Source organism: Oreochromis aureus, linkage group 17, assembly GCF_013358895.1.
Source record: "Oreochromis aureus strain Israel breed Guangdong linkage group 17, ZZ_aureus, whole genome shotgun sequence".
Classification (NCBI taxonomy): domain Eukaryota; kingdom Metazoa; phylum Chordata; class Actinopteri; order Cichliformes; family Cichlidae; genus Oreochromis; species Oreochromis aureus.
The window spans coordinates 1331009-1619366 of record NC_052958.1 but is presented as its reverse complement, the minus strand read 5'-3'; the positions used below and the strand labels follow the sequence as shown (position 1 = coordinate 1619366).

The 288358-nt window shown below is 44.0% G+C and overlaps 9 protein-coding genes across 19 annotated transcripts in view; 4 read left to right on the top strand and 5 right to left on the bottom strand.

Annotated features, from left to right (window-relative positions):
• Positions 1 to 27886, top strand: part of LOC116320210 — a 32124-nt gene extending 4238 nt beyond the window's left edge. Inside the window, exons 1-4 of one of the 2 annotated variants that reach the window (XM_039601538.1) lie at positions 4226 to 4737; positions 23337 to 23642; positions 26998 to 27027; positions 27295 to 27886. In XM_039601538.1, the coding sequence (XP_039457472.1) occupies positions 4515 to 4737; positions 23337 to 23642; positions 26998 to 27027; positions 27295 to 27410 (675 nt within the window). In that variant the 5' untranslated portion in view covers positions 4226 to 4514 and the 3' untranslated portion in view covers positions 27411 to 27886. Of the gene's footprint in view, positions 1 to 4225; positions 4738 to 23336; positions 23643 to 26997; positions 27028 to 27294 lie in introns of those variants that run through there. The other variant, XM_039601537.1, reaches the window with a different exon arrangement.
• Positions 27887 to 28458: 572 nt separating this feature from the next.
• nek7 (NIMA-related kinase 7) lies at positions 28459 to 87620 on the bottom strand. 2 transcript variants are annotated; one of them, XM_031739757.2, is made up of 10 exons: positions 87271 to 87620; positions 64942 to 65029; positions 56304 to 56444; positions 55525 to 55587; positions 51672 to 51782; positions 46114 to 46222; positions 44911 to 45018; positions 39170 to 39264; positions 32714 to 32827; positions 28459 to 30666 (listed from the first exon to the last, which is right to left on the bottom strand). In XM_031739757.2, exons 2-10 carry the CDS (start codon positions 64999 to 65001, stop codon positions 30556 to 30558), a joined length of 912 nt encoding a protein of 303 aa, XP_031595617.1. In that variant the 5' UTR covers positions 65002 to 65029; positions 87271 to 87620; the 3' UTR covers positions 28459 to 30555. The 2 variants fall into 2 exon arrangements, with proteins under 2 accessions (XP_031595617.1, XP_039456767.1); XM_039600833.1 differs by lacking the exon at positions 87271 to 87620 and adding an exon at positions 76132 to 76285.
• Positions 87621 to 95111: 7491 nt separating this feature from the next.
• On the bottom strand, positions 95112 to 108059 carry lhx9 (LIM homeobox 9). 3 transcript variants are annotated; one of them, XM_031739766.2, is made up of 6 exons: positions 107759 to 108042; positions 104102 to 104340; positions 103122 to 103324; positions 101832 to 102190; positions 98665 to 98867; positions 95112 to 95514 (listed from the first exon to the last, which is right to left on the bottom strand). In XM_031739766.2, the coding sequence occupies exons 1-6, from the start codon at positions 107928 to 107930 to the stop codon at positions 95458 to 95460; spliced, it is 1233 nt and encodes a 410-aa protein (XP_031595626.2). In that variant the 5' UTR covers positions 107931 to 108042; the 3' UTR covers positions 95112 to 95457. The 3 variants fall into 3 exon arrangements, with proteins under 3 accessions (XP_031595626.2, XP_031595625.2, XP_031595624.2); XM_031739765.2 differs by lacking the exon at positions 95112 to 95514 and adding an exon at positions 95956 to 98034 and having other exon boundaries at positions 101832 to 102187; positions 107759 to 108059; XM_031739764.2 differs by lacking the exon at positions 95112 to 95514 and adding an exon at positions 95956 to 98034 and having other exon boundaries at positions 107759 to 108046.
• Positions 108060 to 113632: 5573 nt separating this feature from the next.
• c17h1orf53 (chromosome 17 C1orf53 homolog) lies at positions 113633 to 118767 on the bottom strand. 2 transcript variants are annotated; one of them, XM_039600682.1, is made up of 4 exons: positions 118272 to 118767; positions 115377 to 115436; positions 115172 to 115273; positions 113633 to 113848 (listed from the first exon to the last, which is right to left on the bottom strand). In XM_039600682.1, the coding sequence occupies exons 1-4, from the start codon at positions 118539 to 118541 to the stop codon at positions 113777 to 113779; spliced, it is 504 nt and encodes a 167-aa protein (XP_039456616.1). In that variant the 5' UTR covers positions 118542 to 118767; the 3' UTR covers positions 113633 to 113776. The 2 variants fall into 2 exon arrangements, with proteins under 2 accessions (XP_039456616.1, XP_031595608.1); XM_031739748.2 differs by lacking the exon at positions 115377 to 115436 and having other exon boundaries at positions 118272 to 118764.
• Positions 118768 to 125103: 6336 nt separating this feature from the next.
• dennd1b (DENN/MADD domain containing 1B) lies at positions 125104 to 219391 on the top strand. 2 transcript variants are annotated; one of them, XM_031739750.2, is made up of 23 exons: positions 125104 to 125420; positions 125884 to 125948; positions 145320 to 145363; positions 162531 to 162580; positions 163412 to 163531; positions 168604 to 168673; positions 170215 to 170295; positions 171190 to 171249; positions 173971 to 174024; positions 174512 to 174622; positions 181060 to 181160; positions 182955 to 183000; positions 184245 to 184346; positions 192703 to 192828; positions 196639 to 196740; positions 203032 to 203122; positions 204717 to 204757; positions 206003 to 206038; positions 206390 to 206446; positions 207520 to 207609; positions 214396 to 214481; positions 214796 to 215018; positions 215267 to 219391. In XM_031739750.2, the coding sequence occupies exons 1-23, from the start codon at positions 125404 to 125406 to the stop codon at positions 216119 to 216121; spliced, it is 2628 nt and encodes an 875-aa protein (XP_031595610.1). In that variant the 5' UTR covers positions 125104 to 125403; the 3' UTR covers positions 216122 to 219391. The 2 variants fall into 2 exon arrangements, with proteins under 2 accessions (XP_031595610.1, XP_031595611.1); XM_031739751.2 differs by lacking the exon at positions 171190 to 171249.
• On the bottom strand, positions 218840 to 238777 carry crb1 (crumbs cell polarity complex component 1). The gene is made up of 13 exons (XM_031739756.2): positions 238702 to 238777; positions 234340 to 234576; positions 233740 to 233935; positions 233471 to 233610; positions 233097 to 233279; positions 230613 to 231572; positions 229277 to 229830; positions 228934 to 229099; positions 226784 to 227726; positions 226038 to 226082; positions 225325 to 225447; positions 224686 to 224812; positions 218840 to 220910 (listed from the first exon to the last, which is right to left on the bottom strand). The coding sequence occupies exons 1-13, from the start codon at positions 238775 to 238777 to the stop codon at positions 220692 to 220694; spliced, it is 3969 nt and encodes a 1322-aa protein (XP_031595616.2). The 3' UTR covers positions 218840 to 220691.
• Positions 238778 to 239466: 689 nt separating this feature from the next.
• On the top strand, positions 239467 to 257543 carry axdnd1 (axonemal dynein light chain domain containing 1). Of its 3 annotated transcripts, none has more exons than XM_039600699.1 (24): positions 239467 to 239665; positions 248787 to 248914; positions 248990 to 249093; positions 249226 to 249319; positions 249433 to 249518; positions 249616 to 249672; positions 249823 to 249931; positions 250303 to 250424; positions 250575 to 250763; positions 250946 to 251050; positions 251203 to 251323; positions 252357 to 252458; positions 252542 to 252708; positions 252801 to 252870; positions 253038 to 253272; positions 253344 to 253545; positions 253916 to 254009; positions 254219 to 254412; positions 254623 to 254713; positions 254809 to 254949; positions 256032 to 256133; positions 256236 to 256327; positions 257081 to 257220; positions 257308 to 257543. In XM_039600699.1, the coding sequence occupies exons 1-24, from the start codon at positions 239596 to 239598 to the stop codon at positions 257421 to 257423; spliced, it is 2931 nt and encodes a 976-aa protein (XP_039456633.1). In that variant the 5' UTR covers positions 239467 to 239595; the 3' UTR covers positions 257424 to 257543. The 3 variants fall into 3 exon arrangements, with proteins under 3 accessions (XP_039456633.1, XP_039456631.1, XP_039456632.1); XM_039600697.1 differs by lacking the exon at positions 239467 to 239665 and adding an exon at positions 243854 to 244124; XM_039600698.1 differs by lacking the exon at positions 239467 to 239665 and adding an exon at positions 243855 to 244124 and having other exon boundaries at positions 250623 to 250763.
• A 1727-nt stretch (positions 257544 to 259270) lies between these two features.
• nphs2 (NPHS2 stomatin family member, podocin) lies at positions 259271 to 265951 on the bottom strand. 2 transcript variants are annotated; one of them, XM_031739755.2, is made up of 8 exons: positions 265820 to 265951; positions 261958 to 262260; positions 261765 to 261865; positions 261579 to 261651; positions 260861 to 260943; positions 260486 to 260745; positions 260160 to 260238; positions 259271 to 260026 (listed from the first exon to the last, which is right to left on the bottom strand). In XM_031739755.2, the coding sequence occupies exons 2-8, from the start codon at positions 262244 to 262246 to the stop codon at positions 259826 to 259828; spliced, it is 1086 nt and encodes a 361-aa protein (XP_031595615.1). In that variant the 5' UTR covers positions 262247 to 262260; positions 265820 to 265951; the 3' UTR covers positions 259271 to 259825. The 2 variants fall into 2 exon arrangements, with proteins under 2 accessions (XP_031595615.1, XP_039456547.1); XM_039600613.1 differs by lacking the exon at positions 265820 to 265951 and having other exon boundaries at positions 261954 to 262087.
• Positions 265750 to 274861, top strand: tdrd5 (tudor domain containing 5). 2 transcript variants are annotated; one of them, XM_031739753.2, is made up of 18 exons: positions 265750 to 265875; positions 266534 to 266777; positions 266870 to 267072; positions 267387 to 267693; positions 267856 to 268031; positions 268293 to 268376; positions 268633 to 268689; positions 268921 to 269083; positions 269308 to 269441; positions 269607 to 269809; positions 269913 to 270122; positions 270208 to 270274; positions 270472 to 270672; positions 270753 to 270887; positions 272780 to 272845; positions 272938 to 273045; positions 273147 to 273306; positions 274239 to 274861. In XM_031739753.2, exons 1-18 carry the CDS (start codon positions 265777 to 265779, stop codon positions 274304 to 274306), a joined length of 2685 nt encoding a protein of 894 aa, XP_031595613.2. In that variant the 5' UTR covers positions 265750 to 265776; the 3' UTR covers positions 274307 to 274861. The 2 variants fall into 2 exon arrangements, with proteins under 2 accessions (XP_031595613.2, XP_031595612.1); XM_031739752.2 differs by lacking the exon at positions 265750 to 265875 and adding an exon at positions 265935 to 266070.
• Positions 274862 to 288358: the final 13497 nt, after the last annotated feature.

Genomic DNA, 288358 nt, shown 5'->3' with positions numbered 1-288358 from the left:
ATGTAACATCCTCGGTTGAGCAATATAGCAAGAAAAAAACAACAACAAACAAACAAACAAAAAACAATAAACACAAAGCTACAAAAAGAGAGAACAATCAATGAAGGATTTGAACCAAAGGCAAGAAATACCATGAGCAAAAAAGGGCAGTCATGATTATAACATAGGGAGGTTTCTTTTTTCTTTTTTTTTTTAACATAGATCAAACTCGTTAAATAAAACAACAAGCTTATGAGCTTTCTTATTATTCACAAGTTTCAGCGATTTAGCCCAGAGTTTAAAGTCATTCAGCCATCTGTTTATACATGGTTTAGCTTTAAAATATCTACATTTATGAATAAAAAATTTTCCCATTAACAAAAACGTCCTAATCAACAGGTCAAAATCTGCATTCTCAGCAAGTATTCCAAATTTTATTACTGTCACCGTTAAATGTGGTAACTGAATTCTCCTGGACTGTAGCCAGCTCCACATGTCAGTCCAGAAGGAGTGCACTGACTCACAGTAGAAAAACAAGTGATCCAGACTTTCAATATCATTTTCACAAAATGTGCAGGTGTTCACATCTAAGTTAAATTTCCGTCTTAAGAATTCATTGGTTGGATAAACCTCATTAATGATTTTAAAGTGAACCTCTTTACTTTAGGGGAAAGAGGAAGTGAAATATACTTTTTCTTATCGCCTTAACCTCCATGGACTCAAATTCTTTAAGGATATAATTTCTTTTAACCGGATTAGGGCAAATTTCATTTATCAAAATATTCCTGATCACCTTGTTTGTAAACCTGCTGTCATCAAATTCAACTCCAGCTATGCAGAGCTGCCTCAGTCCAGGAGAAATTTTAGAGTGCACAATATCTTCTTTTATCATTGATCTCAAAGGGACTGGGATGGCTTTTATTAAGGATTTATATCTCTTAGCAGTACATCTTACATCAAATTTCTCACAAAACGTCTCATGTTTTAATAAGACCCCATTCTCATCCATAAAATGAGCTACAGCCCAAATCCCTTTAGATCTCCATTCATCCATGTACACAGATTTCCTACACGAACGGATATACCTGTTGTTCCATATAGGGGTATTGTGAGGAGTAAAGTTATGTTTATAGATTAATTTCCAGTACAGAAGGGCCTGCTGATGGAAAGCTGAGAGTTTAACAGGTAACAAAACTGCAATCAAAGTCACAACGTAACAAAAAGTCTATTCCACCCATTTTGCCAAAAATCAAATTGGGAATAATGTTCCAAAAGGAATTTTTGTTCCTAATGAAAGATCTTAACCATTTCAATTTTAGTACACCATTCATAACATCAAAGTCAATGGCATTAGCCCCACCCTCTTCATAATTCTTAATCATATCATTTTTCTTTATATAATGACATTTGTTCCTCCATATGAATCTAAAATTAAGATTATTTATAGATTTAATCAGTTTTGGAGATATGGGCAGAGAAAAGGCTGGATAGATTAGTGTGGATAGACTGTCCATTTTGGTTAGCAGGATTCTCCCAAACAGAGTTATGTCCCTTTGCAGCCACCTGTTCAAAATTGACTTACACTTTTCTATATTGGTACAGATATTCTTATTTTCTGTTGATGTCTTATCCTTACAAATTACAATGCCCAGATACTTCACCTCTTTTTTGATCTGTATATTATTTATTGCTTGCAGGGGACACTCATGCAGAGCTAGAATTTCACATTTATTAATATTCAGCTGTAGGCCAGAAGCTTTGGAGAAGTGGTTGATCACCTGTAAGGCTAAAGGAATCTGGTCCTCATTTTTTAAAAACAGGGTGGTATCATCTGCCAGCTGACTGATTATTATCCGTTCACCCATCACAGTTAACCCCTCAATGTGACTGTTTTTAATCAGAATAAACAACAGCTCGGCAACCATGATGAACAGAAGTGGTGAGCTGCTACATCCCTGCCTTATCCCTCTATTAACCTCAAACCTTGAGCATGTACCATGTTCTAGCAAAACAGAGCTGTTAATGTCATTATAAAGCATCTCTATGACATTGATAAATTCCTCTCCAAAACCAAAAGACTGCAAAGTTTTTAATATGAACGTATGTTCAACTGAGTCAAATGCTTTGTAAAAATCCAAGAACAGGATGTATCCTCTCTCTTGGAGTATTTCACTGTACTCAAGGAGGTCCAAAACCAGCCTAATATTGTTATGAATTAGTCTTCCTTTCAAAAAACCTGATTGTGTTTCACTGATAATGTTTGAGATGCCTTTCTTTAGCCTCTCAGCTACAGCTCCAGACAGGATCTTATAGTCAGTGTTTAATAAGGTGATGGGTCTTAAATTGTCTAAAATTCTTTTATCCTTACCAGATTTAGGGATCAGGGTTATCAACCCTTGTTTCATGCTTGGCATTAGTTCTTTTTTCTCTATCAATTCCTTTAATGCATCAAACAATAAAGTTCTTAGGTCCTTCCAGAAGAATTGATAAAAGTTAGTAGTGAGTCCATCTGTCCCTGGGGACTTGTTTAATGCCATTTTCATGACCACCAAATCCAGTTCCTCAATTTTAAGCTCTGAATCACACAGATCTTTGAACGGCTCGTCAATACATGGGATGAGATTATGAATCTTATTAAAGAAACTATCAGAATCAGCTGCTGAGTATTCTGAGGAGTACAAGTTGGAATAAAAAGTGAAGACTTCCTTCCAGCGGCAGAAATGAGCTTCCTCCGAAGGGTGGCTGGCCTCTCCCTTAGAGATGGGGTGAGAAGTTCGGCCATCCGGGAGGGGCTCAGAGTAGAGCCGCTGCTCCTCCGCATCAAAAGGAGCCAGTTGAGGTGGTTCGGGCATCCGACAAGGATGCCTCCTGAGCGCCTCCTGGGTGAGGTGTTCCGGGCATGTCCCACCGGGAGGAGGCCCCGGGGCAGACCCAGGACACGCTGGAGAGATTATATCTCTCGGCTGGCCTGGGAACGCCTTGGTGTTCCCCCGGATAAGCTGGAGGAGGTGGCTGGGGAGAGGGAGGTCTGGGCTTCTCTGCTTAGGCTGCTGCCCCCGCGACCCGGCCTCGGATAAAGCGGATGAAGATGGATGGATGGACTTCCTTTTCAATCTTTCTGAAATCTTTACATTCAGTCCCATTTATCAACAAGCTTGTGATTAAATTTCTCTGCTGTCTACACTTTTCCAGCTTACTGAAATATGATGAGTTCTTTTCACCTGCCTCAATCCATTTGGCTCTCGATCTTATAAAGGCACCCTGGGCTTTCTCTAGGTAAAGATCGTCTAATTTAGTTTGTAACTCCATCAATTTATTCTTCTCTTGCACGTTTAGTTTTTCTTTACGACAGCACTGAGTTATTTCACGAAGTAAATTACTTTCATATTCCCGTTTTTCCCTGTTCAGTTCTTTGCAGAATCTTATAGTGAATTCTCTGATTTTGAATTTAATAAATTCCCATTTCTGTATATTCCACACTACTGAGTCATCATTTTTTATATCTGTAATCATGTCTAATTTTATCACAGTACTTGTCCTTATTTAAAAGGCTGGCATTAAATTTCCAATATCCCCTGCTGCTACGTCTCATCCTTGTTGGTTCTAAGACAAGATCAATGAAACAGTGATCAGATAGGGGTGCTTTGGAGATTTTAGATTGTGAAGTACACCTCAAAATGTCATCGCTCACTAACAAATAATCAATTCTTGACCTGCTTTCTCCATTAGGTTTAAACCATGAATAATTCTTAACTCCAGGATTCAAACTTCTCCAAATGTCTGTAAAATTATTATCACTAGAAAAGTTCTCAATAATGTTATTCTGTTGCCTCCTTCTTAAACGAGGAGGCCATCTGTCCATCCACTCATCTGGTGTCATGTTCCAGTATCCTCCTACAAGGATGTAATCTGTGGGGTACATAACTTTAAACTCTGAAATAACTTTTGTTAGATTTTCCAATAGACTTTTATTTTGACCCTCATTATTATGTCCATAAAGATTTGTAACAATTAGAAATATACCTTCGCTCTTCAAAACTGCAGTTAACCAATGACCCTCACTATCAGCTTTATATGTTATAATCTCCCCTGGGAACTTATTAAAACAAATCGCCACACCTCCAGATCTGTTAGATCCATGACTGAAAAGAATCTTGTCTCCCCACTGATTAGCCCAAAAGGTAACATCAGCATCCACAGAGTGAGTTTCTTGTAAAACAGACAGTGACATTTTGCCCTTGCAAAATAAAAAGTGCCTTTCTCTTAACAATTTCCTTCAAACCCCAAACGTTTAATGAACCAAAAGAAATTCTTGAGTGAACCATAACAAGAATATGCTAAGAAAATAACTAATAATATTTTTTTTTTTAAAAAAGAAAAATATATAAATATGAGTCTAAATTGTAACACTTGTCACCAACTCAGTGACTACTTTAAGTTGAGCTCTGTTGTCCCATTAACAATATTCCACTGTATACAGTCTTACTTAAGGTCTTTCATTCAACGTCACCAATCCTCCGTCCTTCGATATATCCATGAGGACCCCGGAAAAAGGCCCGCTTCCCAGCGCGTCTGGCTTGTTCAATTTGCGGCCACAGCCGCCTCCTCTCTTCCCAATCCTCCCGCGGCAGTACCTCAGCGAAGTGGAAACCCCCGTTCTTACAGACAGCCGAGTCTTTGGTGCAACGCCAAATCTCCTCTTTCACATGTCTCAGAGCACCACATCCACAGATTCTTCAAGCTTTGACATCATATCAGGTGCGATCTTGCCAAGAATTCCAATAACCAGCGATCTGACATCTTCATCTTTTTTCTCCTCTAAACCTTTAATCCGGAGGCACCACCTCATTTTGTACCTTTCTTGCTCTCTCACTCTCTCCTTGAGATCGTAGTTATCTTTGGTCAACTGCTCGTTTCGTCTCTCCAGCTCTTTAACCTTTTGTTTACATTCTTTCACCTCCTCCGAGTTGAACTGAACCGCTTTGGCTAGGCTAGCTAGCATCGTACTAGCTTGCTTGCATTGCACACTCAGGTCAGCTAGCTGCTCGTCCACTCTTTTTTCAAGGTTTAGAATCGCTTTCAGTATAGTAGCATTAGAGACTTCGTCACTTTCACTTATCTCTGCTGACTTAGCTTTCTTCTCTGCAGGCTTCTTACTGGGTGTAGATGGAACCGAATCGATGCCCGTGCTCCTTTGCTCATCACTGCTACGTCCATTGCTGCGTAGTCATGATCCGTTCCTTTTCTGCTGCCTTCCTTTTCATCACATGGCGATGTTGTTTCTTGTTTTTTGAGGTCGAGTTTGAATTTAGCAGGTTTAACTATGCTTGGGGCATTCATTTTACTACTTTCGAGTGGAAACAATAACGAGCACAAGGTAAATAATGGGACAAGTTCAAAGAGCTCCTAATTCGTGCGACTGCTCAACTCGCCATCTTGCGCCACCCCTCCTGCTCAAACACAGCGGTGTTTCTGAGTAGCTTTTCTGCTTAGCAATTTAATTAAAATCTTTTAAATACATTCCTTCTTCATAGTATAATCTTCACGTGCTTCATCTGAATCACCCTTTCTGTGTGCTCACTACCTAATTTATAGCCAAAGTATTCACTCACTGTCTCTGTACTGTTTCGCTAGCTTAGCTTAGCTCGTAGCCGACTCGTTAGCACCATGGCTACTTCACCTGTCCCTCCTGCACTTTCCTGCTCATTGTGTCAGATGTTTAGCTACTCCTCGGCCTCCTTTAGCAGTAATGATACCTGTAACAAATGTAGCATATTTGCAGCTCTGGAGGCCAGGATTACTGAATTGGAGACTCGGCTTCGCACCCTTCATTCACCCGTAGCTAGCCAGGCCCCTGTAGCTGGTGCAGCCGAAGATAGCGTGAGGCCCGCTAGCTGTTCCCGGCAGACCCCAAGCAGCTGTGGAAAGAGGGCGGCTGGGTGACGGTGAGGAGGAAGCATAGTCCTAAACAGAAGCCCCAGGTACACCACCAACCTGTTCATGTGTCTAACCGTTTTTCCCCACTCGGCGACACACCCGCCGGGGGTCAAACTCTGGTAATTGTTGTGACTTCATGCAGTGTTGCTCCAACTGCCAGTTTAACGTGGGTTGCGGCCAAGGCCAACTTTTGATAAAGCACAGAGGACTGAGACGAGGCAATGGTGGAGGTCCGAACTTTTTACTACCAACACTCGAAAACCCAAACACATACAATACACCAGCGCCACCTACGAGTGGGAGGTAGTAATAACTGCTGCTTATTACAATATACCACATCCTTCCTTTCCGAGATAAAGATACAACCTCTTAACTCCAATATCTTGTAACATGAATGTACCCTTTAAACCGCAGGAACATTATCAATATTATATTCATGGGACATTAGGTCAAACACACCTTAGATTGCCTATCACCTGAACAATGCAAATACATATCAGTGCAGTATTTTGAAACAGACGAACACGTGACAAATTGGATGAGACATGTCAAAATGAACATATGAAACATGACATATTTCGCTCTTTTCAACAAGACAGTTATCTAACTTGTGCACAACAACTCAGGTACGGGGTAGAGCGATTTTAAGTTTCCAAATCACTTAGTCTCTATACCTGGCAGGGCGTATTATTGCCCGGCCACTGCGTGTGTAGCATGTGGGTGTATTGTCCATACTTGCAGGACGAGGGTGTTGTGGAGTGTCACTTGCTGATGGCGCAACTGGCTCTTCGGTGTGTTCAGACAGATCATCTGGGTCCATGGATGTATCCTTAAACAGACTTGGGTGTATTTTCCTCAGATGTCTCCTGTTCCGCCTGAGCACCTCACCCTCTGGTGTTTGCACAGCGTAGGGAGCGTGGTTCCTCTCGCCGATGTGCTACAACAGCTGGCTCCCCAACCGCGCCGTGTTTGCATGTGCACAGTATCGCCTGAGGTCAAAACAGGCAATGGTCTTGCATGCTGATCAAAGTGGTATTTCCGCTTTGACTGCAGTCCACGCACCTTATCTGGAATGTTCTGTGGGGTTGACTGTCTCAACACAGCACTGGCGCATGGCAGTGTGCTGCGGAGAACCCGTCCCATCAACATTTGTGCAGGTGACACACTCAGTCCTGTGACTGGAGTGTTCCTCAGAGATAACAGCACTAGATGTGGATCTGTTCCAGTTCGCGCCGCTTTTTTAAGTGCATGTTTAACAGTCTTTATGGCTCGCTCCGCCATTCCATTCGAAGAAGGAAAGCCGGGACTGGAGAAGGTTAGTTTTATCTCCCAGGATGCTGCAAACGATCTCATCTCGTAGCTGGCAAATGGAACATGATCGCTCACTATCTCTTTGGGAATTCCGTGTCTTGCGAAGACTGATTTCATCTTCTGAATCACAGAGTGTGCCGTTTTGTCAGGTAAGTTAAGAACTTCTGGGTATTTGGATAAATAATCAACTAACAAAAGATACGACTGACCGTTCAGTTCGAAGATGTCCGCTCCGATTTTCATCCATGGCAGCTCTGGAATCTGATGTGGAAGAAGCGGCTCGGCCTGGTTCTTTGGCTGCATTTGCTGGCATTGTTCACACTTCTCAAGCATAGTCTCTATATCGATGCGACATGCCCGGCCAGTACAGTACTCTTCTTGCTCTGGCTTTTGTGCGCTGTACACCTTGGTGAGCGAGATGCAACTTCTCCAGGATCACTTGTCTGAAGCTTTGGGGTATTACAATCTTGTCCCCTATCATAATAATGTCATCGTGGATACTGATGTTGTTTCTCATAGGCCAGTAGCTGTGGAGTGTTCTGTCTAAACTCTTCCTTCTGGCTGGCCATCCGTTGAGGTGCCTTTCACGCACAGCTTGTAGCACGCTATCTGCTGCAACTGCCGTTCTCAGGCTGCTCAGTGTTTTTCACTCAACGCTGCTGTGGCCTCCAGAGCATACACAACTCTTTCTTCATTTGTGTCTTCACTCACATTCTCGTTGTCACTAGTGGTTGTGGCTCGTGAAAGTGCATCGGCTATGAACATGTCTTTGCCGGGGTGTATGTGACGGTGAGATCATATCTCTGCAATTGCAGCAGCATTCCTTGTAACCTTGCTGGTGCCTTGCATAGCGGCTTACGCATTATCGCCTCCAGGGGTTTATGATCAGACTGCACGGTCACTGGTCTTCCATAGACATACTGGTGGAATCGTTTAGCGGCAAACACAATGGCTAGCAGCTCCTTTTCTATTTGTGCATACCTTTTTCTGTGTCTGTGAGTGCTCGTGACGCATAGCGCACACAGGTTGCCCTTCTTGTAGTAGGCATGCGCCCAGCCCATCTTTTGAAGAATCGGCCTGCAATGTTAAGGGTTTCTTGTAGTCATAAAATCTCAACACTGGTGCTTGTGTGAGCGTCGCCTTGAGCATCTGTAGCGCTGCTGTGTGGTGCGGCTGCCACTGCCACGCTGTGTCCTTTTTGAGTAGCTGTCTTAAAGGTGCTGTGAGTGATGCTTCATTTTGGATGTACTGTGCCAAAACTTCGTCATTCCCAGCAGACGCTGAAGGCTTTGTTTGTCTTCCGAGTCGGCATGTCGACAATAGCTTTGATCTTTGAAGCATCTGCTTTCTGCCCAGCTGCTGTGATGATATGGCCCATGTATTTCACCGTGTCGACTTTGAACTGAATTTTGTCCTTGTTAAACTTCACGTTAGCTGCTCTTGCTTTCTGCATGACCTTCTGCAGGATTTCATCGTGTTCGTGCTCTGACGTAGCTGCAATTATCATATCGTCTGCAATGATAAATACACCAGGAATGCTGCCGAAAGTCTCGCAATTCTTTTGTTGAAAAACCTCGCTAGCGGATTTGATCCCGAATGGGAGCCGGAGGAAGCGATACCGGCCCCAAGGTGTATTAAAGGTACAAAGCTTCGATGACGGCTCATCCAGCTTGATCTGCCAGTATCCGTCTTTTTCATCCAATATGGTGAAGATGGATTTTCCTGCTAGCTTGCTTCGAACGTCCTCGTGTGTGGGAATGGAGTAGTGCTGGCGTTTAACTGCTTGGTTCAGATCACAAGGGTCCAAACACACCCTTAGTGTTCCGTTCTTCTTCTGTGTGGCGACAAGACTGTTGACCCAATCTGTGGGCTCATTGACAGGCGTTATGACATCTCTGTTCTGTAAGTCCTGTAGCGTCTGCTTCAGCGGGCCCATTATGGAGAGGGGCACGTTCCTGCATGCATGAATCACAGGTGTTGCGTTTGCGCCAGTGTGTATGTGGTGGACTCCAGGAACTCCCAAGCCTGTGAACACATCAGCATACATCTCCACAAGCTCTTCCTTGGTAGAAGGTGGTTTGGCTAGTTTCGGCACAGCGGATGGTAAGGCAAGGGCTTCAACTCGCTTCACCAGATGCAGCTCCTCACAAGCTTGCCCACCTAGGATCGGTTTATCTGCATGATCCGACACAAGAAAATCAAACACAGCCCTGTGCTTCCTTGCTTCACACTCAAGAGACACCACACCATCTACATGTATGCGGGCCCCACCAAAAGCTATGAGTGCCGTCTTCGTGGGCTGTAACCGAGGCATCCCTGGTAACTTGTTGTAAACTGATCTGGGGAGCACATTTGCGTCCCGCGCCTGTGTCTAGCTTGAAGGTGACTGATGCGTCCCCGATTGTTACACTTTCGTGCCACCTTCCAGTTTGGTGCTTGTCACTGCATACCATACCTATGTACAGTGAGTCCCCATCAGTCTCAATGTTATTAATAGTCTTTGTTTTCTTGTAATTTCTACTTTTCTCTGCGCCCGCTCGGCATACTTTTGAAAAATGGTTATTTTTCCCACACCTGTGGCATGTTGCCCCATAGGCTGGACACTGTCGGGGCGCGTGTTTGTTGTCCGCATTTGTGACAAGCCCGTTTGCTTGTCGTTGTTCGGTTTGTTTTTACTGTGTCCTGATTTAATGTATCCTGGCGTTTTCCTTAATGCATCTACCGACGTGTCTCGGGCTGCAGTTGTTGACTGCATAGCCTGAATCTGTGACTTGGCCACCTCTGCTGATCTGCATATTTCTATCGTCTTGCGCAGCAGCGTGAGGTCGTTGTCACGAAGTAATCTCTCTTTAGTCTTGTATCATTTATGCTGAACACCAATTTGTCCCTGATCATGTCATCCTCATTGACCCCAAACTCGCAACTTTTACTTTTCTGACGGAGTTCTGTGACATATCTGTCCACTGTTACACCTGCTGACATTGGGTACGACCAGAATGTATGGCGCTCAAAGACAACGTTCTTTTGTGGACTACAGTATTCCTTAAACGCTTTCAGAATGTCCTCCATAGCTAAGCGTCTCCGGCCGGGGTTACGGTGAGTGTGTTATACACTTCAAGCGCCTCCTCGCCGATAATGTGGAGAAGAATGGCTGTTTTAACCTTTTCATCTTTCTCCAGCGCACCCGTAGCAGTCATATATAGTCTGAATCGTTGTTCCCACCTGCGCCAGGTCTCAGATAAATTGCCGGTGAGCAGTAGCGGCGATGGTGGCCTGAATTGCTCCATGCCGTTAGCAGCGTCTACCGTTAGCTAATCCACAGCTAGCTTTACTCACGTCGCGGTCCCTGTTCACACGGTCTCGCCGACTTCTGACACCATGTTGTGACTTCATGCAGTGTTGCTTCAACTGCCAGTTTAACGTGGGTTGCGGCCAAGGCCAACTTTTGATAAAGCACAGAGGACTGAGACGAGGCAATGGTGGAGGTCCGAACTTTTTACTACCAACACTCGAAAACCCAAACACATACAATACACCAGCGCCACCTACGAGTGGGAGGTAGTAATAACTGCTGCTTATTACAATATACCACAGTAATTGGTGATTCTGTTCTCAGACATGTGAAGCTAGAGACACCGGCAACCATAGTCAATTGTCTTCCAGGGGCCAGAGCAGGCGACATTGAAGGAAATTTCAAACTGCTGGCTAAGGGTAAACGTAAATACAGTAAGATCATAATTCACGCCGGCAGTAATGACACCCGTTACGCCAATCGGAGGTCACTAAAATCAATATTGAATCGGTGTGTAACTTTGCCAAAACAATGTCGGACTCTGTAGTTTTCTCTGGTCCCTCCCCAATCAGACCAGGAGTGACATGTTTAGCCGCATGTTCTCCTTAAATTGCTGGCTGTCTGAGTGGTGTCCCAGAAACGATGTGGGCTTCATAGATAATTGGCAAACCTTCTGGAGGAAACCTGGTCTTGTTAGAGAGACGGCATCCATCCCACTTTGGATGGAGCAGCTCTCATTTCTAGAAATATGGACAAATTTATTAAACCCCCAAAATATGACTATCCAGAGTTGGGACCAGGAAGCAGAGTTGCAGTCTTACACGCCTCTCTGCAGCTTCTCTCCTCCTGCTACCCCCCAAAACCCATCTCCACTGAGACTGTGTCAGCTCCCAAAAAGACAAAAAACAAACTAAAACCAGCAATAAACAACTTAAACATAAAAATCACAAAGAAAGAACAATACAGTATCCACATCTGAACCAAAGAGTAAAACAGTGAAATGTGGATTATTAAATATTAGGTCTCTCTCCTCCAAGTCTCTGTTAGTACATGACTTAATAATTGATCAACAAATCGATTTACTCTGCCTTACAGAAACCTGGTTGCAGCAGGATGAGTATGTTAGTTTAAATGAATCAACACCCCAGAGTCATTCTAACTACCAGAAACCTCGAAGCACAGGCCGAGGGGGCGGTGTGGCAGCAATTTTTCACACCAGTCTATTAATTAACGAAAGACCAAGACAGACTTTTAATTCATTTGAAAGCCTGATGCTTAGCCTCGTCCACCCCAGCTGTAAAACTCAGAAACCAGTCTTACTTGTTATCATCTATCGTCCACCTGGGCCTTACACAGAGTTTCTCTCTGATTTCTCAGACTTTTTATCTGATTTAGTGCTCAGCTCAGATAAAATAATTATTGTGGGTGATTTTAACTGCGGGCAGCACGGTGGCACGGTGGTTAGCACTGTTGCCGCACAGCAAGAAGGTCCTGAGTTCAATTCCAACATCAGGCCGGGGTCTTTCTGTGTGGAGTTTGCATGTTCTCCCCGTGTTTGTGTGGGTTCCCTCCGGGTACTCCGGCTTCCTCCCACCGTCCAAAGACATGCAGCTTGTGGGGATAGGTTAATTGGATAATCCAAATTGCCACTAGGTGTGAATGTGCGAGTGAATGTGAGTGTGAATGGTTGTCTGTCCCTGTGTGTTGGCCCTGCGACAGACTGGCGACCTGTCCAGGCTGTACCCCGCCTCTCGCCCTATGACAGCTGGGATAGGCTCCAGCACCCCCCGCGACCCTGAAAAAGGATAAGCGGAAGCAAATGGATGGATAGATGATTTTAACATCCATGTAGATGCTAAAAATGACAGCCTCAACATGGCATTTAATCTGTTATTAGACTCAATTGGCTTCTCTCAAAATGTAAAGGAACCCACCCACCACTTTAATCACACTCTAGATCTTGTTTTAACATATGGCATAGAAACTGAACATTTAACAGTGTTTCCTGAAAACCCTCTGCTGTCTGATCATTTCCTGATAACATTTACAATAATTGATTACACAGCAGTGGGGAGGAGACTTTATCACAGTAGATGTCTTTCTGAAAGTGCTGTAACTAAGTTTAAGAATATAATCCACCCACTGTTATCATCTTCAATGCCCTGTACCAACACAGAGCAGAGCAGCTATCTGAACGCTACTCCAACAGAGGTCGATTATCTTGTTAATAATTTTACCTCCTCACTACGCATGCGACTCTGGATACTGTAGCTCCTGTGAAAACTAAGGCCTCAAATCAGAAGTACCTGACTCCGTGGTATAATTCTCAAACACGTAGCCTAAAGCAGATAACTCGTAAGCTGGAGAGGAAATGGCGTGTCACAAATTTAGAGGATCATCATTTAGCCTGGAGAAATAGTTTGCTGCTTTATAAGAAAGCCCTCCATAAAGCCAGAACATCTTACTATTCGTCACTGATTGAAGAAAATAAGAACAACCCCAGGTTTCTCTTCAGCACTGTAGCCAGGCTGACAAAAGTCAGAGCTCTACTGAGCCAACCATCCTTTAACGTTAACTAGTAATGACTTCATGAACTTCTTCACTAATAAAATTTTTATCATTAGAGAAAAAATGACCAATAATCATCCCACAGATGTAATATTATCTACAGCTACTTTTAGTACCATCGATGTTAAGTTAGACTCTTTTTCTCCAATTGATCTTTCTGAGTTAACTTCAATAATTAATTCCTCCAAACCATCAACGTGTCTTTTAGACCCCATTCCTACAAAACTGTTCAAAGAAGTCCTGCCATTAATTAATTCTTCAATCTTAAATATGATCAACCTATCTCTAATAATCGGCTATGTACCACAGGCCTTCAAGCTGGCTGTAGTTAAACCTTTACTTAAAAAGCATCTCTAGACCCAGCTGTCTTAGCTAATTATAGGCCAATCTCCAACCTTCCTTTCATATCAAACATCCTTGAAAGAGTAGTTGTCAAACAGCTAACAGATCATCTGCAGAGGAATGGCTTATTTGAAGCGTTTCAGTCAGGTTTCAGAGCTCATCACAGCACAGAAACAGCTTTAGTGAAGGTTACAAATGATCTTCTTATGGCCTCTGACAGTGGACTCATCTCTGTGCTTGTCCTGCTAGACCTCAGTGCTGCGTTTGATACTGTCGACCATAATATCCTATTAGAGCGATTAGAACATGCTGTAGGTATTACAGGTACTGCACTGCAGTGGTTTGTATCATATCTATCTAATAGACTCCAATTTGTACATGTAAATGGAGAGTCCTCTTCACCCACTGAGGTTAATTATGGTGTTCCACAGGGTTCAGTGCTAGGACCAATTCTGTTTACATTATACATGCTTCCCTTAGGCAGCATCATTAGAAGACATAGCATACATTTTCACTGCTATGCAGATGACACGCAGCTCTATCTATCCATGAAGCCAGGTAACACACACCAATTAGTTAAACTGCAGGAATGTCTTAAAGACATAAAGACCTGGATGGCCGCTAACTTTCTGCTTCTTAATTCAGATCAAACTGAGGTTATTGTACTCGGCCCTGAAAATCTTAGAAATATGGTATCTAAGCAGATTCTTACTCTGGATGGCATTACCTTGGCCTCCAGTAACACTGTGAGGAACCTTGAGTCATTTTTGACCAGGACATGTCCTTCAACGCACATATTAAACAAATATGTAAGACTGCTTTCTTCCATTTGCACAACATCTCTAAAATTAGAAATATCCTGTCTCAGAGTGATGCTGAAAAGCTAGTTCATGCATTTATTACTTCCAGGCTGGACTACTGTAATTCATTATTATCAGGATGTCCTAAAACTCACTGAAAAGCCTTCAGCTGATCCAAAATGCTGCAGCAAGAGTCCTGACAGGGACTAGAAAGAGAGAGCAGATTTCTCCTGTATTGGCTTCCCTTCATTGGCTTCCTGTTAAATCCAGAATTGAATTCAAAATCCTGCTCCTCACATACAAGGTCTTAAATAATCAGGCCCATCTTATCTTAATGACCTTGTAGTACCATATCACCCTATTAGAGCACTTCGCTCTCACACTGCAGGCCTACTTGTTGTTCCTAGAGTATTTAAAAGTAGAATGGGAGGCAGAGCCTTCAGTTTTCAGGCCCTCTTCTGTGGAACCAGCTTCCAGTTTGGATTCAGGAGACAGACACTATCTCTACTTTCAAGATTAGGCTTCAAACTTTCCTTTTGCTAAAGCATATAGTTAGGGCTGGACCAGGTGACCCTGAATCCTCCCTTAGTTATGCTGCAATAGACGTAGGCTGCCGGGGATTCCCATGATGCATTGAGTTTTTCCTTTCCAGCCACTCACTATGTGTTAATAGACCTCTGCATTGAATCATATCTGTTATTAATCTCTGTCTCTCTTCCACAGCATGTCTTTATCCTGTTTTCCTTCTCTCACCCCAACCGGTCGCAGCAGATGGCCCCGCCCTCCCTGAGCCTGGTTCTGCCGGAGGTTTCTTCCTGTTAAAGGGAGTTTTTCCTTCCCACTGTCGCCAAAGTGCTTGCTCATAGGGGTCATATGATTGTTGGGTTTTCTCTGTATGTATTATTGGGCGATCTACTGTACAATATAAAGCGCCTTGAGGCGACTTCTGTTGTGATTTGGCGCTATATAAATAAAATTGAATTGAATTGAAATGACACCAACTGTACTATATGAAGTGAAAACATGCACCGTTACTAAGTTTCAGTGATGAAATATCTCAGGACAATAACTGACCTCGTTTCTGTGATTGAGTTTAAACTGCAGGATTGTTCATCGAGGTTTGAAGCGGGCCTGGATGATCCAGAATAACTTGGATTATTGATGAGAACTTAAATTTGATAGGCAGATTAATGCAGGTTTCACCTTCAGAGTTTTTCTTCTCATCCATGCGATGCATTGATGGGATTCATGTAGCTAACCCACAGAGGAGGAGGGAGAGTAAGCAGAGTAACCTGTTGGTGTTCATGGTTAATGTTATATCACATAAAAGAAAGGAGACATTGACTGAAGGTTAAAGGTGATGATGATGATTAGATTTGCTCACCAGTTTCTAGCTTTAAAGTGTGGAGGGGTCGGAAATCAGCCGTACATCTCATCACACAGCTGCTTATATCTTGTTAAATTCAGTCGTCTAAACCCACAAAGAGCAGCACATAGTACATAATAACAGACTGTACAACTGTTATCTGACTTTTCCTCACAGTGCACATGTTTAAACTACCCAGTATCCTTAAACAGCCTCTGAATAACTAAAATACAATAACAATGATAATAATAGTGATGATGATGATGATGATGATTTAATGTCCATCTATCCATCCATTTTCTTCTGCTTATCCGGGGCCGGGTCCCGGGGACAGCAGCCTAAGCAGAGAAGCCCAGACCTCCCTCTCCCCAGCCACCTCCTCCAGCTTATCCGGGGGAACACCAAGGCGTTCCCAGGCCAGCCGAGAGATATAATCGCTCCAGCGTGTCCTGGGTCTGCTCGGGGCCCTCCTCTCGGTGGGACATGCCCGGAACACCTCACCCAGGAGGCGCCCAGGAGGCATCCTTGTCAGATGCTCGAACCACCTCAACTGGCTCCTTTTGATGTGGAGGAGCAGCGGCTCTACTCTGAGCCCCTCCCGGATGGCTGAACTTCTCACCCTATCTCCAAGGGAGAGGCCAGCCACCCTTCGGAGGAAGCCCATTTCCGTCGCTTGTATTCGCAATCTCGTTCTTTCGGTCACTACCCACAGCTCGTGGCCATAGGTGAGGGTAGGGACGTAGATCGACCAGTAAATTGAGAGCTTCGCTTTTACACTCAGTTTTCTCTTCACCACGATGGACCGGTACAGCCTCCGCAACCCTGCAGCCACTGCACCAATCCATCTGTCGATCTCCCGCTCCCTTCTCCCATCACTCATGAACAAGACCCCACGATATTTAAACTCCTCCACTTGGGGCAGGGTCTCGTCCCTGACCCGGAGTGGGCACTCCACCCTTTTGCGGCTGAGGACCATGGCCTCAGATTTGGGGGTGTTGATCCTCATTCCCACCGCTTCCAAGGCAAGCAGGAGGCCATCACCCGATGAAGCCAACAGAACCACATCATCTGTAAAAAGCAGAGATGAGATCCTGAGACCACCAAAGTGAAAGCCCTCCACCACTTGGCTATGCCTAGAAATTCTGTCCATAAAAATTATGAACAGAATCGGTGACAAAGGGCAGCCCTGGCGGGGGCAATCACCCACCGGGAATGAGTTCGACTTATTCCCAGCTATGTGGACCAAGCTCTTACAACGGTTGTATAAGGACTGAATGGCCCGTAGCAATGGGCCAGACACCCCATACTCCCATAGCACCCCGCACAGGACACCCCGAGGGACACGGTCGAATGCCTTCTCCAAGTCCACAAAACACATGTAGACTGGTTGGGCAAACTCCCATGCGCCCTCAAGTATCCTCGAGAGGATAAAGAGCTGGTCCAGTGTTCCGCGACCAGGACGAAAACCGCATTGTTCCTCCTGTACCCGAGGTTCGACTAACAGGCGGACTCTCCTCTCCAGCACCCTGGCATAGACTTTTCCCAGGGAGGCTGAGGAGTGTGATCCCCCTGTAGTAAGTAAGTAAGTAAGTAAAATTGTATTTGTATAGCACCTTTCAAGATAAAAATCACAAAGTCCTTCACAGAAAAGCTAAAACATAAAAACACAAATCAACCAAAAGCAAGTTTAAAAAGATGGGTTTTTAGCTGTTTTTTAAATGAAACCACTGAGTCCACAGATCTCAGGCTTAAAGGAAGGGAGTTCCAGAGTCTGGGGGCCACAGATACAAACGCTCTATCGCCTTTCGTTTTCAGCCTCCTATGTTGGACGACCAGCAAGCCCTGATCACATGACCTCAGGGACCTGCTGGGGATGTACTCATGTAAAACATGAAACACATGAACAAAGAATTGCAATAATCCAAACGGGATGACACAAATGCATGGATGACTATTTCTAGTTCTGAGCGTGATATAATGGGACTCAGCCTACCAATATGTTTTAAATGATAAAAACAGGAACGAACCAATAAATTAGCATGAGTGTCCAAAGTCAGAGCTGAGTCAAAATTTACACCAAGGTTCCTGATAGAAGGTTTGGCAAATGTAGTGAGAGGGCCTACGTTTTCCACAATCATAGGCACCAATTTTATGGGAGCACAAACAAGGACTTCATTTTCTCCTCATTTAGCTGAAGAAAGTTATCAGCCATCCAACCTGTAATGGAATCTAAGAACCTATGCAAAATCTGTAGTTTGAAAACATCTTGGGGCTTAAACGAGATATACAACTGAATATCATCTGCATAGCAGTGATAAAAAATATCTTTAAAAGTGCTCAATAAGTGCTGAAAAGGGAGTTTATACAGCAAAAATAATAAAGGCCCCAGAACAGAGCCCTGTGGCACACCATATTCAAGAGAAGTAGAAGAGGACCTGTATTTAGAATTAGCCACAGAAAAGGATCGTTCATGATTAAGATTTGAACCAGTCCAAAGCAGACCCTGATATACCCACCCAATGTCTCAGCCTATCTAGCAAAATGTGATGGTCGACAGTATCAGAGGCAGAGGTCAGGTCCAACATCAGCAGGACAGAGCATTCTCCTGCATAACAGTTCATCATGATGTCACTGGAGACTCTAATAAGTGCAGTTTCAGTAGAGTGAGCTCTACGAAAACCAGACTGGAATTTATCCAGAATGCTGTATTCATCTAGAACAGCTATAAGCTGCTGAGCAACAACCTTTTCTAAAATCTTAGCAATGATGGTAATTTTGAAATTGATCTGTAGCTGCTAAGAAGAGAAGCGTCAAGCTTAGGTTTTTTTAACAGTGGGTGAATGACAGCATTCTTACAATAACCAGGGACCTGATCAGAAACCAGTGAAGTATTGATAATTGTAAGCACACAGTGACCGATAGACTGAAAGACATTTTAAACAAAGATCCAGGTAAAATATCAAGAGAGCAGGAGGATGCTTTCATCGAATGAACTAATTTGACCAGGTCAGGTAAGGACACAGGTGGGGTTGGAGCAGACAAGAGACACACAGAAGGAGAGATATTATTCCTGACATTACTAATTTTTTCAACAAAGAAAGAAAGAAAATTTTCAAATTTTCTCATCTTCATTCGGGGTAATTGAAACAGCAGGTGGAGCAGGAGCAACAATATCACAAATGGTGTCAAAAAGTACCTTGGGGTTACCTCTGCTCTTTGATACAAGGTCTGAGAAATAGGCAGCCATTGCATCACGAACTGAAGTGTTAAATGCAACTAAAAGGTCCTTTAAGTGAAGGAGATGAACATGTAAACGGGTTTTCTTCCATAGTCGCTCAACTTTGCAACAGGAACACTTTAAGCAGCGAATGCTGTCATTTATCCAGGGGGACAACTTAGAAACAGGAGCTAATCTGGTTTTCACAGGACAAACATTGTCTAAAATAGAGAGACAAGAGTTATTAAAAAGCTTTGTTAGTAAATCAACATCATTATAAGGAGGTAAAACTAACTTAAAAGCATCTGAAAATTTATCAGCAGTAGATGAATTTATGATTCGAGAGCTAACCACACAATGAACTGGAGAGATGGACAGATGGAAAGACAAATTAAGAAGAATACAGTTATGGTCTGAAATAAAAATGTCCTCAACAAATAAAATCAATGTTTAAAGATAAAGTAAAAACGAGGTCCAATGTGTGTCCTTTAGTGGGTGTGGGACCAGACACATGCTGTGTAAAATGGAAAAAGTCCATGAGGCTAAGAAAACTTCTGGCAAAGGGCTCAGAGTCATCATCAATGTGTATATTAAAATCCCCGACTATAGCCAGTCTGGACAGCTTCAGGTGGAGGATAAGAAGTCACTAAAATCCTTTAAAAACAGGCTATTGATGCCAGGTGGACGATACACTACAGCATAATAAAGCGGATCTTTATTTCCAACTCTAACCAGCTGTAGTTCAAACAGTGAAAAGTGTCCGACCATTACTGAGCGACAGTGAAACTGGTTTCCAAACACAGCAGTGTCCGACGCTGGCTGATGAAGGAATACCCTCTCAGGTAAAGTTTGATGAGGGATGTATAGTCACCATCACGCTGCCAGGTTTCAGTTAGAAATAAAAGATCCAGTTTTTTGGAAAGAATAAAATCGTTCAACAAGAACGTTTTATTTGTCATTGATCGGGCATTAAAGAGCGCAACATTCAGCGGCGTAGAAGTCGGATTATTATGAGAAGCAGCCCGATTTAGTGGACGTAGAAACTGAGGGTTTGATCCCCGATGCCTGTAAATTCCACTCACCACAGGGATGAAGCGCCAAACACCCGGAGAGTCTGGATAAACTCCTTAGGTAGCACCGCCTCGTAGATCCAGGTACAGCTAATCTCCACTTCAGGAGCAGTCTGGGTTTCACCTGGACACCTGCTCTTTTTCCTGTCTTCCTACGTGATTTGCGTGGACTCAGAAAGGAACCACAGATGACACCTGATGAAGATCCACACACCGGTGTCGGCAGCGGAGGATGGAAAATACCGTCACAGGAAAATGAGGTATCTTGACCCAACATTGGGTGGAAAACAGTGCCAGGCGATCATAGACTAAGGCAGCCAACATATCAGTGACAAGAAGCGATAACAAAAGAGCAGAGAAAAACAGCACAGAAAAATTACAACCAGCAGCGGCAAAGCCAGACACAGGTGCCATCTTACCAGAAGTAGTTGGAAAACACCCCCCAGTCCCCTTTCATAAAGATGGGAACCACCACCCCGGTCTGCCAGTCCAGAGGTACTGCCCCTGATCTCCACGCAACATCGTAGAAACGTGTCAACCAAGTATTAAATCCCAGTTCTTTTGTATTCTTTACGGCCAAGAAAGACACGGCTCAAAAGTGGTCACAGCCATAGCTGGACTGGCCATCGGGCATACCGGGCATTTGCCCGGTGGGCCGCTGGCGATTTTTTGTTTTTATGGGCCGATGGATTTTTTTTAAAATTTTCTTTTTTAGGAAGGGTATATATAATGAAAGGTGTTGGATTGGCCAATTGGTCATGATCGACTCTGGGCTGGACCAATTACAGCCGAGGAGGCCGAATGCACCCTCCCCCTTGTTTAGCAATCTTATAGACGAACTAAAGAAAATGGAGAACAAAAAAAGGAAAGGAGATGTTTATGAAAATATCACTAAATCTGTCATTTATTAATTTTAATATTAATTAATGATCATGTCTCACCTGTAGTGTTCTTGGTCTTAATTTAAGGTTTCTACCATGTGTTGTAGATAGTTCAGGAGGTTAACTCGACCAAGCAGTCTTTTTGTTTCCGTTATGTACTGTTTAAAATCCAGAATAGGGAGAATGGTGTAGGTTTAAGTTTATTAGATTGATACATATATACCAACAAGGCAGTGTACATCAAAGCAGTTGTTTTCATGCAAAGGCTTTATGGTTTTTCCTATAGCGATTGACAGATGACGTGACTTTCACGCATTGCATGCCAGGAACTCGTGGCAAAACAATCCAAATACCGCATCAAATGCAAGCATTTGCAGCACCATAAAACGTTCATTCTCCGGTTCCAATACCTTCTTGGTTTTTCTTTGCCGCACAAAAAAAAGAATGTACAAAACTAAGGAGAACAATGCCGGTCCGTACAAAGACAGACTTGATGAAAAGTCAAAGAAAAGATACGAGGAAAAATCAAAGGAGTGAAAGGGTCAGACCCTTACGAGCACACAGAGTGGACAAAAGACGTTAGCGTGCTGCCCAACTTTAACCACGCTCAGATTTATAATTATACGGTTCTTGGAGTGAGTGCATACACTCATGAAGTTTTTAGTAACTTCAGGTCACTGCAACAAGCCCAGGTACAGTTTACCGACGGATGGGTACAGGACATTGAAATGCACCGTGTAGAACGAAAGACCATCGTACAAACAAAGGTAAGTTTACCAGTCTCACAAATCGTCTTCATAAATACACTATCGTTAACCGTTTATTAATATAACCTTTGAGCTCAACGGTAATTAATTAGTAGTGGAAATAATTTCTGGTGACAATAATATTGTATGCTGTAATCGCACTGGACAATTAGTGATACAAAACAACTGTTTTATCCTGTGAATAAAAGTATATGTTTTTGTCAATGTACTGTGTACAGAAGCTTAAACGCAATATTATATACAATAAATAAAGAAGCATAGCGCGACAATTTCTGTTCAGCGCCAGACTTGCTTGTAACCTATATCACCAATTATGTTAAGAAAATGACGTATTAAGTACTACAAAACAATGACCTTTGTGGGAATGCTTGGAGCAGACTAACATGTGAGCTGGAGTGTTCTGAGACGTTATATTTGGTATATCCAGACCATCCGTTGGCTCTTACTTGAAACATGGCTTAAAAATTTCTCTTCAAAGACATCCGATAAAAACCCCGATATCTTTACCCGTCGGCTTCCCGTGGCTGTCATGCGACCGGCTATTGCAGTTAATAATACAACAGCTTCTTGCCATTTTTGGGTTCTTTTTTATCGCTGTGTAACTGAGTTCAATTGAAAGCCTGCGATGCGCTAGTACCTCTTGCCTCAAGTTCCCAGAATCCTTTGCGGTTTTACCCTTGAATGACGTCACATTTTCAATCTCTATCCTGGTGGGCCGGTCTCTAGTCAAAATGCCCGGGCCGATTTTTTGTCCCAGTCCAGCCCTGGTCACAGCCCTACAACATCCAGAGCCTTCAGGAACTCGGGGTGGGCCTCGTCCACCCCAGGTTGCTCTGCCACCAAGGAGTTGTTTAACTGCCTCAGTGACCTCGCCCCCAGAGGTTGGCGAGTCATCCCCTTCGTCCCCAGACTCTGCTTCCTCCACAGAAAACGTGCCAGTGGGATTGAGGAGGTCCTCGAAGTATTCCTTCCACCGCCTGACAATTTTCTCAGTCGAAGTCAGCAGCGCTCCACCCGCACTATACACAGTGCTGGTAGAACACCGCTTTCTGCTTGTGAGACGCCTGACGGTTTGCCAGAATCTCTTCGAGGCAGTCCGAAAGTCTTTTTCCATGGCCTCTCCGAACTCCTCCCACACCCAAGTTTTTGCTTCAGCCACCGCCCGCGCCGCATTCCACTTGGCCTGTCAGTACCTATCAGCTGCCTCCGGAGTCCCACAGGCTAATCTGTGGGACTCCGGAGCTAATGATGTGCTAATGATTTAATGTGTAATTGAAAAATTCTCATTATGAATTAACCAGAGAAGTTCTCTCTATCTGTAAGAATCACGTGATCACCATTAATATTTACAATCCGTGTTCTAACTGAAGTACAGGCTGCTGGTAGGCAGCAAGACTGATGGACGAGCAGCATATTGAAAACACTTGACTGTCTTTTGTAGCAGTAGGTGGGCACTGGAGACCAAGTACTGAGACTTTATGTGCGTGCGTGAATGGGAGAGGATCAGCTGACCTGTGGTGCTCTGTAGTTTGCTGCTCGTTGTAGATCAACTGAAAGGATCACTGATCTATAATTCATTGTTGTTATTATCATCATTATTATTATTATTATTATTATTATGTAACAAAATAGGATTTATAAACTAATGCAGGCCCATCAACATTTATAACACAATAATAATATAAACTGTACATATTGTTATGAAGTAAGCACAAACTATACAGTGGCCTTTGAATGTGTCACATTGTTTATAACTAAGTAATTGTTTTGCTGCTACTTAGTGTTTTACTTTCTGTCTCCATACAGACCCCAGCCATGCACAAGTCATCGGGATCCTTGGCAGCAACATCACCCTTCAATTTACATTCAACGTTAGCATTACTGAAAACAGTCAAATTGGAATTTATACAACAGACGAGAAAAAGATTGATGATTTTAAAAGTGGGAAAAGTTCCTTTGATATTTACCCCCAAAAGAATTCTGTATTTTACCACATCACAAATCTCACTCTAAGCCACAGTAACACCTACTGGGCCAGTTTACTTGGTGTCATCCCAATAAAAAGTAATGAAGTGCAGCTGTTCATTGAAGAGAAGAATACACACAGTACAGGTAAGGACATTTGTCATCATTATAAACTACACACAATGGAAATGACACCAACTGTACTATATGAAGTGAAAACATGCAGAGTTACTAAGTTTCAGTGATGAAATATCTCATCTTTTCCCCACAGTGCACATGTTTAAACTACCCAGTGTCCTTAAACAACCTCTGAATAACTAAAATATAATATTTCTGATGTATGGAACTGTGATCAGATTTATGTAGCTTAGCTATTAATCGAGTGCTGATTAATAAGTAGTGCTCGATCAGTGTTCTGTCTCACCTACTTTAAATCCACAAGTACTCACAGATCATATATGAAGATTTTGGCCATTTCTAAGTCTGAAAATAGTCTCTTTCTCTACGTGGGCTAAGCCTCTGTTTTCAGAAAGTCTACTAGTCTAGTTTTACAGAAGTCTGTAGAAAACAGCGCTCAGCTCCACTGATCTGTGACCTCAGAGACAACATGAAGTTAATTTAGTAAACTATGCTCCTGTTTCAGTCAAAAATGATCATTGGATAATGACTTGTACACTTTATAATCAAAATTATATGATTATAAAGTACAAATTAAGTTAGTCTTCTAGCTTGTTCGAGGCATTCCCAGGCCAGTCAACACATGCAGATATCTGGTCACGATGCAAAATTCTTGACCTCAGAATTAAGTTTGTTGGAAAGTCAGAACCAACTACCGGTAAGACATTTGATTCTTAAGGTAACACAAACCAGACGCACACTGCATCATTTGTTGGTGGTTGATGTCAGACCAGCATGGATAAAACTACAAACTCTACTTGGTTTAAATGTCTGAGTCTGTGTTGTGACTCTTTAAATTATTCTCCTACATGAAGCTTTAAGAGAGAAGTTATCCTATATCAACCACTCAGCATTGATGCATCTTCCCATTAGTTTGGATTTGAAATAGTATTGGGAGCCATAGAAAAGGATCAAGAGCAGATGCACGAGTACTCAACAGTATTGTAACTAACCCTCATTTCTTCATATGGAATATGAATTTACTGAAATATCTCCAAGCATTGACAGAAACATGGTACGTTAGGTTTGTTTGCACAATTCTAACGAGCTTAAAAGTCAGTGTTCGGTGTGACTACATTTATTCTTCAACACAGTCTGAACTCTCACAGACAAACTTTCTCATCATTTCTTCTTCTGGACCAGGTCTCCAGGCTTCTTGAAGGACATTCAAAGCTCTTCTTTAGATGTTTCTTTTGTTCCTTCCTCTGTCCAGATGATCCCACGCTGCTTCAGTAATGTTGAAGTCCAGATCTCAAACACTACTGGCAGAAATGCAGTGGTACAGATGGCTGTAGGCCAGGGGTGTCCAACTCCAGGGCTCGAGGGCCAGAGTCCTGCAGGGTTTAGATGTGTTCTTGATACAACACAGCAGATATAAATGGCTAAATGACCTCCTCAACATGTGATCCAGGGTGAGATCTAAAACCTGCAGGACACTGGCCCTTGAGGCCTGGAGTTGGACAGCCCTGCTGTAGACACTCACAGATTGTACATCTCTCCTGAGATCTGTAGTTACTATAATTACTAACCTGTAGCCACTGATTTTTTAGTCCAGTTATTGTGTGATGTGGCATATCTGAGCATTTTCTCCCACCTTTTCTTTTCCTTATGAACGGCTTCTTGAAGCCGCCCTTCCACTGAGACCAGCTGAGGTTTCAGTAAATAGTAGAAAGGCTAACTGAATGGTAAATGGCCTGTATTTGTATAGCGCTTTACACAACCAGTCATCCACACACTGGTGATGGTAAGCTACATTGTAGCCACAGCCACCCTGGGGCGCACTGACAGAGGCGAGGCTGCCGGACACTGGCGCCACCGGGCCCTCTGACCACCACCAGTAGGCAACGGGTGAAGTGTCTTGCCCAAGGACACAACGACCGAGACTATCCAAGCTGGGGCTCAAACCGGCAACCTTCCGATTACAAGGCGAACTCCCAACTCTTGAGCCACGATCGCCCCAGATGTGTCAGATGTGTCTTTCAGTCAGATCTTCCCTGGATTTTTTCCTGTTTCTCCAACACCAGTTTCTTGGGAACATGACTTTCAGATACTGTTCATCTGCTGTAAATAAACTGTTAGACCATCTTTAAGGACTTCTTTTGTTCTCGACCTCAAATATTTAAGAACACACTCACACCATGCTGAACTATGCCGAGTTTTAAGCTAATTACTTTTTGGGAATCACCTTGTTGCTCCAATTTCATGCTGTCGAATTGTGTAATCTTTGACATTTTTCATAGATTCAACAAAATAAAAGAGAACAATTATTTGTTTTTACAATGGGCTCACTCAATTGTAGATACAGTTTAAAATTGGTTCTTTGCTAAGTTGTCTGTTAGACTGAATCACAAAACTGGTTATTACTTTGATTTAAGTGCCTTTTTATGCTTGATTGACTCATATATGGTGTTCAGTGTTTCAACAAAGTAAAGTAAAAAAAAGAAAAAAAATATCATGTATAACTGAGCAGTCTTTCCATATCCTCACCGTACTCTACAGGAGGCATGGTCTTTGCCTTTGAATTTTAACCTCCTAGGACTTGGCGTCCACACATATGGACATCATATTTTGGGTTGTCTAGACCAAAATACTAAACTTTGCTCTAATAGGGCCTGATATCCACTTATGAGGACATTATACTGCCACTGTTCTATTGAAATTTAAAACTAATGTCCTCATATGTGGATTTTATTTATTTTTTTCAGAAGCAAAAATCAGGTAATTTATTTTTACATTCATCAGGTCCCATCCATCCATTCGCTTCCGCTTATCCTTTTCAGGGTGGCGGGGGGCGCTGGAGCCTATCCCAGCTGTCATAGGGCGAGAGGCGGGGTACAGCCTGGACAGGTCGCCAGTCTGTCGCAGGGCTAACACACAGGGACAGACAACCATTCACACCTAGTGACAATTCGGATTATCCAATTAACCTATCCCCACAAGCTGCATGTCTTTGGACAGTGGGAGGAAGCCGGAGTACCCGGAGGGAACCCACGCACACACGGGGAGAACATGCAAACTCCACACAGAAAGACCCCGGCCTGATGGTGGAATTGAACTCAGGACCTTCTTGCTGTGCGGCAACAGTGCTAACCACTGTGCTGCCCTCCATCAGGTCCCAATCAGCCCAAATAGCAAAGAGAAATTAAAAATGCCATGCCGGGTCCTAGGAGGTCGTGATGATCGTGACTCTGTAGTTGTAATTTTGTAAATATAAAAGTATAGTAAATAAAGGTGTGCATTTCCTGATTATTTTCGTGCTTTTGTTGCATATTAACATATTTAGATTTTGTTTTACCTTCTCATCTGATCTGAATGTTTCCTGCAGCCACTGAAACACCCGCTGAGCCTCCACAGTGTGAGTAGCATTTAAAAACACTGTAATCTTGTTGCCAGAGGTTGATGTCATTAGTCTGATCTGTGTATATTCATTCAATAGTTCTGATGGACATGAGAGGAAATGCACTTTTTTCTTTGACTAACACCAGCTGACTCTCCCTGTATAAACTATATTAATAACCCTACTAGAAACATTTCCTGTTCTTTTCATAATACCATTTTAAATGTATATACGTCTTATTCTACATGTTGAATGTCACCACTTGGATATTCTGCTGTCATACAGACAATAGTAATGCCATCATCACTGTTATCCGTGTCTTCGCCTTCATCACATCTTTGGCCTTGGTTGTGGGAGTCTGCAAGATCTACCATCTGAAATGCATCAAGTCCAGAAACTAAACAGCCACAGATGGTTAACAGAAGAAAGACGAGACTGATGGAGCAGATCCGTGTGTCGTATACTTTCACACTGGCATCAAGTTCATAAATAACATAATGATTTATCTGACACATCTTAAAGATCTTTTTTTTTCCCTTTTCAGTTTTTTTTTTAAATGCTTTTTATAAGCAGAAAAAAATAAATACTAGCTTCTATTAAATAAAAGCAAAAGTAAACATGGAAGTGTTGCAGAGGGTCTAAATACCTTTAGATGAAATGATTTGTTAACATTTTATTTTTGGGCTTTTACATTTGAAACTATTCTGTAGAAAACCTTCAATGCAGTGGATGACATCAGAGGTTCTTTTACAGCAAACTTGACACTTGTTACATGTTGTGTTACATTTATACGGTGATTTCCTGTTTGTAATAAAACTTGGGTGTGTAATAAATCCTTATAATATTCAGCTATTCTATCAGTAAATAATACTGAAATGACGTCAGTGAGTTCAGTTTTCAGCATGAGCCTAATTTATCTGCACAGATGACAAGTTGAGCTGAATTGAACAAATATGAGGAACGAACGTTTTCTGAAGTAGATACTAATGGAAGTTACAACTTACCTTTAAGTTGGAACACTATGATATCCTTACAAGTGAAATATTCCAGTTCTTACTTTGAAATGAAGTAAAAAGGACCAGTTTTACCATCCAGGCCCCTAAAGCCCGAAATTAAAACCAGGGTCTCAAACTTAAATGAGCTGCGGGCCACAGCTGACACTGTGGTCTCATTGGAGGGTCGCTTTAGTGTTCAAGTAGTACAAAAAACAAGAACACAGAAATATTTCAGAAAATGTTGTTTTTTTTAACATTTCAAATATCTCTTAAAGAACTTATTTATGGGCCACAAGTAGGGGTGACGTGGGCCACAAATGGCCCCGGGTCGCATGTTTGAGCCCCGTGACCTGTAGCTCTGCAGCTGCTGTTGGCTGCTTGTGTTTTTGCAGAGAAAGCACGTTTGTCACAATCGAAACCTTCTCCAAGAAAAACAAGACAAAAGGAAGAAAAATGAAATTTGAAAGCTTTATTACATCGAGTTTGCATACAAGGCGTGTCACGGGTATGTTTCTGACATGAAATGTTCACTGAGAAAACTAAACTAACAAAACAATAAATATCAATTACCAGTACTTTGCATTGTGGCCGACACCTGGACTCTTCAATACTATGCTGAGGAGGACACGCAGAAAATAAACAGGGCAAAGCTAAAAGACTGAGGCACAGTGGAGCGCTGTGATGCGTTACATCCAGACAACACGAGCGCCGTGATGGTTAAAGTGACCGAGCGCTGCGTGAGGACCAACAGAAGAAACGACGTCTTTGTTTCTGCGTATTAACAGAACATTTGCTCCACATCTGCGGCGCTCTGCTGCTGTTACAAATGCACTTTAACATAAATGATCAGGTGCCTTAATTAATATGCTTCAAAGAAAAAGCATAAAAGGCCCTAAAACACTAAGCATGGGAATTCTGTATAGCATCAAAGCAAAATATTTAATAAAAATAGTGCCACAGCTGCTTTAAAAACTCTAAAATACTGCAATGTTTTGGTGCTACACAGACGAGATTAACAGGACTGCAGGTGAAGAATGAAAATTTAAGAGATTTACTGAGCAGAAACACTTTTATCGCCATGGGAACGGAAATCAACGAAGGAACAAAATCTAGGACGAGGTGAACGACGTCAAACACAAACTGCAAACACAAACTGCAAACACTGCGTTTGACATCAGACAAATAACTGCCAACATTTTCTGTGAACACAAAATAACCTGCGCTGCCTCGGACTGTATGTAACACAGAAATGTTGATAAAAACAAACATTAAAAACAGAGGATGTGCGAGTTTACAGACGCTGACGTGTAAGACACTGAAAGCAGTATCGATCCTCGTTTACAGACTAACCTTCGCTGTGTCGCCACTGTCGTTATGTAAACTTCCTGTTTCTATTTAAGTCGTCTCCCTCTGAAGGCACAAACGGGTCATTTAAAAGATTTTATTTGTTATTCTTTGGTGGTGTTTATTTCCAGGTACAGTACAACTAAATGTTTCCCCCCTCAGTACAAATCTTTGGTAAAGGTTGGAATTCATAAAAGATGCTTTCCCACATATAAACCGTTTCTCTCCTCTGATTGGCTGTTACCTGTGCTGTACTTTTAGCATGGATCAGTAACTTGTCACTTGTTACATAAAAGACACACACACTGCGACTTACACATTAACAGTTTTGTGTAGCTAATCTACTTTTCTGATGCTCGGACACAAACGAAACACTGCAGCTGTAGTTCATCTCTCTTTAGTTCAATCATGGAGGGAACCGTGTTGGTATCAGTGAGGAAGTAAACGTCACATGTAACACTGCTGCTGTTACACTTTCTTTGCCTGCTCGGCTGTCAGGAAAGACACACTGTGATATTTTCAAAGACAATACATGGGCGTCACAATGACTTACATTCAAAGTGTTGTGGAGACATTTGCTCGTGTCTCCCCGTAGCACAGCTGTAGCCTACCCTCTAAATGATCCTTCCTTCTCTAATACATTCATTAGACATGATCACCCTGCCAGCCTTCCAGTACCAGGGTAAAAAGTGCAACACAACAACACTTCAACCGTAATTAGACTCTGCAGAGTTGCTGTCAATGAGCGAACGTCTCTTCGCTCCATTTTTAGACACTAATTTTATTTTTTTTGTGCCATCTGAGGCGACTGTAGGTCATCGAGAGCTTTCGAGGTCAAATTTAATGATATTTTGCACTGAACTGTTGAATACTGAACATTGCGCCCATCTCTTTCCAGTACCTCTGCTTTAGCAGCACGTATACTGAGAAACAGTTTGACATGAGTAGAATGACGTGTTTGAAAGCCATAGCGACACATTGGTGAGATACAACACACATTAAAGTCTAGGAAAGGAGCTGCACTGGTAATATAATATATTCTTTACTCGAGGGGAGAAAAGGTTACAGACTGAACGATCACTCTGAAAATTAAAAAACGTGTTACATGTGCTATTCATGACGAGAAACTGGAGTAAGTTTTCTATTAATGAAGACAGACGAGTCCTGGACAGGAGTTCTGCAAGGCATAGTGTGCGTAACTCTGGGCTTAGCTGCCCTGCGCCATGCTCTGCATGTGTTTGGCAACGTCATACACGTAGGTGATGTCCGGCCTCTTCTCCGGGTCAGGGTTGATGCACATATCTACCAATTTCCTCAGCTGGTGGCGTGGATGGGACAAAAAGAAGAGAAACACTGTCAGAGATGAAACAAGATCCCACTGTGGAATTTAGAAGAGCAGCTCTAGAGAAATCTAACAGTTGCTAACAGCGCCCTCTAGGTGACCTTTTCCGTCATAGCAACAACAACAGAGCAACAGGTAGGCCGACTGAGACGGAGGTGCGAGGCTGGGGTAGCACGCTAATCATTTATTGGTCTGCTGAATCCACTTTTACCTGAGCACACCCCCATATGCACGCACACACGCATGCACACGCACACAGCTGCCACTCCGCTGCCATCCGGAGACAGCGCTTCCACTTGAAGCGGAGCGCGGTGGCTGATTGGAGCAGATAGACAGGCTCGCAGGCGGAACAGCCACCGCCATCATTAAAAAAAAAGATAATAAAAGACGAGGAAAGAAAGGGGAAAAAACATCTACATGAGGTCGCTATGGTAACCGTCTGCCGACTTCCTGGCCGCTGTTGCGTGGCGCGGGCGAGTTTTGTGTATCGGCGCGCGAGTGTGCGTGTGAGCGAGAAAGTGAGGCAAAGATGCAAATTCAGACAGTCTGAGAATTAGTCACACAGAATGGAGACGGGGAGGGCGCCGAGATGCAGATATGTAAAATATTCATGTGCGTGTGGGGGGTGGGGGAGCTGGTGAGGGGAGGCGTGTGTGTGGTGGGGGGAGCATAGATGGAGATGGTTAAATGACACAACAAAGATGAGCAGCTGACAGTTTGCTGCCGATCCTTCAGGAGCATTGTTTACATCCAGACAGGCGCTGCAGGCACCCCCCTCATCTCCATCTCTCCATCGCCCTGTCTCTCGCTCCATCATTCCCTCTCTCCTGCGCTTTGTCTTCCTTTCTCCTGCATGGGGGTGACATGTGGGGCAACGCAGAGGCTCAGCGTGGCGCGTGTGTGTGTGTGTGTGTGTGTGTGTGTGGAAAGAGCTCATGTAACAAATATACACTTGCAAGAACTAAAACACACACACACACACACACACACACACACACACACACACACACAGGCTTAAAACACCTCACAATTAGCCTTTATCAGGCTAATGAGGTAAATACCAGAGTATAACAAAGCCTCTCTCTGCAGGACAAACTAGTTCACTGGAGACATGAACAGCCATTTAAAATGAGCCACTGCAGACACACTGGCTACAGATTGGAGGGCACTAAAGGTAAAAACCACACCAGCGTGCTTTAAAGTCATACCTGAAAGTATGAGCCATGATGGTTCATACTGGGATTATTAGACATATCTGGACTGGAAACTCAAACCTAAACCACAAGGTCAGCTGTGAGGCGATGTCATTTTGCAGTATTTTTAATAGCACCAGGCCTCAAACATGACAAAGCACTACAGCATCCTTGACTTTAATCAGATATGAGGCGACTTTTTTTAAACAGTGCAAATGTAATAAATGTGCCAATAACTGAGCACAGAGTCACTGGAAAAAGGTTCCAATACCTACATCTGCACGCACGCCTGTGACTCAGAGTATGAGCATTTCACTAAACGCATTTAAAAGAAACAGACGGGGGAAACACCACCCACACAAAGAGGGCACGCAAACAGAAAGCCAGCAGATTCATGCACATGTCAGCGCTAATCAGCAATAAGGTGATCTTTAACCGCAGCCCGGCTGCATTACGTTTCTGCGCACGGATCAGTCTTCGCAGAATTACGGCAGACGATTTAACGTTAACTAAGGGAAACGTGACACTCTGGCCCATTTAGTTTCACCCCACTGTCGAGCGCGGCCAGATGCTTTTGATACGCGCGGCTAAAATCGTAGCCAGATCACAGTAACATCGTCCTGTGCTGTAGCGCAGGCAGACGGGTGGATTTCACTGACATATAAATATAATTTAAGTGTTCGATATAAGTAAAAGGAAAGTAGCATAAAGAGAAAGAGACGGGGATTTGTATTAAAGACTATGGCGGGTGCTTTAAAAACACTGAACAAGTCTATATTTACTCTGTTCCAGAGAAGTAAGAGGCAGCTGATATCACTACGAGTACTTACCTCCTCTGAATAGTGATCTGAGGGAAGAGGGGGGTAGTCACACTGTTCTATCTTCTTACAAAGTGAGTAGAGGTTCATCTTATCCCCATAGAACGGACTCTGTAAGGCTGCCATCTGAAGCACAGACATAAGAAGACGTGGAGACAGAAAGTGGGAAAAAGACAAGCAGTCAGTGAGTGAAGTTAAAACGGGAAGTAAAACAGCCAATCAAGCTCTCAACAGGTGGCACGCAGACGGCACTGCACCCTGTGCTAACAGTAGAGTCTGCAGCTCTGCTACTGAGGTGCATCCTATTGATTATTATGGGATTGGGAGAAAATAAAGGAAGACAACAAGTCAATATGCAGAGCTTTGTGTACATATCAGCACATCCTGGTCTAAACTTCAGCCAAAACAAAACAAATCCACTGGAAGCTTCTCGCTCCAGGTTGGTGGACTTTCCTGCGATGCTGAGGATGCGCTGCCAGACGAGTACGTATATTTTCTAGAAAACAAACGCAAGCGAGCAGAGCTGAGGCAGGGCAAATGGGAACGAGCAGGAAGAACGGAAAGCGCATGGAAACCTTTGCTCGTGAGTGGAAGGAGGTGAAGGATCCTCTCTGCCTTTCTAAGAATAATGAAAGACGCACGCCATCTTTCCCAGACTCGGTGACTGACTCACTTCCTCTTGTAGAAAGGTGAAGCCTGCAGCACACTTGCATAACAAGCAGCCGCCAAATGCTCGCTGTTTTTCTGATTCAGACTTTGAAAAACAAGCAGCAGTAAGTGCTCGGTCATTATCACTGTTGTGTGTGAGAAAGTGCTCAGAGCTTCCTTTTCATTCACGCACCAAAAAACTATTAAATAGGAAATTGTGAGTTGCAGTAAGAGAAGAATCAAAATCTAATCACTCCTGGTGATCTCATCATCTGTACAGTCTATTTGTGAGAAACACTTCTCCCTTCGATTTGTTTGCTACCTGCAGGCTGCCGATCTTGTTTCTGTAACAAAACCAGTGACCAGTACATGAGCTTGTTCCAAACTTCAGAAAAGCAGCTGGAACGAAGAGCAGCCAATCAGTGGGCAGATTACACGTTACTATTTGAAGCATTTCTCAGGTGTCCCTTGGAGAAAGTACAGTGTGTGTTTGACAATCTGCTAATTGGTAGCGAGAAAACAGATGAGAACAAAGTCTCCATACGTGAATCCAAATGCAAAGCTTCCACACAGAGTACAGCAGGTTAGTGAGAATGCACCACCTTCAGCAAAATGAGAAGCTGCAGAGAGAAAATATGTCCGTGTGAATCAGACCGAGAAAGAAAAAGGAGGAAGTGTTTGAGGTAAAAGAAAAAGGAGGCCATCTAGTGTCACACACAAACTCATTGGATGATTTCAGCTACCTCACAGACTATTTTTCTCTCTTCATCAGCTGACACGTACAGTCGAGCGCTGCAGAGACAAAAAACAGTCTTGCCCAGTGTGCACTGGTGTTTCTAATGCACCAGTAAAAAGTAGCTGGTTTAATCATGGCTGCCTTCAATGAAAGACAAAAGACGTCGTTTCCCATCAGCCAGATCTCGGCTGTCCGAGCCCGCGGAGGGAAATCAAGACGACAGCAGCAGAGTTTACAATCGTGTTAATTATTACATGAATACTGTTCATGCTCACAAAACACATCCAGTGAAAGAGAATCTCCCTCTGTTGTCTCTGAGCACCTCTCTGCCTCGACTGCAAGACCAGCAGCTGACAGTGCTGAATATTCATGCACGTCATCAATGATGCACTTCTGTTATTAACAAAGTCACAATTTAAAACCTGATCCTGTCGTTACCAAGGCGAGAAGCAGCCGTGTGCACACACAGGATGACTGAAGGATGCTGAATGTTACACAGCTGGAGTCAACAAAAACAGTCATATTGGTGGACGTTTGCACAAAAGCACCTTCCCACATAGATGGTGCTCCACATTTGACACACACACACACACACACACACACACACACACACACACACACACACACACACACACACATTGTACTTCATTTAAAAAGCCATTAACACAGGTGGCATCAAGTTAAGGTATTATTACTCCAACATGTTAATTACTCAGTGTGCTATAGCCATTGATGGACCATTATTTAATATGCATTTCCATAGACAACAGCTCACTACCTGCAATTAAATGACCGTCTAATTAGTCATTCATTGCTGCTTGTAAATAAATCATCTGCCCAACAAGGCTGCTGAACCTATGAGTCATTTGCCACCAAGGTCAGTGGACATCTTGCCCTTTCATTTCAGAATCCAATCACTTTTGAATAACCACAGTCGATACTTGAAAATGCCAAAGCGCGCAGTGTGAGGCGCAGTCTGGCTCTGCTCATTCCCATGTTAAAAAAAACAACAACAAGACAAAAACAGAAAAGAAAATACAAAAAAAAAAAAAGACTTTGTTGACAAAGATCATCATCATTTCTTGACTCATTTCTACATGTAAAAATACACATTTCTGTCCATGTTCAGTTTTCATATTTTGAGGTATCCATGTAAGAATTAGCAGTTTCCAAAAATCCAGATTCCCCAATTAGCGAGTGAGACTGAGGGAGAGAAAGGGAGAAAAAAGAAAAGCTCCACTCCACACAGCAGCATGCAAAGGGTTAAACAAGACCCCGTCGTATTTTCATGCATCTTCTGCTTTTGACAGATGAAAAATGTCAACTGTCCTGTTTGTATTTGGGAGTTTTTGCACTATTCATCTGCTTCATTAGTGCCTGCTGCTCCTAGCCCCTGACAGCTGCCGGCCCCCTGCTCTCACACACACACACACACACACACACACACACACACACACACACACACACCATAAAGATGCATACCCCCACACACACACAAACACACACTCGCTCCTTTTTTCAGACTGTGTCGTCGCAACGGTTTAGATGATTGACTCACTCTCTGACCCCTGAGCCCCCGGTGTGTGTGCGCGATTGTGTGTGCATGTGTGTATGCTTCATTGATATTCGAGAGACATACAATGCACACGCATGCCTGCTGTCTGTCTGAGGGGTGTGAGCTGCTGGTGGCAGAACACACGCACATCCCCTCAAACACACACACACGTAGGTTTGTGCTTCTATATTTGTGAGGACCATCGCTGACACGATACACTTCCCAGCCCCTCGTCCTGAAATGTAACATCACGGCTACACAGGGAAACCCCAACACAAACCACGACCTTAACTGATTTATATCTTAGCTCTAAGTCGTAAGCCTCAAGCAGCTGTTTGAAAGTCTATCATAAAGTAGTGACTAACAGAAGAGCCTCACGTCAAACGTTCCCACTTTGTTCTCTGCTCTGCATTTGGCCAGGTCATGTATAGGTAGCATCTCTCCCTAAAAGGTCTGCATAGGGCCTTCCAGTTTAATTAACATTGATCTCACACGCTCGCTCTCCAGCTCCTCTCCCTGTACGCCAATTAAAGGAGCTGCGTGAGGCTCCCGTCTCCCCCCTCCCAACCACCTTCATCCCTCGAGCCTTTACGGCCTGGGACTAAAGAGCTTCTCACAAATCCTCAGTTATAAATAAAAATACACATAGAACCATAAATCGTATCAAAATAAAAACCTATATTTGTGTTTTCATCCTCTCTCTTTCTCACATATGCACCTACACGCCTGCAGCACTAGTTTGGTTTCACATCACAATGTCAGGCCTGCCTTTAGACACAAGTGTGTGTGTGTGTGTGTGTGTGTGTGTGTGTGTGTGTGTGTGTGTGTGTGTGTGTGTGTGTGTGTGTGTAATCGACTGCCTAATTAAAATCTACAAATAATATTTTGTTAATAAAGTTTGACAGATAAGCAGGTAGAACCACTTTTACTCAGGCTTCAGTCGTAGCCTGAGAGCAAACGAGGAGATTCAGCAACACACAGAAAGAAGCCTTTAAAAAACAAAAATCTCTGTTACTGCCATACCGAGGGTTAGCCACCGCTCATCACATGCAAACGCCAGCTGCTGAGAGGACCCGGCGTTTTTGGGCCTCGTAAAAGCTCCAGCAAAACAAGAGGGGAGGGGGCGTGAGGCGTGGGGCACAGTCAGAGGTACGGATGGTTACGCTCCATACAGGAAGGAGACGCATTCCAGTAAAACTTCTCAACATATTCTCCTCCTCTAACTTTAAGACCAAAACAGAAACCGCAAGAGATCTATGCGAGCAGGCGACCCACAGTGAGCGCGCCGTGTGTGTGCGCGTGCGTGCGTGTGTGTATGACTTACTGATTCAAGTATGAGGTGGTTTGGACTGTAACGAGCGCTAGCAGACAGCAGTCTCATTTGACTGCCCTGCAACCATGTGACCATGTCACCGTGGGAGACAACCCAGCTGAGCGTTCCCGTTTACGGCGGTGTCGACAGTTTGGGCGGAGGGCGTGGGGCGGGGCCAGATGATGTAATGAAGTTGGACACAACAAGAAGGGGATCAAACAGAATGGGAGATGAAGACGGATGCAGATACAATGACCAGGTATTGACGTGCAGCCCCCTGGACCCTAACTTGACCCCCAGGCACAAGGATGAAAAACGCAGGCTCTCTCAAACTCCCTGGGTTACAAACGCACGCTCGCGGACGCACGCGCTCAGAAACCAGTGCGATCCTCGACTCCTATTGTACTGAAATCAATGAGCACCGAAGGGATCAGGCGTGGATTTCTGTGTGAATTCCTTATGCCTGAAGGTTAAGTGAGGAAAAGGAAGGCATACGGAGAAAGCAGAAGATGTGAGCGAAGAGGAATGGAGAAGAGAGTTTTGGAGAGAGGCAAGTTTCCTGACAACGAATGCACCGTGGAGCCCTCTCAGTAAGACAAGTGGAAGGCGAGAGACTGCTCTTCAAAGAGAATATGCATGGCGTGGTGAGCACTGCTCTGGTAACAATAAGCTTGTAAAATCTTTATCTCCACAGGCACCTTGCATGGCTCACCTTGACCTGATGGCTGGAGTTCTGTCTTTGCTCTTGTACCTGCAGTACTTTCTCTCTGAATGAGCACCCCCATCTTTCTCCTCGCTCCAGCAATCTATAACCCCGCTCTCCTCTTTCACTTCTTCCCCTCTGCTCCCAAACCTTCCATCTCCTCTCTTTTCATTCACTCTTATGACTCCTTCTGCCTATTCCCTCACCTTCTCCAGCTTCCTATATTGTTCATATATAGATTCCTAAACTTTTTCACCCTCCATCTTTCTTCCTTGCCTTCTGGCTTACTCAAAGCGAAACAGTCTCATCCATTTTTCACTTTTGCTCTCGAGCTCACTCCCAGATTCTCCTCATCGCTGGTCTCCATCTTACTTTCTCTGTATTTAGTCTAGACTGTGACGCCAGTGAAATGCATGAAAGATCAAAGTGCTGTGTGCCGAATAAAACTGGAAAACAATCGATGCCTGGGATGCAGCACATGATGAAAGTGTTAAAAAATGGACAGACAGCGGCCAGTAGGAAAATGTAACACCAGAGTCTGACATATATAAAGAGTAAAGGCTGGGACTGTTGTAGGCGTGCCACAACCTATGCAGCCCAGCTGTTTTCTTAACAGTAACAGGAGCGGCTTCCATGCAAGCGATCACACACACACAGAAACACTGAATGTGACCTACAGCATCCACATCCTTCAACCAACCACAGACGTGCACTGCCGCAGTGCATTGTGGGGAGCTAATTAGCATGAAGGACTGTGGTCTCTGAGCAACCATGACCTGCAAGCTGAGCTCAAACTTCTTCCTTACGCGTTCTCCACCTCTGTGCCTGAGGCGCTTTAGAGAAGGTGTAGTCACTGGTGCGTTGAAATGCAGCCCAAATGATCAGCAGCTCAGGGGAGTTGGGAGAGACGAGGGGAGGAAAATGTGGGCATTTCCTCAGCCCGCAGTGTGTTTCTGACTTTGTGCCCGGCCGTGTGTGTCTGCGTGCGCGCGCTGCACGGGAACGCCGGCGAGCTGCAATGTCAGATTGACTGCTATCATCCGTGTCTATCATCGTTCTGCTCCTCACTCCTTTCCCTTTGTTCCCTCTGTGTGTGCTCCTCCTGGGCTTGTCTCCACTCAGTGTGGTCTACAGCAGCGCCCTGTGGTGGTTTGCTCCCGACTAATCAAACTAGTCAGTGTCACCGGAAAGCTTCATCTAAAACACATGGCCATGTCAGTTCCCTTCACTCAGCAGACTCTCAATGTTTAGCAGGTTCCCAGACTGCGAGGCCTGAGACGAGCCGCGATCAGAGGAGAGGAAAACAACAGTGACAGAACAGCTAGAAGATAATATTACTAACAAAGTGTGCATGTTTGTATTTTTCCCATTACTACTTGTGGAAAAATGTGTAGATATCTTTATGCACGATGATGGATGAGAACGGGTTGTTTACACGTGTCAGCTGATGTGTTCTCGTGTCACTCCTACCGTCGAGTGCGAGGTGACAGTGTGTGCACACGTTCCCAGCTTACCTCATAGAGCAGGCATCCTAGCGACCAGATGTCAGATTTGAAGTTGTAGCCGTTTTCATGTATCCTCTCCGGTGACATGTAGTAAGGAGTACCCACTGGAACAGGGTGGGAAGGAGGGAGGGGGAAGAGAAATGCACGAAACAGGAAACAGGACAAAAACAAAATGAGCGTTAACATTTTGCAAACCTGTTTTTCCTCCACGTCAACAACAACACGACTCGTACAGGGTTGGAGGTTCGACACGTTTTTGTACCAAAGTGTGTCGTCTGTGTCATTTTTAGATAAGCTTAGAAGGTCAGATATCAGCACACATAACACGACCATGCATGCAAGTTCAAGACAACACATAGCTGTGTACACACACACACACACACACACACACACACACACCAATCACTTTTGATTACTGGGGCTCCGTAATGATCTGAAACAGTAGTCAGAGGATACGGGGAGCGGTGGGCCCGTTTCTGGTTCTGGTTTTGAAACTCAAGAATCCCAAACTGCCACAGCGAATGGCAGCACTCCAGAAAATCAGACCGTCACCCAACTGGACGCAACGAGGAGCCGCGGCTCGGCATACAGCCGTCACTCTGCAGGATGCTTCCCTGGATGAGTTTGATGGCGAGCTTTTTTTTTTCCATCTGCTTTCTGTTTATTGTGATGTAAAAGTCGACCAATCACACCAGCAGAGGCTTTTATTAGTCACAAATGCTTAAAAGATGGAAATTTCACCAGCACCATAACCTGTGCTGAAAGCACCTCAGATCATGTGACTACAGCTAAATATAAACATAACAGCTAAATATGCTCAATAATAATCAACGTTAGCTTGAATGCTTTTTAGGCTCCATGCTGATTATTAACCTGACACTAAGGGGTTATTTTTATCATACTCTTATTATTTCAATGGTCAGTTTTGACTTTATCTATTTAAAAGTTGCACTGTAAGCGATGTTCCCTCTAAGCCCAGATTTTGGCAGACCTCTAATGCAAAGCAGGATTTTAGCTTTAGTTTTGTAACTAATGTGACGACAGCGCTTCAGAATAACATCACTACAGTTAAACAAAAACGCTGCCTGCTGAGTCATGAATCCTCTGAGAAGATAATGTCATCACTCAGAAAATCCACTGAGATCAGAAGATTGTTGGAGATCTGAACCCTTTGATTTTTGTTAAGGAGCATCAATGAGATAAGGAACATTTATTTATTACTGTAAGGCTGCTCTGACAAAACCCTGAAACACGACAGCAGAAGCACCTTTTTGTTATCCTGCTCTCTAACTAGAATTGCTTTATTGAAGCCCCTCAAGAACCAAAAACATATACCCCGGTTCAGGATGTTAACTTTCCTCACAGTCCAAGCCCCGGCTCATTTAACTTTCTTATTCTAAGGTGTAACCAACAGAATGAAATCTTAAACATTACTTGACGTTACAGACTGACTGAAATCATTACAGGAGTGTTTTTATGGCTCCGAAACACAAAAAAAGTATTAATTTAATGTTGTGGTGTTTCTTCTTTGTTTGTTTGATCCAAACCTGATCAGTCTTGCCCCAAGCACATAAACAAAACGTGACACGGGAAACGTGCAGAGCCAGGAGGAAGAGTTTTTATGGACTTGTTGAGTTTAAAATACACACAAACAGCTGAGGGAAGCTGGGAGGGTGGGAACAGCTCTCGAGTGGGAAGAGCTCGGGAGAAACGTCAGCCTGCGCGAAAACGTAACTGTCGTAACTGCACGCGCTTAGCGTTCCCATACGCCGGCGTGCGGGGCTGTTCTGCACATTAACAGGTCTGAGGAAGCTCAAATCGTGTAATTGCATTTAATAAAACTATTACAGAGGGCGCATTAGATTTGAAGTCTGTGGGAACTGAAATGAAAGCGAGCGGCTTTAATTTTGGTGCAGATCTAATTGGGTCGAGAAAACATGCTTTTCTGTTAAATGTGTGATTGTGAATAATGAAGTGTTACCTGTCAGTCCAAAAATAATCAGCATCTGCACGGCAGAGAAGAAGCTAGAGAGCCAGTGGAAGAATACATGATACTGGGAATTGCTGTTTTAATTGGTCATCAGGTTGATGTGTGTGTGTGTGTGTGTGTGTGTGTGTGTGTGTGTGTGTGTGTGTGTGTGTGTGTGTGTGTGCTGTGAGGTCTCATGGTGCGGTCTGAACAGGCTCCCTTAACATTCATTATTAGTTGATTAAAAAGAATGAGCTTCTCTTATGCTAATAGTGGCATAAAAAAGGCAGCAGCGCCGGCTCGGCTCCTTCAGCAAGCTGAATTAAGGCCACATTACTTATTCATGCAAATAAATTGAAAGTCATGTTGGGATTGATTTCCATTATTGTGAATAGCAATGACAACACTGTATTCTCTGCCTAACAGGATAAGTGTTGTATAGGAGGTGAGAAGCCATCACAATAAAGCTGTGCACTCGTGAATCTGCTGCAGATGTAACCAAAGCTCGTCCCGTTTTAGATACAACTATTGATTAGACTGCACCCATTGTAGCTTATTAACACTGTCATATTAATGCTAAGTAAAGCATTTACATTACCAGGATAACCCTCCTCCACTCTGTGTGCCACTCCAAAGCTATCGCTGCATTTCTCATTAGCAGCCGTTCTGAACCAGCCCCACACCAATGAAACCTTTATGGTTTTCTTTACATTTATATTATGCCTCTGTGTCTACGCCTGCTTCTATAACGTAACCAAGGCTTTATATGAATGCGTAAAATCCCAAAATCATTTCCAACATCGACCTGTGATCCTCCCCTTCTGTTTTTTTCTTTTCCTCGTTCACCCCCAGAACTCATCGTTAACACCTTTCTCATTACAGGTGTTAATTACAGGTATATTATATTACTGCCAATTGGCAGTAATAAGTATTTATTCACTTCCTCTTCCTGGTCCTACTCTTGCTTTCAATCGTTTTCTCTTCAATAGAGCTTAAATGCAAGTAACCACCTTAAATCTAAGTAACCTCAGCAGCTCTGTGTCTTTAATATTGATTCGATTTTTGTGGTTGGTATTATATCTGGAAGTTTGGGTGCTGCGTACGCTAATGTGCACGTATACTGCAAATTTCTGCATGATTATCTACCTCTGCATGAGTGTGTGCATAAATTCAGACCGTATGAATGTGCATCTGTGTGCACAGACACATCCATACATGAGACAAAAAGACTGTCTCTCTCAGCGTGGGCAAGAGTGTAAAGAGAAAATGTCTGTGTGTGTGTGTGTGTGTGTGTGTGTGTGTGTGTGTGTGTGTGTGTGTGTGTGTGTGTGTGCGTGTGTGTAGGGGGTCTGCAGCTGAGTTGAAAGCCTAGGAGCTGACAGGCTGTATGCCTGGACCTCCATCTCAGCTCCACCGCCCTGCTCTACTGTTCAGCTGTGTGGCTGGGCTCATTACATACCCACGCGATTGCACGCACACACACAGACACACACACCTCTCCCTCACAGTTTTTCTTTCCATCCTCCTTTCTCGCTCTCGCGTTCCTTCTTCTCCTCCATTTTTCCTGTCACTTTTGTCATATTCTCTGCTCTTACTCTGCTCCTACTAACTTTTCTTTCTTTTTTCTCCTCTTCTTCTGTCACTCTGTCACACTCTTCTCTAACACCTGGGACATTGTACACTTCTTTTTCTGTTTCTTTGTCACCCTTTCTTCATTTCTTATGCTTCTTTCCTTTTGTGACATTTTGCTTTCTCTCTTTCTCACTTCACTCTCTCAGTATTGGTTCCCTTCTACTCTCAGATTCTAGTATCCTTGCACCTTCTCCATCTCTCTCCTTCACCTACACCTTCGTCCTTATCTGACTAAAGTCAAAGCACCAGAGGGAGGGATGGAGAAAAGCTATAGACAGAGCAGTGGGAGAGAGGTGGCAAAGAAAGAGGCGATCTGCAGGGATTCGGAAGTGTCAAAGGGAAAGAGGGCGAAAGCACAACACGCTCCTAGTCCCTAACGTGGACAGGTCTCACTAACCTATAGACGCTACACGCCTCTATGAACGAGATCATACATAAATATCTGCATGTGTGCAATTAATGTTTCAAACATCTCACATGCATCCTTCACAAGCTTATTCAAATTCATGGAAGACCATGAGACAGCCCTGGAGAGATGGAACTAAATATATTTATGCCAAGGTTTGATTTAATTTAGCTTTGTTGTTTACTGCACTTTGTATGAACTTTAATTAATAATATTACTGAATTAACAAAAAAAATTGTAAAAATATTATTTGCGTATTTAATCTAAAGAAATATGTTGATAGCATCAGATTAATGACGGGGGTATTCAAGTTGACCCCTCTGCTTGTCCTCTGTCGGCCTAAAGAGGGCGCTGTGGACTCAGCGTTTAATGAGCAATCACAGGCGCTTTCACCCCGCTCTGCAGGCACTGCAGGATGCTTAGCTGATAGGGCTTCTGTTGACTTGATCATGTGATTCACACTTTCTCAAAGGCTGAGCCGCTGCTGTACGAGGCTGAGAATAGCACGCTGTTTGTGGTAATAACAGTCTGACATAGGGAAGTGAGACGGTGTGAACGGCAGTACTTATATTTGTCCAAGGAATTCTTTTTTTCCTACTTTTTCCAATCTATGAAGTATCTGAAATTGCCCAGGGGATACTGGATAGCACCTTCACGTACCGCAGAAAGGCCAAGTTATAAGCAGTGTTACTGAGTCCCATCAATGATCTGTAACACATTTTATTATATTTTTCTGGGCGTTCGACTATTTTAATAAAGCAACACATCACTTGACCATTTTAATACAGAACATGCAGAAAAAGGACAGACAAGCACAACAAAGGTATGCACACGTGCAGTTTCTGGGCTGTATTTCTCAAACACCCAATAAAATATCAAAAATAATTTGCATGAAATAAGCAGCCGTCGCTTATTTGTGCTGTTGCTAAGATGCGTTTAAACACAACAAAAAAATGGGAATTTTGTTAGATAAGAGAAAGTATGAATTTAACCAATAATTATTCTAAAAAAGAGAATACCACAACTCCATTTTTTTCTTACTTGGGGAAGATTGCCAGCATGCCTCTGTGTCTATACTAAAATATATTTACCTTTATTAAACACAATCTGCACAAAGCTCTGTCCTCACTCCTGCTGACATGTTCAAGATTTAAAATAGTGACACATCTGTTCATGAAGTCCAGACGGACTAAAAACACCAAACAGTGCAGAAAACTAATAACTGAATGCAAAGCACTTTTTTTGTGCTAATACCAAACGACTTGGCCGTCAGGTCATCCTAACACCACGCTGTTCCTTAACAATAAAAACTATTGCACTGACTGCAAGAGGCAGACATGTGGGTATATGAAATGTCACGTTTTAAAATTAACCAAATGGACAAAGACTTAATTACTGCAGCAGCTTCATTGACAGTTCTCACTTCCTTAAACAAAAATAACCTCCGTGACAAACACACCCATCAACTCTACAATAACCGTGATTGTAAAGCGGCGCAGTCTCAATCGGACCTCTGTGTCGCCAGCCTCAGTTTTCATCTGTGTCAGGGTTAAAGGTCAAGGTAACAGGAAGCAGCTAAGTGGCCAGCGGAGGTGCCGGGCACAGAACGGCGCAGGCAGAATGACTACATGACACATGGCTCTGCGCTGCCCCTGCCTAATGAAACACATCCAACACTGGGAGATTACTGAGCAGTGGGGGGTGGTTGGTGTATCCACATATGTACAGAGTGCTATAACTTACCTAACGAGTGAGCAGCAGTTGTTTTAGAGCTGAAGAATCGCCCCAGTCCCAAGTCTCCTAGCTTAACTACTCCAGTAGCTGTGATGAATACGTTGGCTGGCTTGATATCTGAAAGTGAAGGAAAAGTGACAGCTTGCAAACGATAATTTCTTCATATTAATTCAGGAAAGTTTTACTTTTAGTCTCTACTAAATAAACATGACTGAACTGGAAGCATAAAGTCCATTATTGAAAATATCACTTTAGTTAACGTGGACATTAACATAGCTTCAAACACCTTGGTAATGTGACCCACGTCGGGCTTTGAAATTTACTACTCCCGTATAACTGTAAGCGGCTTTGGAATAGGCCGTCTCTGCTAAGTGGTCATTAAAGCTCAGAGCTCAGGGTTCATTAGTGTCCCTGAGCCCTAATCAAAGTCAGTCCAAACGGAAGTACATCACCTGTAGCTGTGTGTGTGTGTGTGTGTGTGTGTGTGTGTGTGTGTGTGTGTGTGTGTGTGTGTGTGTGTGTGGGGACTTGACTGGGCCCTATTGAAAGCACGTGGGCCCATAAACACTGTGTTCTCTGGTCTATGTATTGTTTAGCACCTACACTTAAGCCCCCGTCTTATGAAACATGGTCATTCACACTAAAGTAAATTCACTTTAAGCACATTGACTTTGAACTAAAAAGCACCTTCATAGAAAAGCACCGAACATTTTCCAACATTTTTCAGCATTTTCACTTCAATTTAGTGAGCTACTAAAAATACTTGAACAGCTCACGTTGCCAGACGTGGATCCAACTTACTAACAGTTATAGACCATAAACTGTTTTTAAGTGGACGTCTTCACTGAATGTTTCTTTTAGTCTTGGACTAGGCTTAGTCCACGTCTGGGAAACTTACTGACAGCCAGTGCCACAAACTACTCATAAGTTCTTTTTCCTTATATTATGTTGTGTAATAATACACTCAGGATTACATCAGATTTTATATGAGCTCTACTGGGTCTCATAGTTAAATCCAGTCCATTTCTTGTCACTCCCGTGCTGAGAGCAGATCCGTGCACACAGATTTGTAAGGAACCTTAAATATTCGAGGTCGCACAGAATCCCAAAAAATAAAATAAAAGACAAATTTAAGGGATTTTCCGAGACTTCTAATGAATGAAAAAGTCCTCTAATTGTTTGCGTTAATAAGAGCGTGGGTTGTGTGGATACCTCTGTGCATGACTCTCCGAGAGTGCATATGTTCAAGCGCACTGCAGAGCTGAACAAAGTACTTCCACACTGTTCTCTCTGGGATAAGCCTTCTCTGCTTCTTAAAGTGCTGTAAAGTAAATACAAATACACACACACACACACACACACACACACACACACACACACACACACACACACACACACACACACACACACACACACACACACACACACACACACACACACACACACACACACACACACACACACACACACACACACACACACACACACACACACACACACACAATCAGGACTTCAAAGTAAAAATGACATACAAGTGAAAGAAGGAACAAACAAAACATTTTTATTATAAATGGAAAAGGTCCCGTGTGGCACAGAATACAATTTCAAGTGTGTGTCTTTGTACAGTATCGCTCGGGTTCTCTGCGACTCCGCTCCTAATGCGACCCAGACTCTCCTCTAGGTCTGTCCCTTTGCTTAACCGAGCTCCGTCTCATTTTCTCTATGGTCTAGAATAGAAAGCACATGCATCCTCAGAGACAGGCAGAAGAAATTTGTGGTACCATCTAAAACTCTCCCATCTGGCACGCAGCGCTTTTGTTAGGTGCAGCTTTCTGTGCACGGTGGCTCCAGTAGTTTAAAAAGTTTATTTATTTATTTCTGGAGAGCAGAGTGTTCTCATTCATCAAACTGGTCCCTGTCAAGAAAAGGCCTCGTGATGACAGAGCTTATTGATCTACGATGGCTAAAACTAAGAACTGATGATAGGAGCTCCTCCTCAAACAGCAGTGCAGACTAACCAAATGCATAAAGTATGGCTGACATCAGAGTTTTATGGGGTGGCGCCATTTGCAGGGTGGAAAAAAAAAAAAAAAAGAAGCCTGGCTTGTATGCATGCCTGAGAGGCGTGCACACGAGAATTACGTATTTAGAACAAATTATTTAGAAAAATTCAAAGTGTAACACTCCAGTAAGTTACCTGCCTGAAACACTGATGCACTGCTCACAAACCACCAAAGGTTAATAACATTTTATGTAATTGAAACAGGAATGGTGCATGTATGATGTATATGATGATTAAGTAATACTAGTAGAAATTGACTGTATCGGCCCGTGGCACTGCCTGTCGCTGCCCTGGCTACTTTTAAAGTTGTTACTATAACCAATTCTAAACTTCAGGGCCAAAAGCAACAGCAATGCTTAAAATGATCATCAATAAAGATATTTTTGTTTCCTTATTTTGTGTTTGTAAACATTTAAATATTTTCTGTTTACACAGTTAGACCTAGCTTTAGGCTGGGCTCTTTATTTAGTAACAAGCTACAGTTTTCAGGTCGTTCCAGTCTTCATCACATTTAATCTGAAGCATTTAGCAAACACAAAGTGGAACTGACGCTACAACTAAAAATATGCCCCCAACATTGTGACAATAATCTTGTCTGTCAATATGTTAAAATCAGTCAACATGAACAATTTCAGCCGAGCCAAACGTCTGATGTTTGATATCGGTGCATTATGCAATCTGTGCATCCCGACCGTTTCTGTGTTTTTGCAACACAGAAGAATGTAATCATCAGTGAAGAAGAAGCAAGTCACAGGATAGGAGAGATAATTATTGCAGAATACAAAAAGAGATGTGAGAGTGTAAACAGTCTAACGATGGGAGCCAGTAAAGGAAACGATGCAGGTGAGGGTGAGAGACGCAGAAAATTAAGGTGTGGAAGAAAGGGAAGGATGGAGATGGATGGAAGGAGAGAGGGAGGGATAGACCTTGGCCTACATCCAAACAAAGCCTCAGTGAGGAGCCATTCTTCCTTTGCCCTCCCATTTCCATATCAGAGGACCGTTTGATGTCAATGGGGGAGCACATAGACGCCCACCGACACCACCACCGCGCTCTTCTCCACGCCTTTAACAGCAAACACTGCACATGCAATATTCTGTAAGTGCATGCAAATCAAGGACCATTTGATTTCATTTGAATTCTGAGATGGTCAGAAAGAGAGAGAGTAATAGAGAAGCGAGGGAGAGAGAGAGAATATGTTAGAGCCGCGTGGAGGACGAGAAATCAAACAGAATAAAAAATGTTAAACTCATGCATGGGGGGTGCGTCTGTTTTACATATGGCACACTGTACGTATGTGTTTACTTCACATTATGGCCACGGAGGGGGGGCGACTGAGCCTTGGCACGCACCTCTGGACTGCCACTGTTACACTGCAAAAACATATCATTTAGAGCGGTGCAGAAGACAAATGGTGCAGAGAAGAGGCGTGTATACGTGAGCGTGTTGTCAGCAGCCATAAGGATGTGACACAGCTCCCAGCGTCCTCGGCAGCTTAGCTAAGATAGAGGTGACGCGCCGCGGTTTGTTGTCTCACCTCTGCAGACTGCCGTGTTACGTCTCTGTAAAGTGCATCTCTGAACATTTGGTGGCATGCTCGTATATTGTTTGCTTACACAGTGCACCATATGTATCGAGTGTATGTGTACCGGATATATATCTGTGTGTGTGTGCTGCTGAGCCTGCCATGTTCACTCTCTTGTACCACTAATCCTCGCCTCTCCTAATTTGCTGTGTTGAACTATGCGGATGTGGAGCTGCTGAGTATGACTGCAAACAGCTTGTCGAGCTGTGCTGATACAACGCTGCAGCATCATTTATGCATGGGAGAAGACCAGGCTTTTTACATGCACACCACTAATTTGCTATACTGGCAGGTTTTTATAATAACAGGAGGTTTGGTCGAGCTCAAAGACGAGGGTGAGCCTGGGATATAATCACTGCTACTTCTGAACAATCCTGTTCAGTTCCTGCACGGAGAAAGCTAACAGGCTGAGGCTTAATGCACGGTCGTGTGGATCAAAGCAACACATTATGTGCTTAATGCTATTACACATTTGATCTGAATTTCACTCTGCATTTAGCTTATTGGTCAGCGCTTGTGAAGGGTACAGTCGTTCAGGTACTGATGCAAAAACGCATAAAGCCTCAAATAAACTGAACTGAATTGAACTGCAAATGAAAAATAAATCAGACATTTGTTCTCAGATGTGTAAACGCTTAAGAAAGTGAGTGTTTCCATAGTGTAGTGGTTTGTACAACAAGCACCAAAACCCTGGTTTGATCCTGGATGGAGACAAATCAGTTGGGAGCTGTGACAGGAAGGCTCACATGGCATAAAAGATTTTAATGTTAATGACATTGAAACTCATTAAAACGTAACTTCTCCTAAATGTCTGATGCAGTATCCTGTTACAAACCGCACACAGTTGGCCTTTATGACCAACAATCATTGCTTGTCTTTTTAACCATGTCTATTTCACAGCTGTGGCAAACACCAACATGTGGTGCTGGGATAAAAGGAGGCTGTGGGAGGCCCGGTGCTAGCTAGTGTTTAGTTTCAGTAAGGAATGGATGATTCACATTGACTCAACGTCCAGCAAGTTGAAATCCTGCAACGACAACTAACCACAGACTTCCTGGCTTCATTCCTTCAGTCAAATAAAACGTTTGCTAATCTTGTAATTATAACGCATAGTCAGCACTTATTTGCTTCTTTGCCGGTAATTCCCTCTGACACCAAACGATGCCGTGTTTGACCGGCTGTTATTGTGACCAGGTATTATTCATCATGACCATAATTCATACTGTGCAATCAGTTGTGTATCTCTAAAGCCATTCTCATTCTCTGCACTGTAGCCTAATCCAGAGTACGAACACAACACTGAGAACATGTCTGCAGTGGATCTGCTCCTGCTGTGTGCATCTGTCGTCCACTTCAACACATCTACAGAAGGAGGCTGTAAAACTCTGAAAATGCTCTCTTTCATTATGAAAGACATAATGAAATAAATACCTGCACAACTGTTAAATGGTCACATATAGTTTGAACAGCTATTTATGATCTTTAAATTAAAACGCACCGATGTCCATCTCAGCCACTGTATTTAAGATGACAGGGCAACAATCAGTGCCACTCATGTGTACCGTATTCTCCGCACTATAAGGTGCACTTAAAATCCTTTAATTTTCTCAAAAATCAACAGTGCGCCTTATGTATGAATTCTGGTTGTGCTTACTGACCTCGAACCCATGTTATGTGGTACACGCCCTCAAACATCTGTCTTAATGTTTTAGTACAACTTTGGTAAGCTACGGAGCCGCGCCGCTTGATGGATTGTCGGAGCATTACAACTTCCGTAGTCAGGAGCCTCGCGGAGTAATCTGGGTCCTAAACTCCGTCAGCTTCAGGTCCCAAAGTCAAATGAACACTGCGGCATCACTGAGAGTTAAAAACTGTCTAAATTCTTTCATCTTTAACAAAATGATCAGTGTTGCTGCTTTACCAGGTGTAACAATTGATGTGCTACATGATCGCTAGCTACACAGCTACGTTAGCATAGCATAAACAGTGAAGCTGGAGGATGAACGCTAATGCTTGTTTCGCTTAATGTGCCTTATAATCTGGTGCGCCTAATGGGCCGAAAAATATGGTATTTTTAAGTTTATAAGAACACAAATATTCATTGGAAGATATAACTACACACTAATCAGTGTATATTTAAAAGTACAATATCCTATTACTGTACCTTTAAGATGAAAGTGCTCCTAATTAGGGCTGTTTGATATAACGATATATATCGGATGATGATATAAAAACGTCTATCGTTTCATTTTACGCTATCGTTTGTTTCGTGGTGTCGCAAAATAAACTGTTTACGGCGATATCTTTTCATCATTTTGATGGTCACTGTAGTGGCTATATTAATTTCTTAAAGTTCTCTCTTTCTCTTATATTTAATATAACCACACTACAGACGGACAAGCGACTGTTTTTATGCGTTGTATTTAGCAACAACTTCAGTAACAGCATCGCGTGTCCGCTTGTTTATTTTCCACATAAACCTTTCACAATAAAGCTCAAGACCCTGTTGAGACTTTTCAAAATAAACTGAATCACGTGAAAGATGCAGAGTATTTATGGATGAGAAGCAAAAAAGAGCCGTCAGGTGCTAAAAAATAAACCTTAGCCTCAAACGTTAGAACAGGCTTTTCCCCGCAGCACGCTGTGTAATAAATACTCACAAAGAAAACGGCGGCCGTTACAACCTATGTCTAAAAATGTATCGTTTCATACATCAGCTAAAACACTCGACTCCAGGTAGGCGACACCCAGCTGGAAACACTTCACGCAAGTCGAGCTGCCCGACATTCACAGAATTTACAGAAAATGTTACATTTTTGTGATTTATATCGTTATCGGACGATAGATGTCTTAATATCGGGATATGAGATTTTGGTCATATCGCACAGCCCTACTCCTAATTATAAAAACCACTGTGAAGAGTCGATGCAACTATAAACAATCAGCGCTGGCACCATCACTCCCTCGTGAGAAAATAAAACTACAGGATTTTTGCTGCATCTGAAGAACCACACTGCCTGTGTCCTTAACAGCTCCTGGGCTGAATGTTCAAAATATTTCGCAAATCAGCTGTTCTTCCTGCTGTCTTTGATAGACGTGCAGCTGCTGTAAAGACTTTCTTACCTTGATCATACGAGAGAGGTCTCCAGCATCTGCTAGCTCCAGTACTATGTTCAGCTCATTGTCCTCAATAAAAGACGCGTGGTATTTTATCACATTGGGATGGTTCAATTGCTGACAGGGGGAAAAGAAAAAGACAGACGTGTCATTCGGGAAGCATAAAAAGCAAAAATAAGACTTGCTGGTGACACTTGTCACATTAAGAACCGACATGGTCACATTCCTCAGGCGTCTTGCAAACTTATTGCACCATTTATATAAAATGAACCTGACTGTAACAAACTCAGGTTTGTGTCATGAACTTTGACCACCAATTAAAACAAGACTGTTTAAACCGTACATGGGATTCATACATGTGGACCTAATGAGAAGGTTTAGTCCCCAAGTGTGACAAAGCTGGCTGACATGTCACAACAGCCCCCTGTCTCTGATGACAGCAACTCATGTGAGACACACACACACACACACACACACACACACACACACACACACACACACACACACACACACACACACACACACACACACACACACACACACACACACACACACACACACACACACACACACACACACACACACACACACACACACACACACACACACACACACACGCCTGACAGGCTGACACGGCTGGCAGTCAGAAAAACAAGCATCCCAGCCTCTGCTGCAGCTGAGATTCCTTCCTGTTGGTTGGTCAATAAGGCGGGAACAGCATTCCTTGTCGTAAACAAAAAGTTTCAATCCATCCAGAGCAAGAAGAGGGAAAAGGGGGGGAGGGGGGAGGAGCAGTGAAGAGGAACAAGCAAATGACACAGTGACACAGACAAGCAAGGCGGATGATGGAGACAGGGCAAGGTGAAGAGCTAGGGAACGAGAACAAAGGTGAGGAAGGAAGAAAGAACGGGAGAGCGGTACGGTGAGCCGAGTTGGAGCAGAGGGGGAGGGAAAGGGGAGCGGCGGCGCTGTGCGAAGAGTCGCGGCGGTGATGTGAGCAGACGGAGTGGTGTGACACGCGTCCTCCGCTCTGCTTTCTGTGCTGTGATTAAAGAAATGTTCATGCTCTGGATGATGCTGAGAGGAGCACAGTACAGTACAGTACGCTATACTCTCCACTCCATCTCTGCATCCTTCCACATTCCCCTCTCTCATTTGTTCTCCCGTTCCCTTCCTCATGTCTCCATCTTTCCTTCTCCCTCCCTTGTCCTCTCTCGCCAGATGTATTTTTGGCTCGGAGTGGCAGTTCTGCACGGCTCCACGCTGTAGCACAGCCGAGGAGCGATGACAACTTCTCCCTCCCCTCCTCGCCCCGCTCCTCTCCCACAACTTCAACCCCAGGCGAAGGATACAGATATGTTCGCATGCAGATGTTTATGTAAATGATGGATGGGACCTTACTGCAATACAACAGCCATTCGTTGGGAAATATCGCATAGAGTCTCGCATGATTATGTAATTACACATGCTGGCTGAGACCCACCGGTGTGTGTAATTACTTAATCATGCACGACTCGATGTGAGATATTTGTTGAGCTGGTGATGTGCTCCAAAGAAGAACGAGACACTGACTAATGTAACGTGATGGCACAAAATTAAGCATGCTAGCAAATTAAGTAACAGCGTAATTATAAATGAAATTAGATGCCAACAGGAAAGCAGCTGGTAGGAATGACAACGGTTCGTATAGATGTGAATCGGCGTTTACTCGGCCTCTCCGGCAGAAAGGAACAGTTTGCGTGAAAATAATCAACTTTAGCTTGTTAGAAGAAGGATGGATTAAATGCACATAATGAAACACATTTAAAGTGCATATTAATATTTAAAGAATATATTGCTCGTACAGAGAATGAGATAAAACTGAATTTAAAGCTGTAGCTCGTTTTATTAACAAAACATAACATATGCAACACATGTGGACCCGGGGCATATTGTTCTCATATGGAAGAGTGCAGCACAAGAGCTTCAGCTGCCTTTGCCTTATTGGATCACAACATGTTAGAGAACTTAAACATGAGGTTTGATAACATGTTCCTCCACTGAACGGTCCACCAACAGTATAATCTGATAGATATCAAACAAACACAGGGAAAAACCTGACATCATAACAGCCTTTTACTGCTAATAAGGGAAGACAATTAATCCAAGTATGACCCACAACAGTAACTGTAAGTATGAGGAATATGCCGTTCTTAGATTTCAAGAATGGTGAAATCATCAGAGCGGCAGAGCGCTGGCTCTTCCTACAACCAACATTCCCATCAGGAAAAATTTAGACAAAAGGACAGAAGGAGAAGTGAGATTCTCGAGTTGAAGTCATCATGCCACAGCAAGAAATAACAGATGAATGAGCAGACACAAACACAGACAGACAAACAAACAAATAGGCATACTGTTGAAAGGTCTCAGCAGAGAGTGTGTGTGTGTGTGTGTGTGTGTGTGTGTGTGTGTGTGTGTGTGTGTGTGTGATCATGGGCGGCTGTGCGTCACTCCAGTCGAACCATGCCAGTGTGCCTCTCATTATTCTGATTTGGCTCTGTCTCCTGTTGGCCTGTCTAGTGGAGGATAAGGGAGAAGGACTCTCTCTCTCTCTCACTCAGTCCTTTATTATCAGGCTGGCTGGGCAGCCGGGGCCAGGCACAGCTCCATGTTTACCAAGAATCAGCTCGTAGGATGAAAAGAAGGAAAGAAAATGGATGAAGGAAACAAGGCAGTGAAGGAGAACATGGAAAATCAAAAAAAGCAAAAGCAGCCGAGACGGAAAAATAGATTCTATAGATTCAGAGACGATTAAAGGGAAGAAATGCAGAAATAAGGGAAATGTAGGCGCTGCGTACAGGAAATGAGAGTCACTGAGGTCAGTGTAACGTTTAACTCCATCCTGACCCCTCTTAGGAGGTCAGAACTACAAACAGGAAAACCCTGCTGTCTTCTGCCATCGACTCAACAGTCTGCTACTCAGATTACAGTTGGGTCTCGTCTCCATCAGAGTATCGTTGTCTTTGATTGGCCCAAAAAGCCCCGGGAGCTCCAATGAAGTCTGAGTGGCACAAACTAATTGGTTGTGTTTTGTGTTTCTGTCTAATGTGTACGTCTGAGCGTAGATATGAGCCCAAACTGCCTGCAGTGCACACGCGTCCGTGAAGGAAAGCTACATATAGGGCTGCCAGAACTGTACACACACACACACACACACACACACGCACACACACACGCACACACACACACAGTCAGATAACAGAGGCAGGATTCTGACACACATCTAGGATCTCTCAGACAGGCAAAGACATCAGAGCTGTCGTTAGTTTGTTCATTAGTGCTTAAGAGCAGCCTGGCTGACACATGTTAAAGGTGGTTTAATAAGCACAAAAACTTCATTGCACAAAGAAAAAACAGTAAAGCTAAATTAAGCAAAGGGAGGAGACACATGAGAGACGCTGCTACATCTCCATGCTGATGCACTGTTGGCTGGTTTTAAACATTACAAAAAGATTGTTAAAAAAACAACAACACAAAAAAACACAATAGTTTTGGCATTAAAAAGGAGCCGATGTGTGCCTGGGGGGATTTAACACTGCTGTACCTCTGCACACACACACACACACACACACACACACACACGCTCAAGGAGAAAGCAATACACACACACACTTATTCACATTCTCACTTGTGTGCACAAATGCTCCAACACCCCTCTGCATTTGTAACAATCCGAGGAAACGCACGCACACACAGCACACAGATCCACGCCGTCTGGTGCAGATCAATTGTTTTCATGTGGTAGAAGGTCTCAGCTGAGGCACCTTAAGAGAACAGAGCGCAGCGCATGGCGCCGTCTCCCTCTTCTCTGGTTCTTTACCTTAAGGAGATCTATCTCTTTGATGCAATCTTGCCGAGCTTTGGCATCCATCAAGTCGAATATCTATCAAGAGATCAAAAGGGGAGAGAGAGAGAGGGTGAGAGAGGACAGAGAGGAGGTGTTATGACATATTCAAAAAATGTAAGATGGAGAGATGTAGAAAACTAAGGGTGGAAAAAAACACTAAACAGAGAACATGGTTACTGTTATCTAGAGGGTGGCGCTGGAGTGTCTACAGGTGTTTCATATCTGAGTAACAAGCCCGTATATCTGAGGTGTGTGTGTGTGTGTGTGTGTGTGTGTGTGTGTGTGTGTGTGTGTGTGTGTGTGTGTGTGTGTGTGTGTGTGTGTGTACATAACGTGTCCTCTTATCAATGTGTGCGAGTGTAGAAGGCAGTGAATACCACAGATACTGCCAGTGCAGATACACACAAGTGCAGACTCACACTGTGAAGTCAAACTGCACTTCACAGGAAAATAACTCACAAATGTGACTTTGTTGAATATGCTGACCGCTCTGGCGGCACTAACACATTCACAATTACATTCTCTTTAATTTCTCTACATAGTGACAAGTCGAACTCACCGAGTGTGACCAAGCTGTGTTTGTCCAAAAACAGCAGCAGTATTTATATGTGAACTTCTACTACTGTAGATGCTCTGTATATAGCTGAGGTGAATTTTAAGGACCGAAACACCCGCTGGTGTGAATATATTAGCATTGGCCTGGTGACAGATTTAACTTGGGCTAAATATGTCGCTGCTTTTACGCTCCTCACCTGAATTTTCTTCAGGGCCACGGACGTGTTGTCCAGCAGATACCTCGCTCGGTACACCTCGCTGAACTGGCCGCGTCCAATCTTCTTCTCAATCTGGAAGTTAGCCAATGAATTATGGCCCATATCTGGCTGCAATGGTTTCTGAAAGAAACAGGAAAAATACAACTAGTAACTATTCACGCATGCATATATCAGTCCATGAACACGTGCACGCTCTCTCTTTCTCTGTATAAGACAGAAACAAATAAAAAGTATCTGCAGGGTTTTTGCTGTTGCCACTGAAGTGAAACCATCTCTGCAGTAGTGAAAGATAAAAAAAGATGAGGGCTGGAGGATGTGGGTTAGAGGCTGGTATGGACCAAAGACGCTCATAAAGGTCTTTAAGGACGATCATTCACAGAGTCACACTGAAGAGGAGAATCTTTACTTCCTGTTATTTACACGCGTACGCACAAATCCCCTGGAGATCTGCCACATTAAATGCTTCATTTAATCAATTCAACTTTTTGCAGGTAGCAAAACGGTATCATGTAGTGTATGCCAAACGTAACGCTTTGTTACTACAGTTCTATGGTATTTTATTAGACCGTGCACTTACAGCTTGCAACATCTAAGGGGGCTAACACAGAGCAAAGGTGAGTTAATGATTTTCCAATGAGGACGGGTTAAATAGCCACGTAAATAAATATAGGCTTCATTTTATTTAATCCAAGTGTGTGTTTGATCTCAGAGGCACCCAGGAAATCCTCTTCCTTCATCTGTCGAGTCCCATCACTGATAATCTGGCACTGGGCCACAGAACAAAGTACTCCACACCTCTCCTCACTGCGTGAGTGATTGTACCTACTGAGTCACTCACCTCCGCAATTAAAAACACTCAAAAATAAACCAGAATGAGCCCCTTGGATATAATGTGTGAATAATACACATAGCATGCTGTGTGACCTTTCCAGCCTTTTGGTAAACTTGTAAAAGGCGTCAGCAGGAGCAAACACAAGGTGACAGATATCAGAATGCTGCATGTCACCAGTGCTGCTGCCAGCGCTGCTGTGGGAGCCGCTCAGGGGGCGAGTGACCTAGGATCGAGGGGAGGAAGATAAAAAGGTGGAGAGGGTCAAAAATGAATCTGCTGGGCGCTAAAACACACAGGAAGAGTGTGTGGTTACAGCTGTTTGCTCTCCACAAAGTTACAGTGGGCACCCACTGAAAAACATACACGACACAGCTGACTCACCTCAGAGAAAGGCACGAGGTATCGTTAAAATAAAAAACACTTAAAGCCGACGAAAATATCAGAAAGAAATGACCTGAAATCATTTATTCAAAGGCCAAAAATCATAACATTTCTGCACAAAAACAAGTAAAATAAGAATAAAAAGGCATAAAATTCAGACAATGATGAGAAGCACAATATCAAACAGGATTGTTAACACTAGAATGGAACATTTATTTTGGGGGGGGGGGGGCACTGATTCATGCGTCTCATTGTTTTTCCGGAGCTGACAGCCAAAGGAAGAGGCGTGAGCCAATCAAATGCCCTGCCCAATTAACACCGCTGAGGTGTGTGCATTTTTCAGCATGACACCGCCGTCATCCCGAGCTGTCAGGAGTCACAGATGATGCACTCTTCCACAATCCACAACAAACCCTTCAACACAACCGTAGGTCTCAAGGAGGGACTACGAGGATTCACTACGACAAAACAGAAAACACGGACATCTGAAGACTGAAAGATCTATATCCACACATTTTATTGAGAGTTAGCTAAATTAAGCCTATACCTAATTGTTGTACTCTCCAAGGTGTGTTGCACTGAAAATGCAACCGCACTGAGGGATGATTTTGCATAATGTGACAGAGGCACTGATGCAAAGTTGCAGTGGGATGGACAGAGAGAGAGAGAGCAATAAGGGGAGAGAGAGGGAGCAAAAGATGGAGCTGGGAGGACAAGAGGGCATTGCTTTCATTCGCTGCGTGGTAGCTTGACAAATGTTAGCATGAGCCTCTAAAGCGCTGTGACAACCGCCTGCTGAGAGCACAGTCTTGCTAATGTGTCCTGGCATGCCAGCCTCGTAATCACACATTTACATATGCAATGACCTACATTTGCATGTCAGATCGCACACTGTCCAGCGTGATTAACAGTGGGCACCTCCCCGTGTGGAGTCGCCCTGGGTGGCAGCAGAGGCCATGCGAGGGCGGAAGAGAGGGCTGGAGGGAGGGCGGCTTTTCTGGCAGCCAAGGGGCCGGGCTGCCAGGCAGGATTATGTCAGCCAGTGGCCCCGACATTAGACACTTCATTAGAGCTAATCTGTTTAGCAGTGGGCAGTGTATGTAAACTTCACAGGCCATTTGCGGCACCTCTTCGCCCCCTGGCCTGGCCTTCAAAGGGCAGCCAGGCCACAGCTGACTGACAGGCCGTCTCATCTGCCGCACATGGGTGTCACACAATCAGGAGCTCCCAGCTGAAAGACAAGGCCACACACACACACACACGCACGCGCACACACGTATCTATAAAGGAAGTCACAGAGGAACGGCCCTGAGTGACACAGAGGTCACGGTCTGGCCAAAAACAGGAGAGGAGGATTTTGGAAGGATCTAAATCTGACTGTTCATGTGACAGACAAATATCATGACCTCAAACAAACGTGGTTGTTAAGATCAGGGCTTGCATTTATATTTACGTGTTTGTGTGCAAATTCTGCCAGAGAATTCCAAGACCGGTCGACTAAACCGAGCCCCGACCGCGCCCAAGCTTTGTCGATTTTTGTTTTTTTAAATGTAAATGGTGCAACTGTTAAGTTAATACAAGTACCACATTAAAAAACTGTCCCCATTATTCTTTTTACACTTATTAATTCATGTAAAAAAAATAAATCATTTTAAAAAGCAATAACAATCAGAGTAAATGTGTGAAATTTTACTGGTTTAGCTGAAACGTCGGTGCAGGTTTATACTGGAACTGGGAAATGAATTTATCTCCATCCCTCGCTTACTGTTTACACAAAAACTATAAAACTGACCAATATTATGTCAATGAAACATTTGTATGTGACTAGAGCTGCAATAATACTGGATGTAACATGTTACATATAAAAACCTCACTACACGAGCTCACATTTGCATTGCGCCACGACTCAGGCCCAGGCATGTCGGAGAGCAAAAGCCTCCAGTGACAATTTAGTGCTTAAAAAGGAAGCTTCTTCAACTGCCTCCTGAAAAGCAGAGCACTTTGCAAAATATGCAAGAAAATTGTTCTTGCTCAACATGGAAACAACAAACTTGTTTAGCCGCTTTAGGCTAACACACCATCAAGTATAAAAATGAGCCGCTAGCAGCCGGAGATCTGTGAGCCTAAAGAAATGATAAAGTGTTGAAAAGTTACAATTCTATGTCAAATTTCCAGGTAAAACTACTTTTCAGTTTACACTTGACTTATTGTGTGCCATAATGTTACTGTACTATAACACTGCTGCTGGCACCTTGTTTCCATTCAGGCACACTATGAGTTAGGAAGTGTGTCATGGATTTACATGCACTTATTAATGCTGCTGCTTGCAAGCTGCAAATTTTAATAAAATGTTCAGCATTTTCCTTCCATATGGTCAAAAATACGAATATTGGGATTTCATTTTGAGCCAACAGCCTCCAACAGTCGACCTAAAAATGTTTTGATGGTTAAGCGAAACTTTATCCTGCTGTTGTTTATACACACGCAGTTTCCCTGTTTGTATCGCAATCACAACCCAAATTGTGCATTTCCAGCTTGGACCCACATGAAGAGCAAAAAAGAAATAAAACATTCAGTTTTCCTTTTTTACCCCTGAAAAATTTCATTATCCCAAATTTTTCTTGCACTTGGAGGCTGTGTCGTCGTACCCATACAGAGAACTATATCAATAATCCAACACATACTCTTACCATCTCATTCAAAATATATACTTACAGGTTTCTCTCCTATATATGTTTTGTATCATGAAGTGCAGCAGTCACTACTGACAGCCAGGCTATCGGTTGAAGTTGTGATTCAGCAGCTTCCGCTCTTATTTATAAAACTTATGATGAAATAAATGAAAAATGGCTCTGATGCAACTGCCTCTTTCCATCTATAGTCACTGCTCTCGATCATGTCTGACCCACACCACTCTGTGAAAGGTTGCAGGTCACGAGTCTGCGGTGAAAGTAGAGGTGGGAATCCTTTTTTCGACAGTTATGTTGAAGCGCAGACAGAAAAGCTGGGAGTCGTGAAAGACGATGCATTTGGCTCTATGGCTTATGGTCGCCTCCTCAGCCATTGAGGTAAAGCAGCACCCATTACTGCAATTTAAACACTTTGCAATATGTTTAATATTACAATAACAAATAGTGTGATAGATAGAATTGTTATCTTTTTGTGCCCATCTGTTTAAATTAATAAGACAAACACCTAAGTCGGTTACTATTTTATTTTTTTGGTGCAAAATGGGATCATAAGAGTCACAGACTGACCAACGCTGTCCAAACCTGTCCTGAATGTTGCATGCACCTGACAGCCCGGGCTCTGTGCTGTAGTACAGACCACACTATCTGTGAGGACTAATCCACTATTACAGGAATGTTGGACGTTAGCGGTCGCCAGTCCTCTGTGAGATAATGAGCTGTTATAGTCACATAATGAATCCACAGCCTGTGACCTCAACATGTTGCAAGTTAATGCAACTCTTTCTGCTGAACTCTAAATGTCCTCCTTACGCTCCACTTCTCCGTAGCACCAGGGTACAACTTTGTCCGAACAGAAACATTTCGATGTCGGGAACTTCCCGGTGCCTAAAGCGTCAAACAAAAGCCCTTATTTTCCACACTGTCATATAGACATGGGTCTCTGCAGATAAAGCAGGTCATTGAATGTGTGTTTGTTTTGGGTAGTCTGTGTCGGGGTTGTACCAACAGACGACGATGTCAGGGATGGCGACAGCTTGGCGATCACGGCAATTTTGATCCGATTTCCCCAATAATGCACTCAATTAATATTGTCATAATGCTGAGATTCATTATAAATTAAATGTGCAAAGCCATAGCTTGATGTTGTACCTCCACATACAACAAACACCTGTAACACCGACACGTGTGGACACACATGGGCGCGCACAGCTGGACTTTGAACTTCATTTATGCGCCACGCGGCTCCACCAATCGCTCACAGTCATCATCAGATGAGACAAAACAGAAAGAGGTTATTTCTCACTTTAGGTTTGATGTTGAAAATAAAAACAGAGCATAATGTCACCACGTTTGGGAAAAGGTTCTTTTATCACGTCTCCCACCTGGTGCTTTTGTCAATGAAGAGCGAAGGGGAAGGTGTGCACAGGAGAGACAGGTGAGGTGTTTTACAAAGAAGAAGAAAATTAACTAGTCAAAATAGAACAACTTCAGATCCAAGTAAAAACTTAAAGAACCGGTAAATTTTTTAAATTTTTATTTAGTGCTACTGCACATCGTCACCATCATGTGAGTCCACAGTGACTACAATGTAACCACAGACAGCAATGTAATCATCAATAGGCTACTTTTAATCTACAGTCTCTGGCCGGCTGAAGGTTTACATGCAATTAGTTCATAATATTACTACAGTAGTTATCAATAAAAAAGCAGCCTGACTTTGAATGTACCAGCTATTGTTGTTATTTAAATAACTGAAACTAAGTTTTGAGCTCTTCTAAATTTTGGCCCAAAGATTTTTAACTGTAAATGTTTCCAAATATTGTCTTTTAGTGTCCCCGATTACTGATAATCAGCAACATCAGTGTTGTAGTCTAAAAAAATAAAATAAAATAAAACATACTGGTCAACACTGACAACACGCTCACATCATTCACATTATTCCAGCTTGAGGACAAGCTGCAGGACATGAAGATAAAGTGGCAGCTGTGCAAGGCATTATGGGTAACGTCGGTGAGGGACAGAATGTCTCGGGTATAAAGGTGACACACAGCCACCACGAGCTAGCAGAGGGACTGAAAAGGAGAGAGGAAAGCAGAGCGAGAGACAGACGGGGAGCAGACAGACAGCTCATTGGAGGAGGTGTGATATGGGCTGCCCGATAATGACACCATTGCCAAACACAACTGACAAGACACATGGAGAGTGGAAGAGGGAACGGGAAGACGGGATAAAGATAGGGTGGGGGGCAGTGGGGGACAAGCAGCAGAGAAGAGAGGGGCGACGTGACAGCCCAGCAGTGCCGACGGCTGCCACAGAAAGGCCAGCGGCAGCAGAGAGGTGATGTCTCACATGGAGAGAGACTGAGAGGCACGCAGACGCCGGGAAAGAGAAACTCGGGGCACAGACGTACGAGGAAGGCTAAAGTTGAAAGCTCGTCACTCTGCTGTGGCATGCTATCCTGCAGTGAACAGCGTTTTAGACAGCAGAGGTTTTCAAAAATAGACTCCAGAGTTAATAATCAGTGGGTGCACGTCTATTTGTTGTGGATGTGGAGACTTAACAGTTAACACCAGAAAAATCAAAGGCAAAAAAGGAAGAAAGAGGAAATGACCTACGACACAGACACCAGTGAAAAAGTAGAACAAGACCAGTTCACAATTATAAAACCCAAACTCTTCATCTTGTTAACATAATATTTATAACCAGCAATGAAAAAATAAAAAGTGCATATATTAAAATAACTTATCAGCTAAGCTCTCCAGATGTTTAATCCAAGACTCCATGACTACACTTTCTTTCTCACCACTGTCCAGATGTTTGCTGCGATGCAGAGCTTTGTCATCAGTAACGTCAGTTTAATCTCAAACCAGGATAAACAGGAAGAAATACGGTCTCAAGAGATCTCGACCAAAATACTATCAGACTCTGCTGTGGACAGACGTCATTTTCACATGAAAACAGTGTTTACAAAATATGTGGAATTAGCTCGGATGTAGTCCAAAACAGACAGAGACGGATATAAGATAAGACAGCCAGGAATACAAGAAGAGGCAGACACGGCAACTAGCAGCCCTGCGGTGGGGGGGGCGACTCCCACTCTCACCAGTCACCAGCCCCCTTGAGAAGGCACCATGCAATATTCATCCTCAGCCAGTCAGCCAGCGAGCCAGGCAGGCAGTCAAACCGGCAGGATTCACCCCAAAGGTGCTTCTTCTTCTCCTTCTCCTCTCAATCGACTCCACAACCACACCACCTTGTCTCAGCGCTTACAGACAGATCTGTGTCTGTCAAACTCTGCAGTGACGATCAAACTCCGGGGGGATGGTGGCGGAGGGCGGGGGGGTCCCCACTAACCCTCCCACTCACTCGAGAGCAAATGCACCATTAAAAATGCACATCTTACCAGCTCATCTCGTTTAACTAATGCATATGCATCATACCTCCGGGACCAAGAGAAATTATATTGCAAGTGATACAGAATATCCTTCATCACATATACAATTCAGATTTCTCCAGGAAGAGGCTGGTAGGGTTTTTTTCTCCCTTTGCTGCCGAGTAGACTGAACCTTAGGAAAACTGTGAAACGGATACAGGACTTGTTGAAAGACACCCATCTGGATGCTGGTTAGGCAGTCATCTACATAATCTGACTCCATCTCCATCTTCCGCTGAATGTGGAATCGGTTCAAACATGTTCTGTGAGACTGAAAAAATGATGCAATATGGAAAGTTCACCGTGCTCCCAAGTACCTAAGCGAAAGAGGTGAGCCTAGAATTAACACTGATGTAAACTGCTAGAAATAGATTGAACAACACAGAGCGAGAGAGAAAAAGAGATCATTAAGACTGAACAACAACACGTAACGAACTGCAGGGAGATCAGCTGGAGATCTACTGTATGTGTGTGTGCGTGGGGGGACTGCTGCCTAAGTCAAAGTAATTATTAGAGCTTTTATCTGACTTTCTTCTGTGTGCAACCCAATTATCCTTAATTTTGCAATTACAAATCTCAGAATAATCAAGCCCCTTGGCAGTTCCAGTGTTAATGTTGCCGTGCCCTTCATACGCATTGAAAAAATAAATAAATAAAAAAAAAATAAAACAAAAACAACAACGAGTACGGAGCCTATTTTTAGTGCTTCTTTCTCAAAAAGATTCCACGTTTACTCTGGGGCATATGGATGATCTTCTTTGTTTAAAGTCTATTCAATACTTATGGAGGCAAAAACATCCTTCTGTAAAGAAATCAATGCGCCTGAAGTTGGAAGACGATATTAAAATCCAACAATGGCCTGATCTGCACAGAGCAAACTTGAGTTGTATCGAACCAAAAGAGGCTTGCGAGGAGGCCAGGCTCCGGCAGCCTCCAGATCTCTGATCAATAGCAACAACTCAGCATTCATCCACTGTCTGTCTTACACAGGCTACAGTGGTCTGAATGAGGATCAGGCTGAAAGATACATCTTGACTGATGCAGAGAGAAGAGATGAGCATGGAATATTTACAGTTTAAAACAGGAATTAGGTGGAATACAACAGATGAAGGAACGTCCCATCATTTTTCAATCTATAATCAAACTAAACGGCATTGAAGACAGGTGCTGACCACGGGATGCAGAGGCTGAGTAATTCCATTTTTATCTTAGTCTGCATCCTACTTCAGATCCTAAGTCCTTCTGACTTGTGTTGCAGTGTGCATCTGTGCGTGGGGTTACCTGGGGTTGAAACACTGGCACAGCTGCTTGCTGTCCTTGTGGCTGCGTGTCCATATCCATGGTGTTAGGAGCTTGATCCCGTACACCTCTGCGAATCACACAAACAAAACAGGACTCACGGTTAGACGATGTAACGCTGATCATCGGGCGAAACAAAAGTCGACCATTTCCCTTCAAAAGTACAATTAAATTTTATTCAAATGTGGAGCAATGTTCGTTCTGCAGCATCAAACTAACGAGTGACGGTTGCCCCGGTGTTGAGTTTCAGCAGAGCTGAAACCTAGGTCACGTCTTTGGATACGATACTCCCTCTCGAGTTGCGCCGTGGCCGAGCTTCGGCAGAGATAAAGCTGCTTGGCATTCTTCCAAGGAACCTTTCCTGGGAATTGCAGGTTACACCAGTTACTGGTTTAAGCAATTCCACTTTATTCTCTCTTTTCCGAAAAAATATAGGTCACCTCGGAGGTGCAGTATGTGTATATGTCATGTTTTTCTTGAATTGCACGTCCTGGCATGTGGCTTAGAAGGGAGCTACTTGCCTGAGCAGCACAACAAGTTGCTTGCCTCATCACCACAGACAATGCAATAATAGAAAAAAAATCACCTGAATGAATAATTTACAGCTTTAAAAATTATGATGCACAATTATATTCACACTTGAAATTAGCTTATGATTCCAGTCTACACTCACCGTTTCAAAATTAACACAGAATTACTTGTGATTTACACAAGATACCCCGCCTGTTTAACACAAACCATGTGCCATCCACGAGGCAACACATGAGGTGAGATATTCGTATGTTTTCAGCATCACAAAAATGTAGCCAAGGACAAGCGTGCACACACACGTGCACACACACGTGCACTCATACCGACTGCTCGTTGATAGGAAGCAAATGACTAATGATTGGGAACCAAGGATAAAAGAAATACCAGGAATTACAACTCAACCATGGTTTTGTCTTCTTAGGGACTTATTCACAGGAATAGCACTCAAGCACACGCACGCACACACGCACACACACGCACACACACACACACACACACACAAACATGTAAAGAGAAAAGTTCCACACAGGAGGAAAAAAGCACACTTCACAGTGGGCCATTTGCATGTTTTTCCTCTAAAGCCGGTTTGCAGATCTGTTGGTGTGTCACTCGTGTATTGGTCACAGTCTCCTGTCTCTGTTGCATTGAGCCTCCCTGGGCCAATTAAAATGTGCCGGTGTAATGTAGATGAGAATAACACTGAAAAGCAGTCTCTGTGTGTATATCAATCAATCATCTGATCAATAGAGCAATTATATAGCTATCTAACCATATAATTGATTAATAGGTTGATACACAGATTCTTTGGGCAGTTTAATATTTTTATGTGTGTCTATGCACTTTGTGCAAACACATAATTTGCAATTATTGCTGTGCTAAAATCACAGATTAGCTTTTTCTTGGGCTTCATGTAAGTTTGGAAGATCGCAAAAGTCTTTACACAACCCCGTTTCCAATGGATTTACATCGGCTATACTGGGAATATGATTTTCTTTACTTATGTAATGGTTAATGATCATTTATGACATTTTTAAATGCAGAACAGCGTTAAACGCTAAATGATCCTGACTCATTAACAAACCTGCTGGAGAAAAAATATTTTTGAAAACAACCCACTGTGGTGTTTTTTTATAAACACCTGGCAAGGTTGTTTGAATGTACCCTTAAATGTCTGAGCCACCAACCGACCATCAACATTTCACGCCACAAATGAGCAGCGCCAATATGCTAAACAGACAGAGACACTCAAGATCGATTCAAAAAGTCAAAAGGAGGTGAAAATCACCCTGGAGGTCCTAACAGAGCGTTTACATGTGCACAGAAGACAAAACAGAGAAAAGCTACATTTACTGAAATACCCATGAACATCTGGACAGAGCCTCAGGCTGCACCACTACATCAGCCCTACATCATATGTTGCTCTTTTTGATTGGTATCAGAATATTGACCCAGAACCAATATCAACATCCAACGGTCATTTGCTGTGCCATATTAATTTTACACAAGCGAAATGTTCGAGTCGAGTGTGAAGAATTCCAGAAAGGCTGTTGATCTGTGCATCCATCACCCAAACCACACTTTAAAATCAGTATCAGTATATCCCCATTGTGTCGTGACATTTGGATTTCACGGTCACAGTGGACTTTCGAGTCATCCACCCAGCTGGCCTTCGCGGCTGTTGCCGTGATTCTTTGCACTTCAGCCCCGCGTTGTGTTAGATGGAGGCTGGCACCCTTCCTTCGCTCCCTAACCATCTTGTGTTTCTAACCGCCTGAGTGTCAAAATAACCGCAGGGCATCAGAGGACGTTCTTTCGCCTCCTACATCCCACGTTAACAAGATCAATTAAGACTGCCACGTTAGATTTACACACACCAGGAAACAACACACTTAACAAATCTAACTCGATCAGGAGGCGTAAACAGGGGAAAATACGCAAACCTCGTAGCAGTGACTGCACAAACACAACTGGCTTCATCACGCTGACCTTACATCTCCTAAATCCCTTCCATCACACATTCCTCTTAACTGTTCCTCTCGGTGTCTCGATATCCCCGAAAGGTTGCTTACCACAGACAGGAAATCCTGACTTTCAAAACACATGGAAGCTCAATGTGCCACTCTTGCTTGCATTTCTGTCATGCGGGTGAGAAATGGTGGCTGCCTTTCTGGCAACAGCTAAAAGCTAAATCCCCTACCTATTCATAGATGCATGTCAGAGTCACATTTGGACCTTTGGTGAGAGACAGCTGCAAATACACAACAGGACAGACAAGCAGAGTCATTTTATGCTAAATATGTGGACACACATACGACTGGTGTTTGCCTGGATTTGGAATTTAACTTTTATTATTGTTTTGCTGTTTTTCACAGATCTTCCTTTTACACTGATATTCTGTCAGACTGACTTTATCGCAATTATTTTTGCACAAACATTTTCACCATTTCAACTATGGATAGTCTATGAAATGTAAATGGACAAAAACATGTTGTTTCTGAGACGCCGTGAGTCCATCAGAAAGACCGACGGTGTTTTCAGAGGAAACTGAAAACACCGTCCCCATCCAGACCACCAACCACTCCATGAAAACAAACACTGTTTTCTGACTGCGTTCCATCTAATGTGAGACTCCAGCCCAGCATTCTCACAGTGGGCCCATCACACCGAGGTAATTATATGAAAGAGGAGAAAGGAAAAACAGAGCGAGGCGGAGACGGACTGAACAGTTTTATTTGTTCTCACACTTCCAGCACACACCAGATTTGTTAATTTGCCTTTTTTTTTATTTTTTATTCCCATCTCAAATCTTGTTTTTGTTGATTTTGTTTTTTGCATTTTTAGCACTGTTTCCTGCTTTTACAGTGCTGTGCAATAGTCTTGAGCCACGCCTCGTTTCCTTATATTTAGCTTCTTTTATTCCTACACTTGTTTTGAGCCATAGATTTCTAAATATCTTTCAAAGTTTTCCTCTGTCCTCTGGCTGCTTTTTAACAAATTTTCACTCATTAGCAAGGTTTCAGTGGAAAGGCGGTTGTCACGAAGCCATTCTTAAGGAAAGGAAACAAGGAGAAAAGGCAAAGCTTTGCTAAGTTACAGAAGAACTGGGCTGAAAATCAGGATTTCAGCCAGTGGCGTTGGGATCTTGTCAAAAATTTATGGAATTATCAACGCAGAAAGTACCAGATGGGATTATATGGTGGAAATTTTGATCCACCATGCAATACCATCTGGCAGGTGTTTAATTGGGAAGGCTTCAGCATGACAATGATCCCAAACACATTGCCAGTGCAGTAACACATACCTGTACAGGACAAACAAAGAAGAAACGAATAAACAAGCAGACAAACAGGAACGCATCAGCCATGGATTGGCCTGGTGGCATCAACCACAGCTCCAAGAAGAAGGTCATTCATTTCAGGTGAAAAACAATGAATCCACTCAGGTTTTTTAAAGCTGTGGACTCTTTGTGTAAAGGAACATGGATGAATTTTGGAGCTCGAAGAATGGTCAGTATGAAAGCTCAGAGGGGGCAGATATCTGTTCTAGCCTACTTTTAACCCGTCTACAAACACTGCTGCACAGTTCACTGATGATGGAATGAGGCTAAAATACCTGCTGTCAACATTGGATTACTGCTTATACTTAAAGAGTGATTGTGTTGTTGTAAGTCATGTGCATGCAGAGCACTCGGTGTCCACTCTCAGCAGATATGCCAACAATGCAGTTTCCACGACAAAACAAAAGGAATGGCTGCTCTGAAGGTCTGCTGCTCGTTGACAAAGCAGACACATCATACTAGTCAGGGCAGGCCTTGGAGCGCCACAGACCCACAAAAACATAGCGTTCACAAATATGCACATTAGGGCTGCCACAAACGATTATTTTGATAGTCGACTAGTCACCGATTATTTTTGCGATTAGTCGACTAATCAGATCATGCATCCATTGGACGTAAAACATACAGCTTATTGCACCAGCAGCATCTGCTCTTATATAACTATCATTAGCTTCCAGCTTTAAGTGTCTAAGGTATGTGCGAACTAAAAATAAAGACAAGATGATAGTTTATTAAATTTTAATGAAATTTGCAGATTGTTTTGGTGGAGTTTAATAAACTCAGCCGTCTGCTCCTTGCTATCTAAAATATAACAGGACCATCTCACACTTCTGATAATCAGCTGTCTGCTTGACGTTTATTCAGCTGTGTGAAAACTAGAACTTTAATCTCAGCCAAACCGATTTACTCAGGAACAAGTAAAATACTGAAAAAAGCCAAACAATAACATTTTTAAGTTATCTAAGTGACTCATATATCATGTTTAACCTGAGAAGCGAAAGACGGCGGTGGGTTTGAAAACGATTTTCCGGGAGTCCGGTGTTTTCAGCGGCTCTAGTGAGCCTTCAACCCCAGCTAGCTATCGAGCTGGTGGGCAACAGACGTCTCCGAAAACGTCGGAGCGCTTTTGAAAATATGTGGTGTCTTGATAAACTGAGCAGATACTTGAAGTTTACACAGCTACATTCTCGCCTGAAAATATGTTAAACGTTTATTTTGTGACCCAGAAAGAATAATAAGAGTAACATTAAAACTAACTAGCTGCCGCCATTGTTGGAAACTGAGCAGGGCCGCGATGGGCCGCGCTATGAATTCTGGGATAGGTTGGGCCACGAAGTACACACCCGACCCATCCTTCAAATCTGGGGAAATGAAGGACGCATTTGTCGGAGTCTTCGCATTTGGACAGTTTTCGTTATGTCGCTGTAACGTAACCGGCCTACAAATGCGGCCACAGGAGGATGCGGTTCCTGAATTTGGACACAGCTACGATACCGGACACAGCTTCTTCTTCTTCGGGGTTTAACGGCAGCTGGCATCCTTGTACATGCAGTGCTGCCATCTTCTGTTTCAGTCCGTTATTACACTCTTAAATCCTACTACTTACTCCTGCGTCTTTTGAGATCTTACAAAGCTTCAAACGACGCGTCGACTATTAAATTAGTCGTCGGCGATTTTGATAGTCGACGTAATCATGACTAGTCGACTAATCGTGGCAGCCCTAATGCACATATGGGTCAAAGCTGGACATCAGGTAGCAACAGACATGAGAGATGGAGAGACGGCTCCACCGAAAAGGAGGGATCTGAACAGGAAGAAGAGCGCGCTACAGGAAACAGTTAATGAACACAAATCTTGGCTTACACTAAACTAAACAATAAGCCAGTCTGGGTTTTAGTGTAAAGACAAACAACAGCAAAAAGAACAATCGTTACCATATTTTGAGAAACAATGAGGCTTTGTGCAGATTTTACTATTATTTTTCCAAAAACAAAGTTTGACCTAGGGGTGAGCGGTATAAACGGTATACGGTAGAAACGATATGAATTTGGCGAACGGTAGAGCTTCTGACGCTCTACCGCATGTTGATGATGTCATCGAGCTGTGCCTGTTTTGGTCGAAAGCATCGCAGCGGCTGCAAGCATGGAGCTTACAGGTGGGGAGGAGGAGGTGCTCATAAAGAAGACCGGTGGGACGTCGGTCATATGGACCTGGGTTGGGTTTAAGAAGTCGGAAGTTGAGCAGAAAAATATCATCTGCAAAATATGCAACAGTAATAGCGAAGAGACGAAACACGTTTTGGAAAATGAGGAAAGCCAAAAACTGCGGCCTCCACAAACGCCCAGTCAGTCAGGTGGAAAGAAAAAAGAGGCCCTAACACCAGCAGACTGATATTTTCCACTTTTTTTGAAACAATGTACTATTTTGTGTTTTACCGATATTTTACTTGTATTTTTTTACTCAAAAAATGTTTGCACATTTATCTTCATTTTTATTTGTTATTTAAGAATTTTGTGTTACATTGTTTGGAAAAAAGATCTGTTACAGCTTAAAAATTATTTGAAAAGTTTTGTAGTTTTAAATATTTTCTAAGAAAAGTTTTGCACAGTCAGTGTTCTTAAAATGGCTACAATGCTATACTGTTCAGTCATTTTGACATGTATATACAGAAGAAAAGAACATATTGCGATGTATATCGCTACTGCACATGTTTCAAATTATACCACAATATGGACTTTAGGCCATATCGCTCAGCCCTCGTTGGACCTTCTCGAAGAATCCTGCAAAATTGTGCAAAAGGAGTTCCTGTTTGAACCGTGAACCATGTAAACCATTTGCCAAAAGCCCGAGAGAAAGCTTCTGTAACATAGTTGACAACAACTTTCCCAACCTTGATATGAAAAAGCACATCTTCATTCAAATGGGAAGAAACTGAGTGCAAGTATGAAAACTGAGTAGGGATGAAGCCGGGATTGTGCAGGAAGGAGAGGGACAGATGCAAAGCTATGAAAACTGCCAACAGACAGAAAAACGCAGCTTGTTAGCCCTGATGTGCTCGTGGTCCTGAAAGAGTCGCTGTGTACCACAGACACTGGCTTCAGCTCCTCTTTAATCCTCATTTCCTCCTTTCTGCATAAATCATTTAAAACAGGAGAACAGCGAAAACAAAGAGAGCTAAAGGGAGGGAGATGATTATAAAAAGGTGGATCAAGGCAAACTGGGATGGAGGAGGGATGGATGAAAAAATGAAGGGGAAGGGTCCTGAAATTTAGCAGTCTCAAAGAGAAGAGTGCACAATCAGCTCTCCATCCGTATCCAATAAATACGAACGCAAACCGATGACCTCGGGTTTAAGGAGAAGAGGAAAGCGACTGGGGGGGGTAAAGAGGAAAAATATAACGTGACACTATCCGGCCCGAGTGCACGATGTGAGAGAATCAAAGGCACCTTTGAGGAGCCAGAAGACGACAGCCAAAGTGCTGGAAGAGTGGTGTCCATGATTACAAGAAATGGAGAAACCTTTGAGTCTGCGCTCATGAAAGCCCACCCCGGGCCTCTTCTCAAAACCCCTGCTACACTAACAGTGATGACACAGAAAGAGGAGAAGAGGAAGAGAGCCACTAATGATGGAGGGGTCCAGATACTACAGAAGCAGCACACTTTGCAATTCATTTTAATCACTATTCAAAATCATTAGCACAAATGTGCAGGCACTCGTGTTCATTGGACTGTGAGCTGAGAGACAGACAGAGAGGGGTAGAAGACCAATTATACCTCAGCGTGTGAGCCGGGCTTTGAGGTCTTCGAGTAAGACAGTCCAAGACTTGATGGAATAAAAAAATGAAGTTAGGACATTATATTGTCCTGCAAAAAAATCAACAGTGTGATAAAAGGAAAACTGTGGAAAAAAGCCAACCAAACAGATTACATGCTCCCTCTTTCTAGAAATTTCCATTTCCTCATATCTGGTGACAAAAGCATGAAGTCAATGAGGGAAAAATCACAATTTCAAAGAGGAAAGAGACCCAAACAACAACACCGACATCAGACAGGACTCACTGTTCAAGAACAAGCAGAGGTTTAAGCTCCGTTTCACATCTATGGGCCGTCGATGGAAAAAATAAATAATAACAACAACCATAATAATAATAATAATAATAATAATAATCCTAATTTTTTATAAGTAGAAATGTGTGCTTGTAATGCTGTTACCAACCTCCACCCTCCTACTGGTGGAGCGAGGACAGAAAAATAATATTAAAAAAAGGAAATTAAGACAAAGAACTGCGCGATGGTCCGCCGAGACGCTACGAAGGCCGGTGATCCATAATGTGGCTTGCTAACTATTTATAGTCACGCTTTGTATTTTTCACCTTCAGATTTTTATAGCCTCATGATTATTTCACTGCAGAAGTAAATAGCACAGCACGGTGAGCCTGGGCTTCATGTGAGGCCTAATCTGATTTATTTCCCCACAATTCGGCGCTCTGCCTTACACGTACAATTCACTTACTACAGCCTCTACACAACACACTTTCATCTGACCTTCTGTGACCCAGTAATCCCATTAACAACGCGGGACTCTCCTCTGTCTTCCTGTTTGTTTGTGCGTCTCCCGGCGCACGCACACCTGTGCATTTGTATACCCACGGATCTCGTTTTCATTTTCCACCACTGTCTAAAGATGTTCACCATTGAGGAAAGAGCTCAAGCACAAGCAGGTGTCAGCCACTCTCCTCCTCTTTATCCATGTCCCTTGCTCTTCTCCTCCTCCCCACCTCCTCCCCTTCGTGCTCCGTCGCTCCTGTGTGCTTTGGACACGAGTTGGCACGCGGCTAAAAGCCCAGGCCACCTCTCTGCTCCATTGTCCTACCCACTCTGCAGCGGTACTGACAGCGAGGGACCCTTTGTTGCCAGTCTGTCACTTCAGCAGGTGCCTTACAGTAAGAGGCAGGAGGCAGCCAGCCATCCAGCCTGCACGGCTTCGTTAGCACAGAGCACCGTTTGATGTGCTCATTTCATCAGCCGGAGACGGCAGCGAGGAGGATGCTAATAATCACTTGAGAAACAAATACATTCCACTCAGGCTTGTAGAAGATAAACTCCAATTTCAATGATAAAAGGAGAATGACAGACATTCATGCTACCAACAGAAAAAGAAACTGCCCCCCCCCGCCCACACACACACACACACACACACACACACACACACACACACACACACACACACACACACACACACACACACCTATTCTAAAGTAAAACCAATTCATACTGTCAATCACTGAGAATAAACAAGGTATATTGACAAATTGCTGACTGTGTAAAGAAAGACAAAACCGTGTGGGCAAAGTATGCAAAAACAGAGCTGCATTTAAGACAGCTGTGTGATCCCTCAGAACCAGCTCAGTGTGTCAGGGAGCAGGCTGTGTGAAGGAGAGAACCCCCCAGGCGTTCAGCACAGGGGACCCTGGGGGTTTAGGCTATGCTCGCGCACGCTCACTACACTCACAGCCTTTCAAAACGCTGCACCACCATCACACCTCAGTTAAAATCACTTAGAAACTGAATGCATAACGTGTGAAAGGAAATCAAGAGCATTTCATTTAGACTGGTTTGTCTATCTTCAAGTCATACCGAAGACTGCATTTCCCCTCATATCACTGCATCAAGAACAGTCTAATTATGGGTATAGTTCCAAGTGTGACTGGTAAACAATTGGAGAATTATAACTTTTTGAGTGCCGTTTAAAGTTAAAAACACTCATGTAGCCGGATTGTAGCCAAGTAATAGAAACCGTTATCTGTTTGAGAGCACGCATATTTAAGAACATGGCTCTTTACCACCAGGAAGTTACGCTGTGGTTTTTAACGTCACCTCTGAGTTAATGTCAATTTTGTGACTCTGGATCTGAACTAAAATGCAAAAGTCTCACAAAGTGACCAGAGGAAAGTAAAAATGACCGCGTTTCTTCAAAGGAGTCTTGTGTCTTACAGTCTAGTTTCCATTAATTAATGTAATTTAAACAGCAGGTTAACATGTGACTTGGGTCACAGCAGGGGGCGGGGCTGTGCACGAATCAATACTCGCTTTATGTAACACAACATCAAGATTTGTTTTTATAAGTGACACTGACTAATCTGAATATCCATTAACTTTTTAAATTTGCATATCAAACCCGACTCCATAATCTCACAGAGATCTCACATATATATTATTAGAAATGCAAAAAGCATTTAATCCATGAAACAATGGATGGAGAACAGATTTTTTTGTTGCCGTTACTGTTTTTAAAAGCACACCCTCACTTCATGTGCACTAAAATATCCACACCCAGAGTTGCAGACCACAGTAAGGTGAAGATCCCGAGGCTTTAGGCTGCATTAGTCCCTTGTGGCAACAACTCCTGGTCTTTCACAATGAAGAACAGAGCATTGCGCAGCAGAGCAGAGCTTCCTGCCCTCCAGGACCAACGAGGGCTTTGTTTGTTAGCCATGTCACTGACTGACCACCAAATTAGCTGCATCACCTCTGGCACCAGGATATTGGATGCGACATTCTGTTCCACGGGGCTGTGGCTGTGTTTGTCTGCCAGACCACGGGGCCTACATTAAAAAATAAAGAAATGAAAACACAACGGGGGCAAACGAGGGAATTTCACATTTAAAAAAAAATTAAACAAGGGAATACCGTGCTAACTACTGCTATGTGCTAAATCATAAGAATCGATGGGACCAATTAATCAGGATTATGTGTGTTTATCAGTGTTTATCAGTTCCTTTTAATCGGTGCACCCTGCATTAACAATGACCAAATATAACTCAGGCCAATGGAAACTGTGCACAACTTTATCAAATAAAAGCATTTTCTCCTCCTTTGTTAAACAGCTTAAACCTGCTTAGGCCCATCTAGTTTGTTTCTTAGTCGTTTGAGTCGAAGATGATCACAAGCAACAGAACTGGCAAATATACTGGTTTTAATAAGATACCAGTATCTAGCTTTGACAGAGTCGAGTGTTCCTCATGACAGCTGTGTTTCCTTTGGCCGAATCTCTTAATCAAGCATAACACAAAGCTTCTTTCAGGCAGCGACAGTAAACGTGGACAGTTAATCACGCTTTATGCTCATTACACTTTCAGCTTCTAGCAATTACAACAAAACAGCTGAAACAGAGTCCTATTCTTAATCCATTTTACAAAGATGCTGTTGTTTGGTTTTGCTTTACAGTTCAGCATCAGTGAGGCCCTAAATCATATTTAACATGTGTGAGCAGCCCTGTGACCAAATAATAAAATGACTTTTACCTTTCAGTCCGCCACCGTCTGGTTCTTAGATGACAAAGCTCGACTCTGTGAGCTGGAGATGGGGACTGTCATCGTTTTCCTCATCTAAGAACTAAACTTTAGCAGAAAACATCTGGAGTCCACTTTGCCCATCACACAAAAACCAGCAGCCTCTCTTATTCCCTCAACGCAGGCTTTTTCCCTTTCACTTGCATAGTTTGATGCAGTTACCCTGTGTAAGCAAAGAAGTTTGTCTAAGAGGAAATGACAAGCACAAGATGTCCAAATCATTAGTAATGTGAGAGGAGCAGTTCCCAGGCATGTCTCATTACATAGTTGACTGCTAAGAGCTCATGTTTGGGACGTTTCTGGGCCCAGGCCTTCTTCCATGCTCTGCATCAGCATCTGTTCTCCACAGTTTGTAATGGAAACATCTAAGACCCTGAACCCACAACAACCTTTACTCAATCCTGGCGCTCGATGAGGAAAGAAAGAGATACACAAACACAAACTGTGGTTCACTCAACACATTAATGTCATAAACGTAATCTCGTGCAAACAGATGCAGAAAAAAAAGAAAATGAATATGAAGCTGGAAGCCTACACCGAGCACGCAGTAACAGTGGGCCAAGGAAACACGGCTCCACAAAAATCAAGCTTTGGTCTGGCTGCGGTTCGATTTCAGCCCGCTGTGGCTTGTGCGGTGGGTTCTGCAATCTTTAACCAGATCCAGAGCGCCGCTGCTGCTCAATCAGAGGTCAAATACTGCTCTGTTGCTTCACGAGCATGTGAGTGCTCTGTTATCAAGCTGCCAGGGAGGGAGACTCTTTAAGCTGAAGCTGTTTCTACCAGCTCAACAGCTCAAAGAAGGTTTTCCCAAAGCTTCTGAATATGACGATTATAAACTGTGTGATGATTAAAAATGGGGCTGCAGTTAGAAAACCAGGTTTAACTCAGTCGCAGCCGTGTCAACAAGTTGGCACAGAAAATAAATCTGAATAAATCAAACCATATATTATAAAAGCAACACCACATTTCTGCTCGGGTATATCTCAAAATAAAATATGTTTGCTTTCATTTCTCTCCTCACAACTTCTCCATTACATGCAAGTATTTTAGGGAAGACATGTATGTTCGGTCCTTTTTTAATGCAGCAATGCAATCAAGTAAAACAAGCCTGGTAAAGCCATTTGTCTCATGTTGTGAGCAGGCCGCAGTACACAGACTGTAGTGGTCAAAAACTCCCAATTTTGGTCCCGATATCATATAAAAACATAAACGTGCACATGAGAATAAAACATGCACAGAAGCATAACTACACACACAAACATTTCAATGTTTATTTTTATTCCTAAGGCACTCGTCCTTCTTTGCATGAGCGCATTACCTGGCACACCGACAGAGCATCGCTGTATGTGAGTATGTGTAAGGATCTGACGATCGGAGAATACCGTTACCCCTAAGGGGTCGCACCTCTCTCCGTTCTCGCCCTCCTCCCTTATCCCTCCTCTCTAGTCTGTGCCTGAAGGGATTTCCCTTTTCAGTTCATGAGAGATGTCAGACCTGTTCCACCATCCCTCACACAGAGGCTGGACTGTGCCCTATATTCACCCAGCATCTGTAAAACTCCACAAATCAGCCTCATTTCTAGAAATCAAAGCCAAGCGGAGCTTAACAGAATGACAGCTGAATCAAAACGCCCTCGACTCGTCTTCATGCAACAAATGTATCCGATTACTTTTCACACCGAGCGTCACACGCAGGAGTTATGAACTGTTGCACACGAAACCATTGTGTGGGAGATTAAATTAGGAATTCCACTCACCATTAATTACTAGCCAGTAGAGCTGTGCCCTATCACACTGCAACATAAATATATGTAATGTGATCTTTAACATTTCTAAAACTGAGTGCGTATTTTTGGATTATTTGATGAACATCACCGCGTGGTCCTGTCCAGGATGACAGTTACACAAAGCCTGACAAAGGTTACTTTATTCTAACATTTCAAATTATTATTGAATGTACTGCGAGTGCTTTCATTCATGTGTTTTCATTGCACAAACACAACCACAGGCACACAGCTCCAGGTCTTGGAGGTCTTTCAGACATCACTCTGGTCACTTTAACATTAGGCTGGAACAGCTGCTTTTCAAGGTTGAACACATAGACTGTACTGTATTTTCCGCACTATAAGGTGCACTTAAAACCCTTTAATTTTCTCAAAAATCAACAGTGCGCCTTATGTATGAATTCTGGTTGTGCTTACTGACCTCGAACCGATTTTATGTGGTACACGGCGCTCAAACATCTGTCAAAAATGTTTTAGTACGACTTTGCTAAGCTACGAAGCCGCACGGCTTGATGGATTGTTGGAGATTTACGGCTGCCGTAGTCATGAGCCTCGCGGAGTAATCTGGGTCCTAAACTCCGTCTGCTTCAGGTCCCAAAGTCAAACAAACACTGCGGCATCACTGAGAGTTAAAAACTGTCTAAATTCTTTCATCTTTAATAAAATGATCAGTGTTGCTGCTTTACCAGGTGTAACAATTAAGTTTAACATCCAGGCATCCATGAAAACCGAATTTATTAAATTTAACGGAGTTAGAAGTTAGCAGGAAGTTAGCTTGCTAGTTTCCACCTAAGCTTGATATAGCATGTTCTGACTGAGAGATTTCTGAAACATTCAAACGTACAGCTCTGCTATCACTTCCAACATAAATGAAGACAGAAAACTAAACAGCAGTGACGTTTGTAGGGTTACTGAAGTTGGGCTAGCTGCTATATAATGATGTGCTACGTGATCGCTAGCGACACAGCTATGTTAGCATAACATAAACACAGTGAAGCTGGAGGATGAACGCTAACTTTTTTCCACTCGATAAAAGTTAACGTGAGGGTTCCCGATGGTTAGGGACAAATGCAATCGCATGGCAGGATGCTGTAAACGGACCAAACTTCAGTCAGGAGAACAACTGAGATAATCCATCCACAATACCAGGTTAGTCATTAATATACCGCAACAACATGGGAATAGAGCGGCTGTGAGAGAATTCAACAATAATGAGTCAATGATACGGAAGTGGAGGAAGCAAGAAGAATGAGTTGAGTATAGTTTGACTTATCTGACTGCTTTGTTTTGCTTAATAATATAATCTTATAATATAAGCTTATAATATGGTGCGCCTTATGGTCCGAAAAATACAGTACATAAAAGATGGGTGCGACATCTGGGCTGCTAATGCAATCAAGCTTTGTTAGCAAGCTAAAAGTATAAATTGCATAGGTGTTTAGCAGACCTGGCACAATCTTTCACTCTTTTGCATGTAGTATATTGTATATTTTACCTCGAAGTATCATAGAGGAACCACATTCAGGTTTATTTATATCAGAATAGAGTTGACAATATTCAGAAAATGAAAATGTCAGTTACCGATATTTGCATAGAAAGACTGAAGCAAGAGGGGAAAAAAGGGAGAGACGGAAAGAGAGAAGATCCCCAACAGGGGTTGAAAGCAGCTAAATCAGATAGGTCTTTCCTGCCTCTTTCTTTCACACATTACAATATTAATATTAATGAGACTTCCTGTTTTTCCCACCTGTTTTTTTCCCCCTCAGATGATTTGAACATAAAAAAACTTAAAAAGCGCAAATTCCAGGAGTTGCGTATCACAGTTTGACCTGGAGCCACACAGCAGACACCAACCATGACAGACTCGCTGTTCAAAGCACGCGGGAGCTGCTTTCATCAGGGTATCCTGGTGGGTTTTTTTACAGTTTGACACCACCAGCCCATGCCATCTGCCTTTTTCTAAAATCACAACTTCAAGATGAGCTTTCTGCTTGTGTGTTGTTTTAAGGTGGGCTTCACAACCAAGGCCCAGCGTCACGCAAGCTTTTCCTGCTATGCTGCTTGCTGGCTGCTGTTTACAGCCAAGCCTCGCAGTGTGGTGCAATGTTAAATATTCACTGTTAAACTGTCAAGCCAGAACTGCTTGGGAACCCAGCCAGGCACTCACAGTTCAGCAGCATCGGATTCTCCTCTTCTTCAAACATAACCAAACCAAATCAATCACTCTGTTTGCAGCCAAACCAAAAATCAGATCACGCTACCTCCCTCCTCCTGCCACACGCCTACTTCCTGATAGCCTCGGACTACAGGGACCACTTTATTCAGCCCTTTTCCTCCATTTATAAGTACACACATATTCTTTATCATAAATACTAAACACATATACATTAACACTCATCGTTTGTACTTGAAAGACCCCGTACTCTAGGCCCGAGTAAGCCTCTGCTGTCTCCCGATGTCTGCCATCAGACATCTGTAAAATATTTTATTTGATGCCCCAATACCACACTGGCAAAGGTCTCTCATCCTTGACTTGGCAGGACTTCTGACAGAGCCAGCCGGCAGCGCCACGCAGGCCTAACTCCTGCTGCTACAGCTTCCTGCTGCTCTGAGGGAGTCAGGCTGCGAGCCTCCCAGACTGTGGGCCAGGCAGGGCAGGAAGGAGGAGACTGAGGCGAGGCCCCAGGTAGAAAGGACTCCCAGGAGAGGTAAAGCAAGAACAAGAGGACAGAGTTGAGTCCTTTCCAGTTAAGATGTGTAGCACTGCTGGCTTAATCAGCCTGTTAAAGTGACGACACACTGACAGAAGTTAGCTTTACTCAGACATGCCTGCGAATCAGGTTGCTTTTTGAGGGGAGGATAAACGCATAGGACTTGTTGTGGTTTACCAACCCTCATGAAGTGAAACCACCATGCCTTAAATGTGTACTTCTCACCGTCATTAAGAGCAGGGTCTCTGTGTGTGCATGCACTCTGACCGATCACGTCTGAATGTGCACCCGAGTCGATTGTCTGCACCAAGTCAGACCCGGTAACATTTGTCAACATGGCACAAGTCTGACAGCATGCTGTTACACAGTGGCACGCCAAACATTGTACCTTTATATCTTTCCTGTATCTCGAGTTGCTCAACATACTGAAAGCCACAGTTGTTTTGAAGAACGCCATAAAAATTCTTTGAGCAAGAAAAGAAAAAACTGTCTTGGCACAAAATCTCACTTCCAGACTTTGTCTCACGGTCTCAGTCTGCCCAGATTAATCTCACTGAAGCCACAAAACTGCTCCTTTATGAAAAAATTACCTTGACTTTGACCAACCGAACACCAGTATTAAGCTATGATTTCTTATCCATTCGTTTATCACATGAGTCTCTTCTCACTCTGAGAGAATCATGTGATAAATGAATGGATAACAAATCCTCTCAAATGGTGTTATTAAAATAATAAGTAACAACAGGCTCAGAGTAAATACTATGAAAAGCCATCAAACCAACATGTTCGGACGCTCGCAACTTGATGAGGATTAACGGAAGAGGCTTAGGAGTCACACAGGCCAAGGTCAGAGAGAGCGTCTGAAATGAGAAGCAGTAATATGGGACAAATCGAAGAAATGGGTGATGTGGAAGTGGAAAGAGAGACAAAGGGGCTTAAGGGCAGTTTTGGCAGCAGGAGTTAAGGGGACCTTTTCATTACGACTCCTCTTCCTTCTCGATGCCCTCAGGCACCGACCACAGCCTCTAAGCCCCGAGCCAAACCGAGAGACCATGGAGACCACGGAGGACTGCAGTGAGTCAGGGTACAAACACAGAGGGAGGGGAGGAGGGGAGGAGGGGAGGAAGAAAGATGTCTCCCACATGTAAATGAAGCGTCATGAAACAGAGAGATTCAAATAAAAGAGTATGGTTTTACCCTTTTTTCATTTTAGCTACGATCCAAGTGATTAATGTCACTTACCTATATTTATCTATACCTAATTATTACAAGCCTACATGTTCAACATGTACCACCTGACCATGATAAAATGAGCATACATTACATTACAAGTTGTAAATAATATAACAGCTTTATAGAAGTTTGTATACAACTCCACTCATTAGAAATACTCTGATGGTGGTCCCAGCGTTCTAACAGAGCACAAAGACACATTTCTAAAATAGGGCTGTGCGATATGACCAAAATCTCACATCCCGATATCAGACATTTATCGTCCCAACAAGGATATATATCACAAAAATTTTACATTTTCTGTAAATTCTGTGAGTCTCGGGCAACTCGAAGAGGGCGTCACGTGATTCAGTTTATTTTGAAAAATCTCAACAGGATCTTCAGCTTTATTGTAAAAGGTTTATGTGAAAAATAAACAAGCGGACGGCGGAGCCACGCGATGGTTTTACTGTCGTTGTTGCTAACGACAACGCATAAAAACAGTCGCTTGTCCGTCCGTAGTGTGGTTATATTAAATATAAGAGAGAACTTTAAGAAATTAATTCTATAGCGACCGTCAAAACCATGACAAAATATCGCCGTAAACAGTTTATTTTGCGACACCATGAAACAAACGATAGCGTGATATGAAACGATAGACGTTTTCATATCGTCATCCGATATATACCGTTATATCGAACAGCCCTATTTCTGACCCAGAATGCAACGGGTCACAGCAATTTCCTTTTCAGAGATAGTCTTGCTGCTCTGAAGATATCATGGTAATGGGGTAGTATCAGCATTTGAATGGGGCACTGACTTCCTTTCTTTTGGAGCAGTGAACACAGTGCAAATCAAGGCATATCTACTTTATGGTTGATTACAACGATAAAAAAAAAAAGTTCCCTAAAATGAATCCTGCAGTTTTATCTCTGACGTCACTACAAAAGGAAAAAAAAACTAACTGTAAAAAAAAGAACAAAGACTGCAAGAGAGCAAAAAAATGTCCCCAGATTTTCACACTAAAAAGGGGAAGGGTAAAACAGACAATCTGTCAAAACAAAATGTTCTAATACAAATTTCCTCTCTTCGGCAGCAAATCCCGTGTGAAACATTAAGGCTTATCTGTGGTGAGGTTGGAACAAATGCCCACAGCACACTCAGCATGCAACACACACACAAAAATCCTCCTCTTTCTGTTCATAAGTGCAAATTCATTCTGCTTTTGTCTCATCTCATGACAAATGCATACTGTCACTGTCACTGATGTGCTGTTTACTGTGGCATATAGCATCTTGTAATTATTCTGTGGAAGTGAATTTGTATCCTGAGGGATTTGTATTTTTGCGTGTGGATAATCAAAAGCGATAGAGAGGGAGAGGGGACAACTGCAGAGTGATCAGCGATAAAAATCAGACGGTGCTGCTTGAGAACCATCTTTACAGCACAGTTCACAATATGCCAACATGGCTTTGGTACTTCAGTCATACATACACTGACTTAACCTGCAGGCTAAGCCCTGATCAATAGTGGATTGTACAGGCCTATGCTTAGATTTTGGTGGTATTGTAAAAGAAATGAGTAATAATGCAATAATGCATTATTGTACTACTGTAATATATCTAGGTGTATAGTATAACCAACATATAGATATTGTGAAAACACCTGTTCGTCTACTTAATATCTGCAGTTCACTGCATGAGCAGCTAGTCTACAAACATCTAAACAGAGTGTTAAAATGCAAAAGTGCTGTCAGTTACTGATCCTGCACAACTTAATTTGGCAAAACTGTGCAAAATGAAAGCAGAGTGTACAATGTGAGACACGCTTATCTCCTACAGCAGCTTTATTAAAAAGCAATTTCCAAATCAAAACTGCTAACTGTGCTGTTCTTTGAATGAAATTATTCTGAGTCTTCATTTAAAGCTCTGTGCAGATTAACATTATTTTAAAGCAGGTCTTGTTTAACTTTCTCAATGTACACTAAAAAAAATATTTACATAACTGCACCATTTAGTTACTTAATTACTTTAATAGAGTGGTTATATAAAAACACAGTTCTTTCATAAAGGGTTTCAGAGACGGAGGCTGTTTAAAAAAAAAGAGAACAGCAAAGATGTGAATCAACCCTTCTTCTCATTTCAATGATACTCCTCGGTCCTAGCATTAGCTGACCCACGGGCACTGAAAGCATTTCATAAACTTTGAATGAGGTCCTAGGTCAGTAATTTTTGTGCTTGCATGTCTTTGTGGTGGGTTTCCCCCAGAGCACTACAGAACCCAATGAGAAAAGGCATCAGTGCCACAGTGAAATTGAGAACTTTCACGTGACGCAAGGAGCTGCGAGGCATCCACCAAGGATATTTGAATACTTGAAACATCAGCGACCCCTGATAACAAAGGGGGGAGATGGATATGAAAAATATTGACAAGCAGGCAATTTAAGGAGTGTGAAGCTTGCTCACACATCCCACTCTCACTGCCAAAGAACCTATTTTAAACTCTAAGCCTGGAAATGAAAGACTCAATTCTGAAATGCTCTTTTAAAAAAAGAAATATTAACCATTATAATATATTTCTATTTTTTATGTGCAAATAATCTCAAAACCTGAACAACAGAGTCACCTATACAGTGATCTGCTACTTTTGCCAGTTTTTTTTCTGCACAATGCTTGGCCAAGGTCTTTGACATCATGCAAAAGACAGCGTTTAATGTAGCTCGAAATGGCCTCGGGAAGCATCTTCCTTCAAATATGCTCTGTGAAAGAAAAGAAAAGAGCCAACATTTTTTTTGTTCTCTGTGAAAACCCAAAGGCAAGATGACTGTTAAAAGTGGTCAGATGACAAATGTCTCATCTGATCTTTAATCCAGGAGGGGGGGCGGCTTCAGGGCTAAAACAGGAAACTCACACAAGATTGAGCTATTTGGTAAATTCCACTGTGCTAAATCACCACTGCAGTGCTGCACATTTCTCCACACCGATGAATGGCATTTCAGTCCTCGCTCTGAATGTCGTGCTGCTATCAGACAATGTGTATGTATGTGACCCCGGGCGCCATCAAATATCTGTGCTTCTAAAACAAAACTTTATTTCTTCAATTAATGGCATCATCAATGTCTCTTACAATAAATAATGGCTTAAACAATTTCTAATATGAACAATTCTCAGTTTCTACTTTCCCCGAGTTGCCATTCAATAAGACTTTTATTAAATCCAAACAACAGAACGGGGCTAAACAGCCGAGTTTTGCCAGAGCCTGTCAAAAGTAATCCACCTCTCATCAGCTCAAATTCAAAGTGGGATGTTACTGGCAGAAATCCCTCATCACAGAGACTGATGCAAACATTTGGCAGCCATTTTCTGATCATCCGGTTCATGACACATTCCTTGATAGTCAACTTCACAGAGCCAGCCAGTGTTCATCTCAATCACCTGATGACGCTGGCAGACTCGAGCCTGTTGTCTGACGATAATCGGATGTGGCAACAGAGAAGTGAGTAATAATTGGGTCAACAAGGTATGTCAGCTCCCACTAACTCTGGTTTGAATCATCTCTCTGCAGCGTAGCCAAACGTGATAGTACGACGCCTGAAATATTTGGCTGTGATAGGCAGCGACAGCAACGTGGCACGGGATACTGCTTTCAACCTACATCTGACCCCGAGATGATTAGGCTTAGCGGAGATGAAGCCGCCCACATACCTGTGCAGAGAAATCCGGTGGTATTTGTCTTGTTTGTTGTGCCTTTGGCTTGTATTTACTCCTTTTTTTCCCCCCCAACTTGTTTTTCTACTCATGCCATTGTTATTATAATTTGTATTTTTAATATTATTATGTTCAAAATTAAAGATGAGAAATTACAAAGTTCCAACAAAACTGTGGACGCCATGAGTGTGTAAAGGTTTTGCAATAACTACTCTGACTCACAACAAAGGAAGTAAAACGAGAAAGGCCTGATCTCTGATTTATTTTTTATTTGAATAAATTACTTCTTTGTAACGACTTGCAGCTCTCTTCCAAACAAACCTCGTCTACCAAGTGTATAGTTTTTATTGTGTTTGGCAGCGTGGAACAAAAAGACAGCTGGAAGCGCGTATGCCTTTTCCAAAAATTACTAAAAGGTTAAGAAACAAGTGTTTTGTAATACGCCTTTACATGTTTTCCTAGATTAAAAAAAAGAAAATGCAGAGGTGGGTTTGTTTTTTGAACTTCCATATAGTAACATATTTGCAATTTGTCTGACAGCTACTTTGGCTTGAGTTTAATAACACAATCCCACATATGACAACTAAAAGAAACTAAACTAAGGCAGATTCACTTCAAATTTTTCATTTTTTATTAAATTTATAAAAAGAGCATTATTTTTTTCCCCATTATCAGTTATAATTGTAAGATAAATCAATTTAGATTTTGATCTATAAAACATCAGAACACAGTAATTTCATCAGTGTTATTGAATCTAAACCTCAAAATTATTTACTTGACTTCATTTTTTTTTTCTCTATCAAAATATCTCTTGGTTGTTTTAAATTTTAGTCTCCACACATAAAAAAAAATTGCCATCCACGGGAAAATTACAGTAGGGATGCATGTAAACTACTGGGTTTATATTTACAGAGCATAGGTGCCAAGCAGAGGTTCGTGGAAGGCATCCACTCCATATCCAACCCTGCTTTGGCCCTGCTGCGGCCCTGCTGCAGTCATGTTCATGGATGTTATACTACTCGACTAGGAATTCCTCCACAAATGTCCTTACTGACAGCTGAGACTTCAGATCCAAAGTAGAGTAAGCAATGTTGACAGACACGTTGCACATCACGATTGACACATTACACAAAATAAGTCTTTGACATAAAAAATACCTTCACATCATAAACTACTGACAACCAAGGATGTAAAGAAAGGCTGTAAAGACATCACCGAGGCTGTGTGTGATTACTACTGTTTGAAAGCTGTTGTGTACTACGTGTAACATGACTGTAACATTGTAGCAACAAGTGTCCACTGTCATGTTGGCACCGCAGGATTAGCCGCTTTAGCACTTTAGCACAAAGCCGTTTTGCGCACATTGTAATATAAACGTACAAAGCAGCTGGAAGCGTTTACTGACACCTTCAACTGTCCAGTTTTATAGAGATAAAGTCCGCAAAGCGACATGCTAGGAAGCTAACAAGCTAGCCTAGCTAGCGAACTTCACAAAACTTCTTCAAATGAGCGACAAACTTGTGTCTGAAGGGCAACTGGTGGCTACTACGAACTTTTTAAAAAGTCTGTCACTTTCCGAAGAAGTTAAAGCGCAAAGAGCAGCAGCTTACGAGGAGTTCATTAGCAGTAGCTGAGTTTCAAAAAGTTCACTATCAGCTAACGCCGTGTCAGTTCTTACCAGGAAGTGGGAGACTGTTGCTAAGCTATTCCTTCTTCACGCTGAGGCTTTTTCCTGATGGTTATGGCGGTTGTCTTTGTTTTGACTTTCCCTTTCTTTCCAAGGTCGCTACGAGAAGTGGACTCGGCGGGCCTCTGTTCCTGCGTGGCACCGTGACTGAGCTGGAAAGTTGTCTCGCAGAGAGCGCCTGTGCCGCACAGCCAGGCGAGATGTGTACGTGTTTTCGGTCAGACTCTCCACTACAAGGCCCCCCTCATCACCACAATGCTGACCCGTGTGACTGTAATGTAAACAACCCAGCATTCCCGGAGCGCAGGGGAGGGGCGAGTGTCAAAGAGCGAAGGGAAACTGTCAAATACCGCGAGATTCAAAGGAGCGACTTCGAATCACCAGCGTGTTATTTACGGACAGAGGAGAAGTTTCCTGTTTCAACTTATGGTGCATTTACTGGCTCTTTCTCGAGCTTTTCACTTTTAATTGCTGCTGGGCTTTTCAAACGCACTTGTAGACAAGTGGCATCTGCTTATATTAAAGGAAAAACAGATATGTCTATAGCAGGCACCTCAAAAGCTGTGCAGCTCACACCAGAATAATTTAGATGGATAAATAGCATTACAGTTATCGCTCTGTGCTTAGTTTGAAGAAGTTGCATTATACCAAAACGTTACACCTTCGTGTTGCAAAATCCATCCACACCTCTCCAGTTCACTTCTGTGGTTGAACAGAAGATGATCCCAGCTTTCATAGGACAACAGGCCCACGTCACCTCTGTGAAGTGGGCCTGTTGTCCAAGCCTCCCGCGATTGTCTCGACTTTTTTATTTTTTATGCCAATTTTTGCTCATAATCGTTGCGTTTTTCTTTATACCACCCACCACTGTCTGGGATGTCATTCTTAAGTTGCAACAAAACTAAAACATTTGGTATTCCAACTTTGCTCAGAATTTGCATGACAATCTGTTGAGGCAGTGTAAGAAGGTTTAAGTGTGCAGAGGCAGCCAGGGTGTGCTGAATCCACTGAAGCACACGCATATCCTCGGTTATTTGCTCACAGTCTCGCTTGCTATCATTGCACGTGTGCACATGACACGCGCAGAGTCTCTAATTGGGAATATTAAGAGAATTTATTGACAAAAAAAATGGTGCCGCGGATTGACTCGCGTGGACAGCGAGCGCAACTGGAACTGATCAGCTTACTTTGCTTTGATAAGAGCTTCAGCGGTGATTTCAGACTGACAATTCAAACAGCGCTGATACACAGGAAACACATCTGTCTTCTTCCCATCCCCATTGTTAATAATCAACAAGTTAGGTGGGGCTGTGTTTTTTCTCCCTACTTCAATCGCCTTTTTTGTTAACCTCACTGCAAATATGGAGAAAGGAGAGATGCCTGGAGTGTGGGATTTTTTTCCCCCTTTTTCTTCAACAACAGTTGAAGATTAAAAGAAACGTCTCACAGAAATCTGTCAATTCTGTATGTGAATAATGCTGTGTGGAATTTAATGGCATGAGTTATATTGGGTTTCCTCTACACCCACATTTTCTCTCAATAAGATCAATGCCGCTCAGTGACAGATAGGGATGGTCTTTTGTATCTTCAAATTTCAGGTTTCTAAGGGAATAATTAGATGGATGGATGAAAAGTAATGCATCAGTCTGCGAGGGGAGCTGCACCCCGAGTTCCTGTAGTTCAACACGCATGCCTCCACGTGTTTGGTAGAAAACTGTTTAATAATCGTGTTGGGTTTCCATTGTTCTAAAAGTGGCTCTCTGCACTGATGTGGCGCTTTAAACCAATGGCAAACTTTTTGTGTTCTTTTTTTTTTATTGTTTATTTAACAGAGAGGATCTCCTTTTGATTTGGGGATATTTTTTTTAGAAAGGGAAGCATTCTCATCTATTTCGCTCTGTTCCTTTTCAAACTTTCAGGTGTCGCTCGCAGGTAACCAGCATGGAAAAGGTTCTTCCTCCAGGGGAAATGAAGTAGGTTGAATCGCTGAGTTTACAGAGACGCTTTAGACCTTTTACTGTAAGTGTGACATTTAACTCTGATGTGTTCGAACACACGTGCTGAACGAAATTCCCACAAATGAGATCTGATGACAGCGAGCATGAATTTACAAGAATTTGGCCGCAGTGTGAATGTTACGATATTCCATAAGTGATGGCAATAAAAACAACAACCAAAGTTGTTAGGCCACCCCTCATTTCATTGTATTTCTCCGGGAAAAACACACGGAAATCCAGTATAAAGCCAAACCAGAGTTTTTGAAAGTCAACATTTGGTATGACCACTTTTATTCCTCAACTTTTTAAGACAAGCTTTCTTCTCATTTCTTTAAGTAGTCTTCAGGAATAGTTCTCCAGGCTCTTTGAAAGACATTCAAAGCTCTGCTTTAGATGTTGGCTGTCTTTTGTTCCATTTCCTGTCAAGATGATCCCAGAGTGCTTCGGCACTGTCGAGGTCTGGGCTCTGGGGAAGCCCATCCATGACTGATAGTGTTGCATATTGATGTCATTTAGATTTGGATTCATCGCTCCATAAAACCTAATACCTGCTTTTCAGTCGGTTCTAGTGTAATTTGGCATTTTATTAAAAATGGCTTGTTGACCATTTCTAAAAAAGGCAAACAGCAGACGGATCAGCTGAATGGCGAGATGCCTCCTGCATGCCCTGTGTCAGCTCTTTGCAGGATTTTTTTCCTATAGGACATGAAATCAGCATCACATACTGTTCATCAGCCATGCCGCTTCATCTTTTGTCCTCCACCTGTTCAGTTTCCTCAGATTTGTTTTAGAACACACTGCAAAGCAAAATACTATTTAATGTCTGTCAAACTGTGACGTTTTTCAAGTTTTATTGTCACATACAGATAAACAGTGTAGCAACATGAAATTCTTTGGCTTGTGCTCCTCAGCTTTACATGAACATATAGAAGTGTGCAGTTATATTAAAGAAGAAACTAATAATAATAATAACAAAATACTAAAGTATTAAATATTATAGAATTTAAGAGAATTGTTTGGTATTTACAGTTTGTGCAAAAACGTGTGCAGTGAGGATTTAAAGTGGTCGAAGTGACCGTATTAAAGTGAGTGTGTAATGGTGTGTGCAGTATGTCAGCAGTTCAAACGCCTGATGGCTTGTGTGTAGATTGGCATTTTTCAGAGCTCTAAAGAAATTAGAATAAATTAATATTATATTCATAAGTCAGCATTAAGTGGCTTAACAAACAATATAGTCTGAAAGACCGTCATAAAGCCTGGACCACTATCGCTCATATCACTTACATTTTTTTTGCAAAGGTCTGACTCCTTGGAAGTAAAATATAAGGACAAGAGGGGCGGCCCAAGACTTTTGCACAGTGCTGAGTTCTGAAATTGATCACTTTTGTGCAGAGTGGGGGAGCTGAAGTTTCCATAATATATTCCATGTTATTTAACCCCACCTGGAGTTTTAGAACCTCTGGATGAACATTTGTCTGCTGACCACACTTTACAGTTGCCCATTAATCCTGTAACATTCCAAGGAAGCATGCTAGGAATGGATGCTAGCTAAAACAGGTGGTCCTACACTAATTTCTTTTCTCCATTTTGTTTACATGTTAGAGAGCTTAAGCTGTGACACCACTGGTGCAGCGGGTTGCTAAGTCGTGTATGTAAACAAGATTAGTAGTGACCTTATGTGGAAAGATCGGATACTGGTCACTCCCAAACAAAGAGTGGAATTTCAGTTGTACGTAACTCCAAACACTCCCACCTGAAATAATATGGAAATCTGCATTTGCATTGTTGAGGTTAGATAGGTAATACAAGCTAAAATGACTACAGAAAGCTTAAAATTAATCTGAGTTTACTTGCAATTTTTTTTACATTAAAAAAATTAAGTCGTTTATACAAAGACCAACTCAATTAGACAATAATTAATCTGATTATTTGTAAACATGATCCACTTTAGGCCAAACTCAAACATTGTGAAATAAAGAAAAAAAGGTCAGTTTCACATAATTTGCACAATAGCAGTATTAGCTGTGAACAAGACCCACACAGTGTTCTTGTTTCTGTACAGGTTTCAGTGCATTCCAGCTTTTCACTGCTAAATATGCAGATTTTTTTGCACCCAGAGGCTGAAAGCACATTTTAAACACTTAAAAAGAAAAAAATGTTGGCGTCTTTTTATTTTCCTGCGTGTTGTTGATCTGGCTCAGGGGTTAGGTATGACTGCAATGTGGTAGAGACAGAAGCTGCAGTCAAAGCTCCTGTGATAGGGTGCAGACTTCATAGAGACCAGCAGATGGAGGGGAGAGGATCTGCGTGCATCCTGAAGGTTTAGCAAGAACTGAGAGGTTACACTCCTCCAGTACAAAGATGACCTGTCACACACTGAAGCATGCCTTATCAATGCAGACGAGCATCCTGTTTATGTACCTCACAGAGCACAGCTATCACAGGAAAGGAGAGAGGGATTACAGATGGAAATATGTATGAAATGTTGTATCTCCCTGTCTCTCTCTCTCCCTATACCCAGGCGAACTTGGAGGCAGCGTGCATGTGATGCCTGCATTTCCATTTTATTCGCTAATTAATGTTGTTTTGTCTTCAAAGTGCATTTGCAACCTGTAGTTATCAGCCTTGATCGCAGCATTTTCAAGGTTGTCTAGATGTGAGCCGTCACATAACAAACAGGTGTAAATATAGAATAACAGCTCAACAGAGAAATGGAGGATTTATGGCATGTGGAGAGCACTGTGCAAACGAGGCACAGGAGAGATAGTTTGTGATAACGTGAAGGACAAAACAGGCATAATATTTCTATCTAGATCGCTTTTACAAAAGCTGCTTTTCACCGCCTGCTTTTGTTTGTGCGCGTCTGCTCGGCGTGTCCGTTACGTTTCCCTACATGTGCTCCGTATTTGTTGGTGTGGTCCTTTCTCTTGGCAAACACCCAGCACGCTGCATCTCTCCACCTGCTCTGCATCAGCCAGAGGGGCAGGCCTCAGTCTCACACTTGCACAGCTCACACACACACACACACACACACACACACACACACACACACACACACACACACACACACACACACACAGCTGTTGAGCTGTGTTTCATTCACATCGTCACCCTTCTGACATCTGTCTATGTGTGTGTCACGGTGCCGGTGTGTGTCTGAGTTAGCAGGGTGGTTGGTGTGCGAGGTGAGGTTAAATGGGTGCCTAGCAATGAGAGGAGGCAACTGAGGCGGAACTGGCAGAATATCTCACACACACACAAGCAGTGACAACAGAAACAACACTATCAGAGCAACATGTAAACTGCAGGTGCGCCCTATGCCTCGGTGATTATTCCATACTTTGTTTCGACCCTGCCGCCTGTCACCGTGTGTGCGATAATGTGTGATAATGTATGTGCGACCTCGTGCAATGTGCACTTGCAGAAACACACTTTGAGTTTTGCACTTGTTGCTTTGCAACATCTAGAACTGGATGCAGCAAAATATTTATTTTTTCCTGATTTCATTTGAATCTGACGTCGACCTGGTTAGTGGGGACCGGAGATTTTCCTCTGGTGCTTCCTGTGATGACAGGCAGAATCCTCATCCTCGGAGTTGGTTTCTCATTTGACCTTTCCATGTAACATATTTTTCAGACAGACATACCAAATATCAGACCTCGGTTGCAAATGTCACCAGCTTAAGCCGACATAAAAAACCAAACCCTGCAAAATTTGCACGAATGCATGTTTTTTTTAATCCAACGAGCCTGCTCTAACCACAGGAAGTTGCATTTCTGCAGGTGGTTTTTACAACTGAAATCACGATGGCCTGTGTGGCTTTACATGTGTTTGATCCTTATCCACTCTTGCATTGTACATCATGATGCACGTTGAATTGACTGATTGGACTGGCCAACCTGCAACCATCTGGGATAGGCTCCAGCCTCACCGTGACCTTGAATTGGATAAGTGGAATTAAATGGATGGATGTACACTGAAACTAAAGAGCTATATGCTGAGCAGAAACCCATCTGCTTTATCTGTAAATGAACTTTTTTTCCCTTTTTTTTTGGACCGCCACATATGTCGGGATCAGCCGCAGTATTTCAACGAATCCCCGTGTGACTGAAAGCGCACACTGTTGTCAGCGTTGCTTTTCTATCATCATAGTACACAGCTGTCATTTAACAGAGGAAGAAAGGCAGAGTAGGATGCCAGTCGACAGAGGGCCTGCATTCATCACCTGTTGCTGCGAGCACAACCTCGTTCTTGCCTTTGCATGAATGAGGATATTTTATTTGGATTTAATTTAGCTAAAACCATTCACTGATTTAAAAAGACTTTTAGTCCACAAATGCTTACGCGGCACAAACTCGCATCAGTGTACTGTTGTTTTATATTTATCCTTTCTCCGTGTGCATCTTTTAATGTTCCGGACACGTGACGAAGGAGCAGCGCTGCCACTGCTCTGACACACACAAACATTACCGATGAGATGCATCACAGCCACCAGCAGCAAACCCCTGAAATCCTTGTCGAGGCAGGGCCGAGATTTGGTCCAGAATTTTTATCCCGCAGCTCCAAGCGCCGAGCGGGGCTGGCTGTGTTTGTTTGTGTTTCTGCTCCAGCCCTGCTTCCTGTAGCTCTGCGGTGTCAACCCGCCCACTGTCCTCCCGTCAGACCCGTGGAACACAGCCCCGCTGCCACAGCGCAGCACAGGCACCCCAGTGACTGAGGTTTCCTCTTGGACTGACTGAAGTGTTTGCTGTTTTCCACATTGTTGGAATTCAACACCAGCCTGTTTACTGGTCCCCATGTGGCTCCAGTCTCTCTCCCCTCCTCCTCCTCCTTTCTTTCTGCATTTTTTCCCCCTTTCCACAACATACCTTCTTTATATGGTGTGTGTATCCTCCTTTCACACAAAGTACGCACACAGCACACCTATGAAGTGGAATTCTTGCCTATATTAGACAGTCCACAGTATATACTGTAAATCTCATGTGGCGTAAATCACAATGGTCAGTATGAGGTTGAGTGTTTGCTTTTATCCTTTATTACAAAAACAATCATGTGTTCAAATGAATAAATAATTTTATATCACTGAAATAGAGCTGAAACAACGGCAGTACACTATAAATATGTTTGGTTTATTTTAGACATACACACACAAAAGCAGGAATCTCGGGCGTCCGAGCTAAATATTTAGGAATGTTGCGAGACTCTGGAGATCTGCCGCTTTCATAAATATCCACAGCGACGAGGTAAGAAAGCAGCAACGCTTCACCCTTTACAGCAAGCTGAATGTCAAGAACAAATGAGCTTGAAGCAGTGCTATCAATGTCCTCACTGTGACATTTGGAGTGTTTTTTCCCAGGTGAGGTACTGCATGTGCATCGGGGACTTGATTTTCATATGCTTTATTTTTGCAGCTGACAATAAATCATACAGTAAATCAAAGGAAATAATAATAATAATAATAATAATATACATCTCAAGGAAAAAATGTTAACAAGATGACGAGGTGCATGCAAAATGAGAATCTCTTCTTTTTCCTTTTCACTTCCTTCCCTCGGTACAGCCAGATGGCAAAGCTCCAGCTCTGCAGTCCTCTTCATACACTCATCATATTTGATGGGCATCCTGCTGCTGCCGAGTTTCAAGGAGGCCGCGTGTTTACCAAATGACACTCGTGACAAAAGAAAACTTCTATTTAGCAAGCTGGTTCTTGGATGAGGTGCACGGGGGCAGCAGCGCACGCGTGTGTGTGTGTGTGTGTGTGTGTGTGAGTGCAGACCATGTAGTGTGTGCAGGTGTGTGTGTGTTGTTTCTTTCACAATCACGTTCTGCCTCTTCTGTTTTTCTCTTTCTCTAAACTATGTTACATTTTATTATCATTTTTGTGCATTGAACCACTCCAATACAGAAAGATTTGCTTTCACATCATAAATATCATACATGGGGGGTTTGGGGGGGGGTCTCCTCCGCTGATGGATTCAAACATTCAGGACAAACTTTAAGCAAAACAAAAATCACCTGTTGTACATTTGCAACTGAAACAGGTTTGGGGTTTTTAATCTTTTATGTTGTCGTTGCTGTCGGTTGCCCTTTCGCTCTCATTACGCTCTAATCTTATGCTAATATTGTCTTTGTCTTCAATGGTGAGGAATTCCCATCAAAGTTTTCCCCTTCTCTTAATACTTTAGGGAATTTTCAAACGTCGGGATGTATGGCTGTAATGCCCCAAGATTTGTTCTCCCTGAAAGAAATGATAGAGTAAGAATATATTAACTACAGAGCAACCTGGCTTTACGCGGTCTGCATTTACTCTTACTTCATTTTAGGTTTACCAATATGTTATGCATAAATATATATATATACGAATATAGATAGAAATCAATATATGCTTTGCAGCATTCCTTTAATTTAAAATTTAAAGCCATGTTCATGCATTAAAAAGCAATTTCATATTCTCGACTGCAGGGTTTAGATGCAAATCCATGGGGCATTACGTTAAAACCATAAACATCATAAAAGAGGAAGTAGAAATTAAAAATGGAGGCAAAAATGAGGACGTTTAACTGGTCATTAATAACTGAATGCTTTCTCGTTTGTTGATGTGAGAAACAAAAAACTAAAAAAAAAACTGTATCCAAGAAAGAACAGAAAAATGGCGAGTGTAATGAAAAATAAAAACCCATTTAAAGCAAAGTATTTTTTTTTATTCACACAAATTTAATAAGATATATAACAACCGTTTGGTCCATAAATATTTAAGGGGAAATAGTTTCTATACACCATCTTTGTCAAGAAACAGGGAAACATGGACAATCTTGATAGAACACTTACTGTACTCAACTATTAACACGAAGATCAATATATAAGGTTCTCGGATTACCCAACTATATCTGAAAGAGTGCACAAATGCTTTCTGTGACATCGCTGCCCCCTTTTTAACAGGATACACCATAAAAAGATCTTCGGAGATAAGATGCAAAACAGTACAAAACTAGTGAGGCGCCAAAAAGGATGTGAATCAGTTAACAAAGAACACATAGATCCTGAATTTCACAAACTTCTCCCAAGTTATAGCGTAAGGCACATAGAAGAACTGAGTTAGGCATCTACTTCATCGAGTAGATCGGGAGCGCCACCTTTGCCCCCCGACGGAACAAACCGTGACGCCCGCTCGCGACGAAATGCGTCGACTCCATTGAAGATTTGCTCGCCCTTTCCTTTTCTCTCGCTCTCTACCTTTCAGCCAGAAGAAACGTGGTTGGGTTTTTTTCTTTTTCCCTTTTTTTGTGTTTTTTGGTCTGTTCAGTGGCAAGTGTCGTTAAACAAAGCAGAAATATATGGCCGGAAAGGAGAACACACGGACAGTGATTTCCCGCTGGCTGCCTCTCACGACTCCACCTATATGAGGTCATTTGAATGTTCATGTCAGCTCTACAAATCTACGTCGCGACCGCTTCACTCCTCGCCCTGCTCTGTTCTTTTTTCCCCAAGATCACATCGTTACCCTGAGCAACATGATAAAAACAATAATGCACTTTTCACTGGGCAGTATATTGTCACTGTGCAATCGAGTTTAGCTGTGGATCTACGCTCACTAGGCTTTTTATCCGCGGTTAATCTGTGAGGCCAACAAGACGACGACAAAAAGAAAAGGCAAAAAAACAAAGTGCTCTGTCGTGAAAACAATCCTTAATCCGAATTTCTCTGGCCAGTTTCTAATTGTCGAAAAGGTGACGACATCACACGTTGAACAGTTACCACTGTACAGATTGAGGGGTTTGCTTCTCTCTCCTCGTCACAGTAAAGTTGTGATAAAAATGCTTACGCTTTCCTATCTGCACATTTTTCTCCTTCGTCTTCTTTTTCTCACGTGTAGCTCTGATTCCATCCAACTCAGTCTTTAAGACCGAAACATTCGGAAATAATTAAAGCCTGTTTTCTGGAGTTACCCATATACAGAACATTCTACAAGTTTATTTTTCCCAAATGAGTCCAAAACAGAAACAAAAGTATTTCAGTCGGATAGTGCGAACACAGTGCATACATGTACAGGAATCTGAGGGCAAAATAGCGCTAGGATTTTCAAATTGACCAATTAACCATAAATTAGGGCGGGCTCGTTTTCCTTCTTTTTTTTAACCAGAATTCAAGACAAATGTACAAATTAAGTTTTCCAGGCAAACTTCAAGTTTCGGTTTTTTCCTTCCTAAAGCCTTCGCCTCCAAAAACGTCCCATCCCGAGTCAATCTCTGCATCTGCAGTTTCAAATGCTACACATTAAAATGGTTTCCTCTTAATGCGGTCGCTGCTGCTTGTTGCTCTTGTTGCTCTTGTTTGCGTGCACAGTGCAGCGCTTTCTGTTCCAAGGAGCTGTCTCTGCTTGACTTAAAGGTGTCACTTTAAAAAATAAAATGTGAAACTGAAGAAAGAAAAGAAAGAAAGAAAAGTAAAAGAAAGAAAAAGGGGAAACAAACCCAAATAGAATCAGTCTGCTAGAGATAGCTTGTTAGAAAAGGTTTGTCAAGGTAGTTTGCGAAGGGCTCCCCGAATCATGGCTGTCCAAACTAGAGGTGACGGAGGTCACTACAGTGATAGAGGGGTTTGTCAGGTCTGTTAGTGTGGCCGCGCTGGAGGGGGGGGTCAGGGCCCCACTGTCGGATGAGGGCGGAGGGAGTGAGGTGCCATCAGCCTTATCAACACCTCCATTCTCCTGTCGCAAAACGTTCCTTCTGAATTTGGCTCTTGCGTTTTGGAACCAAACCTGCAAACCAATCCCAATGTGGCTTTTACTTTTAGTGCTTTAAGGAATTTTCTTTTCTTTTCTTTTTTTAAAGAAAGTATCAGATCATGTGTACATTAGCTTACAAGTCAAGTTATCACAGCTGTTACTGTATCAAAGTTGTCTCAAGTATATGAATCTTTGTATGATACATTAGTTGGGGCTTAAGGGCCAAGGTAACAATGAACCAGTGAGTCTGTGCTGAACACTCAATACAAGAATGTGGATTTTTATAGCAAATCAAAACAAAATGCTACAATTTACTGATTCGTTTGCTTTGTTTGTTTTTAACTGTGAGAGTTTAATTAAACCTTTTTTCTGCTCTAAAGTAAAAAGTGCACTCTGGCTACTAACAAAGTTAGCAATATAAGAGTTAACTACTTTCTCCTTTCTTTCCCTCCAAAAGAAAGAAAAAGAAAGAAAGAAACAACATCTACAAATTCCAGATAAACCCCTTGGATATACATCTAATGACTGAATGGACCAACAAAAGAAAGCAAAACTAAAAAAAGATGACGACATCAATGATCACTTTGGTGTCAATGAGAAGGAGGAGTGGCGTGCAGACACACACGTGGGGTGAACGACTGTAGTAGCTGCAATGACTCTTACCTGTAGGACTCTCTTAGTCAGGCCTGTTTTCTGGGCCAGCTGCTTTAAGTCCTTGGCATCGGGGTTGTGGTTGATGGCAAAGTAGGATTTCATTGTCCGCAGCTGATGGTGCTTGAAGGAGGTCCGCATGCGTTTGGTCTTCTGCGTCGGAGGGTAGGCCTGCTGGTCCCGGTCCAAGTGATCGGTGTCGTTCTCGTTACAGCCTGAAGAGAGGGCAGAGCGTGAGGCGGGCTTTAAAAAACAAACTTTGGCAGGTCAGTTTACATTTGGATAAACAGCCCTCTGTGTCAGACTTCATTTGCACTGTGCCCCAGGCCACTAGCACCGCTATAAAGATAAGAAAACAGCTTCATTCCAGTGATTTCCAACTGACGCTGGTGAAAAAAGAGACAAAGGATTTCCACTGACAGGCTAAGGCAGAAACAGCTGTTCTGTGTCGTCACGGCGTATCGTCAAAGTGCTGATAACAATTAAAATCCTCAACAAGCCGAGAAGCTGAGTGAAGCGGCTAAAAGGAAAATAAACCCCGGTGTGTGGCTCGTGTCTGTGTGAGCAGATCTGAAACAAGAAACAGCAAAAAGATGAATTTTAACTGTACGCTGGGACGGGGCTGAATTATTTCTGCTTGTGTTTGCAAAGACTAATAGGCCTAATGGGCCTCATTTGTCAGTAGCTTAGTGTGTAAAATACTTAAAACGGATCCAGTAAATTAAACGCACGCGCTGCTTAGCAGTGTTGCTTGTCACTGCAAGAAAAAAGGTTTTTTTCAAACACAATTACAATTTGATTTTTTTTATTATCCCAGACTTTATGAGATTTCGCCCAAAAACATACAATGAAAATGTATTTATCTTGATCCTCACATAAAAGAAAACATTTTCAGGAAAGCACGTCTAAAATATCTGAATCTTTTACGTCACTGCAAAAGCAGCAAAAATATAGAAGTATAGGATTTCTAAATTATAAAGTGTGTCCTACTGAGCCAAAGGTTCTATTTTTGGGGCTAAATTACACCTCATTTAAACGAAGAACAGAGATGCTGACACGTGTGAAAGGCTTTAATTATGTTTGAATATCCAGCATTAATGTAACAATCACTGACATTTGTGCTCTTCTGTTCCAGTCTTCACTGGCTCGTGTTCAACTAGATATTACCCACTAGGGGTCTCTATATCCAAACAAGACCAGCTTTGCTGTGGAATCCACAGTAGACTCGCACACCTTTCCCTGGTGAAAACAAACATGGATCTGCTGCAAAAGCAGGAACAAAAACCTCAAACAAAACCTCTTCCTATTTGTTATGAATAAGAGCCTGCTGATCTGTGCAGCCATTTATATGAACACGAACAGAGTGATGCTATAAAGAGCGTGTTCATAATGCCAGAGCCCAGTGGAGGAAAAAGTGCTTTGAAAAAAAAATATATGTACATATATATTTCTTTCAGTTGATGCAGTTTTAATTTAACTTTAAAAAATAAAATAAAATCTCTCATTTGTGAGGTCATTTTAACATTTTAACGTTTAAATTAATTACATGTGGCTAAAAACGAAAATATCCTTTTAAAAATCGATGGTGTTTCCACTCGAGTCTCTTCTGCTGAAGAGTCCCAAATGAACACTGTTATATTCCCTCTGGGACTTTTATTGTGTCTGCGGTGCATACCAATTAGTTCACATGGACATCACTGTAACTGCGCGTTGGGCCTTTTTCTGTGAGCGTGGATTTTTATTTCTATTTTATTTTAACTTGTCCTCAGTTATAACGCTTTGGCAGAATAAGCGTAATCTCTTATTCTTACTACAGAAACAAAATCACGGGACTACAATGGCTTTTTTCCCTATTAGGGCATCAATGAGAATCTGGAATTTGCATAATCCCCTCGAATTGTGTTTAGGAATAACAAACCAAAGCTCATTTAACCGGAGCGCTGACTGTACGGTGCTGTGTTTTCAGCCCCTGGCCTCTCCCTGCAGCAGGCCCCTCTGCGCGGCGCTGCTCTGTCCCTGAGAACTGTGCTGACCGCCGCACAGGAGGCCAGGGATTCCAACGTCACCTTCAATTAACAAAGAACAATTAACGCGCAGATTACCCCTATTCCTCCCCATTCACTAGGAACACAGGAAACTTGGCGCACAATGCCAAACTTTCTCAACCGCACACTAATTCGCAGAAAGCAAGAACAAAATGGGGACACTGCAGGGAGGGCCGGGGGTCGGGTTGTAACATTCGACGATCCAGTGCAGGATTTTACGTGAAACCTGCGTTTAACAGTGGCTTAATTTGCGCTTTCCAGCGTTTTTTTTTTTTTTTTTTTTTTTTTTTGTTCCTCCGATAAAATTGAAACACGCGGAATATTCGGATGTTTATTTGTCCACGATTTTTTTTTTTCTATATCACGTTTACTCCATTCAAACGCATTGTTTTTCACGTGTTAGGATCTAAATTCGTTCTAATTCTAAAAGTCGATGAGCAGGTTGACGGCGAGGTCAACTTTCGATCATTCTGTTGGCGGAAACGGTGCGTAAAAGACGCGTGGACGGATCAATTAGCCCGCAGCTCCGGGCGCCCGTGCAAGACGTTCACGTGCATTTACAACAAGGCCTGCATTAGGAATGCATCCATTTCATTTATTTAAAGAATAGGAGTGTTATAGAGGGGATACTGAAGGGCCCGACTACAACTAAAAAGCGACAGTTTTGTGCGTAATGGAAACAAAAATGTAACTATCCATCAAAAAAAAAAAAAAGAATTTGTGAGATTTCTGTGGATTTTTTCTGATTCACCCGATTTTTTGTTTGTTTGTTTTTTTAAGGAAAGAAAGGGATAGGGGGGGGGGGGATTAATTATGGCAGCACCGTTTGACAACCTTTATCATTTCAGTCACTCACTATGCAGCAGAGAGTTCCCAAACTGGTGTTTCGCTAATTTACGCGAGAATCTGTTTAATGTTTAATTTCATTGTTTGTTTCTTTGTTTTTGTGATGACAACATTATAAGCTCGGCATGTTTTTCCTGGTTTCACTGTCCTCTGCTGGAAACGTCCATGCTCTAAAACTTCAAGCAGATGTGAGCGACACCAAAACTAAAGGGGATATTTTATTGTGAGCGTGTCTGTATCGTCGTCGTCGTTGTTGTTTTTTTGCTCCGAGCAGCTCAGCTGTCTCACCTGTGTTGTAGCTCGGTATATCTATCCCCATGGCCGGACTCTTCCTCTTGCGCGGCCTTCCCTTTTGTGCCGTGCCGGTGCCGTTGAAGTAGGGTAGAGTGAGGCCGCCTCCCTTGGCTGCCAGCTCGGCGAAGTTGAGCTGGGGGTGGTAGTCCGGTCCCTGCACCAGCGTCTCGAAGTGAAGTCGGCAGTACACTAGGCTGTCCTTCATGCCGAAGTGATCGCCCGTGGTCAGGGTCTTGTTGCAAGTGGTGCACGTGAAGCAGCTCAGGTGGTAAACGGAGTCGCGCGCTCGCATCACCATCTCCGAGGCCGATATCCCGAGGTGGCAACGCGCGCACCTCTGCACGGAGAACCTTCTGGAACAGACACACAGTCAAGACTCCTCATACATAAAGACCAGAGTGGACAAACAGCACAGAGGGGGCAGCTGGGGGGGGGGGGGTTACTAAAATATAACCTGCAGTGTCACGAGCTAAAAGTAAGGCCTGCCTTCTTTAAGCGGCCTCTATGCGCCTTAGCGTGGCTCCAGCGTCCTGTACAGGATTACTAAAGCAGGCCTATACTTTGAGGTTGCATTCTGATAGCCACATCTGGCCCAGAACTGGGTGTGTACATGTGCGCGCAGAGTCGCTACACAACCTCGACAATAAACCCACGAACGCTAGCCCGTTTGCTTTGCCTCTGACACACGAATAACACAAGCATATGTTCAGCGACACTATCAGAAGGGCGAGTCAGCTCACACTTCTTACACAGGTATTTAATAATTACAGAGCGTAACTAACAGCATCCCGGCCTAAGCCTAATCAGTGCGGTATAAATGTGCGTTAAGAATATCGGATAGGACATTTTTGTCCAGCTGTTTTTCTGGAGCTACACGCGCATTACTTTAATATAATAATAATTAAATAATAATAAGAGTTTGGATAAGAGGGTGACTTATGCATTAAGTTCACATTTGCATTACACACCAAGCTACAGAGAGTAAGCACTGTTTCATCGTTATAACTTATTCCCGGTTACCAGCATTCAGCCCACGTTAGTGACAGCTGGGATGTTTTTCAGTCCGAGGCCTGCCACAGCCTGTTGATAACGGGCTGACGCTGACTATTCACAATTATTGCTAAAATTGTTATTTAAGAGTTGGAAATTAATATCATATATAAATAGGTCACTGTCTAACTGGGTCAGTGGATTTAGGTTTAGGTTACAGAGAGGGGAAAGAGGAACAGACGATTTTTGGAGCAAGCCCGTGAAACTGAAACGCTAAACTTTCAGTTTTCTTACCTGTAGTAATCCTCCTTGCAATAGATACTCCCATCCTTGGCAAAACACGTTAGCTCCGACTCCAGCGCTAGTTTACATTCACAGCATTTGAGGCACCGCAGGTGCCACTGTTTGTCCACGGCCAGGAGGTAGTATCTATCCGAAATCTTGCCGCCACAGCCGGCACACAGGGCTGGCTTCTCTGGGCTCATAGAAGGCATGGTCTGGGACAAAGAAGGAAACAAGGCTCATGGAAGCTGACTGCTTCAACCCACTGCTGGGAAAATCTTCAAAACATTGTGCTTAAAAGAAGAAAAGAAAAAACGAAAGTCTCGCCATAAAATTCAACTTTTTTTTTTTTTTAAATCTGGAAAGCTGCCTGAGAAACATTAAGTTATGGTTACAGCTTAATGTGCAAATAGGTCTTACTTATGGAACAAACGCCATCTATGAATTAAGCCTATTTACCTATTATACGTATGAACTTATTTTAGCATCGAGGAGAAGGAAAAATACAGATGATGCTGTTTTCTTCGAATAAATTTAAAAATAAATAATACATTTAAAATAAATAAAAAATAATAATTTTTAATAAAAAATCGGGTCAGCTTCTGTTTGCAAATATGAAACTGAATAATGCAAAACGCTGTCAGAGAAATAATACGCCGACATTAATGTTCGTTTTATTTGATGACAAGACTAAAACGGTGCTTTAAATATATTTAGAAATAACGACACCAGAATTAAAAGCTGCCGTTCACGACAATTATTTTTGTGCAGAAGAAGAAGACGCAGCCATTAAAATAACACCGCTGCTATGAAATCTATCATATCTGCGAGAATAATATGGATAAAGACGAGAATCCTCCTCACTGGCCTCCTACTTACCACCCAAATGACTGCACGTTTCCGGGCACGTTAACGTTTTTCGGTCTTGCGGTAACGGCGATTAAAGCGACTTTTTAGCCATTATTTCACACACGGCTCGGCCTGGCTCTTACCGACTCTCTTCCGTTCAGCTGCATGCCCTTCGCCAGACGAGACTCCGTTTTCGACCTTCTCTCCATCTCCTCCATGATTCCTTGGATGTGATCCCCGGAGATCCCGTGGAAAAGCATGGCTCCAGGTCCTGGACGCAACGTGCAACTGCCTGCCTCTGTCTTGCAGCCCACAACTTCCATATAATGCACTGCAGCGCTGCGCCCCGCTCTCTCAGCGCATCCAAATGGGCTCTGAGGCTCTAAAAAGAGGCACAAGGAAGAAGAAGGAAAAAAAATAGACACAACCCCAGAGATTCAGATCACCTCCTCAGCAGAAGCAACGGGAAGAAAAAGAACAAAACGAAGAAACTACAGCATGAGTGGGGCAGGAGGAGCTCTCCTTCTTCCTGTGAATGTCTCTCCTCCAGGAAAAAACCCCCAAAAAAAACAAAAAAACATATAGTCCAAATGATGCGACAGGCCGGTGTGGAAGTGGTGGTGGTGGAGTTTGAGGAGGGAGGAGGGGAGGGAGTGTGAACACTGGCCAAAATAATGACACAAAGTTTTTTTGTGTGTGTTGTTGTTGTTGTTTCTTTTTGGTGATCTCTCTCTCTCCCAGTTTCCCAGTCCGGGGTTCCTCGGTGCTTGGAGGTCAGGTTGGGACTGCCTGGATTTGAGAACCGTGTCCTATTTGTGAAGAGAGCAGAGCCGGCCCAGTCTGAATAATTTGGTAGGAGGAGTTCCTCTCTCTCTCCCTCTCTCCCTCCCTCCCTCTCCCCATCTCTCTCTCTCTCCCTGCATCGCCGTTGATTTCTATTCAGTAACAAAGAGCTGTCACTCTCCCCTCAAAAACTCCTGATTCTGGACCACTGCTTTATGGTATTGACATTTTCATTACGTTTGTTCTGCCATTTAAAGGCGAGACGACGGGAACGTAAGCTGCACAAACTCGGTGCAAATATATTTGATTTATTTATGAAATCATATGCATCCAAGCAGGCGTCTGAGGCCCTCTGTGGTTTCACCGGGAGTCCTCACAAGTGGGAATAAACACGTGTCTCACGGGGTGTCGTTTAAAGACACTTTCTAATAAAACTTCATCATCAGACTGGAAGAGTTTTTGGGAAGTGTGAGCTGGACCGGACCGAGTGTTTGGTTTGGTCCCGAAAACACACACACACACACACACACACACACACACACACACACACACACACACACGCAACAGTGTGTTTGTGTTTGTGGCATAAATGTTCTGTCTGGGGCGGGGCAGTGATCAGTGATAGGCTAGAGGGCGGGGACAGATTCAATTGAACATTTTTGAAACAATGTGATTTGTTTTTGGCCCAAATGAATGAGATTTGGTTAAAAACTGAATTAATTAAATAATAAAATGTATCCCAGGTAACAACAGCCTCCTTACTCAAATAACCCGAACAGACTCCAGCTCGTTGCACATGCTTACATGTATAGAAATCTCTCTCTCCCTCTTTTAAACGCTCTTTTGAAACAGTCATTATCCACTGTCAAGGATTCATTAACGCGGCCCTTCGTCTTTTCTCTGTCTGCTGAATTAGGCCAAAACCTTGTTTACCTGCTGGAGAGTTGATCTGACAGCAGCCGAGAACTGTGTAGTCTCCGCATTTCATTTGTTTGTGTTTTTCTCTTTCTTTCTGCTTTTCTTCTTACGGGCTTTATAAGAAGCAACGTGGAAGTAAAGGCGAGATGAGAGAGAGACCTCCAGTTGGTGGTCGCCACAGGGAAACCTCAACCAGCTATTGCATATTTTTAGAAATTCATGCTTTTTAAAATTCCATCCCTATCTCCAAAGATGGTCTGCTTTACGCAGGGCGCAGTGGGGGCTGCAATAACGATCTGTGTCAGTTTTAAAAGGGTGTGGAAAGCTTTGTTGCCCAAATAATAAAGGCAGGAAATAAAAGGCGTTCAGCTTCCAGTATGCAGTGCGGACTTGGTGACAACAAAACTATATATATATATTTTTTTTTTAATTAATCCGTTCATTAATTGGAGATTTGGGCCGCGTGACCTTCCAGTTGGATCCACGCCAGCGAGCTGTGGTCTTTGTAAGATCGATGACGGCATTATTTTTCATAAACAACAGACAAACATCAGTCCCGTTAATAGATTTAGCAAAGCTCGGGGAGGTTTGCAGGTGTGGATGCTTCATCTCAAGACGTGTTACATTATCACGTGAACCTCCCACCACCCATCCACCTCACCGCACGCGCGCACACACACACGCGAGCACCACACACGCAAGCGAAGTTGTGTTGGCTTTAATTGGAGGCCCCTTGATAGCAGCGCTATAAGACGAGGCTTGAACCCTCCTGGACGGGCTGGAAGTGCAGCTGTTGTCAGACCCATAACGCTCATTTGCGCTCTGCAGTGTCCCAGCACCAGCCGCAGAGCGGTGGGGGAAAAGGGGCACGCAAAAAGGACACGAGGATTTCATTTCACCTGGACAAAGACGCCCCGAGTGGAACGATAAGCTCAGCTCTGTGTGCGATTTTTAATCTTAACTGCAGTTTTCCTGCCATTCTGCGTCTTCTCTGCGAATTAGGCGCTGGCAAAAGGGCGTGTTTCCAATATGAAGAAGTTTTTTAAAGAAAATATTATAATAATTATTATTTGTTTTTTTATGAAAGCGTTAATGTCGATAAATAACGCTGTCGTGGCCCGTTGCCTCCAGCAGTGACATTTAATATGACTGAAGAGCGCTTACCAATGTGTCAGTGAACACCAAGGGGATGGGGGGGGGGGGGATCTTTGGAGCTGCTGTTTGTTTTATTTTGTTTTTTTCTGTATTTAAAACATATTCATGAAGCTTTTTATTTGTCTGATTGTCTTTTTATTTCACTTCGGATTTTAGCCAAACTATATATATATATATATATATATCTGTATATATTTTTTTACAAAACGAAAAAAATGTCACTTTTATTTTGAAATATCTTTTTAAAAAATCTATTACACCTTCAGTATTTTTAAAGTGTCTCTAAAAAAACCTGTAGGAAATAAAACTGGGTGATTTTGTGTGTCAGCTTTAGTCAGTGAGAGTGATTTATCCAAGTTAAAGATTAATTTATTATTATCATTATTATTATTTAAGGAACTGAATTTATTTTAAGGCTTTGGAAAAACAATAAAGCACAAAAATCCACAGTGTCAGCATTTCTGTTTGACATGGCGAGAGTCGGCTCAGTGGGCCACTGACTTTTGTCAAATACATAATGAAAATTAAAATAATAATAATACTAATATCACAATCACGCACACAGCGACATTTTGCCTGTATTTTCATAAAACGCATACATTTGTGTTTCGCACGATTTTACTGGCGTGCGAACTCCAATCTATTATTTATGTGCATAATCGAGACTGATTTAGGCAAACAGAAAAATAATAATAAGAAAAAAATATATAAGTTTTTTAAAATCACACACCGATCGAGTGCGTTTGTAGTCCAAATCTGCGCTTTTATCCCGGACAAAATCACCCATGTCACTGTCTTTATCACGCATCAGATCTGTCGCGCATTGCTTCACACGCTCCACGCTTCTCCTTTCGTTTCCCCCCAAAGCCCTCTCTGTGTTACTAGTATTATTATTATTATTAGCGTTGCCCTCAAGAATAAATAGCTATGGAAAAAAGTCTTACCTGCGGCTGTGCAGTGTGTGAGTGAGATCCCTGTGCAGCGTGCAGACTGAGCCGCTCCGGACTGTGCGCAGTGTGCAGAGGAGACAGAGGAGAGGCTGCCGGTAGATGGGGGGCTGTTCCTCGTTTCTGAGCTTACAGTTCTAGTTCGGGCGTCAATTAAAACACAAGACATTTAAATATTCCTCTCTCGTAGGCAGACGGCCCTCAACACACCGCAGCACACAGAAAACGGGGAGCCATGAGCCAATGGCCTACTCAGCATGTAGGTTATAATCTGTGATGTGCTTCTGAATTAAAGTGGTGAAGTCGGTGGTCGCCAAATGAAAAAAAACACACAACAACTATCACTGTATAAAATAAAATGTAGGGACTTTTCAGCAATTAAATATGTATTTGTCCTTTAAACACTCCAACTTAGCCTGTGCTGTAAATGAATCCAGCTCCTGCTTGGTTATTATTATTATTCATTTTACGCACCAAATATGAATAAACCAGCGTTTGGCAACCAGAAATGAAAGCTGGCACATCTGGGTCTAAACAGTTATAATCCCAAAATGCATCATGGCTTCTTTACCTTTTATTTTTAAAAATATATACACACACCGATCGTATTATAGGAGACTGAAGTGAGCTGAGCACGGTTACAGTCTCACTGGCTGGAGAGGTTTGTGTGAATAAATAATTAGGGTGTAAAGTCAAACTGGATCAATCAAATCTGACAAAGATAGGGAGCGCAGCAACACACGCCTGGAGGGGAAAAAATGTTTTGGTATTGAATAACCAAATACCAAATCGAAGCCATTTTCAAAATAAAAGTGCTCATTAATTGACGAATTGTGCGCATTTTAATCATGTGGGTACTGAACCAAAACCGCGGAGGGCTGCCTATTAGGAAAGGTCGCAGTTTTCTTGTTTCCCCCTCTCTGATTTCCTTGCTTTCATATTTGCGTGACGACAAACGAATAATAAAAATGTGCGACCTCAGGAGGGTTTAGATCCATTAATACAAGACGACACGTGACTCCTACCACACTTTTTAGTCTAATTTTATTGATGCATTTCATTAAAAACACAAATAAGACAAAAAAAAAAAAGAAGCATATCAAGATAAGCCCATTCTGTGGTTCATATTTGCATGCTATAAAGTGTGGCACACTGCACGCCCGGATCCTTTTCTGAGGAACTGAGCTGACAAACTTCATAAAAATTCAAAGCAATAATAAGTCTGTTCAGCCAGGAAGCAGACTTACACACTTGCCTTGTGTGGCCTTGTGTTGCAACATCTAATAAAAAAAAGAAACGCTGATGAAAAATTCACTAATAATTAATAATGTCAAGATTTTAGTAAATATTAATAGTGTTTATGTTTTGAGGATGGTTTGGTTGTGTCTCTCTCTTAATGAGACCGTATTTTCTCAATTTAAGAGGTAAATACAAGGAGCGTGAGGTTTCTCTTCCCCCACTCACGTCCTTATATTCTCCACCTGAAATGCAAACTGACAATCGTCCATTAAACGGTAACACCGGTAAGAGAATGCAAAACCGTTTAAAGAGCACTTAGCTCCTCCTGAAGTGCACGTTCATCTTTAACACGAGAAAGGGAGGTCATCCAGAAAAACAAGAGGATAACCCAAACCTGCTCGTGCTCCCCACGGAGCGCCGAGGCACGGGTGGACTCGTTTCAATTGACTACGAGTGAATAGAATATTGTGTGAACGAGCACTGGGGCTGGAGCAAAGGGTGACAATTAATTACACCTCTGTACCGCTTGCATAAATGATCACGTGCCACACTGCTAACAGTCATTTTGCTTTGCTCCTTCAGCCTGGGTTGACATCACAGTGTATCTCATCAATAATGCAACAACACTGAGATCTATTTCACAGCGTACCACAACACGGAACGCACACACAGCGTGCTAGGAGCACGATACCCAGACAGGCGCTGCAGCGCGCTTGGTTAAATCGGCGAAACGGCGGCTACAGCGCCAAGCAGGTCGCCTGGCTGTCCCCCGCCCACCCCCGCACCTCCCCGAGTGCCTGGCTCCTCTCTGCTGTAGGGCATGGTGGTTAGATTACCACACATCCAAAGTTCATCTGGAGTTATCATTTCTGGGTCACCTCAAGTGACACTCAGTCTCACAGAGGGAGCTCTCAGTCACTCCCAAAGCATGGCCAGAAAAGGAGCGTAGGAGAGGTGGTGGAGGCGAGGAGGCGAGGAGTAGGAGAGAAGCAAGGAAGAGGAGGAGGCGGTGGGAAGGCTCTCCCAGGATCCAGTGAGGTGCAGGGAACCACAGGCTAAACACTGACAGAATGAAGGAAAGGGGTGGGAAGGGAAGGGAGAGGGTGAGGCGGAGGAGGAGGAACAGAGGGAGGAGTGAAGCACTGTAAAGCTGTATCCCAGTCACATGAGCCTGGGTGGGTGGATGGTGAGACATCCTGGAAATATTTACAAACACACAGTGGACGTGACTTTCTAATTATTGAAGCAGAGGCGATATCAGAAATGCACAAAACGGGGAACGCGCCCCCCCGGCGGCGTCTCGTAAAGAAGCGAAATGATAAACGGCGATTTTAAGAAAATAACGACGTGCAGGATAATACGAGAATCTCCACGTCTCCTCCTGCTGGTCATTTCTCCCCCGCCTCTCCTGCTTCTACCACTTTCCCTTTTCTCTCTTCCAAGCAACGCTCCCCCCCCTCCCTCCCTCTCGCCCTCCACCCCTCCTTCGATCTCCTCCCTGCTCTGCTCTGCTGGAGCTCAAATCACAACCCCGGTCCCTGGCAGATGGAGGATAGGAAAGAGAAGCTCTTAACTAGCCAGCCTGAGCCGCTGCTCTCTGCACACCAACTGCTGCCTGCCTCCCCTCCCTGCCTCCAGAACAGCTACCACTACATGCACCCCCCCCACCCCCAGCACCTCTGGGGACACGGTATCCTTCTGGGGAATGGTGCGTGTATTAGTCCGTATCTGGACACACTAGAAAGGACATGGAAACATAATAGATGGATGTTATTTATCACTACATAACCTTATGGGGCAGAGCAGCGTTTGCGAGGAGAGGGTTAGTAAATATCGTTTTGCTGTCAAACAAGCGCCGTCTTTCTACTTCAGTGAGCGAGGACAGAGAGTCAGAAGACGGCGTAATGTGAAGCGAGCTGGAGGTTAGACGGCGTGACAGCTAAAGAAAGCGGCGACACGTCGGGTCCAAAGCGCAGACGAGAAATCATGAACGACTGCGGCGATGCAAAACCAGGAGGGAAATAAACAGGCCAAAGTGCTCCGTGGGCGCTTAAGTGCCTTTGACTGCCCCCGACTCTCCTTTTATCTGGGCTCATCTGGCGACCGCGGCTTGGCCTGGCATGAGCCTGACCACCAGTTGCGGTCTGAGGGAGAAACTGCTCCTCTGTGCTATTTGCAGCCCTGTCTGTCCAAAGGAATCTGGTGCGCTGACTGTCACTCAGTGGCCATGTGTGTTTTTTATCACTAATTCTACCACAGGGATGTGGTTGTCCATATGACCACTGTGGAGGCTGCTGCCCTGAGGCGAGCTGACATTGTCTGTGTAGAACGACCAGACGTTGATGTAGGGGCTGCTCAAATGCTGCTTCAATATCAAGACACACACACACACACACACACATGCACGCACGCAGGCAGGCAGGCATACTGAGCGGTGCCTGGCCAATTGCTGAGACTGATGTTCCTTTCAGCCATCATATGGCTGACACTTAAGTTTTTTTCCCCGCCAACCTTGTGTCAGTTCCTGGCTGGTCTGGCCAGCAGTGATGGAGACGCTGTAACCGACTGTGGTCGGGGCCGCTGGCGGCGGGGCTGCTGTGCCCGTTTGAGATGGGGTGCGATGGGGGTGGGGGGGCTGCTGCTTGGCCTGTCAACTGGTTGTGACTGGAGCATGTCTGGTCACAGATCCAAACTGGACAGCTCGCTCTTTCTCTGCAGCTAGTGCCATCATCCTGCAGAAAGGCACACGGCGTATAGCTGCCACTCTGCTCCAGTACAGCATATGCTCCAGCTGAGGGTCAGACATGTTCAGTCCAAAACGCCTGAAAGAGACGCCTCACGTGTCTAACTGGCTGCTGGGAGCACATGTGCACTGTGGGTAAAAGAGAAAATGATCGTGGTGCTGCATAACCCAGCTCCAACCCAAATAAAAGGCGGGACTTTCATCAACTTTAGATAAATTAATTCGGTTCAATGATTAAAACACAGAAACTAGTTGAATGCTCTCTCTCACTGTGCAAGTGCACTGCACAGGCTACTCAATCAATCTGCTGATGAATTAAGGATGGATTAGTAAACGGAGTGCAGAGGTGTGCTGTGCTGTTTGTGTCTCAGTCACCAACTGCTAGGCTGGAAGATGATGGAGGGGAAAAAAATTCAAACTGTGCCATCACTGGATCGGGAAGACGTGGAGGGATGAGGCAGACATGAAAGTTGGCCTATTTCATGGTCAGGCTGCGGGACCGCCGAGGCCCTGAATGGCAATGCATCTACTTTAATGTGACAGACGAGTCCCTAGGCAAAACCGGCGGAGCCGCGGCAGGCAAGCGGGCCCAGGTACTTGATGAGTGTGACACCTTCGCCGTCCCGCTGTAGAAATGTTGCTGCCGCACGCTCCGCTGCCTCGGTTTAGAATAACACCAAATAAATTCGCCTCTCATCCCGCCTGACGACGCGTCCCCAGAACCTGTCCTCCCCAGCACTGTCGGGATCACCGATCTCCTTGTAGCCGCTCACAGGGCTTTGCTTCGATCGCTAAGCACTTGCCTTTGGGACCCACCTGCCGAGAAAAGACACATCCTCTCATGGCGACGCCGTTTGCCCAATCGGGCGGAGAAGGACGAGTGTGTGCGTCGGGTTTGCGGCGAGCGCCCGGAGGCGTCATGCCGCCTACCCACACGCACTCTCAAATCAAGCACCGCATCTTTCCTCGGCATAGGTAGTTCTATACGAGCGCTTGACCTTACCTAGCGCTATCACTCAGGGCTACGAAGCGCACGGTTAAGTGCAACCTTTATTCTATATTGGCCTATTAGGAGCCACGCAGTGTTCCGATGGAGCGGGCCTGCCTGTGCATGTGTGCGTCGGCTGGTGAGCGCCGAGCTGATCTATTGCAGTCCTGGGATGAGAGGGCCCAGGAGTTCATTAGGCTGCGGCTCAGGAGAGCAGCCGCGGGGAGCTGCACTGTAGCCGAGTGTTGCCAGGAGGCTGAGCTGCAAGTCCGGTGGGGAGGGCTGCTGTTGATGTCCGTGGCATGTTTGCTAACAGCCTGATTCCATCAAGTGGTGTAAAAGCAGCGCAGCCAAGTGTGAGGGCTGACCCCTGGCACCTTCCTATTTTTAACAACACAGTATCTCAGTCAAAGGTAGACAGTTCAGTCAAGCACTTGTAGTGTGTAAATGATGCTAATATTCATGCAGTCGTACGTTTGGGAGAGGAAAAAAAATAACAAGCGATGCGAAGCAAAAGAGCACAAGACTCCATCTGACTATCTTACAGTTACTTTCGCTTATATGCCCTTTATCTGGAGGGCGAAGATCTAAAATGCACTCTCAGTTTTTCATCTCCATACTCCCACAACCCTTGTAAATGCATCAGAAGAGCGGAATACTACAAAATATTAAATACTCTTGAAGAGAAATGAAAAAATGAGGCTGAAAGGCATTTCAGTGGACACTGAGAGGAAAAAACAAGTATCTGCAAAACAGAACAAAACAAAAATGTGATAAAAGACTGTTTTGCATGAGGGTCTAGTGAACAAATCCGTTCTCCTCCTTTCCCATTTTGCCAGAATGAAAATAATCCTAAGAATAGTTGGGATTCATAAGAGATAGGTATTGCACAGACACTACCCATATTTCATCATTTATTACACGGCTAAAAGAAAAAAAATGACTCAAGTAGTCCAAATAACGACAGGCAGAAGACAAGCAACGTGTGGTGGGTTCCATTCCAAACAGGCTTCTAACGCGTTACCTTGGCACGAGTCTGTTAGGTCTATACGTAAAACAGGGAATTGAACCGCTTCTTCGTGGCGGGGTCCTTCACGTTGACTTGGCCATATGGACACTGGGGGAGACGGGAGATAAATAAGCGCCGGTTAACAGCTGCATGTGGAGCAGAGCTTTAGTCACACTGAGAACGACACATGAGAAGCAGATAGAGCAAAGGAAAAAAAGGACGGGACAGAGTCGGATAAGGACAGGGGGAAGACGGGATGGGATGGGACGGGGCGAAAGCAAAACCCAGAGCAAGGATGGAGAGTGGACACACGAGACTCAGTGGGACAGAGCAAAGCAGAAATGAGCAGAGCGGGGCTGACACCGTCAGAAACCCACAGCACGTCTGTGTATTTGGTTTGTTACACACGGATGAACCACTCAGCTTTGCATTTCACCATCACCGATCCTCACTCTGGAAACTTTAAACCAGCAGAGGTCAGAAATGATGCTGATAAACTAGATCTATCCCCAGACTCTGAGCAGATGAGCCTTTTTGTTAATGCCACGCCCCCCCAAGTCTGTATCACAAAGTCAAACCTAGAATTTAATCTTAACCATATTTACTGCTGTGATTGTTGCCAGTCTCAGCTAAATGGTCACGAATAATTATTATTATGATGCCTGTGTTTCCTCAGGACTGGACTAATTCAGCGTGCATTGGTCTCACGTGCAACGGTCCAAAAACGCGACCGCGAGGCTCCTAGGGCCTCGAGCTTGGTGATCAGAGCTCTGATTATTTTAGTGAAGTCGTACATCCGTATAAAACGTGCAGGTTATTAACGTCGTCGCACCAAAGCCTGTCGGTGGTTCTTGGTTCTAGCCTGAAGACCGAAGGAGACTGTGGACCGCACTAACTGTTTAAAACATGTGAAGAGCAGCTCGATCCTTATTTGTACAGGCTTGACTTTAACTAGCAAATATTATTGTTGTGTTTTAATATTTGCATTTTTATTTGTTGATCGTTGCTGTGCAGCACTTTGTGATCCTTATCTTGAAAGGTGCTATTATAAAGACATTTTACACACTTATTACGTTTGTGATCTTACATATTTCGATGCAACGTACTGGACCATCTATTTTGTTTTATTTCTATTTTGTTCCATCCATGTGCACGAACAGAAAGCAGCCTGGAAACTAACACACTGCGTTATTAGCCCTGTTAGCTCATCCTTTTCAACACCATGGAAGCTCCAACCCACCAAACCTGCTTTTGTTTCATGTTTTATGCTGAAAATAAATGACGAACGTTGGTCAAAACTGCTCTGGCAGAACCACGCTTTACAAATGAGGTCGGTTACCGTTGGAAACAGACGGGCTCAAACGTACAGGGTGGGAAAAACACGGCAGAGGACAAAAACAGGGAGAAAACCAGTAAAAACAAAGAGCTCACGTGTCTGCACGCGCTGCCGCAGCACTTCCCTCTCTGAAGGTGGGCATACTCTGTGAACACCTTATACCCGCTTGAAGGGTCAACGTACATCTGCTTCTTTGCCTGAGCATAATGAAGATATTATCATTCAATTAGAATGACACACAAACACATGTGGCGGGATGTGAACCGTGCACACAGAAATACATACGATACATATACTCACCCAAACACAAAGACGCCTGCAAGAAAAATAGAGCCTAAGAACGTATACAGAGACAGATTGCTGTGGTTCAAGGAGAAGAAGGACTGGGTGACCTCTAAGCATAGAAACAGATGTAAGACACCCTCATTCTTAAGATATTACTAATTAATTAGCGTGCAATTCAGTAGGTGAGAATACGCTATGACTAATCAGCTGGTAGCCCTGCAATCTGCACGTCGTTCTGACAATTTTCAGGATGGTGAAAAATCGACTTTACAGACAGTCGTTGTTTTATTTGGTGCAGTTATTCGTCTTGCATAGGCACAAAAACACCTTCTGTAAGTGGAAAAACCCTGAACTCCTCTGCCATCCCTTAGGAAGTTCCAAAATGTCATCTCTCAGTCTGTTTCAAACTGAGAGCCACTAGTTGGTGAGCTTTGACAGGCCACAAAGGGAAAAAGGCCCCAGGCCCTTTGGTGACACGGCTTGTCATTTCACATGCCATTGCAAGGCCACATAGTGAAGCTGGCATAGCTGGGCCCCCTCTGTATTGTAGTTTTCCCACCCAGGCCCTACCGCTCTCCTCAGGTCGCGGCCAACTTGCCTCAACTTCATCCACACTCCGAAGCACAATATTTACAACAGATAAGCCTAAAGGCATGCGGGTGACACCTATTCGCCGCTGTCATCAGCACAGCTCGCTGGTTCTGCTCCATGGAAGAGCAAGTGAGATTTGGTGAAGATGATGGATCTAGCACAAACAATCAGCATCATTTCTCTGAGGCTTTTGCAGCAGGCAGGTATTCTCCTCTGTGTGAAAGTTCACAGCAATAACAGGTGGACACAGACACCTCCTACGTTCAGGCGCGGTTTTGCACTTATTTCCGATACCTACACTTTCACTGCAAAATAATTAACATGTTTATCTCGGGTTAGAATGGAAAGACTGAGTCAAAAATCATTAGTGGTTTTATCCTCCTAAATGTCACTTGGTTAAGGACTCGGGGGACGTGGAGGAGGGTTGGGGGCACCGCCCTGGGAACAAGAAGGCCCCGGAGATGTTATCATGCTGTTAACATACAGCGGCTAGTTTTAAAACATTATGCTGGTATTGGTCCAGATTATTTACATCATTGTGGACTATTGGATATTTTAACTTTTTACTGGGTTTAAGAGAGAAGACTAATAAAAAACCCAGTTCCAACGAAAAATGTTGGAGCCTGAAAAGTAAGAAGAACTAAAAAGAAACAACATTTTATCAGTAATCAGGTCAACTGGCACCAGGTCAGTAAGATGAGTGGGCATAAAAAGTGCGTCTTAGAGAGGCAGAGTTTCTCAGAATTAAAGACGGGCAGAGGTTCATCAATCTGCAGAAAGTTACGTTTACAAATTGTGAAACATTTTTTAGAATAATGCCGAAAACAGTGAATATCTCATCATCTGCAGTGCATAATATCAGAATATTTGGAGAATCTGGAGAAATCTCTGTGCGCAAGGTACAACACTGAAAATCAATAATAGATGCCCGACATCTTCTGTCCCTCAGCCAGAAATCCCTGTCTGTGAACACAGTTCAGCCTGCCGTCCACAAATGCAGGTGAAAGCCGCAAAGAACAAGATATAAGCGAACATGATCCAGAAACGTCTTCTCTGGAAATCTGCATTTGCAGGTGACACTTTCCTACTTTGAGGGAAAGCAGGAATCTTTTGTCAGACCAAGAATGAAATTTGAAAATCGTTTTGAAAAACATGGACACTGCATACTCCAAACTGGAGCTCAGTTCAAAAGCCTGCATCTCTGATGGTATAGGAGGGCATTAGTGCCGATGGAAGCGGCAGCTTGTCGTCCATACGACACTGCCAAACTACGTACGCCATCTATTACGACCGCAGGCTTCATAGAAGCAGAGGCTAGGTCCTGAACTGACCGGGTCCAGACATTTCGCCAGTTGGAAACATCTGGAGCATCGTGAAATGAAAAGTACAACAAACGCCCAGGACTTTCGAACTGTTGTAAATCACACAATTTAAAGCGTGTCGATATGGTCGAGATGACCTGCTGAATTAGAAACTGGACATCAGGTTGATTTAAGTGACTCTGAAGAATTTTTGGTGACAACGGGAAGATTGGAAAAATCATCATTCTTGATTTCTGCTGTGCCATTCAGATCGTGGGGTCGGAATTTGGCACAAACATCCATTCTGCCTTATCTAAGTGGTTCAGGTGTAACGCTGTAAACGCCACAGCCTATCCAAGTACTGCTGCTGACCAGGTCCCTCCCTTTATGACATGTGTATTCCTCTTGTAGTGTCTCGTTCAAGCAGAATGGCGTGCCGTGTCGCACAGCTCAAAGCCTGAACAGAACAATGAGTTCACTGTGCTCAAATGACTCCACGGTCACCAGATCTCAGTCCAACAGGGCACCTTTAGGATGTGGTGCAACAGGAGAGCCACATTAAGGATGTGCAGCCAAATCTGCAGTGACTGCGTGAAGCTATCCTGTCAACAGGGACCAGAATCTCCGAGGAACTTTTCCAGGAATTAGTTGAATCTGTGCCACGAAGAATGAAGACAGTTCCAAAGGCAAAAGGGCTTTAATCTTAATTTAGCCCGGTACATTTAACATTATTCTATCAGCTGCTACACTCACTTCACATATTATTCCATCCAGTGCTGATGACCTGTCACATACAACACTCACATTCTAAACTTGTACTTTGTAACCATTTTTGCAACTGTTACTCTGCCGTTCTTGGTCTAAAGTAAAGGCTCTGCGTTGGTTCTGCAGCCCTGCAGTTCGCCCAGTCCCAGAATTATCATCATTTCTTTGCAAAGCGCGTGTAATTAATCACCCGTGGATCTGCGGTCCGATTGTGCTACATGACACGATTGGCTGTCTCTGTGATGCGTCTTACCGCACACGCTTGTCTATGGATTCTGTGGATGGCCATCTCGCCCTCTGTGAACTTTCCCGCGGAGGAGGGGTCGTTTTCGCCCCCCGCGTCGCTGACGTCAGCTGCTCTCGTGCCTTCGTCGATCTGTGACGCGCCGCTGTTCGCCGGTGGCTCTGAGCTTTCTCCCGACAGCTTTGGCATCGACATCGTTACGAGTCGTTTATTCAAGTGGAAACAGAGACGAACGAGTCTGCTGACAAACGCTTCACTCGGGTAGTTTTTGCAAAGCATGCTTCTGCGAAAAACCACTTTATCTGCAATTTACAAGCAGGGAGAGGCTTTTATTAAGAGAACAACTTTGCCACTGTGTAAAGAAAGACGCGAGTTCTGTGGAAAAGGGAAAGAAACGCGAATGCGCCTTTCCCCGTTCATCTTATCTACACTGTTCAGATCCAGCCTCTCTCCATGTTGCTGCACAGAAATGTGTTTTACTTCCTCGTCGGCCTGGTCACATGCCACCAATGTGACCGTCACGTAACTCCGACCCACCGGCTCATGCAGCGCCTCTGCTGTTTGAAAGCTGCCACTACACGGCAGCTTTCCACTGGAGAAGTCCACTGTTAGAAAAAAAATCACCAAAAAACACAGACTTAAAAAAATAATTAATGAAAAAGCGGTGAGCTACTGGAGCGTTATTATTCAGAGATAAACAGAGGCCATGTTTTTTGTAGCCTCTGCTGTAGCATGGGGGTCAAGACGATATCAGCAGCAACATTTTTTATGTACATATATTTCTTGGGACTACAATTAGCTTTCTATTAAAACCTTTAAAGAACTCATCCATCCGGGTCGTGGAGCCTATCCCCTATGTCTTAGGGAGAGGGAGAGTACACCCTGGACAGGTCTGTGGTGGAATTGAACCCAGGATCTTCTTGCTGTGAGACAACACTACTAACCACTGTGCTGCCCTACATGGAAACTGCCAGCAGATATTTCTGTAGCCATTAACAAAAATGTTTGTCCATACATATACTTCTGTGTGTATATGGGTGGTGAAGCATGCTTTCTTTCTTTCTGTGGTTGCGCTGCAGAACAAACGCAGACAGCTCTCCATAATAATAAAGTAACATGGTGCCTTGGACGGATAACTGCAAGGTTGGTGAGTGGACATTAATGAGTCCTTTCAAGGTTATCCACTGCTGTAAGCCACTACTGATGATGCCCCTGCTCCACAATTATGGGTAATGAAACCTGACAAGTGTCTTTTGACTGACATTGTGGGGTCAATTTACCCTCAGACAAATTACACATCACTGATAAAAATATTTGCACGCACAGCATGGAAGGGAAGACATATTTTAAAAAAACCCAAACAAATGATGTATTTTCCAAGGCCCGTTGTTTTCCATCGAAACCTTTTCTATATTTGGCAGATTTGGCGCACACGCTATCATCTCATGCTGTAAAAGCGACCTGATTAATGTAACAGATGCTTTATAAATTTACTTGGCAATAGACTCCAGAATGATTTTATGTTAACTCTGCTGCAGGCTGCATTTACTCCCTGCTGCACCGTCCCAACATGAACCCTGCTTGTCTCTTTTCTTCTACGTGACATTTCAATTCAAGAAGATACATCGCTCGCTCCTCAGGTAGATGAGGCACGTTTGAAGACGTTCTGTAACAGATTACTGGGATTGCTGAAGGACAGAGAAACAGTGTACTGTCCTTTTTTCAGAAGCAGGAACTCTTAAATGAATATTATCTGGGCATTTATTGTTTTATTGTTCACAAATTTCTGCATTTTTTAAAAAATCACAATGTTATGGCAACAGCCCCACCATGATCATTTCAGACGGATGCCTGAAACAGCATGGCCCAGTCTGCTGCCCTGAAGAGATCTGCCTCTGATCCCGTCACACTCTCAGGGGGAGAGAAGAAGGTATATCGAAGCCAGTGGTTCCAGTTTACCATCAGACAAATACTGCTTAAACATGTCTCAAGATTTTAGATAGTAGCATCGAGTTCTGAATTTACTGTGTCATCAAGTGTCAAGGGAGCTGCTCCTTTGACAAGTAAGTGATCGAGTGTGAGGGCTCGTTTTGTTTGAGATTTTACAAGCGAATTAGCTTCAGCTCACGAGGTTTACAGCAGCGCACAAACCCTGTCACATTACAATGAAAATACTGCGAGGTGTACTATTACAGAAGCATGCATTTCCCTTTAAGAGGACAATGACTCATCTCTTTCACAAGCATTGTTTTTAATATAGAGTTCTGGAGAAGATTATGGTGGTCATATAAAAGGATAGGGACTCTACACGGTTTGCTTATATTACCGAGGCACTTGATAGTAGCTTGATAGTAGTTTAACAGTAACATCACTGTGCACTGAGACATTAATATTATTCTATTGCACACACTCCCATTGCCTAATGTGATTACTGCAAGAAGCACATACTCGTGACACTCTGTAATTATGCAGCTGAAAGTCCAGTCATCGCACCCTCCTCTCCACAGTAACACCAAACCCCACGCTGTACCTGCTGCATTCCAACACTTCAGTGCAGTTGTGGGAGGTGCAAACATGCTCTTTGATGTTTATCACACAGATCAATCGTACAAACAACAGTTTTTACTTCGCTGCTACCACAGAGCGTCAGGTGAACCAGCACCTCCTCCAGAAGTCCTCGTGTGTTCTTAAAAGTCTGCTGCTAGAATCCAGTTTGTATGATGCATTGTTTAAAAAAACACACAAAAGGTATTATAGCTTTTTTTTTTACACATAATCCATCAAACTGGAAAAATGACTGACACATTCATGGCCTGTACAAGTGAGGCAGATGTAATATCTGAAGTAGATTTTTTCATTGTAATCTTAAGTATTAGACCCAAGGAAACAGGGCGACAGATAAAGGCCCTCATCAGGAAGAAGAAAAAACACCAACAGCAACAAACACAAAAGAAACTCACCTTATGAGTAGCCTAACCACAGAAGACAACTACGGTACTTGAGAACAAAATTGTTTCCATAGTTTAGAAAAAAACTTTACATCTAACCAAGTCAGGAAGACTCTGGACGTAACATTGTCAAGGTCTATAATCAAGATGCCTTCAGAAACAGAAATACAGCGAGTAAAAAAATAAGGTTCAAACCAATAGTTAGACTTGAGAACGGCACATAACTGCTCCATTACTTTTCTTTAGTCTTAATTTTTCCAGTTACTTTGGACAGATGAAACAAAGGTTAACCTCTACCACAACAATAGGAGAAATATGGGGACGGAGGGAAACAGCTTGTGCTCTGATGTGTTTATTAATGATTGAAGTAACAGGATGAATTGTGACGTGCAGGCTTTACTCTCTCTGCTGAGATTCAGACAAATGCTCCAAAACTGACTGAACTCCACATCACAGTGCAGATGGATAAGGATCCAAAACACACTGCAAAAGCAACCTGAGACATTCTCAAGGCAAAGATAACCTTCAGTGTCCAAGTCAAGTCACCTGATCTCAGCCTAATACAGGATTCTATTCAAAACTGAATCCAAGGAGCTCGGAAAGAAAAGCATCTTGAAAACTCAACTTCAAGAAACCCAAAGAAGTCCAGAGACTTTCCAGGTTCCTTAGACTACAATGACCTGGATGATGGAGAACCTTCACAGACACACAAAACTGGATGCAGAGAGACACACAAACAGGAAGCAACATAAACTGGCTGCAGCAAAGGCCTGGCAGAGCATCTCAAGGGAGGAAGTGATGTCTGTGTCTATGGGACTTCAGCAGTCTGCAAAGGATTTTTGTCCAAGTATTAAAAATATTGCTTAAATCTAAAATAATGTTAGTTTTTCTAACCTCTGAACATGTGTATAAAAACGGCTGTGTCATGGTCCTGGCTGTTACCCAGTGTTTTGCGTTTAAATTCTATTTCCTGATTATTGGTTATTCTTGGTTTTCTTCTCTTGATGTTATTTGTTGTTCTGGTTTCTAGTTTAAATCGCCGTCTTCACTGGGTTCCATCTGTTATAGTCTTTCGGTCTGTCTATCAGTGTCAAGTCTTAGTAAATTGTTTCTGGTTTCCTGTTTTACTTTGAAGGTCCATGTCAGTGTATTCAGTTTTACTTCCCTCTGTCTCGTTAGGCCTAATTTCTCCCAGCTGTGTCTCCCTCCTGTTTCCTATTCCCTGATTACTCCACTGTGTATATAAGCCCTGTGTTTTCCTTTGCTCTCTGTCATGTTGTTAATGTTTCCAACCCTCTACATGCTGTGTGTTTGTCGCCTGTTAGTTTCTCAGTTTCAGTCCTTAGTTCCCATGTTCAGAGTTTTGTTTTTGTGAGTTTGATTTTGAGGAGTTTTTTCCAGCAATAAAACTGCGTTTTGAGTTTAACCTCCCGGTTTTGAGTCCTGCTCTTGGGTCCACCTTTCCGGCCTGCCTACCACACAGCTCATCATGACAGGCTGTAATTAAAGTGAATGCAAACCTTGTGTGAAAACATATTAAAACATATTAAACCTGAAAGCCTGAACTTTGGTCACATATTAATTATTTTAGTTAAAATCCACTGTGGTGCTGCACAGACCCAAAAAAGAAAAAAACTGTGTGTAACAAATGGGATGGATGTGGATTTAACTGTATGAGCCAAGGATTCATTTACTCATACGCTGAGTAAGAGTCACCTGTTAATAATCAGGGATCCAGTGTTGTCTGTAAACATTAAAGTTACATGTGCGTAGGTGTCTTGATCTGTGCTCATGTTAGAGTCGGTAGGTTTACCAACAGAGAGCCCCTGGCAAGAAATAGTGAAATAAACCCTGAAGTAAAAGATCGCTGATGCAATGTGATAGCTAATCCAGACATTTTGATGACCATAAACCATAAATCCATACGTCTGCTCCACAGTGTACTCAAAAGATGCAGTTTGTGTTTTTGCATTTCCGGAGGTGGACACATGGACCTGCGTGCAGGAAGGTATGATGAGAATTATCAGACTGTCATAGGGGTTTGATAAAAATGGTAAAGAGCGCTGAAGGTGTGTTTGCTGATGTAGTTGTTGTAGGAAGTTACAAGCCTGCAGTGCAGATGGTACTGATAACATTAGTTTTTTAATTTTTAACTATTAATTATTCCTGACAGGGTTGCAGGATTAGACTGAACCCAACAGTAAGTGAGCTGTAGGGTTCAGAGTCTGTTTGGATCTTTAGGAGCCATCAGCACAGATTAAGATGTTATCATTGTCACGTTGCTTCTGTAGAGCCCAAACCCACATGCTGCCGTCTGTGCATCGTGTATGCATCGTGTATGCATCCTGTCACACAGCAGACAACAAATGGCAGCTTCATATAAGCTTAGAGAATGTGATTCTTGTGCTGGACTAAGATACAGCATTTCCGGTGTTATGAACACAGCATGCTAAAGTTTACCAGTGCACGGTGTAATAATAATACAGTAACAGTGCATCCAGTCACTGTATGCATGATGTGGAACAGGTTTATCATATGTAACAAAGGCACAGAGAATTGTCTTCTCAGCTCTCCTGACTGTTTTAGCATTTTTCAGCCAATTGTTTTGGCTTTTGTGGTTTTGGGGTGACTCGTTTTGGTTTAAGTCACTCTTGTCTGCAAATATAGTAAATATGCTGAATAGTCCCAGCTCAGCAATAAGCAGCGCACATTTAGAGAACCAAAATACCTGCAGCTACTACTTCAGTTAGTAGCTTTAGATATGCACAAATAAGAATTCAGTCAGGGGCTCCACAGGGATCAGTTCTTGGTCCATTACTCTTTAACCGTTACACGTTCCTGCTCAGTTCTGTCGTAAAGAATCATAATATATTCCACCATGTTGTACTTGTTGTTTCCCTCTGATGATCTAACCCTTGTTCACAAACTAATAAGCACTGATGACATTAACCGTTGGAGATGTAGAAAGTTTTCATGAACAGAAACAAGACAGAAATATTTGTTATATTTCACATCTCTGTCTGTTCTTATCTCAAACTGATTCAGAGAAACTGGCTCGTGCATTCACATCGAGCAGTTTTGACTACGTTAACGCTCAATTTGAGTCCTTAAACAAAAGTGGAAATATTAACATATTATCAGAGTACTGGACGCACTCCACTGGCTCCCAGTTCAACACAGAATTTGTGGACTAGAATTCCTAATTCACAAAGCTCTCTACAGTCTGGCCCCGCAGTACATCTCTGACTTGCTCACTGTTTATAACCCGATTAGTCATCTCAGGTCATCAGGTGCAGATTTTAACTGTTCCCAGAGTCAGGCCTCCGTGCTGAGGGTACTTTCAGGTACTGTGGTCCTGTTCTTGGAAGTAAGCTGCCCGCTGACCTGAGGTCAATTTAAAAACAGACTTTTTTATTCTCTCAGCCTTACATTTATTAACCGTGTGTGTGTTTAACTTGGATTCTATGTCACTGTTTTCATTATCTTAAGGTACTGAAGACTTTTTAAAAATCTTTAAGCACATTTAGTTTGAAATAAAACAAAGACTATTTGTAGGTTATACTATAATCCGTGTTTTGTGTTTTTACAGGTTGGACAAAATCAGCTGTTTTTACATATTTCTACTTTTAGCCGCCCCCAGCGGCTCCTAGGACCGCGCTTTGGGAGCCACAGCTGAAGGCTTCTGCTGCCATTGCTATTGAACTAATAACACGGTCTCGTGGGGAAAACCGTTTAAAAAATAATAATAATAATAACGCAAAAATACCAAAACCGTGAATCACACGGCTCAGGCCTGCTGTGTGCATCGCGCTTGTTACTCAGCGTAAGTGGAGGGAGCCGCCGGCGGGCGGACGAGCAGCAGCCGCTCACTGCAGCAGCCAAGGTGCTCGTCTGACGCGCTGACGTCACCAAATCTTTGACAGCACTTCCTGGATGGTGTTTGTTGTGGGAAATAGCCGCGGCGGCGCTGAATCGGGGAATTAGGCCACATAAGCGGCAGGACAGACGGCACCGACTGCCACGATATCGCACCTCCAGGCATGCGGACGCGGCACCTTCCGAGCAGTGTCCGATAAACGCGCAGCAGAGACGGGCTGAGGCTGAAAGAAGGACGAGGTGGAAATACTGTCGGACAGCCCTCAGAGCAAAGCCCCCCCGACAGCACGGAGCTGTCGCGATGTTGTAACTAAACCATGGACAGCAGGATAAAGTAAGAGCTCTCCGAGTCTTTGCGCTCTCTTCTGTCGTTTCTATGCTAAAGGCTAACGCGTGCTTTAGTAACGCTAAACGGGAGCTGCGTGCGTAAATGCGAAGGAATGTCTGGCGTAATTTGAGCCATCATCTCCAGCAGTGGCTTTAACAGCGAGGCCAGCTGGCTGCTCAGCATTTGGGTCAGTCTGTCGGCGTGTCTGCTAGCTGACCACCAATTAGCAGCTAGCCGAGCAGGCGGACACCGGTCGCTCGGTGCCGTGAGCGAGCGGTGTCCCGTGACCTGAGCTCGATAACGTTAGAGATCAAAGAGCCCGTCTTTCTTTCAATCCAGAGCTCTGATGGCACAAGTGGGTACAGGTCCGCGTGATGCATACCTGTGCGCACTTGTCGCCCGAGCTTGTGGATGTAACACCTGCGTTTACCCCCTCACCTCTCAGTAAACACTGTTTCATTCTTTTCAGGGAGAATCCAGACAGAACATTTGATCTGGTTGTACAGGTGGCGTGTCCAGCATCTGAAAATGAGGGTAGGTGATCTTCCATTTATATCTTTCTGTCTGTGTGTGCACAACTTATTAATAAAACTTTAATGTGCGTGATTCATAGAGCTGTGATCAAATTATCAGTCTGTTAATTTCCTGTTTAACTACATAAATGAACTGGCTTACTTATTTGTTCCCTTTCTGCTGAGTTAATGAAAGCGTGTGGTGGCATTTCGTGGACAGCTTCTAACCTTAAACCATTCAGTTTGAACAGTCGTTAAATGTGTCTGGACCAAAATGCCTCAGTGAATCTTTTGCTCATTTCTGTAAGAAAGAAGCATTTTTGGTTTCCAGCAACTGAGAGGACGAGTATGCCTTTTGATTTCCTAACTTAATAAACGCATGCAGGATGCACATTTGCACTGCTCCAATGAAGCTCAGGTATACTGCATTTTATCTGAATGCTGTTTCCCCCAGCTCTATCACTAAATACATAAATGGAAGTGAAAGTTTGCTTTTAGGGTCTTCCTCAATAGTCTTCTTTCACTTGCAGATTCCTTTTTTTTGACTCAGTAGCCTTTAAACTGTTCCAGCTCTTCTGTCTGCTAATCTTTGGATCGCTGCGTCTTGTGCCGACCCTAACGCCTCTTGCGAGAGTCAAATGTGCAGACTCTTGTGAAGTAACAGATACTGTGGGATAATGGAACAAGAAATTAGAAATGGTGTGTGGGCTCATGCAAAGAGACGACCTTAGCAGCATTGGAAAATGAGAATTCATGGTCATTTCACCGACATGTGACAAAGTCATCTTGTGGTTTCTGATATAGACGTTTTTTCCTCTGTTTGTAACATCAGTAATTGTAACGCAGTGAGGATGCCGTGTGTGATGGGGGTAGTTTGTAAATACACTGGAGTAACAGCAGGCACCACAGGACTTGACTCCTGCATGAGTCCAGACTTGAACAATGAGGGTGCTCATTATGGTTTTGGTTTTATGTGATTCAGAGTTTAGTCTGTCAAGATCTTAAGGACGAGAGAAGGTCATGACCCAGTTTGGCTGTAAAAGTGAAACTGGGAGTAGCTGTTAGCAGCTGTAATATCGTACTGTTAGCGTCGTACAGTCTTCATTTATTTGGCAGATTGGTGAACTCGTGCTCAGGCAAATGTAGGCATTTTTCTGGCAACCGTGACCCCACAAGGATTGTTTGGAGAAAGATCGTGCTTGGGTCAGCAGGCTGCATTAGCTGTTCAGCTCTCTGCAGCGGTCAGACATTCCTGCAGTGGAGGCCGGGACTATCCTGGGAAATGACTGCAGCCGCTGAAGAACAACATCGTTTTCTACCTTTTTCTGAACATGGGGAATCGAGTAACCTGTGCTTCATATCCAGTGTTGCTTATAAGTCGGCTATCACATAAGCGTATTTTAGCTACATGTTACGCCAGCTGTCCTCGTCTGCTGCTCGGTGCTGACTTGAAAGAGGTGCTATTGGATGGTTCACGTGTGCAGCCGCTGAGCTGACCGGAGCAGACTGAAAGTTGCCCTTGGATCAAATTCTCATATTGGATTTTAAAACCAAGCTCATAAACCACTAGCACGCTCTGTAATAACCAACTTCCTCTCCATATGATCTGGGGTTGGGCTCATATCCGCACCCCCTGCTCCCTGGAGCGGAGCCACAGAGCTGCGTGTGCACGCCGCGGCTTCGATGAGACGTAGATACTGTGCTGAGGTTTGGTACGACATAAGAACAGCCCCCGTTGGAGAAGTCGCCGTGACGTTAATGTGTCCTGTCTGCCAGGCGGGACTCGTGTTTGCGGTTGTTTTACGTTTCTTTTTAAAAGAAGCAGTTTCAGACGACCATATGAGGAATGAGTCACTTCTCCCCTGATTCTCACCAATTTCCCTTTCTTTGACTTGGCTTTCGGTGAAGCGAGCGTGAAAGAAAACGCTTTGCAAAGGTTACAGCTGTTTCAGAACGGTCTATTGTTTTACTGGCGTGTCAATATTCTATATGTATTCCTGCGAGAAGCCCTGACATATGAGATTCTCCTTCCTCTGGAGCTGAGTGAGTTAATGCTGTGACTCACAACAAACGGGCTCTGGCCACGCTGTGAAACAACACACTCGCTCGCCACAGGCTAGAGCTGTTTTTCCTGCAACCAAATATTAGGTACTTTGCCAAAGAGTGCCACTTCACATTCACACATAATCTTCCAACTGCCTCACATAGACACATAAACAAAAATGCAGTCATGGTAGACTATAATTAAATTGTCATAGCAACATGATGTAGAACGTGCGAATGTTTGCAGAAGTGGAGGAGGGTTTAAGTTTCCTTGTGCTGTTCTCACATCTCCTCCACAGTTTAGGGAATACAAGTTTAATTTTAGATGGATTTTTTGGCTGGATTTCAGTTGTTGTGTGCACGCCCTCTTCCAGCAGTTTGGTTTCCACTCAAATGCTTTCAGGCGACTAAGGAGGAGTCCCCTTTGAGTGAGTAAAGAGCCTGTGTGAGTTTTGCTGATGCTGCATCACTGTTGTGCCACTTTTCACCACATCCTGGTCCTGCAGGTTTGAAACCAGATCCATGTGCGGCAGCGTTACCCCTGCAGTGTTAAAAGCAGCGTCCTTTTGTTGCTTTCAGTCATGTTTCAAAGTGCAGGTAAAATTAGCTCAGACCTTTTGATAGTTGGTCAGTGTGTCTACCCTTAAACTTCCTGTGTTAACTGTGTTTCACACCTCCTGCAGTCAGCACTGTGCAAAAAGCCAACACCCACATGCTTAAAGAAAAGCTTAACCTGTCTTTAGTTTTCTCATGATGACGTTCCTCAGTGTGCCTTTGTGGAGAATAAACATTTATTAGTTGGCAGCTAATTATTTTTAATTAGATATATTTCTCAAAGGCTGACATTTGAGATCTGTGTGACGTCGTTAGTTCTTATGTGAATATAAGTAACCAACACTGTAACAACTTTGATGGCTCAAAGGCATCGACTTAGAAAACCTTTGTCTGAATCAGCAGTGCAGACCACATAAAGGGTTACTAAACCTTAATGATTGTGTTAATGGGACAAACTTAAGTAACCAACCTGCAACTTTTCCATTAACCAGTTAATGAGTGCTGCTTCTGTGTTATGTGGTAATTTGTGGGGTTTGGACTTTATTCACTGTAAGCATGAATTAGGATTTGTTTAAATGTTCCCTCCAAGAGAACCCCAAACCAAATGATAGCAGATTAGGTCAGCTGGTCTTTAACTCTAACTCGCCAGCATCTGACCGAGTCCATCTAACAAAGAGTCTGTCAGATGTTTCCCTTCTGTGACTGCTAATGATGAATGACTTTCACTTCCTTCCTGTTGTTATTCCTTTTACGTTTTGAAAGATCAGTCTATTGCAGTTTCAACAACACGGGTCGGAGATCGTTACAGAAACAATAATAGCAGGTTTGATATTTCAGGGGGACGTACTCAGAAATCATCTGTCACCTGTAAACACATTATTGTGGTGCAGGCTCTTTGTTTCTTGAACATTAATGTTGTGGACAGGCTTGTTTAGGAACAACAGTGTTCTTACTTGTCCATTTATTGCTTTAGTGAAAGCCAGTGTTTATGTTTGACTTGTGTGTAGCTGTCATATTTAACACACTTTAGTCAGTCGATGGCGATCCGCCTGTCTGAAGCACACCGAGATTCAGACTCCTGTTTCTGTAAAGTGGGTTTGATCAATACACCAGAATTAAAGTATTGGTAATCTATAGTTAATAGTAGGGATGTCACCATACCAGAAGCTTGGTCCCAGTACCAGTAGAACATACTTAACCAATTCAATACCAAAACAAAATGATCATCCTGTGTACTTAAATATAAGCTCCTAAAATAAAAGCACATTGTGAAACACTGACATGGTGGCAGATCATTTATTTAAAGTGTTGACTTTATATTTTGTTGATGAGACGTGGATTGAAATGTTAGGATGGTTGCCATGTAGCCTGCTCATGTCGCACTGTTACGCTGTGTTAGCATAAGCATTAATGTTAGCCACTGCAAACATTTCAGCTGATGGAACAAAAGCTGGTTTCACAACAGCGGTGCCAGCTTCTCAAAAATAAATATGGTGACCTGACATTAGAAGAATAATACTTTGGATGTTATTACTGCAGAATGAACAGACTCTGAATTAAATTAAATTTTATTTATACAGCGCCAAATCACAACAACAGTCGCCTCAAGGCGCTTTATATTGTAAGGTAGACCCAACAAAAAAACCCAACAGTCATATGACCCCCTATGAGCAAGCACTTTGGCGACAGTGGGAAGGAAAAACTCCCTTTTAACAGGAAGAAACCTCCGGCAGAACCAGGCTCAGGGAGGGGCGGGGCCATCTGCTGCGACCGGTTGGGGTGACTCATGGGGTGAATTCATTGAACTGATATTAACGCCCCTCCCTGAGCCTGTCAGAGGTTTCTTCCTGTTAAAAGGGAGTTTTTCCTTCCCACTGTCGCCAAAGTGCTTGCTCATAGGGGGTCATATGACTGTTGGGTTTTTCTCTGTGTCTATTATTGTAGGGTCTACCTTACTATATAAAACGCCTTGAGGCAACTGTTGTTGTGATTTGGTGCTATTTAAATAAAATTGAATTGAATGAATCCATACGTAACATATTGACTCAGAAAGGCCAAAAATACTGCACATACTGTTTGATCATGCCTGCTGTTGGTCTTGCAGGCTCCACACAAACAATGTTTCATTAGCTGTTATGCATAAAGCCTCCCATACCTACCTGTGGTTGCCAATGTGGGATTAAAAAGTGTCCCTTCAAGGAAGGGGGTGTAGTGTAGGCCCATTTGTTATTTTTAATTGTTTGAATATTGTGTAGCCCTCTGCTAAATAAATAAAGAGCAACAGAACAAGAAGACAGTTTGATAAACTGCAGTTTAAAAAAAGCTAATTAATCTCCCAATTTTGTGTTTAAAAAATGGCAAATGTCGTTTCTGTGACATAAACTTTGTTATTTAGCAAGTCTCTGATGATTGATCGGGTATTAAGCTGGAAATATGATTCAGGAAGCTGCCTAAAATTGGCATGCCTAAGCATCGTGAAAGATAATGCAAAGGCAACACGGGTCAGTACATTTTATCACTTTGTTTTTCAGCTGGCAGCAGACCAGTCTAAGATGTGCGCTGGGCTTATTTCTCTGTTGTGCTCACAGAGATCAGTTATAACTACAAGGATCTGTGATGTTCGGCCAGCACAGCCATTTAGTCACCGTGAACGTCACAGGCTTTGTTGCTATTGATACCTGACCTTTCCTGTCGCCCTAAAATAAAGTCTGACTCACTGCTATTTAGATCACGTTTGTGTGTGAATAAGAAGAATGGCGCTAATTTGTAAGTGTGGCGCTTAAAGCATGTTATTTAGAATAATTAACTCTGCCAGTGTTTCCAGTGTGTCCTGTTGGACTGGCTCCCAGTTATTAATCCCAAGGGTGGACTGGTTTTTCTTTTCCTTTTTTTTGCCTGTTTTTTTTTTTTTTTTTTTTTTTTGGCAAATGCTGGTAACAACGTAACAGCAGTAGTTAGTTGGGGTAGTCCACTGCCCTACAAGTGAAATTATAGGAAAAAATCAAAGATGCTTCAACTATCAGTCTCCTTAACAAATGCATCAGTAAATCTAAAGAGCCTCAGCATTCCCCAACAGAAGTGCTGTTTAGCAAAAGAAGACAGAAAGCTGACAATGATGGCAGTGTTTGCAGGACTTGGCTCAACGCTTGGATGTGTGGATAGATGACAGATACTGGTCCTGGTCCACGGAGACCTGGCCTCCCTGTTCAGCCTCAGCTCAGTTCCGCTTAGCTCTGTTGGCTCGCTGCTCTGTGGATGCTCAGGCTGTGAGCAGGCGTCGCCTAAGAGCGTGACTGGCATGCTAGCTACTAGCGGCCCTGGCTACATAAAGCCATATTGATGTGCTTCCAAGATGCTGCCAAAGCTAGCAGATGACGCTAATGCTGCCAAGGCAGTAGGTGGGGACAGATGCTACCTGTCCTCGCCCGCTCCCTCCAGCCAGATTGTTCCCACTAACAAAGCAATAAACTTAATAGATCAGCATATCAGTTTTACAGCAACATTCATGCTGCGATTAGGGGAACGATTTACTATTTAAAACAAAACGCAGAGGAAAGATTGAAGGAAGGCTGCAGTGATGCACGGAGGTCTTTTATTTTGAAACGCGGCTCCTGTTTATTCTCTCTGTTCGATAAACTACAACCTATTTTCTGTCTGCACTGTTTCCACAGTTCAAAAACTGCGGCCTCCAAATTGTGAGTGAATTTATGAATGAATATTTGTGACTGTTTCCCAAAAACCTGCCGATAGACTGACGTCTTCTGCAATCTGTGAAGCATGAGATCCTCTGCCCTTGGAGGATGGATGAAAGCACTTTTTGTGATCTTGTTTCCATGTTTGTGCCTGTCAGTTGTATACCTTTGAGCAAGTGTCTCTTTTTGTCTGAGATAAGTGACAGGTTTCAGTGTTCAGCATAGCTTCCTGCCAGTGTTAAAATATGCTGCAGGAGGACTGCGAATGCGCTGATTTTCGGGGACTCTGAGGGTTTTTAAGAAATGTAAGGTGTAGCGTGCAGCCTGATGGCTTTACTTTGTCCAATTATGAAAAGTAAGTTTTATTCTACGTAATGGGAACTTTTTCGCTGAGATCCGAAGGTCTCACGGTGTCCCCTGTTAGTCATCGCTCCGCCTCTCTCGCCGCTGTAGCGCCCTCGAGCAGCACTGTAATGTTCATTTCTTTCCTTTGCCTTTCACTCCTTCCCACTTCCACCCTTCAATATTCACAGAGCCAAACTCCCGTGTCATCGAACTTTTAGAAAAGGTTGAACACCGACATTCGACAAAATGTCAGAATTGCTCCTTGACCCAGGCTTTGTGAGTTCTGAAGTTTGATTGGATACCAGCTGTGTGTCGAGTTTGCAGCGGGCTCACACTCAGACGGGAGGCCATTGGAGTACTAACAGATGCCATGGCAGCAAGGAGGGTGTTGATTGATCATTAGAGAGGCCACACTCCTCCACTCACACTCCTGAGAGGACCCTAGGGTCTCACACTTTGTTTATCTCTCAGCCTTTCTCCCTTTCTCTCTCGTCTCACCCTCATGACTTTGGTAAATTGGCTCTTTTTACACAGAATATTCAAACTCTTTGTTATCTTTGATCCGTTTCCTGCTGGCAGCGGCACCGGCTCGGGTGCTAATGCGGGTTGTCCGCTAATCACAGGGTTATTCGTTCGATCCCTGGCCCCTCCACGTATGCTCGGGTGTGACACTAAACCCCAGTTTTGCATGGCGTGAGTCCCTCGACTTCCTCGACTTTATCGAGCCTATTCAGGTTGAAGTTGGTGCTGGTTGTGATGCATCCTGTTCTTTATTATATTAGCAGCAGTAACAGGTGCATGAGTGTTTTAACTGTTTTACTGCATCATCATTAAGTTGGATGAAATGGAGGCGTATGTAGTAAAAAATACTAAGAATAAGCAGTTTAGATATGAAAGGCTGGCTCCGTGGGTCTGCACGACAACGCTGATACACACTGAGCTGTAACGTGTCAGTAAGACTCGTTTGTATTTAGATTTCTGGTTATATATGACAACAGAGGCTTCACTGTTTTGGTCAGCGCTCTGCAGCTTTGCTCTGGAGTCATTTGTCGCTCAGCCACGATGTAATGGCCTGCTTCCAGCTCTTTTCCTATTTTTTCCCGTAATTTCTCCCCAGGTCACAACACCAATGGACTGTCAAACCAGAAGTATCTATGTTTGGTGGGCGTAAGTGGTTTTGGCTGTGATCGTGACCTACGAATATTACACTTCATTTTTTATGGGAGCAAAACTGAACATTATCTGCAAAAAGAAAAAACCCCTTTGGTACTTTGGTGTGCTTTTGTTAATCAGAAGTTGCTGGTCTGGCAGCAGGACAGTGAGGTCTCCTCGTGTGGAGACCAAACTGTGGTTATTCTCTGCTCATTCTCTCTAACACTGGTGCATTTTTCAAGCCCATGTGTTTTAAAGGTGTCGTTCTCAGGTTTTCTGTGAGATCACACCGTTGCTTTTATGGTCATTAAAAAGTTTCAGTCCTTCTCTTTCTGACTCTGGTCGTCTCTTGTTTTCACCGGGACAGACGGACCCTACAAAGAGTCATTTACAAGTTTTAAAGTGACGCTGTATCACCGGGCTACACACGTGGCACCGATCCATGCATCATCTTAACTGCTGTTTCTTTAAAATAGAGTCTTTTTGGCTAAAGTGTGAAGAACTGGGGCAAACTGAGACGGGGTGTGGCAGACAGGTATGTGAGGAAGAATTATGCTGATGGCGGTGGTTTATAAACGGAGAGGTGGGAATGTTTGGGGGGGGGTTGCTCGCTCAGCTCTCCGACTGACTGACACAGCACTCGAACTCCCAGGGCAAACAGTTCTTTGTGTGTGTGTGAGAGAGAGACTGTGTGATAGCAGGTACGTGTTTTAAATGTATAGCGTGTGCCCCGCGCACGTATGGCCGTGCATGCGTATGCACATCGGTACGGATGTGCGACGCTGTGCATGAGATGAGACGCAGCGGCTGTGGGAGCTGCAGGAGGCTCATCTGAATTCACTCATGCTGCCAGACTGGGAGAACATGGAAAGACTTCTAGGCACCGACACTCACCGGCTATTTTTAGACTTTCTCCCCTTCCACAGGAGGGGAGAAGAAAAGTGGGAGAAAGCAGGGATGGATCAATAATTTAAAATGATTTTGATGAAAGCAGAAGAGTTTCATGACATTACCTCCACTTGCAGCTTAAGACGTGTTGTTGGTGGCTTGTTTCCTTCTGCTAAACTCAGCTGATGGGCAGGAGTGTGTACGTGCAGAGCAGCAGATGGTACAAACATGCACAACCAACCACTCACACACACACACACACACACACACACACTCACACACACACTCTCACACACACACACACACACACACACACACACACACACACACTCTCACACACACACACACACACACACACACACACACACACACACACACACACACACACACACACACACAAAAAAAACCCCCAATTATTCAGACTCAAAGAATAGTGATTGGCTGGTTCGTATGCGTGTAATACCAGCGTGGCCTACTTTAGCCCACCGATGAATGATTAGCACAGACCCTGTTTTAATGTTGCTTTGAGTTTCAGTCTGACCTGTTCTGGCAAATTAGACTTCATTAAGGAAAAAAAGTTGTGCTGGGAAATACGTGGACTTTTGCGCCTGTCATGTAGAGCACCGCGGTGACAGGGTTTTAAAAGGATTAGGGGTTGAGTCCCGTTTCATGACTGCATGAATTGGCCCACTTCCCGTATCGTGTGCAGCGGGAACGAGGCGAGTAATATGGTTACCAAGCATGTTAAACGGTACCGCACTTTGTGTGAGGTGTACATGTGAGTGTTTGTGATTAAAAACCAAAAAAGCGGACTGCTCTCTGCTTCTCAGAGGTCGGTCCTGTTTGTGAAAGATTTCCAGCTTTTTGTAAAAAACTGGGGAAAGACCACAATGTTGGAAAAGGTGAAATCTCACAGGGCTGATGCCACATAGAGCCACGTAAAGTGATGTAAAAGACAGAAATGTTTCCCCCGGCAATTAAGGAAATCAACCTACTTACTGACGTGATGTGAGCACTGGTATCCTGACATCCAGGCTGTTGTCCTTTAGACCTTAATTTAGTGTCTAATGCCAAATAAAACTGTCTGTGCTGTCATCTCAGCTTCTATTCTCACTATTTACATGCCAGCAGCTTTGCCCTCAGGCTACGTCTCTCCACCCTAGGCTGCTCCGATGTTGCCTAACACCCCACAATTACTCTGAAGACGATGGCGTTTACATCCGTGGAGTCGCCCCTGCTGGCCCTTAATTTGGGTTCTGGCCTATTTTTTCAGGACAGAAAATATAGGTCAGTGTGGATGTCTGAGACCATTTATCACTGCAAATCATCATTTAGCCACTGGGCCTTTGTTTTCATATCGACACACGTGCACACACAGTGGTTTTACTTTAATATGAAGCCTATTAACAAATGTTGTGTGTTGGGCTTTGGTGAGAGATGCATGTTTGTTCTGTTTGCTGACTCATTGTTCTGTTTGCTTGGAGAAAATATTTGAAGAATGATTAAGTGAGTAATGATGATTTTTTTCTGAAATGACAGGAGGCGTACACGGTGATGTGTGATTGAAAACAACGTTTTATTGCAGCAAAGATAATGCAAGCTGTTATTTACCTTTATTTTTAGAGATGACGTTGTGCAGGACGTGGTGTATTCCCCTTAGTCCCCAAGTTGTTGTTCTGCAAAACTTGACGTGCACTTTTCTATAGAAGCCAATTACATTTCTGAGAAGTGTGTGGGTGTGTGTGTGGGTGTGGGTGTTGGCTGAGTGTTTTTCTGTCAGTACTTTGTCCATCAGTCCTGCAGAGCACCGAGATCCCCGTGACTGTGTTGGAGATTAGGAGCTATTGTATGCTTTTAACAGATACAGCTATACTGTCATCCCTGTGGAAAGACTGACTGACTGCCTGACTGAGAGCTGTCTGTCTGCCAGCCTTTACATGTGAACTTCAAATCACAGCTCGGCAGCACCGAGCATGTAGCCGCCAAAGGCAAGGCTTTACACTGTCATCAGTACCACGCGGCTGCCTCTGGGTGCTGTGCCATATGACATTAACAGAGATCGATCCCCTCCGCATCTCAAGGAGCTGCTGTTCTGCACCGCGTTTCCTCTGATGCTGTTACCGCCACCTCAGAGAAAAGAAAAGGAACTCTCTCCCAAGTATCCGACTGTCTGACAATGACCCCGATCATTGTATACGTTATCTGTCACATGACCCAGCAAATTGTGCTTTACTACAAAGTGTCTTTGACAAACGAGTCCACAAGAATACTTTCCCGGCAGTTTCAACAAGATTTGTGGAACAAAAGAGGAAAAAATGACCAAAGTTGCCCTCGGTGTGCTCTTGTTTTTATGCACATTAGCCTAATAATAGAGTTGTTCGTTTACACTGCTTTTATAGATGCTGTTGACTGAGGCAGATGGTTGGACCATATGGAAGGAAATCCGTGACTATGTGCAGATATGTTGGGTTTTTCCAACCAATCAGCCGGCAGCCAGGCGGCGAGATCCTCACCTTAAACTTGTGCCGCTGTAATCAAAACTCTGTCGTCTGCTTCAGTATCACAGAGAAAAATCTAGGTCATAACTTGGATCCCAGGTTCTGTCTCAGATTTCAGGGATTTTTATTGCCATCATCGGTTTCATTGTTGTGAACGTCGAGCAGGAAGTTTAGAGAGGAGTCTGTCTTGGGAGACGCCGGTTTGTTTTTTTCTTCTTAGCTTAGGAGGCTAACACCCGCCTCCTCCCGACAAACACGCCACGCCTGGTGTTGCGCTGAAGATGCAGTCATGCGGAGCCAGCCTTTGACACAATGTTGGACCAGTATGGAATCTGACTGGGAATATCAACGCTGATACGTGGTGATACACAGAGGCTGTCACAAAGGTTGCATCCATATGCTGTGCCACTCATTCGTGAAGCTGTGAAATTGGGTTGCATCCCAACTAGCCTGGAGACAGTATCGCTTTCACTTCTCTCTCTCTCTCTCTGCACATCCCACTGAAGCATTTTTCTCACATAGCTGGAAAGACAGAACAACTAATGTGGCATTAATAGGGTCACATCATCTCCATGCAGCTCTTTCTTTCTTCTCCTTCCAGCTGAGACTGTTGTTTATCTTCTTCAGATGTAGCTGTAGAGATGGCTTCGAAATCCCCGAGGCCAACATCTCTCACATGTGAAGCCTGCCAGTTGGGTTTTTTGGCTGGTAAAGCAGGCTCTACCTTAGAGGGTTTTTTCCTTCTTCTTTTCTTTTGTTTATTCAGATTTGAAGCATTGGAATTAAATATCATCAAGACCTATTTATGGAGCCAATCTAGATCAACGGTGCCACGCAGCGGAACGATTATATGGTGTTTTGTATCGCGGCGTCAGGTTTTAATTTAATCGTAATCCGGGCACCCGAGACTTTGCTTGTACCAACACGGTGTGACCAATCGGTGTTAGAACACCTAAGAACCATATCATAGTTTAAGAAGTTTCTCTTTCCGAACCTCTGCTCGCTAAATCGGCATGAAATGTAAGGCTCGGTGGGCAAAAAGGGAAAAACAGTTTAAAGCGCCTGCGAGTGTTTTTCTTTCTGCTGGCCTTTGAAAGATGCCAGTTAATCTGCTTACGCCTTTAATTGCGAGCGGAGGGGTTGGGCCTCCTCCCGGCCAGAAAAAGACTACTGATCCAGAAGTAAAACGATGACCACCGCAGTTATTCCTTTCTTTAGGTTGCGCACCCCCCTCCCATCCCCGGTTTTCTTTAGCCACCCTTCGTCTCCTCCTACCGTACCCTCCCTCAGAGGGAAGAAAGCTCCCCGTTCTGACAATAGACATTTTTTGCCATATGTTGGCTTGACATCTTCATCAGGTTCACAGCAGGTTACCTTAGTTAACTTTCACTCCACTGCCTGATGGGATTTTCTCCCCGTTTCTCCAATCGGCCCAGGCTCAAAGTCTAGACGGCCTCGGAGGCAGGGTCCCTCTAGCCCCGTGTCCACAATGGCCATATTGTGGACGCTGGGTAGCGGCGGCTTCCTCCAGTTACAGCGAGCGGGCCAGCGCTAAAACAATGCTTTTGTCCAGGGGCGTACGAGGGGGCCTAATCCACTGCACACTGTGAAATAAATCTCTCAGAGATGAGAGTGAGTGAGAGAAACTGAAATGAATGAAATCATTGCCAAGGAGGTTAGAGTGCAGCAGTTTAACCCCTGGCCAAGAAAGGGAGGCAAAGGGAGTGGGAGAAAGGAGGAACAAGGAGAGGCAGGCGCTACATCCCTTCATCTCTGGAGCTCGGATGGAGGAGAGGGGCTGCCGGTGGCTTTCGCAGATTCTCTTCTCACCGGAGGAGCTGCTGTTCACCATATGGGATTTGGCCTCTCTTAACAAACAGGCCCCCTATTCACTCGCAACACACAGTCGTTCGTGGAAAAAGTGCATTTCTTATGCCTTTAGAACAGTGGATGGCCACGAGGGCTGCGAGTCTGTGTTTGATTCACATAGTATAGAGAATTATAAAATAGGAGCTTTCATCTAAATGTGTATTCACACTGGATTTAGGGGTTTTTGCTGAAAACAGTTTTAAAGCCACGCATTCAGGTTGCTGTTGTTGAGGCGATCCTATAGAAGCGCTGCGCATACGCCTCTGCACCGCAGTCGTGAACCGCGATCATCATCAGGGTTCTTCGAACAGTTTGAAAAGACTCGTTTTTATTTAGCATCGTGCAAGTTGGACTTTCCTTTTTTTAGTTTGGTGACAAAATGACTTGAAGTCGAGCGAGCTGCCATGCTGCACTGGGCAGTGAGAGGTTTCTGACACGCTGCTGTAACGAGCCAACTTTTTCTTCCAACCAGCAGCATTAGCAATGACATCCTCTGCCAACAGCTTCTTTTTAGCCTACTTGAAAATCCCAAGAAGCAATAGATTTATGCCAAGTTGAACATGCCAGCATTTTTCATTTTTTTGCTTACTTGAATGTGCCAGAAGTATCGGATAGAAATTTATACAAAGACTTAAAGATATCGGAGGGAAGGTAGAGTTACTACGTCGTGTTTATTGGCTTTCTGCTTTGTCTCATACGTTCTTCCACCAGTGACCAAAACCAGTGAGCCGAAATGTGCTGATCTCATATCTTTGGGTCTAGATTCAGATTTTTACACTCAAATCAAATCGGCGGTGAAACAGGAAGGAACGAGTTTATGTATCGGACCCATCGCCCGTTCCTGAGGTTGTCCAAACTAATAACTCATTTGGTGACGGGTGGTTGTGCTGCAGTAAGAAGAAATGTGTTTGGCATTATGTTAGTGTCTGATTTACACCAGGTAAAATACGTGTTGAACACTTCACCACTTTTCCAAGTAAATCTATTTCTAAAGGCGCTGTTGACATAAAATTCTCATCAGAGGTCGTTAACAACCCGTCCAGTCCAGACATGCAGACATCAAACCATAGACGTCTATAAATTCAGGTATTTGCAATAATGAGAAATTACAAAGAGAAGACAGTGTTGAACATGCTTTAATACTCCTCCTGTGTGCAGAAACTCAGGGGTGATTTTGGCCCAGCCTTCCACATAAAGGTTTCATGGTTATCTTCAATGAACTTTGACCTTTAGTTCTTACATAGATTTGAATTGGGTCATGTAGTAGCTTTATTTGCTTTCTGTGAATCCAGTTGAGTTTCTTTGGCCGTGTGTTTGCTGAAACATCAGCCTTGCAGCAGATTTTTATCAAGAATGTCTCGGTACATTTTTTCTATTCATCCTTCCATTGGTTATGTGAAGCGTGTCAGTGCCCGGTGCTGAAAAACAGCCCCACATCCTGATGTTCCCACCTCCAACCGTGTTGGTGTTTTGACCTCCAAACATGGTGTGTATTACGGCAGCCAGAGAGTTCAGCTTTGGTCTCAGGTGACAATGTTCTCCCAGTATTTCACAAGCTTGACTAAATGTCGTAAGCAAACATGTTTCAACGTGCTTTGTCTCCTGCAGTGGAGTCTTGTGTGGTGAGTGTGCCTTGGTGGTTGAGTCCTCTTGGACAACTCTTTACGGTGAAATGAGGTTCTTTGTACTTTCAGATTACGGCCCCAACACTGCTCACTGGGGAAATCCTTCTGTAACCAGTGCCATCAGTATGTTTAGCAATGAGCTCACTGGTTTTACCCATCATGACATGTTTCTTTTATGACGCATTTTATCTGCCATCAGCTGTAAATGAACCCGCTGATGATTCTAATCGCTGATAGATTTCACATGGTGTCGTGACGGTCCTCCCTTTATGCATCTCCCGTTCTTCATGTGTTCAATACTTTTCCCCGTGTCGTCTCTCATTATTTCACATAATTTATGGACATCTGAGGTTTGATTTCTGTGCATGTGTGGATTCGATAGGTCGTCATCTGGTGAGAATTTCATGTCAACAGCACCTTTAGAAGTAGATTTACCTGGTGAGGTGTTCAGTACTTGTTTGACACGCTGTATCCTGCCAAAAACTCGTCATGTTGACCATATTTATGTTGCATTCAGAAACTGTAAAAACTGTATAAACATTATGGAATCTGCACTGAATTTGGTTCAAATGAATCCTCACAGATGTAATCAGATTATTGTTCTTTTTTAACAATCCGAACTATTTGTCAGTTACAATCCACCAAATTTCATGGTGAACCTCCCAAAAAGGACGCGAGGGCACCAAACTTGACAAGCTCTCGACAGGTCCGGTTTAGATTTCGTGCCCTGCAGAAATTCTCGGCCTCTTCGTTGCTGCTTGCGGGTCTATTTCTGTTTAACCACATGGTTCTGATGGAGAACACTAGCAGCAATATGGCGAACTGTGAAATCCTGCCATTAGCAGCAAAGTTGGTGGGTAAGGACTAAACCTCTTTCAGCTGTTGGGTGCGGGATCGAGGTGACCGCCAGTGGGGTGAAAAGCATCGCTCACTGACTTATGTCGAGGTGGGAAATTTCAGTATGGTTACCAGAGCCTGGCGTGTTCACTAGCGACCAACCGTCAGCTGCAAAGCGAAGGGTGACGAGCAAATTGCTTCATCTGCGGACAGCCTTTAGGCAACGCACCCACCTCCTCCCTCCCCTCGTCTTTCCACTCTCCTCCCACCGCCCTGCACGCCGCTCCCAGCTTTCCCCATTAATCCATTTTTCCACTGACTTTCAAAGGCAGATGTCTCAGAAATTGCCAAAACACTGATTTTTGATCAACCAGCACCGCCTATCTCACCAGTATCTGTGTCACGGCTCAGGGGCTGCCTGCTTGTTGCCCCCATTGTGACTGTTGGAGTTCAGCCATGCTCAAAGCCCTCAGGGATCAATGGACAAGCTAGTGTACTGTAAATATTCACTCCTGAGCTCGCTGTCTATCTGTAAACACGCATCTACTCACACAGTACACATTTGCACACAGGGCAAACAGACCAGTGGTCGGTCCTTGCTCATCGCCACGTTTGCCCACATCAATTTTCTCAGGTGCGAATGGAGGAATCTAACCCTCGATGGGTGATTTCAATTCAATTCTCACCCACTGAATCTGTTTACACCCCACCGGGGTGAAATATGCTATAGGTTGTTTTCACCTTGTCACTCGAGCTAAAATGGCCTGTTTTAATCTGGCCTGCAACAGCTCTGTATAGAATCTGTCAGCTGTAGTTTGATTGACATGGGAGAGGCGTATGTCTATCAGATCAGTCTGTTATGCAAGTGGGCCCAAAGCCCTGTGCATGACGGATGTCTAAGCAAACAGCAGGAAGCAGTAGCTTGGTTTTACGAAGGTTTCAGAGGTATCCTCGACCACGGCGCTGAAGTTTTTCCAGTTACAAAAGCACGAGTGTCCCATCATTCAGGATACGGGAGAGCGGGGTCGTCTGCCAGTCGGAAGTTCTTACCCCTTCACGCGCCCGCATGCTAAAGTGTGCTGGGGCAAGATACTCAGAGATCCATCCATCAGGGTGTGAGTTCGTCTATTTGGATGTTAGACAAAAACGCTTGTGTGTGATGAAGAAGACTTGTAGTAGAAACTGATTTGACTGTTCAAATTGAAAGGTGCCCTATAAGCACTTTTACCATTAATTATTCTCTGTGCACACACACACACACACACACACACACACACACACACACTTGCTGTTGACCCCCCCGTATCTCCAGCTTACTGCTAACCTTGTCTGCTGGACGCAGGAAGTGGTTTATGTCCTTGTTAGCAACAGAAAGCATGTAAGTGTAAAGTCCACATCATACTGGAGCGACCCCCAGAGTCTAAATCCACAGAGGCGATGGAGAGAGTGCACGTGCAAATCACATTATAAACAGTATGAAAGGATGTTTGAGCTAGTAACATTTTGCACGTTGTTCTCAGAGGAAACTGAATTGGAGTCTTTGCAGAGTTCAGGTGTCTCTGGTGTTTTTCAGAATGAGACGTATCATGGAGCTCTCACTGTGTGTGCGCGTGTGCAGAAGGGGAGGGAGGATAAACCAGTGCAGGATCTGTCATAGTGACATTTGTGTCCCCTGGAGGAGCAGCGGGGGTCCTCTTCACCTCTGTAACCTTCAACTTTCAGCCTTAACCCCCTTCGGGCCCCCTCTTGCGTCCACCACACGCTCTGGACGTTGTGAAGGGGAGGGGTATGTGATTGCAAGACGGTGAGAAAAATAAAGAAGGGGGTGCAGAACTGGGGAGAGCGGGATGAGGGGGGAGAAAGGAGGTGAGCATGGAGCAGCAATAGAGCTGAAATGGTTGGGATGGAGAGAGAAAAATGAGTAGAAGAGAAAGAATAAACACCTGGAGTAAAGACAAGAAGGACATATGAATGATAAAGGAGAGTGTTTGGTAATGTTCTCCCCGCTGCACGAGAAAAGTCTTCTTTGCGTGTAGTTGCGACTCGCCCTCTGACGTTATTCATGCACGTCTCTCTCTCTGCTCTAGGCATGACACCAAACTCAAAATGAACATGTCAGGTAGGCACGCAGGGACTTTTCCCGGATCGAAAGGGCCGATTTAAAGGTTATTGGGACCGTATGGTTTTCATACACCTGAATAGGTGGGAATTTCTCCTCATCAATACTTCAGCTGGTGTACAGAACAAGCCGTCTGGTTCCTCTGTCCTGCATCGTTCACCAGCAGCAGTTCCCATCCTCTCACCCAGTAAATAAGCATAAAACAGGCCGAACTGTCGGGGGCGATGGGGGGTCGTAGAGCTTGGAGCTCTGCTGTGTTTTTTTTCTGTCAGTCTTTTCAGGATGGGGCCCATGAAATGATCCAACAGGATTATGTAAGCCATCACTGATTGTGCTGCGTCCTGTCACCCGTGGGTCCTTTGTGTCCCCCTGTCTCTCGTGGACAGCCCGGTGCGTTAGCCACAAAGCTACTCATCGTGTTGCATATCGTCTTCATTCGAGCAGCGGCGTTCTTTTGAGGATCGAGGTGCATCCAGTAAATTCAGCTTTCTGTTAGAGGGCTTAGTCGTCCTCGTGTTTCAGACCGGCTGAACGCGCGGAGAGGTTTGCTGCTTTCACATGAACTTTTTCCGCGTTCTGCTTTGTTTACATAGAGGTGGGGGTGTGTTTATGAGCCTGTGGGCCTTTTTCTACGGCCGTGACAGTGAACTTGGCATGTGTGAGCTTGTCTGTGCAAACCCTCGCTGTTCTTGCCAGGGTCACGGGGTGACCTTGGAGCTGTGGAAGCCATGTTTACCACAGACCCCTGTGTTCTGGCTGTGGCTGGGTGATCGCTTCATTTCAACCACAAAGCATTAAGCCTGAGAGAAACTAGTGTGTGTAGTTTGGACGCTCGTGGATCACACTGAGGCAACCGCCGGCCGAGGCGCCGATTACGTGGTTATTTATCACGTGTGCCAATCACCGCCTTATTCACTATCCAGATATTCTGTTTCTGTACTCGGTCTTTGCTAAATACATACGACTGCTGGATGTTGGCTGGTCTGTCGTTTCTTTTATTAGCTTATCAGTTTGTATCTGGTGCAGCAAGGATTAGATATGTTGAGGATATCCTCCTAAAACACGAAATTCTCTCACCAGACGTTGAATTTCATCTGATCAGCAGCCAAAAGTGCCCCACAGAGTGTTTTATAGAAGCGCTCTCTACGCCGAACACGGCTTATTTCCTGTATTTGCAGTCACTGGTTGATAAAACGGGTATCACACATATTTCATTTCCTTTATTCAAAACCAGTTAATCACCTTGGCTCATCTGTCAGCATCAGTGTGGTTTTAAGTTGTTTACTACAAATGGATATCACAGTGTGTTCGGTTTCATGTAGCGCTGCTGTAGAATAATAATAATAATAATAATAATAATAATAAACCTTTTAGTGTAAGAGTTACATCTCCTCAGCAAAACAGCCAGGCTTGAATCAATGTAGCAATAATTAAGCAAATAAACTAGGGTACGTGTTACTGCGGCTTCCTTAAACGTGCATGATTTGGTGTGTAATATAAACTCATATCTACAATGAGAGTATAGATTTGCATATTTACAGCACATGCAGCCGAGACACTCTGTGTCTTGTCTTTCACTGTGCGCTGCTCACTCTGTGCATGCGTGTGTGTGTGTGTGTGCGTGAGTATGCATGTGTGCGTGCGTGCACAGACTCGCAGCAGCCACCCTTGCCCCCACCCCTCTCATTAATATGTATGTGTTCTGAGGCAGCTAGCAAAGACGGTGTGTTTCTCACCCGCTGATTAATGCTGTCTGTCAATTACCTCTAGATCCAACCGTGCTGTGGAGCTTCCCCCAGGACCACACAGACCAGGTTGGAACACATTCTGCTTTTTCATTCCTCTCTCTGTCTCTCCCCCCAAATCTTCCCCTGGTTCAATGTTACAGACAACCTCTACCACCTCCTCTTCTCGCATCTCCCTTCCTTCCTTTTCCTAATGCCCTCACTCACCCTGCCATCCTGTGGTAACCTTCCCCAAAACCTACCACCACCACCACCACCACCACCTCCGCCGCTTCCTTCTCTCCCCTCCTACTCTCTGTCTCACTGTACGTCTGTTGTTGGTAATGAAAAGCAGTGAGCAGGTCTTCAATAACTGACGAATCAGTAATTATCATGCAACCGTGACAGGAATGCACACCTCTGTTTTCTCTCTCTCATTGTCCTCCTGTTTGCCTTTTGTTTCCATTTATTCTCTTCATTCCAAATCGGAAATAAAAATAAAACGTGTGTTTGTGCTCTTTGGCTCAGCGTTCTTATAAAAATCACTCGGAGGGTTAGTGTCTGTTACCAGTTTGTGTGACTTAAATTCCAAATCATACTCTGGCTTTGAGATATTTATTTGTCTTTACTTTAATGGAATTTCTTACCAAAGCAGAGAACGTGGGATAAAGTTAAGCAGTCAGGTGATCACAGGTTCAAACCGTCTGAGTCTGCCCAAACGTCCAACCACTGATACTGGGTTCGCTCCAAGGATGCACCCGTGCTATATGGCAGACATTATTAACCACAGAATGTCAGGTTCACATGAAATACACTTTGTTTTTGGTTAAAATCCAGTGCCGTGGTCTCTCCTGGGACGTGTTCAGCTTTTAGTGTCAAAACAGTCCCGAGCCTCCTACATTTAAAAAAACCAAAATTCAAATAAGAACCAATGAGTGAGTGAACTGAAAACTTCCCTAATGCTAGTCACAGCTTTTCTCAGTGTCTCACAGGGAAATTGTGCACTCTGGATTAAATAGCGTCTCATTTAAAAGGCTCTTTACCCTTAGAAAAATACACCAGCCCAGCGGGGTGTCGTGTTTTCTCTCTTTTTGATTCGCCTTTACAGTTTAAACCCAACTTGATCAAAACAGTAACACAGCCTTTAACAACGTGCGCGTGCCCATCATCGGTGAGCGGAGGCTGCACTGACAGGCTGAGAGTGATAGAAGACAGGACGGGCTGTATATTGTGTTCGGTGCTAAAAGCAACCGCAGAGCAGATCCTGGAGCCGGATCGCTGGACGGATGACTTTGGGCAGCCTGTCAGCTGAGAGGAGGGAATAAACAGACGTGTAGCTGATAGACTCCAATATGTGGCGAAGGTTACGATAGACTTGAACACAGCAGCATAGCTACTGAGTTTAAACAGCTCTCCTGCCTCTCTGATCCACTTTGAGGAATAAACTGAGTTGTAGAAAGATGCTTCAGGCTATGTCTGCCTGCCCCACAAGAACCAGAGCGTGCTATCAGAGTAAGAGGTAAAGGCAGTGAGGGAATGGGAGAGCGAGCAAGAAATTACAGACTTGCAGAGGGAAGAACAGGAAATGGAAGCGAAGGGGGGGAAACTGAAATGAAGACGTAAACATGGGGCCAACACAGTTTTTGTGTTGACGTGGGCCTCGTGCATCCTCTCCAGTGTGTCTGTCCTTTTTAGCCCCCCGCAACCTCGCTTTTCTTTCATTCTGTTGTCGACCAGATCGTTTGTGTGGATAAGATGGCCCTTAAGATGGCCAGTTAGCCTGCTGTGTACAGAGGGATTGGCCCTTTCCCCCGTATACATAAAGGCTGTATTCACGGGCCTCATTACCGGGATTAAGGCTCCTTTCCTCCTTTGTGGCTCCGAAGGTTGGAGTCCTCTGTAGCCACAGTCTCGCTCTCTTTCTGTGGCCCGAGCTGGCCGGCATATGGCACCAGCAGCCAGCGATCTCTGCAGAGGGGCTCGCAGCTCAGAGCGAGGCCTCCTTTTGTTTAGGCCGTTATTGTTGCTCAGCGTAATGACATTTGTAGGCCGTAGGATCAGGGTGGAGGGGTTAGTCTACCCCAGGGGAGAAGGGGTAGAGAGAGGAAGACAGACAGAGGGAGAGAGAGGGGGAGAGGCAAAGACATGCAGACAGACAGGAGTGTGGATTATGGAAATATGAATTGATTTTTTTTCTCCTGTTCAGTGGTAGAATAGAAAGCTCAAAGGAGAACAGACTGCAGGCTGGCTGGCATGCCGGGGTGGTGCTAGGGAAATGTGAAGTGAGAGGTGCTCGCTCCTTCGCTCCCCCCCAACACTAGTTCTCTATCAACCCCTGAGACTTGTGCCCTGGTCATCCACAGATGCCATTTGGACAGAGAGAAGCAGAGATGGAAGAGAGAGAGAGAAGAAGGGAGGGAGAGAGGGAGGGAGGGGAGAGAGAGGGAGAGAGAGAGAGGGAGAGAGAGGTGGCTAAAGCATATATTTGAATCATAAGAAGGACTTTTTTTTTCTTCTTTTTTGCAAATGAAGCAGACAGATGGAAATCTGTCCGTTTCCTCTCAGATCTCATCCCAAAGTAGTGGAAAAAACACAGCGCACACACATACACACACACACACACACACACACACACACACACGGTTCTGCCACTTAATTCTCGCTAACCACAGTGTGGCGTATAGAAGGCCCACTTCTGTGTAAAGAACAGAGGATAATATGATAAACACTCAGCAAGTTTCACAAACAGAGGACCAACTTGCAGAAACTGTCAGCAGCTCCACCATATTTCAAAATGTGAAGTTCGTCTCTCGGACACACCCTTTTGCAAATTGCTCTACTTTCGAGTGTAAAACGCAGTTTTCCAGCTTGGCGATCTTCAACGCTGCAGTTTTATTTCCTTGTTTTTACTTTCACTCTGTATAATTAGTTAACCAGTTTAACAAATAGTCACGTAGTCGAGCCCTTTAAGCTTTGCATAAAATGAAACGCAGGAATCATCCCAGGGAACGAAAACTTTAAGACTTAAATTTGTGTAAGTCTGGAAAAACGATAAGACAAGGATCCCAGAGCTGAGAAGAGTCGATGCATCTGCACCAGTCCACTTACCTGGAGAGCTATTGGTCGGAAAAATCAGATTTATTTTTAGTAACTTCGAAGCAGAAATCCAAATTGACCCAGTATCCCACCAGTGGGAGTGTTTCTGTTATCCATACCATTTGATATCAAGAGAATTGTTTTCCTTTTTCCACTAAAAATAGAGATTTGCACGTATGCTTGAAGGTTTGTGTTGGGCTGTTTCATATCTGCTGAAGATGATTGTGGCACCTGAAACTAGTTGTTGTTATTCTCAGGAAATCCTCTGTCAGTAGCTTGCCATCGCCAGTGTGTGAATGTGTGCGTGAATGGGTGAATGACTGAATGTAGTGTAAAGCGCTTTGGGGTCCTTAGGGACTGAGTAAAAGCGCTATACAAATGCAGGCCATTTACCATTTACCATCTACGGCTGTGTCGATTTCCTGAGTGGTTTTATCTTATGTTTGTAATTATGGTTTTTCTGTCTTGTTGTGACTGTCACATCATCTCCTTCCTTTTCAGTCATTCAGTTTGTCCTACAGTTCTGACATGGGCACACGGAGATCTGTCCATCCTCTCCGTCTGCTCCCCTCTCATTCATCAGCCTTCATGTTTCCACAATCCTTATCTTATATTTCCCCTCATGAGCCACTGTTGCATGAAATTGCAAATTATACACACGCAGTATCTTTTTTTTTTTCATCCACTCTGGTTTCAGCATAATATCAAGAGAGAAATAAAGGAAATATTGAATTATGAATAGTTTTTACTGCAAGGCCTTCTTTTAACTATTAAGGTTGATGTTAACTCTCCGTGGCTATTCCACACATTTTACTGTAATAAGGAAGCTTTGATCTTCCTGCTACAAACTGCATCGAGTTGACTGTAAAACATGCTGTTTTTCATTTATGCCAAGGCTGCGGTTCAAATTCGATCTTAAGGAAATATCTGTGCTTTGATACATCGCTATGTAGAAATCAGTTTTTTATTAAATGCATTCTGGGACTTATTCTGTGGAGAAATTATAGTAAAGTACTTTTACTCTTTACTCTGTGCGTTTATTTTCTGCCATGCAGTTTTACGTTTTAAGGAAAATGCGCTTTGTTTCCTCGATACAGACCTGCTGTGTCTTTGTGTCGGTTCACACGAAGGATGGATGTCCAAGGTGGAGCTGTTTGGTCATGATACACCTCCACGTTTGGCATAAACCGAACACGGCATATTGAGGTTGGGCGATATGTAAAAAAATTTTCCAACCAACAATCGTCAGTCCAATAACCTATGGAAGCCCGTTTCCGCCACTAAAAAAAGTATCCATGACTCGAAATTTCGACTTATTCTCTCGAAGTTTTGACATATTAACTCAAAATTTTGAGAAAAGTAACTTGAAATTTGGAGTTAACTCTGCCAATCAGTAATCTACGTGTAATGCGCACTCAAACCAGATCGCAACAAATTGGCGCTTTTGAGAGAACGTTTGCTGATAGTAACGACATGTGATTCAGCCAATAACACAAGGATTTCATCATTTGTGAAGCCACACTGAAAATACTCAGCAGTGTGTGCATTCATGACAGGCTGTAATACTGCTAGCTTAGCTGTAGCATTTGTAGCTGAGGGCTTCAGCTTCCGGGTAACAAGGAAATGACATCATTCACGTAGATTACAGATTGGCAGCGCTAACTCGAAATTTCGAGTTATTAACTCAAAATTTTGAAAAAAGTAAGTCAAAAGTTTGAGTTATGGATACTTTTTTAAAATAATTCTTTAGTGGCGGAAACGGGCTTCCATAAATAACAGACCATGGCGATATACTCGCGCAGGCGCGGACTTTTTGCTTTTTGATGGGCGGAGCAACGTAATTATGCACGGGCTGATTTGCACATTTAGAATTTATAAGTTTTGTTTGGAGGGAATATTTTACCTTCTCTTCTTGTTTGTTTCAGTATTAATGTAGCTACTTTTTGGATTGTTTTGTTTTGTTTTTTGAGATGCGCCAAATGGCACAAAAGACTTTACATCGGAGAACGTTTGCTGGAAGAGACAACTTTTTTGTTTTATTTTGTATTTGTTGTTTCCCTCCTTCATTGTGGGTTTTTTTTTTTTTTAAATAAAATGTTTTGGTTTTTTTCTGAACACAGGCTGCTGCCGTTCTTTCTTTCTGTTCTGACTTTAAGTAAATGAATCGCTGCATTTGCTTGTAGCTGGAAGACGCTGCCGTTAAAACAGCGTTATTATTTTTTCCGTTGACTGCTTCTCTTAGCTTCTACCAACATTATTAGCAAACGAACTCATGGACAAATAAATAAATGGGTCTTGTACGAGAGAACGGCTGAAACAGGGAAGAAAGATGATGGTGCTGCGAGGACGCACTCAAACTGAAATGAGGGGCAGGACCTAAAGAAAGCTGTGCGTAAGCACATGGCCACAAACCTCAGTCAGGTAAAGATTATTCACACATGTCAGACTGATGCAGTCATACAGAAAACCAGTCGAACCTAAACAGTCATTTTATAAATAGTCAGTGTGCTGCACACTGCTCCTGCATTTGGAATGATTTTGATTTAATTTAATTAATATTAATGAGAGGGTGTAAAATGTAATGTTGTTGTTCATCCCAGTGTAAAGATGACTGGGTTATTTTCATCCTGACATGTAAAGCCTTATAGAGCTATCGCTGCGTGTCTTTGTGGTTTTTTAATTGTGGCCAGCGTTGTCACCGAGATGCCATGACTTCAGGCTAAACTTGACGTGTTTCCCCTTCACACAGTCCCGTATATCTGTCTCTGCTGGAAAGCTCACCGAGTCATCAGCCAGACAGTAAGAAGGGGAGGGACAGACAGAGGAAGAAGAAGAGCGAAGAGAGGCAGCAGTCTCTCGAGGCTTCATCCTCGGCAGCTTTCAGCGTTGCTCTGACACGGTGCTCCATCAGGACCGGCTGCCTGACACGCCGTGATTGGTGGCCACAGTTCTGTGGACTTGGCCCTGGGTGGGGGAGGCAGGGGAAAGGAGGTCGATTGGATTGGTGAGACAGCAGCGGTCTGAGGGATTGAGGTAAAGCGTAGGAACCGGTGGACATGATTGGTGACTTCAGCCCTGAGGGGACTGAGGGTTGACCCCAAGGAGAAGAGGATAAAGTGGGCGAGAGCAGTGGTGAAGGAGTCCTTGTGGGTGTGCAAAGGTTTGGTGGCAGGGGGCCAGACATGCTAACTTCAAGACGATGATGCTTTGCTGTCGGTTGATGCCCAGTGGAGCAAAATAGAAAAGCCGTAGATCTACTAGGAGAACAGATGGATATATTAACAGGAAAATTTCAATTAGATGAGTTAAACAGGAGATTGTTGCAGCGACGGAGGTTGGAGGCACTGTTGTAGATCATATGGTTAGCTCTCAAACCTGTGAGAATCTGTTGTGAAAGTCTGTAAAAACATGGAAATTATTACCTTCTTTGGGTTTACACGTATGGAGAGATGTAAGCCTAAGGGTGTGTGTGTGTGTGTGTTTGTGTGTGATGCTCAGCGTGTCACAGGGCCTTGTCTTTCCCCTTCACTGCACCCTGACAGCAGTGTCAAACAAGGCCTCATATGATCTGTGTATGTCTTTGAGAATATGTGTGTGTGTGCGACTGGGTTGATACTGTTTTTATTCTTCCTTCTAACCCTTTTCACCTCACATCCCTCGGGTGTTCCAGGGTCTTGCCTAATGGACAGTCTCGCCCCGCTAAGCTGGCCTTTGGCTCAGGCACTGAGCTGGACGCCTAACTAGGGGCCCTTTGTTGCTCATGGGTCTTGATTGCACTGACCTCTGGGCTGCCTTCCTGGGAGAAGAAGAGTGGTAGAGAGGGAAAAGGAGAGCAGGAGAAGTGTTTTCACGCCCCGTTGCTCACATCTCTCCGATATCGGCGAGTGACTGGCGAAAAGAAAGTGGTAGGAAAAAACTGCTGGCTGTTTCCCAACCTGCAAGTGAATAGTAGTGGATTCAGCTACATACACAGATGCATCCAGTTAATCTGTACATTATCTGGATTCACTTTAGGAAGAATAAACTAGCCCGTATCTGTCGCACCGAGCTCCAACAATAATATCCGTCACTATGATCAAATAGCTGATTGGGAGACCACATCAACAGGTGTCAGTGCAGCAGGTTTATTATATTCATCCATTTTACACGTGCAAGTCGGGGAGCTGTGTTGGAGGCAGCTGTTGCACACGTGGCCACGGCGAGGGAACAGAAATTTAGAAACGGGGAACCGGGAGAGTGTTAGCGATGTGACAAAACATCCTTCCACCTCGTGCTGCACAGGTCATCAGAGGTCTTTGTTCAGGGTAACGTGCTGCTATCTCCAAACAGGTTCTGCACATGAATCTGCATCGTCGCATTTTTAAAAGACTTTTGGTTTCTGTGTTAAGCGGTCATGTCTGGACGGGCTTTAGGTAAACCGTGTTTTTGAAGAGACGCCAAAAAGCAGATTTTTGCCTGCTGTCAACACAACGTTGGATAAAAAGTTTACGGCTTTTCTTTTAGGACGTTCAGAAAAACACGACATTAAATGTGTTGGAAAACTGAAAGGATGCTCCTCAGTCCTCTGAGTCTTTCCTCTGGACAGTCAAAAGAATGAGACCGATGCGAACCAGCTCATATACATATATGTAGCTATAATAATGATAATAATAAATATACATGTTTGCATTTTCAAACAGTAGCTGGTTGTGCTGCCATTAAACTTTCACCTCGTGACTAAATTTAGACAGAAACGGGTCTTTTTTCTCTTTTTAGCCCAGAAAATAACATCCATGGATGTCTGGTGCTTGCTATCGTCTCATGATAAATTTATCTGCGGGCGTAAACCTGTGACCTCCTCCTGAAACAGGAAGTCTTGGCCTGGCTACCCAGAGGTCCCCAAATAATAGCCATAATCTCCAGAGGCCAAGTCTGCCGACTGGAGCCGATGCGTTCCCAGCTTGAACGTATGCAAGCTGGCTTTACTATCCCGCCCTGCAGATTCTCATCTTCTCTAAAAAAATGTGAGAATCCTGCCAAACTCTTTGTGTGTTATGGCCGAACTCACAGATGAGGAAACGAGTGCTTTGCTTGCAAACAGGTTGCTCCTGTCAACCAGGAAAGCCTCAGTCGTAGACGACAGGCTTACCCGAACCGCATCCCGCTGTTGCCAGGAGAGCTATCACACGCACAACAATGTGGCTTAATTGGGCATGCATTTTTTTTTCTTCCCTTAACTACCCCATACAAGGCACAACCAGCAGCCACCAGTCAGAGACAGAAATGGCAAAAATGACAAATGAATAGGGTGTAAAGGGAGAGAAGGATGGAGAGGAGAAGGAGGAAGAGGAGGACGCAGCGATGACCTGACCCTCTCTGCTAGGTTCCTTGTACATCTGTCAATGAGACGTCCACCGCCAAATGTTTAGGAGCCGGTGTTGCACTACTGCTCCCCTGCTGAGCTTCAGTGTATACATTCTGTTTGTGTGTTAGTCCGTGCGTGTGTGTGTGTGTGTGTGCGTGTGTGTGTGTCGAGAGTGTGTGACGCCATGTGTTAGAGGCAGGCCCACATCAGGGTTCATACAGTCGAGCTAAGCCCAGTGGGAGTTGAAAGCTTAAAGAAGGAAATCCCCCCCCGGCTGCTCAGTGTAAGCACACACACACACACACACACACACACACACACACACACACGTGCTGTCTCTCTATATCCCTCTCCCTCTCCTCCTGGCACTTCATTAATGAAACCCATGCTTGTATGTTTGCGGCATATGCAGCTCTCTTGGCCCAAAACTCTGTGTGTGTGTGTGTGTGTGTGTGTGTGTGTGTGTGTGTGTGTGTGTGTGTGTGTGTGTGTGTGTGTGTGTGTGTGTGTGTGTGTGTGTGTGTGTGTGTGTGTGTGTGTGTGTGTGTGTGTGTGTGTGTGTGTGTGTGTTAGGGGGAGATGTCTCACTCCCTATCACGTGGTTATATATTCAGTGGAAGATCTCAGCAGAGGCATAATACTGCTGCTCTCCCCTGTCTGAGCCCATCTGTGATATGTAGACAGGACATCAGCAGGACAGGGTATTAGCACTGGAATAATGTGCAATGTTATTGTTGACGCCGCTCTCCGAGCAATAGCCCCCCCCCCCCGTAACATAAATACACCCATTGAGGAGTAAACTGAAAATAAATTGGTGTAATACAGTAGATGGCGTGTGTTGGACCCCAGTGGAGTGCTTTAAAATTGGAGGTGACTCATTTACAGCTGTTGGCCATGGAGCAAGTTTGGGGGTGGACAGACGGAGGTTAAGGGGATGTCATGTATTTTATTATTACTGACTTATAACTGAATTCATCCTGCGTGTGTGTTGTGTCCTAAAAATGTAGAAAGCAATCAGAGAAACACTTTCCTCCCCTTGGTGGATATTACCGAGGACAAACTGCTCGCTTGTCCTGAAGTACAGATTAGTCTTTTTTAATTCTTGCTATGGTACTTTTAGCTGCTCGTTTACTGCAGAGGGTCTCCACAGCAGGTAGCTTCGCCTGTTTGATTTGGACGAGTTTTATGCCGGACGCCCTTCCTGACACCCCAGAGGGAATCTGTGTCTCCGGCTGTAGAGGTGGCAAATTCACATACAGTAGGAATAGGCAAATGCGACTGTCAGGTGTTGGTAGGTGCTTTAAAAGGCCGCAGGATCAGTCTGCCAGCTTTAGCACCATCTGAACAGTGGCTCTGACAACACGGGGATGTTGTTAATCAAAAATAACCTCCTTCAGTCGAGACGCGCTGCACCAGAGGGGGTCACTGGGAACAGGAACTCGTACAGGGAATTAGAAAAAAATCCAGAAGGGCAAAACTCCTTCTTCCCTCCATCTCCCTCTCCAATCAGCCGGGGCAGAGCGAGCAAGAATGTGAAAATGTAACGCCCCCGTGTCAATTTGAAAGTGCACTTTATAGGCTCATGTGCCCCTCCACCTCTCTCCCCACCTCCTCCCCCTCCCCATCTCACTTCCCCCACTATTCTCAAGCAGCTCTGTTGCTTTGGTCCGGCTCTGAAGGCCGTTCTTATTACCGGCACAGAGTGCAGGTCAGAATGGCAAGCCGGCAGCATACTATTAAAGCCTAATGAAAGGAATCTCTGCAGGGTCTGAGGTCTGCAGCGGCCAGAGGAAGCTCTGCCTCTGCCCATTGTTCTTCTGCTCGTCTCCTCGCTCTCTCTCATTTTTTAGTTTTTTATTCCATCGCTAAATCTGGCTTCTGTGGCATCTCCCCCGTCTCCCTGTCATTTCGGTCCTCTCTTTGTCTCATCCCTGCTCTACATCTGCAGCTTAAAAATTCCCCTCTACATGTGTTTGCATCGGGCATCTCCGATCTGATGAGCTGCCTGGAAAATGTAAGCAGAGACACCTTGGATGAAAATCCCTCAGATAAGGAAATGCATTTGCGACATTGAGCCCCAACATAGACTCATTTATGCACGCCGAACTTAAAGGTCAAAGTGCGTCCTCGCCTCTTTCTGTAACTTGATTAACACGTTTCCATTTTTCCTTTCGGCGCTCAGTTCTTGGACACGAGCTGCCCGAGACGACACTTTACAGCGACCACCACAACTCAAGTTTTTATCTTCTGGCTAGAAAATAATTGAATCATTCAGGAAGATGGAGTGGCTCGGTAGCCATTATTGGAAAAAGTTACTTGTATTGATTGCTTGATACTTGTAAAGGACTGCATTAATATACTGTAGTCTATAATTTGACAGTAGATGAATCTTTTGTTCCTTTTCTCAATCTATAGGTTTAGAAAATTGATTCAACAATGCATATGAATGCATGCAAGGTGTTTGTGCAGGAGGCCACAAAAATCAAGAATTTTGATTCGGTCTAGTTTTGTTTCGACAAACGAAGGCTGGGTTTACGAGTCTCCTCCTCACTGTGCTTCGGTCTCAGTGAAGTCTCCTGTACGCTTCAGTATCTGGTGCAGTTTTGAGTTCATTGAACAAACAGGAAATTGTTCAGGAAGTTTGCTGTTTACAGTTAGATCACAGACCCGCTCCCTGACGGTAGTCATCGGGTCGCCAGTCGCTTGGCGGCTGCAACAATTTCAAATCCACTGCTCTCCCCAATCAAGGTTTCATACAATCACACATTTTTATTCTGCATTATTTATTTTTTCCTCTCTCTCTCAAACCAAGGCTCAGCTGTCCTTGTGCCTTTACACATTGCAAATGAATGCATATCCATGCAAATTCTTAAAAAAGAAAGGCTGAGAATTTGAATATTTTGCTTAAAGCTGCACCCAGGTCGACCCTGCCATTCGGCATTTGAAAGCAGCGTGTCTGTTTGAATACTGAGGATCTCTCTTTGTCATGTTCGCCAGAGGGGCCGGGTGAGCGAACCAGCACCGGCAGGATGGGCAGAGATCGGCTGGGTAGCTGCACACAGACAGACTAATTGGGAAAAGGGGGGCGAAAGAGGGGACGAGGGGTTTCGGTGAGGGCGAGGAAGAGGTGGGGTATGCAGGAAGGGGGCAATCGAAGATGACGACAGGGGGGTTTAGAAGGGAGGTGAAAGAGGACGGAGGCTGGGGGGGATGGAAGGAAAAGAGGAGGTGATGGAGAGGGCGCAAGAGAGTGCGAGAGGAAGAGGTGAAGGAAGGGTGAGTTTAGATACTGAGCTTTCCAGCACTGATGTGTTAGTAGCCCTGCTGACTATTTCATTAGACTGCTGAGGGGCTGGCTGGATAACCTGAGTCCCTACCTGCTGCAACGCGCTGTGGTCTTATAGCGCGTGTTTGACACATGAGATAACCTCGCAAAAAACTGTTTTTCTTGCACTTATGAAAGATTCACAGGAAGTGACCTAAAGCAGACCCATTCATGCATCTCTCTGTCTTGAGGAAGACGACCCACTTGGGTCATTTTAAGAATCTATTACAGTTAAGAGATTGTGGATTGTGTCACACTGTGTATGAAGGTTCCTAAAGGTTCAGATTCTGCCTCTTTTTTTGCTTTAATTTGCCTAAAAATGAGTTTTTGAACAAATGATTCATCAGAATATTTCTGTTTACAAGTTTTTATGGACTAAACATGTATCTTCCTGGTAGTCGTTACTTGATTGCAGTTTTAGTATATTGAAAGCGTAACATTGTGGCTCCGCACCTTTTAGTGTCAGGATGCTAATAGTGTGCGTTTACATACTGAGCGCCGACATTGTTAACCTGTTGGAGTAACTCACGACTGGTTTGATGACCATCTGTGACGCGCCGCTCCGGAGCCGAGCGTATACTGCTGTAGCCGTGTCGTCATAGCGACGCACCGATGTGAAGCGTAACGTACCATTTTCCCCATTTTCGAGTACGTCTTCGCCGCTTTAATCGATTTCCATGTGGTTAAACTCTTACTGTAAAGGCCTGACTCTGGTGAGGTAATCGCTCACAGCGAACATCTTGTCCGCATTATTTTTGAGTTATTTTGTTTTTCTTTAGTAATACGGCGCAGACTTTTCAAATCAGTCTGCACTTCTAATTGCATTACCAGGAAACAATAAATTAACTTTGACCAAGAAAATAAAAAAATAGAAGCAGACACAGCCTTGGCTGTGGTGAATTTATACAGTGAAAGACTAAAACGGTCCAACATGCTTTGAAAACAGCTGACAGTAATGTAAAGTGTGTCTGAATTGCAGTAATGGGCTAAACACACACGCACACACACAAAGAAAGCCCTGAGATTTAATGCTTTAGGGTCTGATTCTAATATGAGTATATCTGTGTTACATTTACAAATTTGCCTGCCACCAGCCTCCATTCCTCCTAAAGCTGCTCTCTGTCTAGAAGGCTCTAGGGCCCGCTGAGCCAGGCTGACTTAGACCGGGTAGCTAGCAGCATTGATCTGGCTGCAGTAGCCAGGGGAATATAAAGCAGGGCAGGGGCTTAAAGTCCTGAGCCCCCCCCATCCTACCCCCAGGGAGGAGTCTTCGCTGCATAGGGAGAGGGCCATGAACTGCAAGCTGCTTCTCATTCCCTCCTTTCTTTCCTCGCCTCCCTGTGCTGTTGCATCCATCCTTCTCCACCTCTTCCTTCCTTCTGACATTCACTTTGTCACTCTCTCCCTCCGACTCCTTCCTTTTCTCCTCCACCCTCATTCCTTCCCTGCCTTCATCCACATTTCTCTGCAACACTTCTGCTTGTCTGCCTCCGTCTGTGTGCAAGCATATGGGAAAGTCAATATTGCTCACGAAGTTCACGCCTGAAATGAAACACCATGGCCGATGCTGAGTTTAGCATGTAATCTGTATTTTTCTTTCCTTGCTGTGATCCTGAAAGCCCCTCCCTCCTTTTTAGCAACCGTCCAGAAGAAGAAGGTGTGTGTGTGTGTGTGTGTGTGTGTGTGTGTGTGTGTGTGTGTGTGTGTGTGTGTGTGTGTGTGTGTGTGTGTGTGTGTGTGTGTGTGTGTGTGTGTGTGTGTGTGTGTGTGTGTGTGTGTGTGTGTCAGTCAGGCCCAGCCCACACATTGTGATCTGTTCCACATCAAATCTCTCAGCCCCCAGTGTTGTGCTCAGCCATATATAGCTACAGTTACTTCTAAAGAAATTAGGGTAGAGCTGGAATAAAAGAGAAGTTTAGGTCTATTTTTTTTAAAGTAGAAATGTAAGAGTGTCGCCCTGCTCTCAAAGTTTGTTGCTCTTCCCTCCTGTACCTGCTATTCTGTGGGGGTGCAGTGCAAAGCTGCACAGTGCTGCTGCGCGCTGTTGTAGTGTTGTGGTGCAGTGATAGCGCGATCGTCCGCTGGGGGAACCCACAGCATTCTGTCTCACTGAGTGATACCCCTGTCTCCACTCACGATAAACAACACACACACACACACACACACACACACACACACACACACACACACACACACGCACACGCACGCACACGCACACACACACACAGCAGTGTCTGCCAAGCCCAGCCTAGCAGCAGATTCTTCCCTCACACCCGCCTCCCCCTCTCACAAAGCTGCAAATATATTAGCTGCCTCTTTTTCTTTTGTCTTGGGAAAATGGCAAGTGGGGGTGTCTACGTGTGTGTGTGTGTGGTTGCGCACGTGTGTGCTTAGTGTACTAAGAAACTGTGGCAGAACATCCCCTTTGTGCCGTTGGTGTTTAGATATCCCTGTGGTATAGGGCCCAGTCATGGTGAGAGAGCTGCAGATGCCTCAGTTCCCTGTAATACAGGTATGATGTAGGAAGAAGAAATACAGATTGACAGATGAGGCAAAGGAAGATTGCGAGTTGAAAATCACATACAAGCAGTCGATTTCTTTGGTTAAAACAGAAAGAAATATTGGAACAGCAACACTGTTGGGCTCGGCATAAAGGGTCGATTCAAACACACACACACACACACACACACACACACACACACACACACACACACACACACACACACACACACACACACACACACACACACACACACACACACACACACACACACACGGTGCATTTTTCTTCTCTTATTTCTTTTGGTTCGCAGCCAGCTACACTGTCCAAGTGAAGACTTCTGACAGTGAAATCTGCAGAATATCCTCTGTAGTGGGGACACTGATTCCTCGTCTGTTTCAAACGATTCAAATTTCAACTAAATAAACATAAATGAAAAATTTCCAACAAAATGAGCCTTAAAAACAAAAACAAAAGATGTTTGAAAGTCCCGCCCCTAATATTTAACAGGACAGTTTTTATGAAAAAAAAAATCCATTTACTTTGATTGTTTGCAGATGGAGGCGGAAAACTGTGGGTTTGGTTCCCACAGTTACCTAAAAATGACAGTTTAAAGGGACACTTATCAAAAAATGTTTATATATTTAATACTTTCTACACGAGGGACAAGATGGTGATTGTTAATAAGTGTGTGTCATTGACAGAAGTGACCACCGGGCCTTTGCTAGCGAGTCAGAGTCACACTGATGTATCGAACTGAAGCCTGAATGGACGTGCACCTATTCACTGACTGTCAGCTAACGCGAGCAGCTAAGCTCTTATTTTAATGAGCACAACAAACATTCCCAAATCTTTTTCTTCTAACCAGGAAATCTTTAGGATTTGAACTGTGTGCCAAACTCCTCCCACCTCATGACAAACTGGTTGGAATAAAAAGTGAATCATTTAATTGGAAAACAACAGATGAATGTTAAAATACAGCTGCAAAATGTAAATGTATTATTAAGAAAGAGAGACTTCTGACATCAGAAACCATATTTCAGGATTTGCTGCACAATCCTCGGCTGTCCACTCAGTGTAAATGCTAAAGACAGCAGCTCTCTCTATGCTGTCTGCCATCAGTATATCTGAGACTTGATGAATATATATATGAGAGAGAGATGGATATATATAAAGATAGAGGGAGCGAGAACATGCCTGCTGTTTTTATGTCATATCACACACGCACAGACGCATCACTTCCTTGTGGTCCTGCATGAGATCAGAGTCGCAGCAACCCCTCAGCTGTCACTCAAACACAGATACCTGGTGTGGGCGGGGCTGCGACAGCTCAGAAATCTGGCAAGTGGAATGTTTTTATTTGCAGGAGAACGTGTGTGTCTTTGCCTGCGTGTGTGTGTCTGTTTGGTTGTGTGTGCCATATGCGGTGCACCAGGGAGGGCTCTCTGCAACATATTGGTGTGCGTACGTAGTGGTTAATAATAGCAGCAAGCACATACAGCGATGGCAGCTCTGATGTGTGTGACAGTTTTACAGCCGCGCACACCCAGACACGGTAACGCACGTGTGTGTACACATGCATGTACACGCGCGCACACACACACAACAGACAGAGACCTCGCTGCCACTGAGCCCTTCGTCTTTGCTGAGTTCTCGATTTTATCACAGATCCTGATAAGTAAAAACAACCACTTCCCACCCACGGTGCCTCGCCCTCAGCCCCTCCCCTTATCCTCCATATGTGGGCGCATACAAACATATAGCACAGTGAAACTCACACCCACACACACATACACAAATGTGCAGTCTTAACCACCCTGGAACCATCGTCCTCTCAAAACACACCAATACCTACGACGTGCACGCCCGTTCAGCTCATTGTAGCTGTGGTAGTGTTTGTGCTGTGCTGGGTGGCAGATTTAAGTTTTGTTGGGGGGGTCAGCGACTGCTGCCTGCAGCAGCACAGATACCCAACCTGTCGTCCGGATCGGTCTCTAGGCGAGGCGGGGAGGGAGAAATAGAGTCGCAGCAGCATCACTCAGCTCGGACGTGTCCAATCAGAAAGAAGACACAGACCCTGGGCTCAGTGGCCCAGCCTGGCAAGCAAAAGAAAGGGAGCGAGAGAGAGACGGCAAGAGAGGCCAGAGCATAGCAGAGGGCCACCCAGTCCCCGGGATTAGCCTCAGAGCTTGGCAGAATCTGGCCGAAGCTGAGAGAGCGACCTGGCGCCTGGCGCCTGTTGTGGGCCAGGTTAGCAGGCAGAGCGACAGACAGAGCAGGCATGCTCGGCGGCTCTGTGGCCGGTCTGGAGTGGCTCACCCATATGGTGCATCGCTCTGTTCCTGCTCTCTGTCTAAATCCATATGCCGCTGGTGGAAAGGTGCCCCCGCCCCACCCACCCCTCTCCACACTCCCCTAACTCACAAGGGAGGTGTTTGGAGGTAAAGCCCTGAAGGCTTGTAACCCCCTTCCTACTTCTTAACCCCACAGAGCTGCTTAGCCTATTGTCACTACAATCTGCTACCATAGCCTTCGTGCCCCCACCCCTCCACCACCACCACCCTCTCTTTCTCCTCTCGTCTTTCTTTCTCGTCCTTTTATCTCCCTTTGGCACCTGATAATCGATGAACTTATTAACTGCTAATTATTCAAGCTGTGGATCGAGGATCCCTCGCCGTCCCTCTAAAAGACAGCGAGAGGGAGAAAGGGGGGAACTTCTCCACTCTGTTCTGCCAAATGAAGTGGTTTATATTGCCCATTCATTTGGATTAAGTGCATTCAGGCTGCAGTGTTTGGGATGTGAAGATTTTGTCAGATTGCTATCAGTAGCATTCAACATTAATCCCCATTTTGTTCAGCCAGTTGATAGCACTCGTTTAGCGAAAGCCCCGGAGACTGTCATATCGAAATACAGGATTTTAATGGGTTTCATCAGTGATGATTGTGTGTGTGCGTCTAAAGATGTGCCTTCTACTCTGTTCTGTTTTTGCAGGAGGTCCTTCAGACGATACCAAAGTTCTGCTTTCCCTTTGACGTGGAAAGGTACGATTCCTCTCCCTCTCTTCCTCGTTTTAATTTTTTAAGCAGCGCAGCTCACTTTCAGCTCAAGAACACGTCCTCGCACATACCACGAGGAGCTATAAGCTACTAGTTGATGATGTTGTCACACGCCAGCTCACCGACCATCCTTTTAGGTGGTCTTTAAAACTACGAATCGAACTTAAACCAAGAAAAACAAACCAAAAATGGGAATGCTGTGATCGTCATATTAATGATGAAGCGACAGGTTTTATTAGTGATGATGCTGATGAGGTCATCAGCGACAGGCCCACATGATCCAGTTGTGGTTAGTGAGATTTCCTGTGAGTGCAAATGTGTCCCAAGTTCAGAATATAAGGGAGCGTGTTTCTATACGCACTATAGGTCCAATCAGATCAGCAGCCTGAGAGCAGCACAGCTCTTATTTTTAGTAAGTGACACGGTAAAAACTCCCATTTTTAAAGACAGAAAGGAGAGCGAGTGGGAGGGGAGGACTCCTTGGTATTTTTACTGAAGCTGAGCTGCTGCCATCTAGTGTTGAAGGCGTGTACTGAGCTTTAGTGGGATTTACCTTGGGGTTGGAAAAGCTTTTCACTGGTTTTTTCTTTTGTACCAGTCATACTTGAATTATATGACATCAGATTTGGAGCTTGACTGGAGATTTAGCTCGTAGGGAATTTTTCTTTTTGAATGAGACCTTCTTTCTGGTCCAGTTACATCAAATTGTGTTTTGTTGTCCTGTTTCTTAAATTTGTGTGTTTTCGTTTTAAACACTTATGCGGTGTGAGTTTTTTGTGAGCGTGCACAGCACGTGTCCCTCGTTTTGTCGCCCAGGGTCTCCCAGAGTCAGGTGGGGCAGAATTTCACCTTTGTGCTGACGGACATCGACAGCAAACAGAGGTTTGGTTTCTGCCGACTCACCCAAGGCTGCCGGGTCTGCATATGTCTGCTCAGGTAACACACACACTCGCCAAACGGTGTTTAACCTTCTCTATGAAGAGTCTTTAGTCTTATTCCTCCCAAAGTGTTTTCTACATTTGTATTTCATTAAGGTGAATCCTGAACCTCGGTATCTTTACAGGTTTTTTTATTTTTATTAAAGAAACATTAAACACAATTTCCATAAATGTCAAGCAGCGAGGTTACTAAAAGGCAAACTGCACATCACAAATACACAAAAATACAGAGAATATGTGTGACTTGCTCAGACGTGGCCGTCTTTATTTACTCGTTCAGATAACCCAGACTTGCTCTGCCCTCTTTAAATAAAAATCATAAATTCTATGGATCGCTCCAGAACTGTGTTTAATTTTTTTCATGTATTTATCAAGTTTGATGGAGAGGAAAAAAAAAAATTAGCCGATCTTTGAAGTGAACACAGATTTTTAAGGCAGCATTTTCATTCATTCTCACACTTCACACTGAGCTGCTCTATGCCAGAATAACAAATTTTATAGTCTCATCTGCCCACACAAATATGTTACTGATGTGCCTATAATTATCCAAAAGTTTAGCACTTTTTGATATTTTCATAGGTGGATTTCTCCTATCACAGCGCACATAAATGAGGACACCAAACCCACGAAAAGAAAAAAAAGGCATTTTCTTTGCATAATTGCGCTCCGACAAAGGCTATTATCATTTAATTCCCATGTAATTGCATGTTGACACAGTGTTTTTACAGATGTAATTAACTTTGCCATGACACAGAAGAGGCCACTGCAGTGACGATCTCAGTGGAGTGGACTGTGCACGCGAATATGAGCTGAGGAGGGAAAAGTACAAAAACTATATTTTTAATGAATGCGTTAAGCAGTCGAACAAATAACAAACCGCACGATGAGGACAAAGGCTTTCTTTCCTTTTCTGTTATTGTAAAGCTGCTTGTGTGTGTGTGTGTGTGTGTGTGTGTGTGTGTGTGTGTGTGTGTGTGTGTGTGTGTTGATGGACAGTCGTGGGTTTGTCGCTGCCCTGATGAGCTGCTGTGAAGAACAGTGTCCCCCTTCCCCACACCACCCACCCTTCCTGGCCATCTTCCATGGCCTTTGTTTTTCTTTCTCCCTCTCTCTCTGTCTCTCTTGCTCTCTCTCCCTCTCCCCCTCGCCGTCTCTCCCTCTCTTTTCTCCTCGTTATTCGGCTACTGCCACAGTGCGACAGCAAAGACGCTTGGCCCATAATTATGCATGAAGCTTCGCTGCCAATTAGCAGAGGCTCCCCTGTCCCTCTCGCTGAGTTAGACATGCTAATTCATTTGACATATGATGTATAAAATTCATTATGCATTCTGAGTAGTTTGCATGGCTCGCTTCATTTATAATAATGTAATGTATAGAAAGTTTTTTTTTGTTTTGTTTTGTTCATTTAAAATTGTTAATGCGCAGCCCGGTTATGTTTTTATTTTTTTACTTTTATTTCATCTTAAATATCCCCGCTGTGTCAGGAAACGATGAGCGAGAACATTTAAAAGGATTAAAATGTGTAAAAGAAATGTGCAGATAAAGTTCTTCAAGGTCCTCGGTCACGACTTTATTATCTTTGTTTATTATTCTTAAATATGTTAGTAATTCAAAATGGGATTAAAGGAAAATATAAAATTAAGATAATAAAAGTAGTTTTTTCTTCATCAAGTCAACATCAGTTTGTCTGGTTTCAAATGTGAAACAAGACGACGACGGCCCGAGCCAACATGTTTATATTTGTTCTTTTAGGTCCCAAATATAAAATAGGACTCATTAAAACAGTTTGCGTCTGTGATTGCTCGAGTGCTGGGACCGTAAAATTGTCACCTCTGCTTACGGGAGGAAGTGCCTTAATGAGCAGGACAGTTTTATGTGGACAGCTCTTTGTAGTGTCGTTGCTGAAGTCGTGACCAAAAACACCGCGCTTCCTCCAGGCAGGGCTCTGAAAGGGGGGAAAGATGCACACACGCACGCACGCACACAAACACACATGCACGCACACAAACACACACGCACAAACACACACACGCACAAACGCACACGCACAAACGCAAACGCACACACACAAACACGCACAAACGCACACGCACGCACACAAGCACACGCACGCACGCACGCACGCACACAAACACACACACACACACAAACACGCGGACACGCACACACACACGCACAAACACACACACACACACGCACAAACGCACACGCACAAACACGCACGCACACACAGTGTACTTTTAATTCTGTCGTTTTCACCCCAGCAGGATGACCAAAGCCTGCTTTTCGTGTAATTAATGAGTAAAATAAAGTTTTGGATAAATCACAGCTGAGGCTTCTGAATCGATTTAACTTGCTTTTGGTTTAGTGGTCGCTCGTCCCTGTACTTAACCCCCGACCCCAGAAAGTAGTCGTGTAAGGCAGTCTTCAGTGAGCCGTCTACAAAGTGTGAGATGACTTACGATTACAGGTGCCTGTGCGTTAAGTAAGATTTAAGACCCATCTACAGGAACAGGAATAACTGTCATGCTAAACACCCAACAGGTACTTTATGGGAGGAAAAGAGGCTCCATGACACCGATGAGCCCCAACATTCAAACCGCCGGGACAAAACTGCTCTGACCTGTCAGAGGTGCATGGCAGCAGAAGAGGGTCTTTGTGATTGGGTCTCAGGCTTTTTTAAGGTAGTTTGTGCTTTGAGGGGGCGGCTGCTGCTGCTGCTGCTGCTGCTGGGGAGTTGTGTCGCTACATGTGGTCTCCTCGGTGGGCAACAAAGTTGCTTTTAATTGTTCAGAGGTTTAATAAGTAGCTCTCTTACAGCAGTAATTTGGCTACTTTGTTTCATTTTCAGTCTTTGCTTTGTGCAGTTCTTCTCACACCAAAGTTTCAAAGTCTTGTTTTATATTTTTGTGTCTTCGTGTCCATAATGCTCCGATTACAAAGCTCCAAAGGCGCGTGTTGTCTTTCGTTAGATGGTCCAAGTCTGGGATGCAGAGCGCTGTGAAGGCTGTGAGTGGGTCGCAGATTAACTGGTTCATTCACTGAGTGCATGGCACTTTGGGGAGACGTGTTTAAAATGGCAGGAGAGATTGCGGGGGCCCCCACGCACCGAGCACTCCACTGATAGATGCCTCTCTGTCTCTATCGGAGGATTTGTGAAGCACAAACAGATCTGAGCAATGAACTGTGACGAGTAGGAGTATCTCTCTCTAAGCTTTCCAAACTTTAACTTTGCCCATACAGGAAGCAGAGGGGGGGGGGGGTAGAGCAAAACTGTGTCTCATTTAACTTTTATTCATTTGATTGCATTTGAATAAAGGGGAAAAAATCGTCCTATTGTAAGAATATTGATAATTTGCAGTTGGCTGTCGCCACGGTGATAATGTGCTTTCCTGTAAAGCAGAGGATTTACAGCACCAGCAGCACAACGACTGTGAGAGTCGTATTTACGTCTCCTTCTGTGGTGAAAAATGAAGGATTAATGTCCAGAAGCCTGGTTTTTAAACACGAGGCTCAGATAATACCCGGACTTTGTTCTCTCTTGGTCGTTATATCAGACTGAAGTTGTGTAAACTGACCCCTCGAGCAGATATTTGCCTTTTGACGTGGCAGAAATAGGTCTGCAGGTTGATATCTGGTCACCAAATTAACATCCGCGTGTTTGATTGGGCCTCTACAGCAAGTGTGACCCGATTGCGGTAAATCTTCATGCAGATGTCACAAAATCGTCGCGTTAAGAGACTGATTGTTTCAGACTAATGGTCACTCAGCCTCTCTGATTGGTGCGCTTCGCTGCACCTCTCCTCGTCATTGGCCCCTCGTGGATTTATGTGATCTGAAAATTTGCATCAAGTCCACTTTATTGTTTTCTAGTTGTCTGTTAATTCCAGTCTGCGGAGCAGCCAGTGACCCATGCCCTGCAAACTTCCTCCAGCCGACTGTCTGAGCAGCGTTTTATTAGCTTCTAAATCCACAGACGCAAAACTTTACCTTTAGAAATACGAGGCCAATTTAAGGCTTTTAATTCCGATAAAGTAATTGTCGGTGTCGTTCACTACAACTTCTCAATTTGATAATCAAATAAAAAACAGCCCACGTTTGATTGACCGGCTCATTTGGCCACTAATTCTTTTTCCCAGCCCTGCAATCCCAGAGAGTTAATGAAGCATTAATGGGAGTCTCTGTTTATTTAATGGCAGTGCTAGTCCTTACTCACAGTCATTATACATGCAGTGTTTAAAACTGCATGTTAAGAGCCGAATGAAATAAAAATTCAATAAGTTGATAGGACACCATGTTTTTATTATTTGATTGCATAACATTAAACGAGCTGAGGCCTCGCAGCTTTGGTGCCAAAAGGAAAATGTTGGCCATCTTCCACCCAGAAACGAGTCGACTTGGCCAAGAAAATGTCAACTTTGTAAAGAAAGCCATGCTGCAGATGCTTTTAGCTTATGGTGGGTGTACTTGGTGATTAGCTTGAACACAAACACTGCAGTATAAATTATTTTTGAGCTTGTTAATGAATTTATTTATTTTACATTCATTACATAAGGAAAAGCTTTTTTTTTCTAAATATGCAAAAGGCATAAGAAGAAGCAGAGGAGGGGGTGGGGGGTGGGGGGTGGGGGGGCATTTTTGTTAAGCCTGTGCATCTGGGAGCGGCATGCTTGTAAACCATAGCATCCCTCCACATCACACGAAAGCTGTGCTGCTTTTTCTTTTTTCCTAAAGAATCTAAAATCCATTGTTTTTGTTTTCTCTGTTCATTTAAAGAGCAGACATGGCGGGAATTCTTGGAATGCCGAGGGCCCAAAGCACGAAAGAATGCGATAATAAGGACGAGATAGCATTTAATTTCTCCTCAGTGTAACGACGACTCTAACAGAACCCATGCCCTGTATGCAGTTTGATCTTCAGGTCACGCTCGTTCGTGCAACACACACGTTTATCGGGGAGTGACGTGCACGTCCTGCTTTGATTCGTCACCTCCCGGTTTCATGACTGAATGAATGAATGAAAGCTTTTCCCTGTGCTGCACGTTAACACGTTCCTCTCTGACTCTTGCAGTTACCTACCCTGGTTTGAAATCTACTACAAGCTTCTAAATACCCTGGCAGACTACTTATCCAAACAACAGGTAATCTGGTCTTTTTCTGTGTATCGACTATTTACACTTGTGCTCTAATGGAAAACAAAATGAGGAAAGGGCTAGTGGGATTTTCCTGAGAGACACGCAAACACTGCACCGCGGCGAGATGTTTTCCTGCATTGTGTTCTCGCTCGTCTTTGGCGAGCAACCGTCTCGGGCTCGACTCGCTTCCTGTTGTTAGCAGCAACAGTGTTGACATTTCACAGACCAAACGCTGATCTGACACTGGAAGTTATTCCTGATGATTTACTGGAATACAAATCGTTAAGAACAAAAAGTTCCCACGCACACACACAAACACACACGCAGACGCGTGTACTCCACTAAAGTCTTTTCCCCTGACTTTTCGCTGCATTGTACTAGCAGAGGGAGGGGAAATGTAAAATATGCAACAAACTGGGGAGATGCGCGGCGTCTAGTGCAGCGGGTGTAGGTGATGTTCCACTGTTTAGACTGAAGAGAGGGGAGGGAGCGAGGAAGGGAGGGAGCTTTGGGATCACTTTCAATTGTCATGTAGTCACTGCTTCTTCCAAGATCCTCTGAGAACAGCGATCAGGACAAAGTGTCTGTCTAAAGTAGACAATGGCAGACACGCAAACTCCTGCAGTTCATCAGAATAATGTAATATGAGGAGAGAGGAGGGGGGGTGGGGGGCAAAAACAGATCAGGACAGTTTGTGCGAGGAAGACGGAGACAGAAGGATAGCTGGAAATCCTGGGTGACTGAAGTGTTAGTGTGCATGATTTGGTTTCTATTTACCCCGCTGTCCGTTCCAGGCGAGAGGGAGATGTTGACAGACGAGGGAAGACAGAAGAGCGATGAGGGTTTAAGGCGAGGGGTAAATGAACTGTTTCCCCAGGCCGTGTTGCTGACCATGCGTGTGAGCATTGAGGCTCTCATGACAGGAGGCTGTTCGATTGCACCCCTCCCTCCTTAACCCTCCTTCTCTTTACTGTATATTGCCGCCTATTGCTTCTATTTCTTTTCCACTTCATGCACGCACACACACACAAATGCTGCACGTTTATTTGCAGGCACAAGCAGCGGCTCGTAGACAAAACCAAAACAAAGTTCTCAGAGATGAAGTTGAAGCAAACAGTCGTGCCTCCTTTTTATTTCTCCACCAGGAGGCCGAGAGTGTGAATGGTAATCTTGTCATAGAGCCATAAATGCTGGAGGAATCATCTCAGGCCTGATCTGTGGTCAGACCGCGTTCTCTGACGGCTTCCTGCAGCCTCTGTCTGTGCAGCGAGGGGTGGGGGCGGGGGGGCTTAATTACTGACAGCCCGCTCTCGGGCTGTAAATCAATGCCGACGGATAATAAGCGTCTGCGGCCCGTCTTTTAACCTCGCCGTTTCTCATTAAACATATGTCGGCCGGATGTTGCGGAGCCCTTCAGGCCTCGCTGCGGGACGGGCCTGTGGTCTGCAGCAGCGCCGTGTTTGAGATCGACACGTACCTTGTGACATCAACAAGACAAGTAAATAAAATTCACGCGTCTCTTTTCCTTGTTTGTTTGTCTCCCCTAGGAAAATGACTTGAACGACGTCCTGAACTCTCTGTATGATCTGCCTGTGCCAAAGCCCTTCACGCCAGTCAACCTGAGTGTGGTAGGTGTCTTATATTCCCCGTTATCGGAGGCAGAGACAGAAGGAGGGGACAGGTGGGTGACTGTGGCAGCGTGCAACTTTCAAAAAAGAATTAAAGTCGTCACAAAGAAGAAACGAGCACATAAGGGTGGAGGAAAACGGAGGTTGAGATAAATGAGAGAGCAGAGCAGTAGATGCTGTAGGTGGGAACAGCGACTGACACCCTGTTTGGAAACCGTTGTTTTGGCGTGCGCGTGCGATGAGCCTGAGCCGGACATGTTTAAAGTGGAAGCCTCCTTTCACAGCTCGCCGTGTCTCCGCTTATCAAAAAAGTGGAATGGCTTAACGAGCCCGGGTGGCTGAAAGCCGGCCTCTGACACAGCTCGTACATAAAACACTCGGCCTCTGTCACTTCCCCGTTTAAGAAGAGGTAATGGTTTCTCTCCAATATCTACATTTGAGTTTTTAGGGCCTCTGTAACAGGATCAAAGGGTTTGGTGGGAGCCTTTGTCCTCGGGGACCACCTCTCTTTGGGATTTTTGTTTTGTTTTTTCGGACCAATTAGACAAACAGCTGTAGAAGAACACTCGTCTAATTAAACATATGAATTTACAGCCTAACAAGACTAATACGAGGCAATCAATAAATCTCTGTGAAGGCTAACGAGTCCATTTTTTCCCGTCTGAGTCTCGGAGCTTGATTGGAAAAGAAACCCCAGAGAACAGAGGTGATAGCTTCATCTCTCCCTCGCTCTTTTTCTGGAGAAGCCACTAGTTTGATATTTAATTGATGAAGCAGAATTATTCCCTTAAAGTGTGTTTTTTGTTTTATCATGGCAGCCAAGAAGAAGAATCATTGTCCCCTTTCATCTGTGAACCCTCTCTCTCTCTCTCTCTCTCTCTCTCATTGTGCAAGAATGAGCAGTTGTATATTGCCACTGGGCAAGTACTGAGAGATCGGCGAAGCAAGGAGCCGGTGAGTGGAGGGGAATGAGCGAACGGCAGAGGAGGGAGGAGGCGAAATATGAAACTGCTGCTATACTAATCGCATGGGAGCCGCGGATTTCCAATTTGGCCAAATAAGCTGCGCTATCTTTTTAAATATAACAAAAACAAACTATCCTGGGCCTTGGTGTATGTTTCTTCTCCTCTGGAAAACAATCAAACTTTGTAAATGATTAATGCCCTTCCACACTGCTATATTCTGTCTCTGAATATCAAAAGTCTTTTTTCCCTTCTCTTTATGTTTAAAGCAAAGGCAATTGTACTCAAAAAATCTCCTTGATGCCTTTCCAGTTAACCCACTTTCAATGTTTTTATATAAACAAGTCTTCGAAAGAACAAGGGGGGGTGGGGGGGGGGGTGATAAGCAAGCAAACAGCCAATGAAAGGGAGGGTTGAGTTGAGGAGCACGGCTTGTGATGATCACAGTGCCGCGAATTTGTAACTTTGTTTAGTTACACAGAGCACAAGGAAAGGGAGGCGGAGAGTTACCGTGGTTACGGGTGGTGGTCCTTAGCCCCAAGTCCTCGATTTTACACTTTATTTATTTCTTATCATTTACCATAGATGATAAATGGGTAATGGCAGAGGTCCAGTCACTAGAAAGTCCAAAAGCGATTTCCAACGACGAGCTGAATTAACTCAACTTTTACGCTGATGACCAAGTGCTAATGCCGTCAACCAATCACGTGTGACTATTTGTGTGCAGTTTTATTTGTTCACAGCTCTACCTCTGCATCGAAGCTGCAGTGTAACCACAAACTAACCATCAGTGTTTCTCTACATGAACCAAAAACAGCGACGCTGTGCCTGACGTTGATTTAACTGTAATTCTAATCAGCACGTGGAAACGGGAGATGCTCCTTTGCTTTAATGTTTTCTGTCAGACATCACCGAGGGCAGGAAAATCACGTGGCTTTGTTTCTTACTTGGCAACAAGAAAAAACATTATTTTGTGCTGATCAGCAAAAAGTCAAAAAAGGATCTTTAAGAGAACTTATGGATATTAAGGCTAAGCGAGCGTCTGGTTAGTTTTAGCTGTGCGTGAGTTCTCCCGTCTCGGCGAGCAACCCCACATCTCGTTAAGCGATCAAAACGAATTTATTTTTATTTTTCAGCTGCAGAAAGTCGCCGTGCAAAATATGCATACAAATACGGCTTTAACAATAATACAAAGCTTCAGGGGAGAGACCTTGATGTCTGCTCCAGTTTCTGTTTATTTGCTGCGTCTTTATCTCTTCTGAGCTTTGTTCAACCAGCACGGTGACCGTCCGCTGGGAGCAAACTGATGGTTTACTCGTGAAAATTGGTTTTTCACATTTTTTTGACCTTAACTCACATTTATTTAAGGAGTGGAAGGGCTGTTTGTTTTACACTAAACTGAATATTCCTTTGTCGCCAGGCAAAGAATTCAAATAACATTAAATTATGATGATGTGCAAATAAAATATACTGTGTGTCTTTGTAGAAAGACTTTAACATATTCATAGAAATGCCCAGCTTTGGAGTGGATACAGAGTTTAGTCAGCGTTCAGCATCAAAGCGATCCTAAGATGAGCTCGCGGGCTGTCGTTCTTTGGAAACGCTGAATCGGTTTCGTCAATAATGTCAACGATGAAATCGGATGATCGAGCTCAGAACACAAACTGGATCCTTTTACCGTTAAAACAGGGGTGTTGAACTCCAGTCCTCGAGGGCCGGTGTCCTGCAGGTTTTAGATCTCACCCTGGGTCAACACACCTGAATCACATGATTAGTTCATCACCAGGCCTCTGGAGAACTTCAGGACATTTAAATCAGCTGTGTTGGATCAAGGACACATCTAAAACCTGCAGGACACCGGCCCTCGAGGCCTGGAGTTGGACACCTGTGCATTAAAAGTTTCCATGCTTTTTTCCTGCCTGACTGTGGTGGACTTTTAATGGGTGCTGCTGGGGGTGGTGGGTGTCTGAATTGCCGATTCTTCCAATGTTTGCACCAATTTCATTGTTGTGTAATTCATTACTGTTTCCTCCCAATGTAAAGGCCTAATGACTGTTTAATGAGTCAATGTTGGACACAAAGTTTCAAGTTTTGATCCGTTTTAACCTGATTTGTTTCAGTGTGTTTTTCAGAGACTCTAACCTGTGAACGAAGAGCTGCAACAGATGGTTGAGTCGAAGGCCTTAGAGAAGCGCAGGTGTACTTACAGGAGAGTGTGTGTGTGAGACACACAACAGTGTGTTTCACCTGGTGGTTTGTCTACCTCCAAACAGCACCTCTCTCAGGCCTCTTTGATCTGAACACTGAACCTGCCCTGCTCTCCCAAAGTGAGACAGGCAGCCCTGTGATCCTCTAAACAACCCGTGCGCGAGAGTGTGTGTCTGCGCGGAGTCGCGCACGCGTGCTCTCCGCGAGCCTTTTTAACGCTTAAATAAAGACTCCGTTTTCCACCGGAGACATCACCCCAGTCGGTGTCTACGGGGAGCTGAGCTGCTATTGAGCTTTCTCTGTTCTGTAGGCCTGATAAAAGCATTGCCACAGTTCAGACACCAGCTCAGCAATTCATATAGACAGAGCTGAAGATGAGCCATAAATCATAGAACAAAGTGAACGGCCTTTTTCTCTCCCTCTTCCCCTCGTTCTCTCCTGCGTGAGTGCCGTGCCTCGCTCGTGACCTTCCCTCTTCTTTCTCCTCATGTTTGTGTTTTCGCAGCACTCCTACTTCATCGCCCCGGATATCAATGGACTGCCAACTATCCCTGAGAGTGTAAGTATGCGTGGAAAAGAAAAGGAAGAAGAGATAAAGAGAAATCCCTGTATTCTGGGAACATCTTTGCCTCTAATCGTTTTTAATCAGATACACATGTCACTCTTTGAAATGATTGCATCATGCTCTTGTATCAGTTTTAGCTCCTGCGGTGCTTGTGCTTTTAATGTCAAGGTTCACAGACTGGCATGGCTGTTGGTAGATTCAAACTGAGCTCACATCCTTTGTTGATTTCTGCATTCAAATCTCAGCTCGAAGCTTTAAGGCGGGGACTTACAGCTATATGCCATCACGTTGGCTCTGTGTAAGGGATGCAATTAGCACAAGTTTGTCCTCCTTTTCCCAAACAGTGTGTGCAATCATACAAGTCCAACTGCTGCATTTCCCTCTGGCTTCAGTCTGTAGCGTTGGTGCTTTACTGCAAACGAGTTGTGCTAGGACAGTTTGTTACCAACCTGAATATCCTCCTGTTCTTGTCCATCTCCAGAGAAACCTGACAGAGTACTTTGTGGCCGTGGACATCAACAACATGCTCCAGCTCTACGCCAGCATGCTGCACGAACGGCGCATCATCATTACCTCAAGCAAGCTTAGCACTGTGAGTCCGACCCGTCAGACGCTCGACAAACACTCTGTCTTTGTGCTGCCATGTGCTTTTCTTTTTTTAATTCGAGTTGAGGTGGAGTTTTCAGTGCACGTGTGGGGCTGTTGTTGTCTTCGTGTGGAGCTCTAACACCCTCGTTATAAAGTATGTGGCTGAAGCATAGATTGAACATGAGTCCCTTCATCAATATTCCAGCAGGATATCAAACCCTAACAAGTACGCTGAGAATATTTATCTGACACGGCTTTGCTGCTTATGTGGAGAGAGCGGAACCGATCTGTCGACCCCTCCGCCCCCACCCGGTCTGACGAGCAGCAAAGCCCACGATAAAGCTGGATTATTTGAGTCCTATAATGGGAACGCATTAATGTCCACAGAGGTGGGCTTGATTCTCTCACATAAACTCACTTCTGTCTGTTTGCACGAAGGAGGAAATCTCTCATTCCATCCTCCCTCCGTTATCTTCGTGGCTGATGAGGCCAAACGTTTATGACGGATGAGACGGGAGAGGGAAGTGATGTCATCCTAGGCCTATCTGCATCTGCGGCGTTGCTGGTCCTGCCACGTCTGCAGAACACTTAGCAGCCACAGGGGCCCACGTCTGGCGTTTTGGGTGCTGGAGGGAACAGTTCCCAAGGTGTCCCACAGGAGCTATAATCAGGAAGACCTGTGAAAATTACTCAGCCCCTTAGAGGATTTCACCTGTCTCCCCTCAGCTCCTCAGACCAGCAGCACCTGTGCTCGAGATCCAAGCAGCACACGGTGCAGTGACAGGAGCGGTGCATGATGTAAATGATCAGACTAAAGGGTGAGAGTGTTTTTATTTCAGCAGGAATACTTGGGGGGAGGGAGGGGGGTGATTTTTTTTATTTTTTCCCTGTCTGTGATTTACAGTCCTCTGCTGCCCGAAGACAAATCTCAGCTTGTTTTTCTAACAAATATATGCCGACAGGATATTTTAAGAGCCTCCACGTCAGACCTTTACCTCTGTGAGCCTTTTATCCTCTGCAATTCTTCATCCACTCATCTATCCATCCATCTTCCTCGGGGAGAGGTGTTTTGGTTTGGTAGCATTATATGTCAGGAACTGCAGTACAAAAGTATTTTCACATCTCCGCTGGGATTACTAGCAGGCCCAGTGTTATTACTGCTCCTGTGATGCGTTATTTTTGTTGTTGGGCAGATTGACCTGCGAGTTCAAGCGGAAATGGCTGCCGCGATTCTCGAAGCCGTATATCTGAGCGTCTACGTACTTAACTTGAAAGCGCTCCGGCTCGTTATCCGGTTCCCCGTCTAGTGATCAAATATGTTACAGGATGAGAGAATTATAATTTATGTCAGAGTTCGTCCAAATGTTAGTTAAAGTGAGCGTTGGCAGCCACTGGATGGACAGCCAGTGTTTCTCCAGTCTGCTTGCTACAGATAGAAGATGTATGAGAGAAAGTATTGTTAGTAACATCGTTAGTACCATCCAGCTGCTTTTCACCACCTCCGCCTGTCCAGCATCTCAACCGAGCAGAGTGAGACGGGGAACACACACACACACACACACACACACACACACACACACACACACACAGATGTGCTGCATTTATTCTGCCTGCTCGAGGTGCTGCCTGTGTTAAAGCCCCCGGTGAACCCAGCGTGTCAGTCTGTCGGTACATGGCTGCCGCGTCTCGCAGGCAGCCAAAAGCAAAGGAATAAATCATGATCGTACAACAATGCGTCAGTTGACTTATTGCTGTTTCGTGACCAGAGGTGAATGGTACCGCTGTTTTCTTTTTTTTTGTTTTTTGTTTAAAAAGAAAAAAAAAAAGCCAGTCGGCGGTGGCGCAGGGGCGGGAGCCAGCCGTGCGTGCAGCCTTGTCATAGGCCCGTATAATAGGGCTGCATCGGCCCTTCCTCTAACTAGTCAGCTGGGAGGACCCCCTCTGCGTCTTTCATATGCCGAGGCCCCCCAGCTCTCCAGCCCAGCCTCTGCCCTGCATATCGCCCAAATTCACACAGCCCCGACCCCGACACTGGCTGACAGCAGCCCTCTCATCAGGCTGTCAGGCCTATGCTAACAAGGAGCTATCCATCCAGCGTGCCCTGGAGTGCCAGCTGCCTCTCTGTTTCCAGCCTTTTCCTCTGTTCCTTCCCCGTCTCTCTTTCTCCGACTTCTCTCTGTGTCTCTCCCCCCTCGCTCTCCGTCTTAGTAATTCTTTCTCTCTGACATATTATTTTCTGTCCATCTGTCTCTCACTCTCTCCCGCTACACCTCTCTTTTTCTCTGACTTTGCCTCCCTCTTCCTGGGAGTCTTAATGTGTCTGTCTGTTGTTGGGCAACTGCAGAACATCAAGACATCCTCCCCCCTCCTCCCCCCTCCTCCTTCACCACCTTCTCCTCCTTGTCCTCAATAGACTCATCTCTGCCCCATCTCTGCCATGTGTCTTAAGGTGTGTGTGTCGTCGCTGCGACGGTGTGCGTGCATATGTGCGTGCAGAGGGTGTTCGGATCGTCGGCTTCTTTTTTTTAAACATGCATCTGTTTGTGCGTGTCGTCTGCGCTCACAGGTGTTTGTACCTTATGCCTTATGTCTCTCTGTGAGGGACTGTGTGGGAGGCCTGGCGTTGGCTGCTGCCTGCGTTGTCCTGCGTGCCCTCTCTACCCCCCCCCCACCCCTACCCGTTTGTGGCATGCTTGCGTCGTACCGAGCCTGACACCGGCGTTTGTCAACAGAGGGAAAAGCAGAGCGTGGGTAATTGGTGACTACTCCGGAGAGAAGAGGGAAAGGCTAACACAGCAATACAATGACAGGGGGGGGAGGGACAGAAGGACAGCAGGAGGAGAGGAGGAAACGGAATAAGTAATGGAGACTTGGGATGAAAATGAGAAAACAGGATTGAATTTGGAGAGCGCGCAGGGACAAAGTTGGAAGGAAAGGCTGGCAGAGGGGAAGTGAGTCTTTAAGGCCGGTGTGAGGAGGTCAAGAGCGGCCGTGTTGATACCATTCCTCCTGTCAAATTGAATTAGGTCGCCCGCAGCAGCGGTTATTCTTTGCGCATTCTTGCTGCGTTTAAAGAAGAGTGAGCAGCTGGTTAAAGAGTCGGCGACCATCATAGGACCTCTTTAACTGCGATCGTGGCGACGTAGATTTTGTTTGTGCCTCATGTCAACCTGCGTTGCTCAGGTGAAGAGTAACGGGAACAGTATTGCAGACTCCGCAGAGCGTTGATGTCTCGGGTGGGTCTGGCTCTTAATTGAAGGGCGGCGCTGCTATTTGGTCATAAATGCAGTTTGGATGCAAAGTTGAGGTTTATTTATCTAAATGAGGTTTAAATATCTAAAAGTGGCAAATAAAATAAGTGTAAATATAAAAAAACCTCCCTTTTCTATTCTGGTGTTGATGGATCAGCAGGAAAAGCACAAAGAAAGGATCACATCACATCATTATTGATAAAACTGCTTGATTCGTGAGTTTATGGTGTCGACTTTGAGTTGCAAATTTTCTGCCTTTTCTCTTCGCTCTTCCATCTTCTCCAACTTTCACCTCCTCCTCTGTATCTCTCAGCATCTCTCGATCCCTCTCTTTTCGCTCTGTCCTTCCTTTAGTCTCACTGAATAGATCTGGGAAGACCCGTGTTAGTATGGACACTTTCTGTCTCGGCTACAGCACACTAAAAAGCTCTCAGGGCAGAACCAAAGACCTTGACTGCTTTTTGAAGCAGGCTGTCGCTGTATAATCGGTTAGCTTCTCTCAGAGGAAGGGGCAACACGCACACGCACACACACACGCACACACACACACACACACACACACACGCACAGTGTGTAGGAGGCAGGCAGCCCCTCATTACCGGGCATAGCCCTGGTCCCCGAGGACTGGACCCAGCACCTAATCCTGTATTTGTTCTTGGGGACTGTATCTGTGATTCTCCATTGAATGGAATATTAAGCACCCAGGTCTTTTGTGGAGCGTGTAAGCCATTTGGCTCCACTCATCTATTATTTATCAGCCTGGCAAATATTTTATCAGCCTTAGCCTCTCATGACCCACTCTCATGTGAAGCCCCCCTATAAATGAAGGAAAAAAACAGGGGTATCATTTTTTTTTTTTCAATTTATCCTCCTTTTACTTTTTGCCTCATTTGTTCTAAAACCAGGACAAGGACACGGCCGTGTGTATTAAGCTGAATTAGAGAAGCAAATATGTGAAGTATTCCTCTGGAGTTCCCTTCGAGTTACCTTATCTAAGGCGCGCTGCCGCTTCCACCGCTTTGGAGATAGCACATAAATGAAAAGTGAAATCTAGATTTGCTTTATAAATCATTATCTTAGTTTCAGACTCCCTTCTCGGCCGACTCCCCCAAGCCAGCCACCGAGTCTGAGAAGAAGAGAAGCAGAGACAGAGACTCCTGTTTTCACTTTCAACCTGAGAGTAAATCATGCCAGTTGGGGGGCTCACCTTGAGGCTTGGTGGAGATAATTGGAGTTGGTTAGCGAGGTGTTCTGAGCCATTACCTCCTGGTACCAGCGAATGGCTGGGGCTTGTCTCTCACTCCCAGAGGAGGGATACAGTAGCCTGTTGGCTCTGCACTTCGTGTGTGCGCGCGCACACGCATGCACACGTGGCACGTGTACACATGCGTGCATGCATAACCGCAGCCAGATCGGTGACCTTTCCCGATCACAATTTTAATGGCCCCTCAGCATCGTGAGGCTTCTGATCGTCACTTTTCCACCAAGTGCTTCACTTTCATACATTAATATTCATAACATTGATTTATTTTCAGAATTAACAAAAAACAGAAAAATAAAAACCCCAAACTGTTTGCCAGGGAATTAATCCTGACAGGAGCGTGGCATTGTTGTTTTATTTGAAGACAGCAGGAAGCAGAAATATGCATATGCAGATACACAGAGCAAGACACCAATTAAATGTTGATTAAGTCTTAACTATTGTGGGACTGCGTGTATGAGAGATTGCAGAGAGACAATTAAAACGGAACGGAAAAAAGAAAAGACGTTGGCTTTTTTTTTTCCTGGCCAAACACACACGCTAGGAGGAAACACACACACACACACACACACACACACACACACACACAGGCTTTCTGTTGTGAGCTTTTCAGATGTCCGGGCTTGATCTTTGGGTGGATTCAGAGGGGTGGGGCCCCTCTCTCTCTCAGGCAGGGGTGGTTTTCAGCCGCCGAGCTCGCCCGCTTTTGGCTGGTCAATTGTGACACTGCGTGTGTCAGCGAGCAGGGGGTCTCCTGGCAGTTGCGCGCGTGTGCGTCTGATAGCGTGTGTCCGCTTCACACATTGACTGTGAAGCTGCAGCAGTATAACAGCGGCTGCTGCTCCGGGGTCCCGGCGGTATTGGCCTAGCCTGCAGTCTCTCTTGGCTAACTCATGTTTCATTCTTTGGCAATTTGCCCTAATGAAGTCCCGCAGGAGCCCCTCAGACCTCTGTTCTCTTTCCATATTTAATCATGTTATTTTAATCTGGGGGATGAGCTAACGCCTCTTTCTCCTGCCGTGTGTGTGTGTGTGTGTGTGTGCGTGTGCGAGCGCGCTGCAGGTCATTACTGTAGCTCGGTTTCATGTGATGAGATGTCAAGAGGGAGATGCTGGCTTTAAGACAATGGAAGACAATGACTTTAATTCTGGGTGTAATATTGGTTTGACAATGTAAAAAGCTCCTTTGAAAAGCAGTGTCATCTTCACGTGATTGCTTCTCATTATTTGTTTAAAAAAAGAGGTTAATTATTCCGTTTTTTTCTCCTTTTAATTTCCCAGTCATCGTGGTCGGGGTAATTCTGATTTTTATGGCTGCTGTCAGACTGTTTTGGCTTTCTTTTGTTGCTTTTGTGCAGGTCGCAGCACAATCCCAACTTACTGACACTGATTTAAAAAGCATTTAATAATGAACCCTGACTCTGAGCTCGCTCACGCCATCTTTTAAAAAAAATGGGGTCAGAATCAGTGTTTTAAAGTAATGACTCATAATGGCCAGGTGCAATAGCAGCAAAATATTTTTGCTCTAATGACCCTCGACAAGTAAATCGATACAGAGGACAGCGCTGGATGCGTGTTGGCTGTGCTGCCTTTCCTTAGATCAATCTTTGTAATAGTTTTCTTTTCACATCAGTCGTCTGTGGTTCTCTGTCACGAGGTCGAAGGCGGGCCCTGTCAGCGGGCTCGGCCATCAGAAACGGACGAGGATGTGTTCGTATGAAACGAGTTTGGTTTATATTAAAGGACATAACAGGATGTGGGCGGGGTCACTGTAGTCATTTTTTAAAGTAATTTATTACTTAAAATGACTTTAACCAACAGCACAAATCAAAGTCTCCAAACTGTTCTGCCTTTTCATGAATTTTATGTTGTTGCTCAAAGTTTTTCCTTTTAAATCCCTCCTCCTCACATCTTCTCTCTCTTCCTGTAGTTAACTGCGTGTGTCCACGGTGCCGCCGCTTTGCTCTTTCCCATGTACTGGCAGCACATCTTCATCCCTGTGCTGCCCCCGCATCTTCTGGACTACTGCTGGTAAGGCTGACCACCTCTGAAGCACACACACACACACAGAGCATCAGCATCACCAGTGTTTTCTCTTCAGCGCACACGTGTGCAGACGTGCACGCACGGCGCGTCGCACTCTGCCACTAAAACGTAAAAGTGCAGACACTCGTGTTCACACGTTCTCCCACCCATTCTTCATGTTCCTGTGATTCCTCTTGTGGCGCGACTTCTCACGTGTGGCTTCCTCGACATAATGAACGGCCCCGATCACCGAGCTCCATATTTCATGCCACCACCAGCACCGCCGCGCTCTCATCATCTGGGCTCTCTCAGGGTTTCATTACCAGCGATCCAACGCAGATCCGACAAATCTGGACGGACTTGATTGAAACTGGATGTGGAGCGGGAGTCGCGGCTCGTCTGCAAACCCACACGCGCTCGGGTTAACGTCAGATCTGAACGTGTGAAAGTGTTTGCAGCGTGGTTACGTTTGCTCGTGAAGTCCAGCGCTTCAGCATCAGCGACACTTTGGCTTGAAGAAGCTATAAATCACTGACAGTGAAATATGATTTTCAACACTCTGCAAAGACTCATCATTATCTTATTCAATCACAGCGGTGTCCTCCATGTGCTGATTAGATAATGCAATTACATTAGATGCCCCGTGTGTGTGTGTGTGTGTGTGTGTGTGTGTGTGTGTACTGTTTGTGTAAATGGATCTGCGTAAATGTCGAACATTCATAAAACAGCACCCAGGGCTCCAGGCCTGCTGCTTGTTTTTCAGTTGCTTTAAGCTGATTACAAGCCTGTGGCTGCTGAATCATTCTGGCCAGGAACACGCTGACCCCAAACTATCCGATTATTACCGCCTCTGTAAACCTCATCGTAAAAATGGTTTCTATTATTTGACTGTTTTTGTTGATTTTATTCCTCGTGCTGATGGGGAGCGGTCCATGATTCAACTTTTCCTTTCTGCAAACTTTGAAAATGAAGATATATATCACACCAAATAAGGACGACATGATAATAACCCCGAAAAAAAGCCACTTTATTTTGTATTTTTTGAAAATAAAAATAAAACTCTTGACACATCTGCCCTTTAACTTTCTGAGGAATGTTCTTTCTGCACTTCCTGAAACTATCAGTCAACTTGAAAACAAGCCTTAAATGAACCACTGATGCTTGTTGTTTTATACTTTTATTATGAACCAGTAAGTTTTGCATTTATACTGTATGTCAGTGTAGGTTGGTGTGTTATTTTTGAACTGTTCTTAGCTAAACTTTTATTTACCTTTTTAAGTCTCAATCAGAGATGTAAGGAAGGCGAGAACACATTTAGTGTTTTTACCTGCTTTTAAAAATAAATCCTGTAACCTGAGATTAGTTTGTCGCGCTGCTGCGCCCAGCAGCTAATCTGATGTTGTTGGGTTTTGGGAAATAATCACAAACCTTACAGTGAATAGAAAAGGTGCTGCCTGCGCCTATGAATGTCTAACGATGTTGTCAGCTGGATTCAATTAAATATAGTTTTCAATACATCCAACAGCGTCAACTGTAATTATTTTAAGGTTTAGTCACCGTTGTTATTTTTAACGAGACATGATTACCACTGTTCTTAATCATTTTAAGTCAGGCCTTCACATGTCAGCAAATGTAACCCTAAAATGTATTCAGATTACATTTATGGAATACAGAGAAACAAATTCCCACAGCTGTGATTTTTTATTTCAAAGATTCATGTGATCGCTGAAGTATCCTCCACGAATGTTTCCTTACTTCGTGTAACCGTTTGATCTCACAGGTCTCTCTTTCTGTCCGCAGCGCCCCTATGCCGTACTTTGTGGGAGTTCATCTTAGTCTGCTCGAGGTATGGTAGAGGATCTTTGGCATTTTCAGTAGATTTGAATGTTACGTGTACATTTTTGAATTGAGTTATTCTCTCTGTGCAAACGTCCACCTAATGCCCCCCACCCCCCACCCCAACCCATCTCCAACAGCGTTTCAATAAAATTTGACAGGTATATTTTCTTTCCTTTTCACTTCCTCTGCTGCTTTTGTGCATCCTTAAACCAAACGTACAAAGAAGCCAAAGAAAGCATCTGCAAACAAAGAGCTTTCCTACTTCATTGTGTTGGTTGGGGGGCAAGTCATCAGCAGCACTGCTGTTTTGTGTGAATGCATGTTGCAAGAACACACACACTCACACTTGTGTGTAAGTGTTAGTATGTAGGTGTGTGTGTGTTTGTGCAAATGCATATGTTCTAATGCACACGTGTGTGTGTGATATTTGTCTGACAGTTGCGGCAGTGGCAGTATTTATCACACTCTGCATCCGTGACAGACCTTCTTTCCACCACTACATAATTAGTCCAGATCAGCATGTGAGCCTCCGCTGCACAGGCTGTCACAAAAGTGACAAACTAGAAATTCACACACAACGCTGCCCCCCCCCCCCCCCCCCCACACACACACACACACACACACACACACCTGCCTGCATCCTGCACCACACTGAAATAATTGTTGAATTTGTCGCCATCGGGATGCGCGCGGCACACCGCAGCATCACTGTGTTGTTATTGATGCGTGAGGTTTTTGGTGCTGTGGAAAATGTTTGCGCGGTCCAAATGTTTTCTCTCGGTGCCATTCTTCATTTCGCCAGCTCGCGTCTGCGCGCGTGTTACCGTAAACACGTTCTAATCATTTTTCTCCCCCACACGCCATTTTTCATCCTTAATCGTAAAGGAGTGTGATAACTGTGCAGCTTTAACCGCGGCTGCTGGATTTTCATGTTCCCCGGGCTTCAGGACAGAAATAACTTTGTCTCCCGGGAAACGCACCTGGGCCACACTGCGGGTTTAAAAATCGTGGCGTTATTTCACGATTTAATAATGCCACAAATACAAATATTTATTATGTTGAAAGATGTCAGATGCACAGGAAGTCTCCAGCACAACGATCATTAAGAAAAATAAATGATAGCTTTGAGTGTGTGTGTGTACTGAAATGGATACTTTTCTATTCTATAATATTGAAACTTGTAAAATAATAATGATGAGAATATCTACGTTGGTCTGCTGCTGCACTAACGTCGCCCTTTTCCTCCCGTAGAGAGTGCGCAGTCGATCGCTGGAGGACGTGGTCATCCTGAACGTGGACACAAACACCCTGGAGAGCCCTTTCGACGACCTGCACAACCTCCCGGGTGACGTGGTGAGACGAGCATGCAGTTTTTATTGCTACATCACACACACACATGCAGTGATCTCACATGCACACGCGCATGGCAAGAAAACTAAAGCACACACATCCAGAAACTTGTCAGAGTACGGCTCTGTCCCCTCCCCGCATCATTAATGACTGCAGCACTGGCTCCTCAGATTGCGGCTGTCTAAAGTAAACTCCCGTCGCGTCGTATGACGCTCGAAGGCAAACAGCATTCCCCGACCATCAGAGGCTTGTGGGAAAATGTGAAACTCCCTTCCCTTCATCTCCATCCATTCTAATCATTATTTCACAAAGTCTTGCGTTTCTGCCTGCCCACTGGCACGTTTCTGAGAAGGAGAGATAGGAGGAGGGGACGAGGCAGAGAAAAGAAAAGAAAAGGCAGAGATGGGTGATTTTGTAGGGGGAGAGAGTGGAAAGAAAGGGGCCAATTACCAGTGTGGGCAGTGAAGCCACCTGCCAGCGCGTCGTCTCTTTAATTAACGGAGCGCCGACGCCGGTCAGTGCTACGGGAAGCATCACCGTGGCGTCGGGGTCACTCGCACACACCAGTCTTTGTGGTGTTTGTTTAGCTCTTCTTCACGGTGTGTGTGTGTGCGTGTGTGTGTTTAAAGCTGCGCCGTGAGACGCCGAGGCCCCGCCGAGGCTGCGGACGCTCTATTACCCACGCTGCTAACAGTATATACTCGGGTTCCACCGCCTACCGGACTCCTGTCCCAGCAGCAGTACATAATTTAATCCACTGCCCAGCAGACTCCAGACCTGCTCGCACTCCCACACTTCTCTGGTTCTCCTGATTTAGCGCTGCTCAGCCTACTATGACTGCTAGCGTGTGTGAATGCCTCTTTACTCTGTGCACCGCTCCGATCTTTTTTACACTTTCTGCCAGCTCTCTCGCCCGTTTGCCTGCCTGACTGCTCGAGTTTCATGGCACCTGTCTGCCTTCTTGTCTCTCTCTCTCTCGCAGCACTTCCCGCCTGCCTGGACGTTTCCCGCCGCCGCTGTTTGCTTCTCATGCTTCTCTGCCTGTGTGCCTGTCTGGCTACCTTCTTCTCACTTCTTGCCTGCTTGCTTTTCTGCACCCAGGGACCGAATCCCTAAATTAAATTGCAAACTGAGTTTGTCATAAAAAAAGAGTCGGGGCTTTTGAAAGCGACAGAAGCGGAGAGAGAAGCCTTTGTCTTTGCCGTGTGATAAATTAAGTGGCAGGCTCGGAGGCTTTTTTGCTTTGATCCCCACTCGCCATTTTTCCTGACTAATGACAGAACATAGCCTGCACATCACGTCAAATTACACCACCTGAAACGGAAACTTTGCTGGCATTAATATATTTATCGTAACAAATTGTTGTTGTTTTTACTCCCGTTCATTTTTCCCCCTCCTGTCTCCTCTCATCTTTTCTCGGAGGTTAGCAGATTAATAACAAAGCGAGCAGGTACTAATTGAGTGGAATTCCAGGTCTCTTGTTAGTTTGCTTGTTAGTGATGAGGACACGCCACATGGCATTTGATGTTTGTGTTTACACAAAAGGAGGCATTGTGCAGTTTGTCAAAGTGAGGCCTGAAATCTTGATTAATGCTGAGTGATTCTCTGCCTGGGCTGAGCTGCCGAGCTATGAAAGGCGCTCTTGGTTTCTCTGCGGTTCTCGCTGTAACGCTCGGGCTTTATTCGGTGTGAAACAGAAGCCCCGAGACCTACGAATCAACGATTATTTCACTTTGTGTGAATATCTAAAAAGCATAAAATGGATTCAAAGGTAAAGGCCACGGGCAGTTCTTCTGTGCGTACGACTAAAACACCCCGATGTTGATTTAAGCAAACCTTTGGAGATCCGTCTAATTGTGGCGGCGCGGGCTGCGAGCACATGTGGACTCCATTACGAGGATCTGCTGACCAGTGGCCGTGCTTTTAGCGGGTTCAGAGTTCACAGTTGTCCCGAATTAGTGTCTCTCTTTCAGACGGGACCCCTGCTCCAGCTCCGCCCCCTTAATGGTCTTTTCCCGCAATTTCACACATAATATTTTAGATTTATTGACTATTACGAACGCTACCACGCCAGTAGCGGTTCCGTTTAGCAGCGAGAAGGAAAGATCTGACTGAGAGTAATTGGTAACGGGTCAGAGAGGATGCCGCCAGCGTTTGAGGGTAACTCTTGATTTTTATTGTTTTTAAATTGGAAACGTCACGTTAATCAAAGATTCAGAATTAATTTCTTTTTGTCTTTTTTGTTTTTATTTGGAACATGAGGAATATTTGAAGCATGGCGCTCCAAAGCAAACCCCGTGTGTTTGTTTGAAACAATTAGATCAGGGAACTTTGTTTGTTTGTTTGTTGACTGTTGTTTTTAAATAAAAGGCCTGATATTATTAGACAAATAGAGCCTACAGTGTTTTGGCAGGATTTTGCATTATTTAGAGTTGCTTTAACCAAAAGTTTCGATACTTTTTTTTTTTTTTAATATACATTAATGTTGATCTCAGAACAGGCTGCGCTCGTGTCAGTAAAAGCAACGTGTTGACAAGCTTACTGAAAGGAATAGTCGATAAAAACAAATAAAAAAGAAGCTGTAGTTTTTCCCTGGAAGATCAAGGTATTTTTGTTTCCTTCTCTGAGATCCACAATTCTTCAGCGCAGAGATTGTGCTGATAAAGTTATAATTGGCTTTTGGTTGGCGGAGCTGTTTACTCCGCCAGTCATTAAAAGTATCCAAGAATAGCAAATTAGGAGTCTGTTAATTCCGAAAACAAACATCGCACGTCTGAATCGGATTGTTATTTGATCCTGGCAGTTGATCTCAAACCAATGATGGAAGAATTTTTTTGTTTTCATGTATTATTCTTTCTGTGCCGCGTATTCAAGGTGAGCTGCTACAATGCAGCTTACATCTTTATTTTCAGATGCTCCCTCTCACATCACAGCCTAATTCCTTCTATTCTCCTCCTCTCTGCCTCTCGCTACTTTGCTGACACCGCGTACCCGTACGTACCTAGCCTTCGCACATTTGATCATTTGTATTCCCAATCAAGGGGGGGATTTACAGCGTACACTCCTACTTCCTGTATTTCAAGCCTACATTTGGAGGTTTACAAATGAACGAGGGGGTTGAGGCTGCGTCTGCGCGCCTCTCCTGAGATCACCTGGCGCACTTAATCAAACATCGCGGCTTTAATTTGGCGTTCGGTTTCTGACATTTTCCAGAAAACAACATCTACGTCATCATGTAGAGCAGAGCGCGGCCGACAGCAGCAGGCAACACTCACAGAGACACCCACACGCCGGAGGAACGTTTGTCGTTCACGTGTAGTTTGGAGTAAACTTTCTGCTCAGATTTTGTCCATTTTCACTTTACAATAAGCCAAGTTTGCTTCACTTAAAGCAAAGCTGGCTACAGTAAAGTCCCTCGCATGCTGCGCTGCAACTACGTGGTAGCTCAGCGCCGGGAATGCAGTCGCTCCACCTCGGCTACACGCTGTACTTTTCCAGAAACAGTCCTGGGATCTGCACCACATCATAACAAGCTCCAAGCAAAGTATCTGATTTTCCTGTTGCTGTTGTGAGTCCTTATTGTACCGACTGCAAACGTCACAGTGTGCTCATTTAAAGCCTCATTTTCCAGGTTGTGATTTGTCTTTCTGTGGCGCTGCGCACACACTCCCGCTGCAGCGTTAGCAGCCCTTCATTGACTCGCGTGGAGTTTAAAAAGCTGCACTTCATTTTCACATAGTCGGTCTGCCGGCGCTTCGCTCTGGATTAGAAGTCAAAAAGGGAGAGCAGCATCACCCACTGCGTTAGTTATTGAAGTGAGGGATGACATTTAGCTGTAGTTAATTATGTATGCAAAACTCAGCTGCTATAAGAGGTCAGCTTGACAAAGTAACCCCACACCGGGCAGAATCTCATGGCAATGAGATAGCCCTATTAAACACACACACACACACACACACACACACACACACACACACACACACACACACACACACTTCCCCCCTTTGCTTTCTCACCCTTTCTCATTTCGCCTGACTAATGTATTGCAACGCAACACTCTGAATACTTTATACCTTTTAGTTTTTTCTTCCACTGCTTTACTGATTTTTAAAAAAATAATTTCTTGCAGTCAAACCTAAAACTAGTATCGACTGTATTTGTGTAGATTCGTCTTTGTTCTGCATTTTTATGGTTAATTTTCATTTTGCGGTTTAAAAGATATCTAATATTTATCTTTAATTGAAAGAAGGAATGATTTTTCACAGATTCCAAGTTGCGTTCTCTTTGTGTGTGTGTGTGTGTGTGTGTGTGGGTTCTCTGTGCGTCTTTGTTCAGATTTGTGTGTGTGTGTGTGTGTGTGTGTGTGTGTACAGTTCAGACTGCAGCACATCAAAAGAAAGTGGGAGATTTTCATAACTATTTTTTTCTTTGTAGTTCTTTAATTGCGTCCCCATGGCTTTCTTTCCCTGGACAGATTCTTAAACAAAACATTCCTTTTTTGTGAGAAGAAAATCCAACTTTTTATTCGTTTTTTTAAAACAACAGACAAGCGTCAGGGTCGTTATTTGTGAGACTTTTTTTTTTAATGCCCAAGTAAAAATTTAAAGTAAAATTCTACATATCTGTATATAATCGAGCTCGTTTGCAGATGTTTTTTCTTCTCCTTTTGTCGTTTATTAAAAGTGAAAGTTTGTGGTGCGCGTCATGCGTTACCTGATTCTGTGTCACTTAACAAAATAGGAAATCACATGGCAAGTTTGCTTTTTTAAAAATTATCCAAAAGCTCGTGCGTTTCGTTCGCACATGCACAGCAGTGCGACGCGAGGCCCTTGATTGATGCTCGCTCGATGCATCAATGCATCAAGGCGGCGGCGTGAGCGCAGACATTCGCACGCGTTCACACAGATGCCTGGTGTCACCTACAGAGGTATCATCCCTTACATTCAGGCAGGGATCATCATTGCACCTGCTAATTACCATCTCCAGCTGGAGAGTTAAATGGAGATCTGTTCTATGTCTGACCTTTGACCCCATGCTCTTTATGTGACGCACTTCAAACCCTGTTTGGGGCTGGCTGGGCCGGGCCTTAATGAGGCCCCGTGTCTGCCCTCTGGGGGCCGAGCGCCTCGGATGCCCCGCTTTCATCCCCGACCATCTTCCCTTGATGTAAATTGAAAAGATCACAGCTATGGGGAGAAGACCTGTACTGGAAAGGCCTCTCTGCATAGATTATGAATATCATAACTCAACAGTTTTTTCCCTCTCTCTCCGTCTCTGTGTCTCTCTCCGACAACCACCCACTCCCCTCTCTCCCCTCTCTCCCCCTGCCACCCCTTCCCTGTACAATGCTATAGTTCTAATTGGACCCAATGGGGGACTCTCTGCCTTTGATCTCATCACCGCCACTGTGACTTTACACTAAAAAATGTCACTGCCAAATAGGGTTATCACCTGTAGAGCCTGGCCTTCCTCTGATGCCTGTACGCATCTCGTTAGCTTCACTCAAACTGCAGAAGTTAATTAGTTTGACAGAGCCATTACCGCGGAGGCACACCTGATGATTGTGGCGTAGGCGCCATATTCAAAACCCAATTACGACGTACACGTTTGTTTTATTTATTTCTTTTTTTTTTTTCCTGTGTGAGGCAGCGCACCGCGCGTTTTCATTTCTATTAACAAAACACGCTACGACTATATTTGATTTGTAATATCTGACAATTTAATTAATCGCTACGTGTGACCGAAGGAGGATATTTTAACTCTTCCCGTGAACGAAGGCGAAACTTCCAACTCATCGCTTTATCGCCCGTTTTTCAAACACCGAGAAGTAAAAAAAACCAAAACAGTAGTGATTGTGTCCCCACCTCATTAAAAAGTGTTCGCCGCCGCGGCGCTCTCACCCGTTCAAAGCTGCTGCGTGCAGAGTAAACTCCACTATCCCGTCTCCTCTGACAGTCTTCGGGGGTATGCCTCCCCCTCGTAGACTGACATTGTGTTCGCTTTGATTCTCCCCCTCCAAAAAGGAGAGGGGAAAAAAGGCAGTTTAATGATTTGCGAGGAAGGGGGGAAAACAGTGAAAATGCACATAAACATTAAATATTAATTCCAAAAAGGGCTTTACATAAACATAAAAGCATTTAGCACAATGAGTGAATATGGAGATGACACTTGTTAATTTAACCGTGATAAACTTTCTGTTTGATGCCTGGGAGCATTTGCAGTGGCAGCACGGGGACGCTGTGGAGAGTGAGAAAGCCCAGGGGAGCCAAATCAACACTGTTCATTTTGTCTTTGTCCCAGTTTAAGACTGCCACACTCTCCGGCTGCCTCTCCCCGCTTGTCCTCCGTGTGAGCTGTGCTAACACTTTGCTTCTCCTCCCTGAAGTTTCCCAGATCGGCTAATTGCAGATGCCAGATGACAAAATCCGCCCAACGCCGCAGCGCGATGTACGCGACCATAGACCAGATCAGCACTTTATCACATTTGCTGCAGACGTGGGTCAGATGTTTTACTGCTTTCATCGCTTTGACTTTTTCGCCACAGATACTCAAATTTTATTCGTCTCGCACACTTACACAGTACGACATGTGGTGAAATGCTTATTGCAATGCCCGATCATTAAATTACAATAAGGAAATTTACTAAATTTACAGATTTTAAATTTAGAAATTTACTACGGTGGCCCCGAGAGGTCAAACGGACTGCAACTTAAAAAACACCAGCAATAAGAAAAATGCTGCAAAAGCACACAAAACACAACGGAAATAGGAAAAACAGATTTCCAAAAGCACAAGGGAAGTGTTTCTGGGGAGACAATAACCCGACGGACCAGTTGCAGGAACCAAAACATGCTGGGTAAGTGTGTTTTAATCTCATGATATATAATATTCCGATAATATTGATGACGGATTTTTAGGCTAATAGTTAGGCTAACACACTTACCTCATCTTTTCTTTCGTCACTAAACCAACAGATCCTCCACTTCGTTTAAGTGTCTCCCAGCGCAATTCTTAGCATATTTTGGTTCCTGCAACTGGTCCGTCCGGTTATTGTCTCCCCAGAAACACTTCCCTTGTGCTTTTGGAAATCATTTTTTTCCTATTCACGTTTTCGTTTTCCATTTTCGTTTTTCCTATTTCCGTTGTGTTTTATGTGCTTTTGCAGCATTTTTCTTATTGCTGGTGTTTTCTTAAGTTGCAGTCCGTTTGTCCTCTCAGGGCCACCGTCATTTACAGTAAAAATGTGCAAATAACGATTTAAGAAGTGTGAAATAAACAGAGTACGTGCAGTGACGTGATGTATGAGAGCAACACGAACAACGCAGAGCGCACGCCTCGACGTGATGACTCTACGTTAGATTAATTCAAACGGTAATTTTCCCTTTTCGTGGTGGTCATTTGACATGTGCACTCCCAGTTTCTGTCCCAGTTTGGCAGGTGGTATTTCAGCCTGTTTTACACTAGTGTAGAATATGGACTGAATCAATGCAAAGTTTGGAGGTGCACACGATCCGTTTCTCGCTAATTGAGGTTGAAGGTTAAACGTAATGTTTTCCTTTTGCAATTGGGATTCAAGGCCAGCGCTACCAGCCCACTGTGTTAGAGTAATCTAGACTTCCTGCGCAACCCGATCAAACATTGTGCTTTTGCGCTAGGCTGGCACAGCCCACACAGAGAGGAGCAGTGCCTCGCTATCTCTGCCTCCTCCTTGCACTGCCACAACACAGACTACTGCTGAGCAGGTGAGGAGAGCCTCTTGACAACTTCCTTCCCAGACTCCCCAGGGCCCAGTGGCCGGCGTGAATCTTTTGTCATCCTAAAACAAGCTCGGGCCTGCTGCTCCTCCACTCTCGCCTGGAGTCCTGGAGACAGAGCCAGGAGAGGGGAAAATAATTAAAGACGCTTTATGTCAAGAATCCTCTTCTAGAGGGAGTCCAGCAGAGCCAAGAGGGGAGGGGAAAACAGGAGGGAGAGATGGCGAAAAAAGCAAGAAGGTGATGGGTGGTGGAGGGAGGGAGGGGGGTGAAGAGCAGTATGGAGAAGGAGAGGGTGAGAGAGGAAAATCAAGAATGCGAGTTTCCATTTCCTCGCCGATGTCCCCTCCTCCTCGCCGCCCCCGTGCTCCGCTCAATTAGCAAAGCAGCAGGTGCTCCCAGCAGCACAACAGATCGGTGGAAAGGCTGAAGCTTCTCCCTTTCTTTCCTTTCCCTTCTTTGAGATGACCTGCAAATGTGATACTTCACACCCAGAATGGGCTAGCTGTTTCTTCCACCAATTTCAGAGGTGATAATTTAACTTTTACCCCTCCGTCTCTCCCCGCACCCCACCACCTCTCTCTCCCGATTTTCTTTTCCATCAGGTGTCCTCGCTGAAGAGCAAGCTGAAGAAGCAGTCGACAGCGACGGGAAGTGGTGTGGCGAGGGCCTTCCTGAGAGCGCAGGCCGCTCTGTTTGGATCCTACAGAGACGCTCTCAGATATAAACCTGTAAGGACGTCATTAATCATCATGTTAATCACTAAAAGCCACTGAATGTGTGTAAACAGTGAGTTCGCTCAAACAATGGGCAACACTTTTATTGCGCAGCTTTTGTGGTGTAAAAATCACGCATGACAGCTAATGTGACGAGTACGGTGTCAGAGTGTATTTGTGCAAAATCTTTGGAAGTCATTCTGCGAGCAGAGATCTTCACATAGATCGGTCCCAAAAGGTTGAAACGTTGTGACTCCTTCAGTCTCAGCTGACTGCAGGTTTCCCCAACCTTATAAACCAGCGGTCCCCAACCTTTTTTGCGCCACAGACCGGTTTATGTCCGACAATATTTTCACGGACCGGCCTTTAAGGTGTCGCGGATAAATACAACACAATAAAACCAGTACCGCTACCAAAAAAAGAAGAACACACGGGGAAAGACCCAGGGAAACAGAGTTAATGATAAAAACCCTGAAAACCATAAATTTCACACCCGAGGCTCAACTCTCGCGGCCCGGTACCAAATGACTCACAGACCGGTACTGGTCCGTGGCCCAAGGGTTGGAGATCGCTGTTATAAACAGTACATTAATGTGCATATATGCACATAGGCTGGTGTATTTGCTCCTAAGCATGCGCAACACAGAGGCGTTTTCAGTTTGGCTGAACAGAGTCAAATTTCATCTGTTTCGACTCAAAGCGAAAGGTGTGTTTTCAGTCAGAGCGAGGAGCTAAGGTGGGCTTGTCTGAGACGGTGAAATGTCAGAGGAGCCGAAAAGAGTCGGGACGTTCCCTTTGAAGATCTCTTTTAGCCACCTTTGGTGTTTAACTTGCCTTTGCTAAGCCCCCTAACATTTCTTTTCTAGATCTTTTCTGCTTATCAAGTCTGAATCAGAGCAGAGCAAACTACACCATGTCCTGTTTGTCAGATAGCAAAGCCTTTGTTCCTCTGGCTTTGAGATTAATTGGACTTTGTGGACTCCCGGAGTCAAGATGCTACATTATTGATGCTGTCTCTCTTTTCTTTGTATACAGGCTGTATACGAACAAACTGCCTCCCCTCTGACACAGGCGCCGAGACTCGGTGTGTTTGTGCGTGCGAGCGCATCGCACGGTGATTTCTCAGTTCGCTCACGTTCACACACTGTTTTCTTTTAGACTTTTAGGATCTGTGTAAAAGCTTTGGAGTTAACATACATGCACAAACTACACTTGTGTTTTAATAAAGAAGATCTCTTCCTGTGTCCCGAAATTTGGGGAATATCGCTCTGCTCGTCGTTCTGAAGGAAAGATCTTCCTGGAGAGAGCTGAGGTGCTCTGCAGTTCACAGATCCATATGCCTCGACAGAAGGAGGGGTGTGGATGCTCGGTGAGAGTCTCGCTGAGTTGTAAATGAAACAAAACTCGAAAATGATAATGAGTCGAAAAGCAGTCAGCTGATCATACGGGCAGATCGTCGGTTTCGGCTCACGTTAAAGCTCCCCAGGTGCTTCTCGCTAGCTTGGAGTAACACAGGTGTCTGACAAAAGAACCTGAAATAGCAAATCGGTTTTTACCACCATCGGTGAGGCCAGGCTGGGTAGGCGGGTGTGCGTACCTCATAGTGCGGTCGGTCCTATTCGCTCAGGTTTGGCTAAACAACACGTGTAACCGGTTCAGATTATCCAGCCAGATGTGAAGCTGTGGATAGGCGTGGTTGAGGTGCTATCACATATTTAAAAGTGGTAACGATTATTTTAGACACAGAAACCTTCTCGGTGCATAATCTCAGAAAGTTACAGTTTGCTCAAAGAATTTGCAGCTCTGTATGAAAAGTGCCTGCACAGATATAAGCCAACATGAGATGGAAGAGTCCAGAACATGCAATAAAATGTATCCATTTTAAATAATGAATGTGCATTCAAGCATGAAGCCTGACCGATGTATCAGCTGTGGAGGTTTCATCGTCTGTCTTAAAGAATCTTCCTCGGTTTTACTTTTGGCTCATCCTCAACATTTTGCATATTTTGAAATTCAATTCAATTTTATTTATATAGCGCCAAATCACAACAACAGTCGCCTCAAGGCGCTTTATATTGTAAGGTAGACCCTACAATAATACATACAGAGACAACCCAACAATCATATGACCCCCTATGAACAAGCACTTTGGCGACAGTGGGAAGGAAAAACTCCCTTTTAACAGGAAGAAACCTCCGGCAGAACCAGGCTCAGGGAGGGGCGGGGCCATCTGCTGTGATTGGTTGGGGTGAGAGAAGGAAGACAGGATAAAAACATGCATTGAACCCTGTGATGCGGTAAAATCACGTCAAGTCCTTGAATCGATGTTTGTTGTTTGTTGTATTTTTCTGCTGTAGAGGAAAAGTTCACCATGGAAACAAATAGCAGGCAGTCATCAAACTTTACACTATCGAGTTTTCCTCTAACCTGGATGCTTTGTGCTTCAGTTTAATGACTCTCTTAAAATAGCTAAAATGATTGTTGTGCTCCTTCTGTAAAGGTGCAGATAAAACTTTAAAATGAAAACACGTTCTTCCGTCCACAGTATGGAGAAATCTGTACGTCCACCTTACATTAAATATAAGGGGCTAAATGCTTCTCGCTCACTCTCAGGCCAGTTTAAAAACAACAAGTGTCAACATGAAAAATAAAACCAGTAAAGCAGCCAGGAACAGTTTTCTTTCTACCACAGCAAAGCCGCGGTGCAACCACGGAGGAGATGCACATCACCTTCCTGCTGGCAACTGTAGCCAAATAGAGAGAAATTTCTCACCAGCTTTATTTTCATGTAACCAGATCGTGATGAATTGAACAACCTCAGCAAACACACATCAGTGAACTGTCCCTGTAAAGATGGGAGAGTCCTGCAGCAGCGCTCGTAGTTGTCATGCACTGCAGGTCAGTGTGAGTTTGAACACTGAGCTCTGTGTACTCGGGAATATTTGTTTTTCCTTAGTAGCCGTCAGCTTTTCAGTCTGCTGTCCAGCTTTGTACGCTGCAGTGTGGTCTGTAGCTGATTAAACCGCGAGTTACTTTCAACTCTTACAAGATAATATGCTGTAAAAACTTTAGTGATGTAAGTGGAACTGTATTCCCGTGATGTAATTTGGGCCACTGGTATCCTCCGCCAGTCCCTGAAAATGGGGTTATTCTCCAGCATTGTTAAGTTGTTTTTATGTGGCGCGCTGTGCTCGTAGCCTGGAACAGACAAAGCACATTGTTTTACCTCTGAAGAATTTGGAGCATCGTTGAAATCTGTGAGAATTATGTTAATTATGAGAGAACATGAACTGGAAAAGGACCGTGGGGCAGCGCGCGATTGGCCTGTAGTGGTTCTGTTGTCATCCTGCGTTTCTATAGCTCACAGGCCGACAGACATGATGTAAGAAATGGTAATAATGCAATAATGTGTTCGTGTGGAGCACTGTTGGGTTTACTGGGACGTGTATCTGGTCCAGGGGAGATCATGTACGCATTGCCAGGGGAACCGTTTCTAATTTTCCTTTTTTTGTTTTTTCCCCCAACTTCCACTCTTCCTCCTTCCTTCCTGTCACTCTTTTAAACTAGTCCTGTTTGGGTTTTAGCTCACTAATGAAGAAATCGTCTGAAATACTCGATGGTTAAAAAATGGAGCGTTGTAACGATGCCACACATCATGTGCATGACACGAATCCTTCCATAAACAACACTAGTGCCTTAAAAAACAGGATATCTGCTTCCTGCGGCTCGTTTATGAGCTTCGAGTAAACGTGGTGCAAAAACAGATTGGTGCAAACAAAGAGTCCGAGTTTTGTTGTTTTTACCCAAAAATGTTTTTGTGAACAGGGAGAGCCAATCACGTTCTGTGAAGAAAGCTTCGTGAACCATCGTTCGAGCACCATGAAGAACTTCCTGTCCATGGCTGTCAACCTGCAGCTCTTCAAACAGGTACAAACCACTGTGTGTGTGTGCGTGTCTGTGTCTGTGTGTGTGTGTGTGTGTGTGTGTGTTTGTGTGTCTGTGTCTGTGTGTGTGTGCTCTGTGCTGAAGTGGAAAAACTGTAACATCTTTATCTATATTTGCATTCTGTTCTATAAAAGAGGGCCTTTGGTCGTCCTCAGATCAGAACCATCTGCTGTCAGCTGCTTGTATGCACACACTGAGTGAGTGCTTACTTGGTAGGTTATTCTAACCTCTTCCATCAGGTTATTTTTGAGCATATTTCTTGTTTCCATTGGTGAAAGTTTTTAGTTTTATAGATAAAAGTTGCCTGGTAGCTCCTCTCGCGCTCAGCAAATTGTCAGCTGGATTTGGAGGAACGTAGAGGCAGAGGCCTGGGATTATGTGAGGTTACTGACCTCCAGAAACAGTTTACAGTGGATATCTCTTAGTGCACATCTTAATGTTTCTCTGCTCGATTTTATCTGGTATACCAAAAAAAAAAAAAAGATATCATGTCCACGTGTCTATGAAATCAAAATGTGGGACCAGAATTTCAATTTGCTCCTCAGAAAATCTAAAATCCACCTCGTATAGGTTTTGTTAACTCCGCTGGGGTGGTGTGTGTGTTTACTTGCTGTGTGTTTGTGTGCCTGAGCGCGAGCAGGTATCCTTTATTCATGTGTGGTTTCCCTTAAAAACCACTCATGTATACTTAATATGTTTTCCCCCCAAAATCCCTTCAGTAATACTAAACTTAGCAGAGACGAGTGGAAAGACACCTCTGGCACCGAAGAAAATTTCCTCTCGCCCCTCGGATTTTTCTTTGCGCTCTCTGACCCACGATACTAGTGCGATTTACCCCCGAGAGCGCAGCACAGCAGCCCTCAATCAACCTTTTGTTTCTCTGGACACTCGGTTTATAATTTTCCCAGGCAGAGCAGATAGCGAGCAGCGGTTCAAAGCATCCTCCCGGCTGGCTCACGCCTCAGCGGTAGCATTGGGAAACAGGCCCTTATCTCCTCCTCCTCTCCAGCACAGGAGATGGGGCGAGCTTATCTCCTCCACTCCTCTCGCTACTAAAGTGAAAGAGGCCAGCGGTTCACCCGAGCGCTGCTCTGGCCGTGACCTACATCCACTCGGAAACACACAAACAAAACTCGACTGGCGTGGCCACACACGTGCACGCATTCGTTTTCTGTGGTCCTGGAGATGGTTGGATTTTGTATTTTCCCAGCTCATTCTTACCCGACAACACTCTCGTTATTTGTTTTAACGCAATAAATCTTTAGCGTCACGTTCGTTAGTCACCGGCTGACGACTCCTCCCCGGTTTTTCTCATTAAAAAAAAAAAGTGCACGTTAGAAACTCGGACTGCTCCCTGTATTCTTTTATTAAAACAAATGGATCAACGTCCACAGATGTGCAGGGATTAGAGTCTTTCTTTAATTATTTTGCTTCCTGTTTGTTTTCCGTTTTCTCCAGCTGAGGTGAACACTTTATTCCCAGCGGGATTGTTGACATAGGGAACCACCGGACAATCGTAGCTACCGTTTTTGGGCTAAATCAGTGTAAACAAACAGGTTGGGGCCGCCAAGTCTCAACGCTCAAATGGAACGAAGCTACACAACAACCCAAATAGGCGATTTTTACACCGTCAACATTACGCCGGCAGTAAAATTTAAACCACATTGTTGGACTTGACAGACCATATTACACACGTGCGTAATGTTGAGGTGTTACCTTAGTTTGAGGTGTTACCGTTTCAGCAGGAAATTGCTTTTCTGCAGGTACTCTGTGTTTTTGGAGTGTTTTAATTCACTGCATAGCAGCTCTTTGGTTCTGCAATCAGCCAAGTCAAATAATCAGAGTTATTCATGCAAAGTCAGGAGTTCGTCATTAGTAATTATGGAGCTAAAGACCCTGTAGTGTCACATGACATTTAAGGCTAATAGTTGCATTTAATGCCCTTATTATAACAACTGGACTAGCTAATGTTACTAAAAATATAAACACAACCTGCTGTTGTTCTGGTTAATAAATTCTGCCATGAGGCCAATCTTAAGTGAACCAACCCTAAAATAAGTAGACACATAGGCTACACCCCCCCTAAAATGTCACATTTTCACCTTCCTACAAACTCTCAGCTCCCCGCAGTGTTTCCTCTCTGCTCGGTCCACCAGCTCATCTCTGCTCCGAACAGCAAGTGGGAGAAATCATCCAAAAGAATGCGGGGGGGGTCTGTCAACGTTAACCTGCTTCCTATCAACCATCCTCAGCTCCTACACGTACAGCAGAGCCTGAGTCAATGAACTCTTTCTCCTATTGACAAAACGAAGCCATGTGCTGTTTCACTGGGACTTGGACTCCAGTGATTTATTATGCATCAGTCTTGGTGGATAAGAACAAGATTGTCGAGGAATGGTGTGTAATAAATTAATCCGTTGTGTGCGGTCGCAGTCTCGCAGTGCAGAAAGCACACTTTATTGTGTATCACAGCTGCTGCAGGAAACTGGAAAGTAAATATTATTTTAATGGCAATAAAGAGCAACAGGAAAAAATGCCAAATGCAGCGTTCTCATATTTCTAATATTTGCATGTGCCCTTTTTTTCATATATATAAGCATGCTTTCCTGATATGTACTCCAACAGAACATGCTGATAATATTGGTGGCCACACGCCAGACTCCCCTCAGTTTGTCTAAATTTCTACATTCTTGCTGAAATATGAGAACGTTTTGTGTCTGTAAGTGAATCTGAAGGATTCCAAAGCCACATGAAGCCAGACCACTATGACTGACTGTGACTCAGTGTGCTGGTGAGTAGATGGGAGAGCTCTTCCTCTCTGCTGTTCATAAGAGCACGAAGGAAACAAAGAGACATTTAGACTCGAAGCGCTGCAGCAGCACTAGCATCTGTTCTTCATACTTTCACTTGTCTGTCTTTACATATTTAGTTTGGCTTGGATTTGTTTTTAAATCAGCAGCAACATTTATTTGACACTTGAACAAGTAAATGACTCGATTTCCAAATGCTGGCAAAATCAGAATTCTGAGTAACTTTGTTTCATTAAAGCTGGCCCTCGTTCGGTCCCGTCATGGTTGTTTCCTCAGAGTTTTCTCTTTTGTAGAATCCGTTACTGTCTCGCTATTTAAAAATATCCTTCATGACGTCACCAGAATCTCAAATACCATGAGGCCAATAACGGTGCTAGCTTTAGCTTTACCAACAAAACTAAACTAAAAATAAAAATTACCAACAGGCCAAGAGGTACTTCAGCACAGCGGTCCCCACCCTTTTTTGTGCCGCAGACTGACTTTTAAGATGTCGCGGATAATACAACAAAATAAAACCAGTACTGGTATCAAAAAAAAAAGATGATTTATGTATAACACACTGGAAAGGACCCAGGGAAACTGAGTTAACGATAAAAACAATTAAAAAAATAACGATAAAACCCCTGAAAACCATAAATTTCACGCCCGAGCCTCAACTCTCACAGCCCGGTACCAAACGACTCACGGATGGGAACCGGTCCGTGGGCCGGGTGTTGGGGAGCGCTGTTCTAGCAAGTAGTAATACAGTATGACGTCATTGGAAGCAGTACATGAAGAAAAGCAGCCCTTTATGCTGCCTGGGAAAATGTCTTTGTTTCATTCCGTTTCCTCACTTAGCCTACCAGCGAATTGTGTTTCGCAGTTGGGCGAGGGTGTGAGGCCCGCCTGGGACGGAGGAGAGCATTTAAATAGCCTTGATGTTAACATGCAGGGCATGTGAACGCACACAGACAGGCTCACCTGCCAGCCAAACGCAGCTTATAAAATGTTGATTTGACGGCTGCAGAAATCGCTCAGTTCAAACAGTTAAACATTTTATTGGACCAGATTATGGAGATAGATGGTGAAGCCATACCATCTTTTCTTGCGTCCAACACCTCCATGTAAAGAGAGAGGTGAGGAGAAACACAATGTTGATGAGGCACTAAAACTCTACTTTCCAAAGAAGCCTCAGCTCTCGCCTGCTTTAGTCCCAGTGATGCTCACAGGTGGCGATGTTCTCCCCTGTTTGTCCAGAGGTCCCAGAAACTTGTAGTCCAAGGACCCAAAGCCAGACCACAGATGGCAGGATAGTTCTGGATCAGGTGGCCAGTTATTTGTCATGGCTTATAGTGGCAGAAGCTAGCTTCCCCCACCACCACCATCAGGTTTTATAAGTTGGATGGCACAGCACCCATCCTGGTGTCGACGCTTCTCTCTTGTATAGATTTTCGATGTAGTGCTCTGATGAGGATGATTCACACTAAATGACACACAGGTATCGGAGCTGCTGTAATGGGCAGTTCCAAGAGTGAGACATGCTAATCAGAGAACCTTGGTTATATCTGTAACCTTAACCATCCCCCACCACCCTTATTTAAGGTGGTATCACAGTTAAAAACAAAGAAAAGGGTCTGTTGTCTCTTCGATCATGTGTTATGGGCATGCTCGTGTGCTTGAACACCAGAATGACTGTTTTTTGTTTTTAATTTATTTATTTTAAGTGCTGGTTTGCATGTGTGCGCGAGTGTGTTGATCACAGGCTGCCATTGATGAGTAATGTCTAATTAAGGCCCACAATGAGGCAGGTAATATGGCTGGGGGTGGGGTGGGGAGTGTAAGCGGAGGCTCTGGCTAGGTGATGATTTGGGTTGATTATCTGTGCTAATTGGGCCAGCCATGAAGCAGAGCACCGGTTGGAAGCGGCGCTCTCACCTCTCATTAAAATGATCTAATGATGAGTTTCCAGCTCTTCTGACCACGGGCGCGGGTCGACGTGTCGGTCGCTAGTTAGCAGGCTGTCCCTGAAGACATGCACCCAAGAACAACCTCTGCTGTTGTTATACTTTGGCCACACTTTCAGGGGTGGAAACGGGACCGCTGCACTTGGAAATCAAATGGCAGCATGTTGCCGTCTGTGCTCATTTGTTATTAAAACCCTTAAACATTGTTTGAAAGGCAGTAGGTGTTGATCACTAATTAATGGTAATAATTAGTGAAAATTCCAGCTTTAAATGCAAATGTATATATGTTTGCATATTATTATAAGCATTTATTTATTTAAATAAGCACAATGGTACATTGTTACTTTTCCCTCCAACCTCCACACAAGAAGTTTAAAATGTAAACATTTAAGTTTGAGATAAGAAAATCAAACCTGTGCAAAGTTGGCTTTTCTGCATTTTCGCACAGTTTTAACAACTCTTAGCAGACTTGTTAAAACTGTGCAGTGGGAGATTTAAAAGTGACTTAACATATTGCAGCGTGTGTGTGTGTGTGTGTGTGTGTGTGTGTGTGTGTGTGTGTGTGTGTGTGTGTGTGTGTATTTTGTTCCTTTTTTTTAGCATCCACAGACTTGCCAAGAATAACCCGATGATGTCACAATAGAGATTTGATCATAAAATAAGCAATGGGATTAGAAGCTAACGCCAACCTGTGGTCAGTTTGGTTGGATGAAGTTAACAGAACACCGTGTGTGTGTGTGTGTGTGTGTGTGTGTGTGTGTGTGTGTGTGTGAGTCATCAGTGTTCCTATAATGATTTTCTTCATGTTCAATATTTTAGAAATGTAATTTGTAGTTTCTTTCCCCTAAAAAAAGAAAGAAAGCATGGAGCCATAAAACATTGCAATAATAAGAATCTGCACTGCTTGGTGCACCACAATTCTTATGATAGGCCAAAATATTAAGGAAAAAAATCCTTTGATGTCTTTGTAGCTATTACAAGTATAATTTCAGTTTTCCGTCTCTCTCCCGTCTCATCTATGCTTTTTTACATTTCCGTCATAGCCTGGGAAGACTCACAGTTTACTTTCATGCTTTTTTCTATCTAAAGAATGCTGTTTGTTTATTCTGTTAATCTTAAATGTTTAGTTTGTTTGTAAACGTTTGTGTTGTGCTTGTGGTTGCGTAACATATTTACGCGCGCCTGCGCTCAGGAAACGTGTCGCTGTCTAGCTGTTAAGTCCATATTTACGAGTCTGAGTTTTTCTGCTCTCCATGTTACAAAGGGAGGAAATGAAACTTCCTCATGTCTCAGACAGAGTGTAGCATGTAGTCTGCTGCTCTAATCCCTCACCTGCTCCGCATTACCAAATCCCTATTACCTGCAGCCCAACTAATCTTGGGATGTAGTTTCCGTCAGGTAGGATTAATAACACCCCTCTGTGGCTGTTTGTATCTGTGTGAGTGTGTTCACATCCCCCCCACCCCACCCCCTCCTCCGGCTCCCTTCTTTAATAAGCATGTTTAAATTTATGGTTGCAGTTCATCGACGGACGGCTGGCCAAATTGAACGCAGGCCGTGGCTTCACTGACGTGTTTGAAGAAGAGATCACAGAGGGGGGCTTCTGTGGAAGTGAGTACTGCTGGACTTGTCTGTCAATTAGCTGCATTATTTTTATTTGCCATGTTTTAATGCAACACACAGGAAGTATGAGTGAACAGAACAAGGTGAGACCGCCAAACTAAAAATAATAAGAAGCCTTTTCAGATTTTTTAAAAAGTGTATAAAACTGAAATAGTGATAAATTATGTTCACTCAGTGTTTCGCTGATGTTTGAGGCCTGCTGTAAGATATGTCAGCTGTAAGCATGTAGATTTTAAATATTAATGCACTAATTATTATATAAGTGACGCTGATCTCATGACTTGCAGTTGCTCTTTGCTGTTCTCAGGTTTAAAGTTTCACACGCATCCTGAGTGTTGTTTGTCGCGCGAAGTGTTCTCAGGGCCGATAATAAAACGCACGTGTTAACCTAGCAGAGTGCAAACCAAAGAGCTTATTGTTTCATGTTGAAACAAAGTCTCGCAGGACAAATTTGATGATATATAATCACAGCAACACAGATTTTAGACGGTAAAGAAAAGAAGCGGTGCCATCCAGATGTTGCTGCCGTCGTGCGTTTAAGCTTTTCAGTATGACCCCTGACCCCGACCACACTGTGGTCTGATAGGAGAGCCTGAGAACTATAGAAAATCTCCATAGACTTGACAAAGGCATTTGACACTATAGATCACGATATATTAATAAGAAAACTGGAACGTTATGGTGTCAGAGGGGTAGCTTTAGACTGGGCCCTGAGTTATTTAAGTGACAGGAAGCAGTTTGTGAAATTAAATGATGGTTGCTCCTTATGTATGGACATTGCTTCTGGTGTACCCCAAGGGTCAGTTTTGGGCCCCAAATTCTTCAACTTAGTACTAAACAAGGCAAAGCAGGTATTAGACGCGACATCACTTCATATTCTCTGCTGTTCACTGGTTTCACCTTTGTGCAGAGGTCTGAGGCAACAACTGTAAAACTACATTACATTCACTTTGTACTCTTGGAAAAAACAGCAGTTCGAATGATCCACAGTGCAGGTTACAGGAACATACGAACTGACTGTTCCTGCAGTCTGAAATATTGAAATCTGCTGATCTAATGAAATTCCAAACAGCACAAATTCTATTCAAAGCAAAAAATAAGGAACTGCCAGGAAATATTCAGAGTATGTTTTTTTGGAAAGAAGTAAATGATAATTTAAGGGGCTTTTGTAACTGAAGGTCCGAACTACAAGAAAAAGCTTTTGTGCTTCTGTTCATGGAGTGAAACTGTGGATCAGTTTGAATATGGAATTAAAGCAACGTCCAAACATACAAACAAAGAAAGGGAAAATATTGAAATTAAGTGAATGTCTCTATTTAGAAAATTTCATGATGTGATATTAACTTTATTTTGTATAGTATTTTTTCTCTGTTATTTTCTTTGCTAAACGTTCCTGTATACTCTTTACATGACTGAAATAAATTAACAAACAAACAAACCAGTCCATTATTTTACAAAAGCATAACAATGTTTCACTGGGACTGTTTCCAGGAGCCAGTGTGGGGCTTCTTTTGACACCTGTGACACACAAACCATCACACTGAATGATTGATCACATGTCCTGTTTTATACGTCCTTTCAGGTAATTCACGGTCTTACCAGCAGTGGATGCACACTGTAAAGGTATTTACAGAACATGCTGTATTATCCTGCTCTATCTATATCTATACCTTCCCCAATGCTTTTATTTTTATATATATTATTCCCGAGTTATACTTAATTGAAAGCATGACAGGCGCGACTCGGCGTTTGAAGCCTCGCTGTTGCCTTTGGAATGAAGGCGCCGCCTGAACGCGCAGATCGAGCTCGAGTGCAGTTGGGTGCGTGTGAAGCGGCGCGTGCAGCAGGACAGTGGAGACGGACGGGGAGGGAGACGGAAGCGATTTGACGTGACAAGACGTCCTCCGACATGACGTGTTGATCTGGCAGCAAACATGGGCGTTACTCCGCTGAACAACGCCGAGAACACGCGTCTCTCCCTCCTTCATCTCTCTCTGGCCATTTCCTCCTCTTCTCTTATCCGTCTGTCTCGCTCTCTCATTTCTGTCACACACACCCCTCCCCCTCCCCACCTCACCACAACCTTGGCCTCTCTCTCTCTCACTCACCCCCCCCACGCCGTCAGCTAAGGCTGAATTAGTCCTCTAGAGTGCTCTTCAAAGGTTTGTTAAAGTTCATATTTCCTGACTGACAGGGATCTATAAGAGGGGCCTTCACCTCGGCCCCTCTTCTCCTCTCCCTCTGCCAACTTCTGAAACGCTGCCTGCCATTTACTCTGTTTAGCCGTTTAGCCGACGCTTTGTGCTTACACTAAAGAGCCAGCAGAGAGAAAAGAGTTGAGACGCCAAAGGAAAAAAGCAGCAAATGGGAGAGACAAAGAAGAAAGGCGCAGAGAGATGCTGGGTGCCATAATGTCACTGTGCAGAACTCAAAGTATGAATCAATCACATACGATCCTTTCTATCACTGTTTTAGGCTGCTTCTAAATAAAACCCCCGAACGCTGTGTCGTCTATCACTGCTCGCTGATACGTTGTTTGGTGTTTATGCGTCGCTGTTAGCAGCTGCAGAGGGTTTTGTTGTGTTTTGTAGATTGTAGCTAAGGTGTGCACTGTAAGTCGTGCTGTGGCCAACGTGTGGCGAGTGACATACGAACCGATCAATCGGACGCGCAGAGCGGTGCAGTGCGATCGCCCGGTGTGGTTTAACGTGAGCCGAAACTCATTTGTCGCCAGACTGATTGCAGTAAAAGTCAATAAAGCGCACATCTCTGCGGCTGTAGGAGTAATTGAGTCAAATGTTCTTCTGAGTGTTTGTGCGTTTGCCCCAAGCGTCTGTCCCTGACTGACAGCTTCCGTGTCTGTTACAGAGAGGAGGAGCGCTCTTCAACACAGCCGTGTCAAAGGTAAAGTGCTGCTTTTCATTTGTGCACAACAAGGATTCAAAAACTGGAAGAAAAAGAGGTTTTAAAGGTTTTCAAATGAACTTTTTCAAACTTGGCTGACGAGTCGCGAACAATCGGGAGAATTGTTCACAGCTAGTAAATATTTGATGAGTGTGTTGTTATGTGGCGTACGGTCGGGTGGCCGGGCAGCCCCGCGTTGATGTGCGAGGCTCTCTCATCCCGCCTTTTGTCTGCATGTTTTTTGCCACAGGGATCCAAGTATTTCTTGATGTTACATGAAACCAGAACAGAATGTTAATGCAACATGTTTTGTGTGTAATCTGTGTCTTACTGTGTGTGTTTCCCTCCTAGGCCAAGGTTCATGCTAAGAAGGGTATCCGGGACTTTAAGGGCATACTTAAAGCAAGGGTGAGCTGCACTGGACCTTCGCACGCTGTCAGCGGCGTGCAAACACACCCGCGTACACATCATTTTGTTCGGAGGCCCTCGGATGGATACATGCCTCCCTCATAGAAACAGACAGGAAAGCTGCTTTACATGGAGTGTGTGATTCTGACGTAGGGCCCTTTTAATGACTGTTGAAGCCTGCTTAGCGCTTTGTTCAGGGCTGTACATTTTTAACCAGCGCCCCTCTGGCTATGGCCTGTCATGTCATCCGAGCCCCAGCCCCTTCTTTCTCTTTTTATTGTCTGCATATTTCATCAGCGAGCCTGTGATTTCCTCAAAGCTAATGTAACGAGGTGTATGTTTCCATAAGCCTGATGGATTTGATAAGGCAATAGCAGTTTGATCTGTCAGTGGGAAACCGAGAGGCTCAGGGTGCTGATGATGAACAGGAGGGGAGGGCGCAGCAGCGGCAAACAGAGGTGCGGAAAGTGTTTGATTCTCAAGTTAAACACATTTCCTTTTTAGAGAAATTAATTTGTGATGCGATTCAAACTGCACCGGATTTCTTTTGCTGCCAGCTGCACGACCCCAAGCGGGGGCCCTAAAAGCACGAGCATATCGATGTGTCAGAGGTGGTTACCATGGTTGTTGTTGTCGTAACTTGGAGGAAAAAGATGTTTCAAGCGACAGAGCGAAAGGTATCCATCTGTCTCGTACTGGAAAATATCTCGTAGAAGTGAAAACTTTGTTTTTGGCTCTGAGACTGAAGATGTAAAAAGAACAACCAGACTTTCATCAGTTTTAATAGGAGTTACGTGTATTTGCTCGTGATTCTTTTTTCTCTGGCTAATTTGGTGCATTAAGTACTTTCTGCATCACAAAGTGTCCACGTGTAGGTGAAACTGTGTCACGCAGAGGAAACCAGGTAAAGCCACGTGGATTTGTTGAAAACGAGCCAGAGACTGATCGTTTAACCTTTAATGTAACGTTACTGTGAGACGGCATCAGACCGGCTTCATTGCGTTCGTTGCTTCTTTTGCACAGACGTCGATATTAACGCCTATTTTGTAACCAAAATTCATCTTCTTTGTCAGGACGATGAAGAGGAGGGGATAACGGTCTATCCAGGATCTCCAACCAGTACCAAGAGCCTGTCTCCAAGGAGACTGCAGAAGATGAGACGGGTATGACACACACACACACACACACACACACACACACACACACACACACACACACACACACACACACACACATCAGTAAATGAGTTAACTACATTTACACTGACTGATTATAGCAGAGCTCACTTTTCACTTGACCAGAATGGATTCAGTGTTTTTCCTCTGAACTCTTTTCAGTCCACTTCCCCCCCACATCTCTCTGACTCTCCTCCCTCCCTCGTTCTCCCCCAGCTCTCTGTCTCTCTTGTAGCATCTCTCAGAAGTACAGTAGTTTGTCAGGGTGCCAAATGTAACGATAAGCATTTTTCCTCTTTCACTGCGCTCGTGTTGTACATTCAGTGTTTTCCTCTGAACAGCACGGACAGTCGAATCAGCTCATCTGCTGGTCAGCGTTTCCTCTGAAGAATTTGCTTGTGCACCATAAGTGGTAGCACTTTTTTTTCTTCTTTGTTGTGTGCAGAGCTGGCACGGCGATGTGCAGGCGCATGCACACGCACAAAACACACATTCATCAATAAATATGTGAGGAGAAAATACTCTGTAGTTTAATTATTAGACGCTGCAGCGCGGTGTAAATGAAAATGTGTAGATTTAGTATCGCGGCGTTGGAGTCGCACACATCTGTACTAAAGAAATGCACACAGCCTCAGGGATGCTGCTTCTGCTCCTACCTCGTGTCTATACTCGGCTGGTCCAGGCTGGAGCTTTTCCACCTCTTATTGCTAAATGAATATATGGACTCCCAGTTCGCAGCTTTTAAAAACGCACACACACACAAAAACACGCCTGCGTGCACATTCTGACATTTTGGTCACAGTCATGTAAGAGTGTGATTAGGAGAGGTTGTGCTGTCTCTAATTAGTGTTGTATTTCCTGTGTGTGTGATGAGGCTGGAAAGTCTTAGCGCAGAGGAAGGTGTGACGGCCGGGGAGAAGAGAGGAACGGCAATTAGGGCTTTTCTAAAGGCCTCCTCGGACACCTCCCGCCCCCCAGCCAGCATGCGCGCGCACACACCCACAAACATGCACGCAGACGCTTTTTTTATTCAGGATATACAGCCCTGCTCATACCGCCGAGGCCCGCTCATTGCCACAGTAACGGGTCCCTGGAGACCGCTGGAGGAGGGACACGCAGGACACAGGACGGCGTGTCCCACAGCACCGCTTTGTGTGTTTGTGTTTGGATGTAGTCCATCAGTTTCTCTTTAGTCACAGCCGATGATGCTCCCCTTCTTTGCTCTCATAATATTGATTTTACCTATTAGCATATTGACCAATTCACACAAATCAAAAGCACTTGCAAACACGACTTGGTTTAATTGATGAAATGTAAAATAATTAATATTCATGTGCACATAAAACCTCGGCTGCAGGTACAGACCAGTAACCCTGAATATTTTTATTTTATTTTGAACAAATAGTCTGTAGTTTTTTCTCTGTGTCAGTAATTTCTATACTTTGAACCGTTTAGTGCAGCACATTTACATTTGGTTTGAAGACGAGCGTCACCGCTGTTCTCGCGCTCGCCGTGTCTCACTCGTCTCTTTTTTATTTATTATTTTCTTCGGCTTTTTATGAAATGTTCATACTGTTGTTCTGCCCACAAACGTCTTGACCAGGTGTTCCTTGCACGAGAAATTGATCTCAGTGGGACTAACCCAGTTAAATAAAGGTTAAGTAAAGTGGAAAAGAAGCACCTTGATCCGCACGCCTCCCTCACTTCCTGGCGCCCGCACATTTGGCCTGCGCTCATTCTTAAAAAGAGTTTTTTAATATTTAGGGTTTTTTGTCGTGTCTCTAACCACACAACAGCAAACATTTGTCTCAACAGTGCAAAAAAATCCTTGTTTGTACACTTTTAAGTTCAATGAGGGTAAAATGATGATTAAAAAAGCTTTCAGTGCCAGGCGATAAAAATCTCCAATCAAAATGTAAAAAGTAATGAACGTGTGTGTTCATGCAGACTTATTTTAAGTGTACCTATTAAACTGGCAAAGAGTTTTGCTTTAAAAAAAAAAATCTGGTAAACACATCATGAAAAATGAGCGTCTATTTTTTATTATCATGAGAGAAATTTTCTGCACTTTTTCATTAATTTCTGAACTTAATTGACCAACAAGTGGAGTCGGTGCCTCGCTGAACCAGGAGAGCATAAACTGCTGTTACACGTCACCCTAATAAAGGTAATATTACCAGCTAATTTATTATTAAAGGATTTTGTGCTGCGTGCACTAAACCCATCAGTGACGCCTCCACCGTGTCCGTACGTTTAACCGAGTGCCCGACGGAGCCCCGACCACCTGAAACACGTCAGCTCCAGAGACGCTGCAAACGCCAACGTGGAAGAAAAATGTTGCTTTTTTTTTTTTTTTTAACAAATCTTTTTCTTTGCAAACATCTCTGTGTCCTTGAAATGAAATGAATGATCCTGCAAAAGCTCCTTTAATTAATCATAGCGAAATAATCAGAGTTACGAAATTCCTGTTCTGTTTGATCAGCCAACACATGTCCCAGAGAGGAAGTGCTGCTGTCATATGCATTCATATTTCAGCTGCTTCCGCCAATGTGGGTGATTTGTAGTGTTTGGTGAGCGTGTTGATTAAGAATGTAGGAGTAATCCTTTCGTTTGACAGAAACGAGGCTGAACGGGGCTGCTGGTTTCTCGTCTGGTGCAACAAACAGCCATTCTTCTGGCTCCTGTATGGTTTCCTGCGAGCACCAGTTTCTGTTTAAGATTTTGCTTAGTTGTGTGTGTGTGTGTGTGTGTGTGTGTGTGTGTGTGTGTGTGTGTGCGCTTCATGTGGCACTGTGCTCCAAACATCTGTGAATAGAAACTATGTCTGTACCTCATCCCTTTAGTATGTGAAGCAGTATCTGAGTGCTGTGCACAAACATGCATGCATTTATCAGTTCGCCTCAGGTTGGAGGCAACTGAATGACAGCTGTTAGGCGCGCAGAGGAGAGCAGAGGTCGGGACAGCGTTATGGGCAATGACAGCCAGCAGGCTTGTGGCCGGGCTCAGCCCCCGGGCTGTGGACTCTTCACCTGGTGAGGCAGGAGAAATGCCAGCTCAGAGTTGAGGGGAAACAGGAAGCTAACACAGATGTAAAACAGGAACAAAGTCTGGTGGATACTTGAGTGTGTGCATGTGTGTGTAATGTGTGCGACGATGAAAGGCTATCATTTGTCTCCGAGATCAAACGCTTTTACTGATATGTGTTTTAAAGACATTAGTGCCTTTATGTTCTGTGTAAATGAAGATGCTTTAATGTGGACAGCACGCAGACCCGCCTGGGTAAAGTGACTGGATCACTCGTATTTCAGAACTTGTAGAGGATTAAAAGTGTCACAGCTCATAATCTAAATTTTAAATGTGACTCTGAGTTGAGAATAGATTTGTTATACTCATCGTAAGATTAATGCTGTGCATTAGTAGCAGTAGTTTGGATGCGTTAGTGTACAGTTGCTCTGCGTGTGCTTCCCTGGTTATCTGCATGCATGTGCAGTCTCCTCTCCACTTAGTTTCTAACCTCTTAGGAGACCCGCCGGCTTCCTGGCTGAAACCAAAGTGCCATCTCCTGGAAGCTTCAAAGTACTGCATCGCACCCACTGAAAGACACCTGGTTTTTATTTTTTTAACCTGAGGTGTTTGGTTTGACAGAATGAGCATAATGCACATTTCGTCTTCTTTTATACGGCTCCTGGTTTGAGTGAAAAGGAAGCAGGCTTTCAGCAGCAGCCAGTTGGACAGAGGAGCAGTGGATTGCTCCTCAAACGCCGTTTTTTTTCCCTCTCCCTTTTTCGAGTGAGCGGCTCTTAAACAGGCAGACACTTGGCCATACTTCTGCAAAGGCTTTGCTTCTCCCCGAGGTTTGTTTGCATTTACTGGAATCTCTTTACATACACTGCCAAGCTGTGAGATTAGTGCCCGCTCTGAAATACCATATGAAATGTATAATGTTCGACCAGCTATTAAAGCCCACTAGCGTTTGGCCCCGTCACAGAGAGTTGTTCTGTATAACTGGTCATGCAGGGAGGAAGGAAAGAGGAGGAGAGACTAACTTTGTCCAAACGCAGCTTTTCAGAAGGACGGTGGCGACATTTTTCCCCGACTGAAGAAATGAATCTAATCAAATCTGAAGAGTTTTTCTTCTTTAAATGTCTTTGCTCGATGTAATCTCAGGTTATTTATAGCCGGCCATGTTTACAATTACAGTTCAATTTGAGTAAAATTGCATAAAATCCCCCGATCCTTCTTGTTTTTAATTTAACAAACACCTGAGAGTTTTTTTAAACAACCTGTTTTTATTATTTTCCCGACGGCTGCTTCTCGTGGTGAGGAGGAAGCAACGGAGAGCCAGACAGACGGAAACGGTGACATCTGTCACTGACGGCCAAGTGATGGAGGGAAGGAAATGAAAGACGGGGAGGCGTGGAGCGAGAATCGCTTTTTCATTTTCACCTTTCAGCTTCCCATTAGCCGACAGCGAGAAGCTAATGAAGCAGCGGTTTGATAATCTGCTGTTCTCCTACTCGGTGCTCTCCTCCGTCCTGTCAGGCCTGTGGAGATGTGGGACGGTGACAGAGCTGTCACAGACCTGTTTGCACTGGTTAGGAATATCCCATCGTGCACGTCTCTGTATTTATATTTTATTTTATTTGCTGTTGTTCACGTCGACTTACAGCGAATCAAATTTTAGAGCTCAGTTTTAACTGCTGCTCTTGGTTGTGACAGCTCCGGAGAGCCAGTAATGCAATAATAAAGTAATTACCAAATGCACACTTTGATTTATAACACCGGTTAAATGAACTCAGTATGCTGGCCGTTAAAGAAACGAAGAAGAAGAAGTGATAAACCGACCCCTGCTCGTTTATTGTAAAACGCCTCGTTGTTGTAAATAGTTTGGTCTTTCCTGTTGCTCTGAGGGTCACAGTGAAGAGAGGGAATGACAAATTGATAAAGCCGTGAAGTGACGTCCCATCTATTTACTGCTCCCTGCGGTACTTCCTGTTGGGTAGACGGAGCTGTAACCGAGCTCAGAGGGCCGGGCGTCGTGACCTGTGTCCGGTCGCTTTCATAAACACGTAGATGCAGAGAGAGGTCCTGCCTTCATAAAGAACATATAACATGCATCTGTAGTGTTTCAGAAAGTATTTTTGTGTCCGAAGCGGACGCTCCCCGAGTGTCTCACAGGTGCATCTCTCACTCTGCTGGCGTGCTTTGCTGGCTGGCGTGCCGGCCTGGCCCCAGATTTACTGCCCTGACACAGGAATCCATTAAAAGCTGTTTAGGGATCCCAGGCCTGAGCCCCTCTGAAATCTCTTTCATTATAGCTCCAAGCTACCATAGAAGGGGAGCGGCTCGGCCAATCAGCAGTGCCACCACATGTGTTCGTGTTTAGCCTGATGGCTGAGAGGCTTAAGTGGCTACTGCACACATCTCCTCGGCTGACTTTTATGGAGAAAATGGCACTTTAACTCTTTGTTTCTTTTTTTTTTGGTGTGTGTGTGTGTGCGTGTGTGTGCGTGTGTGTGCGTGGCCCTAAATGAGGCCAGCGCAGCCACACGTTACATTCCGCCTGTCTGGCTGGCACTGCGTCAGCTAATCAAGACCGGCTTGCTTCACCGTTCCAGTACTGACCCCCTCCAAACTGCCCCCGCCCCTCAAACGCACACTCGCACACCATTCCCATCATTCTTTGGGGCTTTGAGGAATCCTGCCTCACCTCTCTACACTTCCTTCCTTCCCGTTTTCACTCGTTTACCTTCCTCTCAGTCTTTGTTCTGGCGCTTGAGTCACGGTGCACGATCACAATCATCTTCAGAGTTCCTTCCCGACACTCTGATCACTTTTGAGGCTGAACAAAATCTTTTTTTCTGGGTGACGGCCTTTGATAACGCGGCTTACAGTAGTTTAAAGAGAAACATGCAGAGAGGTGGAGCCTAAAAGTGGCATTAAAAAGCAGAGAAAACATCGCTGTAACCCACTACGGTGGAGCTGTAACTGCACCCACGGGCGCTCAAAGACAACACAGATATTGTTAAAGAAAGCTAAATGAGCAAAATGTAAAAAGTGTGAATTAGAAAGCGTGAGATGGCGTTAACATCAGTGAACATGAACGCGCAGTGAGAGGAACATGTGCATCTTAGTGGAAGGCATGTTAATAAGTGGCCTGGGGCAGATTTGGGCTCCCACGGGGAGAGTCCTGCCCCTGCTCTGTAAAGCTTCTGTCTCTTCCCTAACCCGCCCATTAAACACGGTACACAGGTGGCTTATTAAAGCACCGTGTCAGACGACCGCAGTACGCTCAGATCATTCACCACGCTGCAGTGTCAAATGCACTGGTGCCATAATGCAAGTTATTGGTGTAGCTGGCCATATCTTGACTCTCCAGCAGCTTTTAGTTCATGTTTAATGCTGAGTTTGATAAAACACTGCAGGGGATCTTAAAGATTTTTATCCCCAGACCCAAATTTGACAAATTTAGTCTCCACCCTGAGGACCCGGACTCGTAAAACAGGCTATTAGTCCCGTCTTATGGGGACCCACCAGACACACGGCTGATTTTTTTTTTTTCTTTCTGTCGAATCCCAGGTCGTACTTTTATGAAAAGCTGCACCTCAGCAGAACACCGTACTCTGTCTGGACTCGTGTTTATCAGCAGTCTTGTATTATTTAGCTGAGAAGCTGAGAAACCCCCCGAACCCCCTTGGGTCCATTTTTATTGTTTTATCTCGTTATTCTTTTCTTTCTAACTACATCCCTCTGCCTTTTTATTCTCATTAACAGCATAACTTCAGCAAGTCTCCCATGAGCATGGGCCCTCGAGAGCTGGGCTATGGGCTTGATGATGAGGAGCTGGACAATGCGAGCAAGTGAGTCTCTGAAGCCATTTTCAGTTTTGGATCGATATGTCAAGATATGACAACTTGGGGTGATGGATTCAAAAGTTGGTTACATGTAGAAGTGCTTTCCTTTTTCCCTCATGGTGACACTGCCCCCTAGTGGACACACTGGGCAGGAACACAAGTTGATGGAATTGTGATGTCATTTGTATGATGTTGGGCAGCATGTTGCATTTGACCCTCTCATAAAAACGTGGTTATCTTGTGAAAAATGATGTCTTGGACGCGCGTGCACACAGATGAAGGGATAATCGGACATTTCGCTCTTTTTCCTCCAAACGCAGGGTCTCCTCAGAGGACAGCGGCGACGTCCCGTCCTACAATGAGGACAGCGATGACTCGTACTCCCTCGATCTGGACATCGACTCCTCTCAGTCGGGCCAGATGAACCTTCTGGAGGAAATCTTGGATTCTCTGACGACCACGACGATGGACCAAGGAAGACTGAGTGCTGCCAAGAGTCTGGACTTCTTCTTGTCCATGGATGATTTAGACTACAAAGCCCCGGTACGCAAGATGTAGCACGGTTTTAGTAGGACGAGTCACTTTTCACAGAAAATAGAAACGCTTTCTGTGTTTCTGTGTCTACTTTCACCTTTTTATTTGTTTTGAGTGAATCCAACGTATCTAAAGTCATTCTGACTTGAGGTCAAAGGTCATCATATGTACAAATGCATTAGTCAATAAAGAATAACAGCAACTATCTACCTCGCGAGGGTGAACATGTGGTGACTGTTCTGCCTCTTGTTTGCCAGACCAAGCCCACGCCCTGCAGCGAGTCCAAACCTGCAGACGAGAGCAGCTGTAGTGGAGGCGGCGATCAAGGCGGATGGAATACGGGTCAGGATGACACTGTGGTCCACGGGAAACACCTTCCACCATCCCCACGCAGGCAGCCCACCAAGAGCAGCCTGAAGATGTCCAAAAAACCCGCAGTAGTTCCTGCGGCGCCCACTGCTAGCCCACCTGCCCAGAGCGCCGACGTCTCAGTGCCGAATCCTCATCAGCCCTCGCCCGCCGAGCCCCACCCCAACCCGCTGCTTCCAGCGCGGAAACCGGGAGATCGTTTCTCTTACTCGCCGGCGCTGTCCCATCGAGTTGCACCCCTCGGGTCGTCCCCCACTCTCTCACAAACCTACAGTTCCCCAGCATCTGCTTCTGACCCAAGCTGCTCTCCTGCACCGGGGGTGCGGGCGCGGACCATCTCGGACCCTCAAAGCGGCTCGGAGCCTCAGCAGGCCAAGAACCAGACTGCCTCGACCTACGTGCTCAGGAGGAAGGTCATGTCCAAGGAGACGACGAGGCAGTACCAGCAGAAGGCCCTCCAGAGGCGGGAGAGCAAGGAGGGTATGGGGAGCCCGTCCAGGACCAGCCATTCAGCCGTGCAGGTCCCCTGGGAGAAGGAGATGTCCAAAGAGGGGCTCCTCGGGGTCGGCCTGTGTTTGGGTCAGGGTAAAGGCTCGGGGGCCCCCGCGGTGCAGGATCAAGGCCTCCTGGAGGAGATCGACTCCACATGTTGCCTCGGCACGGTCCTCCACACCAGCCTGCAGCTCTCGCAAGTTAACAACAGTCACCACCAGGTGCAGGGCAAAGCTGCAGACGACTCCTGAGTCTGTAAAACGCAGCAGGTTTTACTCTTCTTTTACGATTAGCAGCTATCTGAAACAAAACGATTCTTTTTCCCCTTTGTTTTTAATCTCGACACTCGGCTGCGAGTATACGTCCAAACCTGCCAACACAAACACAAAGCCACCGAGCGAGGAGCAGGGAGAGGGCGTGGTGCGCCGCAGAGATCTCCCTCTATGAGCCATCTGCATATTTTAAACTCAAACCTGATTTATAGCGATTGGAAAAAACCCCAAATCAACTTGTCAGTTTTCTGAAACTAAACGTCGTCGGCTCTTTCCTCTGGAATCGGATGCAAGAACAGCGTCTCATGAACTGTGGTCAAAAACACAAACCACGGCCAAACTGTTACATCCTCATTTAATCTGCTTCACCAGTTCATGACTTGTTTAAAAAAGTACAACTGCAAACAAAAGTTACTTAAGCAGATGGAGATTTTCAGTATTTCTTTCTAATGATCTTTAATAACGTTTTGTGTCATCTAGTATTTTTCACATATTCACCCCAGACGATGCACTAAACACATTTTCGATAAAGTTGCGGCTGACGGAGGAGTTTGGAAAAGCCTCCGGAGCGTGTCAGGAGTAAGAAGGGACGCCGCATCGCTCCAAACATTTCACATGATGAATTTGCACATGTGGATTAACAGCTGATGATTCCTACCAGGTACTAAAATCTTTAGCAAAAAAGCAAGTGAGGCGGGCTTTTTGAAACTCGCCGTGTGACATGTTTGCCTTACACGGACATGTGATGTTTTTTAAACTCTGGTGTCTTAATCTACAGATGCCACAGCGGGTACTTTGTAATCAGAATCACTGAGTCGGGCAGATCTTTTGTCGGTTTAATAATTAATGATACATGATGTGCTTTAAGCTGCTGTCAGTCGCGGTCCACAGTGATGTCCAAATCTCCTCAGGACACTTTTTTTTCTCCACACTGAAGAGACGCCAGTCAAAGGTCTGAGAAAGCCAGTATCCCTGCTCCAGGTTTCTCTCCCCCATCACGACTTTCACTTTGACCTTAAAAATACGGCCAGTTGTTGCCGATTTCGTGAAGTTTTATGCAGGTGAAAAAAGGTGAACTTTCTAGGAGGTGCTCTATATTTTTACGATGAACAAATCCCCTGAAAAGACCAAAACTAGCAGGCTTTAGTTGTGTCTCTCGGCACTATCAGACTCCTGTGTTGTTTCCAGCTGCAGATTATTCAGCCTTTGGCTTCACCGTGGCTGGTTTTTGGTCTATTCACAGTATTTGCTGACGTATCTTTCTTCGCCTTTCTCACACGAGGGAATAACGGTCTGTGTCTGCGTAGGTCGGAGTCACGCTGTAATATAATGCAGCGGTTGATGATTGTACTGTAATGAAGCAATATAGTTCTCCTCAGAGTAGCTACATGGATGTAATGTGCACAGAGTCTAAAGTATTCCTGTAACAGACTCTCCTGTGGAGAGAAACGCCGCGTCCAGCCATCGCGGCTTCCCATCATTCACTGCGTCACCGCAAACCCAGAAAGAAGGAGCGCTTTTTTTCCCTTCTTCTTTTCGGGAATATTACATTTATGGTTCGTTGTTCTTATGATTTATGCCAGACGCCAGTCGGTGTGGCAGTTTAATAGCAGCCATTTCTCCACTTTCTGAGTGCTGCTCTGCGTTAACGATTTGCTCATAAAATCACTGGCGTGCTTCTAAAAGCCCAAGAATCGGTTAGCGAATCCAAAAAGGAGAAAAAAGCAAAACACACTCCAGAAGCATTTGTGTGCTGCCCTTTATGCACTGTAAACATTAAGAAAATACTTCTGTACTATGCAAACATTTCAAATACTAAAGTTTCTCTGAGAGTGATTCGATTTTACTTTAATATAAAGTCCCGATTGGACTGCTTTCTGCCCCCGAATGAATAAACAAACACATTTAAAGAGGAAGCTGGTTGGTGTGCTGTGCCTTATGCAGTCCGAGGTACGCTGTTGTAGGAAGGTGGGCTGTGCGGTGTTTCTGACCACGGCGAGGAGCGAGAGCCCCGCCCGGACCCGAGAAACTAACCTGACATGAACTCGCGTTGTTTTCGTAGCCGTTTGTTTTTGCGCTCCAGCTGGTTTCACTCAGTGTTTTTAGGGTTTTTCTTTGCTGCGGTGGTCGGCTGGGAATCTTCCCGCTCGTGTTTAAGAGAAGATCTCTGGGTTACTTTATCCTTCTGTAAATTAGGTACTTTTCCTTTGATTGTTAGCTGATTCCTTATGTTGTGTGTGCTCTTTTTTTAAATAAAAAAACTTGTGCTGAGCTTATTCTGTATTTAAAAAAAGAACAATTCTCAGAGGAGTTAATTTCATAATGAAAAAGTTATTTTCAGCTGCATAGACGTGTATTTTTGCTGGCTTGAGTATATTTTACATGGATAATATATGATCGGTGTTGTATCTTGTAAAAAACAATTCTATCTAATATTTGAATGTTTTAGATTTTATTTTTGGAGGAAAAAAGAGATATTAACAAATGTCCCATGTAGCCGTTCATATTCCGATGGACGTCCTGACGCTTGCTCGTACACAGTAAACGCTGCTGTAGCTGCATGGACGCACTGCTTGTGCTCTTTCTGTTGCTTTCATTTCAGTATTTCGCACCTCCATCGCCATCAAACTGAGGATGGTGGAAGTTAACATCAGGTCTCGTATGTTACGCTTACGTCGAGTGTTGGAGTGAAAAGTAACATTTCATGTAAAATGTAAAAAACAAAACTAGCTACTGTAAATCTAACCGCAGAGAGGGGGAAATACTTGAGTGTCCAGCTGCTGTTGTGAAGATCATTTGAGAAGCTTTACACTAAAATAAAGAACCCTGAGCGTGTGCAGCGACAGCCCTCTAACTCTGGTACTTGGATTGTCCTGAAATCGTGTATTAGGAGTGAGTGTGAGGTGATGGATTATGTAGCATCTTTTACTGAGTGCGGGTTCATGCACAGGTTCTTCTTTACAAAGATGACGATGTCACGACTTTTACACTGAATGTTACAGTCGACAACAATTTAAAAAAATCTCCCCCGTCTCCTGTTTGGGAATCGTAATGATGATCAACTCTTCGATGATGCATTTACTGATTTTTCCGATACTGTGCACACTTGCATGTTCCCACTGCAGAGGAAACAACTGTCTTAAATAACTGAGGTCAGTCTAATGTGCTATTGATGAGTAACCTGGTACAATTGCACACGATGTATGCACTGTGAACTGAAAATAAATTATACTGTTTCATGCTTATGCATCTCCCGACTCCTGACGCTTTGTGCTCACGTGGACAGAATCAGTATTTGATGGTGGCTGTGCTGCATCTGCAGTCGAAGGTGGATTACAAACCAGACGGGGACTTCCTGTGGTGTGGATCAGTTTTAATCATTTCATTGGGTGGATGTTCTCAATAAACAAGGCTATAGCTCAAAATAACAACCTCAGAGTTTAGTTTGTATGATGTCACTCTTCTCAAATGTGTTTGCGAGGGGCAGCCAATCAGAAGAATCAGTCAATCAGAAGAATGAACATTACTTAAAGGGACGGGAGCAAGAATAGTTTAAGACTCCCGGGAATCCTTCAGAGATCCAAGGATGGAAATGCAGACGTGGAAATGAGCGAAATAGTTCTGCTTTGCAATAAAGTGTAAGTCAAAGGAGTTTGCAAAGAAAGTGTAAATAAAGTGTAAGATGTTCTGCTTTGTAGACGTCGAATGAATGACAACAAACTCAGTTTAATATACAAGCAAATTTTGATTGAACTCAAAAGTTGAAAATAGAAAAATCACAGTAATAAAAATAATCATTACAGTATATACAACTTTAATGGCTGCCTAGACAAATGTAATGCTACTAATCCTAAAACATGAATCTGGGATTAAAGAGCTGCCACTGAAAAATGGAAGTGGATTCATCAGAAACACACGCGGGAGAGATTTCATGTTTTTAAAAACACAAACAGTCTATAATCATCCTATTGTAAACTAATCCCATTCAGCTTTTATAGCTTCCACCTCTACACCGCAGAGCGCCACGGTGCCCAGTGTGCGGACATTGTGGCCTATTCTAAAATACTTGATCCAAGCCTTTCTTATACACACTCGCGGTGCTTTCATGATTGATGTTCGATGTGTTACTGAGAGACGGAGCAGTTTGTTTGATTCATTCATTCAAAGAAAATGTAGAACAGTAGCAGGTTTATGCTGACTTGTTTCCAAATGAGGCTTGAAGACGATGCGTTCATGTGCCCTAAATTCCAGCGGGTTTTTTCCTTTCAGCGTTCGCTGCTCCATCAATCCTAAATATATGGATCAGGCACAGAGATGTGACACACGTAGATGGATACGCTTGTGTGGAACCAGGTGCAAAGCGTCACAAAGATGGATGAAGGTGCTGGAAATGAAAACGCCGTCACGAGATCTTCCTGCGTGCGTATATGCAAATAAAGACAGACGGCAGTGATTTAACGTGGAGCCTCCGCGTCTCCACCAAGCTCCAGACTTCCTGTTCAAACTGCACCACTTTTTTTTCATCGCTACCTGGACCACATTCTGCATCTCAAATCAGTCTCTCCATGGGCGGCGGCTGCGTGATGCTCCACATCTCCACCCGCGACCCTTCCTTCTCCTGCCGGCTGGGACTGTAGGTGCCATGGGTGGCGCGGCGATTTAGGGCCACTACCGCACCCACAGAGGTCAGGACGATGGCCAGCAACAGGACGACGGACACCAGACTGACAGACAGCAAGAGGTCAGAGGTCAAACCCTCCGAGGTCAGCTGAGGAGAAGAAAGAAAGGGACGAGTCAGAGAGAGAGAGAAACGGCTCGTGCCAATGTTTTTGAGAACACATGCTTTATTCCCCCGTCTCCATTTCTCACACACTCCCTTCCTCTCCTGACTCCTTTACGCTACACCAGGCGCTCCAAGTGTGCTGCCAACGTGTTGATGGATGTGTTTCCCAGCTCAGCAGGTGGGTTGCGACCACCAGGAGCCTCGAGTTGCTGCGGACTCAAACCTCCCTCCGTCTGCCGCCTCTCTCGCAGTTTGGCTGGCGCGAGCGTCAGCCCCAGCATCGCCACCACTATTGCCAAGCCAACCAGACACGGTGCCAGCACGGCGGTCACCGGCGAGCTGTGTGGAGCACGCTCCGTCTGTGAAGGATCACACACACACAGGCGCAATCTTTGCCGAGGATCCCATCAGCACACACACACGTGCCCAAAATAGCTCGAGCAAACATACACACACAGCTCCTTCAAAGCAGGACTGAAAGCTGAAGAGTCTGAGTTGTATCAGTGGACTTCCTAATATTCTTCTCTAACTCAGACTTGTGGCCGTTTGAGCCTCACGCACATGCAGAATGCAGCATCCTGCAAGCAAACGCACAGATGCCAGTCAGACCCCAACGAATCAGGATGTACTTAAGCTTTCCAGCAGGGGAAAGCTGAGCAGCAGATGCCCTTAAACCTACATCAGCAGTGGTGGTTGGTGTGATAGTTGTGATTCTCTGAGCGCCTGCTACAACAGCACAACAGCTGTAAGTCTCACTCGGTAACACTTGCTGACAGCATCTTCATAACCGACACACGGGGCTGCGAAAAATTATCTCAGAAGTCAGCAAACTTTACAGCGAGCAATCAACATGGAAACATAATTCTAATAAAAACACAACCATCCGTATCCCGAGGCAAAAAATAACTTCTGCGCTCACGCTTGATGCTGTAGACATTAGATTTTCTCCCCCCCTCGCTACAGGTTCTTTGTTGACTCCTGGAAAGTGCTTACCTGTCACTGCAGCACACTCGCCTGTCAGAGCGAGTGTGACACAAGCGAGCTGGAGCAGCCTGCAGCCAGGACCCGCCATCAGTCACCGACTGCCACACACAGACCCAGAGATGTCTAACTAACCAGTCTCTAAGGTACGTGTCGAGGCCACCCTGAAGCCTCTGCAGAGCGGCTACGCACACAGAGACGGCGGCAGCAGTGCTTCCCTGCTGTCAGCACTATCAGCCTGCTCCGTGTGTGTGTGTAGCTGCCAGATAAGCTGCCCTCATAGGTTTCTGTGAAGCAGACCCAACTTGTGTGAATGCCACCAGCTCTCTGCTGAAAGTGCACTTCAGCGCCAGATGCTGCTTTTTTGCTGGCAAAGCACATTTCTTCCTCTGTGCTTATCTCGCGCTCCAAGGATGGCCACATCAGTGCCGACGCTGAAAAACTGCCTCCCATTTCCTCCCCCCGAAACTACCTGCGCTTGCAGAGGACACACACACACACACACACACACACGTGCACGCAGACTTGTAAAAATACAAGATGGAAGAGAGCAGGTGTACAAGGAGAGGCCACTGCATGCACAGAAGTATGCGAGGATTACACTGGTAATCTTCAGGACACTGAGCACAAACAGTCATCAGTTTATCTGCAGCAGCAACAGGCTGGAGGAGTCGTAGACGTATGTGTGACCGTCCGACATGTTCCAACCTACAGATACAATAAACTATCCATATGACCTAATTATCATTTAGCATGTACAGTCCCATTATATTTATATTTCCAACCCTCTTGTTATGAAAATATAAGTATAAAAGGAAAGGTTTGTTCTCATGGTGACAGTCATCATCTCCTCCTGTGTTCTGTTATCGTCACTGTTATGTCAGCTGCTCTGTCTGGTAATAGTTTTTGGCTTTCAGAACAGGTGTATCCATAGATTTACCTTTTTATAAGCCATATCTGACTATTTTAGATATTTTTATCCAGTTATTTCACCTTATTTGCCTCATGTTTGAAATGTAAAAATAATTCTAGCAGAAATAGATGTAAATTTCTCAGAATATGCTGCCGCTTAATGTCCTTTGTGGTAGTTTTCCATTATATTCATCTATATCTGCAAAGACTTGATGTTCCCTGGTAAGTGTGGAATTAAACATTCATTTAACTATAATTTAAAGCCTTCCCTTCATATACATTGATCAGTCATTCAGTCAAAAACAGAGCATTGTGTCAGGATGGGGAAATCTGAGGTTAGACTGCAGCAGCAGTGCCTCTGTTGCTGATGAGAAAGCAAAACCTGCAAATAGTCATTTTAAGACTAGATGTGAAAAAACTGGGAGCCTGTTCTTTATGCACAGATACGTAAAAACGCTGTAGCTGTGCGCTGTGTTTGTGTGTTTGTGTGCACTTGTGGCTATTCTGGGATAAACTCACTCGACATCTTGTTAAATGAGATTAAGAGTCTATGTTTGGTGTGGCAGCAACCACCTGACCTCAGTGTGTCCACTCCTTCGAACGCAAACACACACTTTGACCTTCAGCTGTAATTTCTCCTAATATGGATTTTTGAAGGGAAACGGACAAAATGTGCGATTATGTGAAGAAAAAGTTAGTCGAGAGAAACAAAGAGAGGACAGACGAGTAAAAAAATCAAGGCTGAAAGGTTTTTATTTGACAAGAACAAGCAGAGACGACAGGCAGACGGGACACAACGATGGAATATGATGGAGGAAACAGACAAACAAGAAGTTACATGGATCATTCAGCATGATGTCAGCACAACAAGACGGAAAGACAAACAATAAACACACAAAAGTCTACAGTGAGAGAGAGACATACAAAATGAAACGGTGACCACAGCGGCGGTAAATGTTGATAGGAAGCGTTGGAGCGGGGCCACGAGAGAATTTAGGCTTAAAATATCTGCGGCTCAGACAGCAAGGTGTTTTACAGACGAAAAACTCGTTCTTTGGTACAAAACAGCACACAGTAGTCAGTCAGTCAGTCGGCGCAGTGCTCTGAACGCACATCAAGAACAAAGCCAGACATCTTGTTGTCTTCTAGCCCCTCTAGGTGCCTTTGTAACTACAACACTGTTTTTCATAGTTCACAAATGGATCCGTACGGAGCTCCCAGAACCCAGTTCAGACGAGACTGACAGGATAGCTTCACGGAGGAACAGTATAAATAACTCGGGTATCCGTAATGTTCCTCACCGAAAAGTGCTTCCCTACACAAAACAATAACCCCCAGATTCATCTGTTTTTTCTCTGTACTGGTAGAAAATTAAAGATGTCGGTCTGGACTATGTTCTGGACATGGTGAGGGAAACGTGACAGGTGACGCCAAGAGCATCGTGATTAATTATGACCTTCAGCTGCGATGAAACACCATCACCTCGTCTGTGATATCGTTTCTTATCATCTACTGCAACATGTACGTTTAATAATATGCATATATGCAGGTACGTAACTATATTTAATAAGGTGCTGCTTATTTAATAGTATAATTTTAAGGCACAAGTCGTTCTGTGGTAAAAGACTAGAGAAATACCCGTTCTGTGGAGTGTTTTGGATTATAGCCCGATCAGTCAATCACCCATTTGAAAGCACCAACAGTCCCAAAGAAAAGTGTTGACCCTCGCGCACGTGCACGCACAGACTCAGTCGTTTCCTCCCCAGTCCACCTCTGGCTCGTCGTCCAGCCTGAGGATCAGGTAGGAGAGCAGCTGGAAGAGGTTCTGCCACAAGAGCAAAGCCACGTAAAAGTAAATGTCGCTTACGTCCGTCTGGCACATGTCTCCAGCGTAGCTCATGTCGCACACGCAGACAAACTTGTTGATGAGGTTGCGGCAATAGCCTCCGTTCAGACACGGGTTGGACTTGCACTCATCGACCTCCTGCTCGCACCTGAAAGCACAGCATCACGGAAGAACTCAGACCACAGTCACGCTTCAATGAAATGCAGATAGAGTTCCCAAGTTCTATTAACGTTCTATTGTTCTTAAACCTGGTGTAATACTGGATACTTCCCGAAGGTTCCCAGCATCACATTGGTGGAAAAGAGGTAAGAGAATCTGCAGCATTTATTTATCCTCTATGGGTGGAGGAGGCACTAATATCAAACATGACGTGAAAAACAATGAGTCACTACATGGACCGAAGCACCTGCACAGGAGCTGCTCGGCCATGGAAGCCAGAGCCGGAAGCGCCGGAAGCGCCGGAGCCGGAAGCGCCTGGCACGCAGATTTTGTGCCGATGTTAATGTCAGAGGAGGTTTGGAAGCGTTGGAGGCTTTTACGCACAAAAGCTTGGCTTGGTGATCTGTGACTACATCGTTTGCCACTTCATAGATGAGTTGCTGTAATTTGCAGTAATTCCATAATCTGACACGGTGATTGTGACATTATGTTGTTTCCTACCGGTGCCCAATGAAGCCTGGTGGACAGTCGCAGGAGAGCTCGCGGTCGGTGCAGTTGCCTCCATTGAAGCAGGTGTAATTTCTGGTGTCATCGCCGCACACAGAAACAGGAAGCTTTGGCCTTCTGTTGGAAAAGTTTAAAGCACAACTTTGTCAGTCTGTAGCTCATATTGAAATGTTCAGCAGATTTGTTTCGCTGGCTTTATGTTTGCCGGAAGCAGAAGAGATGGCCGAGCGGGAGTTGCATTATTCAACCTCCCGCTGTTCCCCACGGGGGAGACAAAGAGACTTAAGAAGCGACCAGGATAATAAGATTATAGCCCTCTGGCAACAAGTCACCAGCAGGACGTCAAATCACGTGTGCAGGAATGAAAAAGCCAACTTCTTTCTCTTTGGCCTCTGTAACCTTGTGTTTGCCTCAAGCAACGACAGCTCTGCCGGCAACTTGAAGCTCATCCCTCAACGGTTACAAAACACACTCTCATTTGAACAATTTGATCATTTTAAACTACAGCTGTCACTCATTTGAAAAAGTGGCTGGCTCACTTTTAAAAGTGCTAATATTTGCCTTTGCATTTTGTTCCACAAAAAAAACGAGAGAAGGCTTCATAGCTGACATTTGAGAGACAAATATCTAACAGGAAACAAACACCTGGGAACACGTGAAAAATAAAATAATAATAGTAAAAAAAACACCAAAAAACAACAACTCACACATTTTTGACAACAATGTACCACGGAATTTCTTCAACGCGTTCGCTGCAGAGGAAACAGAGAGAAAGATGGTGAGGGGAGGAAGAAAGAGGCGCAAACAAACGAGACAAACAAAAGGAAGTCGTTTTCACACAGAAAACTTTAAAGCAGCCTGGATGTTCCCAGTAAAGGGAGATAGCTTGACTGGTGTGGCTTGCTTAGCGAGACACTTGCAAAGGTGTGCAAGAAACAAAAAAACAGAGGCAAAATGCAAGAGGCTGTGTGTTTACAGGATAAATGCTTGGAGGCGTTCCCCCCGCTGGGTCTCAGAGGCGAACGCGAGATGACAGAGGGGGAAAGAAACTGGCGCTGAACCAGAGAGCCTTGTGTAGTGAGCAGACTGGGGCCTTTTTCTGGCTGACACTAGAATAGAAATGCAGCTTCTGAGGCGCTCACCGCAGGCGTGGTTGAAATGCTGAACAGAGGCAGAGATGTGGAGACATTTTGCAGTGAAGAATTGTGTTTGTGTTGTGCTGCAGTCCCCTGTTGGTGCAATTTTGTAGCATTTATTTGTGCATTTTGTGTTTCTAACCACAGCTTTCACTGCACTTCACAAACAAAGTCATCTTTGAAGAGTGAAATATTAATAAGGGGATTTTTTTTTCCCTCTTTGCTCATCTGCATTTTGCATAACCACCCACTGTTTTATTTTTACTCTGTTCTGCTCCGCTGCTTTACTACTTACCTTCACAAACACCTAAACTTACTTGCAGAGAGGTCCGGTGTAGTTCTCCGCACAGAGGCAGGCGTACCTGTCGGGCCCGTGCAGGCAGGTGCCCCCGTGGGCGCACAGGTGGTTTTTGCACATGTCAACCTCTTCTTCGCAGTTCGCGCCCGTATAGCCGAGCTCACAGGCGCACTCGTAGCTCCGCCCGGCGACGCTGCAGTTGCCGTGAACGCAGGGATTCGAAGCGCAGGTGTCCAAGAAGAAGTTGCAGCGTCTCCCAGCCCAGCCCTCGGGGCAGCTGCAGTTGTACGCGTTGAAGAGGTCTTGGCACTCCCCGCCATTCAGACAAGGGTTTGGATCACACACGGAGGCCCCGCCGCAGCCGATGAGCGGCGCTCGTGGCGACGTCTGGACAAACTGCTCCTCCTGCTTGCGGGGGAAGTTCACGCCAGAGGAGCCGATGTAAGACAGGGCGATCCCACCCAGCTCCACGGTGCCCAGACAACCGGCGAGGGACCAGCCGGTGTCGGGGGCCAGTCCCCCCAAGAAGATGTCCACCCCCTCTCTGAGGAAGTCCAGGTTGCCTCCTCGGCTGGTGGAAGTGCTGGCTTCTTCTACGTCTTCATCGAGCACCAAAGTCCACTGAGAGGTTTGCGCCCACGGTGCTGCCATGAGAAAGTGGACACTGTGCCATTCGCCGTCGCTGACACTGCTCCTGCTGCTCAGGCTGACCGTAGATACGCCCTCCTGCACCTCCGCCGCTTCGCTGTCATTTCCATAGATGCTCTGAAGCTCCACGAAGAGGAAACCATCTTGGATGGAGACCGTGATGAAAGCAGAGCCCTCCTCAGCATGTAGGATCGCTGCATTACGCTTCCGTGTGCGCAGGTTTAGGGAGAGGCTTGTCAGGTTGCGGGATATGCGACCGTTCCCCCGGTAGGACAGCACAGTGCTGTCGTTCAGGAAAGTTGCATTGGAGTAACCTAGGAGACGAGGACACAATACCTGCCGTGAATATTTGCACAGTGTTCATGTTTACTTTGTCATAAATGTTTTTGGTGTGTTTTAGTTGGCATGTCATTTACCGAGCACTGATTTCCTGAATCGAAATAATAAACCTATCAGTGGGTCGGCAAGAGGGGTGTGGGGTGGGGAGACTGATACAGCACTATACTGTATCAGTGTGACATTATATAAAAATAATGATTTTTATTAGATACATTTAAATACTAAAATCCTGAGATAACTTGAGAAAAACTTTTTATTCCAAGATGTTTGAACACGACTCGGCTGGTTGTATTTCCATAGAACAGCAGGTTGCTGAGCACAAATGCAATCATTAAATGTGAATTTGTGTCTATATATACAGCTACTGATGTGTGATTTAACCAGCTTATCATAGTTAATTGCTGTATTAACACAGACTGCATGTAGTGGCCAACCAGAGCCCGTTCAATCACAGTCTGACAGACTGACTCCGCCTTTGTGTTGGCGTGATTGACAATCTCAGTGAAGTGAGATAAATTTATCTTTTTGGATAAAACAAATACTGACAAAGTTTGTGGATATAATTTCATGTTGAAAAAAGGTGATAAATCGCAAAATGTTAAAAATTGTAAGTGAACTGCGATAATATGGTATTGTGGGGTGTCTGATGACCCCCACCTTTAGTCGGCAGTAGTACAGTATGACCGCTACCTGTCTGATAAGAGTAAAAACTATTTACTGGAAATACAAGCAGTAAATATCTGTATCTCTGTAATAATGGAGACACACAGCAAATCATCACTAATTCCAAAAAGAGGATAAGCCGGCATCAGACGGATCCTACTTTACGGATCACACAGGGAATACTGTGTGGGCAGATTAAGGCCAGTATATAACAGCGTTGAGTCACTTGGTTACATAGTAGCCAATTAAGACCATAAAGGCTAATTAAACAAACAAGGTCAGAGATTAGGTAACATACTTCACTGGGCTCTTATGTAGCAGAGAAACACTTTCAGCCCAGAATACTGGATCCCACTTATGCAAAAGGAAATCAGAGGTTATGGTTCCAATGCGGTGTCTGTTTATTGCTCTCGACCGTCGCTTTGCCTTTGAAGGCAGTTGGACTTGACTTGGCACCATTTCAAGTGACTTTAAAAAAGCTCTGCTTTTGTAACTGACGAATCCTCGAAGCTCACTTACACTCATAGCCGTGGTTCAGCATCCTGCACTCTGCATCTGTGGGGCATGGGGACAGCTCGCACCACTTCACCTCTTCACAGCGCCACCCTGATGTGTTGGGGGGGCAGGTACAGGTGAAGTCGTCCCACTTGGAGTAGCACATCCCCCCGTTGAGACACGGATTCCTCTGACAAAGAGATACGGGGAATTTGTTTTAGGTTTGTGCTACGGATTTGATTTTATTATTACATCATTCTGTAGCAGGAGTATAACATCTGATTGATTCAGAATTACAGAATAGATTTAATATCTGCGTAATGTCCACACATACTACACCAACAGTGTGTGCAGGGAGTTCACTCACACTGCAGAGGTTGTCTCCAGAACACCCCACAGTTACATTCTCCATGATCTCAAGAGGATAAGATCTCACTGTAGTGTCCAGCCCAAAGAACTGCAGCCTCCTGTCGCTGATCCTCAGGTCCTGAACGCAGCCTTTGAAATATCCACCGAACGCCGCGGTCTCCCTCGCCTCCAGCAGACCTCCCACATACACCGTGTCACCTGCTTGGACACTGACCGGCCTCACCTCCACATGCCCCTGTTCCTGAGTCCCCACATGCAGCACGATAAGACCATCCACCGCCACCTCTACGCTCACAAAGTGGGCTTCCCCATCGTCAATCGCATCTGCTGACTTCAGGCTTTCGTATTTATCGAGCTGAACTGAGACCTTGCCACCTTCCAACCACACGTGCAGGTAAGCGTTGCTGCTGTTGGCGAGCACCAAGAGGACCCCGCCGCTCCTCCGCGTGCGCAGGAAGAAGGAGATGGAGAAGTTGTCGACCAGGTCATCAGTGACGGTGAATGCTGCAAAACTGTAAGCATCTTCATTCCCGAAGCGGGCAGTCACATGTTCTGCAGAAAGGAACAAAGGGGTGAACAGAAAGTCAGCTGGATGAATGTCGGTGCATAAAAGACTTTTAGAGCTCGTCAGCATGCACTGTGAAATAAAGAGTCTGTGCTTTTTATCTTTAGCTCAGGTGAAAAGTTCTAATTTCTCCATCTGTCTCGACCCCAGATCTGAAATACTGAGCTACTGAGGGTTTTTTCTACAAAAGGACATTCTTACTGGTCTATGTTAAGCTCTCTTAATGAGTCTATCAGGTGGAGGTTGAGGCCTGTCAGCACTTTCCACCCTAAACTAAAAAACCTGTATACGTTAGCAGGTTTGAGTAGGTGTTTGGTTGATGTGCAAGTAAATGTTGGTGTAAATCTGCCCGTCAGTAATCTTTGAAAGACTCAACACTCTGTCTTTCAATCAGTCATGGAACTGATGAAAGCTGTTCAAAGAAACCTGTAACCTATTTATTATTCAGGTTATGATGTATCGATCGCAGCGGCCATTGGTTTACTGAGCAGTCGCTGTTTTACAGTCTGGCATTTCCTTGCATGTCACTCCCAAAATAGATTGCCTTAATCTAGTTCTTCGCATAAGAGGATCTTCCCCTTTAGCGTGACTTTTGACAGACTTCATCTCCGACCTCGTGTCTCCTGATTCACCCAAGCAGCTAAAGATGCTATTCAGTGCCCCACTTTTGGAATTTGATAAGCGAGACCTTGTGTTCTTTCCTGCATGCCCAACAAGTGGGTTAGAATTCCTTCAAATCCCTCCCTGTGTCTTACGGCTGCAAACTTACCCTCCTCGCAGTCGTGCCCCTCATAAGGCCTGGCACACCGGCACTCGTAGCTCTGCCACAGGTTTACGCACTCTCCTTTGTTTTGGCACGGCACATCCAGGCAGCGGTCCCTGTAGCTGCAGCCCGGGGACACGTTGACAGCTGAGTCGCTCAGCCACTGCTCGGGGATGACGAGCTGCCAGTCCACAAACACGTCCCGCATGCATCCGATGAATGGAGTAAACGCATCGTACTCACTGGGGCCGCTCGAGTCTCGAGGCATTCCTCCAATAAAAGTGCTCTGAGGGGATGAAACAAACCCCAGCAGCCAGCTTTGGACTGCGGCCGCTTTGTGGCACGACTGGCTCGCACACCTCACGGCATCATCTAGTAGTTTAAGGCTTAGCACCCAGTTTCCAAGTACAGCCTCTACACTATACCACTTTCCATCTGTGACGTTGTGCGGAAGCTCGAGAACCTGGCTCGGGCTTTCCGCCCCAGCAGAGGCCTCCCTCCTCAGCGTGAGACGCAGCTGCCCCCCCTCCAGCTCCAGGCTCAGCTGCAGACCGCTTGTGATGGTGTGAAACAACAGAGCTCTAGGCAGAAAAGTCTTGAAGCTGAGAGTGATGTTGCAAGTCACTTCAGTCCCCACTAGGGGGCTCTCCAGCAGCAAGTAGCCTTTGCGCTCGAAGGTAAAAGCTGTAGGGGTCATACAGAGAGGCCCGGCGTACCCAGGTGAGCAGGAACAGGTGTATCCATGAGTCCCATCCAACAGGAAAGGAGAGCAGGAGCCTTGATTCTGGCACTCATGGCCTTCACAACCCACTAACTTCACATCGCAGTTAACACCTCCGTAGAGGATGCCATCACGACTCGGCTTGAGGCAGTGGCAGGTGTAGCCCCCAATGTGACCCTCGCATCTGCCCCCATTCTGGCACGGATTGGGCTCGCACTGGTTTATCACCTCCTGGCAGAGGGAGCCTGTAAAAAAGACACACGGCACAAACACATACACATAATTAAACACTGTTACTACAGCTGTTACATAACAACAAACATGTTTCCAGGTATAAATGAGGTTCTGGATTATTATACCCACTATTCTTGTCTCCCTGTTTACCATTTAAACTCCTGGTACCAGGTAAACTATGTTCTGCAGTCAAGTTACCCCATCTGACTGTCAGCTGTTAAACATCAACACACCTGCTTTGTTTTTTGCCCTCTACACCACCCTGATACCGCAGCACAGTTTGGAGCAATATTCATCTCTTTATGTGAAATTTGCTGCTTCAGTCAAATTCAATCAGTCACAAGCTACTTGTTTTGATTAGGCCACAAGCAAAGATGACAGACAGGTGTAATTCAATGTCTGTTATGTAATACTAAAGCTACTGGTACAAGTACCGCTGTTACCTGTTCCAAGCAACCAAATCCCCAAAATCCATGGCGCAGGTGTCCACATCATGCCGTCAGGTTTTCTCCCAGAACAGCCTCAAAGTTGTCTAACAGCACCATGTTATGTGGTGTGTGTGTTTACGGGTCCTCACGGTGGACGCCTGATCCTTGTCTGCTTCTCTAAAGCATGAAGGGCTGAATAGCTCCAGTCAGGAGACCAGAAAAGCCACATCCCCGGGGATTAAGCTAATGCTATTTGGCCACCTTACTGAGTCAGTGCCCCTGCAACTTGCAGAGAGTCCATTCCTAGAACACAACTCTCAGCAGGCATCAGCTCACAGTTCGTACCTACGCCCCCGGATCAAGCAGTCTTGTGCAAGCAGAATTTGAAGCTTTTCCAACAGAAAGAAAACTTTAATTTGATGAAACATGCGCGCTGCAGTGTTTCCCTCAGAAACACCAACACTTACTTTATATTGTGTTATGTTACCGCTTAAGTAACATACTGTCAGTTGTACCTACTCACCAAATATTCTACATTTCTTTTAGATTTAGTTAGTGTGACAAAGTGTGTTTGTGTGTTGTTATACTACCACCAGGGGGCACCAAAGTAAAGTGAGAACATTTCAGTACCTGACAGCTGTTCATACTGTCATTTTAATCTGGACATAAACGCTGTCCATGGTCCTGTTTCTGGACACACTGTGTATTTCTTCATCCAGTTTCCAACCATAAGCTGATCTTGCATTTTGTGATCAATGAACTCTTTAAAAAGTGGAACTGTGCGAAGGCATGTTTATCTTTTAGATCACTGCCCTGAATTAACATGGTTTGTTAATGACTGATCCACCAGTATGTACACATTACAGTTATTTACATGCGTTCCTGAACAGAATAATTCGTTTAGTGCTCCAATGTTATGCTCGATCACGTCTGACTTCTAAGAGAAGTTCAACATGCCGGCTCAAAATTTGTGAATCAGCAAAATTTTGGTGATTTTTGGAGGTCGGTCATTATGAACACAGGTCCATTCGTCCGTGTCAGAGCTTAAGTTTTTCAAACCGTGATTGAGACATGACCAGTTCAGTTTGTCAAATTAATATAACCTACCTGTTGTTCCTGGAGGACACCTGCAGATGTAACCTGCAGACTGTTTGTGGTCATAGCTTTCAGGCAGAAGAGGCTCACTGCCATACAAGGCATGCCAAGATCTCTCAATGCAGCTGCCGCCGTTTCTGCAGGGGCTGCTGCCACACTCATTGATGTCTGTCTCACAATGACGGCCCTCAAACCCTGGAATGAGGAAGGATATTTAATGCGATCAACACTACATATGATGTTCATTAAAGATAACACGGGGACAGGCTTTTCCGGACAGAGCTTGTTGTTTTTCAGGCGTGAATAAGTTCAAATGCATACGTCTGCCTCAGTGTCCTTGTTTATTATTCTCCACATTATTTGAGCAAGAGAAGAGCTTCCTTTACCAGACCAGCATTCACAGGTGTAGTCCCCCCCATTGTCCTTACAGATGGCGCTATTAAAGCAGGGTTCAGAGTAGCAAGGCGGTAGAGGTGTCTCACAGTGTCGACCGGTGAAGGCTGTGTGAGAGCAGTCACAGCTGTAACTGAGACAATCACACAGCAAGACAGTCGGGATTTGTAATTTATATTGATAAAGTTGTTTAAAACATTTCCTTTGCTTTGTTTACAGATCTCATTAGAAGCTGCTCATTTTTGAAAGACACACTACTCACTCATTCACTCCATCTACACACAGAGCCCCGTTTTGGCAAGGGTGCTCTTGGCACTCATCAGTGTTGATTTCACACCGTTGTCCTTGGAAACCGGTGAGACAGGTGCAAGTGAAGCCACCAACGTAGTCATGGCAACTGCCTCCGTTGAAGCATGGCTGTGATTGACATTCGTCAATCTGGATCTCACAAGTAGCACCTGTGAACATCAAAGCGGTACAGATGTCAGAGGGCAGGTGAGCCTGAGGGCAGAGGGTGAAAACGAAGAAAGCTTTTTATGTGGACTGCTGTGCTGTGCTGTGCTGTGAGGATTGCTCTTTTATCTCACAGCAAAGCTCTTTGTTGTGTTCCCAAAACACTCAAACTATGGAAGGGAAAAAACATATACAACGTTTCCTTTATTGTATCAAAAAAAAAAAAGTGATTAATGCTCTCATGGTCCATTCAACAGCTACTAACATGGATGGCATTTAATATAGACAGAACACATTTAAACTGGGGTAACATATTTTTAACACTGTTTTTTTTAATAACTAAAAACTGTAGAAATCTTTATTTCCTGATTAAGATTGAAATGATGTGGCTTTACACAAAGTTGCTCACCTGTGAAACCAGGAGAGCACAGACAGGAGAATCGACCCACTCTGTCCTCACAGGTTCCTCCGTTCCTGCAGGGCTGTGAAGCGCACTCGTTCACATCAATCTGACAGTGAGAACCCTGAAAACCCGGCACACAGAAACAAGAGTAGCTATCGCCACGGGTTCGACATATCGCCTGGTTCTGGCAAGGGTTTGGGGAGCACTGGTCCACAGTTTGAGGCAGCTTGTCCAGAACAGCACCTGAGAACAGATGGTGATTTTATATATCAGAATACATCGTTATTATTAACACATGTAAAAACCCAATATATGCAGTGCTGTGTAAGACAGTTTTCCTCCTTTCCAATTTTCTCTGTTTTGCATATTTGTTACACTTTGTCACAGATTTTGAAAAAATAACCCGAGCAAATACAAAATGCAGTTTTTAAATAAAGATTTCATTTTTTAATGGAAAAAGTTATCCACAGCTTCATGGCTCAATGTGTAAGAGTGAAAGTAAACCTAATACCTGGTTGCAGCACCTTCGCAGCAAGAATCGCAATCAAGCCTTTGTGATATGAGCCAACGACTCTTTCACATCCCTGTGGAGGAATTTTGGACCACTCTTCTTTATAGAATTGTTTTAATTCAGACAGATTAGAGGGTTTTTGAGCATGAACAGTGTGTTTAAGGTTATGTGAGTTTATGATGATCAGATTTTAGTCTGTACTTTGACTAGCCCACTCCAAACTCCTCAGTTTGTTCCTACTTTAGCCATTCAGGGGTCGAGTTGTTTCGGATCATTATCCTGCTGCATAACTCGTGTGTGTTTGAGCTGCAGGGCTCAAGCTAATGGCCAGACAGTCTCCTTCAGGATTTTCAGGAGTTCACAGTTCAGTCAATAATGGCAAGTCATCCAGGTCTTGAAGCAGATCATCACACTACCACCACCATGTTTCACTGCAGGTGTCCATCCATCCATCCATCCATCCATCCATCCATCCATCCATCCATCCATCCATCCATCCATCCATCCATCCATCCATCCATCCATCCATCCATCCATCCATCCTTCTTACAGCCATGTAATATCTACAACATTACTATAAAAAGATCCAGATTTTAAGTATTAGGTAAAAGTTTATCAGTCCTGAGGCACTCCAGAATGAATATGGGTCCAACAGTACTTCAAAACAACTGTTTGCACGAGTGCCCACTGAATGATCTTGATTGCTGTTTTATCTCAATCACGTCTAACACGAAGCTCTTTAGCTTTGATTAAAGAAAAAAAAAAATGGTTAGCAGTTGTTGTAACAAGGGCTTTAAATTCAAGGGCCTCTCAAGGCGTTGTGGCCGGCTGCCACAGAAACCAGTTTCACTGTTTGGGTTTAGCATTCCTTCTATTTCCATGGTGACAGCATCCAACTGAACAGCTGAGCCATTTATTGCTCTACTCGTTATGGTGTGTTTTAATGAGGAGGATTAAACAGCACAATGATACAGCTTTGGGTTTAGCTCTCATGTCAGCATGGACATGATATAACTAGTAATTAGAGGATAAGCACTTGATTTTCTTGTGTAACTGCAATTATAAGCAGCTGTTCCCAAGTGATGCATGCCTCAAACACTTATTATCCATATTAATCTTACTCAAAAAATTTTACATTTTATTTTACAGACTTTTTTTCCTTTCCTGCCCAGCAGCAGTCACATACAGTCACAGCTTCCATGACTGGACAACATGAGGAGACCCTTCTAGTCTGGTACATAAAGAAATGGGTTCAGCCTAAGAAGAGGAAAAAAATCACACGGTATGATTTCAGGTATAAACTCTAAATCTGTGCTGTTAGTCACTCGTGTACCCAGACAAGCTCTAAAAGTTAAAGTTTCACTGTGACCTGCAAAACTAAGCTTTCTTTAGAATCTGTTAAAGTGTTGCTATTTTTCTTCCTGACTGAATTCCTATATCATGTCTGCCTGGAGACTTACAGCCTGCAGCTTTTACATATACAAAAAAGCATCAAACATAAATAGCTACGGGCAAGGCGTCTCAAAATTGTTGTACTGCAGGCAGAACAAATGGGACAACCTCCGAGATGATCCATCCATGGAACATAAGGAGACATCATATGTTCTGTTTTTCATAGTTTTTCAGAATGTGCCATGACTCTAATCAGCACATTCACACTGATATTAGATGGCATGAAAGTACTTTTTTTGGAGTAGTGCAACTGTTTTTGTGGTTTTCAATCTTCTGTTGTTGTTTGGTTCCAGCCTTATTAGTTTGTGTTAAATTACACCGTTAGCACCTGCGTATACATAATCCAGTCACTTGTCAGTTGTCACTATATCTGTGACTGTTGCCTTTGTTCATCACAGTGCTCTTCTTTGTGTTCCAGTGCCTGCTTTACATTTATTGGACTGTCCTGGTCCTGCTTTGGGGTTTGAGACTTTCTGCTTTTCAGTCAGTTTCTTCATTACAACTTGCTTTAGTATCTTTCTTTTTTATTTTATAACCCACCTGCCCCGCTTGTGTCTGCACTTCTGACCTCTTGAGTAAAGGAAGCCAGGGAGGTGTTGTCCTTTAAGCCCTGACCTAGGAACTCTCCACCTGACCGGATTAAGGACTTCTTTACACTCCTCATTACCTCCTTTGTTTTGCTGTTGCCCTGTGTTTTGGGAGAAAGTCTACAGAATTGTTTATTGTGTGTGTGCAGAAAGAGCCCCCGGCGTCTGCACGACAGCCGTCATGAGCTTGACGATTTGAACAGCCCATACTGTCTTAGCAGGAAGTCATTTGAAATTCAGTAGATTAATTTGTGGGGAAGCTGAAATTTGGTCACTGTTGCTGAATCAACTCAAATTTTCCCTCATCCTAAGACTGAGTTAGCTGCCGTACCTCGTCTTCTATTTCTCTCTCTACGTTGTTCCAGATTACTGGTTAACTTCTGTCTTTTTATCATTTCGGCTGTGTTTGCTGCCAGTGTTCTTCCCTATGTTAGAGGATCTATTGACCTGTTTCCTGTTTTTGCCTTCTTGATCTCTTACTAAACCCCCATTGTTATCAAAGTTATTAAAGCCTAACAATCTTTCTTTCTTTCTTTTTTTTTTTGCAACAACTACCTCCTTTGTGTTTATATTACTTTTGCACAGGCTGGAGTCTATAAATACAGCCCTGCTGATATGAACAGAGACTTTACAATAATATTCACACACCCTTAAAGAGCACAATCAGGCTGAGAGACTATTTGAGACCCAGAAGAGCGCAATTAGGCTCCACTTGGGGCTATCTTTTTAAAATCAGCTATCATTTATCTGTCATTGGCGGAGGTCAATCAGTTTCACAGCCAGCCAGCAGGATTCTCCAGGAGCAGCTTATACATGTCTAGACTTGGACCGGGGGGGTATGATGGAGATCGAGCATATTCTCTGACCACATGTGTGTATCATTACAACAAATATTGACATGTTATAGACTCTGAAACAATCATTCTGACAGTTATTTCAGTTATATTAAAAATGTTACATTAGTAGTATAATTGGAACGCATTGAAATGGCAACAGGTGGTTCCCATTTCACTCTTTATTCAGCTCACTGTATTCACTCTATATCCTGAGGCAGAGTTCAGAGTATTTGGAGCCATTTGTGTCTGTTTGAGATACAGCTCCAGCCAACTGCACATCCCCTCCCACAGCATGTAAGGCCTTTTTCATATGCAAATACCTCCCAAGGGTCTTTGTCTGGACCTATCTGCAGGCCCTTAAATGGCACATGCGTGGCACCTGACATCTCCTGATGCACGTTGCTGGTGTATGCGTCTGTTTGTTTCGGCGGTGATAAGAAGACATGCTGCTATTGGGTGTTTTGGACAGGAGCAGAGACAAATAGCATCCTCTTTTGTCCCCCTCCCCAAAACCACCCCCAGTCTTCCCACCCCGTTCATGGGTCACTATGCTACCCCCCATTGTTAGATCTCTTTTAGTCATCTTTAGCTTTTCAGTCCTTAGAAAATGTGCAGAGATTAGTCTAGTGAGTGATGTCATCGCTCAGTCTTGTAATTAAAATTCTTAGCATGGACCGGTTGAAATGCAAGCCCACCAATAAACTCAGATTCAACACAGGTTTCTAAAAGTACGATTATAATCATGCAGGTTTTCTTGCTGGTGTCTGAGAATGCATTCTAAACGAATAAATACTAGGATGTAATATTTTATCACCAGTGTCTGAAACTCTCTCTGGTTTCATACTGGACAAGTGCAGAAATCTGGTGTGGTGCTTGCACTAAATCAGAAGTGAAAATATCATGACAATAAACTAAACCTCGAGGTGAACTCAACTGAAACTCAACTCTGAGACTAATTGTTTAAAACGGAGCAGTCACTTACCCTCTGTCGCAACCAGTGATGAGATGAGCAGTGTGCATGAAAGGAACGCAAAATGACGAAAACGAGTTAAATCCATAATCATGACAGGAAACCATCCTGTTCCTTGTGCCCAAGTCTAGCCATACTCTGTGCTCTTACTGCAGGTTGCTCCGTTTCTGCCTCGCAGTAACGCCGTTGTCAACTCCAGATCCACTTGATGCACACTTCTCTTGCTGGAGCACCATCAAGAGCTCCCATAGCCCAGAAATAATAAAGACGGCGTGCTGTTCACCGGGGCACAGGCTGGGCTGCACACACCCTCCCCCACAGAGCAGTGACAGATCACCACATGGGAGGGCAGTCTCATAAATATGCTTTTCATAAATAACACAATGAATAATAAATATCACAATAGAAATATTCTATTCAATTAAAACCTGTTACTGAACCATTAATGAATCAAATGATGAGCCAACGACTTCACATTTTACTTTTTTATTTAAAGTTTAATATAGAGCGTTAAGCTATATACGTGGTGCGTTTATTTCATGACAAATGATTAATTAAATCAAACTGTTCTTAACAAATAAAACACAGAAAATCAAAAATAAACTCAGAAATAGTTTTTTAATCTTTACATTTGTACAATTTTGTTGCCGAGGCGTCAATAAACGTAGAAACATTCCCAAATAAACAAAAGTATTTCTGTTTATTTCATTTGTGATGTTCACGCTGTCAAACTACAAACGCCCATCCGGCGGACTGAACGCGTTCCCAAGGCAACGCAAACAGGAAGTTGAGGAAGCTCAGAGGGGAGCGAAGGAGACAGCTGTGCTAAACAGACACAAGAGGCCGCTCGCTTTTCCGTGTCTCGTCTCCGAGATGTTAGAGTAACGTCCCCGCCGTGACTCCACGATGTCTGCGTCAACGAGGGCCAGTTCAGCGCCGAGTTTGTCGAGGCCGGAGCGGACACCGGACACCGCAGGTGACGCTGACGGGCACACTCTCCGTGGACGGGATTAGCTTATCGTGACAGTAGCTGCTGCCCACGTAACACCTTCATGAATAAGAAACAACACGCTGTCTGTTCAGGGGCGAGTGGGTCGGGACCAAGAAACCTCCGGCGTTCGCTTCAAAGTATTCAGAGTAATGACTTCACAGAGAGCCTTTGCATTTAGTAGGATCAGTCACACACAGTGTTGGTCAAGTTACTTGAGAAAAGTAATTAGTTACTAATTACTGATGACTTCTCCAAGAAAGTAACCCCGTTACTTTACTGATTACTTATTTTCAAGAGTAATTAGTTACTTTATCACTTAATTACTTTTTAAAAACATGATACACAACCTGAATATGTAATAAACCAACAGACCTTTCAGCTCAGTTCTATTTATTCTGCATAGTCCATCATATAAAACTGAATCAAATGAAAAAGTCTCTTTTAAAAACGTATTTTATTCATTTTAATCTTTTAAATTTATGCATTAAGCAAAAATAAAATTATATGCAGCAGTCTTTGACTTGAAGAAATTCTTTAACATGTAACAACCTATTTCGTGCATATTCCAGCATATAAAATAAAATAATGTTTTGTGTTTACACTCTTTCAAATAGATGCAAGCAAAACGCAGTAAAAATAAATAAAATCACAGATTCAGCAGCTCTTAAATCTGTTGTCAGCTGTTTAGCAGGAGTGGGGCGGGTGGAGGTTTGCCCACAGCGGCCATGTCAGTGGGGGGATCCGGGGGTTTCTCTGTGAAGGTCACATTCCCGTGGCAGCGTGCTCGCTGCTCGCTCAGATTTAAAGTTTAATTTTTCGCTGTAGAAAGAAGTTTTCTTCCCACGCAGAGTGAACAGCTGACACTAATGTTTGTGTCACTTTGTGCAGAATCAAACTCAAAGTAATGTGATTACTTCCACTCTTTAAACGCTGCATGGTCGTACTCTCACCATCACGCCATGTTACCCGTTGTTGATCTGCACACGTCTGTTGCTGCCGCGGACGTCACACGCTCGGACGTCATTGTCATGAGACACTCTCACAAACAACATCACGGTTTAGTAACGCAGTAACACAGCGTGCTTATGGGAAAGTAACAGTAATCTAATTACTTTTTGCAATAGTAATCCCTTACTTTACTCATTACTTGAAAACGTAATTGGATGACATGTTATTGTCCATCTCTTATTGTTCTTTCAAATTATAGACCGATTTCTAAGCTTCCTTTATGTCAAAGATCCTGGAAAAAGTGGTCTGTAAACAACTTCAGACCTTCTTAGACTCCAATGGTATTTCTGAAAAATTCCAGTTGGGCTTTAAGCCTCGACATAGTACTGAGGCAGCTTTGCTAAGAGTTTTTAATGATCTCCTTTTAACCACTGACTCAGGTTGCTCTATGGTTCTAGTCTTACTGGATCTGACTTCTGCGTTTGACACAGTAGATCATTTTATTATCAAGGTTAGAGCAAGTAGTTGGCCTTAAGGGCACAGCCTTATCATGGTTTAAATCTTATCTTTCAGAGAGGTCATTCTCTATCACAATGGGGCAATACTCCTCCTCCTCTGCTCCTTTTCTCTGTGGTGTGCCCCAGGGGTCTGTTTTGGGCCCTATGCTATTCTCTCTGTACATGTTGCCCTTGGGATCTATTTTCCAAAGATAAAATATTTCTTTCCATTGTTATGCCGATGACATTCAAATTTATTTCCCTTTGAGTTTGAATATCAGAGATCCATTGCATACATTGTTTAACTGTCTTCATGATGTGAGAACCTGGCTATCTCAAAACTCTCTAACCTTGAATGACAGTAAAACTGAAGTTATTGTCTTTGACAGCCATATTCCATTGAACCAACTAACTGTTACCCTTGGCCCACTTGCCAGCTACCTCTCCAACGTTGTAAGAGACCTTGGGGTACTCCTGGATAGCTCCTTCAAATTAGAGAAACAAGTATCTACTGTGGTTAAATCCAGCTTCTATCAGCTACGTCAAATTTCTAAAGCTAAGCCTTTCCTGTCCCCCAAGGACCTTGAAAAGCTTATTCATGCATTCATTACCTCTAGACTGGACTATTGTAACTCCCTCTATTTAGGCCTCCCTCACTCCTCTTTTCACCGGTTGCAATTAGTACAGAACTCTGCTGCACGCCTTTTATCGGGTGCCAGAATGCATGATCATATGACTCCAGTTTTAGCCAACTTACACTGGCTTCCTGTGAAATTTTGCATTGATTTTAAAATTCTTTTACTCACTTATAAAATCTTAAATAACACTGCCCCTAGCTATTTAACTGAACTTCTTCATTTGTATAATCCTATAAAAGCACTAAGATCTTCTAACCAGATGCTCTTAATGCAACCTAAGTCCAGGTTGAAAACCAGAGGCGACCTTTGCTATTGCAGCTCCTAGACTGTGGAACAGCCTCCCTATTGCCATTCACTCTGCTGAGACTGTTCAGTCTTTTAAATCTCATTTAAAGACCCATCTTTTCACTCTGGCTTTGACGTAAGATAGTTTGATTATCATTTGGTTGGTTTCTATGTTTGTCTCGTCTTGTGTTGTATTTGTCTTATTTTATTTATTTTTTTTTAAATTTGTGAAGCACTTTGATCAAAACTGTTGTTTTTAAATGTGCTATATAAATAAATTTTGATTTGATTTGATTTGATCTCTAGTCACACACGATCCCTTTGTCCTGGAGCTGTCTGCAAGCCAGCACCACCTTTTGTAATAATAAATAAAAGTCAGTACTTTTATTCATGCTTTATTTTTTTCAATGCTTTAGTGTAACTGACATGTTACACCAACCCTAACAAGGGTGCTAAGGTTTGTGATACTTTATATGCTGCTGGTGTCAGGACCCAAAAACGCAGGAATACAAACTAACGAAACCTAAGCAGGAGGAAACAAGTGTAAAGAAACTAAAGACCTGACACATGGAACATGGGAAATGTCACGGATGATACGCCGACGATCCGGCAACAAACAGAGGAAGACAAAAGGCTTAAATACACAGAGAGATAATGAGGGAATGAGACACAGGAGGAGACACAGCTGGCAGCAACCACACACAACGAGACCGGAGAAGCTAAACTGAAAACACTAACACAAGACACGAGACTGTCAAAGTAAAACAGGAAGCAGGACACACTCACAAAGACACCGACTTGACACTGAGACATGACTGACTGGGGAGACACGGGGAACATGGAGCACAAGAAGAGCACATTCAGTAAAAGGACTAGATGTTACAGTCCCTGATAATGCATTGCTTTGAATGGAGAGAATCTTGAGAGATGGCTGTTATGAGGACAGACACAGAAACCAAGAGACTGAAAATGATAAATAATAATGAAATCAAAGACTATTAATAATTCAACACAAAACACAGGGTCACAGATTCAGGACCATGACAGTTATGTTCCCTGTAGGCTCTTCTGTCTTGTTAAAACAAGAGTATAACAGCTTAAAGACAGACCGATGCCAGTGACCTTTTTTGTTTTACAGTTTTAAGTAACAAACAGTGCACATGTGCACAACATTTAATAAGTCCTTCCCTCGTCAATGCATTTATTACCAAGTTTCATAAAATTCAACTTGTTAGTTTTTTGCAAATTCTGTCTGACAACATTAAATAAATGGCTTCGATCACACACTTCTGTGCAGGAATAAAGTACAGGTAGTCGATACGGTACTGTGCAAAAGGCTTCAGTCACTCCTTGCTTCTTTATATTTTGCTACCAAAGAGACAGACTTTCTTGTGATTATTTAAGGTGGACTGGAGCAATAGTTCTCCAAGCTTTTTGAAGGTCTTTATTGAGCACGAGGAATATGGATGGAAGGGTGGCTGAGGCCAAAATAGTGGAGTGAAAATCAGTGGAATCAGGTCCAAAGGAGTGTTTTGTGTTTTTGCTTCTGTGAGTCTTTTATTTCCTAGTTTAGTCTGCTTATACTTCTAAGTTTATTTAGTACTTCTAGTTTTGCTTGTCTTAGTATTTGGTCCTGTTCATGTTTGATCTCGTCTGGGTCTTGCCCCTGTGTGCTTCCTCCCCAGCATTTCCTGTGTTGTCTTCACATTTGTCTAGTTGCCTGTTTTCTCTAGTCTAGTCATGTCTGTGTGTGTGTGTTGTGTGTGTAAGTGTGTGTGTTTGGGCTCATGGTTTCAGCTCGTGGTGATGGTGTACTGGCTGAAACATTGCTCTTGTTGACACTGATGGCATCAAAGTGCTGTCAGAGTTTGATCCACCATGTAACGAGCCTCTTCCTCACCAACTCACGGTCACTAAATAACAAGATGGATGAGCTACGACTGCGGATCACCTCACGCTGTCTGGATTACTGTGTTATGATCATCACAGAGACTTGGCTGGACTCTTTTACCCCAGACACTGCGATTGAGCTAGCGGGCCACGCTGCGTTCAGAGCCGACAGGAACAAAGAGTCCGGTAAGAAACGCGGGGGAGGTCTGCTAGTGTTTGTAAACAATAACTGGTGCACCAACAACACAGTTAAAGTCGTCCACTGCTGCCCGGACATAGAATACATGATGGTTCAGTGTAGACCCTTCTACTTGCCGAGAGAGCTCACAGCGATCACAATAATAGCAGTTTATGTGCCGCCGCAAGCTAATGCTAAGTCAGCCATGGAGCTACTCCAGCGCTCCATTAATAAACAGCTAACAACGCACCCGGACTGCGCTGTGATCATGGCAGGAGATTTTAACCACGCAAACCTGAAATCTGTCCTGCCTGGATTCTTTAAAAACGTGAGCTTTCCGACGAGGAAAACAACACACTAGACCAGGTCTACACCAACATCCCAGATGCTTACAAGGCCACCCCTGCCTCATCTCGGACTCTCTGATCATCTCTCTGTCCCTGATCCCTGCTTATAAACCTCTAATTCAAAGACAAAAACCATCTGAAAAATCAGTAAGAGTGTGGACCGCGGAAGCCACCACGGCCCTACAAGACTGTTTTGATAACACGAATTGGAGTGTATTTGCAGAAGGATCAGACTTGAGGGCCACACATCTGCCGTACTCTCATACATCAGCTTCTGTACTGAGAGCGTAACAACAACAAAGACTGTTAAAGTGTTCCCAAACCAGAAGCCATGGCTCAACAGTGAGGTGAGAGCCCTACTAAGAGCACGTGACAGCGCCTTCAAATCAGGAGACCAACAAGTCTACAAAGAGGCACGCCAATCTCTGGTTAAAGGCATAAAGAAGCCAAGCGCAAATACAAACAGCGCATCGAGGAACACTTTAACACAAAGAACTCCAGAAACATGTGGCAGGGGATCAAGACACTCACTGGCTACAAAGACAGTCGCACACAAACCAACTCCCCAGACATCACCCTACCTGACACCCTAAACCATTTCTTCGCCCGCTTTGACCAAGAAAACAGGGACACCATCACCCATCCTGCCGTTACAGAGAGGGACGACGCTCCCATCCAGCTGGAGCAGCACCAGGTCAGAGCCACACTGCGCAGAGTCAACGCGAGGAAAGCAGCTGGTCCTGACGGTGTAGCTGGTAGAGTGCTTAAAGCATGTGCAGACCAACTAGCAGAGGTTTTCACCACCATCTTCAACCTCTCACTGCTACAGTCTGTAGTACCATCCTGCCTTAAGTCAGCCACCATCGTTCCAGTGCCCAAGAAGAACACAGTGAGCTGCTTGAATGACTATCGTCCAGTTGCTTTAACACCCATAATTGCCAAATGTTTGAACAGCTCATCATGTCACACATTAAAGCTGCCATCCCTGCAAACCTCGATCCATACCAGTTTGCATACAGGGCAAACAGGTCGACAGAGGACGCCATAATAACAGCTCTTCACACAGCCCTCACACACCTGGACTGTAGTAACACCTATGTGAGAATGCTGTTTGTGGACTTCAGCTCTGCCTTCAATACAGTTCAACCCCACAAACTGGTTAATAAACTAAGCAACTTAGGACTCAGCAGCTCACTGTGCAGCTGGATACTGGACTTCCTGAGCAACAGACCCCAGAACGTCAGAATGGGAGAGCACACCTCCTCCACCCTCATTCTGAATGTGGGTGTCCCACAGGGGTGTGTCCTCAGTCCCTCCTATACTCACTTTTCACCCATGACTGTTCAACTATCCACACCAGTAACACCATTATAAAATTTGCTGATGACACCACTGTCATAGGACTGATCGACAACAACAATGATTCAGCCTACAGAGAGGAGGTTCAGCATCTGAAGCAATGGTGTGACGACAACAACCTGCATCTGAACACAGCCAAGACCAAGGAGATGGTAATCGACTTCAGAAGAACAAAGCGATCTGAGCACTCTACCCTCTACATTGATGGGGAGGAGGTAGAAAGGGTAGAAAGCTTCAAGTTTCTCGGAGTCCACATCTCGGCCGACCTTACCTGGTCCACAAACATCTCCCACCAGGTAGGGAAAGCACAACAAAGGCTGTACTTCCTCAGGAAACTACGTCAGGCTCAATTACCCCAAAGACTGCTAGTAAACTTCTACCGCTCCACCATTGAGAGCATTCTGACTTACTGCTGCACACTCTGGTTCAACTGCTGCACTGCGGAGGACAAGAGGAAACTGCAGCGGGTGGTGAGGGCAGCAGAGCGGGCAATCGGCACTTCACTAACTCCCCTCAGAGACATCTATACTGGCAGACTTCAGCAGAAAGCCAGCATCACCACTAAAGACCCCTCGCACCCTGGACACTCACTTTTTTCCCCCCTTCCCTCTGGTAAACGCTACAGGTCCATCAGGTCGAAGACAAACAGACTCAACAGAAGTTTTTACTAGAGATGGACCGATCCGATATTACGTATCGGTATCGGTCCGATACTGACCTAAATTACTGGATCGGATATCGGCGAGAAATAAAAAATGTAATCCGATCCATTAAATATCAAAAAAAATCTCACAAAACTTTGCGACACGGCGTAACTCGGCTCATAACCGTAGCACATAGGAGCAGTGTGCTCACGTGATAGAGCGGCTGTGTGTATTTGTAGCCTGCTACCAAACCAGCATTTCATCTCCGAGGAAGTTATCCCAGAGAGAAGTAAAGCAAGTGTGTAAGTTCATCTCTGAATGTTTGTAAAGCGTTCCCATGTTAAGCTTAACAACCGATATATGGAGCGACTGACTCTCTCTCTCCCTCACCTTCCTGCGGCTACTTCAATCGTGAAACTGCTTAACGATCAGCTGATCGGCTTTTCTGTTGCGAGTCCGTCTCTCTTCTTTGTTTTTGGTCCACTTTGCACCAGAAAGAGGAAACCAGCGGCTGAACAACAGCAGCACGTTTAAGCTTGATAAGCTGTTGTTAGAATTTATTTAATATTACTTTCTACACCAGGATCCTTTTCACGTAGCTGACGGCTGGTAACTGTGCAGGGGCGGATCTAGCAAAGTTTAGCCAGGGGGCCGATGGGGCATGAACAGGGAAAAGGGGGCACAAAGACATACTTTTCTTTCTTATTCTCATTTAAAATGCCTAGCTTTTAATAAATAATTATCTGAATCTTACACCCAAAGTTTTAATCTGATTTAAAATGTATAGAAGTCCATTACTGTATATAGTAACTGTTAAGTCTAATATACCCTAGTAAGCTATAGTACTTTTTTCTTTGAGAAGGTACCATCTGTGAATTCTGCAATTCTGTTGAAGAAAGATGTTGAATCTATTTAATTATTCTTGAAAAATAATTTATTTCTGTGCATTTTTTTTTCACCCTGCATCAAATTAAAGTTGATTACATCGATTAAGCATCATGAGGTGGAGGGTGGGGGGTGGTTCCCTATTTTTTTTTTGCTGGGAGTTTGCAACCCTATTAGTTAGGTTGCTTAATATTTCTGCTAAGTACTCTTTAAAATACCAGAATAGGGAGGATTAAGTTTATTAGATTGATCAGTGTTCCTGAACTATGAAATATTTTGGGTGCAGTGTATTTTTTTACATACAGGTATAACAGAATAGCTTTAGTGTTGTTGTTTATTTAAACTTGAGTATGAACTTATACAAAATGCAGCAAGATATTAAAAACAGTTTTATTGATTAAAAACACACTATATCGGATTCATATCGGTATCGGCAGATATCCAAATTTATGATATCGGTATCGGTATCGGACATAAAAAAGTGGTATCGTGCCATCTCTAGTTTTTACCCACAGGCTGTCAAACATGCCCTCCCTCCACCCTGATTGGAGGATAACTGCACTGCCAACACTCATGGACATTACACCTTATTTATAAATCGTATTTCTGTTTATACTTCAATGCAAACAACACCCTTACCACTTTAAACTTTATTTATTATAACATTATTTAGTATAGTTCCAACAGCACCCCCCACCCCCACCCCCACTCAATGTGCAATATCATCCCCCCGCCACACACTCAATGTGCAATATCACTGATCACACTGCACCTCTCAATGCACCTGCTAGTTAGATGGCATGTATGTGTATGTATATAGATGTAAGCGTGTATGTGGAAATATGTGTGTGTATGCATGTACGGATGCAAATATGTATATATACATATATGTATGTATGTGCGTGTATGTTTGCAGGTGTATTTATAACTTGTACATATCTTTCTTGTGTAAATGTAAATTTGTCATTGTGTAAATACTTACGCTATTGTGTACTTCACACACATGGAGAGATGCCAAACTGCCTTTCACTGTTCTTGTAACAGTGACAATAAAAAGCTATTCTATTCTATTCTATTCTATTCTATTCTATTCTATTCTATTCTATTCTGTTCTATTCTAACACAGTGTGGAAAGCATCTGATTGGCAACAGCTTCATTTTTCAGCATGACAGTGATTCCATGTATTTTTGCATGTTTCAGTAAATAACTAAACTAATCACTAAAGACTTCTGCACAGTACTAAACTTTTTTTCCCAACTTGTGCCAAAGCCAAAGAAAGCTGATGTCTCCTTGTTCTTTGTGCATGATGCAAGAAAATACAGAACCTTTATTATGCACATAGACATTAAACAGTGAAACCTAATGTCCCCTAAAATCAGGTCGGAGACAGAGTTATTAAGCTGTTCTGATGGGTTTTGATTTTATCTTTCTCAGTGGCAGAGCTGAATTTTCAGGTCCCGGTGGAGAGCACCAAGACGCAGCCCGCTGTCGTCCCACGCGAACTTCTGCTCAGTCTAACCTCCACTGTGTGCAAGAGGAGAACACACGACCGACACTGCGAGGTAGCATCAAACCCTCTTTTACGTCTACATGACCACACAACAGCTGATATAAAACAACACTGACTTTGTATCTAGAGCTGTGGAATCAGACGCCCTGATGCAGTCTGGCATCATCCACTCGGACGCAAGAAATACAAACACTTTCTGGAGCAGCCAACATCCCTGACAGGAGCTGGCAGGTCAGACATGTCAGACAAATGTGGAGCTTTGGACCGGAGCTCTGATGATGATGTTTTATTATGTCAATATTTAGTGCTCAGTTTGTCATCCACATATATTTAGTCATTTCTTTATGGATGGTGTCCTTATAGGGATATTTCTTTCCTGTGTGACGCCATGGAAACCAAAAAGAAGACAACACTCCTCCCACCAGTTAGTGAAAAGCAGGTCGTTGGTGGCGTGCAGGTGAGCCGCCTGTTTGAATTCTCTGTGCATTCATATACCTGTTTGCTGGTGTCCATGTGAGCGTGTGCACGTGCACAGCGTGAGGTGATGATCGCGGCCGCTTTGTCTTTCAGAACTTGCGCATCTCCGACAGTTTTATCCCGGAAGAATTTCACATAGTGAAAAATAAAGGAATACGGAGCCTCGAGTTTTACGAGGAGTGAGCTTCACTGTGTTCAGTCTGTCTGTCGATTATCACCGTGCATCTGATACTGTGATCGTTATTAAAGCACAACTTTCACTTGTCTCTTCCACAGTGCATTCACAGTGCAGCTGAGGGATGAAGAGCAGAGGCTGCGGGTCCTCCCTTCACTGTGAGTTCACAGATATGAATTCCTCTCATTGATAATTAACCTTAAGTGATGTAGTAGAAGAAGCTGTACTGCTGTGTGCTTGGCAAGACCAGGGTTAAGGGAGCCTTTAAATGTGTAAGATTACACATTTCTGTATATGTTTGTGTCCAGGAGGCCCAGTGGCAGGCTGGAAGCGGTCCAGCTGATGGGGATGATGGATGACATGCTGGAGAAGGCTGGAGTGGATGAGCAGAGCGAGGAGCTGACTGAGCTTTCACAAGTAGGCAGGCAGAGAAAAATATGTAGTCATACAGCGTTTACGTGGAAAAATGGACCAAACCTTGGAAAATACCAGGCGATCCTGGAAAATATTGATATTTAAGTTGCTTCAGCCTGCCTGCAGCTGCAAATCTGCAAATTTACAACCGACCTCCACCTCGGGTGTCGTGTCTGATGTCTGCTCTGTTCTAAATCTTTCTTTGTCCTCCTGCTGCCGACTGATCTTTTGTTAACATTGCCATCATGAGCATAATAGATTTAGAGATTTGAGTTTGAGTATAAAACACAGAAAAGTCAGAATTTGTGGTAAGTGCTGCTTGGAATATCAGATCGTGTAGAGTGTGAGAAGCCGCACAATGACTTGTCTTCCAGCTTGAGGGTCTGCTTGAGCTCGTGAAGGTTGAGCAAAACATCTACAACATTGTCTTCCATGAACTGATCAGGCAGGTGAGCGTGGGCTGTGCCGAGAGAGGACAACTGCTTGCCAAACTCAGGTTAGCGGTACACACATCAGAGGAAAGGCCATACGCATAACGAGCCTTAAAAGCAGTGCACCAAAATATGAATGAAACATGAGTCAGCAGTGGCATTTTGTTAATAATTCAAGTTAAATGTAAAAACTGAAATCTTGGACTTTGGTCCAGTCATGAGCCCTGGACAGTCTGTGTCACAGCAGCCGTGTGTTTGGTCAGACAGCGCTACCAGTCGCTGCTGGATCGAATCCCGCGACGCCTGAAGGCTTTACACACTGAGGTGGTGGCCCAGCGGGCTCTGGATCGTCGGCTCACAGAGGAGATCCACCACATCAAGTTATCCATTCAGCAGCTTAGCATGTACGTACGTCGCGATCAGACTGGGGGGTGATCATGAACAATATTACCACGTGCTGTTCAGCTCCAGAACAAACAAAATAATATATGTGGGACGTTTGATGTTAATGTGCTGATTACAGATGTGCGGATATGAAAATGTGCGTGTATTCATTCCTACGTGTGTGTCTGTGTTGTCTTCATAGGGAACTTTCTAAAATCCGAGACCACGATGCTTTTGTTTCCCACCAGGCGGAGCACGCTCACTGGCAGCTAGCGGAGGCACTCAAACAGACTCACACCGACTCGAAGTTAGTCCCCCGCAGACTCAGAGATCATTACATTGACTGGATGCATTTAAATCCTGAGTTATGAACCTTGTTTTACTGATGGATGGTCAAAGATTTTTGTGTTGTGAATTAACTAATATATATATATATATATATATATGTGCTCTTTACAGTGTGGTCCAGGCTTACCATGAGCTGTATGAGCTTCAGAGAGCTCGCCTGGAGGCTCAGCTGATCCACATGACTGAAGACAGAGACTGCTGGAGCCAGTTTACCCTCTGCCTCGCCCTCAAGGTGTGTGAGGTGTCTTTGATTTGACCTGGTCTTAGCGTATATTCTCTCTTCTCTCAAATAATAGATGAGATGACTTTAATTTTAGAGTGAGAAAGATGACCGTTATACCATGCTCTATGGTTAGCTCTTTGTGGAGCTCCAAGGCTAACAAAAGTGGAAGTGAATTAAAGCTCAATGTAACTTTCCCCATAGCATTTCGTCCATAGTAATAGTTATACCAATATATCAACATATCAAACAATATGTCCCAACCATACTAGTTTTATATATATAAATCCATATATATACATATATATATGGATTTACAAAAACTGATTTATTTTTTTTTAAGTAATAAATAGATGCTTCAGCCATCCACCCTTTCGAGCTTCCTCCAAAGGGTGGCTGGCCTCTCCCTTAGAAACAGGGTGAGAAGTTCAGCCATCTAGGAGGGGCTCAGAGTAGAGCCGCTGCTCCTCCACATCGAAAGGAACCAGTTGCGGTGGTTCGGGCATCTGACAAGGATGCCCCGGGGCAGACCCAGACCAGCCGAGAGAACGCCTGGGTTTTCCCCTGGAGCTGGAGGAGGTGGCTGGGGAGAGGGAGGCCTGGGCTTCTCTGCTTAGGCTGCTGCCCCCGCGACCTGGTCCTGGATAAGCGGAAGAAGATGGATGGATGGGAGTGTTATTGGTGGTGGTGTTGCACAGTTTATCCATCAGAGGGCATTTTGCAGCTTCCCTGTTCGCAGCACTGGTTTGGAAACCACAAACAACAACCAGCTGGTCATAGAAGTCGAGTAAAATGTAAACGTATATTCCAAGACTTAAGATGATTTTTTAACTTTGCTGTCATATTATCTTAGCAAGGACTCATAAATAACTACACATAACAAATGCAATGAAAATCTGTTAATGTTTCATGTGTCTGAAAGTAAAATCTCCAAATATCGGTCTAAAAGTCCTTTATCACTCAGACTCTAATATTCAAATTAAATTTCTTCTCAAAGATGCAAAGTCAGAAACAGCAGTAATATGAAGCTTTTTGTTTTTGTCAGGTGATCAGTGTGAAGAAGCTGCATCTGGTTAATCAGCTGCACATCAGTGAGCAAAGCTGGTTCAAGACCGCAGAGCACTGCATCCTGTTTCTCACATCAAAGGTAAAAGTGTGAATCTTTATTTTTATAAATAGCCCTGCTGGTTCAGTTAGACTCTGGCTGTAACAGCGACCCTCCTGCTGTAGGACACAGAGTGCATTAACATTATCATGGAGAGCACAGACTACTGGAGGAAGCAGCTGGCTGCTTTCATGTCGCAGCTGAGGCAGACCGAACATGCCAACTGTGCACAGATCAGTGCCATCCAGCAAGGCATCAACAAGTGGCTTTCCTTCTGCTCCTCAAATAATAAGTAAGGACAGTTAAAACTCCCCCCTGGAACTTTCACTGACACCTTACAGTCACTGTGTGATTCTCCAACGCTACATTTTCTTCTTTTTCAAGGCGTCCTGAACCCAAATATGATAAAACATCAGTGGAAGAGATTCATGCCGATTTGCAGCAGTGGTCAAATGTAAGGCTTGTGTGTCTCACCTTTGTCATAGTTTTAGAAAATCTTCCTTTTTTAATTGGAGATCAACAAACCAGAGTTGTCTGCACAGGTCTGTGTGAGCAGTGAGCGGTAACGTAGAGGCGATGACACGGCGTGATTAAACACCAGGAAACATTTGTTTTCTCTAGATGTTGGCACTGCTGTGTGACCACTACCAAGGCGAGAAACAGCTGAACTGCCAGCAGACACTTGGTGAACTTGGTGATATCCAGGATAGATGGCTGAATATGAGCCTGCAGCTGTTTAGGAGACACGCTTCAGCTGACGGGGGACCTCCTGAAGGCCAGCACGCCCAGAGAGAACTGGACAAAGAGCTGTGTGAGCTCCTCAGAGAGCTGGACGTTAAAGCGGATGGAGAAAATGGTGAGAAAATGACACGGTTTAATAATTCCTGAAATATGGATAGACTTCGTCGCTGAACAATGCTATTATAGGTCTCCATGGAAATGTGATGTCACTGCACGGTCTGATGGAGTCCTGGGGATCCAAACTTGCCGCGGTGATTGAAGATCCCGAAAAGATGCCCGTCTCTGATTGGTTAGAGCTGGAGAGAGCGCTGCACAATTGGAAGAGTTTGGCTGACGAAGCTTTTCGGCACTTCTCCAACAAAACGGGCAACAATAAACCGGATACTTCGTAAGTGCGGGTCCATAACATAAACTAACTTTGAGAAAGACCGTTTTTGTACTTTTGCCTTGAAAATCTACCAAACTGGATTTTAAGTCAAGCAATCAAGATGTGATTTTGCATTTGACACTTTAAGAATTACAAACATTTTTACACACAGTCAAGTGAATTAGACAAATTAACAGAATTTTTAAAATGAGCATTGTTTTTTATTCTTAGATGAAAAATATTTGCAGACTTTTTGCAGTTTAGCAGTTAAAGGGAAAAAATAGAACTTGTAGAAAAATTCAACCTGATCTGTTTTCATACTGAAATTCAAACACTTGTAGTCGTTTACGGCGGTTCTGAAATGCTTCTTTGTGCGTGTTTGTTAAAACAGCACAGAGGCAGAAAAGCTGTTTGACAAAATACAGGCGTTTGTAACCAACCTGTCTGACTTCACTGAGGGTGAGAACTTTAGGCTCCATGAAGAGGTGAGTACCGGGCATGCTCAGTAATACCATATTTACATATTCTGCTGTGTCTTTGAAGTGTATTTGTGTTCACTTGGAACTAACATATGAGCTCCATGAGTACGGTGCTCAGGCACAGCGGCTGTTTGCTGCAGACGTGATTTAAACCAGTCGCAGGGAGCGATCTGATTTTTGGCTTCTTTGAGTCTGGATGTTTTCGTTCCTACCAGATCAGATCTGTTCACGTGGCTCAGACTCGGTGGATGTTAGAGCTCTTACTCCTCGTGGTTCCCAACCACAGCGAGGAGGAAAACCAAGAAGAAGAACCCCACCGGTACATTCCAGAAATTTCACAGGAAACTCTGGATGAGGATGCCAAGATGCTGGCTGAGAAGCTGGATTACTTGTCCAGCTACATCACCAGGTACCAGAAGCTGTTGTAAATATTTTATTAGTTATTTATTTTACAGTAACTGTGTGATAAAGTACATCTCTTTATAAGTAAAATAACACCACAGGAAACAGCTTGAGCAGGTTACGTGCCTTTAAACCTTAAAATAACTTTACATTTAAACGGCGAGCGAGGAAGGAAACAGTTTGTCAGGCCAAACTCATCTGAAAATGTTGTGTTTAGTTCGTGCACCCTGGTCCTGGAGGAGCAGGTTCACCTGAACACGCTGTCAGCTCAGGCTCAAAATGAGATGAACGAGTTCAAAAAGCTGCAGGTAAACACACATCTGGCACGCTTACACTATCACTTGTAACATTGGGGCGGGGTCAGTAATAGTTTTGCAATGCCAACTTTGATTGGTGTCCTCAGAGGGAGTGTGGTGATTGGGTGGAGACCTGCAGGATACTGCTCTCAGGTGTTAAAGGTGCTGTGGAGCTGCCCGTCACGCCGCCTGCACCTGTTTCCAGCAGTGACGTCTTGGACTGTCCAGCAGACGGTTTGGAGGCTGTGGTGAGGGTTCAACTCGAATAGAGCTCGCACACGTTTGGTAGAGTTTTTGGGATCTGTGAAGTAGTCTGACTGGAGCGTCAAGGAAGGTGTAAGTGAGCAGGCTCAGCAGACATTTTGGAGGAGATGAGCAATTTATTTACTGTGACCTCCATCATATGTGAAACTTAACAAAACTCACCTTAGATTAACTTAATTAACAAAACTCAAAACCCACATGGAGTCAGGGACACAGCGCACCTCTCCTCCCTCACCTGCAGCAAGCAGAGACCGACTGAGCTGCCAATTTACCTTCAGTTAGTTTAGCCAGTACCACCAGCTGGAGCTGAGGAATCTAAAACTCAACACAAATGACTGAGAATTACATAAAGCTCCCCACTCTTCTGATTAACACATTTACACAACTAAATGGCTCCATGTAAGAAACAATATGCAACAAATCCCTTTGTAACCTGATACAAGCAAAAGGAAGCATTCCTCCTCCTGGTTTAACCTGCTGATGTCAGACATGACATCATCAGTACTTTAAAAATCAGGAAATGCTGGGCGGGTCTTTCCCACAGCTGACCTACATGAAACAAAGAAACAATGTAAGTATGCACACATGAGTTAATCCTGCAACATAATAAAATATAAAGAAACATGTGACTGAGTGTTTGCTTTAATTTGCCGCCAACATAACGCTTACACAAACAAAGCCGGGATAGTAAGTGCAGCAATGTTACTTTAGCAAATACATATATAGAGAGAATAATGTTCTTAATGTGCAAAAGTCAATACTTCTGGGACAACTGGAGTATTAAACTGTGTGTGTGTGTGTGTGGTTTTAGTGACAGGGTTATGTTTAGCCATTCATTCTTATGTGTTGACAAAAAGACATTTCAGACAAAGAAAATTTTGGCTGCTGAAAGACACGAAACATAAGAGTTTTGTCAACTGGAGTGTTAATAGCAAGATTATGGAGCTTTGTGTGACACAAAATGAGTGAATTAAATTGACACTTGTGGAATATAATGAGTTTCACGAACCTTTATAATAGAATCGTGTTAAGCAGGATGACTAAAAATGTTGTTTTTGTCCTTTAGGGGGAGCAAACAGTTTGTGAGAGCCCTGTGCTGAATCTGATCAGTTATGATGGAAACATTGCACAAAGGAAGCTTGGAGCGTGCAGTGTCCAGCTAGAGAGGGTCAGACAATTAAAATATGCATTTTTTTTTACGTTATTGGCAGTTTCTATAGAGCTGAACAGCCCGTGTGTCTGTACCTCTAACCACCTCTGTGTCTGTCAGACGGGTGAGCTGGTCGTGTCTCCAGTGACAGAAGATAACCAGAAAGCTTTCAGGGGTCTGACCACAGTAGGATTACTGCAGCAAGAACTCCAGTGAGTTCATTTTCTAAATGTTGTTTGGAGGAATTATGTTTCATGGATATTCATGAAAATATGCCTTTAGTGTTTTTCATTGTAACCTCTCTCTGTCAGTGTGCTGTTTCCATATGAATGTACACGATACTCTGTAAAAGTCCAGGAATCCCACACAACTATTTCTGAACACTACTCAGAAATGAAAAGAAAGCTTCCCTGAGAGAGTTCAGGCTGTGTTGAAGTATAAATTATTTGGTTAAACAAAATCAGAATAATAATAATTATAAGAGTCTGGCTCCTTGGAAGCAAAATTTAACAAAATGAGGGGTGCCTCAAGACCTCTGCCCAATACTGTATCTCTTTACACAATTTTTTGAAAGCACTATTGTAAACTATTGCTATAAACCATAGTACATCCATCCGTCCATTCATCTATCCATGCATCAGTCCATCCATGCATCCATCCGTTCACGCATCCATGAATCCATCCATGCATCCTCATGAGGCCTGCATGAGCAGCTATATTGTTGACCAGAGGGTTTATTCTGCCAAATAATGTCAGAATGATGACATGGAAATAACTGGATATTGATGAGGAATATTGAGATTATTAACTGACCCTTATATGTGTTATCGCCTTACTTCTTGTTATCTTCCAGAACCTTAAACATGAATGTAAATCATACCACCCACTGACCTCTTGGGTGTCACTATAATGCTTTTTTTCAGTAGTTCAGAGTCGGCTTACTTTCCCTTACCACCCCTCTTTAGCGATTCGGAGGTGCGAGTGCAGATTGCGGAGGAGCGAGCCCTCAAAGCTGAGGAGGCTCTGCAGGAAGCACTGAAGAAGATTAAAGACCTGGAGAGACAACTGCAGGGTCGCCCCAGTGTGGAGCCCCACAGTACTGAAGGTGCAAATTAATCAGCTGATAAAAAGAGACAGTGACACGGCATATACGCATCGAGGTGGTTCATGTCTTTACTGGTTTATGTTTCAGAAAAAAACAAAACGCCGCCGTCTTCACCGCAACCAGAAACGACACCAACTCCTCCGAAGAAAACACCGACCGCAGCCAAACCAACGAGCAGCAGCAGAAAGACCAAGAAATGCTGATCGGACCATCAGACGTGTCTGTATATTTATTTTAACCAGTGTTAAATACTTTTTTGGTTTACATGTGAACAGGGGGAAAGTTTAACAGACACATAAAAACATCACTGACCATCAATGGTACCCGGTTTTTGAGTATTTATTCCCAGGCTCACGATCAGTCTATATCAGGGGTGTCCAACTCCAGGCCTCGAGGGCCGGTGTCCTGCAGGTTTTAGATGTGTCCTTGATCCAACACAGCTGATTTAAATGGCTAAATGACCTCCTCGACATTTCAATTCAATTCAATTCAATTTTATTTATATAGCGCCAAATCACAACAAAAGTCGTCTTAAGGCGCTTTATATTGTACAGTAGATAGCACAATAATAAATACAGAGAAAAACCCAACAATCATATGACCCCTATGAGCAAGCACTTTGGCGACAGTGGAAAGAAAAACCCTTTAACAGGAAGAAACCTCCGGCAGAACCAGGCTCAGGGAGGGGCGGGGCCATCTGCTGTGATTGGTTGGGGTGAAAGAAGGAAAACAGGATAAAGACATGCTGTGGAAGAGAGACAGAGATTAATAACAGGTATGATTCAATGCAGAGAGGTCTATTAACACATAGTGAGTGAGAAAGGTGACTGGAAAGGAAAACTCAATGCATCATGGGAATCCTCTGCAGCTCACGTCTATTGCAGCATAACTAAGGGAGGATTCAGGGTCACCTGGTCCAGCCCTAACTATATGCTTTAGCAAAAAGGAAAGTTTGAAGCCTAATCTTGAAAGTAGAGATAGTGTCTGTCTCCTGAATCCAAACTGGAAGTTGGTTCCACAGAAGAGGGGCCTGAAAACTGAAGGCTCTGCCTCCCATTCTACTTTTAAATACTCTAGGAACAACAAGTAAGCCTGCAGAGCGAGAGCGAAGTGCTCTAATAGGGTGATATGGTACTACAAGGTCATTAAGATAAGATGGGGCCTGATTATTTAAGACCTTGGGCGTTTCTCAATATGCGTACTTGTGCGTTCTTGCGTTATCCAAGTACGCATTAACGTGATAATTATGTATATTGTAATAACGTGATATTATGTTGTACAAACATGAAAAGTATCTTGTTAGAACAATAAACTTTTCACGTTATAACGTGATATACTTCTATTTTTCTTTTGCCTGGGTGGCAGCTTTACGCTTCCGTATCGCTCCACCCGTTTTATCGAGCATGCATCGGTGTGGACTTGGGACAGCTAAATATCCCAGAATACATTTCGTCCAAAACTCAACAGCGGACTCCCCCCCCCGCTCGCGGACATCTCACTACTCAGGTTAAAGAAACCCCAGCAGCTGTCTATAGTATTGAGTGTCCACTAGAATAGAAATAAAAGCGTTCTAACATCTCACCTGCTTGTTTTTATTAAGGTATGTACACGTATGTACATGTACACTATTTTTATTAATAGAGGTTTCACTACTGAGGTTAAACATGATATATAAGTCACGTAGATCACTTCTAAATGTTAATGTTTGGTTTATTTCAGTGTTTTATTTGTTCCTGAGTAAACCGGTTTGGCTGTGATTACAGTTAAGCTTCATAACATGTTACTCACAGTTAAATTAGGAGGGACGGCAGTAAAAACTCCGGACCTGTGACATCATCACGCACGCAGGTGTTCCATTGTACATATCGCGAGTCCGTGCTCGCGCTCGGTGGGTACGTACTCACCGAGAACGCGAGTACGCATCGCTGCATTTGAGAATTGAGAAACGGCCCTTGTATGTGAGGAGCAGGATTTTGAATTCAATTCTGGATTTAACAGGAAGCCAATGAAGGGAAGCCAAAACAGGAGAAATATGCTCTCAGGTGTCACATGTCTTGAAGTTCTCCAGAGGCCTGGTAATGAAGTCATCATGTGATTCAGGTGTGTAGACCCAGGGTGAGATCTAAAACCTGCAGGTCACCGGCCCTCGAGGCCTGGAGTTGGGCACCCCTGGACTACATGAAGAATACAAATAACACTTCAGGATGATATTATTTATACAGAGGCTTGCTGTGGCTTTGTTTAATCCTGTGATATGTGTTCCAAGTGTGGATGAAGGCACATTTATTTCTGCATCCTTCAGAAAATAAAGGTTTGTGCATTTCCTGTTGCATGAAGTAACACTTTTCTGGGCACTTTTTAAAGTCCTTTGTTGCACTGACGAATCAGGCTGAACTCAAATTTGATTGCACATTTTACAGTTTGATTATTTGCAGTTAACAAGACATTAAGGAACACGTTTGAGGACTAAAAGCTATGTTTGTTTATGTTGTGTTTGCGTCTTTCTTTTCTACACATGGAAATCACCAGTTTAAATACAGCAGAAACTCTAAAGCTCAGTAGTGTGAAGAGCAACAATTCATCTGAGTTTAATATGAATAAAGCTTCACATCATTGGCGAGTCTGTGTCTGGCTCCTCAGGTGACACCCCGCTGTCCCCCTCCACGCATGGGGGAGGAGGGGGAGGTAGGGGTGACACGTCGGAGTTGAGGCTCGGAGGGAAAGGCAGGACCAAGGCAGGTTGAAGGTGACGGAAGGAAGCCCGAAATCCATCCCAGGCAGCCATCTCACTTTCTGCTGCTTTCACCTGTAGAAGAGAACGACTCGTGGAAGATGTTTTCATCACTAATGTTGTGGAGAGTAGAGACAGAAGTTTGGAGTACACAGGTTCAAAGTTGCTGTTTTACAAACAGTGTGTAAAAACTGATGTGAGCACTTACTTTGATCTGCTGCTGCTTCTTGGCCTCGGCGGCAGCAGCCAGGCTCTGCTGCAGCTCCGCAGGAAAACTGAGCTCGTCTCTGACAGAAAGTCGAACACAAGCACAACCCAGCCTGGTCAGCCGTGGTCTTCCAACAAGTGATGCGTTTTCATTGTGCAAGTTAGTATTTCTTTAGATTCTGCCAAAATAAAGCTAAAGCTGCTTTGCTTTGGCTCAGCCTTGACTTCCAGTTAATAAACATTTGCAGTGAAGGAGGTGCATTTAAAAAGAGATGAATTACAGAGAAAATTCCAAACAGAGGAAGGAGACATGATCTTTGGTCTTACATGTCTGCCCTCTCCACCCTGATGCCCCAGCGACAAGCGAAGGAGTCGACCGTTGCTTGTATCTGCTCCCCAATCTTCCGCCTGTGCAGCAGGACATGGCTGAATGTTTGCTGGGCCAGAACGTCTCTGACTGCTGCCTGGACCAGACTCTGCAGCACTGCGGTCAGACCGGATACAGCCGAGCTGCACAGTGCCACGTTCTCTATCTGGTAATAACACACCGCGCTCAGCTCCGGCCTCACCAAGTCCTTTGTCACCACCTGCATACAAACATATGAGAAGACGTCACTTTTTTCCTGACACGTCGGTGACATGTCACGATTCCAAACGGGAATATTTAAATATTTGATGCAGTGCGTGTGTCTATTTCTGTACCACGTGAGGAGGAACCTTCAACATCTTCAGTCGGATGTCAACTTTGTAACACACGTCGAGAAGCGGGAGGTGGAAAAAAAGGCCTGAAGAGGAAAAAAGACACAGGGGACAGTGGGTGTCACACTAGTGAAGCTTCTCATGAGCTGCGGTTCATAATACGTTATCGACCCTCACACAGGCTGCTGTCTAGAAGCTGCTACATTTCTCACCATACAAATGATGGAACCGATGTTATTTCTCTTTGTCTCTGTTTTCTTCTTCTTTTCCTCCCGCCTGCAGCTCCATCGTCAACATCCCACATCCAGTAACTCCACTATCCTCCCTCTTCACATGTCTAAACCATCTCAGCCTCACCTCCCTCACTTTGTCTCCAAACTGCTTGTCCTGCGCTGTCCCTCAAATATTTCTTATCTTATTATATTATATATCTTATCCTTCCTGGTAGCTCCTAATGAAAATCTTAGCATCTTCAGCTCTGCCTCTTGTCATCTTGTCAGCGCCATCGTCTCACTGCGGTCTTTAAAACCTTCCAACCATTAAACTCATCACCACCTATCCACCGTCCGCTCTCTCGTCTCCACTTCTCTTGTGCTTTGAATGGTAAAGCCCAGGTATTTAAATTCACACCCTTACTACCTCCACTCCTTGCTTGTTCATCTTTCCATAAATAGATAAAAATAAAGTATAAATAAAAAATAAGAATGAAATCTGGGCCAACCTGGTCCTCTGGGTTTTCCACGCAGTAGGTGACCCAGTCTGAAGATCACAGCTCTTTCGTGTTCCCTCACTACCTGTGAATCAACATGTGTTTGCTCAAGTGTCAGTTTGATATTCAACACAAAGCGGTCAGCCTATCTTCTAAAGACATGTTAGATCTTTGTACGATCAGAGGTTTAGTCCGTACTTTGACACAGAACCAGATGGAAAGAGGGAAGAAGAGGAGAACCAGAGCCAAGACAAAGACCATCAGCAGCCACTCACAGACTCCCAGCTTGTGCTTCAGACCTGAAAAGATTGACAGTCTTTCACATGAAGAAGTCTCATCACATTTTCAGATATGAAAAACATATATTTGAAAAATAAAAACACTGACTCACTGTCCTCCTGCTCTGCTGCTTCCAGGAGCCCCACATTCTCATCCTTGACTTCATTGTCTCTCACACTGTCTATGTCCACCACTGTTGATTTCAACTTCACTTCTGTCTCTTGCTCCATCTTCCCCACATGCTTCCCCAGCTTCTCTTTCCTCACCAATGATGCTTCAGAGAGCTGATCCACCTTGGGTTTCCTCTGAGGACTCCTCCTTGGAGCCTCTGAGGCTCCCCTGTCCCTCTCCTTCCTGGGCATCATTCTGGATCTTGGTGGGTGATTGGAGGGCTTCTCCATGCTGGCTGCATGCTCTGCAGAAAAAATGGAGGGTTTTCTTCCTTGTTTTCTGTTTCTCCAAGTTAAAGAAAAATAAATTTTGTGATAACTGGGAGATGCTTCCCCTCTAGCTGGTACTGCTGTCTACTGTGGAGATGGGACAGAGTCTGTCCCTGTAATTAAAGCTGGGAGCGTGGGAGTACAGGACAACAGTGAGGGGTGTCCTTACCACACTCATTTTTTAATTGTATGTCAGTAAACCTTTGCTTTGCCAGTAAGACCATCCAACTCTCCCTTTTATCTCCCTTTTTTCCATCGAAGGCCCATTTAAGACAGACATAGGCTTTATTAATCCTACACTGGGAAATTTCACATGTTACAGAAGCAAGAATGAAATTAATTTGAGATAAACTACAAAAATAACAAATTGAAAAACATAAATAAGAACAAATGCTTTAGCAAAAATTCTATTTAAGTTATAAAATGATAAAACTGACGCAGCATCAAGGGTTTGACTTTTTAAAACCCCCACATTTTCCTCTGGAGATAAAAACAAGAAAAAAGAAGCAGAAACGTCCCTTTTAAAAAAAATCTATACATGCTACATGTTTGTTTATGGACACTAAGATGTGTGGCCTGCAGTGTAAAGCTGAATTTAATGCCGTTAATATTTAACCACATGCATGCAAACGGATATTTGTTTAGGTTATGCTTCTTCTGTGGTAAAGTCAACACCCCACAGAGATATGTGGAATACAGAAGTGAGGTTCTACTGTTTGGACTATCCCAGTGAAGCTCACACTGAGTGTCGTATATAGGAATGCGCAGACGCAGGTCTGAAAGAGCTTTCTTTGTTTGGAAAGGAAAAGACATGCTGTAACCTCCCTGACTTGTGCTTAATTAAACTCAAACCTTATTGCGTGGCCCTCTTGGAGGCGTGGAAAAGTTACTCACTTTAGAAAACAGCTGCATATGCGGTTCATATTTTATCTTTTAATTTTACTTACGCATAAATTACAAATACAAGTACCACATATAAGATATTTTTAACTAACAGAATAGAAATAAAAATCATTTTCTCGAGCTGTCGTGGAGTACCTGACTGCTCGGCTCAAATCCGGCGGTGTGCCCAGAGATCATTACTAAACGAACACTAGCCGGGCACCTCCAGAGTCAGCACGGGTGGGTACAGCGGATGAGATGCGCTTGATTTATTGTTCTCTCCTCCCCGGAGTTTTTCGACTCGACGCAGCGAAACTTCATAATGGAGATTTTTTAATTCTAATTTAAAGTTGTTGTTTTTTTAAACTATTATTATTTTTACCAGACATATTTCGTATTTTTCCACGGCTGTTTTCACAAAGAAGACATGGCTACAAGAGTGACCAGATAGCAACAGTGTAAATGTGGGGTGAGAGGTAGTTTGGGGTGAGGGAGCGTCCTCACACTCCTGACAAAGTAAACACAGTGAGGATTGTCCTCGTGTACTCTCATTTTAAACACACAAACCGTAAAAACTGTTGTCATACACTTTCTGCTTTGTCCAGCATTGCTTTGGGTTTCAGTCTGAATGGTTGGTTTTGACCTGTTCAAGCTGCTTCCTTCAGGTAAGCGCTACAGGTGCAGCAGACTCACAGACTCAACACCATAATAACCACCCTGAACTCACACACGCACTGACAACACAGTTCCACCCACCAATCCAAGAACTTCCCGATATACACAGACTACCATCACCACTGTGTACGTAATTTACGTGCAATAACCCACACTGTAAATATATAACACTGTTTATTTGTATATTTTTACATTTTATATTTTTGAATAGGGTTCATATGCTGCAGAGCTGTGCACCTCACCGCCCTTTCTCTTCCCACATGTCTGCACTGAGTGGGGGATGCTCTGTATCTCACTGTACACGTGTATAGTGACAATAAAAGGCAGTTTATTCTATTCTATGAACCCATCCATTCGTCTTCCAACTGCAGGCTTCTTGTGAGTCTCACAAATGACAAAACTGGAAACACATCTTTTGGCTTTTTGTAAATCAAAATGTGGTGGATAGTTTCGGTACATGTTGAGTGGTGATGGTGATGCCATCGCCCTAGCAACGCACACCACCCTCACCCACCCTCACTCACCTGGAAAAAGGGAATACATGTGCAAGGATGCTCTTCATCGACTACAGCTCGGCATTTAACACCATCATCCCCTCAAAACTTGCCACAAAGTTCGTCGACCTTGGGCTGGGAACACCAATCTGCAGATGGATTCTAAACTTCCTCACAAACAGGCCCCAGGTGGTGAGAGTTGGTAAGCACACCTCCTCACCACTCATCCTAAACACAGGTACGCCACAGGGTTGTGTGCTTAGCCCCCTCCTATATTCCCTGTTCACACACGACTGTGTTGCTAAACACGAGTCCAACATCATCATCAAGTTTGCGGATGACACAACCATCATAGGCCTCATCACAGAAAACGACGAGACGGCCTATAGAGAGGAGGTGATGGCGCTGTACGAGTGGTGTCTGGAAAATAACCTGACTCTCAACATCAGCAAAACCAGAGAAATGATAGTGGACTACCGGAAACGACCAGTCAGGGAACACCAGCCCATCCACATCAACGGTGTCAAGGTCGAAAGGGTCAGCAGCTTCAAATTTCTTGGGAGTCAACATCACCGAGGACTTCTCCTGAACCCTTCACACATACACTGCAATCAGGAAAGCTCGCCAGCGGCTTTACTTCCTGAGGAGGCTGAGGAAGTTTGGCATGAACGCCAACATCACCTCAAATTTCTACAGGTGTGCAATCGAGAGCTTGCTGACGAGCTGCATTACAGTTTGGTACGGAAGCTGCTCTGCCAGCAGCCGTAAATCACTACAGAGGGTGGTGAAGGCAGCAGAGCACATCGCTGGCATGAGGCTTCCTGCCATTCAGGACATTTCCAGCGATGCCTCCGTAAAGCACACAGCATCATCAAGGACCACAGCCACCCAGCACATCAGCTCTTCTCCTTGTTACCATCTGGCAGACGTTACAGGAGTCTGTCTGCTCGGACTACAAGACTTAAAAACAGTTTCTACCATCAAGCCATACGACACCTCAACCACAACACTTAAACACACACAGCACAGGACGCACTCAGAAGCTACCCTGCAGCTTCACAAGTACTCTGTTTAATCTGCACTGGTCACTCCACTTTATTGTTATTGATATTTATATTTAAAAAGTGCAATACTGTAATTTTCTGCTGGTCATTCCTGTGCAATAGCCCATCGCCGCCCCCGCCCCCCCCCCCTATTTCTTTTCAACATTTTCTTATTTAATCACTAGTGTACATATATTTATATTTATAGATACATATATATTTAGTCATCTTTTCTCTTTTACCACGTCTCTCTAATATTTTGCTCTTTACTATTTTTTGTTTAATTATTTTATTTTATTTTATTTTATTATATTTTCTTCTACTGTACCATGCTGCTGAGTGACTGCTGCTCGTCAAACACATTTCATTGCAATCTTGACCCTGTGCTAACTTGCATATGACAACTAAAACTGGTGGGTTAAAGTGCTCTGCAGCCCCACCTGTACGTGCGGTGCTTCTTCTTCTTCTTTGTTGTTGCTGTGGCACCAGTGTCAGGGTAAGGAGTAACAGTTTATTAGCTAGGCAGCTAACTAAAACGGCTTTCGGTTTCTTCGAATTTAAAGTTGTTGGGGTTTTTGTTGTTGTTGTTTGTTTTGTTTTTTGCTTTGGCAATTGAATTTGTATCGTTAGCAAGTCCTGCTAGCTAGAGGCGTGCGGAGAGAGAAGGTTCGCCCCTCACAGCTACAGACAGGTGAGACTGTCCTGTAAGCATTTTGAGGCTTTTTGGCAACTAAACCTTAGGCTAAAGATGCTTTTGGAACGATTTTATAACAAGACAAGACAGGTTTTTTTTTTTTTAAAGACTGTGCATTAACTTTCTCCTGCGTCGTTTTTGGTTCACAAGGCAGGAGCTAACTCAAGCTAATTAACCCTTGTAATGTCCTCGGGATTTCAATACACCTGTTGCCATACATCCTGGGGTCAAAAAGGCAGGAGCTAACTTAAGCTAATTAAAGGCAGGAGCTAACTCAAGCTAGCCTGTTTTAGGCAGGCCTGTGGACCTAAACGCAAACAAACACAAAGCCATGCGTTTGCCTTCACACTTAAATTGTGGAATCATATTTAGTAAAGTGGTTTTGTGTGTAGAGAAAGGTAGGGTGTCAGCGGTTCTTCTCTATGTCAGGTTCTTGACTTCCAGCTGCTGTGTTTTCCAGATGTATTCAGATAAGATGAACCATGAGAACATTTTGGCTCAACTGAAGAAGGACGTTCGCTCCTTGCTCATTTCATCCAAGAATGGTTTAGCTCCACATGAACTCCAACGAGACTACGCCACCATGTTGGGCCATTCGATTCCTCTGAAAGTCCTGGGCTTCAGGAACATTTTGGATATGAGTCAGGAGATGCCTGATGTGGTGTCCATTAACTTCAGGCCAGATGGGAGCACATTTTTAAAAGGTAGCGTCTCATTAAGGCATCAACGCTCTTGTCTTTGAACTCTTGAACAGGTTTAAGTATTTGACGCTTTCGCCCTGGTTTCCCCCGTGCAGCTGTTGGTCACGAGACCACTCGAAGCATCGAGGAGCTGGTGGCCAAGCAGCGCTCTAAGCCAAACAAAAAGCCCAGCAGGGGAGGTGCCCGCTACTTACCAACTCATTCTGTGTCCCACCATGTGGTCCTCCCTAGAAGAGGTCCCGCTCCTCCAGCCATCCCTGCACAGCTGAGGATGGAGCTTCGAATACTGCTCTCACAAGTATGAATGAAATGTGTTTAATGTTTTCCCACCTAAGAACAGTGCGGGTAATGTCCATTATAACCTGGGCTTTTAAAGCCTGCTGTGATTTGCTCCTGATTTTGAAGCTGGTTTATTTGCTTGGTATAAGCGCAGCATCATTCAAATGAAGCATGAGCAAAATGAGAGCACAGATTATTGATTATTGGCTTTTTTTTTTGCACTTGATAAGGTCTAGCCTGTTAACGTGAATTTTGAAGAGAAAATACCTGACAGGCTTTTCTTTCTTCTGTCACTGTACTCTCAGTGGAGTAATAATGTGGCTGCTCTCTCAGGGTCCCATTAGGTTATCCGACTTGGAGGTCTGTTTCTGGCGCTGCTTTGGACGACCGCTTTGCATTCGCAGCTATGGGTTCTACTCCACTGGAGAGATGTTGGGGGCAGCGGCAGATCTGGTTGTCATTAGCCAGAGCAGGTTTGGCTCACTTGTGTTCCTGAGGGAGCATATGATCCCTAGGCCACTGCTCAAATTACCCGCCTCAACAAAGATGGGTGGACTGATAAAACCAGCATCGCTGAGGACAGGTAGTCCAGTTTCTGAAAGGCCAGATGTCAAACTTCAGACGCCAAAAACACCTCCAGGTTCTTCCTTTGGACTCTTTTTTGTAGTTTTGTTTCGCCCTGTTTGTTCTTTGCACTTCTAACCGTCAGATTTGGTGCCATGTGAATGAAATGAAGCTGAAAAACTTGACTTTGTGTTATTGCACTAGTCTGCATTTTGAAACACCTTTGTGTCCTCTTCAGCTGAAGCTCCAGAGAAACCAACATCTCAGAACCAGACATCTACTCAGAATTCCTTGGATTCTGCCCGTAATGAGCCAGGAACCGCCGATAGCAAGCCGGGGGCGGTCGAGAAGAACCAGGAAACCAAAGCTCAGCTTTCCCCAGAGATTCAGCTCTTTGATAACCATGTCCTCCAGGTTGGGTTCCATTTGCAGCTTAAATCCATCTCAGATATGAAATGTCTAATGTTCCATTGCTTCTCACTCGATAAACTGTGGCGCCTAAAAGATTCTGGTTTTGGTCAAACATTTAGGGTGTAATTGTTCAGGCACACCACAGCAGAAAAATCAGAAATAGTGCTGTTACTAAATCCTGTCAAGTAATGGTGAGAAATCCTATTTGGTATACCTCGTATCTGTTAAGTGCAGTTTCTTTCTTCTTCTTAAATGTGATGTTAGCTGGAGGAGGGGCTTCGTCAGCAGATCCTGGAGAACGGAGTTGCTGGGACCATCAATCAGGAGCTGAAGGCCAAACTACAAGCGGTGAGGCCTCGCACCCTTTATCATCATATGTCTTTGAGCCCAGTTTTAATCACGCAATTATAACAACAAGTGTAAAGTCTGCAAGTGCTGTTATAGTTCATGTATGTGGGGGAAAAGGACGCGTGAGTATACGACTCGCTCTCAGCCCGTGTCATCGCTCTGAAACCGCCATATTAATCACAGATGACCATAAGAGGTCAACAGACGTTAAAGAAAGTATGTCGTGAAAATGATTAACATGTCGACAACTCTGCAGGTTGTAGGTCAGACGGACGGCGGATTATCAGTTCACAAACTGCCAGCTGAGTACAAGGTAAAAACAAGTTTGCATGTTTGTGTTGTTAACAGATTTTTCTAAACATAAAACTGATCCAGGATTTTAAAAGGAGAGCAGTCCTAATCACTAATAGAAACAACCCGTCACAGACACATACGGTTAGCTCCCCCCGACCCTGGAGGTCGTCTACGATCACAGCAGATATTAATGAAAGATGCACACTCATCATCTCTGGAATCTTAAATATCCTCCTTTCTTTCCTCCCAGAGGATTTTTGGCGAGGACTTGCCTCTGCAGCAGAGCGGCTTTGTTAGCGTCACTGAACTCGTCGGTGCCATGAGTGACACTTTCCACCTGAGACCAGCAGAGGGAGGCAGTGGACAAGACTGGATAATCAGGAACATACATGATACTGAGAATACACGTCCAGGTGTGTATTTATCATTGCATCGTTTGCATCAGCCCGCTTACATGAGTAATGACCATTTAGTGTTACTGATAATATAAATAAGTGTTTAACCCACATCTTTCTTCCATATGTTTGTTCACAGTAAAGTCACTAATTACAGTTATGTGTCGATTTCACGTGTTGGAGCATATTTGTGCAGTTATGACTTTCACCCAAGCAGGAAATGTATTTGTCTCTGTTTGTAGACTCAAAAGAGAGCGAGAGTTTTAATGATGATCAGACGTTTCCAATTAAGAGCCAGCAGGAAGACGGTGATAATGTCCCACCATCAGATGATGAGAACAACGAGCTGGTTACCAGTAACACACCCAAAGAAATGGTTTGAAAACACCGTTTTTTGTGGTTTGACCATAGCAAGTAGTCAGTGATGCTTGATGCACTGACATTAAAAGTCATGACTCTGAACTGCACTTTACCGCCTGTAAGTCTGTAAATGATAAAGAGTAGCTAAATATTATCGAGTGCCTTCTGTGTTCGTCTGTAGATGTCTGCGATTCCGGTGCATCTCAGCCCTGCTGTACCCCTCGACGCCCTCCAAAGTCAGCCTCTCAAACCACCGACGCGCCATCGTGCTCGAGAGCTGGTGGAAGTCTTGGTGGAGCGGGTGGAGTCACCCGGGCATTTCTACATTCGCTTCAGCGAGACCAAGGAGGCCCGAGCTATGGAGAACATGATCTTTGAGATGAGGTGGCGCATGTGTTAGCGGCAGCAGCTACTGTACGGACTCTTTAACCGTGCCTGCTACTCTGATCAGTAACATCTTTTTCTTTTTCCTCCTCTCGTCTCCTAGACGATGCTACACCTGTCCTCAGGTGTCGGAGTGCTATCGCCTTCCCCAGAGATTTGTTCGACGGGGTCAGGTCTGCTGCGTGTCACCTGACGGAGTGTGGTTCTACCGGGTGGTGATCCATAAGGTGATCTCCCCCACTCAAGTGGAGGTGTACTACGTGGACTTTGGTGATGTGACAGTGGTACCAACCACCAACCTCAAGTTCCTCAAGTAGGGGCCTCTGAAAGCTCTCGTTAAAAGGATGATTAAAAAAACGAGATGTGTGTATATATAAATTTATCTCGCTGTTTCCCAGGTCGACTTATTCGGTTCTTCCAGCACAAGCCGTTCCATCTTCACTCGCTGGAATTAAACCCACGTCTGTGAGTCTGTGCCTTAGTTTATTTAATTTTCAGTTTCCTTACAAATACAAGCCTTTCTACTCCAGCACCAGTGCCTTGGTAATGCCAGCGTATCAGCCATCCTGTGATGGTTTAAACAGGATTTAACTGAATGTTTTGGCTTTCAGTGCTCTTATGTTTTGGATTCATAAGTGAGTGTTGTGGTTGGTCTTCTGCAGGGCAGCTGGACTCCTGAGGCAACAGCTGACTTCAAGAAACTGTGCTGTGATCGCACCCTGGTGGGCGCTCTGGATTGTTACAGTGGAGATGTGCTGCAGCTCTACCTGTGTGACACATATACTGATGATGACATCTATATCCACACTGTCCTGCTGAGCCAAGGCCACGGGACACCCTGCAGCCCTGCAGCCTCTGCAGCAGTGAGGAGCACACACAAAAACACTGGTTTTGTACCATAATCATGAGCAGCAGCAGTTTGTCATTCCCGCTCTTTTAACAGGATAGCTGTCAGGTCACACCAGTGAGTCTCTACCTGGGAGAGGGGGTGGCTGACCTGCCAGAGGTGAGGGAGGAAATTATTTCATCCCCAGAGCCAGGAGACACTTCTGAAGAGTCCATAATGGACAAACTGAAGGTAGCACACTGGTCTCATAGAAACATAGTGTGGGGCTGTAGTTCTCTTGCCCTGTGGGACGATGTTAAATTTGGCAAAAGATCATTTTATGTTCGTGGGTATTATTATTGGGTTTTTAAAAAATGGTGTTATTAGTTTAAAACTGTTAGAAAGATTATTGTTGTATATCTGTATGTATACAGCTGCATTTAGCTGACGTGCCTCAGCCGGGATAGCCTCCAACACCACCTCATCTGCGTACGTGGTTAATGCCTTCATTTAGTGTGATTTCTCTTTGCATAAATATAGATCTTTATTGCAAACTGATAATGAAAACACACAGCGGTGCATTAAAAGGCCACAGCTATGCAGAGAATAAAGTTTCGGACTGTTGGATAAGGTTGAGTTTTGCACCCACGTCTAACATTTGTGTTATTTATAGGTGTTCAATCTTAATCAGTTGGGAACGACATCTTCAGCTTTCTAACTTCATTAGCTTAATTAAGATTAATTTCTTCCTCCTGAGCCCTTCCCATCCAAAGAGCACAGATATGTGCCCTGCTTTAAACGCTGATACTCAAGCTCCGCACCAAACGACTGCTGCTCTTTGTACAGCGTCCTTAAAGACCGAAATACTCCCAGGATGGTCATTTAAATGGCTTTAAAAAAAAAAAAATAGATTTGCAGCTTTACGCTGTTGTTGTCTCTTATCTGCGAGTGCAGTCTTTGCCTCTCATTGCATTCATTTCTCACATTCATGTAAAGCTTTTACTCTCCACTGTCCGTAGTTCTTATCTTTGCAGCCATACTGTCACTGCTGCAGGCCTGCTGCAGCACACACACACACACACACACACACACACACACACACACACACACACACACACACACAGAGTCGGTGTACACACTTGGCTCAAACACACATGTCGTTTTGCTGAAGGGAGAGTTGCAGTCCAACGCTGCTTAATGTATAGCTGGGCTGTTGGAAGGTCACGGCTTGTTGTTGGACTACAAATAAGACAGCAGCCAATCGGTGAGCGTTTAATGGATATTGTATTACAAGATTGTCATTCTCTTATTTTAATGAGCAGCAAGTTGTTAAACTGAACATACTGGGAAGAAGATTTGACAGCGTTACAAAGTGTCCAAATAGCATTTGACTGGTATTTTTATATATTTTATATATTATACACACATTTTTCATATGCTAGTGACATTAGAGACACTGAAGTTAAAGGTATGGCTTCCTTCCCATCATTTATTAACCAGCTAGTTTTAGAATAGATGATCGCTCATTAAAGCGATCCTCACACTGAGCTGCCAGTTTGGCTTTGACTGAGGGCAGGCATTCTTGCTCAGATGGTGGCGCTTCGCTCACTGTCGCATCGTATTTTACAAAGTGAAGAGATGCTCAGAGGTTCTCTTTTCCTAAAATCTGAGATCAGAAGTGTTACACAGACCAGGTAGAGGGGCGTTGAAGCTAACCTAAGAAATTGAAACGGTATTTATTGGAGTGTTACGTCCTCTTTTTCCTGCAGGGTAATCGTTCTGTGGCCTTCCTCCACTACAGTCATATTCAGTAAGCTGTACAGTTATTACAGCTCCTGGTCACAGCAGATGGCCCCGCCCCTCCCTGAGCCTGGTTCTACCGGAGGTTTCTTCCTGTTAAAAGGGAGTTTTTCCTTCCCACTGTCACCAACATGCTTGCTCATAGGGGGTCATATGATTGTTGGGTTTTTCTCTCTATGTATTATTGTAGGGTCTGCCTTACAATATAAAGCACCTTGAGGCGACTGTTGTTGGGATTGTATGAATAAAACTAAATTGAATTCCAGCTATAGATTTTATTTTCAAGTAAAAATGTGTCTGTAAATTAACATTTATGGTCTACGTACTTTGTCTTGATGTGCCAGGTTGAAGATGATGAAATGCCAGCCCTGGAGTATATCTGGGACAGTGAGGTTGTCCCTCACATCCAGGTATGAGCACCTGACACTGACCTCATCCACTGCCGTCTGTCCACTGAGGTTAAAAGACTGACAGTTGTTGTTTCCTGTTACGACTTGTTCAGGCTAAGGAGAAAAACCCGTTCAACGCTCTGCTGATAGACCAAACCGTCACCTGCCCCCTGACACCTCCAGATCTCATTCAGACCAAGATGACCGCAGCTGACCTCATGGTGAGATCATCTGAAGAATATTAGATAAACTGATTACATTTGGGGTTTTTTTTGTTGTTGTTGTTTTTAGTCTGTTAATGAAAACTTAATTTTTTCCCCAGACACAGAGTCCGACTGCTCCAGCAGCTCCACCCATCATTAATCCCACTTCCATGAGACCAGAGGAGGATTCTGCCCCCTCTGTGGCCAGACCTCCTCTAATCCTGAGCACCCTGAGCTTCCACACTGCTGCCCTGGGTCAAATTCAGGATGGTACTCTGGGTACAGATGCGCACACTGACTTACTTTGGAGAGAAGTCCGCAATATGCACATAAGTCATGTAACCAAAAGAATGCAGTCTTGGATGCGAGTAACTGCGTCACATTTATATAAATAACTTGTACTGTAGAGATGAGATTCGGTTTAAGGGCAAGCTTTGTTTGTGATTCTGAACTTTAGTTCAGTTTGTAGTCAATCCTAGATTACATCATCACCCATTACTCATAATGAATTACAGTTCTGCTGCATTTGTGGCAAGAACTTGTCTTTGGAAAGAGTAAGTTAACATTTTGTACTCATTATAGAGTAACATTATGGAACAAAGGTCCTAATTTGCATAAAAAAAGCCTCGTCTCCTCTCCTGCACGTGCACACATCTTGTAAAGAGATTAAACAGTGACCTTCATTAACCTGCATATGTACCTCATTCGCTCCATCTCCCTCTCACTCACTCACTCACACTCTCTCTCACACACACACACACACACACACACACACACACACGCGCAGAATGGCCTTCAATGAAATTAGTGTGTTCATGGATGGAGCGAGGGGGTATTGATTTCCACCCTGCTGCTTGCTATGGTGGATGTACCTGCAGTGAAAACCTGACATAGATTCAATTAGACCTGTTACCAGAGCTATTTGACCCAACAAGCTGTGTTTGCCCTGATATCGATACACCGCCGCTCCACCATGCTGGCGCTTGTGCCGTGAGGGGAGGAATAAAAACAGCGGTGCGTTTATCTACAAACATGCAGAAAAGGTTAGATGGTGCGTTTGAGTGCATCCCAAAAACATGTAACACTGAAGTTGGGCGACTTACTGATGACGTACCCTGAAGTTTATTAAAATTCTCCCTTTTTAAAGTGTAGAATGTATGATTCACAGAAATGGTTTTAAATGTGAGTGAGTCTCGGACTTTGTTTTCCAGGTGGACCCATTTCTCACCGGTACCCTTGGAACTGTGGCGTCACGTTTCCTCTGTTTGGGTCCAGATAGGCTGAGAGCGTCACAGCCAGTGACGACTGTAACTCATCACATGTTGCTGTTTTTTTTCCCCATTTAATTGAAGCTTTTTAAATACTGTGAACAAAGACAAAAACATGTCATGACTGATGGAATTTTATTTGGAAAAATAAATGTTATTGCTTGGACTGCTTTAATATTTTTAGAGAACTCTGTTCATTTGACCCTTGTTGTTCTGGTGACCCAGCGTTTGTGTTTTTGGTTTAATATTCTTCATTTCTCCTTGTCAACTCCCCGTTTCCTGTTTTACTTTGATAGTCTCGTGTCCTTTGTTAATGTTTCCAGTGTTGCTTCCTCCACATCTCGTTGTGTGTGATTGCTCTCAGCTGTGTCCGATTCCCTCGTTATCCCTGTGTATTTAAGTCCTGCGTTTTGCTCTGTCCATTGTTGCGTCCTTTCCTCTTTGCTGTGTTTTCTTGTCTCCCAGTGTTTAGTTCTTAGTTTCCATGTTCAAGTTTTGCTTTGTTTTTTGTGAGTTTATTTGACAGATTTTTTTTCCCAGCGAATAAAGCTGCCGCTTTAAGTTTACTTTTCCGTGTACGAGTCCTGCATTTGGCTCCTTCCTGCCTGCCACAGCACAAACCCAGATGATGATTGTGGAGACTATTAGCGCTATGAAGGAAGCAAAATAAAAGTGCATTAAATTCACCTTAGAGACTGGATGTTTCAGACGATGCTGTGGGCGGCGTTCAATACTAGCTGGTTGGTATTTTTGAGCTGCTAAGTCACCAGTAAGATCCACGTCTGCTGAGGCTGAATTGTTCAAACTTTTTTAGTAGTTTGCAAAGGTTAGCTCACTAAACTAGTTCATAAATGTCTCTTGTCAGTTTTTTCAGTGTTGTTTGACTTGTAGTTCTGCACCTGCACTGCTTTTCTCTTTACTGGTTTTGTCATCAGCACAGTGTCACTGCGACCTTCATCACAACACTTGAGCTGCAGTCACCCTGCTCACTGACTCAGGTTTCTGTTGTTTTTTAATACAGTCAAGTTCTGTGCAGTTTTTGACACATCTATTGCCTTTGATCAGTGCAATGCCTTCGCTTATGTGCTAATCTTTTAGTCCTCAGTCATTTCTATGCATTACCAAACAGGTTTTGGGTGCTGCTGCATTCAGAGTCACATAGAGAGATGCAAATGGGTATAGTCACAATCAAGACCACTTAAAAAATGGCCAAAAAAATCCTATTTTGCATGGTTGGATCTTAACAAGGTTCCAAGTAGAGCTCCAATGTGCAACAAGAACAGGCTGTTCTACAGCTGATCATTATTGATCACTTCAAAAATTGATGCTTGATGCCAACGTTTCCATGAGGTGTGTGGGAACATTTCTCCAAGTGGTGAAGACGGCCGCACGAAGAACATCTACTGTCTGGAACTGTTGTCCATTTCTGTAAACTTCCCTTGCCATCCATCCCCAAAGGTTCTCACTTGGATTTAGATCAGGGGAACACGCAGGATGGTCCAAAAGAGTGAGTGAAGTCTCTTATCCTGCAGGCATTGTGTACTGTAGTCTGAAGAGCTTGGAAAGAAAAGCATCTGGACTTCTTTAAGTTGCTTGAAGACATTTCACCTCTCATCCAAGAAGCTTCTGTGGTGTTCAAGGAGACGAGGCCTTTGAAGACGTTTTGTTGTTCTTGAAGCTCTTCAGTCTCAGATGCCGTCTGATGGTTATGGGGCTGCAGTCGGCACCAGTAACGGTCATAATTTGGGTCGAGGATCGTCCAGTGTCTTGACGGACAGCCAGTTGGATCCTCCGGCTCAGTCCTGGTGACATTTTTTTGGGATCTTCCACTTGACCTTTTGGTCACTGACTACAAGAAGGACAACACGGGCAGTGTTCAGCCCACTGCATCTCTCGCAGACGAGCTCAACAACTTCTATGCTTGTTTTGACGCAGACAACAGAGAGCAGATCCTCTACCCTCAGGAGGACAGTGAGGCTGTAACTTTAACTCTGAAAACAGAAGCTGTGAGATGGACTTTTAAAAAGGTCAATCCTCACAAAGCTCCAGGACCGGACAGCATCCCAGGCCGGCTTCTCAGAGTGTGTGCCGACCAGCTGGCAGAGGTGTTCACCAACATCTTCAACCTCTCCCTGAGGCAGTCAGTGGTCCCCACGTCCCTCAAAGCATCCACCATCATTCCTGTTCCCAAAAAATCAGTGGTCTCCTGTCTGAATGACTACCGTCCTGTTGCACTGACATCCGTCATCATGAAGTGCCTGAAGCGGCTGGTCAAAGGTCACATCTGCTCCTCCCTCCCTGACACACTGGACCCTCTTCAGTTTGCCTATCGGACAAACAGAGCCACAGAGGATGCCATCGCCCTGGCAACGCACACCACCCTCACTCACCTGGAAAAAGGGAATACATGTGCAAGGATGCTCTTCATCGACTACAGCTCGGCATTTAACACCATCATCCCCTCAAAACTTGCCACGAAGCTCGTCGACCTTGGGCTGGGAACACCAATCTGCAGATGGATTCTAAACTTCCTCACAAACAGGCCCCAGGTGGTGAAAGTTGGTAAGCACACCTCCTCACCACTCATCCTAAACACAGGTACGCCACAGGGTTGTGTGCTTAGCCCCCTCCTATATTCCCTGTTCACACACGACTGTGTTGCTAAACACGAGTCCAACATCATCATCAAGTTTGCGGATGACACAACCATCATAGGCCTCATCACAGACAACGACGAGACGGCCTATAGAGAGGAGGTGATGGCGCTGTACGAGTGGTGTCTGGAAAATAACCTGACTCTTAACTTTACTGATATTTATATTTTAAAAAAGTGCAATACTGTAACAACTGCCACAAAAAAAACAAAAACTTTTGTACTGTTTAGTTTGTACTGCTGCTCATTCCTGTGCAATATCCCATCCCCCCCCCCCCCACATTCCTATTTAAGATTTTCTTTCTTTAATCACTAGTGTGTACATATATTTATATATACACACATGTGTATATATATATATATTTAGTCATTTAACTGAAAATCTCTTTCTTTTACTACATCTTATTAATATTTTGCTCTTTACTATTTTTCTATTTTTTATTATTTTATTTTATTTTATTTTTTTCTACTGTACCATTCTTCTGAGTGACTTTCTTCTGCTCGTCAAATACATTTCATTGCAATGTTGACCCTGTGCTAACTTGCATATGACAAATAAAACTGAAAACTGAAACTGGTCCATAACCCTCAGGATCATTTAAGAAATTCCAAATGACTGTCTTACTCTGTCCCACCTCAGCAGCGATGGCGTGCTGTGAGAGACCCTGCTTATGCAGGTCAACAACCTGACCACATGCAACAAGGGAAAGTCTTTTTTACCTTTGCCATCAGAGCATCATGACAGTGTGACTGCCTGACAGAAAATGACAATGAATCCCCATTTTTGCACAGATTTGGCCTTTTAAAGGCATGTGGTCCCAAACTTTTGATCAGCTGTAAAACAGCCTGTTTCAGTTTAAGTGTTGTTTTGAATAAATTGTTCAAAAAAATGTTTTGTCTCACTCCCATTTCTTCTTGTTGCATGTTGAAGCTCTACTTGGAACCCTGTTAAGATCCAACCATGCAAAATGAGTTTTTTTTTTAAGTGGTCTCAAACGTTTGATCTGGACTGTGCCTGTGTGCATCTTTCTATATGACTCTGAATGCAGCAGCACCCAAAACCTGTGTTTAGCAATGCATAGAAATGCACAGGGGCAATGATGATAAATCATCTCTAACATTAATGATCCTCAGTGAGGGCATTGCACTGATCAAAGACAATAGTAGTGTCAATAAAATTAATTGCATCTTGGCTAACTGCACAGAACATGATTTTCAGCAAGAGCAGGAAATGAGCTAATAATGAACTACATGTATCCTTCTGAAACCGAGGGGAGAAGCTAGAGCTTGCCTGCCAAAATGTGGCCAGACGTATGAAGGTCAAAGCAGAGCGTAGAGTTCTTGATCACTGTCTGCATCCTGCTGGGCTTCCTGACCTTTACTGGCTCACCAAATTATCCTTGTAAAAGGCTCCTAATGAGAGTGGCTCATCTCAGTGAAACGAAATCAGGAGAAATTATTAACCTACATAATTTATAAACACACGAGTATTTTCTGCTTTAATAACACAGATGTGCAACTTAGAACCTCCGTTAAACATGATACAGGTTTTGTAGACATTAGCTCCAGTTTAATGTTGCCAACACGACGCAGCTTTCTGTATGAAGCTCAGCATTTGACGACACATTTCAATCTGACAAACATTTGCCTTCACACTCTGAAATGTTTCTGTACGCACATAATCGCACGCACAACGCTCATTAACAAGAGCACACTGCAAAAAGCAAAGGCATATGCTTGTGTCAGGCTCCATTATGATGTTTGTGAGGGTGGAGGAGGGTGCAGCTTGGGAAGACAGACCCTCAGTAAACCTTATTAGGGAGGAGAGTAATGTGGTTGCAGCTGAATTAGCAGCTGACAGCAGCGCAGCATCCCTGTGCTGAATGAAGCATGAAGATCTGATGGCTTCGATTTACAGTCAAAACCCCAAACCAGACCGGCTCAAGAAAACTGTTTTGTTTCACAGGCTTTCGGCTCGGTAATTAGACCAAGCAAAGGCAAAGTTGTTGATAATTTAGATGTCTGTCTCCACATTTTACATCCAGAGTTTGACCAGTTTCATAGACTGAGCCTTTCCATGGAAAGAAAAACTGATTTTCTCCTTTATTTTTCTAATATATGAGATTTACAATCATGTTGTTTTGTTTTTTTGTTTTTTTTAAAGAGAGACTATACCCTGTGTTAGTTTTAATGTTTTATTTATCAGGTCATAATAAAAATGATCTAATCCTTACCAGGCATCAGATGACCAACAGTACATGACATTATTTAACACCACGTCATTATTTACTGGAAAAAATAAAGCAAAGTGGACTCTGAAGCAAGACCCAAGGCAGACAAATTCAAAGTTTGACTGATTTACTGAATAACAATGAGAATGCAGGCGAGATGACAGCAGGGGTTACTGAGAGAGGAGAGATAGGTGAGTCGAGGTGACGAGGCTTACTTGGTTTGTCCAGCCTGCTTTTCACCTGTACATGGAGTCGAAGGAGGTTGGCCATTCAGAGGAGTAGATGCAGTGAGCTCTGGACCTGCTTAAAGGGAACAAGAAGAGTGAGCCACTCTTCAGCCACACAGATATGTTAGGCTCTTGCTAAAACGCTGGGGAGTCATGAAGGAGCCTGATCACCACTCTAATCAAGCAGACGGTCTGGTTGTTGGAGCTGGTCGTTGAGTGGTGGTTGAGGATGAGACTGATGTGCAGCAGGTCTGCCCAAGTCAACCTAGACTTAGGGAGAGTTGGAAGGCCGAAGCAGAAAACAGACCAGTGGGGGCCTATCCATGACTGTTTCCTGCATGTTATGCTTTCCTTCTTCAACAAAAAAACAAGGTGTGCTCGTTTCCTGTGTGACTTTGTCAGTGTTTATCAGTTGTGGAGGAATTTTGCCGCACTTTTCTTGACAACGTTGCTTCAGTTTATTCATATTTATGAGTGTAACAGAGTTCAAAAAGAGCTTAACAATGAATTTCCTCAAAATTAATGTGCTTTGTGAATAGTTGGAGCCACCTGGTGGACAAATACTGCAACTGCATTGTTAAGGTTCCAAATCGCTGCGCAGTGCCTGTCTCAGCAAAATAATGCATGCTCATTAGTAGAAACACTCTAACAGAGGTAACTGTTAATGTGTTTTTATTGTAAGCAGTATTAGCATGTACACTGAAAGTTACAGGCATTTTGGTGCATTGATACTAACTTTATTCACCAGTAGCACTTTTGGTTAGCATGCTAAGCTAATACTAGATAGCTAGTGTCTGGCTCCGCCCAGCTGTAATATTACTGTTGTCATCCTTGTTAACAGACCTGAAAGCTGCAGTGTTGTAACACTGCTGATGACAACTACGTGCTGCTATCTTTGTACAGGTCGCTGCTGTGACGCATTTTTACTTGATTCTGTTGTATAAAAATGATAAACAATGGTGTTTGTTTTATATGAGAAAAATTTATATTTTTTTATTTTATTGTTGTTGTTGGTTAAGAAAAAGGTAGAAATAACAGCTTTCATCTCGGTTACCATAAGGATGGAAAAAATAAAAATACTGCCACTATAGGATTGCACACTTGGTTTCAGCTAGAACTTTTAAAGAAAGACTTTGACAGCGTTGTATTGTAGGAATGTATATTAGTCTTTTGTTAACTAAGAACACACTGTTGATGACAACTACATGCTGTTGTCTTTGTACCAGAATAAAGAGGGAACCCAGAGTAGGAGCAAGTCCGGTGTTGCAGTGCCGTCCTTTCTACATGGGCGTTTAACATCACATTCACTATAGACCAGGGGTAGGCAATCCTAGGCCTCGAGGGCCGGTGTCCTGCAGGTCTTAGATGTGTCCTTGATCCAACACAGCTGCTTTAAATGTCTTGAAGTTATCCAGAGGCCTGGTAATGAACTCATTTGATTCAGGTGTGTCGACTCAGGGTGAGGTCTGCTCTTTGAATGGACTGTTGATTCTTTTCTTTCTGTTGCACGACCCAGTTTGGGCCAAGCTTTCACACATTTGACTCCAGAACATGTTGGTATACAGATGAGTTCGTGGTCAACTCAGTGACTGCAAAATGGCCCCAGTTGACTGTGAGGCCTCTGTGCTAACCTCTGTGCATTATTGCCACCTGCAGTCAGTTGATTTGCTGCCAAATCAAAAAGACCACAACCTTATCTCAGCCGACCACCTGACCAGTATTTTCTATGTTCTCAGGTCTCTTACTCTGTTAAACTACTGATATGGTGCGCGGTGCTGCATTTTAATGTATGCAAGCGTGTAGATTAGTGTGTGAGCAGCTGCTGTGTGCATGTACAATGTGCATTCAGTGTGTAAATGAGGGTGTACTGAGTCACACTCATACGCTGAAGGATATTTTCCAGAAGAGGAGCGCCTCTATTTTTATTCCTGTGCCAAAATTCGTATCACTCGTATTAATTTTAGGACAGCTGTAGGAATACAGGAGAGAACCATCATTCTCCTGCTAATCCCTCAGAGACATAGCAGCAGTACCAAGAATTAAGCTTTATATAGGTGTTTTTGGAACATGGGTACTTTTTCATAATTCTGGTGCAGGAATTGGGTAACATTATAGAGCAGTGCTCCATTTTTAGGGACTTTTTTTTTTTTTAGCTACACTGCATTTGGAACTTTTTAACATAAGAGAAACTGTGAGGCAAGTAGGTGTTCTGTGATTGGTCCAGGTTTAAGTATGTTGATTGATTAAACACAGAAATCATCTTTAAAAAGTAATAACATTAGTAAAACCAGGGAAGTTCTAATAGTAGAGAACTCCCTTTCTCTGGTTGCCTGTGAATTGTGCCCAACATGGCTGTAGCCCAAAATTATAATTTAAAATGTATTCTGTTTATAAAACTGTTAAATCTAATAACACTGTGCACTACTTTTCTTTCGACTGTTCTCTTTAGAGGTTGCCAGAGCAGATCATCTGCCTCCGTCTCACTCTAGCATCCTCTTCTGTCACACCAACCCTCTGCATGCCATCCTCCTGCCTGGCAGCTCCATGTTCGACACCCTTTGTCCAATATATCCACCATCCCTCCTCTGCACATGCCCAGATCGTCTCAGCCTGATTTCTAATCCCTTTACTTGTTACTCCCAATGAAAATCTTAGCATCCTCAGCTCTGCCTCCGGTCTGTGTTTTTAGTGCCACATCACAACAGATCTCACAACCATCTCGTAAGCTTCCCTCTTGCTGGTAGCCTTCTGTCTGCCCGCACTCGTCTCCACCTCTCTTGTGCGCTGTGCCTCATTGACTCATCCCCCTTCACTACCTCCACTCCTTGGATGTTCACCTCTCCATCCGTCACATTCCTATTCTCTCCAGAGCATACCTCCACCTCTTCAGCCTCTCCTCCAACCTGCCCCCTACTCTCACTACAGATTGTGGCAGCAGACCACACACTTCACCTGTCTCTTTGTCCTCATACATGGCCTGCACCTCCTGACTGAAAGAATGGGTTGCTTGTTTTTCCGATAGTTTTTCAGCAGTTGGGCTCGGCCCTTTAGTTCCAGTCAAAGGAACTCTTAATGCTTCAGCCTACCGTGATATTTTGACAGTTTCATGCTCCCAACTTGGTGGGATCAGTTTGGGAATGGCCCCTTCCTGTTCCAACATGACTGTGCACAAAGCCAGGTCCATAAAGACATGGATGACCAAGTTTGGTGTGGAAGAACTTGACTGGCCTGCACAGAGTCCTAACCCCAACCTGATTGAGCACCTTTGCGATGAATTAGAGTGAAGCCTGCGACCCAGGCCTTCTCGTCCAACATTAGTGTGTGACCTCATAAATGCGGTTCTGGAAAAATGGCCAAAAATTCCCATAAACACTCCTAAACTTCGTGGAAACCCTTCACACACAGTTGAAGCTGTTATGACTGTAAAGAGTTAAACCTCATGGATTAACAATGGGCTGTCACTCACGTTCATATGCATGTGAAGTTGTTTATAATAAAATATTGATAAATATTAAGAAAACCAATCTTTTCAGCCCCTCCCCATTATCTATATTCAAGTCAGTACAGCTCCCTTAAATGAAGTGCCGCACTTCCTGCTGTTCTCCACCTGGATGCAGATGTGTCCAGGATTGTTTGCCAGCAGCAACCAGCTGCAGCTGAGCTCCAGCCTCAGTTAATATGCAATGGCACACACTGACAGTTCCATTAAACTGTATTTATGGCAGCCACAAATAATTGATATGCAGATATGGCAGACTGGTCGCACTCGCAGAATTGTATTTGGCCCAGCAGTGCAATGCATCAAGCTGCCACGCTCAGCGACAACAGACACAATATGCACCATCACCGGGTATTGTTTGCCCTCATAGACATCTTTCACCGCCTGCTGCTTGTCTTGTTTTCCCCGGTCGTATTTTCCTCATTTCCTCGTTTTTTTATGATTTGCCTTTTTAAAAAAAAAAATCTACCTGAAGGAACGGTTACTCACTAACTTGGAAAAAACAAACAGAAAAACTGACATTTCCTAAAAGATAGTGTGCCAGTATACCCACGAGGTAGAAAATGCTGTATTCTTCTGTGAGGAGTAAGTTTGTCCTTCAGTAAGTACTGTAAATCTCTATAGCTAAACCCCTCTCTGCTCATTCTACCGAAAGTCCCTTTGGTGCTTTAGACTGGATTTGTACAACAAAAGACAGTCAGCTGTACAACATATCTGGGATGAACAGGCTCCAGTCCACCGTATTCTGTCTTAAAACGCTGCAATAGGCGTTTGTTGCATTAAGCTATAGTATGTAGCTTTTTCCAGACGGACATTAAGAATCTCGAAACAGAGAAGGAAAGAATAATATTTGCAGATTTAAGCCTAAGTAATGAAATACTCTGGTGATTACACTCTGATCAAACATTAGAGCAGAGTCCCAACTGATGACAGGAATGAGGACAGGACGACGGTGGTTTTGGAGCGGAGTTAGCAGCTGTTTGAGACTCGCATGGAAAGACCTGACCGTGAACGATGAGGTGGAGGTGAATGTGTGCTGCGGGCGGCTTTAGGGAAGAAGGTCTGAAAGTCAGAAAGACACAAAAGCAATGAATTTTTAAAGAACGGGGGCTCGTTAAACCACAGCAGACATGATGAAATTGAGAATGAGGTGAATCTGACAGCGTGGGAAAGTGGAAGTGACAGAGAGAACGGAGCAGCGGGAATAGCTCATACACCGAGGGATGAAGCTGGATGTGAGGGAGCGGATCATCCTGATTAACTGAAGCTTTAGTCATTTATTATAGCTTCAAATAACAGTGGCTTGAACAGCAGAGATGGGCAGTAACGCATTACAAGTAAGGTGTTACTGTAATCCAATTACTTTTTTCAAGTAATGAGTAAAGTAAGGGATTACTATCGCAAAAGGTAATTAGATTACTGTTACTTGCCCATAAGCACGCTGCGTTACTAAACCGTGATGTTGTTTCTGAGAGTGTCTCATGACAATGACGTACGAGCGTGCGACGTCCGCAGCAGCAACAGACGTGTGCAGATCAACAACGGGTAACATGGCGTGATGGAGAGAGTACGACCATGCAGCGTTTAAAGTTTGAAGTAATCACATTACTTTGAGTTTGATTCTGTACAAAGTGACACAAACATTAGTGTCAGCTGTTCACTCTGCGTGGGAAGAAAACTTCTACAGCGAAAAACTAAACTTCAGATCTGAGCGAGCAGCGAGCACGCCGCCACAGGAATGTGACCTTCACAGAGAAACCCCCGGATCCCCCCACTGACATGGCCGCTGTGGGCAAACCTCCACCCGCCCCACTCCTGCTAAACAGCTGACAATAGATTTAAGAGCTGCTGAATCTGTGATTTTATTTATTTTTACTGCGTTTTACTTGCATCTATTTGAAAGAGTGTAAACACAAAACATTATTTTATTTTATATGCTGGAATATGCACGAAATAGGTTGTTACATGTTAAAGAATTTCTTCAAGTCAAAGACTGCTGCATATAATTTAGTTTTTGCTTGATGCATAAAGTTAAAAGATTAAAATGAATAAAACAAGTTTTTAAAAAGAGGCTTTTTCATTTGATTCAGTTTTATATGATGAATTATGCAGAATAAATAGAATTGAGCTGAAAGGTCTGTTGTTTTATTACATATTCAGGTTGTGTATCATGTTTTTGAAAATTAGCTAAGTAACTAATTGAATTAAAACTGATTAAATAAGTAATCAGTAAAGTAATGGGATTACTTTTTTGGTGATGTAATCAGTAATTAGTAACTAATTACTTTTTTCAAGTAACTTGACCAACACTGTTGGACAGCTTGATCACAACAGTTAATTGTAATGGGCTAATGCTGCTTTCTCAGTTGGCACAGACGTTTCACAGTGACGTAAACTGGACACAGCAAAAACCAGTTTCTCTGTTCTGATATGAACATAACATGCTGGGCCATGAAGACTGGGTTTATACAACAGGGAAAATATCCAGTTTGTCCACCTTTACCATACCCTGGATGTCTATTTCACCCTAAACTGCACCACATTTGTTATATCGGATAAGACCTCAAACAAGAAATCAAGACCATAAACACATCTGTAATCTGTTTTCACTCCAAAACAGCTGAGCTCCTCGTCACAGTCAGAGATGTTGCCTCCCGGCCATCCATTAGAATACAGGTTTTAATACACCTGTACCTCTGCTTTGTACTGTCAGGGCACATAACTATATAGACTCATCAGTCACTTTGTTAGATTCACATTTTCAGTACTTGGTAATGCAAATATCACATGACAGCATTCAAGAACCCAGACACGATCAAAACCTGCTGAAAGCTGAGCGTCATAAGGGGGAGAGAGGTGATTTAGTTGAACATGGCATGACTGTTGGTGCCAGAGCAGCTGGTCTGAGAATTTCAGAAACTGCTGATCTGCTGGGATTTTCCCACAGGAGCATTTCTTGGTTTTACAGGAAGTGGTCCGAAAAGGAGAAACTATCCAGTGAGAGATATTTCTCTGGGTGAAGATGCCTCGCTGAGGTCAGAGGAGACTGCTTTGAGCTCATAAGCAGGTAACAGTAACTCAAATAACCACATGTTACATGCAGTAGAGCATCTCTGAATGCACACGTCCAACCTTGAAGCACATTAGCTACAGCAACAAACACACAGTGGGTGCCACTCCTGAGAACGGGAAACTGAGGCTGCAGTTCACACTTTTGATGAGTGAGATTTTAGTGTTTTATCAGTCCATTACTCAGAACTACCTCCTGTGTCCTTGAGTTGCACCTGTACATTTTATTAATGCAACTGGCTAAGCAAGCTAGGTAAGTGCTAGCCGATACGCCATATAAGTCACATGAGGTAAGTTCTGGTGTGAAAAACCAACCTGGTGCCACACAAACATGTAACACAGAATCTAAAACCACTGGGCGATGTGCACCTTTGATACAGTCTATGGTTTCGTTGAGGCTTTTTACACATCGTAAGGGATGCAGCCCAAACCACACCTGTCACCTGTCAGTCAAAGCACGCAGCAAGAGTACTTTGATTGTATTTGAGCTGTTCTAATCTTATTATCTGACCAATAATATGGCTGCCAATGGATGATGTCATGGTCTGTTCACTCTAGAGCAGCTAGAATGTTTGGGATAACGAGCGTGTTAGATCAGAATCAAAGCTTCCGCAGTAAAAGTGAAGAAATTTATGGATACGAGTGTAGCAAACAGGTCTGTGTCGCAGCGACCAGTGCTTCAGTAAGATTGTACTTCTTGTATTACTGTTGGGTACTGATCTTGTACTGTATACGCTGTTTATTTCCTGTGTTTTGTTCCATCTGCACTTTAGTATAAATAGATACTGAAGTTAACTTTGGGAAAAGCAGCACTGAATGAAGAGCAGGCAGCGCTGCAGGTCACCTGATGAATGGCTTCACTTACAGCCAACAGTGTAATGCTTAGTCATGATCTATCATCGCCCACAGGGCTCTCCTCTTTTTGTCGCCTCCTCTCTTCTTTCCATTTCTCCTCCTCTGTCTTCTGCCCATATTGTACTTCTACTTCTAACCTGGTCTCGTCTCTTTTCTCACCCCATTTCTGTCCTGTATGTTCCTTCTATCTGCCTCTGGGACCCTTTTTGTTCATGTATGCACGGACAGAGGAAACTGAAATGCAGTAACTGTTGTGCAAGTTATTAATACTGAATATAAACAGCCAGATAAAACCCAGCACCACAGTGAACATGAGGAAAATACACACAGCCCTGTGGATTTATTAAGTTCAAATGACACAAACAGTACAGTCTGTAAACTCTGGTCATTTTGATTTTTGTCTACAAATATAGACAAATTCGAGCCTTCTGTGCAATTGTTCAATGTGAATTAAGCATTCGCAGCGCGCTGCATTTTCAGAGCAGCTTTTCTTTGTTTGAAAGGCTTCTTTAGCACATTTACTTTGATGTGTAGCTGGTGATCAGCCACTCTGACATAAATTAATTTGGGAATTCACTTTTCTTACAAGCTCTCCGGTCCCAGTGGCAGCAAAGCAGCCTCAAAGCATTCACTATGCTTCAGTCAGTTGGATCATATTTTCATCTTGCTATGCAGGGCCTGCATTTAATTCAACACATTATTCCAAAGTAATTAAACTTTAATTTGCACTAAACTGATTTACTAACAAATTAATTAGTTAACTCTTCAACAGTTTGGAAAGAAAAGCGTCTGGACGTTTTAAGACGTTTCACCTCTCATTCGAGAAGCTTCTTCAATTCTAGGGTCAAATGGTGGAGAGTCCCAGATTTAAGCCCTGTGGGCGTTTCCCCCCAAAGGGGGCCGTGAACCCCCTGTTGATCCTTTACCTAATCACACGAGCCAAGGTGTGAAAACAGGTGTAGGTCACAATCAGCCAAGGTTTCAGGTGAACCCGCTAGCCCCACCCTATCATGTGATTTTCTGAGATTATTCCCCCCATGGGAGTGACACTCCCCCAAGAGGGGGACACTCCCATGGGGTTTAAATCTGGGACTCTCCACCATTTGGCGCTAGAACTGAAGAAGCTTCTCGGATGAGAGGTGAAACATCTTCAGGCAACTTAAAGAAGTCCAGATGCTTTTCTTTCCAAGCTCCTTAGACTAGGATGACCTGGATGACTGAGAACCTTCACAGACACTCTGCTAAAATGCACCTTATAGAGATTTTAGCAGTGGAAGGGGAAATTTCTGACCTTTTTCTTAAAAAGTCTCATAAATATATATATTTTCATATAGAAAACTTTGACATGCAAACTTAGATGATATGGACAAAATTATTAGTCCACACCTCTTGTCTTCCACCCCCTGTGGGGTGCCTTTACAAACATTTACACTGAATTTAATGTAACAGTCAGTTTTTCCTAGACACTAAACCATCACCTGTGGTATTATTACACACTGGAAGGGTTTGGAAACCACACTATTTCACCC

Coding starts and splice junctions, on each gene's coding strand:
- tdrd5 (XM_031739753.2), top strand. CDS start 265,777: ATGACAACTAAAACTGGTGGGTTAAAGTGCTCTGCAGCCCCACCTGTA. Junction 269,442..269,606: donor GTAACACACCCAAAGAAATG/GTTTGAAAACAC, acceptor GTTCGTCTGTAG/ATGTCTGCGATTCCGGTGCA. Junction 272,846..272,937: donor AGGTTGTCCCTCACATCCAG/GTATGAGCACCT, acceptor CGACTTGTTCAG/GCTAAGGAGAAAAACCCGTT.
- c17h1orf53 (XM_039600682.1), bottom strand. CDS start 118,541: ATGCTTTGCAAAAACTACCCGAGTGAAGCGTTTGTCAGCAGACTCGTT. Junction 115,437..118,271: donor TCCATAGACAAGCGTGTGCG/GTAAGACGCATC, acceptor CTTGAACCACAG/CAATCTGTCTCTGTATACGT. Junction 113,849..115,171: donor GCGGCAGCGCGTGCAGACAC/GTGAGCTCTTTG, acceptor CGTCTCCCCCAG/TGTCCATATGGCCAAGTCAA.
- axdnd1 (XM_039600697.1), top strand. CDS start 243,893: ATGGCATCAAAGTGCTGTCAGAGTTTGATCCACCATGTAACGAGCCTC. Junction 251,324..252,356: donor CCCTCTGCCTCGCCCTCAAG/GTGTGTGAGGTG, acceptor TGTTTTTGTCAG/GTGATCAGTGTGAAGAAGCT. Junction 252,709..252,800: donor TTCTGCTCCTCAAATAATAA/GTAAGGACAGTT, acceptor TTCTTTTTCAAG/GCGTCCTGAACCCAAATATG.
- nek7 (XM_031739757.2), bottom strand. CDS start 65,001: ATGGATATGGACACGCAGCCACAAGGACAGCAAGCAGCTGTGCCAGTG. Junction 45,019..46,113: donor TCGGAGAGTCATGCACAGAG/GTATCCACACAA, acceptor CTTCACTTTCAG/ATATCAAGCCAGCCAACGTA. Junction 30,667..32,713: donor CAGATCACTATTCAGAGGAG/GTAAGTACTCGT, acceptor CCACGCCACCAG/CTGAGGAAATTGGTAGATAT.
- dennd1b (XM_031739750.2), top strand. Junction 163,532..168,603: donor GTCTGCATATGTCTGCTCAG/GTAACACACACA, acceptor TGACTCTTGCAG/TTACCTACCCTGGTTTGAAA. Junction 214,482..214,795: donor GAGCTGGACAATGCGAGCAA/GTGAGTCTCTGA, acceptor CTCCAAACGCAG/GGTCTCCTCAGAGGACAGCG.
- nphs2 (XM_031739755.2), bottom strand. CDS start 262,246: ATGGAGAAGCCCTCCAATCACCCACCAAGATCCAGAATGATGCCCAGG. Junction 261,866..261,957: donor AGCAGCAGAGCAGGAGGACA/GTGAGTCAGTGT, acceptor CAATCTTTTCAG/GTCTGAAGCACAAGCTGGGA. Junction 260,944..261,578: donor TGGAAAACCCAGAGGACCAG/GTTGGCCCAGAT, acceptor TTTCCTCTTCAG/GCCTTTTTTTCCACCTCCCG.
- crb1 (XM_031739756.2), bottom strand. CDS start 238,777: ATGGATTTAACTCGTTTTCGTCATTTTGCGTTCCTTTCATGCACACTG. Junction 231,573..233,096: donor GTGTCCTCCAGGAACAACAG/GTAGGTTATATT, acceptor TCTTTTTTACAG/GCTCCCTCTGCCAGGAGGTG. Junction 227,727..228,933: donor GCTGAACCACGGCTATGAGT/GTAAGTGAGCTT, acceptor CTCGTCTCCTAG/GTTACTCCAATGCAACTTTC.
- lhx9 (XM_031739764.2), bottom strand. CDS start 107,930: ATGTCTTGTGTTTTAATTGACGCCCGAACTAGAACTGTAAGCTCAGAA. Junction 98,868..101,831: donor TATACCGAGCTACAACACAG/GTGAGACAGCTG, acceptor CCCTCTCTTCAG/GCTGTAACGAGAACGACACC. Junction 98,035..98,664: donor TGACTAAGAGAGTCCTACAG/GTAAGAGTCATT, acceptor ATTGGTTTGCAG/GTTTGGTTCCAAAACGCAAG.